Source organism: Peromyscus leucopus, chromosome 13, assembly GCF_004664715.2.
Source record: "Peromyscus leucopus breed LL Stock chromosome 13, UCI_PerLeu_2.1, whole genome shotgun sequence".
NCBI lineage: Eukaryota > Metazoa > Chordata > Mammalia > Rodentia > Cricetidae > Peromyscus > Peromyscus leucopus.
The window spans coordinates 3,838,878-4,114,566 of NC_051074.1; the positions used below are offsets into that span (position 1 = coordinate 3,838,878).

The window sequence follows — 275,689 nt, forward strand, 5'->3', positions numbered from 1 at the left end:
TCATAGCAAGAGGGCTCCAGGTGCCTGGAGAACACGGAGTCGTGATTCAAGTCCAGCCCCAGGTGTGGGCCCTGAAGGCAGGCAGAGAACCTGGTGAAGGGTGGCCTGCCGCCAGTGGACACAGCCCCTCAGTGTCTCCCCTCAGGTAGAGCAGTTTCCTCCCGGCCTCGGGGCTGAGGCTGACATCCCCTCAGGCGAAGACTGTTCTAGCCACAGAAGCACCGCCAACAGGAAGCCTTTGCTCACATTCCAGAGCTGGGCAGGCAGGCGAGAGCCCGCATGGCCTGGGATCCTTCCATCTGGTTGTTCCGCACAGCAGCCAGCATGGACAGCCTGTCTGAGACCCCCTGGGTGCTATATTCTCCCAGGTTAGGGCTGGCTCCCCAGTCCAGCATCCCTTCCAGAAGAAGGCCAGTGGGCCTGGCCTGACACCAGCCTGCAGGTAACCCTTCCCGTGTCGTTTCCTGCCTGGCCCAGTCAGTGTGTGGGCACAGTGACACCAGCTGGTTACGACAACACAGAGTCTCATCATCTCAGCTTTGTTCTGTTGAAGATTCTGAGAAATACACAGGCAGCTGGGCTTGGGGCGCCCATGTACCTAGCCTCTCCCTCTTTGAGCTTTTTATTGACATGAAAACAAGCATGAGCCTCAGAAGTTACTAAGAATAAATTCAAAGGGAAGCTACAGGGTAAGAGCGAGTGCCCTCAAGGCCTGTCTGCCAAAGGATTTGTGCCCAGGATATATAAGGAACTTTTACAGCTCCCTAAGAAACCATGCAATCAGAAGTGGGCCCCGGACTCCAACAGACATGGTACCAGAGAAGATATATGGAGGGTTTGCAGAGACATGAAGCACCAACCAGCGTCACTGGTCACTGGAGAGATGCTATTTAAAACCACGGTGAGGCTGGGGGTGTGGCTCAGTGTTAGAGAGCTTGCCTGGGATGAGCAAAGCCCTGGCTTTGATTCCCCAGAGGACGTAAACTGGCCATGACGACACACTGTAAGCCTAGCTCTCAGGAGGCCGAGGAGTAGAGGCAGAAGACATCTCCTGTTGAGGAAGAAGAATTTGATGCCAGCTTGGGTCACATAGCAAGATACCCCCAGAAAAGGCAGTCAGTGTTCTCCTCCACAGCACATATACTAAAATTGGAACAACAGAGAAGATTAAGGGCCCTGTATGACCCCTGCACAAGGATAACACAAAAGTTTGTGACGTAATCCATAGTGATCCATATTTAAAAAAAAAAAAAAAAAGGAGGCTGGGGTGGGGTGGGGCTCAGAGCGCTTGCCTGGTGTTAAAGCCCTGGTTTGGTCTCGGACACCGCTAGACAAGCACAGTGAGACTGTGAACCCAACACCCCTGCCTTGAACACTACAAACCTCTGAAACTTCTATACACCGGCAAGTGGGACCGTCTTAACCGAAGCACAATACTTAAAACATTTGCTATCCTACTCGCAGTAACTAGCAGTGCGAAGCGTGTGTCCACACAGTCGCAAACACCGATTCTCACAGCAGCTTACTAGTCGCAGGCCAAACCAAAAACAGCGCCCGTGTTCACCACGAACAGTCAGCTAGCTGCGGTATGTCCACCCAGCGGGAAGCTGCTGCTGGTCGTCGGTAGGAAGGAACCAAGTCGGACACGCACAGCCAGAGGCAGAGAGGTGTGTCTGCCCTGACCCTGCTGATGCAGAAGGGTGGGAGGCTCACTCTTGCCAACTTGTCAGCTCAAGGGTCTCTGTGTCCTCTGGGGCTGTCCTGGTCCCCTTGGTACGCAGTGGTTTTCCCTGGCCTCCTTGTGGAAGCCCTGCCTGAGATCCAGCAGAGGAGGTGAGTGTGTGTGTGTGTGGGGGGGGGTGCCCAGAGGTCAGAGACGGTGGAGTCCCACAGAGCTGGCGGTGCAGGCAGTTGTGAGCCGCCTGATACGGGGATGGGAAGCAGATCCCTGACCGCTGCGAGGACAGCTAGCGCTCTTAACCGCTAAGCCGGCTCCATTCCCTCCTTTGTTGTCTCAGTTATCCAAAATAAACAATTAACCGCGTGGGCTTCAGTAAGAGATGCGGGTTTCCTACCGTCTAAAGGAAGCCTTCAACCCTATCCTCAGAGCCCGGTCTTCACACCGCCCTCTTCACCTGCAGGCCGAGCTAGATGTGTGTGCTGTGGTGTTGTTACACACGCAGTAGATGCAACACTGTGTGCAGCTTTGAACAGATGCACATCCGGGCGAAGGCTGGTGTCACCTGTATTCACCAGTCCATCTTCTGCTTTAGTCCTTGAGGGTGTTTGAGATAGTCTCACGTAGCCACAGCCGTGGGCCACTCCAGGCCTAGGCTCTGTATTTAAAGAGATGGAGGTCCCTGCTGCAGCTTGCCTGTGCCTGTCTGGCCATGCCCAGTCTAGATTTGGCCCTGGGTGGTGCTGTCAGGTGTAAAGCAGATTTCTTTTTCTCTGAGAAGAGGCTTTGGGGGCCTCTGATATGTCCCAAGTCTTTGAAGCAATGCTTTGCTGAATGACACAGTTTCTTTTAATAGCATAGTCATTTTCTTTTAATAAACTTTTATTGAGGTACAGCATCCTTCCAGGCAATTGGTGTGGCTTAACACACACACACACACACACACACACACACACACACACGAGAGAGAGAGAGACAGAGAGAGACAGAGAGAGAGACAGAGAGAGAGACAGAGAGACAGAGACAGAGAGAACTCTATGGTGACCTCTTCTCAACAGCTGACAGGAGGAAGGCACTCTGGGTAGATAGACTCCTGGACCTACAAAACCCAGTCTACACACACAGCGGCATTATCACCAGCCTTAGAAAAAAGGAGCCGCCTGGCGGTGATGGTGCATGCCTTTAATCCCAGCACTCGGGAGGCAGAGGCAGGCAGATCTCTGTGAGTTCAAGGCCAGCCTGGGCTACCAAGTGAGTTCCAGGAAAGGCACAAAGCTACACAGAGAAACCCTGTCTCGAAAAACCAAAAAGAAAAAAAAAGAAAAGAAAAAAAGGAGCCTCGACACAGGCTACAACAGGGAGCACCATGCGACCTCAGCTCAGAGAAACTAACCAGACACTCAGTGGACAGGCGCTGGTGGAGTCTACCTGTGTGAGGAACTTAGATGAGCCAGATTCCTAGAGACAGTATGGAAGATCAGTTGCCAGGGGCTGGGGAAGAGGGCAAGAGTTTTTGCTTTCAAAAGTACGTTTTGGGGGGAAGGGTCTCATGGAGCCTAGGCTGGCTCCAAACATGCTGTGTATCTCAGAATGATCTTGAACTCCTGACCTCCAATCTCAGCCTCCCAGGTGCTGGGATTATAGACACAAGCCACAATGGCTGGTGCATCCGATGGTTTAGATAGCAATGTTACCACCATTTAAAAAACATAGGATCTGAGCATGAGAGCTCACACCTGTAATCTCAGGCCTCAGAAGGCTGAGGCAGGAGGATCAAAGTTTGAGGTCAATCTGGGCTACATAATAAAACTCTGTATTTAAAAGGGAAGGAAGGGTCAGGCTGTGGCAGCGTACACCTTTAATCCCTGCACTCAGGAGGCAGAAGCAGGTGGATCTCTGTGAGTTCCAGGCCAGCCTGGGCTACAGAGTGAGTTCCAGGACAGCCATAGCTAACACAGAGAAACCCTGTCTCAGGGGAGAAAAAAAAGGAAAGGAGAGAGAGAGGGAGAGAGGAAGAGAGGAAGGGAAAAAATAAAGGCAGGGAGGAAAGAAAGATAGGAAAGGAAGGAAGGAAGCAGGCCAGGAAGGAGCTGAAGGTCAGCTCATTGGTAAAGTGTTTGCCTGGTATCTCTGAAGCCCTAGATCTCGATCTCTCTCTCTCTCTCTCTCTCTCTCTCTCTCTCTCTCTCTCTCTCACACACACACACACACACACACACACACACACACACACACACACACACAGCGAGGAGGGGGCTGCTGTCACTGAATATATGTGGTATGCTGGTCATCTTTCTAGACAATCATCTGAGGTTGCAGCCATGGTCAGCCGGCGCCATTGTTTGGGGGTCTGCAGCAAACCATCAGGAGGCAAAGAGAGAATAAGGAGCTTGGACCCCACCATTCCCTTCGAGAGCATGCCGTCTCTCTGACGTAGCTACCTTCTGAGGGTACCTCCTCCATTCTTCCACACTGGGCCCTGTTAATTTGGTCTTTAATGGCAGGCACTCTTTCAAGCCACTGATTTAAGAGGGTTTATGGATTTTTGTTGTATTTTGTAGTTCAGGCCTGAACTTGCTTTACCAGAATTTGTTCTGAGGCTGTTTTTCCTGACCACGTGATAACTAGACTACGGGAGAAGGGTGTTAACACATGCTCCAAACCTCTTTCACCACTGTCCTAGTCCACCAAAGAGAACTTAGGAATTACCGGGTTGCCAGACATGGCGCACACCTTTAAGCCCAGCACTCGGGAGGCAGAGGCAGGAGGATCTCTGTGGGTTCGAGACCAGCCTGGTCTGCAGACTGAGTTCCAGGACAGGCAGGGTAGGGAAAACGGTGTGTGTGTGTGGGGGGAACCTTTCAATGGGGGCGTGGCTTGACTCAGAGAGACATGTAGCTAAGATCTAAGCTGCATAACAACTTTGGAGTGGGTAGAGAAGCTGCAAAGACCAAGAGTTTTCATGGGGATTCCCTGGTGTCTCCAAACCACTCTCCCTGGCTCAGGCTTTAGAAAGCCGGAGGGCCGAGCTGCCTCCTCTGCATGGCAGGAATGTGGCGAAGGTCCTAAACTCTCCCCACCTCCGCTTGGCTCAGTGCCTACAGCCGAGGGCAGAAAGCCCTGGGGCTGGAGCTGCCTGCCCACCCACCCCCTGCAAGTCCCTGTGCCCGTCCACTGCCGCAGTGGGTCCGATAGCGACGTGTGCTGAGCAGTAAGCAATTGTCATGCATCCCATCACACTCCGCCCTCCAAGGCCCTGGCATCGTCTCTGCTGGGCAGAGGAGCAAACTGGAGTTCAGAGAGTTCAAGCACTTATTCGAGGGCACGTGGCCGCAAAGTGACAAGAGCTGAGTTTAGAGCATGCCTCTCCTCCTCATGTGGCCATGATGGAGAAGTCCTTGTTCTGCGTCTAAAGGGAAGAGCTAGGATAGAGAGGACAGAGATTACAGATCTCCACCCTGGTTGGTTTTGTTGTGGCTGTGGCTGTTTGCACATGCCAGACTAATGCTCGACCACTGAGCAATATTTATTTTTGAGGCGAAGAATTTGGGGGATTGAATGAAGTGTGGTATCCCCAGACCTCTAAAAGAAACTCTGTCAGCATATGCCGAACACTACGCAAACCTTTCAACTTTGGACTAGTCCACTCTGAAGGAGAGGCAGCTCCACCCACTCTTATGAGCTTCCTGTGGCCAGGGCCCCAGACTTCAATGGCACAGTGTCTGGAGCAACGACGTCACTTGCATTTTTCCCCCACTCAGGTCTAGGGATCCACAGAACACTGGGTGGATGTGGGTGGATCTGCACACTGCTGGAGTGACAGGGTCCAGAGGACACAGCAGAGACCTGAGAAGTACTAACACATCCCCAGTGAGGGTTGGCAGCGGGAACAGTGAGAGAAGCAACTACCTCCTAGATGCCCTAGACCTAGAGTGCACATGTTGTAGGCCTGCCTGCCACCTGCTCCACATAGCTATTGAGCCCTGGGAACTGGCTAGTGTCACCTGAAATACCCTTAATTGTATAGTATACTCTACGCGCGCCCCCCCCCCAACTTGCTGGGGCTCAAACCCAGAGCCTGGTGCTTGCTCTCCGTCTCTACCACTGAGCTGCTTTTTTAAAAGCTATTTTTTTTTTCTTGGAGCTGAGGACCGAACCCAGGGCCTTGTGCTTGCTAGGCAAGCGCTCTACCACTGAGCTAAATCCCCAACCCCTAAAAGCTATTTTTATTTATAAATTATGTGTATATGTGTGTCTGTGTGAGGCTAGCCTGTGAGTACAGCTGCGCGCGGAGGGCGGAGATCCCCTGGAGATGAGTGACAGGCAGTTGTGAGCCCCTGACATGGTCCCCTGGAAGAGCTGCCAGAGCTCTGCCCTTACCCACTGTACCCCTCCCCAGCCCCACTGCACAGATTCACAGCCTATACCCCACATTTCAAATCTTTGTGGGAAGGAAGATAATATAAAATACTTACTAATATTTTTAATATTGCTCACATGTTGTGATGATACTATTCGGCACATATTGGATTTAATAAAATATATTGAAATTATTTTCATCTTTGTGTGTGTGTGTGTGTGTGTGAGAGAGAAGAGAGAGAGAGAGAAGAGAGAGAGAGAGAGAGAGAGAGTTGCTGGAAGTCTTGGAGGTATGTTCAGGACCTTGTGTGTGCTAAGAAAGCACTTAGCTACTAACCACATTCAGACCTTCTCTCTCTCTCTCTCTCTCTCTCTCTCTCTCTCTCTCTCTCTCTCTCTGTTTCGAGACAGGGTTTCTCTGTGTAGCTTTGGTCCCTGTCCTGGATCTTGCTCTGTAGACCAGGCTGACCTCGAACTCACAGAGATCCGCCTGCCTCTGCCTCCGGAGCACTGGGACTAAAGGTGTGCGCCACCACCTCCCGGCTCAGACCTTCTTTTACACATTTTGTTGTTGGCTACTGCAAAGTTTAACATACTTTGCATAGAACACAATGGAGCACATCTGTCATCCAGACACTTAGAAAGTGAAGTCAGAGCAACAAGCATTCAAGGCCAGCCTCAGCTACACAGTAAGTTCAAGGCCCAGCCTGGGCTATATGAGACACTGTCTCAAAAAAAAAAAAAAAAAAAATCAAAAGTAAAGTAAAATAAATTTAAAATACAAAAGCCATGTCTCTTCTTTCTGTTGGATGACCTGATCATCAGTGTTGCATGCAGGTGGGCAGAGGGTTAAGTTCCTGAAAATGAAGGTACTGTCACCTGGGAAAACCTGGTTGGGGCAGGAGTGGGGGTGGGGAGAATTGAGCCACCCTCGGGGCTGGAACTCAGAGCTGATTACCAGGGTTGAGGATGGATATATGGGAGCAGGGGAGAAGGGTTCTGAGGGAACGGCTGCTAAGTGGAGTGGGACCTTCCTGCAGCCATGCCCAGGCTGTGGGAGGGCTGTGTCAGGTGAGGTACAAGAAAGGGCATTGTTCATTATCTGTCCTGGTTACGTTTTTTTTGTGAACTTGACACAGGCTAGAGTTACCTGGGAAGAGGAACCTCAGCTGAGAAAATGCTTCTATCAGATTGCCCGTGGGGAAGTCTGCAGGCATTGTCTGCATTGATGACCAATGTGGGAGGGCCCGGTTTGCTGGGGTTGTGCCGCTGCTGAGCAGGTGGCCTTGGGGAGCAGTCGGTAATCAGCACTCCTCCATGGCCTCTGATTCAGTTCCTGCCTCCAGGTTCCTGCCTTAATTCAGTGCCTACCTTGGTTTCCCCCAGTGATGGACTGTGGTCGGACATACAAACCAAATAAACCTTTCCCTCCCCAAATTGCTTTTGGTGGTGGTGCCTTTATCACAGCAATAGAAACCTAAGACACCAGCTGTGGTGGTGCACATCTGTAATCTCCACACCTGGGAGACTGAGGCAGGTTTGAAGCCAGTCTGTGCTACACAGCAAGACCATGCCACAAAAATGTCCCCCCCACATTCTTCTTTTAGTATCATGCCAGAGTCTCCTGGCTTTGTAAGTCACAGACAGCTGACATCACCCAGGTAATCTGTGTCTGCCCTAGGACATCCTTGGTGTGTCCCTTTGGTCCCTAGGCTCTGGCCTGTCCCCCAAATCATAGCTGTGGGTGACCAGAGCCTAGAGGTCCCAGGAGGATTGCATCCCGGGGAGTTGGAACCTGCTAGCCTGGCCTGGGAGGGCTGAGGCATCAGATCCCCCAGACTTTTGCTTCCACGTTTACATGTGGAGTTTTCGGAGGATTCTCCCGCAGCTGTGCCAGGTCTGGGCCTCAGGGACGGTGCCAGGAGCATCACAGGTGAAAGTTTGGTTAGCCGGCAGTGACAGGAAGCAAGTGTGAGGAACAGTGTGCTGGCAATGAAGGGGAGAATCCGATGCCAGCCACATGACTGGTGTTGTGAGCCACAGCCCAGTCAGGCCCCCGCACGTCCGCTGGTCATTACTGAAATGTCACCTCCAAGGTGCCAGGGGATGCTTCCTTGGGCCTTTATTTATTTATTTTAACTTTTTTTTTTTTAAAGAGTGTGCATGACTATGTGGCTGTAGGTTCCAATGTATGTATGGGGGGGGATGGTACCCGAGGAGACCAGATGGTGTCGAATTCCCTGGAACTGGAATTATAGGTGGGTATGAGCTACTCAATGTGGGTGCTGAGAACTGGAGCAGGGACCCCAGGAAGAGCAGCTAGTGCTCCTAACCACTGAACCATCTCTCCAGCCTTGCCTGTTAGCTTTTTGATCATGGAGTCGAACACTTGGATCCCAGTATTCAGGAGGCAGAGGCAGACAGCCTTCTGTGAGTTTGAGGCCAGCCTGGTCTACACAGTGAGTTCTAGGGCAACCAGAACTCCACAGTGAGGCCTTGTCTCTCTCTATATATATAGATAGATAGATACATAAATATTCACTTTGTGTATATATGTGGGTAGGTGAGTGCGTGCTTGCCATGTTGGACATGTGCAAGGGTGAGAGGAAAACTTTCTGGATTCAGTTCTCTCCTTCCACAAGGTGGGTCCTAGAGATGGAACTCAGGTTGTCAGGCTTTACGGCAAACACCCCATCCTGCATGGGAGCTCCTAAGGCCAGGAGGTAAACAACAGCAAAAGAACTCCCTGAAACTGACTAGATTCACTAGGCCACTCCCTGCTGGAGTAAACTCTCGGAGGAGAAAAGCTGCCTAGAGGAGCTGAGAGAGCCGGGAGCCAGAGCAGATCCATGCCAGGTTTCTAACAGCCCTGCCAGGGACCAGGCCAGCAGTTCTAATCAATCAGCAGGTGCCCCATAACCTTCTGCTGGCTCAGCAGCCACCCATAGCCTTGTTAGCTAAAGATAGCTTCCCCTTTCCTGCCACTACGAAGTCCCTAACCACTAGGACCTCCCACCAATCAGCCCCCAGGCTAATCCCTCCTCCCTGGAATTCCCCTAGCCCTGCATAAAAGGAGCCTGTGAACTTTTCTTGGGGTCGCCATTGGCTACCCCAACATGTTGGAAATAATAAACGCTCTTGTTGTTTGCATACATGACTGATGGTCTTTTATGAGATTTCTCTCGGACCCTAACAGAGTCTGAGACCCGCTGAGCTGCTGGAAGAGGCTGAGAACAGAGTCACTTGGAAAGGACACCCTCCAGCCTGCTGAGCTGCCTGCAGGCTGTGCAGCCTCCTTCCGGTTTCCCAGCTTTGTGAGCTGTCACTCATGCTGGAGTGGGCCTTGGTTATGCAGCTGTCTTTGAGTCATTCCTGCTCCTGCAAGTCACCCCTCACCTATATTCCTGAAAGTAATCCCAATCAAACTTGTTGGTTCACCAAGTTGGACTTTGATGATATCCGGTCTGCAGTGGGTTTCCTTATCTGGGGTGAGTAGACTAGTATGTTTTGTCTCCCCAGGAAAAGTGTTATCACATAACACACCTTTATCTACTAGGCCCATCTTGCTGGACCCCTAGTGGCATTTTAAACACACACACACACACACACACACACACACACACACACACTCCAACTTGAACCTAGGTTCTCTTTCATGACAAGTATAAAGGTCTGCTACTGAAATGAACCCCTTATGGTTACTAACTCCCCAATAACCGTTTTGTTTTGATTTGGTTTGGTTTTTGAGGCAGAGAATCTTAAGAGTGTAAGTATGGTCCAGGCTGCTATGATCTTCCTGCCTCAGCCTTCCAAGTGCTGGAATCACAGGCATGAATAGCCATGCCCAGGGAAAGTACGTTTATTTTAATGACTTATTTTCTTGAACAGCTTTAAAAAAGAAACATATTTTACTTTGTGTGTGTGCTAGAGATTGAACTCAGGGCCTCCTTCACCCTAAGCATTGGGACTCTGCCACTGAGCCATACCTCCCTCCAGTAATTTTTTTTCTTTGTTTTGAAACAGAGGGTCTTGCTATGAACCCCAGACTGGCTTCTGGCCCTGGAATTCTCTTGTCTCAGCCTTCTGAGTGCTGGGACTATAGGCGTGTATCCCCTACGCCCAGCTAATCGAATTACATTTTCCTCAGAGCACAGACAGTCTCTGAATTACCCCCCACCCCTCCACCCCGCCCTCGGTCCCAAAGATGCACATGCTACCAAATCATCCCCTTTGAAAGCAGATGCCGGCGCCCCCGGCTCATCACAGACACATCCCAGCCTTCAGAGCGCAAGGGTCGAGCGGAGCTGGTCCCCAGTCAACCCACTGCCGTGTTTACAAGCTGTTTCTCCACGCTTGGCTGACGTAACGCCAGTCCTCACCACCCTTCCTTAGGGAGAATGACGGCGCTGCTTGTTTTTACTTCAATCTCTTGTTTTAAAAGTTGCCTTATTTATTTTCGAGCCTCTTCACAGTGGTGGCCCTCACATTTTTTTTTTTTTAAAGTGTATGTGTGTGTGTCGGGGGTCGGGGGAGGCATAACCCAAGATGCTTACAGCATTGGTCTCTTACCTCCCGGGAATCAGGAATTTTTTTTCTCAATTTGTTTATTTTTTTGTTTAGTATTTTTAGTTTGTTGTGGAAACGTTTCAGTGCTACATGAGAAGCAGCCCCGCACTGCCTGGGGCATCTGCTCCTCCAGGGCCTCAGCACAACGACTGCCCCCTACACACGTGGGGACGTGCGGAGGTCAGCGCCCAGTTCTCCCATCTCAGCGGGTCCCAGGCCGCGAGCTCCCTGGTTGGAGCGCTTCTGGAAGAGCATGGAACTGCCTGAACGGTTGCCAAACTTAACTCCCTAGTCTTTGCGACTGGTCCCCTGGGACTACGAGGTCCCTCAGTTCCCCGAGGGTGGATGCTGGAGGCAAGATCAGAGTTGATTTTAGGGTCCGTGCGTGGACTGAGGGACGGGTCAGCCTCCAGTGCCCAGCCTCGGGGAGGATTAGGCAGACGCGACCCCTAGGACGCACAGACACCCGCTTGTCCCCTGTCCAGCAGGCAGTCCTGCTGCTCCCGCGCCTCCTTAAAGCCGCAGCTCCGCCCTGCCCGCCCCGCCCACCCGCGGTTTTACCCAACCGCCGGGTCCCGAGCGACACCGCCGAGCGTCACAAAGCCACGAGCCCACAAAAGAGCGCGCAACCCTCTGCGTCCCGGTGCCGGATCGCCCATCCCAGCTCCACCATCATCACCCGCCACCATGTCCAGCGAGGAGCTGGCCCGCAAGCTGCAGCGCCGGTTGAGACTAGAGGCGTTGGCCGAGAACAACCACGGCGCCCCGCAGCCTGCACCCTACGCTGCCCCAGCGGGGGACCAGGAGCCTGAACCGCCTGCCCGGGCGCCCATGGCCAGCGCGGATTCGGAGCTGAGCGCCCAGCTGAACCGCAGGCTGGACATCCACCAGGGCGCAGCGCGGTCCCGCCGCAGCAAGGTCTTCAACCCCTACACCGAGTTCCCGGAGTTCAGCCGCCGCCTCCTCAGGGATCTGGAGAGCATGTTCAAAATGTGAGCGCTCGCCCTGCGCCCCCGAGGAACGGGAGATATGGGACAGGGCGAGGGGCGGCCGCGCTGCGAGTGGGATGGTGCTGGGAGGAGGTGCAGGGGGCCAGGGGTGCAGTGAGCATCTGGCCCAGTGTAGCCAGATCTTGCGCACAGGAGTTCATTGCGCGTGATCGGGGACCTAGCCGGGCTAGGGATCTGAGAGTTAGGAGCTCTCTTTCCCGGGCACAGCTCCGAAGTTCCCACTAAAGCCCCCTCCTTGGAATCCCCTGCCCGCTCCACTCACTCACCCGTCCCCCTCCACCCACACGGGTCCAGATATTTGCTCTGAGCACCTTCTAGGAAGCAACCCCAGGGCGCCCCTCACCTGCCAGCCTTAACTTTATCCCTCAGGGAGAAATTAGCAGGATTGTCCTGTTATCTTTTAAAACAAAGGCGAGAGTTAATCCTAGTCTTCCGCACCGGGTCTGAGGGATGAACCAAGGCTGAGAACTTGGTTGATTTCAACTCGAGAGACACGGGCATCCCTAGGCTCAGGTGGGGCCAGGAGCCTCCTGAGGGCGTCTCCTAGTCGGTTACCCCTTCCAGCCGGTTGGGTTGCAGATGCCGCTGGCTGGTGGGGACTGATTCCTGCTACTAGTCACTAGGATGGTGGCTGCAGGTGGCGTCATCCTATCACCCATCCGATCACCCATCAGAAGAGGAGGGCATACAGAGACCCAATGGGTAGCCTGTCACGTGAGAGGTCTCTTCTCTGGCCTCATTTCCCCACTTGAAACGGGAAAGCAGTAAGCGAGGTGTGGTGACACTCGGATTTGGAAAGCAGAGGCAGGCGATCTCTGTAAATTAGAGGCTGCATAGTGACACCCTGTCTCAAAAAAAAAATCACACTTATTTATTTACCGTGAGTGTGTATGTGTGAGGAAGTGCACACTCGTGGAGGTCAGAGGACAAATTGTCCTCTGACCTCAACCATGCAGGTGTTGGGATCGAACTCAGGTGGTCAGAGCTGGTAGCAAGCGTCTTTACCAGCTGAGCCATCTCGCCGGCCCGACCTTTGCCTTTTAAGGTCACAAAGTAGTCTGTACACCGAAAATGCCACCAAGCTATTAATATTATTTCCAGAATTGGGCCGAGACCGGAAAAATGGCTGGGGGAGCGAAGGCCGCTGGCCAGGTCATGCTTGGGCGTCTTTAAAAGCGCTTGGAATGTGTTTGTCCTCCGCAAGGAGGCTCTATTTAGAGGCTCTGTGGCGAGCACCGCCTCCACGACTCGCGCTCCGAGGTCTGCACACCCCGCACCTGCAGTACCTCTGACACCTCGATTTCTCAGTGCCTGGCTCCCAGCCACTGTTTTCTGGATTCAGTTTGGGCAGCCCAGGAAGGTGGAGTTGGGACGAAAGAATGAGCGAAGGTGGAAAAGCCCGGGGACAGACAGTGGCTTGACAGAGACCACAGTGATTTACTTTGGGTTTTACGTTTCACCGGAAGGGCTGCTCCAGCCTGGATGTTCCCAGCGTGGCAATCCCTCCACAGTCCCAGCAGATTTATCTTCACCTTGCTCTGTGGTCTCTCCAGCTCCATTTGTTTTTACTGGGAAACACTCTTTGGAAGGTTGTTTGTTAGTGGGCTGCCTAAGAGGAATAAAGTCCATCGGGTCGGGAGGTCTTTGGGACCCAGCGGTGTTAGCGCTGGCAAAGACCAGGCACTGGTCCCGCGTCAAGCTAAGGGGAGCCAGTGTGTGAACTGGTGTTCCAGGAGAAGCGACAGCCCCAACTGTGCAGGGCATTTCTACAGAGCTGTACTGTCCGCCCGAGTGCTAGGTTAGAGCTTTTACAACTGCAGTAAAACTTAGCATTAACGAATGTTAACTTAGGAGTTATCTGGGCCAGCTTCAGGTATGGCTGGATCTGGGAGACTTGGGTGATGATGTCGCCAGCCGTGGTTCATTTATCTTTTCTTCCCACCCCCTCTCTTCCGCTTCTTGTTCTTTGAGTTAGGGTCTTAATATAGCCCAAGCCAGCCTCAAATTTACTATGTAGCTGAGGCTGGCTAGCTCCTGGTCCACAGCGCTCCCTTCTCTCTGGCAGGGGCTTCACTCTCTCAGCTCAGGCTGGGCTTCCAGCTGTTGAAATTATTTGCATACAAGGTACAGCCCAGCACCTTCTTGTTTTGTTTTGTTTCCTTGAGACAGGGTTTCTCTGTGTAGCCTTGACTGTTCTAGAATTCACTCTGTAGACCAGGCTGGTCTGGAACTCACAGAGATCCACCTGCCTCTGCCTCCCAAGTGCTGGGATTAAAGGCGTGTGCCAGCACTGCATTTCTGGTTTAGAAAACATTTCTTTTTTTTTTTTTTTTTTCTAAAGCCAGCTTCCTTTTTCCTTTTTCCTTTTTCTTTTCTGTCCTTATTCTCAGGTGGCTCCTTCCAGTGGCAGAAGTAGGGTCACAGCTGCTCCAGAAAAGTCCAGTGAGGAAGAGTAGTCACAGCCACCTTTATGTGCCCTTTTTAGTGTGTGTGTGTGTGTGTGTGTGTGTGTGTGTGTGTGTGTGTGTGCTGTTGTTTGTTATTGTCTCTTAGCCAGGAGCGGTGCACAGGGTGAATTCGTTGCTCTCACTGGCCAGCACTAGCCTCGTGCCTTCCCTATCTACCTCAGGCTCCCTATGCCTCATAGAAACAGGGGTTGCTCAGCTCAGACCTTCTAAATGTCCATGAGACTCAGTAATAAAGTCACTGTCCCCCACTCAGTTCAGTTTTCCCATGGGTGCTTCTGCTGGGTCTTCCATCCTTGAGGCTGCAGGAACTCCATCCTCCCCTCACAGTCAGGGACCCCAGTGTGGAGATGTGTGCTGTCTAGACGCTCCTAATGAACTCTGGCTTTAGCTCTCACCTGGCCTGCTGTCCCAGGGAGACATGAAGCCCCGACCAGCGGTGAGTGAACACAACATTTTCTGAAGGGTCCAGAGGTGCCTGTGGTCACATCTGCCCACCTGCGGTCACATCTGCCCAGCTGCTCTGCCTTCCTATCAACTGTTTTCTTCACCTTGAGTTGCCTCTGGGTGGCCAGCCGGCTCTCAGTCCTTCTCTGTCTGTTCCATCAACTGGTGTTTGTACACACATACAGGTGTGTGCCTGGCTCTGCTGCCCTTACCCAGGCAAGGGCAGGCCCTGACCCTCTTCTGCCCTTCTGGCTTGGTGATTTGTAAATGTGCGCTGGCCTGGCCATGTCACCTGTCCTGTAGGCTGGTTAGTACTCCTTTTCCTCTGCCTACAGTCCTGCATGGCTTAATTTTATTTATTGAGACAGGTTTTTATTATATAACTAGGCTGGCCTGGAACTTAAGGCATTGCTCCTGCCTCAGCTTTACAAGTGTTGAAATCAGAGGTGTGTGCCACTTTGGCTCTATATTACTTTTTTCTTTTCTCTGAGACAGGATTTCTTGTATCTTAGGCTAGCCTTGAACTCACCATGCAGTCAAGTTTGACTTTGAACTTCTGATCCTCCCGCCTCTAGCTCCTGAGTGCCATGACTACAGGCTTATACCACCATGTCCTTTCATGTAGTACTGGGGATCAAACCCAGGGCTTTGTGTCGGCTAGGCGAGTGCTTTACCAACTAAGCCACACCCCTATCCTTCTGCATGACTTTTAAAAGAAAATATAAAGCTGCCCAGGTCTTCCTGAACACCCACTTGTCCTCTAAGCACCACACTTTGCCCAGAGTGCTGCCTTGACCAGCTTTGGGCCAGACAAGGAACTCGGCAGAAAGCCTGGGTCTCCTGTGACCCAGACTCCGCTGGAGACCAGTGCATTCTAATCAGCTCCTCTCTGCTTCCCTGACCCTGAGAGCCTGGTCTGCTGGGGCAAGCTCAGGTCCCCTTACCACGCCATCCCTCTGCCCCTAAAGCAGTGTGCTACAACAAACCAACAAAACCCAAACACAGTGTGTGCCGGCCTGTCTTCTGTGGTGTGGCTTTCTACCTTTTCCTTCCGGCTGACCAGCCTCTCTGGGGGGTTGAGGAGTATACCTGCCATCAGGACTCTGGGGTTCAAACCTGGCCTTTCCTCTGCTCTCCAGGAGAGTTCCTCTGGGCAGCCAGTTTGAAGCGTTCTTTGTGTTTGGGTCCCCTGCTGTTCTGTGGTATGTGGGCAGCAGTTCACTGATGCTTGTTGGAAAGACCTACTGGGTTGGTTCCAGCCACTGACTTTCAAATCATATTTATTGCTTATTATTATTATTATTATTATTATTATTATTATTATTATTTTGGCTTTTGGAAGTAGCATCTCAGTCTGTATCCCAGGCTAGCCTTGAACTCAAAGCAATCCTCCTGCCTCATTCTACGTGCTGGGATTATGGAAATGAGCCAACACATCTGGCTTTACTCTCAGGTTTTTAGATGATTACCTGACTGTCATTTTGTCCCTATGAAAATTTGCACCCCCCTTCTTGTTTAAGGATACACTTCACCAAGTCGAAGGTATCTGACCCCGAGGGGCTTTTGCTCGGTTGTCTGTCTTTCCTCTTCTGGTCATTTGTGGCAGGGTCTCACTGTGAATGGTCCACTGGCCCACAGCACCACACCCAGAGACAGCCCACTCTTTGAGCTGTGTTGTGGTGGTCTGGTCCTCCGAGGGTCAGTGGGTGGATCTCTGGCTCAGTGTCCCGCTTCCCTGAGGCTTCCAGAACTCAGTTCCGTACCCTGGGTGGCTGAAAACAGGCACACTTTATTCTTCACAGCTCTGGAAGCCAGAAGCCTGCTCTGCAGGTGCTGGCTGAACCCTGCCTGCCCTGCTGGCCACAGGCAGAATCTTCCTGCCTCCTATCTCCGCCTGTCTGTCTGTCTCTCTCAGTGTCTGTCTGTCTGTCTTTCTCTGTCCCTGTCACTTGCCCCCCCCTCTGTGTGTGTGTGTGTGTGTGTGTCTGTCTGTCTGTCTGTCTGTCTGTCTTCACATGGCATTCTCATGAGGCTTCCAGGCACTGGATTCAGGGCTACCCTAATCTAGCATAATCTCATCTTAATTTAATGTATTACCTCTGCAAAGACCCTGTTTCCAGCCAAGGCCACGTTGTAAGGTTTGAATGGATGTGTTATGGGGGGGAAAGTGAATGAGACAAGCCCCTCAGCCGGTGAGATTTAGGAGTGAGATTGAGGAAGGTGGGAATCTCATCGCGGTGCTCCTGCAGCCCCAGCCCCCTCCACATGGACTAGCCTTCTCAAAACCCAGTCTATTGTAGAAAAGCGATCCAGCGGAGCCCAGCCTGGTCTGTGCCAGGAGTGCTCTGGCTTCAGCTGGCCTTGCCAGAATTTCACTTTTCAGTAGTCTCTAGATGCGCATTCTGATGTCGCCCTCTCTCCCCGGGCCCCCTGCAGGGTGTGACCCGATTAGACCAGCAGGCACAAAGCACACCCACTCTTTGTAAGGAAGCCAGGCTAGATCGATTCACCTAGACACAGCAAAAACACTCCTCGGTCTTTTATATTTGATTTTCCTGTTTTAAATGACTTGGCCTAGGGGTTCCTTACATTTTTTTTTCAAAGCTTTAAAAGCGGGGAGAGAGGGAATGGTCCCCAGCCTGGGAGCTTGCTGGGTTCTTGGAGTAGGTGTCAAGTGTCCCGAGTTCTAAATGGAGTGCCGGAGAAGAAAGACAACTTTCTAATGAGTGTGGGAAGCCAGAGGGAGGCGTCGGCAGCCTGGCCAGGGCTGTCGCCTCTCCGTTTCCAAGCGTGTAAGTGTGTCACTGAATCGCTGGAGCCAGAAGAGTGGCCTGATTTTAAAGGGTGAGAAGGGCCCAGAAGAAACTGACCCTATAGTGTGTGGACGCGGCTGAAATGCGATCCGAGCTGGCCGTGCAGTCAGGCTGGAGAGGAGACTTTAATTAGCCTGGCTGCTCCAGAGGCCCCTGGCAGAGGGAGGTAATGGGGACAACCAGTTGCAGGCAGGACCCAGCACAGCCGCTCAGCATGCAGCTGTGGGGCCTCTCAGCACAGTGCGGAGAGCTTGTGTTTCAGCTCCCCAAAGAGAGGGTGGGAAGGGCAGGGTTAGCCATAAGAAAGTTGCTGTTTATTAAGAATCTGAAATGTGGATATCGTGATGCCCCGCCCAGGCCACATTCCCCTGTCGCCAGGACACCACCGACCACTGAAATCGTGGATTTCCCTCTCCCTCCCCACTTTTTCTCCCTCCTTAGTCGGCCTAGGAGGAGGAAGAAAGGAGTGTGGGGTGTGGATGATTGGATTTTCCTTCTTTCTTAGTTTTGGTTCTGGAGCTAGAACTCAGGGCTTGTGCGTGTCAATCATACCCTCCACTCTGGAGCCACACTCTCAACTCTTCTAGATTGAGAATTTTCATGGAAGTGAAGTGTGTCCTCTTAAGGCAGCTGGAGGGAGGTGCCCACATCTGGGCATCTTAAGCTTCAGTGTGAATTGGTTCTTGCCATAGGGCAGATGGGAGCCAGAGCATAGCTCATTGATAGAATATTTATAGTCAGCACGCTTGAGGCCCTGGGCTCGGTCCCCAGTGCAAGCACACACACACACACACACACACACACACACACACACACACACACACACACACACACACGACGATAGGAAGAGTAGCAACTCACCTTGGATTTGAAGTGTTCTTATCTCACGGGGTTTGCACATTTTGTACATTTAACCATCTTGACTTGAGGGAGAGGCAAGGGAACCCAGGACTGGCCTGAATCCCTGGGAAGTAGCTCCAGGCTGGTCCTCCGAGGCCTTGGTCTCTAGCAGAAAGATGAATGGCTGACGGTTCTCTCTTCCCCCCACCTCCCCCTCTCATCTCCTCTCCATCATATCGTATGGGGATTTGAAGGGAGGTACTTTGAAATGGAGAGATGAAAACAGTTTTTAAAGCCTGAAGGATTTCTGTGACAGGGAGGTCACAGCTGGGTGGTAGCTGCTGTGTCCTCTAAGCATCCCCTTGTCACCTCAGAGAGAGCACTGCATCCTGGGTCCATCCAGACCAGGGACCCCCCAGGCAAACGTGGCATTGTGATGGGTTTTGCCAAGCTGGAGGAGCTCTCCTTTCCTGTGGCCTGCGGTGGGGTTTCTGTTAGTGAGGAAAGAGAAGCGTCCCCAACGGTATCCCTCAGGGTCCCTTTAGTGAGGTAATGCACCATGATTCTTGTATGCCTACCTACTTTGTGTGTGTGTGTGTATGTACGGTTTGCTCTGTTTGTTTGTTTGGTTTGGTTTTGGTTTTGGTTTTTTGAGACGATTTCTCTGTGTAGCCCTGGCTGTCTTGGAACTTACTCTGTAGACCAGTCTGGCCTCGAACTTATGGAGAGCTGCCTGCCTCTGCCTGGGATTAAAGACCACTACCGGCCGGCCCCTACCAGTGTTTTTATTTACCTGAGGGGTTTTGGGTGGCAGGTATGGAGGCCAGCAATGGGGCTTGGGGAATCCTATCATAGAAAAGGGGTGGCTCTTACAGTCCGTTCTCTGGGGACACTCATGTCTGCCTCTGCCATCCACATCTATGCCCGGTGCTTTCTTCTTGCCAATGGGCATGGGTCTCTGGGCAGGCTGGAGTATGGGCTACTGTGGGGGGCTGTGTGGGACGTTATGTCGACTGTCATCCCAGCCTTCCCTCAGGTAACCCTCCCTCACACCCCTCTGAGTCTGAAGGGCCCAGCCGAAGGGGCTCATCCACCCCTGCCTGCCTTCCGTCCTTGAGAGCTGCTTACTGCTGTTCCCCACCCCTCCACCCCTCCACCCCTCCACCCGCCACCCCGCCACCCCGCCACCCCACAGTCCCTTTCCTGTTCTTCACCAAGTGTGTCAACTTGCTTTGATGGGCCTTGTCCCTTCAGTAGCGGCCTCTAGTTTTGCTGCTAAGTTCCCTAACCCTTGACTTAGAGGCCTTGGCTTGTGTAAGCAGTTGTGTGTGTGTGTGTCTGTGCTGGGGATGGAGCCCCGAGCCTTGTGCGTGCTAGGCAAGTGTTTTACCACTGAGCTACACTCAGCCCTGGGCTATTTTATTTATTTATTAAACAAAGCATCATTGTTGTACGTGTGGTGCACATGTGTAGAGGTCAGAAGACAACCGTGTGGAGTCTGTTCTCTCCTTTTCCTTGTATGTGGGTCCTGGGGATTGAATTCAAGTCTTCAATTCAAGTCTTGGCATGCATGGCAAGTACTTTACCTGCTGAGGCCTCTCTTCTCTCTCTCTCTCTCTCTCTCTCTCTCTCTCTCTCTCTCTCTCTCTCTCTCCAGCCTGGAATCCCTTGCTTCTGAATGAAGGTCGGTTCTTTGGCTTAGAGCTAGGCCTCGAGTGCTGGTGATGGCAACAGACCTCCTTCCAGGCCTAGGCTAAGCAGGGCCTTGGGGACAGGGTGGGGACTGGGTGGAGACCGAGCGGAGTGGCAGCGGGGCTCCTCGTAGCTGTGTTGGGGTCTGATTCCAATGTAGTGACCCTCATCTCTGGTGGGTGTGGCGGCTATCTGGTCTCCCTCTCCAAGGCCAGCGATAGGTCACAGACCCACCCTCGGCCTACTGCCAGCTTGGACTTGGATTGCAGGAAGCAGAGGAATAATGTTCAGGACTTACAGGCGGTTGTGTGCTGGTCCTTAAAACACCAAGAGACGCCCCCCCACCTCCCCCCAGTCTCTCCCTCCCTCCTCCCTGCCACAGTGCTTACTGAATACCCATTGTGCTTTGGGATAGCTCTTGCCAAAAATATCTCACTGCTGACAGCCCAAGTTCTTTGGCCATGGGGACCTGCTGAGTTCAGTCATGGCCTTGGGGAAGCTGGCCCTGGACCCTGCCCAGCCTGGTCTTGGCAGTGACTTCCTCTGCCCCTCCCTAAGTGCTTCAGGCTTCCCTACCCAGTGAAATTGAGCTCTGTGTTTGGAGCCATACAGAGTGCCTACTGTATACAGGCTCGCATGGGAACTCATCCCTTCGTTTCATGCTCTGAACTGGGTGTCCCAGCATGCTTACGGTGCAGCCAGGAAATGGAACCACAGAGAAGGGGGACCATCAGCCCAGTAAATGGTGGACCTGGAGTTTGAACCCACATGGCTTTGCACTCTGTTTTCTGTGTCAGGAGACTTCTTCATTAATGGCACTTCTACCCCGAGCCCCAGGCTCTAAATCACAGCCACCCTTGACCCACATGGCTGCACTTCTTGTCTCTGCAGCCAGCCTGAACTCCAGGTCCCAGTGGACCGCCCACCTCATGTCATACCGGGCCTCATCCATCTGTCATACATGTTGTAGCCACAGGGGCCTTGCCTGAACCCACATCTTATTACTTGCCTCCTTTTTCAGAAGTCCTTGTGGATCAGAGGCAGCATAGAACATTCGTAAAACAAAGCTCAGACTCCTCATTGCTGACCCTTAAGGGCCAGCCCACCCTTCTCTCACTGGCCTGCCCTCTGGCTAGTCTCCAGCAGATGGTACTTAGGTCTGTCAAGTCATTGTCTCTTGTGTGGTCCCCTCCTCTTCCTGGAAAATCAGTCATATATATACACGTGTATTTGTGTGTTGGGGGCGGGGGCGGTGTTTTGAGACAGGGTTTCTCTGTGTAGCCCTGGCAGTCCTAGAACTCGCTACGTTGACCAGGCTGGCCTCGAACTCAGAGATCCTCCTGCCTTTGACTCCCCAGTTCTGGGATTAAAGGTGTGTGCCACCATGCCCTGCCTAGAGCCAGATATTTTAAAAGAAAAAAAAAATGTTTTTTAAAGGCAAGATGTTGTGCAAATCATGCTGGCCTCAAACTTAGTACGTAGCCAAGGATGACTGAATTTCTAATACTCCTGTCTCTACCTCCAAGTGGAGGCGTTGGGATATCATAGATGTATGCCACCACGTCAGACTTACGTGCTGCTGGGGATGGAAGCCAGAGCGCAGACCATGCTCACTAAGCACTCTACCCACCTAACTGTGTCTCTAGTCAAGGATTCTTTATGGCTGAGTGTGACCGGCATTTCCCTGGGGTCTTCCTGGCCATCTCAGGGGCAGGGACCTCCTGTGGAGATTCTGGGCTCCGTCAGCTGCAGTTAGTTGCCTGAAGCCCTGGTCCAGCGCTAGGCAGTAACTCGAACCTTCGGTGGGGTCCTGCGCCTCCCTGCAGCAGAGCCACTGACCCGCTCAGGCGCAAGCCTGTAAGTGAGATGTGGAAAAGGTAAATGGCCACTTCTCAGGTTGTGCCCAAGATCGCGTGACCACCGAGGGTGCAGTTTGGGGCCTTAATTAGGTCACTGGTTCCAGCCGGGTATTCTAGACGCTGAAGGCTGCTGGGTTTAAGGTGGTGCTAGCCTGGAAGAGGGCATGGGAGGAAGTCTTGTTGGCAAGGAGGAGTGGGGCAGAGATGGCTGTCTGAGGCTGAGCACAGGAGGGTGATGGCCTGAGTGTACTCCCTTCACTTAGGAGCCATAAGTCAGTCCTCGCCTTCCACTAAAGCTGGGCTGTGGCCCTTGGCTGCCTCTACCCCCCCCATCTCTGTCCCACCTCTTCTCCCCCAGCTGGCCTCCCCAGCCCCTTTACTTCCTGAATTTCCTGACCTGGGAATCAGGGGTCGGGGTGGACGCTGCCTAACCAGCCCTAATGGACCATAGAAAGCCTCTAGTGTTTGGGGGCATTGTCCCCATAGTCCCCAACAGGACAGTCCCAGGGGCACCTCTACCCTGGGGCCCGCCCTCAGGACTTTTCAAGGCTGCAGCACAGCATGCTCCTTTGGCCAACTCTGGTTGGAAGAACCTTCCAAGTGCGGTGGGAAGGCCTGTAAGCCGGGCTCCTCTGAGGTTGAAGACGCATTCAAGTTCAAAGGCCACTTGAGCTACAATTTGAGTTCAAGACCAGCTAGAGATGTAGCTCAGTGATGAGTACTTGTCTAATGTGAGAGACCCTGAGCTCAACCACTGGTAACCACCACCAACAACAAAAATGTCCCGGGACTTTCTCTCTGTCATCCCCGCCCCCACACACACACTGTCTAGAGCTGCTTCAGATCGGCATCCTGCAGGCCACCAGAGCCTCTGCCCTCTCCCATCTGCTCATTTCCCTCTCCTTTCTGAATGAACCACCTGGAACTCTAAACCTCCAGGTTTTTTCACTCAGTTCCCTGTCCCAAGTCACAGGCCAGCCTGCCTGTGCCAACTCAGATCCAGCAAAACCTAGACTCCCTTCGAAAAGCACCCTGGGATCATAAAGTAACAGTCGGTCCCTAGCCAGGTGAGTTTTTCCTGGTGTGCTGGGCACAGCTGAGAACTTATTTGCCTGCAATCTTTTTTTAAAAAAAGACTTTTATTACTTTTTAATTATGGGGAGGGGGGAGCGCACATGTGAGTGCATGAACCCTCACAGACCAGAAGAGGGAGTCAGGTCATTTGGGGGTGGAGTTGAAACATTTGATGTGGGTCCTGAAAACCATGGTGAGTTGGAAGAGGAGGAGATGCTCTTAATTATTGAGCCATACTTCAGCCCCTCTCCTGGTCATCTTAGCAGCATCTGGAAAAAAGAAGGGATGACCAGAGAAACAAGAGCACATGAGAGTACCTGGGCTTTGAACTGGTGACTCCAGCAGCAGTCCAGCAGAGGCTAAACTGGCCAGTCATTTTTACATTTTTTGCTGGTCCCTCAGCACCTCCTTGGCAGGTTCTTGGCCTTTTATGAGAGAAGGCTCATGTGATTAACTTGTTAGGTCATTATCATGCCCCTTTAGGGTGGCCTTGAAGGTGCCAAACCTTATTTCCTCACGATATACCTGGCATCAGTGGCAGAATTTACACGTAGCCTCCCCACAGTTTTGTTGACTTACTTTCTTTTGGGCTGGTTCCACTCCCTATTAGCAGCTTTCCTCAGCAGGTATCCTGCGGCTCTGGCATCTCCAACATCTTGGGGTCTGCAAAGGCAATCCAGGCTTCACCTTCGCAGCTTCATGCAATGGCCTCTCTAGGCCTCCATTCAGGGATACTCCTGACACATGCCTGGCCTCAGCACCTCACCTTTCTCTAGTTGTGGAGGAAGAGTCTATAACCCCCTTCTTCTATCTTTGACTCTAAAGCCAGAACCATATTGTTATGATCTATTACTGGGGGGACCCCGAGGGTATCCCACGTGTGCAGGGAAACATGCTGGCATGCTGAGCAGGTACAGTGGCCGGCTGGCGGGTGACCCACTCCATGCGGGCATGATGGCGGTGGCCAGTAATACACAGCCCAGATGCTGCATCCACGTGGACAGTTTTTATAATAGAGAGATAAAGAGGCAGAAAGCCAGAAAGAGGGAGATAGAGAGAAAGGAGGAGGTGTCGAGGGATGCACACTTTGTGGGAGTGAAAAGGCAGAAGAGAGAGAGAGAAAATGGTGGAGTTTTTCCTTAAGAGGCTTCTACATCAGGACGCAGGGTGGCCCCAAGGGGCAGGATCAGAATATTAACATTTCTCCATTTTGATTATTATAAAAAGAGGTGACTTACGGGAGCAAGTAGGGGAGCAAAGGCATTGAATTCTTGAGGCTACTTCAAGCTGGCAAGGGGCGAAGTGAGGAGGGGGGTAGCCAGGAGTCATGCATGGCGGGAGGCGAGAGTGAAGAAGCATTGTTAGTTGTCATCATGGAAATCTCTGGCGTCTGTGCCTTGAGGTTGCTAGGAGAAAAAAAAAATAGATTGTTATCATTGGCCTTATGAGCTGTGCTAGCCATGGGTAGAGTGATAACTGCCAGAAATAATGGAACAGAGAAGTGTCCTGGTTTTACAGAGGAGGCAAGGGTGAACAGGGTCCAGCTGCTGGCCAGGTGCCTGCCTGAGCCTGGAGAGGTGGTACTGGCAGTGAATTGAAGGATGTGTTCTTCAGGATGTTAGGAGCCTTCATATCTGTCAATTCTCTGGAGGTAAGGGTACATCCCTCCCAGTTGGGGGTTGGCATCCTTGGAGCTGGTGCCAGCTGGTGCAGGGGCTGGCGTATCTGGAGAGCCCCTTGTTCCAGGTAGTGGAGGAAAACTGCAAGATATACTTAAAAAATGGATGAGGTTAAAATAGGCTCTGAAAACTGCTAGGTTTCATCAGACCAGATTTTTTGATGCAGTAACACTTTTCCCAGGGACCTGTAGGTATCTGTAAGACAGCTGGAATAGATTTACATCATAGCAAAAGGGTTGAAAAATCCATAGAAATTTAAGGACTCCTAAGAACTGTTTGTAGTCAGTGTTGTATCAGTTTATCAAAGCTGCATTTATCAATATTAGAATTTTGAACCTCTGGAGTTACATCTGAAATTAGTCTATCCTGTATCATGAAGTCTGTGAATGAGGCATAGCTGTCTGTAATTTTAATAGGAAAGTTATTAATGAACTGTCAGTAATCTTGGGATTGGGGCTGTCAAACTGATACACTCTAGCCATCAAACATCATCAGACCTGAGAAGGATAAATTTAAGAAGAGAGACAGCTTTCCAGCTACCTGGGCAGCAATCCCAAGTCTCTCTGTGGTGGTGGTGGTGGGCAGGAGCCCCAAAGGAAGCATTTGTTCAGCTGATAGGCCCAGAAGATCTGACAGATTTTTCTGTGGAGTAGGAATTTGGGAGATCGACCTACCTGTCTCAGCAGGGGGCCAGTTGATCCCCATTGCTCCAGTAATTCAGTCTGGACAGGATCTCAGCATTTCACTGCATGGCTGGTTTTGCCATAAGCTTACAGGTGAAGGATCTGTGGCCATCCATCTTCTTGGAGAAGATACAGGATGCTACCAGGAGCTGACATCTCTTTATCATAAAAAAGCTTTTACATTAAATGTCTTATTCTCAGATCTCCACAGATGTTTGAGGACTGTTAGATGTATTTATAACTTTGAGAGCATATATATGACTCAAATCTGAGTATACAGGTTTCCCAGTTAGTTACAGCTTAATGAAGTTAGCAAGGACAGTGGGACTGACCTTTGTACAGCCAGACTGTAATCCTGAATGACTTACATAGAAATAATCATTTCTTAAGCTCTCTCCTGAGACGGCAAAGACAAGTGACAGGGAAAGATCCCAAGGCCGAATGAGAACAGGAGAAAGGAGGCTTGTGAGTCAGGGTGCGGCCCAACTCTGAGAAAAGGACCTTCTGAGAAGAGGAAAAGGACCCTCTTGGTGGACCAGAAACTCCATCCTGAATGATTTATGTAGAAATAATTTCTTAAGGTCATACAATATCTCCCTGCTTTTGCATAAAGAAGGTCAAATGTCTTATTACAGAACCATTTTAATTAATAAATATCAGTGAACATTAGATAGCTAATTGGTCCTCTATGTCAGGGGGTTTTCATCCCTAACCAGCCCTCCAGCCTGTCCTGAGAACAGAAAGCACAGGACGACATATTCTCCATAGCTGCTTCAAGCTGAGCTGGGGCCCAGGTGTGCAGGACCCAGGCAATGGGGCATTTGTCAGAAGCATGTGGTCCTCTGACCTGGCTGTAGAGGCAGGGGACATTTAGGTTTGGCTGTGGTCCACATCACATAGACAAGAGTCTCTGTTGGCGTCCACGGCAGGCAAAGCGCTGCAGGTTCCATAGCCGCTGCTTTGATGTTTCTGCCAGCCTGCTGGAATACAGACTAGAGATGGGAGTTAAAAATTATGAATTTATTTGGGGCCTTCAGGCCTGTAGTTTTGGTAACTGGAGACCAGGAGAGAAAAACCGCCATCCTCAGGAATAGACATGTGAGAAAGACTCCTGAACCCGGACATCTGAAAAGCAGCAGTAGACTCATACCTATAGGTTTAAAATCCTGAGCTTGTGACCCAGATGGTAGCAGAATTGTATTAGTGTTGAAATTTAAAATCTTAAGCATTAGTGCTGCTACCCTATCCGGGCTTGAGTGTGCTGTCCCGGCCCGCAGGCGTGGCTGCAGAGGAACAAAGGCCAGGCTCGAGCTGCCTCTAGTAAAGATGGTGGTGAGGTCATATGACCTGTCGGCTTTGACCTTAGCCAAGATGGTGGCTTGACCTTATTTAAGACGGCACCAGCTTGACCACATGACTGCCCTTATCAAATATGGCAGCTGAGTGGGAGAAGAGGGAGAGGGAACAGGGTTGGTATGTAAAAGGAAAGAAATTTTTTTTAAATAAAAAATTTATAAAAAAAAAAAAATGTGGCGGCTGACCACGTGTCCATGTGGTTTTGTTGTTTGTTTTTGTTTTTTTTTTTTTTTTTTTTTTTTTTTTTGCCAAGACAAAAACGGATAAGGAACAGGTAAATGAAGCATTTAAAAGTTAGTCAGAGACAAGTTAACAAGTTAACATGGCCATCTCTCAAGCCCCGGCAGTGGCAGAGCAGCAGAGGAAAGGCCGGCTGATGGAGGAGGGAGCGGCAGGGCTCTGAGCAGCGGTGGAACAGCCGGCGGGGTGGGGAAAGGCCCGAACCAAAGTCCTGCAAGGGGACAAGAGGTCCTGGCATCAGAGTCAAAGCGACGGAGAGAACAGATTCAAATGATGGGATTACAGACAAGGAAAGGAAGTAGAGGCAAGGGGTGTACATGCCGCGGAAAAGAACCCGGCAGCAGGTGATGACTAACTGCTCAGCCGAGGCTGGAGGAGCATGGAGGGGAGGACAGCGGGGAGGGGTGGACGGCGGGGAGGGGCTGGGGGGGGTAGGTGCATTTTTCCACAATGAGGTGTAACGGCGCAAGACAGCCCGTGGACCGTCGTCACAGAGGCCATGAGCCGTAGGATCATGAACAGGCTGCCTCCGTAAGCTGTCACATGGGGCAGGGCCCGAGGGGCTAGGAGCCGGAAAGACAGCCAGCGCAATGAGCCTGACCTCCAGCGTCCCAGAGAGTCAGCAAGAATGACGGCTCAAGACCGCCAATGGGCTGTTATCACAATGGCTATGAGCCACGGAGGGCATAGGCCCGAGGGGCTTAGGGCCTGAAAGACAAGTGGTCAGCACCACAATCGTCTGGAGCAAATCCTCAGTTGTGGGAAAATGGCCTAAAGGGAAGCTTACCGAAAGGGGTGGGGCCTTCCTTACTGGTTCCCAGGTGTCGGATGAAGGTTCCAGGGCTCCTAGCGCGTCTCAGCCAGCAGGCAGGGGAAATGCGCCTGGAGGACCTCTGTTGAGTCGCTAGCACCAATGTTATGATTTATTATGAGCGTGGGGTGAGGGCGGGATCCGAGGGTATGCCGCACGTGCAGGGAATCATGCTGGCATGCTGGGCAGATGCAGTGGCGGGCTGGCAGATGACCCACCCACGTCATGCGGGCATGGCAGCAGTTGTGGCAGCCAGTAATACATAACCCAGACACTGCATCCCCACGGAGAGTTTGTTATAAGAGAGAGATAAAGAGGCAGAGAGATGGGGGGGGGGGAGGTCAAGGGCTGCACACCTCATGGGAGTGGAAAGGTAGAAGAGAGAAAGAGGCGGAGTTTTTCCTTAAGAGGAGGCCTCCACATCAGGATGCGGGCAGCCCCAAGGGCCAGGATCAGAATATTAACACACATGGCTGAAGCTGCCAAGTTCTGCTGCTTACTGGGGCTGGAACATGGTCCCCTCATTCAATTACATCTTCACCAGCTTTCTGTCTTTCACTGCCTACGCTTGGTGCTCCTGAGACTTGCTCTGTAGACCAGGATGGCCTTAGACTCAGAGATCTGTCAGCCTCCGCCTTCCAGTGCTGGGATTAAAGGTGTCCCCACCACACCTGGCTTTAAAGTTTTCTTTAATTCCTTTTCACAAGTTGAAAACAGCTGGGTGGGATCTTGCCCTAATCACCACTCCCTTTATTCCATTTCTTAATCTGTTTATCTCCTTGAACACAGGACTTAGCTCCATTCCACTTCCTGGTGCCCTTTTTCCTCTCAAATATTTTTCCTTGCTCAGCTTGCTCCTTTTCATTATAGATCTTCATTAGAGTTACCACTAATATCCACACAACGGAGACTATTCTAGACTGTTCTAAAACTCTTCACTTTAGCCTCAGGCAGACTCTTCCCACAAGGGTAGAAAGCAGCCACTTCCTTCACCAAAATATCACAAGAATGGCCTCTAGGCACTATACTAAAATTCTTCTCCTCTGACACCTCTTGAGTGAGTTCCCCACAGTGCAAATCACTCAGCACCACCGTCTTCCATGCTCCGGCCAGAATGGCCCATTAAGCAGTGCTTAAGGCATGCCACGGCTTTCCAAACCCAAAGTACCAAAGTCCAAAGCCTCCAAACCCGTGGTCAGGCCTGTCACATCAATACCCTCTCCTGGTCCCAACTTCTTAGTAAAGGTTTTCTATTGTTGTGAAAAGACACCATGACCACAGCAACTCTTTTTTTTTTTTTTAACTTTTATCTGTATTATTTTATGCTGAATTTATTCCTGTGCCATAAGTTTTTGTTTTTTTCAGTTTCTTCTGGGATATCTTATTCTTCTTTGGAACAGTTTGTTCCTTTTCAGTGAGGATCATCTCCATGTAGCAGGGGGAGCTCATGGACGGGTTAATCGGGCCATGAGTTCTGTAAGCTCATCAGCACATCTTGGGTTCTTTGTTCACCTGGATGTGTTCAGTGACTAAAGAATCCACATCTAAACCCTTCAGTTCATCATTACTCTCTGCATTTTAAGCATGTGCAGCAAAAACCTCAGCACTCTTTTGAGGCCACCGGCCCTGTGTCCAGCCCCACTGTTTGGCCTGGGCGCACCTACCGACTCCACCGTTATACCGCTGGAAAGGCACACGTTGCTTCTTTACAGTGACATCTTTCAGATATTTGGTGGCTTTTCGGATATGCGTACCCTTGATGGCCTGGGCAGTTTCACGGGTGTTCTTAAAGTGAACCCGAAGATTTGAACATCTTGATTTTCATGATTTTGTAGGGTTTTCTGTGTCAAGAGGGTAGGGAAGCATCTTCATAGGTCACCTCAGGCTGCTTTCAGGAAAAGCAACCACAGCAACTCTTAATAATGAAACATTTAATTGGGGTGGCTTGCTTACAGTTTCAGAGGTTCAGTCCATTATGATGGGGAACATGGCAGCATGCAGGCAGACAGACATGGTTCTGGAGCTGAGACTGCCACATCTTGACCAGAAGGCAGGAGGAAGTCGACTGACTGTCACACTGAGGGATGCTTGAGCAAAAGAGACCTCAAAGCCCGCCCTCACAGTGACACACTTCCTCCAACAAGGCCACACCTCCTAATAGTGCCACTCTATTTGGGGGCCATTTTCTTGCAAGCCACCACAACTGGTCTTCTACAGTCTTTACACACACACACACACACACTCATCTTTTTGCCAGAAAAGGAAGAGAATATTCCAGAAGGGAGTCCACAGGCATTGGCTGTGTAAGAGCAGGTGAAGCTGGAGTTCAAACTTGCCTTGTGGCCACATCCAGGCCACCCTCGCCAGCTGCTCCACCCTTGGCTAAGTCCTCCAAAATTCTCTCCTGTGTCGGCACCCAGAGGAGCGGTTGGTTTTCCTGAGACAGACATCTGATGTTGGCTCTTATTTTACTATGCTCCTGCTACCCTGTTGAAACCACAGCCCTTCCAGACTGCCTTGTGTGAGTTAGCCGGCTGCCCCCTTTCCAGAATATTCTGGCACCCCCAAACCACTGAGCAGCAGATGTCCCCTTGCCGGGCTCTGCATGTTTGTCTCTGTTGGCTCCAGTGCAGCAGGTGATCGGCACCCCCACCTCACGGTGCAACACTTCCATTGTGTCTGCGTCCCTCCTGGGACTGTCCTCTTTGTGTTTCCCTTCTGCCCGGGAGAGGCCCCAGCACACTGAGCCCAGTGATGAGGGACTGAATGAATGAGTATTGGGAGCTCCAGAAAGCCAAGAGCTGTGGGACAGCAGTGGCCTGTGAGCAGGCCGGACACGGGAGGTTTCGTGTTAACTCTGTCCTTGCGCTCATTGCTGAGAACCAGGCCATCCAGAGCCTGAGTGAGAGCTCTGGCTTTGGAAGCAGTGATAACACACAGAAGATCTGGTTTCCCAGCCTGCGCTTGGGAAGGTAGGAAGGACAGGTGCTATGATAGCTGGGGGCGGGGGGACTGGGTAGAGGGACTCTGGGCCTGTGGCCCTCAGGAAGTCCCTGAGGCTAATCTAGACAGATAGAGTTGGGGCCATCAGGTTGGGCCTCTGAGTGGCCACCTGATGGGGGCGGAGCATGCAGTGCCCTCCCTGACTTAAAAGTGCCTGGGGTCCCACAGGAGCTGCTGACACATAGGCTCTTATCCAGCTGGACTGGGGCAGACAACGATTCTGACAATCCCACAGGGTCCTTGTTCTGTGTCCAACAAAGCCTGGCTATGTGCGTCTGCAAATATACGAGCCTGTGAGCTCTGAATAGATAGCTATGAATGTGCCCCAACACAAAATCATAAAATTATTTAAAACAGATTTTTTTTTGAAGGGGGCAATCATTTTTGTAACTCGATTGTGAGCTTCTCAGCATGACTTTGTAGATGACATCATGTTACAGTGTCAAAAGATTGTCCTTGCTGAGGCACAGGGTCCACCGGGCCCCAGGCACCACCACCCTCCTGAGAAAGCCCTGAGGGGTCCCTGGGGAGTTTCTGATGGCAGAACCTCTGCACAAAGGTTACCTGCTTCCTTTCTTTCTCCCTTAATGGCAGGATTATTCTGGGAGGTGAAAACCAAGAAAGCTCAGGGCTTCTGCACAGGGCCAACAAAAAGGAAAAGCAGCTCAGGGGGTGGGGAGCCGGGGTGCGGAGGTGGGAGGCAGGTGTCCAAAACCAGTCAGACGCTAGAAACCAGCTCCGTCCCCTCGCTGCTGTTTCTCATAGCTGGGCCCCCTAGGCCAGGTTGGGGGGAGCTGCTGTGGCCAGGGACTCAGCCTGCCCTCCTCAGACTTCACTGCTGTCCAATCAGCAAAGAGCAGAGACTGTTTCCCAGTGGAGCCGGGACCCTGGCCTTGTCCCCAGTGGGCTGGCACAGTGTCTCTTCTACCCAGAATGGGGAGGCAGGTGGTGGGTGACATTTTCTTCAAATGTCAAAGATGGTGAAGACTGGGACCAGGCTGAGTCTGGGCAGATCTTTGGGGTAGAAGCCTGGGAGCCATTTTCTTGTCTGTGGACTATGACTTGTCTGGGGTAGCAACTCCTTCATAGAAAGAGCCCCAGGCACCAATCATGGTGCCTGCTGAGGAGGATTAGCTCCTTTGACAACTCCACAGAGCAGGTCAAATCTCTCCCCGGTGCCCAGTAGGGTGAGGCCTGTGCCCAGGTCTTCAGAGCCATCTGAAGACTAGAGTCCTCCCACATCAAATCCCAGAGAACCTGGAGCGGGAAGGGACAGAGAAAATGGGAAACATCACACATCCAGATGGAAGCCTCAGGAAAGAGCAGAAGGGCTTGGGGCTGTGCTATTTTCTTCCTCCTCTTCCTCTTCCGCCACTCCTCGTCTTTAATTCTGCTAAGGTTTATTTTCTTTCATGTGTATGAGTACTTTGCCTGGATGCACATGTGTGTGTACCACGTGTGTGTGCACTACCAGCCTGGGGAACCTGTGGATGTCAGAAGAGGGCATCAGATCCCCTGGAACCAGAGTTATAGTTGGTTATGAGCCACCATGTAGGTATTGGGAACTCAGCCTGGGTCCTCTTGAAAAGCAACCAGTGCTCTTAACTACTGAGCTACAGCCCCCCCCCCCTCCCCCGCCCCCCAGCCTGTGCTTGTTTTTTGCAGGGTGAAACAGCTTAAAAAAGGCAAGATTTGGGTTAAAATTTATTGCCAGGTGCAATAAATAGAACATGCCTTTAATCCTAGCAGTGGGGTCGCAGAGGCAGACTTTGTGGACCAGACTGGGTTACATAGTGAGTTCCAGGCCAGCCGGAGTTCTGTGGTGAGACCCTGGCCTAAACCAGTTTAAATCACAGGAGGGCCTGGGTGTAGCATAGTGGCAGAGGACGTGCTTAATCCGGGGTTTTACCCTCCACCCTCCTCCCTCCAATTAAGGGACAAAAAGGCGGTAAAGCTGAGTGTGGTGGCACATACCTACGGTAGTCCTAGCACTGGGGAGGCTGAGGCAGGAGGATTTTGAGACTGGGGCCTGCCTGGGCTATGTACGTAAGCCATATTCTAAAGCACAACATAAGGAAAGAGGAACTAAGGTACTGTGGAGGAGAAATGGGGACCAAGGGCTTTTCTAAGCCTAAAGGCTTTGGAAGATGTAATCTCCCTCCCCTGCCCAACATGTATGGGGGTGAGGGGTGACCTACCAGTTGCTGTTGCTGGGCTCATGAGTCACAGTGGACTCTCGTGTCTTCAGCAGCCGGACAGTGCCAGACCTCTAAGAGAGGTGCTGAAAGATTAAACAGGTGAAAATTTTCTGAGGCGCTCAGCGGGTGGGACCATTCCTCTGAATGTGTGTAAGGGGGTAACGGTAGCGCTCCACTGACCAGAAGTGAATTCCGTCGCACATGCTTTGAGTCGTGCTGTGGGCCAAACTCAGAGCCCACTCATTCCTGGGCCTTACAAACGTAGCTCTTTTCATTTCTGCCGCTCTTCAGATGTAAACCGCAGAAGACGTAACCCAGCTAAAACGGCTCGGATCTTCCTTGGGACAGTGAGCACGCCTTGTGCCTGTCCTCTTTCGAGTTGAGAGCTTCGTAGTTTAAATGCAGTCACTGGTTGCTCTTGCCTTCCCTGCTACCACAGAAAGCCTAAAAGCCCCTGCCTGGGGGCTGAGGGGCCTGGAGAGATGGCTCAGTGGTTAAGAGCACTGGCTGCTCTTCTAGAGGACTCAGGTTCTATTCTCAGCAGCTGCATGATACTTAACAGGTAGCTCTAACTTCAGTTCCAGGGGATCCAGTGCCATTTTCTGGCCTCCGAAGACATTGCATGCATTTGGTACATAGACATGCATGCAGTCAAAACACCAATACATACAAAAAACTAAAAAAAAAAAAAAAAAAAAGCCCTGCTTAAGAATCCCATGTTCTCCGGGCAGTGGTGGCGCACACCTTTAATCCCAGCACTCGGGAGGCAGAGGTAGGCGGATCTTTGTGAGTTCGAGGCCAGCCTGGTCTACAGAGCGAGATCCAGGAAAGGCGCAAAGCTACACAGGGAAACCAAAAAAAAAAAAAAAAAAAAAAAAAAAAGAATCCCATGTTCAGCTTGGCAGGAGCTGGTGAGACAGCTCACCTGGAAAAGGCACTTGCCACCAAGCCTGACGACCTTAGCTCTATCCCAGACAAAGGAGAGAGCCAGTTCCAGCGACTTGTCCTATGACCTCTACCCAGTGCATGGCATGTGTGCCCCCATGAATAAATGAATGTGATAAAAAATAAACAAATTGTTCATGGCAGCTTAGACCTAGAATGCCAGCACTTGGGAGGCTAAGACCAGGGTCCCTCACCAATTTGAGGCTAGCCTGGGCTAAAATGAAAGACTGTCTGAAAGAGAAAGAGGAAGAAGGTGAGAGGAGAGAGGGGCAGAGAGGAAGACAAGAAGGAGGGAGAGAATCCACCGGCTTAGTTCAGATCCACCTGGCTGTTTTCATCATCCGTTGAGCGAGGCCACTAATTGCCTCCCTCAGTGAAGTGAGGAAGGCCCTTAGTGAGCTCTTAATTAGCAGTGCGGGCAGGCAGCTATGATTAATTTGTTCCAGGATTGACCCAAAGACCCAAAGGCTTGCACTGAGAAGACACACCACAGAGCACTTGGAGTTACTGTCTTGAGTCCTTTTTTTCTTTTGTACTGCGCAGCAGCTGCGTAAGTCACTCCCCGCTCTGAGGGCAGATACAGTGGGGAATGAAAGCAGGCCTATCAAGTTCTGCTCTTGCCTGCCTTGCAAACCCAGGCCCTGGAGGAAGTGACTGCTTGTAAAGCCTCTTGTGAAGGGTCACTTTGAAGACAGGGCGACATGTCTGATTTGAAAGCCCAGCTCCACAGGGGAGGAAGATGTCACTGATGTGGTCACTTTATAGTCTTGCCAGGACTTCAGTAGATGCACTAGGCCTCTGTTTCCAGCAGGAATAAAAGGAAGCAGCCTTAACTGAGCACCGGGGCGGGGATGGGGGATGGGAAGCTGGCTGGTGCCTCTTTTCTTTCCTGCTCTCTTGACCTCAGAGATGTCCCTTCACGTCTGTCTATGCTTATTCCCGTGTCAATCAGGTGGCCTCCTGCAGAACAGAGTCAGGGCTCTTTTTTGCCTCCCCCTTGGCTCTTTTTTCTGCCTGGGGTTACTGCTTCTGGTGGGCTTCTGCTTCCCAGCAAATACTTTACCAAGGGCCTGAACTCTAATCTCCGCCCTCCTTCCCCCTCTTTTTAGTTATACCGTCATTTTGGTTTTGAGACAGGGTCTCTATATGTAGTTCAGTCTGGTTTCAAACTCTGGATGTAGCCTCAGCCTTGTGCCTCTGCCTCCCGACTGTTGGGAGTATGGACTTGAATCCCTGTGCCCTCCTTTCCTTATTTAAAAGGATGTTGAGGGGAGGCGGCCCAGAGAGATGGCTCAGTGGTTAAGAGCAATGGCTGATCTAGAGGGACCAGGTTTGGTTCCCAGTACCCACAAGGAGGCTAGCAACTGTCTGTAACTCACATCCCAGGGGATCTAACACCCTCTTCTGGCCTCGGCTGTCACTAGACGCACGTGGTGCACACACGTGCAACGCGGGCAAAATCCCATAGATGTGGGGATTTTTTTAAGCTTTTAAAAGCTCATTTGGAGGCTGGGAAGATGGGTTGCTTAGTGGATAAAGCACTTGTCACACAAATGTGAGGGCCTAAATTCACGTCCCCGGGATCCACACAGGGCTGGAAGCAATAGCTGTCTCTATTCCCAGGCTCCTACTATGAGATGGGAGGCAGGAAACTCTCAGCTTGGCGTACATAGTGATGAATGTTAGGAACTCTGCCTCAGGAAGGCAAGACTAACCCATGATATTGTCTTTTCACATACACATCATACAGACAAACAAGTACACATACACATACATGTGCATGCACGTGCAATTATGAAAGAAATTGGATTGTGTTGACCTGAGCCTAGTGCTTACTGGGGTCCGTCCTGAACTATGTGAGCTTTCTGTTAGACCTAGAAGGTGTTAGACCTCAGGTCTGTTAGAAAGTTTTCCAGGTCAGAATCCCAGAGGAGACTCAAGGACGGCTTTACTGAACCCATCTCTTGTGTCTAGAGGGGAGCCCCCGCTCAGACTGGCCTCATTGGCAGCTCCCTCTGGGTGAGTGTGGGGAAGGCTCCCTCCCCTCCAGAGCAGCTGAAGACAAGTCTTTGCCTTGTTTGTTGACCTTTAGTTATCACCCCCATCCTTACACCTAATCCTGTCCTCCCCCTCCCCTGTTCAACCTGCATTGGAACCCTCTGTTAAGGCCTGGACTGATTGTGTCTTGACCGCACCATCCTCCATGGCTCCAGTCTTCTTTGTAAATGTTGGAATGCAGAGTGTGAACAGAGGACAGAAGACATTGATCTGCATCTCGGCATCACGGTTACTTTAGTGGGCCCTAACTAGGCCACTTGCCCTGCTTTTGTGTGTGTGCATGCAGGGCAAGTGCCTTGCCACTGAACCACAACCCTTGAATCCACCTTCTCCCATGGAAAATCCCCAGACGTGGAAGATGGTGAGCTTGGGATAAGCCTGTGTGATCTGGTTCCCTCTTGTAAGTTTGGGACACATAACCTCATGGATGGGGTTCTGGAAAGTTCCACATTGTAGAAACCTGTTGGCTTTGACCAGGACTTTTGTAACAGAGACATCTGGGTCCAGCCTGTTTGTAAGAGCTTAGCTTTACAGGGTCAGTTCTCAGGGGCTCTCACAAAGCTCCTCTCCGTCACTGCTGGGCTCCAGGCAGCATCTGCAGGCAGCTCTTTGCTTCCCTGGCAGGTAGCCCTGGTGCAGTCTACTACTGACTCTGAGTAGGATTTTAGCCTGTCCACCTTCCTAGGGTTCTCTCATTGACCAGCCCCCGCCTCTCTGGAGTGCAGGGTCTGCACAGGGTGGAACAGAGCATCATGGGACTGGAGAAGAGGGTTGCCTTCATGGAACTTTGGGACTTTGCAGCCTGACTTTGCCATTACTGAGCATTGTCACAGCCTCCTGGACTCTGTTATTCAACAGATGTCCGAAGTCATGCTGCTGAACTCTACCTCTTCTGAAGCCTACCTAGGCCTGAGAAGTTGACCTGGGAGTGGAGGGAGTTTCCGGACCTCACTCTTCCTCCTCCTCCTCCTTTTCTCATTAAAAATGTTTTATGCCACGGGCGGTGGTGTCGCATGCCTTTAATCCCAGCACTCGGGAAGCAGAGCCAGGCGGATCTCTGTGAGTTCGAGGCCAGCCTGGGCTACCAAGTGAGCTCCAGGAAAGGCGCAAAGCTACACAGAGAAACCCTGTCTCAAAAAACCAAAAAAAAAAAAAAATGTTTTATGTATTCCATTTAGTCCATTGTCATGTTTTATGTGTGTATGTATAATGCCTTCAGAAACTAGAAGAACATGCGCCGGGACTGAGTTACAGATGACTGTGGACCACCATATGGGAGCTGGGAATAGTACTAGAAAGGGAGCAGGACTTAGCTGCCAAGCCATTGTCTTCTAGCCCCAGGACCTTTGCTTTTAAAAATTGTGATAAGATTAAAGTCAAGAGAATTTTCACAAGTTCAGCTGTGCCTACTTGCAAAAGATCATCCCAAGCTGGGCTTGTGGACAGCATTCCCCCATACCCCAGTGAGGTCTCAACGACAAACCAAAGTTCATTCTGGGTAGCTAATGGGTTTATTAGGGTTACTTACAGAGCACAAGTAAGGGCTACTGGGCAGAAGTGTGGGTGACCCACCTGGAAGGTCTGCAGCCACATGGATGATGGCTTCCACATGGCCGTGTAGACGGATCCCTGTCCACCCAGTCCTTCCCCACCTGTGTACTCTAGCCCCCCCTCATCCCCCCAGGGCAAGCCAATTAACAACATACAACCAGATATTCCAGTGAGGGCCCATGTCTTAGTGTTTTGTTGCTGTGAAGAGACACCATGACCATGGCAACTCTCATAAAAGCATTTAATTGGGGCTGGCTTACAGTTCAGAGGTTTAGTCCATTGTCATCATGGTGGGAAACATGGTGACATTCAGTAGATGAGTATCTGGATCAACAGGTAGCAGGGAGAGAGAGAGACACTGAATCTGGCTTGAGCATTTGAAACCCCAAAGCCCACCCCCAGTGACACACTTCCTCCAGCAAGTCCACACCTCCTAACCTCTGTCAAGTAATGCAATTCCCTAATGACCAAGCATTCAAATCTCTGAGCCAGTGGGAGCCATTTCTTATTCAAGCCACTATATCCCATAACCCTCCCACCCCTTTTCTATGAGGGAATAGTCCGCAAGCCCAGCTGGGGTGATACTTTGCAAGCAGGCACAGCTCTACTCATGAACATGGTAGCAGTTTGGCTCAGAGGCTAGTCCTGTACAACAGATAGATATACATTTAACCTCCTCTCCACTCTTTAAAAATTGGTGCTTGGGATCAAATTCAGGGCCTTGTACACTTTCGGTAAGCACTCTGACTTTAAACATTCAGTTCAGTGGTGTTCAGTACATTCACACTGTGGCGCAGTCATCCCCACCATGGGCCAAAGAGTTTTCTTATCTTCTGACAGTTCCCTTGCACTTCCTCCAGTCTCTGGCTATCATTCCTGTACTTCTGTCTCTGTGAATTTGGCTACTCCAGGTGCCTCATAGAAGTGGAATCCTGCAATGTGTGCCTACGCCTTGTTCACTTAGCATGAGTTAGTTCACATAATGATGCATTTACTTCATCCATGCATTAGCATGTGCCAGAACTTCCCTTCCATTCTGTTACATGGATTCACCCTGTTTTTGCGTATCCAGTCACGGGCTGATGGACACTTGGTTTTCTTCTATTTAACTATTGTGGATAGTGCTATGATGAGCCTTCATGTACAAGTATCTAAAATCCTATTTCTATATCCATAGAAAGTAAGATAAATAATTAATTAAAAAAGAGGGATGAGTATGTATCTTAGCCGTAGAGCACTGGCTTGGTATGTTCAATCACTGGTCTTAGGTTCAATCTGCTATACTTAGAGAGAGAAAAAGAAATATGTTGTGGGATATTTGATCACACTGTGATACCTGAGACTCTTAATAAAGTTAACCTTGAATCAGGGGGTGGAGTCAATGACTAGCTGACTTGAATTAGCCATAGAGATTTTGGAGGACCCAGGATATGATAGAGAGGCACAGGAAGGAATAGGGAGGGCCTTGGATAGATTTGCCAGCCCTTTCAATCTGGGAAGCATGGAGAGAAAGGGTTATCTGGTCGTTTCTCCACTGCTTGCTTGATCTCTCAGGTTTTTACCCCAATATCTGACTCCCAAGTTTTTATTGATAATAGAAGAGTTTAGATAAATACTTCATCAATGGAATTGTTGGGTTGCATGGTGACTCTGTTTAGCACCTTGAACTCCTTGCTGTGTTTTATTCCTGGTCATCAAACCAGCATCCTTCCCCCCCACCCATTATATCTTTAGTTTTACTAGAGTTGTGTGTGTGTGTGTGTGAGTGTGTGAGTGTGTGTGTGTGTGTGTGTACATGCATGCATGTGCACACATACCATGGCACTCGTGTAGAGGTCAGAAGATAATTTAGGAGAGTTGGTTCTCTTCTCCACCTTTATGTTGGTTCTGGGAGCTCAGGCTTGTGTCCCAACTTGGTGGGAAGTTTGGGGCCTAGATTCTTCCCTGACAGATATGCCCCAGCAAGATCAGAGATCACCTTCCTTAGATGGCTCAGGAACAGACAGCCCCCCTTATTGTCTGGGTGAGTGCACCTTGGAGTCTCCCACAAGTGCCTAGTGGAGAGCCCTGCTCACCTGAGCAGTGGCATCAGAGTGGGCCCTGGTTTTCTGTTGGGCCAGTTGACATCTGTGTTTCCAAAGTAAATGAGTGTGTGTCACCCCAGCAGTTCACCTTTGGACATATCACAAGCAAACTGAAACACAGGAACACTTGTGCCCCAATGTTCAAAGTGGAAACATTTTTTATTAGTACAATGCATATTGATAATATTTACTCCCTCCCCTAACTTCTTCCAGATCCACCTCTACTTCCCTACCCACCCGACTTTGTGTCTTTTTTTTTTAAGCAACTGTGGTGGTTTGAATAGGAATGGCCCCCATAGACTCATGCCTATAAATACTTGGTTCATAGGAAGTGGCACTGTTAGGAGTAGGTGTGGCTTTGTAGGAGGAAGTGTGTCACTAGGGGGTGGGCTTTGAGGTCTTAGAAGCTCAAGGCAGTTCTTACCCTGCTGCCTGCGTATCAAGATGTGGAACTCTCAGCTCCTTCTCCAGCACCCTGTCTGCCTGCACACTGCCATGCTTCTCACCATGATGAGAATGGACTGAACCTCTGAGCTGCAAGCCAGCCCCAGCTAATGTTTCCCTTTATACGAGTTGCCCATGCTCTTCACAGCAATAGAAACCCTAACTAAGACCCCCCCCCATCAAATACAAATACAGTTTATACTGCCATATGCTCTTGGTCTTGGATATGTGACTTTCACTGGAGGCTGGTCTACCAACCAGGGGTCACACCCTTAAAGAAAACTAACTCTCTCTCTCTCTCTCTCTCTCTCTCTCTCTCTCTCTCTGTGTGTGTGTGTGTGTGTGTGTGTGTGTGTGTGTGTGTGTGTGTGTGTGTGTGTGAAATATCAACTGCCAATACTTCTTAGCTAGGGCTCTCCATGCTAGAATTTTATCTAGCCTGAGTTTGCATAGGCCTTGTGCATGATGTTTAAAATACTTAGTTCCCGTGTGCAGCTTCCTGCTGTGTCCTTATAGTCAGCCATTACACTGGACTCTTAAAACCTTCCTGCCCCCCTTCCATCAGGATCCTTTAGCCTTGGGAGGAGGGGATGCGATACAGCTCTCCCATTTAGGACTGAGCATTCTGTAGTCTTGTTCTCTGCTCCTTGATCAGTTGTAGGTCTCTGTGTTAACCACCATCTATTGCAAAAAGAAGCTTCTCTGATAAGAGCTCCTGATACACTAATCTATGGGTATAACAATAAGTCATTAGGAGTCAGTTTAATATTATGAACATTTAGCAGAGTGATAGTAGCAAGTTCTCCCCTAAGGCCCACGGCCTGTCTAACCACAGGTTCTTGGCCTGAGTGATGGTGCTAGGTGTGGGTGGTTTCAACTTGTGGAATCGGCCTGGAGTCAGTGAAAAGTCACTCCCATACATTGGGCCACCGCTGCACCAATGGGCGTGGTTTTAGCTGGGGGTCTGCATTTGTTAAGAATGATGATTCCTTTTCCCCGTTAGTGTCCGCAGCACCTTCGAACACTGAAAGCTAGCCAACAGAGATGAGGCTTCCAGCCTAATGACAGCGTGTTTTCTCCAGGTTCTGAGTCAGATGTGTTGGGTCTTCAGTATGGCATCATCTTTTTAAAAGTAGGTTAGACTTGTGAAGAGTTTCCTTTTTAAGATGTATGATTTTAAGTTTTGTTTTTATTCATTTGTGTGTGTACTATGTGTGCACTCATAACCACAGTGGCCAGAAGAAGGCATCAGATCCCTTGGAACTCCAGTTATAGGTGGATGTAGGCTTCCTGATGTGGGTGCTGGGAACTTGGAACCCCTGTGAGAATAATACATGCTCTTAACTGCTGTGCCACATCTCTACTCCCAAAGTGGCTTCATTTGTGAGATCCAAAAAAGAGAAATAGCTCAAACATCTATTTTCATGACTCTGGGAGAGTCATTTGGAACCTCATACAAGGGCTGCAGACAAGGCCTGTACCACCCACCAAGTTACTTACATTCCTAGCCCTAGAGCTTTGATTTTTCAGTTAAAAAAAAAAAAAAGCAGGTAAATGAGGTCTACATTGAGTCAGTTTCGGCAAACCCATGGAAATCATTGTTTGCTTGTTTTGAGATAGGGTCTCAAGCTATGTAGCCCAGGTTGGCCTTAAACTCACTGAGATAGTCCTGCCTCAGCTTCCTGGATGTTTGGTGTTGTATTATTAAGTGATCATACATCTCCCTTTTATGCCTTGGGGTCCTGGACTGGCCCATCTGGAAACCTGGAGGCACCCTGTTAATTTCCAGACACGGGGCACCCGTATTACGGGATTCTCAGAGGTCATCACTAGTCACACAGAGATCTTGCCTGTATACTTTGTAGAGTAGGTCTTCCAGCAACAAGGCTGTGCTCAGCGGGAGCTCAGAGGGCTTGAGGAAGAAACAGCTAACAGGAGAGGGCGGTGAATTCTGGCACCAGAAAAGGACATACAATGGATGCTACTGGGGAGCAGGAAGGCCACAGAGGAGGGAGTGGTGCTCTGTTTGCAATGAGGAGAACAGCATGAATCAGCCCCTGTGGCTAGAATGCGGTGTGTCCGTGTGTCCAGGAGTCCTGGCCCCTTCCAGCATGACAATGTGAGCTTTAAATACCACTGCCCACAGTTAGATTTCCAGTTGCCCACAGGCTACATTTCTTGGTGAATGGTGGTGGTTCTCAACAGAGATGCTTTTTCATTATGGGCGTGGGGGCAGATGGATAGTAGAAAAGACTGAATATAATTTTTTAAAAATATGGTAAAATGTGCATAACAAAAATGACCACTTCAAGCTGATATAGTTGCATACAGCTGCAATCCATCTCTTAGTAGGTTCAGAGTGAATTTGAGGCTGGTCTAAGCTACAGAGTGGAGCCCTGTCTAAACACACACACACACACACACACACACACACACACACACACACACACACACACACACACAAACGGGAGTGGGGAGTGGACCGGAGGATGGTTCTGTGGTTAAAAGTGAGCGCTGCTCTTATAGAGGACCCAAATTTAGTTCCTAGCACTCACATCAGGTAGTTCACAACCTCCTGTAACTCCATCTCAGAGCGATCTGAAGCCTCTGGCTTCTGTGGGCACCTGCACTCATGGGCACATACCCACACCCAGATCCACATACATGCACATAATTAAAAATAATAAAAATACAAAGGAAATAAAATGACCGTTTTAACCGCTTAAGTGAACGCGGTTGAGGGGCCTTCAGCATGTACACAGGGCTGCACCAGGGACTTGACCCTTGCCCCAAACTGAACCTTTACCCATGAAGACACCCTCCAACCGCTGTCTCTATGAGTTTGGCTACTGTCCCTTGTGACTGACTTAATTCACTTATCGTAGCATCCCCGGGGGTCACCTGTGTTGCAGCACGCATCAAAGTTCTCTTCCTTTTATTGCTGAAGAATACTCCAATCTGTAACTATTCTGTACTGCACTGTGTGCGTGAGCCTTTGTGCTTATCAGCCCATCTGCCTCTGGACTCCTGGGTGCTTCCCAGCTCTTGGCTGTGGAGATCTGACTGATTCATTCTCTTTTTGAGACAGGGTTGCTCTGTGTAGCCCTGGCTGTCCTGGAACTCACTCTGTAGCCCAGGCTGGCTTCAAACTCTCAGAGACCCTCCTGCCTCTGCCTCCTGAGTGCTGGATTAAAGGCGTGCGTTCCCCTTCCCCTTCCCCTTCCCCTCCTAACTGACTCATTTTGTTCCTGTGTATGTGATGCTGGGGAACAGAACCGGCTTCCTGCCTAATGCTAAGCAAGTGTTCTTTCATTAAGCTCCATCCTAAGCCTCTTACTTGTTTATTTTATTTTATTTTATTGAGATGGGGTTTCTCTTCCTGGGCCTGGAATTCACTACTTAGAACAGGCTGGCCTGGAGCTCACAGAGCTCTGTCTGCCTCTAACTCCAGAGTGCTGTCACTTTCTTGTTTGTTTGTTTGCCATTGTATTATTTATTATTATAATGTTTTTTTTACAAAAGTTTATTACAATGTACAACAGGCTCCGGGATAACATTTCATTCTAACTATAGGTGGCAAAGATGTTATGGCAGGGAATCCAGATGTTTAAATAGGAATGGAAAGAGGGTCACCATCATCTCAAATATGAAGAACAGCTTACTTTTTGCCAGATTTCTTAATTCCACCTGTGGCCTTGGCTTTTAGCTCCCCGGGTTTCTTCTGCTCCTCTTTCTGTTTCTGCTTGAAAGCCTCATCTTCCTCGGCCTGCTTCATGGGCTGCTTCAGGGGCTTCCTCTTGCCACCTTTGCGGCCTGACATGGCGCCTACAGACAGCCCCTTGACCAGACCCTGATCCTAAGCCTCTTGTTTGTTCTTTAAAGCAAGATGTTCAGATCTGAGGTTTCTGGGAAGTACGAAGAAGCAGGAAGTATATGAAGGACTCACTGGGAAGGGAGCCAAGGAGCCCTTGGGAAGTGCTGGGAGGCCCTGTGTGCCAAAGGGAGCTGGGTAGGATGTGGCTGGGAGGAAGTGCAGAGTAGGTACCTGAGGATGGCTGGCCCAAGGAGAAAGGGTCAGGGTAGACCTCTTACTTCATGAAGCTGGTCTTATTTCCAGGCAGGGGTGCATGGCTAGAGTGACAGCCAGGAGAGGAGCTGGCCCCAGTAGGAGGACAGCCACCCACAGAGCTGGGACTACTCAGGCCTGGAGATAAGTGACCGGAAGTGGAAGCACCGAGCCTGAGGCGAGGCCACACCCACTTCACAGCCACACTTTGGGTGGAAGGCAGCTTTCAAAGACACAGGACAAGCAGGAGAGAGGGGGTTGCCAGGAATGGGTGTGGCAGAGACTCCAGGATGGTGACCACTAGGAAGGTCTGTCCCTAGGTGTAGCATTTGTTGAGTTTCAGGGCATGCCCCACGCCCAGAGTCCAACATTTGGAGGTGCTGGGTCTGTGTTGGTTGACTGAAAATGAAGGCCATGAAGGAAATAAAAGACATGAACAACGTTTTGAGAGTGTAAAGCACAAAGACAAATTTTTTGCTAAAAGAGGAGTCTCTTCTGATGAGGTAGCCTGAGGGGTCCTTCTGATAAGGTGGCCTTGGTGGTGGTGGTGGGTTCCCTCCTGATGAGGCTGGTGGGGTCCCTCCTGATGAGGCAGCCTGAGGGTCACCTGTGGTGAAGTGGCCTGGAAAGCCTTGCAAAGCAGGAGGCAGCTGAGTTACTCTTCAGTAGATAAAAGCAAGGGTTAGCGTCTGGGAAACTAGTTTTGTCCTGACCTTTCCTCCTCTGACCCAGCAGGTATGATGCTGGAAGGGATGGCTTTATCGACCTGATGGAGCTGAAGCTCATGATGGAGAAACTGGGGGCTCCCCAGACCCACCTGGGCCTGAAGAGTATGATCAAAGAGGTGGATGAGGACTTCGATGGCAAGCTCAGCTTCCGGGAGGTACCTCTGGCCTGCGGAGCCTGAGAAGACCCCCAGTCCACAGCCCCTGGATGCAAATGGGTTTGCCTCTGAGAATGCTCTTTGAATGGATATTTAACTATCAACTCAGCTTTTAAACACATCCTTTAAAAACTGTGTGATTGGCACGTTCCTATAATCCCAGCACTCGGGAGCTAGAGACTGATCATGAGTTGAGAGCTAGCCTCAGCTACATAGTGAATTACATGAGAACCTGTCTCAAAAAAAAAAATCTTTCATGGTAGCTCATGTCATGTCAGTACATGAAGGCTGAGGCAGGAGGATTGCTATAAGTTTCTGCCTATGAGCCACTTTGTCTGACTTCTTACATAATTTTTAGAGGTGTGTATGGGTTTTATTGGAAGATTTTTTGATGTTTCAGTTGGACATGATGTCACATAACTTGTGACAGCCTCCTAATGTCAAGATGATAGAATTAGACATTTTCCGTTTTCCTGTTATAGGTTCTGATCAGCCAGGCCCTTGAGAGCAGTCCTCTTAACCACTGGACCATCTCTCCAGCTTCCTCTCTCCTGTTTCATTCAGAGGCCACCACAGGTGATCCAACTGAATCGAAGCTACGTGGCCATCTTTTGGTTAGCTTCTGGTGTGGCCATTTCTCACAGAGGTGGACATCCAAGGTCTGGAGAGCTCCAAAGCAGTTTTGTCAGCTCTCAGCCCCTGTAAGCAGCTCTAACGCCGTTCACGTCAGTCCTTTGTGAGCGCCAAGCCCCGTCTCGGTCCCATTTCTACATTGTCCTAGGTCTGTGGGCTTGGATGTGTGAGGACATGTGACCGTCTGGACCCCCCACAAGCTTCACCCTGCTCTGTGGTTTGCTTTGCTGTGTCTACCCACGGCAGAAGCCACCTGGGCTCGCAGGCATACCTCTGGCTGTCAGAGCAGTACGTGTCTCTTGAGAAAGTTCTGCTTTCCTGGAGGCAGAATCCATCCCAGGCTGGCTTCAGACATGGGATTCTTCTGCTTTAGCTCCCCAAGTGCTGAACCTGTAGGCTTGTACCTCACGAATGGCCATCGTGGAGTTCTCTTTGGTTTTTTGAGTCAGAGTCTGTTGTCTAGACTAGCCTAGAACTCAATATGTAGCCCAGGCTGGCTTTGAACACATAGCAATTGCTCTATTTTAGCCTCCTTAGTGCTGGAGATTATAGGCAAGTATCACCATCGTCCATTGGTTCTGTGTGTGTGTGTGTGTGTGTGTGTGTGTGTGTGTGTGTGTGTGTGATTTTAGGGGTGGGGAGAGTTAAGACAGGATGTGTCAAGAACCCAAGGATGGGCTGGACAAACCCAAAGATTTGTAAAAAACATTTTTTACAAATGATTTTATGTGTATGAATGTTTTGTCTATATGTACATCTGTATATCACATGTGTGTCTGGTGCCTTGGAGGCCAGAAGAGAGCATCAGATCTCCTGGAACTGGGATTACAAATGATCGTGAGCCTCCATGTTGGAACTGAGAATCAAACCTGGGTCCTCTACAAGAGCAACAGATGCAGCTAACTGCTGGAGCCATCTTTCCATCCCTGAAGGCAGGGCCTTACATAGCGAAGGCTGGCCTCAAACTCACTATTGTGGCTGAGGATGACCTTGAACTCCTGATCCTCTTGCCTCTGATGGGATTATAGGCTTGTTCCGTCACACCTAGCTTTACCCTCTTTTTACCTTATTTATCGTATGGGACATATGTGCCTCCGTGCATGTGTGAAGAGCAGAGGACAACTTGGAGAAGTTAGTCCAGGGCTTGAACTCAGGTTGTCAGTCTTGGCAGCAAGCCCCTTGGCCTGCTGAGCCCTCTTGTCAGCCCATCCTTGGGTTCTTGACACATCCTTTCTCTATAGTGAGTTACCTCCTCTGTCCTAAAAAAGAATTTATGTCTGTCTCTTACAAACGAAGCCCTCTAACATGGGAAGTATTATTTGTACACCACTAGCCACAGTCCTGAAGTTAAAAATTCCCTCACTCTTGGGACGGCATCCACGGCTTGTGACTGAAACAGCTTCTGAACTGTGCTAGCTCCCTCTGCCCTCGGCCTTTGTTCTCTACCTCTGCTCCCCTCCCCCTCAGAGTCACCACTGGGACATTTTCCAGCTCGACACCATGCCAGTCTTTGTGGACTATAAATAGGAAAACAAACAAGGTTGGGCAGGGAAGGGGACCGTCGTTCGAGGCAGGGACTATATCGGGTGAAGTGGGAGTGCCTGGCATGCTGGATGCGGTTGGGTTGAACTGGATTTTCTTTTCCTTTTCTTTTCTGGCTGCCCAGGGTTAGGAGACCCCTGGGTTTTGATGGGGAATGCTGTTGATCCTGGATGTCTTGGACCTCAGGGCTCAGAGCAAACAGTACTGGAAAAGGCCCAAGGGATTTGCTAATGTTTCTGGTTCACAAAGCTCTTCTGTGAATGTGAACAGTCACCTCCACTTACATTTTTTGAAAATCTTGTTTTATATATTTATTTAGTGTTGAGGGAAGGGGTACATGGATGCCACGGCACACCTGTGGAGGTCAGAGGACAACTTCCATCGTGTGGACCCTGGGGATCAAGCTTAGGTTGTCAGTCTTGATGACAAATACTCTGAGCCTTCTCACTAGCCCCGCCTCCATTTTAGAGGTGAGAAAACTGAGTCTTGGGAAATGGAGAGTCACTGGATGCTGAGCTGGGACAATGTTTCCTCTTTCCCAGTCTCTGAGAAGTGTTGCTGTAGAAGGTAGCTCTCCCTGTGGAGACCTCCAGTAAACAAAGGACTTTAAGGACAGCTAGGTATTTGGCCAGGTTTCTTTTGTAATAACAGACCATCCCAGCTTGGATTATTTAGAAAGAAAAGAAGTTTGTCTTGGCCTGCAGTTCTGGGAGTCCAAGGGCATGGTACCAGCCTCTGCAAAGCTCCCGGCGGAGGCCATGTGCAGCTTTAAGTCAGGGTGGAAAGCACAGGGCAAGCATGGACGAAAGTTCGTCATGGTGAGAGAACGGGAATACACAGCCCCTAAGAAAAGCCCCCTCCCTCTCAGTGGCCTATTTGCCTTCTTGCGGCTACCACCTCTTAACACTTTTGGACTAAGGGACCAAAGCGTCACAGGAGTCAGGTGCTGAGGGGCAGACGTTTACTCCATCCACAGCTCACATTTGCAGTGCTGAAGTCTTCATCTCTTTGATGAGAGAAGAGAGAACCGAGAGGAAGGCAGCAGCTCCCTCTCTGCCCACCCTCCTGGCCTGCATCCACTGCTGGGGGCCTGGCCCCCTCTAACAGGCTTACTTCCTCTCCAGCCAATGTGCTGGCTCTAAGAACCTGCTGCAAACTGAGTCTTTGCCGGCCTCTAGTGAGAGAGTTGGAAGCTGCAGGTGGGTGAGTGTGGCATTTCTGTTCATCAGGACAGTCTCAGGGACCTCAGAGAAGCTACAAGTCCCCACACACCTCCCTTCATCCCTTGGGTTAGTGTCCACCAGTGTCACCAGTGTCCACCAGTGTCCACCGTGGAGTGAGGCCTGAGTAAGAAGTGCAAGCACAAAGCAGGACTCCTAGCAAAGAGGAAGTTGTAGCCTTGGGAGCTAAGACACTGGAGTTGGGATTTGGAAAGCCTGTTGAGGAAGTTGACTGTCTTTCAGAAAAAGCATTCTTTAGGGAAGATGACTATATTTTCCCTCTGTACATGCTTTCAGTTGCACCTGAAAACCTGGAGAAACCTCTTCCAGTGGTTTGGGCCCATCCGTTTATAAATGGGGGATGGTGGTGTCCATAGATTTGGATAGTGCTTAGAAAAATCTGTAATTTTTCAAGATTTATTTATTTTATTTATATTTATTTATATTATTTTATTTATATTTTATTTATATTTATTTCATTTACGTGTATAAAGGTTTTGCCTGCATGGATGTATATGCACCATGTGCCTGCCTAGCGCCCACGGAAGCCAGAAGAGGGTCTTGAATCCCCTAGAACTGGAATTCTAGATGTTTGTGAGCCACTGTGTGGGTGCTGGGCAAGAACCGAGTCCCCTGCAAGTACACACGACCCCTTGACCTCGGAGCCATGTCTCCATCGCCGACCCCAACTTGTAGGTTTTTGTGCAGGCAAATCCTGACAACCTGAATTCAATCATGGGGACACACTTGGTAGAAGAGAACCAGCCAAGCTGTCCTTTGACCTTTGCATACACTCCATGGCATGCACGTGTACAAAATGAGTAAGATGTAATAAGGGATTTTTTTGTAATTCATAGGTTTTTGTTGTTGTGTTTTTGTTTTGTTTTGGGTTAGAGTTTCATACCTGGCCTAAAACTCTTGGCAATGTGCCTGCCTCAGCCTCCTGTTGCTGATATTACGTGTGTGAGCTCCCATGCTAGCTTTGTAAGAATACTTAAGAAAGGAATTAAATATTTATAAAGTGACCCAGGGAGAGAGGGTCAGGGAGAGGAGAGCCTGGTATTTAAGAAGTGATTCTGTGGAGGCCCTGATACAGTTGTCCTCCAGGATTTCTTTGCTCCGATCACACATTTTGAATGTGGAGGCAGGCAGTGGATTACACAATAAACGTAGGGCTTACTAAGTAACTGTTTGGAAGAAAATAAGGTTAATGATTACCCTCGCAATAGAACAGAATACATTTCAGAGATTAAATATTTACAAGTTTAAAAAAAAGCCATAAAAATACTAGACAGAAACATACCTGACTGTTTATGTAACCTTGGTGTTGGGGAAGGTTTTCTTAAGTCTCTCTGGCAAGAGGAAAGAAAAGGATTTGGCAGATTTTATGTAAAACTTTTCCGAGTCAAAAGATACTGTAGGAAGGCAGGAATGGCGGCCCACGCCTGCAGTCGGGTCGCACTGACTCCAGAGGCCCGTGTTGGAGTATCACTTGAGACCAGCAACATGGCAGGACCCTCTCATCTCAGAAACTAGTGAACGGAGTCCACTGTGGTGTCGCCTCTAATCCCAGCGCTCAGGAGGCCAGGGCAGGTGATCTATGAGTTTGAGAGCAGCCTGGTCTACATAGAGAGTTCCAGGATAGCCAGGACTATATAGAGGAACCCTGTCTTAGAAAACAAAAACAAACAAACAAAAACAACAAACAGGAATGGGGAGGTGACTCAGTGGGTAGAGACACTCGATGTCCAACCTGCTGACCTGAGTTCAATCCCAGGGAGCCACATGGTGGAAGGCGAGAACTGACTCTTGTAAGTTATCCTCTGCTCTCCACATATGTGTATAAACAAATAAATACTGAAATGACAAGCAGCAAGAGCTAACGCATTGAAGGTAAACTAAGGCCTACAAAGATCGCTTAGGAAACTGCAAGGAAGGTAGGCAGTCTCGTGCAGAAACAGAACACAGGAGGAAAAGAGAGGTAGCTAAGAGATATTAAAAAGGTGGGGCAGGGAGAGGGGGGCAACGAGATGGCTCAAAAGACCCGGCCTGACGACCTGAGTTCAGTCGCAGGGACTCACATAGTTCAAGAAAAGAGCCGACTCCTGTAAATAGTCCTCTGGCCTCACATGTGTACACGGTACACACGCACAAGAAGTACATAAATAAATATATGAGCTCCCCCCCCCACACACACACAGGGATTCTCTGTGGAGCTTTGTGCCTCTCCTGGAACTCACTCTGTAGCCCAGGCAGACCTCGAACTCACAGAGATCCACCTGCCTCTGCCTCCCGAGCGCTGGGATTAAAGGCGTGTGCCACCACCACCCGGCCCTCTGCAGCCTTATTGTGTGGATTTTTGAGGGATTCCCACCAGTGGCATTAATGATGGGGGAGAGAACAGAATTTAATTCAATTAATTTATTTGGTACTTGGGATAGGACTCAGGTCCTTACACATACTAAGCATTGCTTTACCACTGAGCTATGCCCTTAATGCGCCCCCCCCTTTTATTGTTTGATGATCTGGTAAGGGACAAAATAATTCTCCACGTATACATAGACATAAACGTCCTTTCCAGGTGGAGAGATAGCTAAAAGTGCTTCTGCTCTGGCAGAGGATTCAAATTTGGTTCCTAGTACCCATATCAGGCAGCTCACAACTCCCAATAACCCCAGCTCCAGGGGTCCAACGCCCTCTTTTGAAGTCTGTTCACACCTGCACCCACACATGCACATCCTCCCCCATGTGCATACAATTAAAAAGTAAGTCTTTTTAAAAACCCACCCTTTTCAAGTGCTTGGCAAGAATGTCATTTGCTCAGGCCGGAGGGATTATTGTGGCTGTGTTGGTGAGGCTGTGTGTGTTGGTGAGCTGTGTGTGTTGGTGAGGCTGTGTGTGTGTTGGTGAGCTGTGTGTGTTGGTGAGGCTGTGTGTGTTGGTGAGGCTGTGTGTGTTGTGAGCTGTGTGTGGTGAGCTGTGTGTGTTGGTGAGGCTGTGTGTGTTGGCGAGGCCGTGTTGGTGAGCTGTGTGTGTTGGCGAGGCCGTGTTGGTGAGGCTGTGTTGCCGAGGCTGTGTTGCCGAGTCGTGGTGGACAGCAGTAACCCTCCGGTCCCTCTCCCTCCCGCAGTTCCTGCTCATTTTTCACAAGGCCGCCGCTGGCGAGCTGCAGGAGGACAGTGGGCTGTTGGCGCTGGCCAAGCTTTCTGAGATTGATGTTGCCCTGGAGGGCGTCAGAGGTGCCAAGAACTTCTTCGAAGCTAAGGTAAGCGTCGAGTTCCTTCCTACCCAGCCTCCACTCCTCCTTTTTACCCTGCCCCCGTGACAGGCACTTCCTGTCCAGTGACCCATGAGCTCGCTCAGGACAAGGCTGTACTGGGAAGTGAAAGTGTCTTCACACAGCACAGAAGACCTGTTCACAGGCTCAGGAGGGTTTGTTGGCCTCAGACTCTCCATCTAGACTTTGAGGTGTTTCCACAGCTGCCCCTTTCCCCATCTTAAACATCTGGGTTGGAGGCCTGGAAAGATGCTGCTCTTGCAGAGGGCCTGGAGTTGGTTCTCAGCACCTATACTGCACAGCTTACGATCCCTCTAACTCCAGTTCCAGGGAATCCAATGCCCTCTTCTGGCCTCTGTGAACCCATCCCCCAACCCCCCATCCCCCCCCACACACACACTTTAAAAATAAATAAATAGCACCAGGCAGTGGTGACACATGTCTTTAATCCCAGCACTCGGGAGGCAGAGACAGGTGGATGTCTGCAAGTTCGAGGCCAGCCTGGTCTACGGAGCAAGTTCTAAGACAGCCAGGGCTACACAGAGAAACCTTGTCTCAAACAACAACAAATCATTAAAAACAAATCTTAAAAATAATAACATATGGGTTGGAGACAAGTAGGAGAGGGGTCAGGGGAGGGTGCCAGGGTGGCCTGCCCCAAATCTATGTTCGCATCACTGTGATCAGGTGGTGGGGAGGCCTCACAGCCCTAAAGTCCACAGTCTCTGAGCCCCGAGGCAGCTGTCCGAAGCTGGCTGCTGCCATCCCTGTCTTTGCAGAGCACACCCGCAAACACACGGGCAGGGGGCCCTTCACACCCGCTGCCAAGCAGGGCAGGGTGCAGTGAGATGGGCAGGTGCCCCCCACTCGCTAGCCCAAGAGCATCTCTGCCCCCCTCCTTCATGCTGCTATGCTGGCCTTGTTTCCATTTGTACTGAAGACGCACCAACAGGATTAAACGAGCGTGCATGTATAGTGTTAGGCGATTGCCTGGCCCGTGGGCAGCAGTCGGCACCTAGTCCAAGCTGTCAGGGTTGCATGGTTCTTCAGTCAGTGCCAGCCGCTGGGAGATTTGAGTTTCTTCCATCCATTAGTGCCTTCACATTTTCAGTCTCTTGAGATTTCTTGGGAAAGGTCCGAGGACTGAGGCCGAAAGCAGCAGGACAGTTCACTGCCAAGGTGCTAAGTGCCCTAGGTGAAGCACATGGGTCCCTGTGACTGTATTATCTGGGCATGCAGGACCTGTCGTGACTTGCCTGTGATCCCTGCTCCAGTCCCATCCAGGCCTTCAGACGTTGCTGGGAATTTTCACAAGCGATTCTCAGCATCTGTAGTTCTCTTTGCCCAGAACGCCACCCCACGACCTCTGTTTGGAAATCTCTGCTCCCTTTGGACCACCTGTAGGCCAGCCTGCTCCTGCCTATCCAAGCCTGAAAAGGCCCTCCTGAGTGCCTTTATTCCACGTGCAAGTGGCACTGTTTTGTATCTGTTCAAGGTGCTGTTGGACACTTGCAAGGAGAGTGTCAGTTGATCTGTCTGTAGTGCATTTAATACTCTGCCTCGGGAACGTCTCCCTCCAGAGGTGCTTGCGCGCTTGGGAAGGATTTTCCTTTATCACTGCTAGGGTTGATGCAAACTGGACACAAGCTGAACTCCAGTTATCAGAGACGAGTCCCTCATGGCATGACCATGTGTTTGCTCACTCTGTAGCCATCGAAGATGAGGTGAAGCTGTGAAATATGTGTCCACAGATGTCCAAAGTAAATCAAGCACAATAATATGTGGACACCTGACTTTAAATACTGAACACAGCCTAGATAATTAGGTATGAAAGTATTAGTAATAGTTATGTCATGGGACTCGTTTTATACTTCTGTAGTGTTGTAGAATTAGTGTGCATCATTATTATAAGGAGAAAAGATGAAACGCACGAGACAATAAACGTTTTCCTACCTGCTGTGTTTATACGTCTGCCTCCTCAACCAGACTCAAAGGCGAGTAGGTGTGTTGTCTCTGTAATCACAGCGCCAGCGCGGTGTGGTGGGTAATGGCCCTCACTAAACGTTTGCATGAATGACGAACGCGGGAAGCACCGGCTGGCTTTGGGAGAGGCCGTAAGGGAGGTGAGGCTGGTGACAGATGTTCTAAGATGAATGGGGATTCACCTTGTAATCAAGGAAGGGAGGCGTTCTGGTCATGGGAACTGCAAGCCAAGGCTCCGAGGCATGGAGGGCTGGAGTCCTGGAGGCTGTGGAGAACATGGAGTGGTGTGAGGGAGAAAGCAAGCCAGGATGTGAGTGTGGAGACCTGGGAACTGGACCACCGCTCCCCACCCTTTGTGTGAGGAAGGTGACGCTGAGGTCAGATGGTCCCTGGATGTGACCCCAGCCTGAGGGATACCTGTAGACTGGCCTCTCAGGCCCAACCCAAGTCTCTTTAGAACTTTTTTGGGTGTGTGGGGGTTGGGGACGTTGTCAGGAAACGTGGTTGATCCAGCTCTGCAGGTGGCGTCGGGGCGGCCAGGCTGGGATCCGGCCTCTGCAGGGGCTGGAGAGCCCTCAGGGCTGTCTGGGCAGGTCTGAAACCAGGAGGTCTGACACCGATGTCTTAGGAGAGGTTCTACAGGTACTGGGGGAGCTGAGAATTTTGTGACAAGAAAGCCCCTCTCCCAAGCGGGAGTGGTCTGAGGAGGAAGCGATACACTGGCTTCGGTGTGAAGTCCAAGCCAACTTCAGGCACAGTAAAGGCGTGAGCGGATTTGGTGGGCATGGCGATGGCTGCAAACGGCACTCTATAATGGCCACACGGAGGCTGTAACAATGTCTGTCCTTCTTGGAGCTCTGCGTGCCTTGCTATAAGGATGGATCATGAAGGGATTCTTCCACTTCCTCTATTCACCATTGGCAATGGCTGGAATATGGCTGTCTTCATAGCCCACTCCAGGGGCCAGGGGCGGGGCCAGGGGCGGGGCCAGGTGAGCTTCCCATAAGAAGAAAGAAGGGAAAATATGCTCGATGGGCACCTGGTGAGCACCCAGTAACACAGAGGTAGGAGCCACCTTCACAAGTATGTGTTGACACAGCAGGAGAGTGAATCCTGGTGGTGACTGGACTGTGGGGAAAGCTTTGTATTTCCATCTTCAGGAAAAAGATGAAGGAGTCATCAAAGGCTCAAGGGAATGTTGGAGGAAAATGCTACTTCCCCGCCCCCCAATGGTGAAGATGTTTTGCTTTTTTTTTATTCTAAAGGTTTTGATTCCCAGCATCCATGTCCAGCAGCGGACAACCATCTGTAACTCTAGTTCCAGGGATATCCGATGCCTTTGGTCTCCGTGGGCAACTATATTCACATGTGTGTACACACACACACATTTTAAATTTTTTTTAAAAAAAACTTTTACTTTTTTAAGGCTATGTGTCTGCTCGTGAGTTTATGTAGGGCTGGTGGAAGCTAGAAAAGACTGACTGTCCAGCTCCCCACAGCTGGGAAACCAGCTCAGGTCTTCTGCAAGAGCAGCAAACACTGTTAACTACCCAGCGTCTCTGCAGCCACCCTCTCTCCAGGCTTCCTCCTATCTACCTGGCTGTGGGGGTCTCCAGGCCGGGCCAGCAGGACAGTGAATTCTGTATCTCCCTGAGAGAGGCTAGCTAACTCCTTTCCAGTGTGAGAACTGAGGGGATCCTTGGAGCCTCTGGCTCAGGCAACTAGCCCACCTGTCCCTGCTTGTGTAAGAGAGAACCTAGAGGGTATCAGGGTTCTAAATACGGGGGACTTCCCTTGCTGGTCCATAAATAGATAGTTGGATGTTTGGGTACAGAGGCCAAGAAAACAGTCACCTGGCCACACCCACTTCTTGCCCAACTAGGCGTGAGCTCTGACTCAATAGGTCCCTAGGAAAGTTATTAAGAATTTCATTATAAGTGATGAAAGGCAGTGGTTTTTGTTGTTGTTGTTGTTGTTTGAAAAAGGCTACTTTGCTGGACAGGAGCAGTTTGGGCTTTTTAAATTTTATTTTTGTTAATTATGTATGTAGATGAATCTGTTGCCCAAAGAGGCAAGAGGTGTCTGTCAGATGTCCCTAACATACCAGTGGTCTTGAGCCTCCTGATGTGGGTGCTGGGAATTGAACTTAGGTCCATGTGGAAGAGCAGTGTGTGCTCCTAACCTCTGAGCCAGCTCTCCAGGCCTAGCTGTTCTCTCCTTCTACCAGGGAGTGTTACAGATTGAACTCAAGGTTGTCAAGTTTGGCTGCAAGCAATCTGGCCAGCCCTCAGTAGAGATGTTTAAGGGATCAGATTTGCCCTACTGAGTGGATGGCCTTGGGATGGACCTAGTAGAAGGATCCTTGAGAGCCAAGTCTCCATTGCAGGTGCCCCAGCAGGTGAGACAGTAGCTTAGGGTGAGATAAGAACATTTTTGTTTACTTTGCAGCTTCTGAGAGAAAGCGGTATGTTTTCCTATCAGAGAGAAATTGTCTAGGAAACATGGAAATAAAAAGCAAGATGACTGAGCAGATGGGTCACAGGGTGGGGGTTCAGGGTCAGGGGTGGGCTATAGAACCCAGAGGCAAGATCTGTGGTGGAGGAGATGAAAGATTCCTGGGTGACGAGGTGGCAAGTTACGCTCTCCTGCCGGCCTAGCTGGGAACGGTGGAGAAGGGGGGTGTTGGTGCTGAGTCTGATCCCTCCAAATGCTTCAGGTTCACACACCAGCACCCTGCAGGTAGGTGTTATGGTCCCATTTGGGTGTTTTTGTTTGTGTGTTTGACTTGAGACAGAGCCTCTTGTGGTATAGGCTGACCGTGAACTTTGAGTCTTTGTACATCACCATTGTAGTGCTGGGAACACAGCATTGCCACTAGACAACGATTGTCTCATCTTGAAGACAAGGAAGTTGAAGCTTTCGACAGCAGTAAACATTTGGTAGACATTTAGCAACAAACTACAATACCTTGTAACCCTAGTATTCAGGAGGCAGAGGTAGGAAGGTTAAGAGTTCAAGGCTCCAGTCCACTATGTATGGAGTTCAAGGTTTTAACAGGAGACCCCATATTAAAAACACAAACTACGCCGGGCGGCAGCGGTGGTGCACGCCTTTAATCCCAGCACTCGGGAGGCAGAGCCAGGTGGATCTCTGTGAGTTCGAGGCCAGCCTGGGCTACAGAGTGAGTTCCAGGACAGCCAGGGCTACACAGAGAAACCCTGTCTCGAAAAACAAAAACAAAACAAAACAAAAACCCCATAAACTACATATGTTTGTTCTGTTTGTTATAAATTCTATAACATATTTTACATTGTACGTCATACTCCACATAGATATTGATCCTCAGAGGTACTCTTGCTGGACGCTTGCATCTGTTGCCAAATTGTGGTTGCAATGAACAAAAGAAAGTAGTTTTTAGGGCTGGAGAAGTGCCTGAATGCTTCAGAGCACTGGCTGCTCTTCCAGAGGACCTAGGTTTGATTCCCAGCAACCACGTGGTCTGTAACTCCAGTTCTGGGGCTTCCAAAATCCTCTTCTGGCCTTTGCAGGTACCAGGCATGCGTGTAGAGCACAGACTTACATGCAGCCAAAATACATAAACACATAAAAAGGTGATTTTTTTTAAAAAAAAAAATAGTTTCTGTATGAATGTTGGTTCATAGTTTAAGATAATTCAAAAAGAAAAAAAGTGACCTCTCCACCAGGTCACCACCACCATGGCGACAGTCGCATGCAGGCCATCGAGCTGGCTAAGGCTACCAAAGTGCTGGGCAGGACTGGATCACCGGGACAGTGCACGCAGGTGCATGTGAAATTTATGGATGACACCAGTCGCTCTATCATCTGAAATGTCCAAGTCCCCCCTCGTCCCCCGACCCAGTTCGGGAGGGTGATGTGCTCACTCTATTGGAGTCAGAAAAACAGGCTTGGAGGTTGCACTGACCAAGGTGCTGAGTCCTGGATATCCACCACTTGGCCCATGATACCTGCAACTATTAAATAAAGCATTAGTATTGCTATTTAAAAAAAAAGAAAGAAGGAAGGAAGGAAGGAAGAAGAAAGAAAGAGAAAAGAAAGAAAAACCTTAGGCTGCGTTTGATGGCGCATGCCTATAATCCCAGTCCTTGAGAAACTGAGGCAGGGGGTTTGCTGTAAGTTTGAGGCTAGCCTGAGCTACAAAGCAAGTACCAGGATTGCCAGAGCTATATAGTAAGATTGTATCTCAAATGGATAGGGTGAGGTAAGGGTTACAGCTCCGAGGGGAAAGGCTTCCTCGATGGAAGTGTTGCATTATAATGGGAAAGGCATCCTGGCAGTCAGGAGCCAAGGAATACTGCAAGGTCACACTGCACAACAAACTTCACACAAGAGGGTGGCTCAGGCGAGAAGCAGTCGGGAACTGAGCAGGAGGCAGGCTTATCTAGGGTTTCTTGGGGAGGAGTTTTCCAGGATGGGGACTGGGGGGTTTCAAGTCCTGAGCTGCAGCAAGTCCAGAGACTGGTGGGTTTTTTAACTCAGGGATTGGTGGGGTTTTTGTTTGTTTGTTTGTTTTTGGATTTCTCTGTGTAGCCCTGGCTTTCCTGGAACTTGCTCTATAGGCCAGGCTGGCCTTGAACTCAGAGATCCACCTGCCTCTGCCTCCCAAGTGCTGGGATTAAACCATGTGCCACCGTTGGCTGGCAGATGGTAGGTTTTTGAGCTCAGGGATTGGTAGGTCTTGATGGGTTTTAACCTTGGTGAGTTTGGGGGCTTCAGAGTTAACCCAGTGGTTAAAATGTTTGCTGCAGGAGGGCCAGCGTTCAGATCCCCCGAACCCGTGCGAAGCTGGACATGTTAGTACACATCCATAATCCCAGTATCTGGTGGCAAGAAGGGAGGTGGAGAGAAGCCATCCCCCAGAAGCTGGCAAACCAGCTAGCCCGGGTCCAGAGAAATGCACGAGAGAGACACCGTGTCTCACACAAGGTGAGGGTGAAGACCAGCACTGGAGGCTGCCCTCTGACCTCCGCACACGTCCTACCAACAGAGAGAGAGCAGGGAAGAGGCAGAGACACAGAGAGAGGGAGGAGGAGGAGAAAAACTACTTCATTGCTAGAGGTGCTGAGCAATTTCTTATGGATGATTTCAAGTACCAAAGTTCATCCTCCCAATGACTCAGGACACTTCATAATGCAAAGGCAGCGGACAACACATTGGAAGTTTTACCTGCCTTTTGACATTTCCCCAGCACATGATGACAAGACTGTGTAGACAGAGACAAGGAAGGCCAAACGTGCGGTGCTGGCTGCTTTCCACGGTGTGAATGCTCACGCCGAGACTGAGCTCAGGCTCCCAGTGGGAAGTGGATGTATGTGGAGAAGGGAAGCTCTTCCCAGTCACCATGTCATCACGCAATATCCCCCCGCTGGAGGCGCAGCCCTGGCAGATAACAGCCATGGGTAACGAGGTCCTCGGAGTGACGGCCCTTCAGTACTCAACTCGTTCGCTTTTGGTGCAATTGATTACAGGTTCGCACAATTTAAAATTTTGTAATGACTAATTTTATCAACAGCTCACAGGCATTCTGGGAATGAAGCAGTCGGTTTTTGAGCAGTTACAAGCCAGCTCCAGCATACCTTGGGGTAGTGGAAAGACTACATCTGTTTTCTTCTAACTGAAGGAGGCAGAGATGGAAGGAATCACTGTGAGGAGAGAGATGAGGAAGAAGGCCATTGAAGACCCGGCTTTGGCCAGAAATCCCAAGTTCGAGTGGATCTAGATCTAGCCACTTTTTTTTCCCCAAGACAGGGCTTCTCTGTACAACAGTCCTAGCTGTCCTGGAACTCACTTTGTAGACCAGGCTGGCCTCGAACTTACAGAGATCTGCCTGCCTCTGCCTCCCAAGTGCTGGAATTAAAGGCATGTACCACACACTGCCTGGATTCTAGCGACTATTCTTATGAGTGGTTTTTGTTTGTTTTTATTGCTTTTAAGTATATGAGTATTTTGCCTGCATAAATGTGTGTGCACCCCGAGCCTGCAGAGGCCAGAACGGGTTCCAGAATCCTTGGAACTGGAAGTTCAGATGGTTGTGAACTATCAGGTGGATGCTAGGAACTGAATTTTGGTCCTCTGCAAGTGTTCTTAAGCTGTTAACCACTGAACCTTCTCTCTAGGTGGAAGAGATTTCTTTCATTTGTCTGCCTATCTATCTATCTATCTATCTATCTATCTATCTATCTATCTATCTATCTATCTATCTATCTATCTATCTAAAAAGTGTGTCTTTAGCTTAGAAGCATGCATGCTAAATCATGGCAATGAGGGGTGGGCCTTAATGAGGGGGTGGGCAGATGTGACGGTGTGCCAGGTGGAAGTGCAGCTGGGGAGCTGAGGGTGTAGTTAGCCTTTTGTGTACATGAAGGAGTTCCAGAAACCTCAGATATGAACATTTTTATATGCTCAAGCCCCCACCCACCTCACCCCCCCCATCCCTATAAAATGGTATGTAGGGCTGGAGAGATAGTGTAGTCGGCAAAGCACTTGCCTTGCAAGCATGTGGACCTGAGTTCAATCCCCTGAACCTACCTGAGAAAGAAGAAGCCAGGCATGGTAGTGTATTTGGATCCTTGGGATTCCCTAGCCAGCCAGCCTTGAGTGCTAAACAAGATGGACACCTGAGGAGCTAGAGTCAAAGCTGTCCCCTCCTCTGCCTCTGCATGCACCTTCTCTCTCTCTCTCTCTCTCTCTCTCTCCTCTCTCTCTCTCTCTCTCTCACACACACACACACACACACACACACACACACACACACACACGCACACACGCACACAAGGCGGCGTACGTTTGCACATAACCTATGTACTTAAATACAGGTAAATATTGAGGGTGTGGAGACTTAGTATGTGTTTTTATTTTGTTTTACTTCTTTTCAAAATAAGGTCTCATATGTATCCCAGATCGGCCTCAAATTTGAAATCTTCCTGCCTTTGCCTCCAGAGTGCTAGGATTATATTTGTGCACAAACACACGTGGTGAGATCTATTATTTTCTCAAAGTGCTGAGGATCAAATCCAGGGCTTTATTCATGCTAAATACACACTTCTGTTACTGGGCTACACCCACAGCTTGATACTCAGTGTTGTAAAAACATAGACAATAGCTGGGCGGTGGTGGCGCACACCTTTAATCCAGCACTTGGGAGGCAGAGGCAGGCGGATCTCTGTGAGTTCGAGCCAGCCTGGGCTACAAAGCAAGTTCCAGGAAAGGCACAAAACTACACAGAGAAATCCTGTCTCGAAAAAACAAACAAACAAACAAACAAACAAACAAAAGAATTGTAACTGGGAGGGAAAGAATAGGGTAAAAATATATTGTATGAAAAATTTTAAATTAAAAAAGAGAAATGTAGCTGTGCGAATCTTAAATCAGGGCCCTATGTGGTAGTGCATACCTATAATTCAGTACTTCAGAGATCTTAGGATAACAAGAAATAGAAAACAGTATTCTTATCTTGTTTCCTCTGCATCTGGCTGGTGACTTCTGACTCCGCCCTTCCTCTTCCCAGCATTCTTGGTTTGGTTGCCCTGCCTATACTTCCTGCCTGGCTATAGGGCCAATCAGCGTTTTATTAAACCAACTTGAGTGACAAATTTTTACAGTGTACAAGAGGATTATTCCACAGCAAGTTTGGGCTACACAGTGAGTACAAGGCCACCCTGGACTACATGAGAAAAATACAGAAGATCCACATGAGAAAACCATAAAAGTATTAGAAAGAAATACAGAAAAATGGATTTGAAATGTTGGAGGTATTTAGAGTATTGGAGACCTTCTTAAATGTAACATAAGAGGCAAGAGTAAATGGTTGATAAATTACATCAAGATTTTAAGTACTTTGGGGGTCCAAGATACTTTAAAAGACCAGTCAAGATAAGAAGAAGACAACAGAAAGATTAACAGTAAGGAATTAATATTAAGTTATGTAGAGAACTGCAAGTTGGAAGAGAAAAACAGCTGAACATGAAAGTGGGTGAGTGATCTGAGTGGGTAATTCTCCAGGGAGGAAATGAGAAAAGACAATATTTGACCAGCAGATTGGTAAGAGAGGATGATCACGGAAAGCTTGGGCCAAGTCTATGTGGGAGGGCTTCCGGTTCATGATGTTGGGGGCGTAAACCGGAACAGCTGCCTTCAAGGGCTGTATCATAACCTTCATTAAAATCACATGCACACTCAGTGTGCCGCTGAGAGATGGTACCAATGTTTAGCCACAGAAAAAAGTCAGTTCTAGAAGGGGGGGTTTTGAAATGGTTTTAGCTGATAAGGTATCATTATTACTACAATTGTAACCTGTCTCGTGTGTCTCAGGCTTTCCTCACACTGGCTATGCAGCCAGAGATGGCCACACACTTCTGATCCTCTGCCTCTACCTCCTGAGGTCTGGGATTGCAGGCTTTTGCCACCACATCCCGTTTTTTTTTGGGTACTAGGGACTAATATGGGTCTTCATACCTGCTAGGCAAGCACATTACCAACTGGATTTATCCCAAGCCCTGATAGAGTATTATTAAAGAGAAATCAAGTTTAAAAAAAAATAGATATTATAAAATCCACTCACAATACAAGCAAAAACCTGTAATGTTTACTTTATTTATTTAATTTGAAGATTGGATCTCACGCTGTAGCTCTGGCCAGTCTAGAACTCTGTATGTCCAGATTGGCCTTGAACTCAACACTACCTTCTGAGTGTTAGGATTGCAAGCATGAGCCATCGCATGTAGCTAAACATGTATTATTTTATATATATGTTACCAAAGCAAACCAAAAATGTAATATTTAGAAGTAAATTTAGAATGACTGAGAGAGGTTTAAAAATATATTTGCTTTTTGTAGTTATTGAGGATTGAACCCAGGACCTCATGCATGCTAAGTCCTCAGCCACTGAATTATATTCCAGCCCAGAACTAAAATGTTGATGGGAACACAGAAGTAGCACTGAACAATAACTGATGCATTGGGGTTGGAGAGATGGCTCAGTGGTTAAGAGTATGTATTCTCTTCTAGAGGATGCAGGTCTGCCTCCCAGCCTCCACATCATTCGGAAAGCTATTATAAAGATTTCCTCTTGCAGCCCATTATCAAATGCAATCCCAATCAAATACTTCCAAGGCATTTACTTTCATTCTTCCACCTAGAATGTAGCAATGTTTTAAGAATATTTTTTAATTCCTTGAGAATTTCACACAATTTTATACAATGAATTTTGATCATATTTGTCCCCAATTCCTCACTTTAACTTTTCCCAAGTCCACCTCTTCTCCTCCACCCCACAACTTGCATCTCTTCAACAAAATAAAAATGCCAGGTGGAGGTGGCCCACACCTTTAATCCCAGCACTGGCAGGTGGATCTCTGTGAGTTTGAGGCCAGCCTGGTCTACAGAACGAGTTCCAGGACAGTCAGGGTTACACAGAGAAACCCTGTCTCAAAAAACTTAAAACAAAACAAAAACCTGTTGACTCCAATTTGTGCTACCCATGTACTTCTGGGTGTGTGGCCATCCACTGGAGCAAGGTCGGCCTACCAGGAGCCACACCCTTGACGAAAACTGACTCTTTCTCCCAGAAGCCATCAGCTGCCCATAGGTCCCCAAGGATGGGGGCTCATGAACCCCTTCCTACTCTACTCCGTGCTGGAATGGTGACTGGCTTGATGGTGTGCAGGTCTTGTGCAGGCGACCGCAGCTGCTGTGAGCGTCTGAACACAGCCGTCACTCTTTCCCCCACCCCCACCCTCCAGCGCTTCCTGCTTCCACCCACTCTCCCATGATTCTCCCTGAACCTTGGGGGGGGGGGGAGTATGATGGAGGCGTCGCGTTTGTGCCTAAGTACTCCATTGTCACTTGTTCCCTGCACCTTGACCAGTGCTGAGTTTCTGTGTCAACTGCCCTCTATCTGACGCACAAAGATCCTTCGCCGCTGCGGTCTGAGAGCAGCACTGATCCTGGTTCAGAACCGGTCCACCGGAGTGGAGTGAAGTTGTTGTGAAACCAAAGGAACGTACATGTGGGAAAGAGTCTGGGGAAGCGGCTTCGCCGTGGAGCTGGCCCAGCATCATGAAGTAGTGAACACTCACTACTACCCCCAAAAAGAATCGAGAATGAGCAAACCCAGAAGACAGAAGCAGGTAGAAGTCAGCCACCAGTAAAGCAATGGTATCGGCACTTACCTTGGACCAAAGGAAGTGTCACTGGAGGCCCTGCTCTCGGCAGTGACAGCTCCATTTGTCCGAGGTTTGCATGTCCGCTGCTTGGTGTCAACGCCCTGCACCCTTCCGTGGCCTTACTCTGTTGTCTGTTTTCTCTGCAGGCCCAGGCCTTGTCATGCTCCAGCAGATTCGAAGCTGAGTTAAAAGCTGAACAAGATGAGCGGAAACGGGAGGAGGAGACTAGGAGGCTCCGCCAGGCAGCCTTCCAGGAGCTCAAGGCTGCTTTCAGCACATAGTCCTGCTGACCTGACCCATGACCACAGCTGTGCCTTCTTGACGCCCTGGAGGAGATGACCAGAATTTTCACATTTTTTCCTCTCTGCCTGAATGACACCACCCCCCTCCCCGACACCCCAGGCTTGTTTTTTAGTGCCTCTGGATAACCAGAGGCTGCTTTTATCCTTCCCAGGGTCCTGGCCTCTTCGGGGAAGGCTTACCCAGTTGGCCTTTCCTGCTTCGCTCCTCTGCTATTATCTGTAGCCGAGACTTGTTTCTTCTTGAAAACAGTCTTTGTCCCTGCGTGGTTCTGTGTCAACGAGTCCTGTTCATCTATGGTCCTCAGAGGACACGTTGCCTCTTTCTTGGATGGTTCTTCCCGGTGGTCCTTGCATTGTTTCCTGGCCACCATCTCTCTACTCAGATTGCATTGACTTCTTTTTCACTGGCTTCCATCCTAATGTCATGGCGGGATTTGAAGGAGGACTTGTGGATCGTTACCTGCCCCCTCTCATATTGCCTGTCTCCTGGCCCCTAACAGTGCCTACCCTCTAGTTCCCCCTCACCCTTTTCTTTCTATTTCAGCCGTTTCCCCACTCCTAAGTCCTTTACTGTAAGAACAAAAGAATTGTTGGAAGTAATGTTAATGAGCAGAAGGATATCTGTCACCTGGCTCCATGCAAATCAGAGTGGACCCCTGAAATTCTCAAGTGACACATCAAGATCTTTTGAAATCCCAGAAGTTGTGACCATCTTCCAGTGTCTGACATCAGCTCCAAGGAGCTAAAGGAAAGGTATTGTCAGCGTGGGACAAATTTTTGTATCTTGTGAGTTCTTGGGATTTCTCACAAATTCCAGGGGGTTGTATTTTTTAACAAACAAACAAAAAAAAATCCCAATGTCATATTTATTACTTCTCTTTTGTAACTACTTTGCAATAAAGAAAACATCTGCCTTTTTATCTTAAAGCTGTTTCCTTTCAAATAAAATGTGCAAATAATCTTTGCCTTCACACCAGTGTGCCTTTGGTCTTTTTTGAATTAGGGGATGAAGACACTGTTTTCTATGGGGTCAGTTCAGCCTTGAGCTTCCGTTGCTACTGAATTCCGAAAGTATGGGTAGAATAGGAAGAGGATGGGTGGGTTTGGGGATGATGCTAATCAATGGTGGAGTACTTGCCTGGCATGCATGAAGCCCTGAGTTTAGTCCAAGCACCGCATACAGCCAGTCACGGCAGCACACTCCTGCAATCCCAGCACTCAGAAGATAGATGCAGAATTCAAGGTCGTGGTCATCCTTGGCTATAGAGTGAATTTGAGGCCAGGCTGAACTACATGAGACCTTATTTTAAGAAATCAAGTAACAAAAACAAAAGGGGGACCCGGCAGGTGGGTCCCCACTGATGACCATCATGCTAACACTGTCGCCTGCTTGTCCTTCCCACCAGTTAGAACGCTTTCCGCTGCTGGTAAAATCGGCAGTTTTGTTTCTTTTAGTTGCAGATCGCTTGAAACTCTTACGAGGGCATGGCTTTAATTAATAATACTTTGTACCTTGGTACGTCAAATTTAACAAATATTTCACACTAATGAAAGAAAATGATGGGTAGTCAAGGCCAGAGATAGAGAGGTTTATAAGATCCTGAATTTTTTTATTTTCTCAGTTTCTCTGTAAACTTAAACTTCTCTTTAGAACACTCTAATAATGAGCAGCAAGATGGCCCAGCAGGTACAGATGCTTACTACCAAGCCTGAGAACTTGCGTCCAGTGTACCCAGCCCCCCATGTTAGAGGGAGAGAACCATTCCTTCAGGTTGTCCTCTGGATTCCACATGCATGCCTTAGCACAAGAATGGCCACCTCCACGCCCACGTTTTAAAATAGTTATGGCTGGTGAAATGGCTCAGCAGATAAAGGTGCTGCCAAACCTGATGACCCGAGTTTGACCCCTGGGTATAAGGAGAGAACCAACTCCCCAAAGTCTTCCTAGACATATCTAAGACGAGGAAATCTTAATTGAGAAAAATGCCTCCATAGCATTTGTGGTTGATGTGGGAGGCTCATTGTGAATGGTGCCACCCTCCCCTGGGCAGGTGCTTCTGAGGTGTTTTAAGAAGGCAGGCTGAACAAGCTATGGGGGAGCAAGTCATTAAGCAGCACCCTCCATGGCTTTGCTTCCGTTCCACTCTTGAGTTCCTGCCACAACTTCCCTCCATGATGGCAGTGACTGGACCTGTAAGTTGAAATAAAACCTTGTGTCCCCAGGTTGGTTTTGATATGGTATTTTATCACAACCATAGGATCCCTGAGACAGCTAGATAAAAGCAAAAGCCAAACAGAAAATAAAAGTTTTTCTATACAAACAGGCCAAAATAAGAGCTAAAATTCCCAAGTGATACAAAATGTCCCACGAGTTCTTGGGACAGAAGATGACATACACTAGGCCAGGTGACCCAGCAGGGGTGTGAGGTCTTTGTGCCTCTTGGTCCACTTTTCCTGTCCTGCAGAAATTGCACCCTTCATAGCTGTAACCTCTGGTTCCCAGGCTCCATCTCCAGGGCCAAGGCCAAAACCCAGCCCTTTCCTGGTCCTTCCCTAGGGCTCTACAGTGACCAGACTGGTTTTTCTGCTCTCCTTTTGCCTGATTGTCCACTGTTCTGCTGGGATACTCTGAAATGCAAATCTGTTCCTAGCATCCCCAGAACTTCCAGCTTTGACCCCTGCTCACCTGGTCTGTGGCCTGCCCCCCTTCCCTTTGGAAGCCATAAGCCCAGGATGATGACAGGGTGACTCGGTTCGGTTCGGGGAGCTGTCCCTGGAAAGTGCCACACCCCATGCCTTGCACAAGCTGTTTCCTCTGCTCACTTGCACTCCCTCCTCCCTCTCACTAGTGATCTACTTCTCCTTGTTGGCTCAGCTCAGAGTGGCTTCCAGAAGCCTTCTTTCTGCTCCTGGAAGGGCAAAGAACACCCTAGGGTTCCTTTTTTACCTTGAGGCTTTTCTCTGTTGTAATCTTTTTTTTTCTTTTCTTTTTTTTTTTTTTTTTTGGAGCTGAGGATCGAACCCAGGGACTAGCGCTTGCTAGGCAAGCGCTCTACCACTGAGCTGAATCCCTAACCCCTCTCTGTTGTAATCTTAAGGCACCTGGGCATTTCACAGGATTCCTGACTGCTCCCTCACCTCTCTGTTAGGACTATGACCTTCTACAAAACATATTTGTTTACGTGTGTGTGTGTGTGTGTGTGGTCAGAAGACAATTGCAGGAGTTCTTTCTTTTCACCATGTGGATTCCTGGGATTGAACTCAAGTTGTTGGGCTTGGCAGCAAGCACCTTGCTTTGCTGAGAGCCGACAAGCTGGCATAGGACTATGAACCTTTGTGAGGACAGGAAGTCTGCCCTGTCTGCTGTTGTAGGTCTGACAGGTAACTTGAAGATTTGTGTGCAGATTTCACAAAGATATGTCAAGATTGTTGAATAGATGGAGGTAGTCAAGGCAGAATCCTCATCACTGATGTCAGAGAACTTCCAAGTACCTGTTGTTATTGAAAGACCCCCACCAAAGGCCCAGGCACAGTTCCCCACAAAACCCAGAAGAGCTGAGGAAAGAGATATCTTAAAACAAACATAGGGCTGGGCGGTGGTGGCGCATGCCTTTAATCCCAGCACTCGGGAGGCAGAGCCAGGTGGATCTCTGTGAGTTCAAGGCCAGCCTGGGCTACCAAGTGAGTTCCAGGAAAGGCGCAAAGCTACACAGAGAAACCCTGTCTCGAAAAACCAAAAAAAAAAAAAAAAAAAAAAAAAAAAAAAAAAAAAAAAAAACCAGAACTCAGTCAGTTCCCCCTTCCTGGAGAGGGTAAAGTCAGGTGTCTTCAAAAGAACAAAGTCAGGATGTCTGGTAGTGACCGATTAACCACGAGATGCCCCTCTCCGGAGATAACATGACCAGACCCCAGAAATGGGTTGTAAAACTCCTGACAGGGCAAACAGATAAGCTAAAATAAGACAAAGTCCAGGTCCAGGAAAAACTGAACCAATCAAGGATGGACCCGTACTAACCCCTTCCCCTCTAAGAAATTTTATGGTTTTTGCCTATAAAAACTAACTTCCCCAAGAAAGAGTAACTCCTCCCTGCCTCACTGCACTTCGGCCAGTGAGTGCTTGAGATGAGTTCCCTGTCGTGACTTGTAATGGAAATAAACCTTGCTTTTGCATTCTGGTATGCTCGTCCTTGGTGGTCTCTCTGAGGGTCACGATCTGGGCACAACAGTTATAATAATGAAATACCCAATGCCAATGAACTTTGTAAGAAAAGTTTGTGAGTATGGTGTTGGCATAAATTCACTGTTGAGGGTCCTCATAGGAGACCATCAGCATAGCAGGATCAAGTGTGGGTTAGCGGAATCATGGGGTCAGATAGGATTGCCAGGGTGAGGGGAAAGCTATGATGACTGTTTTTATAATAGTACTCTCAGGAGAACAAATTCATGGCCCCTGGAGGAAAATGTGAATCCCTTCAGAAGGTTGTGCTCTCTGTAACCTAAGGACCTCTTATCACAGGGTCTCACCTTGTTGCTGGAAGATTTCCTGTGTCCCGGCCTGCTGGTGATCAGGACAAATCTCTTCCACTCACGTCCCCCAAATAAACACACAGAGGTTTATATTAATTATAACTGCATGGCCATGGCTCAAGCCTTTAGCTAGCTAGCTCTTATATCTTAAATTAGCTCATAACTTTTAATCTACGTATCGCCACATGTTCTGTGGCTTTACCTGCGTCCCATTACATGTTGCTCCTTGGGTGGTTCGCTGGTGTCTCTGCCCCCCCCCACTTCTTCCTATCTCTCTCTTTGAATTTCCTGCCTGCCTCTAAGCTGCCTTGCCATGGGCCAAACAGCTTTATTTATCAACCTCGGCCTCGAACTGCCTATGTAGCTGAAGAGGACATCGAATTTCTGATCCTCCAGACTCTACCTTCTAAATGCTGGGATTACAGGCATGTGTCACAGTATCTGTTTTGTGCATTGCTGGCCCCAGACCCAGGGCTTTGGGTATGCTAAGCCAATACTAACCCCCGCCCCCACCTTCTCAGCCTTCTGCTCTGCAATTTAAAAAGTTGTATTTATGTGTATGAATGTTTTGCCTGAATGCATGTGTGTATACCGCCTGTGTGCCTAGTGCCTTTAGAAGTCAGAGGAGGACTTTGGTCTCCTGGAATTGGGATTATGGTTGTGAGACAGCACATGAATGCTGAGAATTAAACCAAGGTCCTCTGCGAGAGCAGCCAACACTCCCAATCACCACACCATCTCTTGAGTCCATGCCTGCATTTTAAAGTCCCACAAACATTGACACTACCACACCAAGAACCAAATCTCACCAACCACGCATAACACCAGGCAGGCCTTTGACATGTGGCCTTTTCCTGAGGGGACAGCTCTGTGAGTGAGGGCAGCTGACACTGTATATGCATTGGGGAAAAAAAAGCAACTGAGAGTTTTGCCTCTGTCCAGGGGTCACTGTGTGATGTAAATGAGATTTAGACTCAATCTCTAGTGACTCAGACCTTGTTAAACCTCTGTGTTCTTACCTGTAAAATGGGGATGGATTAGCATTCAGGACAGGAGTTCCCCTCTCTACTTGCCATCCTCCACAACTGCAACTCTATCTCCTCCTGAGCTTCTGGTCTCTACATTTAGGTCCAGTGGCCCATGGAATGTTTAGTCCTGGCTGTTGTCCTTGCCCCAAGAGCAGGTGTCCATTTCCCGGCCTCTCTGGTCTGTTGTGGTGGTGGGAGAACACCCAGCCCCCTGTCTGTCTCCTTAGCTGCCTTGCCCTCTGCAGCTGACAACTGTTTATCTGAGCCTGATCATGTGACCTGATACTGTGTCTCCTGGATATGTACTAGGATGTAGACGGATGTCTCCACTGTGTGTTAGGTTAGATTCCCTGCCCACCTTGCCTGGCTAGAGAAGAACAGTAGTTCCACAGTTATCTAGCAGGTCTGTGATGGCTGTGGGGTGCTAGGGTGCTGAAATGGGTATCTGATCTGATCTATCTATCTATCTATCTATCCATTCATCTATCTATCTGTCTGTCTGTCTATCATCTATCTATCATCCATCCATCCACCCATCCATCTATCTATCTGTCTATCATCTATCCATCCATTCATTCATTCATCTGTCTATCATCTATCCATCCATCCATCTGTCATCCATCCATCCATCCATCCATCCATCCATCCATCCATCCATTCATCCATCCATGTGTCTAATGAGATAGAGTCTCATATTATAGTCTAATCTGGCCTTGAACAGCTCATGGCAATCTTCCTGTCTCAGTCTCCTAAACGCTGAGATTAGAGGTGTGAGCTAGCACAGCAGACTGACAGGACAGTTAAGGATCAGTTTCTTGTCTTCTTTCAGAAACCAGTCACTTTTACCACTTGTCACCGGTGAGAGGGTACATTGCTATTGTCTCCTTTGCTCGTCTGTTTGGGATAGGGTCTCCTTATATAGCCCAGGTTGGCCTGGAACTCATGATCTTTCCTGCTTCAGTCTCCCAAAGACTGGGATTACCAGTGAGTAACCATCCTTATTGTCTTTTTTAAAGATTTGTTTTTATTCTTCATATTATTATTGTTTTGAGACAGAGTCTCTTCATATAGTCTTGGCTGTCCTGGAACTTGCTATGTAGACCAGGTTGACCTCAAACTCCCAGAGATCTGCCTGCCTCTGCCTCTATTTTCATTATTTTTAAATTATGTATATGTGTGTATGTTTGTGTATGAACGTGTGTGAGGGCAGGTACCCACAGCATCCAGATGAGGATGTCAGCTCCCAGGGAGCTGGAGATGTAGGTGGTTTTGAGTCTCCCAACATGGGTGAGGGGAACTAAATTCAGGTCCTCTGGAAGAGCAGCACCCCTTCTCAATGCTGAGCCAGCTCCCCAGGTTTCTTGTTGTCTTTTTGACAGACAATTTGATGGTTTTCAACAGTGAAATTTCGACCTGTGTCTGTTACTTATTCCTGCATTAACAAACCATCTGATGACTTAATGGCTTAAAATAATAATTACCACTTATCAGCTCATGGAGTATTTGAGGGCTAGGGATTCAGAAGCAGTTTAATTGGGTGAGTCTGACTCAGGGTCTCTCGTGTGGCTACAGTTCAAATGCCATGTGGAGTGCCGTCATCTGAGGCTTCACTGGGGCTGGAGAATCTGCTTCTGACTGACTCACTCCTGTGGTTTAAAGGTTGGTGCCGGCTGTTGGCAGAAGGCCTCGGTTGCCTGCCATGGAAACGTCACTGGGCGTCTTGAGTATCTTCCCAACATGGCGAAGCACTTGCGGCACCCCTGGCCTTTTCCCAAGAAACACGATGCCTTCAATGCTGGTTTGTGTTGATGTGTGATCTACCTGTGGATGGACTGCCTGGGTGTGGTCAAGGATTTTATTGTTAGAAAGAACACTGACTGGGTGGATTTCAACCCAGCACAAGTGCTTTAAAAGTAAAGTATAAGTCATTACAGCTTTTAAGATGTAGCTTCAGAAAGCACACTGTCACTTCCCCAGCATCCCACTGATTATTGAGAAGAATCAGCAGGAGCCATCTTGGAGCTAACCATTATAAAATCAGAGTTCTTAATCACCAGTAACAGAATCTAAGGCAGACTGATTGAAACAGGAAAAGAATCGATTGAGAAGACACTGATGAGCGCTCAGAATGACTAGCAGAGGGAGAGAGTGGGTATCAAGCTAAGAAAATGGGCATGACGCCAGACAACTGGGACACAGGCCAAGAGCACACCCTGGGAACCGGCCGAGGAGAGTGCCACTGCCCTGGCTGCTCAGAACTCTGTAGTGTTGGGCTTCTTCGGGTCATTTACTCGGGCTCCAGACTCTGGGGCTAAGCTCAGTCATGTGCCCATGAGTTGGGATGGAGGGGTAGCATCTGGATTTTTTTTTTTCCTTCTGCAAAGGGAAGCAGGTGCTGCCAGGTGCTGCTTCACACCAACATTCTTACTCTCCTCAAACATGGGAAGGTATTCCAAGTGCAGAAGTCACTAGAAAGTGGCAGTATCCACTGTAGAGGCATCCAAGGGTTTTTTGTTTTTTTACAGGGTCTCATCGTGTTTCAGGCTGGCCTGAAACTCACCGTCTTCCTGCCCCAGCCTTCCTGGTGCTAAGATAAGAGTGTGCGTGACTGCTTCCACCAAAGTCTTCATGACTTTGGACCTTGGACAATTTCCTGTAAGTGAAAGGTAAAAATAGAAAAGGAAATACATTTAAGGGAACATATACAGTGTTCCTTCTTTCTTTCTATTATTTTATGTATTCTTTGAGAAGGTCATACATGTATACAGTGTATTTTGATCATATCCGCTTCCCTACTGCCCACCTCCGACCCCTCCCCAGTCACTATTCTTTTAACAATAAAACCCTAGACAGCAATTAGGCAGTCTGTCCGCAGGTTCACAAGAGCAGCAACCAGGTGGGGTTTGGAGTAACTACCATATTCCCAGAACGGAGTAGTGCTGAAAACACAGGGGTCTGTTGTCCTTGTTTTTTGTCTCTCCCCTCACCACAGAGCTGAGGACCGAACCCAGGGCCTTGCTTGGAAAGCACTCTACCACTGAGCTAAGTCCCCACCCCGTCCTTGTTTCTATACACTATTGTCCTTGTTTATATACACAGAATTTGGTACGCATGAACTGAGGGGAGGAGTCAGGGTCCTATAGGCCAGGGTGAGGAGAGGTATTCAGTTTTTTCCCTTTATGTTTTGAATTTAAAAAAAATTGTAACTCTGTAAGTAGATATTGCTTTCATACTATAATTACTACTACTGTCACTGCTATTTTTATTTTTCAGGATAGAGTCTCTTGTATTTCAGGCTGGTCTTGAAATTGACGTGTAGCCAAGATGACCTTTGACTTCTGATTCTGCCTCCACATCTGGAATGCCAGGATTACAGACTTGTGCCTTCATGCTTCATTTCAACAGTGTTGGGGATCCAATCCAGAGCTTTGGGCATGCTAGGCAATCACTCTACTCACTGAGCTACCTCTCTGCCCACCACTGGTATTCTTAGTAATAATGACCCAGATCTGGTATTGGGCCTGGGGGCTTATGACATTCAGAGGCAGGAGGACAGGTTCAAATTCAAGGCCAGTGTCGCACACTCAGTGAGTTTCAGGTCAGGCAGTGCTATGGAAGGAGAATTTATCTCCAAACAAATAAATGAGCCAGGTGGTGGTGGCGCACGCCTTTAATCCCAGCACTCAGGAGGCAGAGGGCAGAGGCAGGTGGATCCCTGTGAGTTTGAGGCCACCCTGGGCTACCAAGTGAGTTCCAGGAAAAGGTGAAAAACTAAACAGAGAAACCCTGTCTTGAAAAAAAAAAAACCAAACAAATGAGAATGAGGTTGCAAGCCAGCAGGCAACACTGGCATGTAATGGCATGTCCATAATCCCAGCCAGCAGAAGGATCAGACAGTAAAGGCCATCTTTGGCTACATACCCCGTTTGGTGCCAGACATCTGTCTTAGTTAGGGTTTCTATTACTGTGATAAAACACCATGACCAAAAGCAACTTGGAAAGGAAAGAGTTTGTTTCAGCTTATGGTTCCACATCACAGTCCATCATCTGTAGCTAGAGTTTTCCTGCCTTGCCCACAGTCAGGACAAATCTTTGTCACCTGCCGCTCAGACCCAACCAAGTAAAAACAGAGACTTATTTTGCTTACAAACTGTATGGCCGCGGCAGGCTTCTTGCTAACTGTTCTTATATCTTAAATTAATCCATTTCCACAAATCTATACCTTGCCACACGGCTCGTGGCTTACAGGCATCTTTTCATGCTGCTTGTCAGGGTGGCAGCTGGCAGTGTCTCCCTCTGTCTTCCTGTTCCCTCCTTTCTCCTCTCTGTTAGTCCCGCCTATACTTCCTGCCTGGCCACTGACCAATCAGTATTTTATTTATTGACCAATCAGAGTAATTTGACATACAGACCATCCACAGCAATCATCAAAGGAAGCCAGGGCAGGAACTCAAACGTGGCAGAAACCTGAAGCAGGAACTGATGCAGAGACCATGGAGGAACAATGCTTACTGGCTTGTTTCTCTTAGTTTCCTCAATTTGTTTTCTTATACACCCCAGGACCACTTTCCCCAGGGTTGGCACCATCCACAATGGGTTGGGCTTGTTTTTGTCAATCATCAGTCAAGAAAAATGCCCTAAGACTTGCCTATATAGACCAATCTTGTGAGGGCATGCTCTCGATTAAGATTCCTTCTTCTGGAGAGAACCAGTTTGGAAGGTACCCTCTGACCTCCACATGTGCATCATGGCATGGACCTTCTTCCTCAGGATACACAGTAAGTAAATAAATATAATTAAAAAATTAAAAATAAAAATAATTCCTTCTTTCCAGATAACTTTACCTTGTGTCAAGTTGACATAAAACTAACCATCACACTAGCCTACCTAATGTGTGACAGTCTTTTACTGAGGAGACACAACACATATATGTCTATTCACCTCAGATAGGGATGCCACTACAAAATACAGGTACCACCAAATTCTAACTTGGTGAACCAATGGTTTTGGTTTGTTTTTTGTTTTTTTTTTGAGACAGGATTTCTCTGTGTAGCTTTGGAGCCTGTCCTGGATCTCACTTTGTAGACCAGGCTGGACTTGAACTCACAAAGATTCACCTGGCTCTGCTTCCCGAGTGCTGGGATTAAAGGCATGCGCCACCACCGCCCAGCGAACCAATGGGTTTTGTTAGGGTTACGTACAGGAGCAGAAATTACTCCAAGACGGCGCTACATCACCAAGGCCCACCCCAGCATGGGTGATAGCTCTTGAAAGCTGGGAACCTGAAGCATACTACACAGTGGCCGGCAGCTCAACAGGTTGGAAAGTGTCCTTTCCAGGGGCTCAGTTGGTGTAAGCCTCTTCCAGGGACCTCAGTACATTTCTGCTTCTTCCAGGAGGCTGGTCCGGTCTGAGAGTGTTCTTTGAAGTTTGGATTGACAGAGAGTGACGCTCAGCAGTCCTTAGTGTTTACTCTTGGGAGGGAGGGACCTTCTGAATCTGGTCAGTTTTAGGGACTTCCTGAAGTTTTTTTTAGTTGTTTACTTTCTATTTTAAGGAGCTTCCCTTAAATATTTTAGCCTGGAGGAAACTGCCACAGAACACTTAGACTACATGAAACCATGTCTCAACCTTTCACCTCACCACAAAAGGAAAAAAAGGCCAGTGAGATGCCTTAGTGGATGAACTGCCACCAAGCCCGATGACCCAAGTTTTATTCCTGGATCCTATGTTGCTTGAAGAAGAGAACCAACTCCTGGAAGTTGTCCTCTGATTTCCACATTTGGCTTGTAGTGCACATACCAAGTAAATATAATAATTTTTTTAGAAATAAGAGAACAGAGCACTCAGGAGGCTGGGCAGGAAGAGTTTGAATTGGAGGTCAGGTTGGGCTACAGAGTTCGATGCCAGCGTAGGTTACACAGAGAGACCTTCCCAATCTCCTTCCTGAACAAACACATAAATAAGAAAGAGACGGTGTTTCTGTTTCTTTTTCTCTTGCTGTGATCAAATATCTTAAGGAAAACAACTTCAGGAAGATTTGTTTTACCCTCAGTTCAACACACAGACCATCGTGACTGAGTAGTTAGGGCAGCAGCTTGAAGCAGCCATTCATGTTAGGGGACGGGGATGAATGAACGCTGCTCCTTAGTTCCCTCTGTCCATTATAAAGCCCAGGATCCTGGTCATCGAATGGTGCCGTCCACAGTGGGCTGGTCTTTCCATCAAGAGAATCCCCTACAGGCATCTGCAGAGGCCTATCTCCCCAGGGATTCTAGATCCTGTCAAGTTGACAGTTAACACGAACAATCACAGATGGAAATATATGACCAGAAATGAGAGGAACAGTTCAGTTGTGTGTGAGAACTCTGGAACAGTAGAAATATGAACCCCTAAGTATATTTGTGGCAGTTTGAATGTAATTGGCTCCCATAATCTCATAGGGATTATGGCATTCATGGCATTATTAGGAGGTGGGCTTTGTTGGAGTGGGCATGGCCTTATTGGAGGAAGTGCGTCACTGTGGGGGCAGGTTTGAGGTTTCCTATGCTCAGGATACCACCCAGTGTGTCAGTCAACTTCCTGCAAGCCAAGATGTAGCCAGCACGACATCTGCCTTCACGCTGCCATGCTCCCCACCATGATAATGGACTGAACCTCTGAAATGATAAACGAGACACCCCAATTAAATATTTTCCTTATAGGAGTTGCTGTGGCATGATCTCTTCACAGCAATAGAAACCCTAACTAAGACAGTGTTAAAGATTGAGAAAACAGATAGTATTTTGGGACACACCACGGAGCATTAGGTGGAATAATGTATATTTTTTCAAGTTTTTTTTTATGCTTTAATTTCCTTGTGCATTCAAAGGTTGGGAAAGAATTAAAAATGTCCAAGAAGTTTTATAGTAAAAGTCTGCTTTTGTGAGATGTAAAAATGGATTTATTTCCACGGTTGTCATCTCTATGGCCTCTCTGGCTGCTTCCTCAGCTCTCTGGTTTGTTGTCTTCAGACAGTCTACCCTTGTTTTCCAGGCCAACCCACTTAGAGTCCTACGCTGGTCCATTTTCCATTGCTATAACAAAATACTGGCTGGGCAGTGATGGCGCATGCCTTTAATCCCAGCACTTGGGAGACTGGGGAAGGCGGATCTCTGTGAGTTCAAGGCCAGCCTGGGCTACAAAGCGAGTTCCAGGAAAGGTGCAAAGCTACACAGAGAAACCCTATCTCAAAAAACAAACAAAACAAACAAACAAAAAAAGATGTTTTATGGGCTGGAGAGATGGTTCAGAGGTTAAGAACACTGGCTGTTCTTCCAGAGTTCCTGAGTTCAATTCCCAGCATCCACATGGTGGCTCCCAACCATCTGTAATGAGATCTGGCTCCCTCTTCTGGCCTGCAGGGATACATGCAAACAAAATACTGAAGCTTGGTAACTTTTTTTTTTTTTTTTTTTTTTTTTTTCCAGAAACAGGGTTTCTCTGTGTAGCTTTGCACCTTTCCTGCATCTTGCTCTGTAGACCAGGTTGGCCTCAAACTCACAAAGACCCACCTGCCTCCATCTCCAGAGTGCTGGAATTAAAGACATGCACCACCACCTCCCGGTGCTTGGTAACTTTTTAAAGAAAAGAGCCGCACTCCCAACTCACAGTGATCCTCCTGCCTCATCCTCCTGAGTGCAGAGATTTTAGGTCTAGCTTTATTTCTCCATTTTTATAAGAGCACCAGCCATATTGGATTAGGGCTTATCCAAACTCATCTCATTTTATCTTGAGTAATCTTTGAAGACCTGTCACTGGATAAAGTCACATTCTGAGGTGCTTGCGGGTGAGGATGTCAGCATCCCTTTTTGGGAGACATCCATAATCATGATGTTCCAGACTCTGTTGCTGTGAACAAATTACTCTAAGACATAATGGTCCCAAAAGTCCATTTTATTATGAGGGCAGATTCAATGGATCAGGAATTCAGACAAAGTGCCATGAAGGTGCTTGTCTCTCCTTCATGATGTCTTGAGCTTAGATGCCCTGGGATGACCTGGCTGGCAGGGCCAGATTCATCTAGTGGTTTTTTTCCACTCAGACAGAGTCTGGCTGTGGGCTGAGACTTCAGTTGGTGTTGTTGATGAAGAAGCCACACACACACACACACACACACACACACACACACACACACACACACACACACAGACACACAAACAACACACACACAGACACACACACACACACACACACACACACACACACACACACACACACAGACACACACACACACAGACACACACACACACACACACACACACACACACACACACACACACACACACACACACACACACACACACACACACACACACACACACACACTCTAATCAGCCTTCATTGTCAGTTTGACACAGCCTGGAGTCATCCGAGAGGATTGGCTTTCCTATTGAGGAACTGTTTCAATTACTTTGGCCTGTGGGCCTGTTGGTGGGTGATTGTCTAGGTTGTTAATGGATGTGGAAGGGCCTGGGCCACTGTAGGCAGCCAAACTGGGCAGGCAGTCCCAGGTTGTATAAGAAAGCTGGCTAAAGCCGGGGCGGTGGTGGTGCATGCCTTTAATCCCAGCACTAAGGAGGCAGAGCCAGGCGGATCTCTGTGAGTTCGAGGCCAGCCTGGGCTACCAAGTGAGTCCCAGGAAAGGTGCAAAGCTACACAGAGAAACCCTGTCTCGGAAAAAAAAAAAAAAAAAAAAAAAAAAAAAAAAAAAAAAAAAAAAAAAAAAAAGAAAAGAAAAGAAAAAGAAAGCTAGCTAAGAATGGGCCTGAGAACAGGCTAGCAAGCAACCCTTTCCACGGTTCCTGCCTTGAGTTTCTGCTTAAATTCCTACCATGACTTCCTTCATGGGACCTGGAAGTCTAAGTCAAACAAACCCCTGAGTTTCTTTTGGTTAGTGTAAACCTCCCCCCTCCCTACCAACCGGGGTTTCTCTATGTAGCCCTGGCTGTCCTTGAACTCAGAGATCCACTTGTCTCTGGGATTAAAGGCATGCACTACCACCACCCAGCTTGATTAGTGTTTTATCACAAACAAAAATGAAACCACAGCAGGCAGTCACAAGACCTCTGGGCCTCGTGGAAGCTTTGCTTCAAAAGACACTGTGCAGGCAGACACACAGGAGGAAGCCGTGCAGGCAGGCACACAGGAAGAAGCTGTGTCGGCAGGCACACAGGAGGAAGCCGTGCAGGCAGGCACACAGGAGGAAGCCGTGCAGGCAGGCACACAGGAGGAAGCCGTGAAGGCAGGCACACAGGAGGAAGCCGTGAAGGCAGGCACACAGGAGGAAGCTGTGTCGGCACACAGGAGGAAGCCGTGCAGGCAGGCACACAGGAGGAAGCCGTGCAGGCACACAGGAGGAAGCCGTGCAGGCAGGCACACAGGAGGAAGCCGTGCAGGCAGGCACACAGGAGGAAGCTGTGTCACCCTCATAACCTAGCCCTGGGGAGTCTGTCATGTCATGTCTGCCACCCCATCCATACAGGGACCCAAAGGAAGGTAAGATGACTCCACTTCTGAAGGGGCAGGGCAAGTTATGGAAGAATATGTTGAATAGACGATATAGCCAAGGTCATTTTAGAAGAATATAAACTCACAAATGCTGAGCCCAAGGTCATTACAAATTATACCCGTTTCGGGTTAAACTCCTCAGTTCCACTCTCGTTTGCAAATGATTTTCTATTCTCAATGTCTTGTTTCTAACAGTGATACAGTAAAGTGGAAGCTGTTACTTTTCTTAACCAGAACACCCGTCTGTCTACTGTTGTACACTTGGTCTTAGCCAAAAGGCTGAGAAGTGATGGCTGCTGTCGTACTTTAAACATCGCTCTTTGGTGAAACATCAGAGAGCTAGTGTGACTAACAGAAGGAAAGGAACGCGCCCTCCCTAAGGAGTGCAGAATGGACAATTGGATTGCAGTACGGACTGTGAATAAAGGCATGGGTTCTCGTCAGCTTTTATCACCAACACCATCACCATCATCATTCCTTAGAGTTGGTTCTTGCTTTCTGTAAGCTTATAAGTTAGGAAGGAACATATGGCCGAGGCACTCTGAAAAAGTTTGGAACTTTCTGATGAAGTCAAACTAATACCACTGTAGCAGGAATCTTAAAAGTTCGTATTAATAAAATCAAACCTGAGGCCAGTTATTGGGGCGAATGCTGGAAGATCAGAGAAGCAGAACAAGCCACAGCTACCCCACCTTGCCAGTTCCTCAGCTGGTCTTGTTTCCTCAGACTGGAAGCCTCTGAGTCCTCATCCAGAATGGGTCTCAGCTGAACTGCTGCCTCGAAAGCCTGAAGCTTAACTAGCTAAAAGCTTAACCAGCTAAATGCTTCTAGTTTCTGGTCTCCACGCCTTATATATCTTTCTGCTTTCTACCAACACTCCCTGGGATTAAAGGCGTGAGTCACCATGCCTGTCTGTATCCTTGAACACATGGATTTCTGCCTCTGGAATGCTAGGGTTCAAGGCATGTGCTACCACTGCCTATCCTCTATGTTTAATATTGTGGCTGTTCTGTCTCTGACCCCAGATAAGTTTATTATAATGCACAATATTTCAGGGAACACAATACCACATACCACACCACTATCCCTTTCCAAGTGAGAGGAAGGAATACCATCTTTCCTTGAGAGCCTTACCCTTGCTCAGCAGGTCAGCATCACCTGGAAGCTGGTAGTAATGCCGGTCTCCAGTGGCCGCTTCAGACGCTCATGCTGCTGAAAGCTATCCTTTCCCCTTTTATGAGTTATCTTTCTTGTTGCTGTGGTGAAATAATTGGAAAAAAATTTGCTGAAGAGATAAATGGCTAGCCCGTCGTGGTGGCACACGCTTTTAGTCTCAGCACTGGGGAGGCAGAGGCAGGAGGATCTCTGTGAGTTCAAAGTCAGTCTGGTCTACAAAGTGAGTTCCAGGACAGCCAGGGCTGCACAGAAAAACCTTGTCTTGAAAAGCTAGAGAATGAGTGAGTGGGGGGTGGGCAGAGAGCAAAGAGAAAGGAGAAGAGAGAGGCCTATTTTGGCTCACAATTCAAGGGTATCCACCGTGGTGGGGTTGGGATGGGGGTGGGGGTGGGAGCTTGTCATGATGGCCGGTCATATTGCATCCGACGTTAGGAAGCTGTATATGATGAATGTTCTACAACTGAGCTCTGAAAGTCAAGTTTTCTTTTTCTTTCTTTCTGTCTTTTTTTTCCCCTCCTCCGAGGCAGGTTTTCTCTGTGTAGCTTTGCAGCCTGTCCTGGAACTCACTCTGTAGAGCAGACTGGCCTCGAACTCACAGACACCTACTTGCCTCTGCCTCCTGAGTGCTGGGATTAAAGACGTGCACCACCACTGCCCGGCGAAACTCAAGTTTTCAACATTTAATTTTAAGATAAAGCCATTTATGTATATTTGTAAAAAAAGAAAAAGAAAAAGTTGATGGGAAAAACCATGTTAAAAGGGCTGGAAGATATAGTTCACTGTGTAAAGCTCTGGGCTGATCTCAAACACCAAAGGAGGTAGAGGCGCATGAAAAGACCAACAGTGCCAGAAAGACCGTGATGACCTGAGATGGTAGCTGTACCAGGTTTAGCAGCTAGAAGTATAGTATGTCCAGCTAAATACGAGTTCCAGAAAGACAGCAGATAATTTCCTGTCTTCTGTATTGCTGGGTTTCCTACCCGTTATCTAGCAACCCTAAAATGGGAGTGCAATATATAAAGGGATTGTAGGCTCGCGCGTAGTGGGAGTCAGAACTTTAAAACCCTCCCCAGCTGTCACATTCCAATACTCCAAAATGAATTCCCATTTCTACCAGAAAGGAAACTGCTTTGGATTTCAGCCTCACCCCTTGCTCCACGAAGGACAAACTGGCCGGAAAATGCTAGACCAAAAGCTATGGAAAAGTTCTAGCTTGGAAAACCAGCTCCTAAGTGATGTGGAGATTTCTGTACTGCAAAGGGGGGCTGGATTGGGTGCACTGGACAGTGAGTCACAGGGCCCCTGGCTGGGCTCCAGCTCGGGACAGCGGCTCCACTCTACGACGGGCAGGCGCTTCAGTCAAAGGCCCCAGTGCGCGCCTGCGCGGCCGCTGCTCCGCCCTCTCCCAGCCCGGCATCCGGGTCTCGGGAAGGGGCGTGCCCGGCCGGAGGGGCGGTCCGCAGAGGAAGGGAAAGATGTCGTGGGAAGCTGGGGCGCAGGGAGGCGATGTGGGCGGGGCGGGGGGCGGGGCGGCGCGCGGGGTCACGTGACGTGCGTGGCGACGTGTCGGCCATCTTGTGTTGTTGAGGCTGAGGATTGACTTGGGTTCTGAGAGACTCCTGTCCCGGACCGCAGGTAACCAGTGGCTCGGTGTGTCTCCCCTGCCCGCGGCCATCCCGCGCCCGGGGCCCGCTGCAGCTCCCCGAGCCGCCGTGGCCTGGCGCCCACCGTCGCGTCCCCGCCATGCCGGCCCGAGCCGGCCGCATGGACACACTCCGGGCTGCCCTGCAGCGGCTGCGGCCGGCTGGGGGCGTCAGACGTGTGGACAGGGCAGGTGCGGGGTCGGCAGGATCCTCTTCCCAGTGCGGGGGCCGCTGCGGGCCGGGGCGCGTTCCGGCCGAGGGCAGCCCCCTGCCTCGGCCCCTGTGGCACCGCGGGGGGAAGCCGAGGAGAGGAGGCGGGAGGCGGGGTGGGCAGTGTCAGGCCGGAGGGCTCGCCTTCCGCTGCCCGCTCCTCGGGGCCGGCCGCCCGCCCGCCCGCCCGCGCAGCCTCGGGGTGGCCCGGCCAACAGCTGCTGCGAGCCGACAGCTGCTCCTGCCGGCGCTCCTGCCCGCACCTGCCCCGGGGAGGTGCGCCCTTGCCTGCCCCACCGAGCATCTGGACTGGGGAAGACTGCTTCCGCGGCCGGAGGAGCGGTCTGGAGCAGGCCCCGGGCGAGGTGGAGTCATGATCTGATCCTGGGGCTGAGAGGCTTGGGAAAGTAGAGCCCGGGGCAGCTCCGGGCCCCCGAATGTTCGCACCGGGTTGAAATGGGCAAGCAGTTTCCCACGAAGCACTCTTGAACACTTCAGTTTTGTAGCTGAAATATCAGTCAGTCAAGTGAGCAGGGAAGGGAGGGTATGAAGTATGAAAGAAGCAGGTTGTGTGACCGCGTTTGGGAAGCAGTAACGTGGCTTTGCATTTATCTAGCACTGTCTCCCCTCACCTCCCGTTTTCTTGAAAGTCAAAGCACTTAAACACACCTAGTGGCTATATTAGGAAGGTAAGAAGTCCACCATAACTTAAGAAATTAAGGGACTTGAATCCGTGAAGGCTTCCTACCATATACCTTGGATTATAGGTAGTTTTGGCTCAGACTATAGTCTTCTGTAGTTTCTCTCAACAATAACTTCATGATAAAATTTATCCTCCCTTTTGTAGGTTAATTTTCATCCTTTTGATTTTGTGGCTCTGACCAGCAGATATTGCCCATTTTGGTTAGTACACATACTTTGTCCTCATTTAATGATGTTTTCCTAGTGTAGCAGCTTTGGAATTGCTTAAACTGGGATGTATACTTTATTGTCACATTAGAAGACACTAGAAAAACACTTAGAAGTGACACGGACCTGAAAAAATATCACCAACATTGAGGAGTTAACATAGATAATGTTAGTGATTTGCTAGAAAGGAAATGACCATACCTTGTTTGGTATTTGACAGAGACTTTAGGGTTTTGTGGCTGGAGAAGAAGGGACTATTTACTATTTGCTGCCGGTCATTCTTTTTTGGACATACTTCAAGTACTTACTTCAATGATGTATGCTGAGAACAAAAATTTCTGTTGTTGTGGAGCTCATTTCTAAACATCTAAACACTTAAGTAAAAATATGCAAATGTTTCCTGATGTAATGATGGGGCTACATCCCTTAACCTGATTGAAAGTTGAAAATACTGTAAGCTGAAAATGCATTTAATACAGTCAGCCTACTGCCCATTCTAAAAGCAAAGTCTCCAGTAGAATCTTATTTCCCTCTCATGATTGTATTGCTAGATTGTGATATTGTGGCTCTCTTACTAGCCAGCAATGCTAGGGAGTATTGTACCACGTATTGCTAACTCAGGAAGAAATCAAAATTTGAGGAATGATTTCCACTGAGCCCATATTGTTTTACATCATAGTAAAGTGGAAAATCATAAGTCAAACAGTTCTGTGCAGGGACCATCTGTATAATGTAGGAGTAATTGATGTTGAAAAAAAAATGAGATAGGGAGACAGGGTAATAGTTGTGGGAAGGGTTAGTTTTTAAATTTAGTCCCTTGAGGGGACTTTATAGGTAAGCTCAAATTTGAGGAAACACCTTATAGGTAGAAGGCAGGGTGCTTCAGCCTAAGGCAAAAAGGGCAAAAACTCCAAGTCAAAGACAAAACTTAGATGGGACCTATCAAGGGCGTACTGGGAAGAGCACAGGACTGTCTAGTCTGGAAAGACTGGAGTGAGGAAGAAACTGAGCAATGTGTCTACACATTTGATAGATGTCTACACATCTAATCCACATTGATTAGATGGATCATTCAGTGTTCTGGAATCTTTTCTTTTTCCATGTGACTTTGGTTTTTTTTCTTTTTTAAATTTATTTTTGTGTATTGGTGTTTTCTCTGCATATATGTTTGTGTGAGGGCATTGGATCCTGGAGTTACAGACAGTTGAGAGCTGCCATGTTGGTACTGGGAATTGAACCTGGGTCCTCTGGAAGACCTGGTGCTCTTAGCTGCTGAGCCATCTCTCCAGGCCCTCCTCCTTGTGACTTTGACTCTCTCTCTCTCTCTCTCTCTCTCTCTCTCTCTCTCTCTCTCTCTCTCTCTCTCTCTCTCTGTGTGTGTGTGTGTGTGTGTTGTGTGTGTGTGTGTGTGTATGGGAGAGACAGACAGAGACACTGACACTGTGTAACCCAGACTGGCCTCAAACTTGCTATTCTCCTGTCTCAGTCTTCTAAGTGATGAGTTCTATGGAAAATCTTAGGAAAATCAGATTCTGTAGACTTAAGCCAAGATCCTTCCCTCCCATTCTTTTGGAAAACTCAGGATGTTCATATGTTTCAGGGAATTCTAATGAATTGTTTTAAAAGTAAGTTTTTAGATGTGATTGGTGTTAGGCTGCCTGAACATACTTTTCAGTAGTAATGGCCTTTAAGGAAGGGTATCCCAGCTTCTTGACTGGCTAAGTAGGAACATGCAAGCTCAGGGATTACCTGGTAACTTGATGAGACACTAAGACTCAAAAAAGCCAGAAGATAGCTCAGTGGTAGACCACTTCATGCCTGATGACTAGGTTCAGTATTCAGAACTCAAAACAAAAAAGAATTGGAAATTTTAGAATATTTGGAAATGTAGGGAAATGAGGAATTGCCCTTGGACACTAGTGATTAAGGAATATAATCAAATGAATTAGTATATTCACTCAAATTATCCGTAAGTGGTTAATAAGAAGTGTCTTGTAATTCTCTATAGCCCTGCCTGTTTTTACCTGGCTCAGGAACCCTCTCCCCTAATATGTATGGGTATCCCTTACATGATTTTGTTATGTAGAATGTTACCTGTTTTTCCTTTTTTACCTTTCAGACTAACTCTCAAATTGATTCTGCTTAATAGACTAGTGAATTTTTTTCCTGGGGGCCTTTCAGTTTATTTTTTATATTCATAAATGGCTGATTTAATCTTTCATTTTTATTTACCTGATAAATGTAGTATTTTGCCTTTTGAAGCATTTTTTTTTTTTTTTTGGCTGATGGATTACCTGTATGAAAAATAATTTATAGTAGATTTGCCTCAAAGTCCCATGAAGCTAGGAATTTCAAGGTCAGAGTATGAATGGAGTTTTGCAGCTCAAGAGGACATAGTGATGGTGGTGCTGAGGTGGTGTTTTCAGTAATTACATCACATCGTGTTCCCATGCTGAATCTTTGAAATGACATTTCCAAATTACAATGTCTCTGATGTCATATCAGTTTATTTGTTCTCATGACTCTGCATTTTAATACTCTGTACATGTATTTTCTTCTTGTTGACCTTCACAAGGGAAGATATGTTGATAGTAATTGCTGTCTGGGAAGACCTTTTTAGGTGGAAAGATAAATTTTATTCCTGGCTTTTCTAAAAGATCTATGGTTTGTACCATTTAAAAAACACTTGACTTTTTTTTTTTTTTCTTCAGTTCTTCGTTAGTTCCTCCTTACTAAATTTAATGTACTTTCTGTTTTATTCTATAGTGGACCAGTCTCATAGGTTGAATCTACAATTTATATGATGTTAATCTACGTATATTAGAGGCAAGTTAAATGTCTCATTTTCCTTCAATAGTTTGAATTTTCTTAATGTTGGTTGTTCATTCTTGTAAAAGACTGAACCTATTTTAAAAATTTCCCCTTGATCTGCATTAGCATTTTTAAAAAATACGCGCGCGCGCGCGAGCGATTGAATGCCTCTGGAGGTCAGTGACAACTTGTGGAAGTTGGTTTTCCCTACCCCTGTGTGGGGTCCAGGAATTAAGCTCAGGTTACCAGGCTTGGCACCAGTGCCTTGGCTCCTTGAGCCATCTGCGGTCCCCTTATTAGTGTTTTCTGGTGGTGCTTTAGAGTTGCCATGAAGAATTATATCTCTAAAATATAAACCATTTTTTTATTTTGTAAGTTTACTTTCTTTTGTTTAAAAAATATTTGAGTTTTGTCTTGGAGATTAGAGGACAACTTTGTTATTGGCTCTTCCCTTCCAACATACACGCCACTGGAGTTGGAACCCAGGTCATTAGGCTTAAGGGCAAGTGCCCGTACCCACTGAACTGTCTGATAGGCTTCCTCATCCCTGCCCCCCATCCTCCCCTAACAGGAGGCCTTGTAGACCAAACCAGCCTTGAACTATGTAGCTGAGGATGACCTTGAATCTCTTGATCCTCCTGCCTCCATCAGAGTGATATTGTTACTAGCCTGTGCTCTCACCCTATCTCCCCATGGAGTGCTGGGAATCAAACCCAGAGCCTCATGCACGTCAAACAAGTATTCTTCATTGAGTTAATTATATATATCTTCAGCCCCAGAACTTAGTATTATTGACTAGATTATTATTACTTTTGAACTTTGTCGTTTGCATATGAATAAGAAATACACTAATTTCATAGGAATATAAAATGATACGTACCATTGTTGACTTGCCTTTAATTTTGTGTGAGGTAGGGAGAAAAGGGAAGAAATTTGAAAAGAAAAAAAATATTCCTTTAGGTCACCAAACTTAATTTTATAAAAATGTTTTCCAACCAGCCATAGTGGTACAGTCAGTAATCCCAGGACTTGGGCAGTGGAGGCTAGAGGATTAGGAGCTCAAGGTCATCCTCTGCTAAATAGTGAGTTGGAGGTCAGCCTGGGCTACAGGAAAGACTGTCCCAAAAACAAGAAAACAAAACTGCTTTTAAAGTTACCTCTCTAGAGTAAGGAACACAATTATTATTTTTTCTTGTTAATTAAGTTGTTTTATTTTTTATTTTTTTATTTTATTTTATTTTTTTAAAGATTTATTTATTTATTATGTATACAGCATGTATGACTGCAGGCCAGAAGAGGGCATCAGATCTCGTTTACAGATGGTTGTGAGCCACCATGTGGTTGCTGGGAATTGAACTCAGGACCTCTGGAAGAACAGTCAGTGCTCTTAACCTTTGAGCCATGTCTCCAGCCCAATTAAAATGTTTTATTAACTTGAGTTTAGGAGATAACTTGGAGTTTATGTTCTTAAGTCTGTAGGAGTTTGTTGTATACTCTGGTTCTACTCCCTATTCCTTCCCCTGTTAAAAAATGCAGAGTTTATAGGGCTGAAGTAATGGCTCAGCAGCTAAGAGCACTTGCTGTTCTTGAGGAGGACCTCAAGTCCAGCAGCTCACCGGCCAGCTCCAAGGAGGTTAGGCACTCTTCTTCTGCCCTCCTCAGTTACCCTCCCCTATGTTATAAATAATAAATAGATAAATAATGAAGAACCTTAAATGTAGATTTCTAAGGCTTTTATTGGATAAACTTTAGGACATTGTCCCTTCTTTTTTTTTTTTTTTTTTTTTTTTTTTTTTTTTTTTTTTTTTTTGGTTTTCGAGACAGGGTTTCTCTGTGTAGCTTTGCGCCTTTCCTGGAGCTCACTTTGTAGCCCAGGCTGGCCTCGAACTCACAGAGATCCGCCTGGCTCTGCCTCCCGAGTGCTGGGATTAAAGGCGTGCGCCACCAACGCCCGGCTGTTTTTGTTTTTCGAGACAGGGTTTCTCTGTGTAGCTTTGCGCCTTTCCTGGCACTCACTTGGTAGTCCAGGCTGGCCTCAAACTCACAGAGATCCGCCTGCCTCTGCCTCCCGAGTGCTGGGATTAAAGGCGTGCGCCACCACCGCCCGGCAAACTTTAGGACATTGTAACATGCCTATTTTTTGCAGAATTAAAAGTGGAATGGGTTTTCTCAAGTTGTTTTCTTACAGCTAATACAATTGTCAGCTTATTTATTTTAATTAAAAATTGCTATTTTTTAAATTTTATGTGTAGGGGTGTTTTGCTTGCATGTATTTCTGTGTACCATGTGCATGTCTGGTGCCTGCAGAGGCCAGAAGAGGATATTGGAGATGGTTGTAAGTTGACATGTGCATGCTAGGAATTGAACCTGGTTCCTCTGGAAAAGCAGCCAGTACTCTTAACTACTAAGCTATCTACCTCTCTAGCCCTTTGAGACAAGATTTTGCGTGTAGTTCAGGCACACTTCAGTGCCATGACCCTCTTGCCTCGGCCTCTTCAGTGTCGGGATTACAGGTATGTGCCACCATGCCTGGTCTTTTTTGGACAGCATTCTTCTTATCATTTGATTTTAGCTAAGAAACTGCTTCAAGTGTTGCTTCAGAGACTTTTTAGAACTGCATATCCACTTGTGGGTTTTAAGTTTCTGCCTCAACACAGCATTAAAAGCAGGCTATAGGCCAGGCAACAGTGATAGATGCCTTTAATACCAGCACTTAGGAGGCAGAGGTAGGTAGGTGGATTTCTATGAATTTGCTAAGACTACATAGTTGAGACCCTGTCTCAGAACCAGCAGGTTATGTGTTAGCAGCTGAAGATACTGCGACTTTACTTGTTGGGCGTTTTGGTGACAGGCTGAGATTATTTGCACAGGAGTCCCATTGCTCTGCTGCTGCTGCTTTTTCCTTTCCTTTCATCAGATGTTCTGGAAAAGTCAGTACTGCTGACTGTAAAGCAGTTTTGAGTAGAAACCCCACGTTAGTCACTCCCTTGAGTCCCCAAGTGGTCATTGTCACTAAACTACTTAGGACTTTTGTTTAAGATTTGTACTTTTCCATTGCTCTGTAGAACTAGTGAGGTTCTCTAGATGTGAAGGACTCTTTTTTTTTTTTTTTTCTGAGACAATCTTGCTATACAGTCTAGGTCTTGAATCCCTGTGTTCAAGTAATCTCTTTCCCTCAGCTGTCTGAGTATGCCAGGCACATGCTACTGTGCTAGGCAGAGGGTCTGATTTACAAATATACCAGATGTTCCTAGTATTTTAATCAGGCTTGGAAACTATTTCCTATAAAATATATTCTTGAGAAAAACTTGCTTTTTAAAGTTTTTAAGGTTTAGTGAGATTGCTAGATGATTTACATGATTACTTTTTATTATTTACAGTGTTAAAAAGACCTGAAAACGTTTGCTGAAACGTCCTGCCGTGAGATAGCAGAACTTTTGAACAGGTAAGTTTGAAGAAAGTTGAGAGTTTATGCCGATAGTCCTCTGTCCCATAAGGGTTCAAACGAGGGCCTTGTGTATGCTAGGTAAGTGCTCTACCACTGACCTTTATCCATAGTCCCAAGAAGAGTTGACTTTTGCTTTTAGGTTTTGGTTTTTGTTTTTTTTTTTTTGTCCCATTATTTCTTCTGAGGTTACAGATAGTGAGAAGAAACTTCTGATACCTTTCAGATTCCTTTTGAATCAGAATAACAGACCCTTTCTGGATTGGTCATAGTGTGACTTTATGTTTTAAACTATTGTATATATTTTTTTTTGATGATGAGCAGAAAGAGCAGTGTTTTGAGGGCAAATGTGCTGAGAGGCCAAGGTATTTTCAAAGAACCCAAGAGTTGTTGCTTCAGGAGGGACTTGAGCCAGAAATTGGGAAGCATTTGGGAGTTGTGGTGTCTGGAGTGTACTTTCTCCCAGTTGGTTGTGCGTATCCTCTCTTCTGTTCTGTCTTAGTTGTGCTTCTCTAGTCAGGCCTATTCTTCAACAAATAGGTAGAAGAAAATGACTGCTTTTTCCTGGGGTCACAGATAAACTTAAGCTCCAGTACCACAACAAACTCATAACTAGCTCAGAGTTCTAGGCCTATGAAGGAAATAATGGATTGCGTTTGATTTGTTTTTCATTTAGTTGTGGTAAGGGTTGGGCTCTAGAAGAACAAATATAGTGAGCTGAAAGTCTTCCATTTGCCTCCAAGTCTGGTGTTAGATCTCGAGAGTGTAGAGTGGTAGCTCTTGAGGGCAGGACTGGTGGTAGATCTCAGGAGCGTAGAGTGGTAGCTCTTGTAGGGTTGACTCCAATGGAAACTTTTAGACGTTTTTTTTCTTCTAGCATTCTAGAACAGTTTTCATATGTCTTGCTCTTTAGTTTCAACTTAGATGTCTTGAAGATATAACCTATATGCATCTATTTTGGAGAATGAGGCCCAATAATTCTTACCATGCATCAATGTTGGAACCTTCTAGTTCATTAAAAAAATTTTTTTTAATTAAAAAATTACATTTATTATGTTGTATATGTATGTGAGTATGTGTGTGGGAGTGAATGCCATGGCACTTGTGTGGCGGTCAGAGGAAAAATTTCAGGAATTGGGTCTCTCTTTTGACCATATTATGTCCAGGTCATGAACCCTGGTCATCAGGCTTGGCAACAAGGACCTTTTCTGGCTGAGCTATCTTGCTAGCCCCAATTAAAATTTCTAGATTTGGGGGTGAGGAAGCTCAGGTTAAAGATTTAAACAGGTGACTTTAGTTTGTGGAAAAATTCATTATTGGTTGTTTTTATAAATTTTAATTGTTGGTACTTTTTATAGTATTAAGCAACTCATGAAACTGTAGGATCTGAGGGTTCAGAATTCATACAGGATCTTCATGTTATTAACAGATGTTAGTAGCACCAGGCCAACCAGGACTACGTAGAGAGACCCCATCTGCCAAAGACAAAGAAAAGACACAAGAATAGAGAGTGTAGTAACAGAGACTTGGGGTTGGAGAGGATGAGTGACATAGTATACACTTTGGAGATTATATAGTTCTGTACTCTAGAATTATTAGGAAATTTGGAAGTAAGTTTGTTGTTTGTAATACGGTGTTGGGGTCTAACCCAGGGCATTGGGTATGCCTAAGCACATGATTAATTACTGAGCTACATCCTTTGCTCCTTAAGTAAACTCTGTATCTGTATGTGTGAGACAGGGTCTCACTGTATAACCCAGGCTAGCTTTGAATTTACAGTTCCCCTTCCTCTGCCTCCTGAGTGTTGGAATTCTAGGCATGCACTACCACACTTGGCTTTAAACTTTATTTGGGGATAGAGTCTCTTGTAGCCGAGGCTGGCCTCAAATTTGCTATGTAGCTGAGACTGGCTTTAAACTCCCAGTCCTCCTGACTCTACTTCGCAAGTGTTGTGGTTACAGATGTGTGCCATTGGAAACTTTATAGTCTTTGATTCCCTTTATTTATTTTTATTTTATTTGTATGTCTTTGAAGACAGGATCGAATGATACAGCCTTTACTGGCCTTGAACTCAACTATGTAGAATTGCAGACGGGCCTGGACCTCATGAGTGATCTTCTTGCCTTTGCCCACAAATGTTGGAATTAACAGACATGTGCCATTATGCCCAGTTTGTGGCAACTTTTCTCAATGGAACATTTTGAAGTTTTATTCATTTCTTTTCTTTTTTTTTTTTGTAGTTTATATATTTGTTGACTTTTAATTTTCAATAATTTTTTTTTTTAATAGCTGGACATGGTGGTTATACACTTTTAATCCCAGCACTTGGGAGGCAGAGGCAGTTCAGTCTCTGAGTTCGAGGTCAGCCTGGTCTACATAGTGAGATCCTGTCTCGAGAAAAAGCAAACAAAATTATTATATTCACACACACACACACACACACACACAGAGAGAGAGAGAGAGATACATACACACATACACACGCATGCATGCACAGATAGATGATTATAATCCTTTTTACATTTAGTATGTTTGTACATGTGTCTGTATCATGTGTGTGTATCAGTCTGTGGTCAGAGGCGAGGACAACTTTTGGTAGTTGGTTCTTTTTCCTTCATGTGGATCCCAGGGTTTGAACTGAAGATTGTAAGTGTAGCAGCAAGTGCTTTTACCTGCCGAGTCATCTCTCCAGTCCTTATATCTAGATTTTTTGATGTAAAGCCTAGGGATTACTAATAAAAGTTGATACATTTATGTAACAATAGTTTATAGATCTGGCTTCTTCTGTACTTTATTCTGGCTGAAGATGCTTTGGTGTGTGTGTGTGTGTGTGTGTGTGTGCGCACGCGCGCATGCACAGATATATGTTTACTTGTGTTTTCATGCATGTGGAGGCCAGAGGTTGACATTAGGTAGCTTCTTCAGTTGTTTTCTACTGTTATTTTTTGAGATCTCACTAAACCTGGAGCTCACCAATTTGGCTAGACTGGCATATTATAGGTGCATCCAGTCCACCTGACTTTTTCTGTGGATACTGGACTCCAGGCAGGTCTTTGTGGTTGCCTAGTTTTTGTTTTTTTATTTCAGGGCTAAGGACCGAACTCAGGGCCTTGTGCTTACTAGGCAAGCGTTCTACCACTGAGCTAAATCCCCAACCCCGATTTATTTGTTTTTATTTTTATGTGTATGAATATTTGCTTGCATGTATATATGTGCACAGCACATGTGCCTGGTACCTGAAGAAGCCAGAAGAGGGCATGTAGGCTGCTATGTAGGTGCTGGGAACAGAACCTGAGTTCTCTACAAGAGCAACAAAAGCCATCTCTCCAGCTCCATGACCACCATTTAAAGTATCTTTTTGTTTTTGTTCTTGAAAACTAGGTCACACTATGTATCCATGTTGAAAATTGCTGTATAGCCCAGTCTGGCCTCAAACTCATAATTCTGCTTTACCCCCATTAGTTTATTGTCATATCCAGTTTTAAAACTCCACCTTTATAATTTTGGATAGGCGTGTTACTGGGTTCTGTTTATAGACCTTTAATTTTTTTTTAGCTCCCCCTCCCACCATACATATATGTTTGTGGATGTGTGTGCAGCAGGACAGAGGAAAACTTGAGAGAGTTGATTCTCTCCTCCCACCCTGTGGGTCCCAGGGAATGAACTCTGGTCATCAGGTTTGGTGGCAGGTACCTTTCCATGCTAAACTATCTTGAAGCCTACCTTCCCCCTTTGTGGCTCCTCACTCCCATTTCTTAATTATTTTATATTTCTTTACTTTTATTGTATGAATGTTCGCCGTGCGTGCGTGCGTGCGTGCGTGCGTGCGTGCGTGCGTGCGTGTGTGTGTGTGTGTGTGTGTGTCTCTCCTTGTGGAGGTTAGAAGAGGGTATTAGATCTTCTGGAACAGGAGTTACAGATGGCTGTGAGCCACTGTGTGGGTGCTAGAAATCAAACCCTGGTACTCGTAAGAGTAGCTGGTGTTCTTAACCACTGAGCTTCTCTCCAGCCTCCAACTCGGCAAGTTCTTAAATGTTGCTTTGTGCCAGGTGCTGACTGGAACCTTACTGACCTGTTCTGAGGCTTAGAGTCCAGTGAGAGAGGTGTTCAGACAGCCCCAGCGAATCTTTTCAGTATATGAAGTCTGTCTGTTTTGGAGAAAGTTAATTTTATTTTAAAGATTTATTTCTTTTATGCGTACATAAATGTTTTGCTGTGTGTATTTCTGTGTAACGTATGCATGCAGTGCCAAAGAGGCCAGAAGAGGCTGTTGGAAATCCCCTGGAACTGGATGGTTGTGTGCAGCCATGTGGGTGCTGGGAATTGAATCCTTTGGAAGAGCAGCCAGTATTCTTTAATTGCTGAGCCAACTCTCCAGCCTGAGATAGTTTGATTATTATTAGGCCACATTGATCTTTTATGCCCCTTGATAAGCTTTCCAAGGTGTGTGTGTGTGTGTGTGTGTGTGTGTGCTGTGTTTGTGTGTTTTAATTTATTTTTGGAGGCAGAATTTTGCTATGTAACCCTGGCTGACCTGGAACTCAATGTGTAGCCTTGGCTGACAGGAAGCGTACTGGTAGACCAGACTGTCCTTGAACCTGCTGAGCTCCTCCTGCCCCTTTGAATACTGAGATTATAGATGTGTATCGTCATGTCTGGCTGTTTGTTTTACAGTTTTTTTTATGTTTTCCTTTTTCTCTGAGATGTATGCTAATTTTGCAGTGCTGGGCATTAAACTCAGGGCTTTGGACATGCTAGGCAAGCACTTTACCATTGCCCAGTCTCCAGTCCATTTTGATTTTAAGACCTGCCTTAGTCTGATTCTGTTGCAGTAGTAATGCTCAGGTGTGTGCCACAATTTATTTGGCTCTTGTTTTGGCCTGGGAAGTTCAAGAGCGTGGTGCCAGCATCTGTGTAGGCTTTTATTTAAGCCGCACCATCCCATGGTAGAAGGCAAGGGGAAGAGGGAGGGGCTTAACTTGCTTTTATAATGACCCACATTAGTGAGGACTAACCACATCCCTGGTTAATGGCATTAATCTGTTATGGAGAGCAGAGCCCTTTTTACTTAATCACCTGTTGTGACTGTTGTGTTGGGGAAATTTCCAGCACATGAACTTTGGAGAATGTATTCAAACTGTAGCAATCAGGCTATATTTACTTCCAAACGCCATTGAAGAACCCAACAAAATCTCTCAGTTTTCCTTGTAGTCTCTTGTGTTCTCTTTGGAAAAAATGAGCCGGGCGGTGGTGGCGCACGCCTTTAATCCCAGCACTCGGGGAGGTAGAGGCAGGGGGATCTCTGAGTTCGAGGCCAGCCTGGGCTACAGAGTGAGTTCCAGGAAAGGTGCAAAGCTACACAGAGAAACCCTGTCTCGAAAAACCAAAAAAAGAAAAAGAAAAAGAAAATAACCCAACTCTGATAATCATATTTGTCTGTTGCTATTCTTTTTTTTCAAATTAAAATAATCTTCCTGGGGGCGGGGAGCAGTTTAGTTGATCTCACAACACTTGAGTAGTGTCTTTCTTGATGATACTGGTTTGCAGAAGAAGTTTATGCTTTATTTTATTTCCTATTTCATCAAACAGATTAAAACATATACACAGTAGTTTTTTTTTTTTCTGATTTGTCAAATACGGCATTCTTAAAAAAAAGGGTGCTGTTTCACCTTTTACGATCCATGCTGCTGGCAGTGAAGAATAGACTTGCTGCTGGTATAGTTGGTGGTTACTGATGTGAATGTTGTCACAGTGTCAGCAGTAGTCCCCCTTATTGTATGGTTTGTACAAGTGCTGGCACAGAGTAGAAGGCAAGTGATATTTTAACATTACTGTGGTGGTATTGTGTTTCCCCAAAATATTGTGCACCCTAATAAACTTATCTGGGGTCAGAGAACAGAACAGCCACTAGATATAGAGGCCAGAAAGTGGTGGCGCACACGCCTTTAATCCTATCACTTGGGAGGCAGAAATCCATCCGGATCTCTGTGAGTTCAAAGCCACACTGGAAACAGCCAGGCATGGTGACACATGCCTTTAATGTCAAGAAGTGATGGCAGGAAGCAGAAAGGTGTATGTATAAGGTGTGAAAACCAGGAACTAGCCTGGTTAAGCTTTTAGGCTTCTAGCAACAGTTCAGCTGAGATTCATTCTGGATGAGGACTCAGAGACTTCCAGTCTGAGGAAACAGGACCAGCTGAGGAATTGGCAAGGTGAGGTGGCTATGGCTTGTTCTGCTTCTTTGATCTTCCAGCATTTACCCCAATACCTGGCTCCAGGTTTGTTTTTATTAATAAGATCTTCTAACGATTCATGCTACAGGAAATAGTTTTGACATTACCAATATTCAGTGTTAAAATTTACACATTTACCTGAACTTTAATTTTGCTGGCCCCCTCTTTTTGAGACAGGGTCACATGTATTCTAGGCTTGCCTTGAATTTCTACTTTCTGAGTGCCAGGATTTCATGTATGCTTTAGTTACTGTGTGATGCTAGGAATTGAATCCAGGGTTTCATACATGAAAGGTAAGCTGTAGGCACTCTACCAACTAAGCTGCATCTCTAGCCTTTTACACTGAATTCTTAAAAATGATTTAAAATTTGTTTGAATGGTAATACACATATTGTTGGTGTTTAAATTTTGTTGTTGCTAGGGATTGAACCCAGGGCCTTACACAAGCTAAGCATGCTATTATCATAGGTTACAACATGTAGTCTTCATTGAAGGTCTTTTAGGGCTGAGTAGGTACAGATTTGTGGAAGTTATGATATAAGTTACAATTCCTTTAAAAATAGTCTCCAGCACTATTCAACAGAACTTGTGCTATGATGGATTGTCCTTCAGTCACTATTGACCAGTACAGTAGCTATACACAGTATGTCTATTGAGCTTGGAGATGTGGCTAGTGTGATTAAGGAACTTTTATGTATTTACTTAATAGTAGTTAGTAGTTCAGGCTTGTCTGGAACTTGATGTATGGCCTGGGTTGGCCTCAAACTTACAGCAATCTATTTGCATCTACCTCTCAAGTGCTAAGATGTTGGAGAGAATATGTTAATCACACTTTATTTTTAAATTAAAAAAAAACAAAAAAAACAAAAAAAAACATCTGGAGCTCCGGGTGGTGGTGGTGGTGGTGGTGGTGGTGGTGGTGGTGGTGGTGGTGTGGTGGTGCAGGTGCACGCCTTTAATCCCAGCATTCGGGAGGCAGAGGCAGGAGGATCTCTGTGAGTTCAAGGCCAGCCTGGTCAGTATTTAAAAACATAAGTTGTTTAAAGCATTGTTTGTTCATGATGGCAAAACACTTGAAACTACCTGTTTTATAAACATTATATAACTTTCAAAACCATGACTTGGAGCTTAAGAGATGGCTCAGTGATGAAGAGCACTGTTGCTCTTGCAGAGGATCCAAGGTCAGTTTCCAGCTCTTACTCACATGGTGGCTCACAAACATCTGTAACTCCAGTTCCAGGAGATCTAACCCTCTCTCTGTCCTCTTTGGACACCAGGCATGTCTGTGATACACATACATACATGTAGGCAAAACATTCATACACAAAAAATAAAATAATTAAGTCTGAAACTTTTTTTTTTTGGTTTTTGGTTTTTCGAGACAGGGTTTCTCTGTGTAGCTTTGCACCTTTCCTGGAACTCACTTGGTAGCCCAGGCTGGCCTCGAACTCACAGAGATCCACCTGGCTCTGTCTCCCAAGTGCTGGGATTAAAGGCGTGCGCCACCACCGCCCGGCCTGAAACTTTTTTTAAAGGATTAAAAACAAAATTCTGGCTTAATTGTATCTATGTTAGAAATATGTCCATTCAGCTGTACTGAATGTTTCAAAATAGAGGATAGAATGGGGTTTTCTTTGGAGACACCGTCCCATGTAACCCAGGATATTCTCCAACTTGCTGTGTAGCCGAGGATGACCTTGAACTTCTGATCTTCTGCCTCTGTCTCCAGTGCTAGGGATTGCAGCGTGTCCCATTGTGCCATTTTTGAGACACCAAGGATAGAACAGGGCACATTCCAGGTTCGACATCCCCAGACTTAGAGTGTAATGTAGTTTGTGGGAATTAATAGCTAGTCCCCCCTTCCCATTTCATATAGGTGAACATAAAAAGAGGTATGGAGGGACACTTTGTAAATTTTTTTTTTTTTTTTTTTTTTTTTTTCGAGACAGGGTTTCTCTGTATAGCTTTGTGCCTTTCCTGGGACTCACTTGGTAGCCCAGGCTGGCCTCAAACTCACAGAGATCCGCCTGGCTCTGCCTCCCGAGTGCTGGGATTAAAGGCGTGCGCCTCCACTGCCCGGCCACTTTGTAAATTTTTAACATGTCAGGTGAGAGTAATCATTGACTTACTGGAAATTATTATGTTGTGGATATGGTGAACATGATGACAGTTGTATTTCCAGAGGAGAAAGCTAGAGATGAAATCGAGTTAGGTAAAAGAAGCTGTGAGTTGCAGATGTCTAGTCATATGGTCTTTCTCTACCTGTAACCTCTAGCACAGTGTATATACTGAGACATTTGCTTGCTCCCCACCCACCCAGGTTTTTTTATTTTTTTACAGAGCCTTATGTAGCTTAAACTGGCCTCCAACTCACTGTGTAGCTGAGGCTGACTTTGACCTCTTGATCCTTCCCCTGCCTTTTCCCTGAGAAGCCATAAGAGAGTGTCTAATTCTGCCGAACTGGAGTTACAGGCAGGTGGGTGCTGGGACTCAGACTTGGGTCTGCTATAGGAGCAGGATGCTTCTATTGCTGAGCCATCCTTGCAGCTTTGCAGATTAGATTTCTACAAATATTAGTATTTTGGAGATAGACTCTGGCTACATAGTGCAGACTATGTACTAACTATCTTTGAATACATTTCTTCCTTTGCTTTTGTAGTGTACACGCACTACCATATCTAGCTTAGGAATTTTCTTATAGTTAGATATGAGTTAAAAGAATTCAGACTATTGAAAGGATATAAGAAGACTCTTTAAGAGTTAGCAGTAGTTGAGAAAATGCCTAGGTGAAGGATTGCAAAGTGGAAGCAGTTTCACATGATTGGCTTTTTCAGTGTGATTAACCAGTAAACTTTCAAAACAGTGGTGTACCTTTATCAGTTGCTCCCTGCTTTGAGGTAGGTGTATTTAATTGATTTAGAATGATAAACAGTAATACTAGAGAAAAAAATCAAGTTTGTAATTTGGGGCAGTGTGGGTTGGTCCTTTCTCCCAAGCTCCCTTTCCCAGGCCATTTAGAAATTTGTTTCCATTTCCTCTGTGCCCTTTTTGCCACTGCACACTTTGAGCAGAGTTCTATCCACAGGGACTTGGTAGAGACAGCACTCAGAGTTTACAGTTCAATAAGACATGGATATTCTGGGGGAAGATTAGGAAGGGAGAAACAGAAAAGTTTGGATCAAAATAGTAGTACCAGATAGTACTAGTCACGGAGGAAAAATGAACTGGTTTCAAGAGAAGGCAATCTAGAGAGGAGCTTGGCCAAGCAGAGTCAGCTTCAGATCCCAAGTTTATAAATTCAGAGCTGTTTCCTAAAGGTCAGGAGACTTGGGATTTGAATTGGCTAGGTGGGGTTTGAAATGATGCCCTTGGGTGTGTGGTGGTGCCTGCAGAGCAGACTGATCTCTATGAGTTTGAGGCTAGCCTGTCTACAGAGTAAGTTCTTCAAGGCACACCCCCCCAAAAAAAAAAAATAAAAGAAAGGGGAGAAAAAGATGGGAAGACTATTCTCATTCCAGCACCCAGCTCTAGCTTTAGAAGACTGTTCAGAGATAAGGTGTAATTTCCATTTCAACTAATTTATAATTCAGAGGAACTGTGTAAGACAGTCCCTCCAGAACTTAGAAGACCATTAAACTTGCTCTATTAAATTGATTGGGAAGGAGCAATCTAGGGTCTGGAACTCAGGATTGAGTAAGGTGCTTAGTGCTTAAGTTAGATTTCCTCTTTTAATTCATAAGGAAAAGGAGCAGAGCACTCTTCTGTTTGTGCTCTTGAGAATTAAATTGCTTGGGTTGTTCTTAGAGTTCTCTAGAAGTGTTTGCACCAGGACATAATTCTAGGGAACCATATTATAATTAGTAGCTGGGTTCAAGCTTTGGGGCATTTGATGTTTGTGAGGTTTTGCAGTACCTATAGTCAGGATGATCAAATGTACTGGAACAGGAATTTCCTGCTCAGTAATTTGTTCCCTAGATGCTCCCTATGTCTAGGGGCTTCTCTTAACAGTTTAAAGACTGCTGTCTGGAGCTGCGTCCATACCCAACCCAAGGGGCTCTGTTTTTATCTTCTGTGTTAATAGCACATGGGAAGTTTGGTGCTTTGACAACCTGTGTGGTCATATGTGATGACCTTGTAATAAGTTAAAGAGGAAAATAAATTGCTAAGAGATTTTTATACTTTTCATAGATACCAAGTAATTTCATTTGTAATCAGAATCTGTAGCTAGAGTTTTCCTGCCTTGCCCACAGTCAGGACAAATCTGTTACCCTCCAGTCCCACAGCCGCTCAGACTCAACCAAGTAAACACAGAGACTTATATTGCTTACAAACTGTATGGCCGTGGCAGGCTTCTTGCTAACTGTTCTTATATGTTATATTAATCCATTTCCATAAATCTATACCTTGCCACGTGGCTCGTGGCTTACCAGCATCTTTTCATGCGGTTTGTCATGGCGGCGGCTGGCAGTGACTCCTTCCACCTTCCTGTTCTTTCTTTTCTCCTCTCTGTTAGTCCCGCCTATACTTCCTGCCTAGCCACTGGCCAATCAGTGTTTTATTTATTGACCAATCAGAGCAATTTGACATACAGACCATCCCACAGCAAGAATCTACTTGCCTTATAAATACATTCTAGTTCAAACCTTGACATGCTTTAGAAATTTAGATCCACTTTGCAGTAGTCAGAGGTCCCCTTAAAGTTCATTTGAAAGCTTTAGGGTAGGTAGAGTTTGAAATAGCAGTTTAAAAAGACCTAAGATTAAAAAAAATAATAATAATAATAACAACAACAACAACAACAGTATGACTTTAATTCCAGCACTTGGGAGACAGAGGCAGGTGGATCTCTGTGAGTTCAAGGCCAGCCTGGTTTACATAGTGAATTCCAGGACAGCCAGGATTGTGTAGAGACCTGTCTGAGAAAACAAATTAACAAAACAAACAAGCGTTTGTGTGTGGTTACCTGTGGAGGCCAGAAGAGGGCATCAGATCCCCTGAAATAGGAGTTACAGACAGTTGTGAGCCACCGTGTGGGTGCTGGGAACCGAACCTGTGTCCTCTGCAAGAACAGCAAGTGTTCTTAAGCACTGAGTCATCTCTCCAGCCTCTAAATGTTTTGTATGACAAAAAAAATCTTTACTTGATGCAGTCCATATAGCTGTATTTGGTAACCAGGTGGTTTGACATACCTGTACAAAACATACTGAACTGATGATGGCAGTAAGGTAACAGGGCTGTATTCAGAATACTTGTTTTAACAGTTTTCTTGGTCTTACCTAATTACTTAATTTGGGATGTACTGTGAGTTTATTTATTTATTTATTTATTTATTTATTTATTTATTTATTTTTTGTTTTTTTTTTTGGAAACAGGTTTTCTCTGTATAGCATTGCGCCTTTTCCTGGAACTCATTTTGTAGACCAGGCTGGCCTCGAACTCACAGAGATCCACCTGCTTCTGCCTCCCAAGTGCTGGGATTAAAGGCATACATCACTACTGCCTGGCTCATACTGTGAGTTTAATTGGCTCTAATGTACATACCCTTTGTGAAGCTTTTAACATTATGCATTATTTAGAAGAAAACATGCTAGCTGGATGTGTTGGTACACATTTGTAATGTCAGTACTCAGGAGGCAAAGTTTGTGTCTAGCCTGGACTACATGGTCAGTCCTTGTTTCAAAAAACAAATAAAAGAAATGATAATCTTAGGAAGTCTGGCACAGAATTTTCATATTTTGTATTTTTTTTTTAAAAAGAGTTCTTTTAGAAAATAAAAAGAGTTCTTTTAGAAAATTTGGGAGATGGTTCAGTGGTTAAAGTTTTTGCCATGCGAGCATGAGGACTCGAGTCTGGATCCTCAGAACCCATATAACTGCCAGGTGGGAGTGGCAGTTTGCCTGTAATTCTAGCCTCCATTGAGTCTGGCTAGGGAGACAGCAATGCTGGTGATCTCTGGGTTTGATTGAAAGACTGCTGCAATAAATAAGGTGGAATATAAAAATCAAGGATGATTCCTAATACCATCTTTGGGCCTCCACAGGCACAGGCACCCATGCATCCCCATACATGAACACATGCAAGTTCAAGTGCACACACCACAGGAAAATTGAAAAAGAAAAAAAAAATCTCTTCATTAAGGGAGTTTTTTTCGTGTCGTCCCCCCCTTACCCCCAGACAGGGTTTCTCTGTGTAGCTTTGGAGCCTGTCTTGTCCTGGAACTCACTCTGTAGATCAGGCTGGCCTCGAACCCACAGAGATCCGCCTGGCTCTGCCTTACAGTGCTGGGATTAAAGGCATGTGCCATTGCCGCCTGGCTCATTAAGGGGTGTTAATAGATTTTTATTACACGGTGCATCATTTTGTGTACCTGTTAAAAGAAAAAGGGGCTAGAGAATTGACTCAGTTGGTAAAGCACTTACCATGTAAGCATTGGGGCCCAGGTTTGATCCCCTAGAGCCATCATCCAAAATGTGGGTACAGTGCACATGTCTATGATTTAAGCACTGGGAGGCAGAAATAGGAGGATCCCTGAACCTTGCTGGCCAGCTGATCTAACCAACTCGGCCAGCTCCAGCTTCAGTGAGAGACTTTGTCCCCAAAAGTAAAGTGGAGAGTGATTGAAGAATGTACCTGATAGCCACCTGTGGTCTTTATATACACATATGTAAGAAGACAGTAGTCTCCCACTCTTTTCTTTTTCCTAGCTGTGTGACAGTAGTGATTCACTCAGAACGACTACTATTTATTAGACAGAGTGTCTCTTTTAATTCAGGTTGACCTTGAACTCAGATCCTCTTGCCTTAGTCCCCAAGTGTTGGGATTACAAGTGTGTTAGGATTACAAATGTTCTGGAACTACAGATGTGTACATGCCTGGTTCCACTATTATCAGTTTAAAATTTAGCCATTTGGTGCTTGTGACAACTTTAAAAACAATACAAGCAGTTTAGTCTTTAAAATTTTTTTTGGCATATTTGGTATATACTTACATGTGTCCTGTGTACACTTGTGTGTTCTATGTGCACATGTATGCATATGAGTATGAAGGCCAGAGGTGAATGAATGCTTGGTGTCTTAGTTGTTTTTCACTTTATTTTTTTGTGACTGAACCTCTAGCTTACTGGTTTGGATTGACTGGCTGTCCAGCAAGTCTCAGGGATCTTCCTGTCTCTGCACTTTTAAAACATGTCCATTTAGCAAAACAGTAAGTAGTAATAGGTTCTTCCCTAGGGCTTAGGACGTTCTGGACCATGGGCTTCTGACCAAGTTCGTAGACTAGGCATGGATTCCTCTCTTTGAGCAAATCTAGTCAGAAAGTGGCTAGTTACCTCCATTACTTTCTTGCCACTATTGTACTAGTGAGCACATTACCCCTGGCAGCTTGGTGTTACAGCACTCAGGCCTCACTGCTGGGTGAGTCCATGATGCTTCCTCCTGCACAGCACCTTCCAGCACTGTGGAAATCTCAGGTCAGTTCCACCTTGATTTTCTTATGTCCTACAACCAAAGTATGTTGTGACTTTAGTCATAGGGTGTTACCATCTTGTCCCGGTAGGTAACCAAGAGCAATGGCAATGACCTCTCTCATTTTGGGGGCCTTCCTGACCACTGATGTTTTCATTTAATAACCCATTTCTTCTGGGGAAACACTGTCTACTCACTCAGGGTTATCTGTGTTCAACACCCCTCCCCCCTTTTCAAAATTGCACTTTTAGATTAGTTTACAGAGTAGTGGGTTTCTATAAGCATTTTCATGCATCCTTTGTTTGGGTCACCACCCTCCACTCTTGTCTTCATCCCCATTAAACTTATATTTGCTCGTCATTGTCGCCTTTTTGGAGACAGTTCTTACATACCAACCATAATGCTGGTTGTTCTGGAACTCATCGTTAGTCCAGGCTGGCCTAGAACTGTCAGAAATTCACCTGCCTCTGCCTCTTGAGTGCTTGGATTAAAGATGTTTGCCACTGTGCCCAACGTTTAATTATTATTATGTTTTTAAACGAGACTTTTCCCCCTTCCTGTAACTGAACTCAGTTGGTATGCTCCATAACACAAGTATCTGGGGCTTGAGGTATAGGCCATTGAGCCTGGTCATTCTTTAACCCTGTTGAACACTTTAAGGCAGCTATGTGTAACCATTTGGATTGTGCAGTTTCAAGTATAAGCAGTAAACCATAATAACCTCAACTTGTGTTTGCTTTCTCTCTTTCCTACTTCCTGCCTCCCTCCCCCTTTCCCTCTTTCCCTTCCTGCTTACTCCATCTTCTTTCCTTTTTCTTACTTTTTTCTATTTCCTATAACGAATTTGGATTTACCTCTCCAATGACAGTCACGTCACTACCTACTGTCCCAGCGCTGTTTTGCTTCCTTTGTGTTATCATAAGATCATTTTGAAGACATTTTTAGTGGTAGTTAGAACGAAATTGGGCCTTGCTTTGTAGATCAGGCTGGTCTCGAACTCACAGAGATCCGCCTGCCTCTGCCTTCTAGTGCTGGGATTAAAGGTGTGCGCCACCACCGCCTGGCTTCTTGGGAGATTATAAGCAGATCATACATTGTCTAGCTCTGTGTTCTGACCTGGTATTCTTCACTTTTTGTTGACATTGTCTGAAAAAGATGTGTTTCTATTTAACAGGTTTTTCCACATACAAAAATCTTTTTAAAAATACGGAGAAGAATGGCAGCAGAAACCCAGACACTAAACTTTGGGCCTGAATGGTGAGTTTAGTCTTGTCCTATTTGGGATTAAATGACATAATCTACTAGTATGATATATACAGATGCTGGGCAGCATATAAATATACATATTTCTGAGATTTTGTTTCATGTGTATAGTTTTAAAATGTGACTAGCTTATAGTAACTTATATTTGGAAAAGGCTAGCATTCTCTAATTGAATTTTATCGTGGTTTGGTTAGGTATTGATAATAAAGCTAAAACTAAAGTTCTATCACCCTAGAAAATTGTCTATTTTTGAGCTTTTGTGTATGTATCTAAACAATTTTACGTAACTCTTATAGTAATACTTTATATTTTCTGCTATTGATATACTTATTTAAAAATAGTTTTAGTGGAAGCATTTGAAATATATTGATGTACTAAGCAGGTGGTCCAGAATTAATACTGGCTATTAGCAGTAGCCCATCTAGAGCTGAGTCAGCATTTGCCATAATAACTATTAATTGACCTTTGAGTCTCTTACAGATATGTTTGGATCCCGAATATGGAATTCTCATGGAATTTTGAGATCCATCACATTATAGTGTGACTTTCCCCCTCTTCTTTCCCCCCCAAAGTTGGTGATTGAAGATCCTCTCTTCAGTGGCGTGAATAATGATAGTTAATTTTCCATTCATGCTTGGAACACACCCCTTTGGTAATCTCAAAGGCAGTACCTAAGGAGAAATTGGAGTAGCATCAACGTTCATTATGTTTAGAGGTGGTTTGTAAGACTTCTGTAGAGTTCCTTGTTTGAGGAGTCTTACGTTCTGAACGTAATCAATCACATGCACGTCTTTGGATATGTAATTCCTAGGTATTCTTAACCTTCATAGTTAGCATTTGGAGACCGAAGGAGAAAGCATCTAAAGTTCTGAGAATTGACACACTGTGTATAGATTGAGTTTATTTTGAAAATGTTGATCTAAATAATGTTACATCTGTTTCAGTTATTTTATATTTAAAAAAATAATTTTCTTATTACTAAATTACTGTTTCTAGAAAAATCAGAAATTATAAGCAAGGAAAAGGTATAATTACCTTAATTTGATCCTTAGTACCCACTGTAAATATCTTGGTGTATCTTTCCAAGTGGTTTAATGTATCTTATTTGTGTATATGTGTACTTATTTTCACAAAATGGGATCATACTGTGCATTCAATCTTGTAACCTTAAAAAAACAAAAACAAAAGCAAACTAAATCAAGCAAACCTTTTTCAATAAATGGTTTTTTGGTTCTATTAAATAGTCTCATTGTATGGATATATTATCATTTAACTAATTCTCCAGATGTAGCATGTAGAGGCTGTTCTCAGCTGTTAATATTATAAAAGCATTTTAACATTTTTATAGCTAAATCTTTATTCACATCATATTAACTCCTTTAAGCAGATGGGTTGAAATTCATGTAGTTCCCTTTGTAAACCATTGTGTGTGCAGCTGTTATGCCATTATTAATTACTTTTCGTTTGTACTTACACATCCTCACGTTTTTCTTTGTAAAATTATTACAATCATAAGTTATTTAAAGGATTTTTTTTGTTATAGCATCTTGCTAATAATACGTAGTAAAAAAGAAACCAGAAAATTTAGCCAAAACCAAAGAATTCAAAACAAACCAACCAAACTGGTGATATTCTTGAATTTTTTTAAACATCTTATATCACTGGTTTGCACATGGAATCCTGTTGGAGTGTAAGTAAAGTTTTTGTGCATAAAAATGTATTGGAAGACAGCCATGTTCTTTTGTTTTCATGTTACCTTGATGCTTTTGTGCTACTCTGGCAGGGATGAGTAGTTCTAATTAGAGGCTGCCTAGTTCTCAGAGCTTGTACATTTTTCTCCTTGGCCCTTTTCAGAAAGTTTGCTGCTTTATGACATGAGTTAGTGAACATTAAATCATTTGCAGGTATCTCTTTGCCATTGGCTCAGTCTGTCAGTGGTGTCTTACATGTCCTCTTTATTCTATCTTGAAGTATTAAATGGTGTTTAATTTGAACTGAGGTAACTTTAGCAAATGGTGGTCATCAGTCCTATCCTTAAACAGAGACTTCTAGTTGTCATCTAGGCTAATCCTGTAGCATTGGTATTTAGAGGCTTTACTAAGGAGTGGAAAGCTAAGTAGGCACAGCTTACTTGTACCATCCATCAGTTCTTTTCAGCCAAGATAGTTTATGAGGTGCTTAAACAACTGAAGTAATCCTGTACTAGAAAGCTGCAGTGTCATTGGAGACTTTTGGCATAGTTTCTTCATGTAAAATGTTCATTGTGAATCTTTTTTTATTTTTGTTTTTTTGAGACAGGGTTTCTCTGTGTAGTCGTGGCTGTCCTGGAACTCACGCTGTAGAACAGGCTGGCCTTGATCTCACAGAGATAGGCCTAAAGGAGTGCACCACCACCACCTGGCCGGCCTGTCTGCTTGCCTGCCCGCCCGCTCTCTCTCTCCCCACTTCCTCCCTCCCTCCCTTTTTTTTCCCATTAGGAATCTTGAGGTGAGGAACTGTGTTCAGAATAGTTGAAAATCAAGGATCGGAGTGATTATGTTGAGTCATTTTGTAACTCTGAACCATACAGAAACATTTAATGATTTTTTTATACAGAAGCCGTTATTCATGCAATGAATAATGGAAAATAGAATTCTTAATAAAAGATGCATAAAATGAATTTTTTTTCTTTTAAAAGCTTTTTATCTTAGTTTTTAAACATATACTTGTAATTGAAAATTTTCTTCTCTCATTCCTCCCTCCAGTCCTTATCTGGGCAGTTGTGTTGATAGGAGAACATTGAAAATTGTACGGAAGGACTGCACCTGTTTATCCTTACTAAACCCAACAGACTCATTAGGCTGTAGATTGTTTTTTAGAATAAAAAAATGCATTACAGATTCACCAAAATAGTATAAAAGGATATATCAGAATTAGTGAAGAAAATAATTTCTAGGTGTAAAAAAAATACTCATTTTTAAATGCCTTTCTTCAAATGTTACCAGTTTAGACTTTCTGACTGTACAGCTTGTCCCTCTTCTTCTTACTCCCTAACTCCGTTAGTGTCTGTATCAAAATGTGATATGCTAAATACTTTTTGCTCATAACGCAGCCTCCAGCTCTCACTAGACTGTGAGCTCCATCGTGGGCAGGCATTTGGTCTGGATTGTTTTGTAGCTTGTTATTACTGTAGCTCCAGTGCCTGGCTTGGAGGCACTCAGTAAATGTCTATTAAATGAATGAATGAACTGCTGGAAAGTAAAGTTGTTTTTAGTGTTTTGTTATTGTAAATGATATATGTATACTTCTGAATGATTTTGTTTATTTTCTGATCATTGTTTATAGTCTAATCATTGGATTAACTCCCTTGAAGTAGAATTATTAAAAGTTTCATTTTTAATTTAAGGTTTAGATGACACTGCACAGATTGACCATCAAGATAGTGTGAACTTAATTCACTTCCTCTGTGTGTTTATATTGTCTCTGACAAAGCACTTTTTTTTATGTTGTTTATTTTTTTGAAACAGAATTTTTCTGTGTAGCTCTGGCTGTCCTGGAACTCACTCTATAGACCAGGCTAGCCTAAAACTCATAGAGAACTGCCTGCCTCTGCCTCCTGAGTGCTTAAAGTACTATTTTGATAACTTGTTTTGGTGTTAAATACTTGTGATTTAGATTAGGTCTTTTAGAATTTTTTGTTGTTACTGTTGGTTCTATTAACAAGAAAATGTGGAGTAAACAGTAGTATGGAAAAAATAGACAAAGTGTAAATTACCCATAGTCCTGTCATTCAAGAGTCTGTGGGTTTACGTCCTACCATTCTTTTTTCTTTGCAAATATATATTTCAAGCCATCTAAAAATCAAATTTTACTTGAGAAAAATTTAAGGACCAGAAATCTACTCAGATAATTTCAGATGACTTTATTATAGGGAGAAAAATTATAGACACCTTACTTTCTGAAGAAGATACATAGAAGCTCTCCTGGGTTTTCCTTTGTCTCATTTTTGTGCTCTCAAGGAAGTCTCAGGTCTTTGCTTACAAAAGAAAGGGAGAGGCTCCCCCCCCCCTTTGTTTATACTCTGTTAAAATAGTTAAGTATTTTGAAGTATGTCTCTTTTCTCAATGTGGTTGCCTTAGGAAAGAACTAATCCACTATTAAAGATACTGTTATTTTTCAGTTTTGCCCAATCTTTTGAGTTAGGGCACCGGAGTTCTTAGGTAAGTATTCCATAAAGTTTTGTTGAATAAAGGCATTCAAGCTTCATTGGCAAATGTGGTTAGGGGCACGAGAATGTAAACCTGAAGCTGCTAGATGACTGTCCATACTCTGAGAACAATACAAGTTATGTCAGATGGAATGAGTTACTTTTTCCAGTTCTCAAAAAGGGTTAAAGGGACAGTGAGTGAGCTGCTATCCAAAGGAGCTGTACTTTAGAAGGGAATATTAGTTTAAAAACCAAACCGAACCAAACCCAGTTTTCAGTTGTGTGCTGCAGCCCACCCTCCAGCCCGGGATCTTTCTGGCTGTGATACCTTCTGCCTTCCTTTCCTGTTAACCTCTGCTGCCCCTAGTGTCTTCCTTCTTCCTCATTCCTGATAAGGGTTCAGAAAAATCTTACCTACTTCTGCCTGCAGAAGGGGCATGTTGAAAGATAAGGATGTCAGTTTTAGGCTAGCCTGGTCTATATATAGAGTGAGTTCCAGGACAGCCAGAGCTACACAGAAAAATTCTGTTTCAAAAATTCTGTTTCAGATTTAAGAAATAAACTTCAAGACATTGCCCTTAATGTGAATGTGGGAGAGGGAGAGGTGAGCTTGACTTGTTAAGTTTGTTTGGCTGTTGTGTACCAACAAAGAACCGGAGAGTTTTAGTCACATTTGCATTTGGAATGAGAAATGTGGACGATAGAATAAGAGTAGTTATATTGTTTAAGATGCTTACAAAAATAAAAATGTGTGAAAAATGATTAAGAGATGGTGTGAGAAATTTAGAATTAAGTAAGATATTATAACTTTATATAGGATATAGGTATAGAAGATGGGAGAAAGTGAAGTGTGAGCCCTGAGAATGGAGGTGATAAAGAGATGGGGATTAAAAAGCTGATGATGAGTAAGCTTGTTGGGCATGTTGGATCCCTAGATATATATATGGTTGTATATGAAGACCCACCTCTATGAGGGAGGTCAGAGCATGACTAGAAGAAAACTCAAAGCTTAGGCAGTTTTTGATTCCCAGACTATCACACAAATATGGACGTTCCAAATTGCTTTATAAGTTGAAGTGTGGATTTTGAAAGGTAGTAAGTGAAAGTTTGGAGAATATTTTTGTGGGGCTTTGGTGGGGGTCCTGCTTCTGGTCCCTGTCAGTTACTGTGTATGGTAGGACTGGACTTTTGTAGGCTGGGGAGGTGAAGGCCACGGGATTCGAACATTTCTCTTGTGTTTTGCAGTGTTAAGGCTGTTGATGAACTTTGTAGAGCAATGCAGTGGTGAGAAGCCGGGTTGGGTTGGGTTTTGAAGTTACAGCGAATTAAGGAAATGGAGAAACTTCTAGAATGAAGAAAGATGAATAGTACAGAGCTAGAAGTGTAGTCACTGATAGATGTTTATAGATACTTATAGAGACTAGTGAAGAACACAGGAAATCAGATTTCTAGAAAAGAGGATTGTATGGAAGAGACAAAGGTGGGCTTTGGGGAGACTGCCCATATGCAGTTCAGCCTTTCCACGCATCTGGCTAAGGGGGACTTGGAGTTGACTATTGAGTCAGGTCACAGTGGCTATTCCTGCTCAGTACACTATTTTTTCTTAATTGTTTCAGTCTCTTCACAGATACTAGAGAGGAAGCTCTAACCGTGTTAGTGGATATGGTGCCTGTAAGAGGTGTTGGTCCTCTTTGGGAAGCCATTGGGGTGCATTGGAAGGGACAGAGTGGCAGATGAATTTGAAAACTTGTTATGAGGAGCTGTTTAAGAAATTAGGGCTACTAGGCTATAAGTTTCTGGTAAGACGTGGTGGTTCAAGTAGTCACTAGGCTTTTCACATGAAATGGCTTAGGTGTGCCCTCTAGTGTTAGAATCTCTTGGGAAGCATATTGGCTTACTATGATGTGGAAGATATTTAAAAGTAATTTCTAATATTTTAAAATTAATGCCTGGTGATTAAACTGGCTATTTAAAATAAAAATTTAGGATCTCATTAGTTATAGCATAGTTATTTTAGTCATAAAATTCCTAGGCTTGAATCTTGAATCTTAGTGCTGTGGTGACTGGTCAGATGCAATAGACCAGTCTCCAGCTTCATCTTTCTTTCATTCTTTTTCTTTTCTTTCTTTTTTCTTTTTTTTCCAGTGCTAGGGATGGAACCCAAGACCTTTTGTATGCTTAGCCAGTGCCCTATCACTGAGCTTCACACTTCTTATATTTTATATAGTGGTTCTTATCAAGCTTTAGTTGGATCAAATGAACTAACATGTATACATTTCCAGCTTCATTTTTTTCTGTGTATGTATATGCATGTGTGTGAATGAGCATGTTTATGTAGATGAAGAGTGTACATAGAGAGCAGAGGTCAACATTGACAGTCTTTTCCCTTTGCACTACAGCTTTTTATTTTTATTTTTTTGGGACAGGTTCTCTCATTGAATCTGGAACTCTTTGGTGGAATAGACAGGCAGCTTCTCCCACTTCTTCCATCCTTCTGTGTCCACCTCTCCTGAGTTGGGATTGCAGGCAGTTGTCACCACACCTGTCCTTTTTAAACACAGGTGACTGGGGTCTGAACTCATGCCTTGCACTTCCCTGCAAGTTCTTTCCCCACTGAGCCATATCCCCAGCAGACAGAACCCGACTTTTGAGAGTCTAAGGGGAAATAGTTTCTTGAAGGTCTTTCATCTGTGGTTGGCTTACTCCTTTGAAGAGTGTTTTTCTGTCTTTAGTTTGTCTTTTGGGCATTGAACCACATCTCTGTCAAGAAGAAATTGAAAGGAAACAAAGACCAATTTAGTAGTTGTGAGTACTCCTGCTACTTCCTTTGGAGAAATGGGGGATTCTGGGACTGATGCAAAAAATTACATAAGATAACCCTGGAACACTGGCACAAAATAGAAAATAAGCTGCTAAAAAGACTTATTAATAGGGGCATATCCAAAGAGCTCAGCAGGAGCCATTTGAAAGATGAGCGAGTGGGAGCATTGTTAAAGGTTGTTTAACTGAATTTAAATATATCAAGAAGTAAGTAATTGTTACTGTTGGATATTATTTTGAAAATAAGAGACAAGTTTTTTCTTTCTTCCTTTCCTGTGTAAACTGTAACATTGAGCCATTGTACTAAATAGTGTAAGAGATGCGTTTCTCTTTGAAAAAATGCTACAAGAAAAGCGAAGGTGTCATAGAATAAAACCACACGGCAACAAGTGTAGTGAAGTTAGGTATCTAAGCATGGATCACCCATGTGTTTCTCTTTGAAAAAATGCTACAAGAAAAGCGAAGGTGTGATAGAATAGAACCACACGGCAACAACTGTAGTAAAGTTAGGTATCTAAGCATGGATCACCCGTACGTACATGCTAGCAGTTCAGAAAACCAAGTAGGCATTGTGTGTATCATGATAGAATAATATACCACCATAGGGGAGGAATTGCCAAAACAATACAACACATCTTATCAGGTTATATCCACTTGCCGTTGAAGTAAGACCAGCAAATTTAGACTTCAAAAAAAAACCTTTTTGTGGTAATTTACATGTAAAGCAATAGGCCAAAAAATTTGATCAAAGTAGCATCAAAGGCTTAGTGGCATGGTACAGAGAGCCAGGTTGGCCATGGATTGCTTATTTTGAGCTTGAGTGATTGGTACATTTGAATTTGTTTTGTCTTAATACTTCCTTATATGTTGAGAGTTGTCTTCTGTTTTAAACAGAATGAGAAGATAAAAACACTGAAAAAGATCCGTTCTCACTGTACTTTACCACTGTCAGTTTGTTTCCTTACTTTTCAGTGTTTCCTTAATATTTCCAGCATTACTTCTGTATGTAAACATGTTTTATGTTTACTATGCATGTGCCATTTTTGAATACTAGGCAAATATTTATTCTGTTTAACTGGTCTTCATGTTAATTTTTAATGCATAACTGTTTAGAGGATATATTTTAAGATATCTGTTGAATTTTCCTTTAGAGCATGCCAGGTGAATTAAAGTAACTTGGTCTGTTTCAGCCTTGGTATCTGTTACTGTACAGAACTTTGGGTAGCCTCAAACTATCAGCTGTGTAATAAGAATCAACCAACCAACCTATCTACTTTCCTTCATTCTGTGTGTGTGGTTTTGTTTTGTTTTGTTTTGTTTTTTTTTGGACAGGATTTCTCTGTGTAGTCCTGACTGCTCTGTAATTTGATATGTAGATCAGGCTGGCCTTGAATTTACAGAGATCTCCTTCCTTGGCCTTTCAGGTGCTGGGATTAAAGGTCTGTGCCACCATGACTAGCTAGTAGGAGCTTATTTTTTCTAGTTTTGCTGATTATCCTCTTCAGGCCCTGAATCTTTCTCGTTTCATAACATTATTTTGGGCTGGGGAACAGCTCAGTTAAAGAACCTACTTAGCTATTGGTGTTAACACAGCTCTGGGTTTGACCCAGTCACTGCCTGAAACTGGGCCTACTTGCAGACCTGCATTTAGGAGGTGAAGGCAGGAGGATTGGAAGTTCAATGTCATCCTTGGCCACATAGTGGTGAGTTCAAGCCAGCCTGAGCTGTGTGAGACATTGTCTCAAAAACAAACAGAAAACCAAAAAACCAAACCTCAAACAGTTATTATTTTGGTAGTACTGAGATTCAAACCTTGGAGCTATGCTAATCCCTCAAGAGACATTTTTAAATTACTTTTTATTTTAAGTTTCTGTATTTAGCCTTCTCTTTTATGTTCCATACCTTATTAAATATTTTAGCTATTACCAAGTAGCCAAAGAGCTTTTAAATACTTAGCCATATCAAAATCATTCTTGGAAGTGGCTATTGCAATTTATAATTCTTACCCCCTCTGTATCTCTCTTTTCAGTCTTGGCTGTCAGTCAGAAAGTACAAGAACAGTTTCATTCATTCATACACCTTATAATCCTTTAAGAAATATTTTTAATTTTGTGTATGTGTACATGAGTACATGCTTTGGATCTTCTGGAGCTTGTTACAGGCCCTTGTGAGCTGCTTCATATAGGTGTTGGGAACCAAACTCAAGTACTTGGCTTGGCATGAGCAGTGTGTACTCTTAACCACTGAAATCTCTCTCTAAAAAAGTGTCATATTCCCCCCCCCTTGAATTTAGAGATCCAGCTATCTCTACCTCCAGAGTACTGGGATTAAAGGCGTGTGCTACCCTTCCCGGCTTACTCCAAAAATTAAAAAAAAAAAAAAATTGTGTGTGCGCGCACATGTGGGGTTTGGCACATGCAGAGGTCAGAGGACAGTTTCAGAGTTGGTTCTCTTTTCACCTTTATGTGAGTTCCAGAGGTTGAGTGCTTGGCTGCAGACTTTTGCGCAAATGTCCTTACCTGCTGAGCCATTTTGCTGGCCTGTGACTTGAGATCTTTGAGCCCTGTTTGAGTGTTTCTATTGTTTCACACCCTCACCGATACTTGTTATTAAACTTAGTAATTTTTTGTGTATCTAATGGTCCCTGGTTTTGTATTTTGGTAAAAAACATATCTTCTTTCCAAATGTGAAGCTTCTTAGAGGTACCCATGGCATGTTTCATGTGTTGGAATTGCTGAGTTATCACTAACTGTCCAGCTGGCACTGAGTGAACTTCTCAGTGTGCTGTGGCAGAGGCTTGTATTAAACACAAACATCTTTGTGGCTTAAGATAGTGAAGTTTTTGCTTTTCTTAAGAACAGCAGTGATATTTTATGCTGTATTATATAAAAAGTATATAGTGTCAGAATATCTGTCTCTTCATCTTGTATTCTATTCTGTTTGTCCTGTTTTAGGCTCCGTGCTCTGTCCAGTGGTGGGAGCATCACATCCCCTCCTCTTTCTCCGGCCCTGCCAAAGTATAAATTAGCAGATTATCGTTATGGCAGAGAAGAAATGTTAGCACTTTTCCTTAAAGACTACAAGGTAAGAAAACACAAAAAGTGTTGAGAATTGTAGACGAGACAAGTATGGACAGTGATACCTGTCTGTGTCTGAAGGACTCCTGCTTCTTTCCATCTTACCCCTGTCCTGCATTGAAACACACAGTGCCTCATAGTGATGGAGGGATGCACTGTCCTTAGAGAAGACCCATGATGTCATTATGGGAACAGGTGACTTTGTGGCAGCAGACTAGTCAGCACTGTGGATGTCTCCTCTCTCCCTTTTTCCCTTGCTTCCCAAGCACAGTCCAGGATTGAGGAAGGACCAGCTCTCCTCTTCCTGCCCTCCTTAAATAGAAAGGTTAGTGGAGAGAAATCTTGAAATTTAACACTTGCTTCACTTCAAAAAGGACCAAGATGAAACAGCGTAGGGTTTTCTTATTTGACCAGGGAAGATAGTACCTTTTGTTTTTCTCAATATACTTTGTGTTTTTAATTTATTAATGGATGGGGAATCCAAACTTTAGTTGCTAAGGACAGACATAATTGCTTTGAAATTTCCTTAGCATCTGCTTTAAGTGAAATGTGGAGATTTTTATTTCTCCACTCTGTACTTTGGAATACCAGGCTTACTATCAATCAAGTTCAAAGGAAGTGGTTTCATGGGTGGAGACAGTGAGTGACTGGAGTATTTTATTTTATTTTTTGAGACAGGGTCTTACTATATAGACTTGGATAGCCTAAAGGTTATCCCTGTGTAGATCAGGCTGACCTGAAACTCAGAGATCTGCCTGCCTCTGCCTCCCTCTTTTAAGATTAAAGGCATGTACCATCATGCCTGGCTGTGACTAGAGTTTTTTTGTAAGTACTGCATAATAGAAGTTAATTGTGATTGAATAAGCTTTAATGTATTTATAATAATCATTGCTAGAAATTAGTGTCTTGTGTTTATCTTCTTGTAGTTGGAGAAATAACAATCTTATGGCCTTGTGTTTCTCACACAGATACCTTTTGACCTTCTGGAGAAAGAATTCCTGCCTATCCTACAGGAGGAGCCCCTGCCACCATTGGCTCTAGTACCCTTTACAGAAGAAGAACAGGTTTGTACTCAGCTCTGAGCCTCAGGTCCAACTCTTGTTTCTCTTGCTACGGTATGGATCTGGAAAGTCATCCTTAAGGATACCCTAAGGATTGCTCTACATCAGCACAGGTTAAACATCCTTACTGATGCTTGCCACGTTCAGGGCTTTGAGTTGCCAAGGTTTTGCTTTAGATTCTGAAGCTGTTGAGTATTATTGCAGAGGTCAGGAAATCTTCCTAGGCTTTTTTTTTTTAATTAAAAAATTGTTTAATTTTTATGTGTATACGAGTATTTTGCCTTTCATGTATATCTGTCTACCACATGTGTGCCTGGACCCCACAGAGGCCAGAAGAGTACTTCAGAGTTACAGATGGTTGTGAACCACCATGTTGATACTGGGAATTAGACCCTTGTCTTCTGGAAGAAGAGCCAGTGCTCTGAACTGCTAACCTGTCTCTGCATCCCTGTTTGTAGATTTTTAAGGACAATGGGAAATATCCCTTATAAAATATTCAAGTTGAGGGGAGATGTCATCATCCCTCAAGAAGGAAGGGAAGATTATCTTTTTTAGAAAAGCATACTTTTTCACAGGTGATTGACTACCTGAATTCTTGCCAGTGAATTCATTTAACCACTAGAGAAAAAAATTGAAATCTTCAGCCTAGAACATACCTGAAACCTTTCTGTCAGCACTGGACTTGGATTGCCTTTTTTTTTTTTTTTTTTTTTAAACTTATAAACTGTATGGCTGTGGCAGGCTTCTTGCTAACTGTTCTTATATCTTATATCAACCCATTTCCATTTAACTGTAAGTTGCCACGTGGCTCGTGGCTTACCGGTATCTTAACATCTTCTCATGGCGGCAGCTGGCAATGTCTCTCTGCCTCAGCCTTCCTGTTCCCAGAATTCTCTTGGCTTCTCTGGCCTATACTTCCTGCCTGGCTACTGGCCAATCAGCATTTTATTTAAACAGAGTGATATCCACAGCAAGGTGAGACCCCAGGTAAGACACTAGAGGTAGTTGTCACAACTCCCCATTTCCAACCTGACATCGTATAGATAACGACAAAGCATGGCATAGCAAGTTGTAGTAAGACTGGACACCTCCCCATGTATTACCTTTGGACAATGGGATGAGGTATGAGGAATAGGGTCCCAAACACCTGTAAAAGAGTGAGAGACAGTCCCTGCTCCTTCTGCTAGCTGTCCAGCAAGAAGACCAAACTACACTAATGTCACACATAATGCAGTGAAGCCAAAAGGACTGAGAAAATACATGTCAATGTAGTGATGTCTAATGACATCCTGCTGTACTCATAGATTAATACCTGTTCTAAATGTCATCATAGAGGTGTTCTCCATACTCAATGCTAAGCTTTAAGGCAGACAGGTAGGTGGGTCTTCATTCTTCAGACAGTGTCCATCGGTTGCTGGTATGTTCAATCCAAACCCTTACCAGATCCCTCAAAACTCCCATCTTCTAGTTGCTTCTCCCAATTCACCCTAGAAATAGTGTCACCGGCTCACCTGGCTACTGCTTGGCTCTTCAGTCTCTGCCGGGTTCTGGCCTGGCCTCTGTTATTTTTGTTGTTGTTTTGTTTTTTAATAAAGGGTTTCTCTGTGAAGAGTCCTTGCTGTCCTTGAACTCGCTCTGTAGAGCGGGCTGGCCTCAAACTGACAGAGATCCACCAGGCTCTGCCTCCTGGGTGCTGGAATTAAAGGCATGTGCCACCACAGACTGGATGGCCTGGCTTCTGTTGAGAGGCTCCTCACTCTCATTTGTGGGGTGTTCCTGGGACAATTCCACATCATCCCATTCATCCTCTGTGGCTTCAGCCTTCTTAACACTTGGATCCCAAAGGAGATATAGTTGTCCTTGGGAGTGGATTATGGACCAATGTTGAGGTTTCCTGCCATCCCTCAGCATCTTCTCTAACTCTTGGCAGCTCTTCACTTCGCTCTCCTTCACTAAGGCCTGCAGTTCTGGAGGCATGGAGATCATGAACTGCTCCAACACCAGCTGATCCAGGATCTCTCCTTGCTATTCAGGTCTGGTCTCAGCCACTGATAGCATAGCTCACAGATCCTCTTCAGATCCTGGACAGGGTCTGACTGCTCTGAGGGGCTGAAAGCTCTGAACTTCAAGTGCCAAACCTCAGGACTGTATTCTTCTTTTTCTGAATTCCTGTCCTGGGATGTAGGTGATGGTGTCTTCTCTGATGGGAGGTTCTCTGGCGGCAGGTTGGTAGCCATGTCTGCTGGGAATATTCCCTTGGTCTCTGACAAGTGGAGTTCTATATAAGTGACTCCGGTCTCAACAGACCTCCTCCTTTAGCCACAGGGATGGACTTGGTGTTGTTCCAGAAGTCTCCAAGGTCCTGTCTTCATCCCTGCAGCAGCCTTGACTCTTCTGAGATCTCTCTGGAAAGTCTTGGGTTGCCTTTTTATAGGTGTGGTGGTAATGTAAGAAAGGAAGATTTTTTTGGTTTAGAAAGTGGCAGTTTTATGTAGTGACTAATTGTATATAGATGAAAGATTGATTTCAAGGAGTTCATAGATACTGCACTGCAATGGAGAAATGAGATTTTGGAAATCTGTATTTCATGTTAAATGAAGAATCTCAGCTCTTTTTTTTTTTTTTTTTTTTTGAGGTATAGTGTCTCTTGTATACTGGCTTTGAAATTGAAATGTAGCCAGGGAAGACCTTGAATTCTCGATCCTCCTGTTTTTACCTCTTGAGTGCTGGGATTATAGGCAATATGTCTGGTTTTATGCATTGCTGAGGATTATACTCAGGGCTTTGTGCATGATAAGCAAGTGTTCGACCAGCTGAGCTGTGTCTCCAGCCATTTGACTCTTTTTGAAAAATAGCTTTGTGACATAAATCCCCATCATAAAATTGACCTTTTAAAGTTTTGAGACAAGATCTCATATAGCCTAGCCTAATGTGGCCTTGAACTTATGAGGATAACTTTGAACTTCTGATCCCGCCTCCACTTCTCAAGTGTTGGGATTATGGATATGCATCACCACTTTCAGTCAAGTCCATCATTTGTGTGTGCAAATACACATGCATGTGTAGGTATATGTGGAGGTCAGAGAACAAACCCCATTGTCATTGCTCAGGTGCTGTGTACCTTCTTTTTGCTAATTATGAATTTTTATTATTTTCCAATTGCACATATGGATGAATGCTTTGCATATTGACTATTCTGACCTCCCATTTTTCTACCACCTTGTCCATTCTATCCTCATCTCACAAATCTTGCTTAAATGTTCATGTTTGTGACCTGCTAAGATTAACCAGGACACCTGTGTTTCCATGGGTTGGAGCTTGGCAGGCTAGAGGGCACACAACTAAAGACAGTGATTTACCCCCTTTCCCAGAACCGATTAAAAACAGTAGTTCAGAGGTAAAGGATAGGGCCTTGTGAGCCGCCCCCCTTTACTCGATGATTGTTGGCAGAGCCGGCCTTGTGGGCCCAGTGCAGTGCTACAGCTGATACAAGTTAATGATTTAACGTTACGTTTGATTGTGTCCAGGGGATGGCAGTTCTTGGCCTTTCAGGCTGTTTTGCACTGGATAGCCCTTCTTCCTCAGTGTACATGAGTCTTAGAGTGACTGATATTAATGACTTGTTTAGGGCTGGACCCATATCCATCCCTTATTTTCTGCATTTTGGGCAGCTCCCACTTTGTTCTTTTGAGACAAGGTCACTTTGGATGGCAGCTGACCAAGTAGGTGGTACTAGCCCCCTGGCCAGTGAATCCCAGGAATCTTTCTCTCCCTTTGAAACTCCGGGATTCAAGTGTATGCCACTAAGCATGGCCGTGTTTTTTTTTTTTTTTAACTTTAGTATGTATTTTAATTTTTAAAAATTATGTGTATATGATTTTCATGCACACATGTGCTCACAAGAAGAGTGCTTGTGCTTGTAGAGGCCAAAGGTCAGATCCCCAGAAGTTGGAGTTATAGGTAGTTGTGAACCACCTAACATGGGTGTTCAAACCAAACTGAGTTTTTCTAAAAGATCAATACAGGTACTTAACCACTGAGCCATCTTTCCAACCCCAGCTTGATAGTTTTTATGTAGGTTTTGGGGAATTGAACTCGGGTTCTAGTGTTTGGGCAAGCACTTTCTTTACCACTGAGCTCTTTCTCTAGCCCCAGAGTTATTATTTTAATGAATATACATTTCAGTGGCATTTAGTGTGTTCGCTAGTTCTGTAACTAGTATCAATATCTAATCAAAGAACATTCTCATGGATCTATCCTCCCTCCTACCCTCCCTCTTACAGAGTCTTATTATGTAGTCCAGTTGACCTCAAACTCCTGATCCTATTATTCAGCTTTCCTAGTGGTAGGTTGTAGACTTGTTCTTATGTCTAGCAGGAGACTGTCTTAGAAGGTTGTATATTCTATATTGAAGGTAGTACAGTAATTTTTATTTTGTAAGTTTTTTTTTCCTTCACTGAGTTTATTTAAACTTGAGAGAGATACAGAGAGAGTGTGTCTGTCTCACTAGCTTTCAACAGAGAACATTACATGTGGTACTTGTAACTAGTCTAGATGGTTTGTTTCTACTCTAGTATGTTTTGAAGTCTAGGGAAAATGAATAGTTTTCCTTCCCAGTGTCTGTCGTAGGATGGGTGGATGCTGTGATGGTTTCTTTCATTGCAGGTTATGCTCTCTCTAGTGCTACTTTTCTGTTTTGGTGGTGTGTTGCTGGAGACTGAACCTAGGGCCTTATGCATGGTAGGCAAGCACTCTGATCATGCTGCTCCTGCTGTGATCATTGTTGTTGTAGCAGAATAACCTGTAATAGGGAAATCACTGGGTTTTAGTTCTTTGCAGGTTTTTAAAGTTTTTTTTTTTTTTATATTGTCCAATAAGTTTCCATAGCTGTTGAAATCATTGTGCACTCTCACATTGTGCACAAGTGTGTGTATGTGTGTGTTTGACAGTTGTTTCTCTCATTTTGGTATAAGGTTGGCTATAGGTTTATTGTACATAGTCTTGTATTTTGAGGTATGCTCCATCTATTTTTAAGGTCTCTAGGACTTTTATTTTGAAGGCATGTTGAACTTTGCTAAATATCCTTCTGCATTGATTGAGATGTGATTGCTGTTCTTATGTTTCTTTATGTGCTATATTACAGTTATATAACTGTATATATATATTCAACTGTTGTTGAATCGACCTTGCATCTCTGTGGTGAAGCCTACTTGGTATTGATATATAGTCTTCTTAATGTGTTCCTGAATTCAGCTTCCTATACTTTGCTGACATTTTTTGCATTATTTAAAAAAATCTACATATTTACATATTTTATTAATGAGCAAGAAATCAAGTGGCTTAAATATAAAAATTTACAGGCCTGGGGAGATGGCTCAGTGGGGACAGTGATTCTCCAGCCCTCACGTAAAAGTTGTATGCTTTGGGAGGTGTAAACAAGAAGATCCTGGGGACTTGCTGGCCAGCCACTTTAGCCTAAATGACAATCTCTGGGTTCAGTGAGAGATCTTGTCTTTAAAAAAAAGAGTTGGGGGTAGGAAGGAGAGCTGGTTCAGTTGGTTAAGAGTGCTTCCCACAGCGAGCAATAGCATCTGAATTTGGATCCTAGTAGCCATGCAAGAGCTGTGCATGGCTATGCATACTATATTCCAGTGATTCTGAGGGCAGAGATAGGCACATCACTGGGGCTTGCTGACTGAAAGCTTATCTCCAGGTTCAGTGGGGGGACTGTCTCAAGGAGTAAGTGAAAGATGATAGAACATGATGTCTTTGTCTAGCCTCTACAAAAGTATGTACCTGAACATCGGTGTATGCATACACCACACATACACAGTACTTGTTTGTATACATGTGTGCAGTCATTTATTCTCCCCCCTCCTCCCCCCCTCCCGTAGTAAAAAGAGAAAAGGAAATAAAAAAGTTGACCTGGCAGAATCTATGTGGGTGCACGCACTTTACTCCCTACATACACACTCACATGTGCACACATGTATGTCTACTCATGTAATAATAATGGATCAGAAAGATGGCTCATTGGTAAAAGCTCTTGCTCTGCAAGCCTGTAACCTGAGTTTGAGTCCTAGAACATATGTTAAAAACATCCAGCTGCATGCGTCTGTAATCTCAGTTTTCCTAAGGCAGCATAGGAGGAAGAGACAGGAGAACCATGGAGAAGCTCTCAGGCTGGCTACTCTGGAGTAGGAAGCACAACAAAACCATGAGGGCCAGGGAGATGAGTCTGGGTAAAGGCACCTGCTGCCAGAACTGACGGCCCAGGTTTGGTCCCTGGGACCCACATGGTGGAAGGAAAGAAGTGACTCCTAGAGTTGTCTTCTGCCTTGTTGGTGTTGGTGATGGCACAGGTATACCTTCCATACACACACAAAATAACTAAAATAATAATAATAACAATAATAATAATAAAAGGTGTAATAAAATAAGAGGGAACCTGTCCTAACAAGGTGGAATGCAAGAATTAACTTCCTTTGACCTCCACACATGCACCATAGCACATACCTTTCCTGACTCACCAAATAGAGATAAATAGTAAAAACATAAATCTCTAAGAGATGCTTAAAAATTAAAAAAATGTACAAAACAGCATATAGTAATAATATAATAATAGAAAACTCTTCAGTCGTCCTCCCCCCCTCCCCCAGGTATATGTAGCTCTGTATGTATTTTTGGACTAGGTCTCTATATTGCCCAGGTTGGTCTCAAACTTGTGGACTCAAATGAGTTTTCTCCCTGTGCAGGGATTACATGTGGGCATCACTGTGCACAGTTCTTGTGTTTTTTTTCCAAGTAAACATGTATTTTCCTTTTTATGCAAATGGTACTATGCATCACACATCATTCTGCCTTTTTAACAAAAGCTGTTTTTATTGAAATAATTTGCACATCAAGGAAAAAAGTTTCTGTTTGAGTTTGCTGTCCATGGTGGTGAAATTGCAGGTTCTTACAATTCATATTTCTCTTTGTTGTCTCTGAATTTTTCTTTTATACTACTAGTCTTTCCTGTATTGGTTTATAGTATTAGTATGCACTCCTTATATTTTCAGGTCTGTTAGATAGTTGCCCTTGATAAGTTTTTGAAAATTCTTACTACATTTGTGATTTTAAGTATAGCTTAAGTTCTGGGCAGTGAGCCTAGGGCCTTCAGTGTGCTAGCTGAGCCCTTTACCACTAAGCTGTGTCCAGCCCTGTGCACTAATTTTTATATTCCTTATGTAGCTTACTGGCATTATTTTGTGAACTTTCATGTTGGGGGGGCGGTATTTGTAATTATAATTTTTCTTTTTTCTTTTTCTTTTTTTTTTTTTTGAGAAAGGGTTTCTTTGTGTAGCTTTGGAGCCTGTCCTGGAACTCACTCTGTAGATCAGGCTGGTCTCAAACTCACAGAGATCTACCTGCCTATGCCTCCTGAGTGCTGGGATTAAGGGCATACACTACCACCGCCCGGTGACTTTTTTTCTTAAAACAATTTTGAGCCGGGCGGTGGCACGCCTTTAATCCCAGCACTTGGGAGGCAGAGGCAGGCGGATCTCTGTGAGTTCGAGGCCAGCCTGGGCTACCGAGTGAGTTCCAGGAAAGGCGCAAAGCTACATAGAGAAACCCTGTCTCGAAAAACAAAACAAACAAAAAAAAAAAACAAAAAAAAAAAAAAAAAAACAATTTTGAGATTTCTAGAGATAACACTGGCCAGAATCGCTTTTAAAAAATATACTGGACTTTGAATCAAAAGAATGAGTTGGGAAATATCCCATTAAATTCATTCATCCCTCCCTCCCTTCTTTCCTCTTTCTCTTTTTCTTTCTTTCTTTTTTTTTTTTTTTTTTTTTTTTTTTTTTTTTTTTTTTTTTTTTTTTTTTTTTTTTTTTTTTTTTTTTTTTTTTTTTTTTTTTTGAAACAGGGTTTCTCTCTGTAGCCCATGCTGCCCTGGAGCTTATAATGCTGGCCTCGGACTCAGAGATCCACCCGCCTCTGCCTCCTGAGTGCTGGGATTAAAGCCGTGTTCCACTACTCCCTGCCCCAAAACATTTCTTAAGGAATGAGAATGCCGTAATTGGGTGCATGAATCATTGGGAAAAATTAAAATTATTCAACAGATACTGTTGATTAGCAACAGTGAACCAGTTACTGGAAATGATTGAATGTTGTTGTTTTTGTTTTTTTGAGACAGGGTTTCTCTGTGTAGCTTTGGTGCCTGTCCTGGACCTTGCTCTGTAGACCAGGTTGGCCTTGAACTCACAGAGATCAGCCTACCTCTGCCTCCTGAGTGCTGGGATTAAAGGTGTTCACCACCACCACTGCCTGGCAAATGATGACTTTTTTTGAAATATGATTTAAATTAATAAATAATGTCTCATCCTTTAGAACATATCGGAGAAGACTTCCAAGACTCTGCTATTTAAATTAGCCATTATTGATTAATGTTTAGGTAGCTTGCATGTTTTGTTTTTATAAACAGAACAGTACTACATTTAGTAATCTATTTACTTACAGTATTTTTTTTTTGAGCTGAGGCTGGAACCCAGGGCCTTGCATTTGCTTGGCAAGTGCTTTACCACTGAGCTAAATCCCCAACCCACTTACAGTATTTTTTACATATATAAGTAGTAGCATTTTTGTGTTAAAAAGGTATGAGCATATAAATATATGTTGAGAATTTGCCTTTTAAAGAGATTAAACTTGTATAAACTTTAGCAGTAATATTTCTCTATTCTTATACATGATACATTTAGCTTTATACATGTGTTGCATGGGATCCTGGTATACAAGATCCTGATCTTTCTTTTTAGAAAATATTATTTTAATTATATGTGTGTTTTGCTTGCCTGTATATCTGTGCATCGTGTGTATGCCTAGTGCCTACAGAGGTCAAAAGAGGGTACCTGATCCCTTGAAACTGGTGGTGAGCTGCCATGTGGGTTCTGGTACCTGAACCCAGGTCCTCTGCCAAGAGCAGCCTGTGCTCTTAACCTCAGAGCATCTTTCCAGCCTTGACACCCCCCCCCCCCCCCCCCCCCCCCCCGTCCCCTTTCCTCTTAAGTATTGCAATATATTAATTGAGATTTTGGGACTTCATAGACTTGTTTAATTTTAATAATGTCAAGAGGCATATTTAGTAGTCTACTGATTATTTAGTAGTCTACTGATTATTTAGTAGTCTACTGATTACTTTTTTAAAAAGGTAAGTTCATATGTATGTTTATTAAATTTTACTAAAATGTAGCTTGAAATTGATGGTTTTTGAGTTAGGCATTTCCTCTTAACTTCTGGCTTCACTTTTACTTTAGATTTTTAGTTTTGATGTCACTTGACTACATTATCAAAGAAAACTTTGTTTACATGGATAGTTTCTAAAAGTTAATTGGACAAATCACAGTGAACAAAATTAAGAGAAAGATAAGGAGTGAGGAGAAAATGGTGCTCATATTAAATTCAATAATGAAAACAGAATTTTAATCAATTGCATGTTCTTTAAAAGAGGGTAGTATGGATGTCATTTTAATTGATTTGGAATGTAAGAACACTGAGGACTAAAGTAGAATTGAATTTCAGAACTTTTTTTTTGCCTACACACTTAAATTTTGTTTTGGATGGTCCTGGGACTTGGGCCCAGGACTTATGCATCGTGGCCAAATACTGTATCACCATGTTCCCAGCTTTTTTTTTTTTTTTTTTTTTTTTTTTTGAGATAGGATCTTACCAAGTTGGTCAAACTGACCTGAAACTTAAAGCAGCCTATGCAGGCCCCAACCTGGGGATTCTTCTGTCCTAGCCTCCTGAGTTCTGGGATTACAGGCATGTACTACCTCACCCAGCCTAAAGTTCACATCTTACTCCCTTGCCAGATGGGCTGGTGACTTCATCCATATCTAAGATTCATTTCTTCCTTGTGTCATACCCATGCACATCTGTGCAAATGGGTACTAGGTTCTAGGTATGCAAGATCACTTAATCTGTTACAGTATTTTTGTTTAAACCCCCTTGCAAAACTTTGTGTTAAATGTCCAGGATTTTCTATTTTATAGTTCATTTAAAGACTTCTAATATTTCTTGTTAGTTTTCCTAAGCCTCCTTTATTTAATGTATTTGGGTGTATCAATAGATGTCTTTTTAACTCCCTGTCCTCTCCCTTTCTCCCGTGGATACCCACTTCCTACTCTAATTGTACTTGATTATATTCTAGATTGGCTCTGGGTGCAAGTGCAGGTTTGTACCTATGTGATTGTGATCACATGCACACTCACACATACCCAAGCACGTATTAATCACATGATTGACAGGTGCACACACACACACACGCACGCACGCACGCACGCACGAACCCACCCACATGTCAGGTGATTGTCCTCCTACAGATTTTTACTTGACCCTTTCCCATTTATTACTGACTTCTGTCACTCTAGCAAATACTACTTGGAGTTGCTACTCCACATTGTTGAGTACAATCAGACAAAAAGGGTATCTTTCCTTTTTATCCCTTTGCTTCAGACAGTCTTTTCTCCTCTTAAAAGTTGAAGAGATTTAATTACCATTTAAAAAAAATGAAATGTAATCACTTCATTATAATGAACTCACAGAAACATCACACCATTAGATTATGATAGCCACACAGACAGACACTTGCCCAGTCCCATGCTCCATGCATCTCAGTGAATTTCTGTACTGTTAGAATGGTCACTCTTAAAAGTACCAATTGAACCTAGCCTCCTTTTACAAAACTTTCTCTGCTGCCTGTTTATTTTGTCTGGATCTGGATATGTAGAGCACATTTTGTTTGTTTTCTTGTATAATATTTCTCAATAAATCTACCTTTGTATAAGGCATTGGTGTCAACTTTGCTGACCTGAAAGGTCAATTTGAAATTTTCTCAAGGCTAGCCTGGTCTATATAGCAAATTCTAGGGCAGCCAGGACTACCTAGTGAGACTCTGTCTCAAAGACAGAAAGTAAGAAATTGTTAGGTAACTAGATTTGAATGATCTTTGTATGCCATGAAGATATAGTTTCCCATTGCTTATAGTAATTAGATACCATTGCGTTTTCTAGGTGTAGTGGGAGGTGGGGAGAAAGAATATGTAGTTTTGTGTGTTTTATCCATTTTCTTTTATTTTTTCTTTATTTTTATTTTTATTTTTTGGCAGAGAAACTTTTCCATGTCTGTAAATAGTGCTGCTGTCCTGCGATTGACAGGACGAGGAGGAGGAGGAGGAGGCACAGTGGTGGGGGCTCCTAGAGGTCGAAGTTCTTCACGAGGGCGAGGTGAGCTATGGGAAACTCATGACCATGAACGAGGAGGAAGGAGGAGGAGGAGGAGGAGGAGGAGGAGGAGGAGGAGTTGGCGGTGGCGGCGGTTAGGGAAATCACTAAAGACTTGAATGCCTAATGGAAAATCAAACCAACTGCAAATGCCTGAACATTTATTTCCTGCACCATTTCTGAAATGCCTCCTCTATAGCCCCTGCTTTGGAGAGGAATATGTTTCTAACTGTATAGATTGAAGCAGGAGGGAGTCTACACAATCCTAGTTAATTTCTAAAGAGTAATAATTGTTCACAGTCTTCATCCCTGGAGCTTTGCATTGTGGGAACTAGAGCATCCTGAAGGGTTTTGGTTGCTGGAGCTACACTGAAGTCCCCGAAATACAGCATTTCTTTTACAAGGGCCTTGTGCAGATATTACCATAGCCAGGAGGAATTTAGTGAGAAGCACCTCAATGCCCTTTAGGGGCTAGACCTCTTAGTGATCAGAGCAAAATATAATTAGACAGCGTCCACTGGCACACTGTGTAGTTTTATGAATTCATGCCTTTTTCTTAGAAAGTTTCTGAGATTTGTTATTTCCTATTTTGCATTCATTGGTTTTCTGTTAAAATCCTTCTTGATGTTTCTAGTACCCTGCTTCAGCATGAAGCCCTATGTGGGTTGATTCAGAACATTAGTCCAAACATGTTGTAATTTTTCTCCAGGAGATGCTTTAGAAATAGACTTGGGTGTCAGCAGTGGCCAAGGCCTTGCTTCCACTTTATGTGTGGACACAATTATGGGTGTGGAGTACCTACATTTTTTTTCAATTTTATTTCAAAATATTTTGAACATTTTGTATTCTTTGTGAATAACTTATACACATTTTTGTTAATGGAGAATGTATTGTTTCATTTAGAATGTGACTTCCATGCATGTTTGTGAACAATGAAGAGGCTAAAACTTGTTTGTTTTTTGCCCCTAGGTACAATTTTTTTTCCTTCCTTTGTATTTGTCTTTGTCTGGAACAGTAGTTTTTCATCTGAGTGTTGCTGTAGACTCGTCTATAGAACTCAGTCAGTAACTGCAGTGCCACAGACAGTGAGGTGGTGAGAGCTAGGCTTGTCTGCTTCACAAGTCGTGCCCAAGTCATCGTTGTCTGGATCTGTGCATGGTGGCGAATGGTGATGTTGGGAGGTGGAACTGATTGGCTCTAGTTCTGGCCTCCCCTTGGGCATTTCCCATGCTTTCCTCCTGTGGGAGGCAGTGAGAAGGTTTCATTCTGGAGCTTTCCCTCCTGTACTCCTCAGGTCAAGCCCGAGAACAATTCTCTTCATCGGGAGTACAGACCACACACCCTCCACCTGGTCTCTGTAGGCCTTAGAAAAACCTCACACACTAAGAAAGGAGCAGAACCTGGGTGTGGTAACACGCCTGGAATCCCAGCACTTGGGGGTGTTGTCAGGAGGGTCAGGAGTTCAAGCCCAAATTTCAGCTACATTGAGAATTGAAGGCTAGCCTGAGCTACATTAGGTACTCCTACAGCAACAACCCAAGAAATATAGTATGCCAAATCAACAAGTAGAAATCAGTGAAGGATTGATTGATGAGCTTTCCTGTTTTTTTTATTTGTTTTTTCTTTGTAATCAGAGCCTATTCAAAATCCATATAAACTACATATGCTGTGACACACTAGTAAATTCACAAGCTAGTGTTGAAGGGTGCAGAACTAGTTAAATGGATGCCCTCAGCTTTGTGAAAATCCTTGGAATGCTGTGGTCATAATGGTGTGCGATGCTTGTGTCTTTGTATTTTCACTTAATTTTAACTTTCTGGTTAAATAGTCATTATTGTGGCTTTTCTTTTGATTGTAGTAGCTCTTCCCAACTCAAGAAAAAAAACCCATATGCAAATCTGCTGGCTTCTAGACTTCAAAATATCCTGACCTAGTAAATTTTAAGTGAGCAAATGGAAACAATGTAACATTGTTATCTTTTTTTTAAAATCTGTTGTGGATGATTAAAAAAATTAACAAACTGTCATCTGCACCATTAGCATTGTTAAAAGGAAGCATATTTTAATCCTTAAAAAGATTAGGATGAAATCTCAGGTAATAGGATAGTCTTAAAGTTGAAGAGGTTGGTCGCAGTATGTTTTCTTGCTTGTTCTTGTGTATAAGGACTACATTTGCAGATGATTTAAATGTGACATGTTGGAGCTCTAGAATCTGATCTCTTTCTAATAGTGCCTCATTAGTAAAGCTTTAGTCACATGAGCAGGGCCAGGGCCAGGCACAACTGCAGAGAATATTTATGTTTTCAATAATTTTTTTTTTTTAAATCTATTTCAAGACTGAACTTCTTTTTCTTTTCTTTTCTTTCTTTTTTTTTCTTTTTCTTTTTTTCGAGACAGGGTTTCTCTGTGTAGCTTTGCGCTTTCCTGGAACTCGCTTTGGAGACCAGGCTGGCCTCGAACTCACAGAGATCCGCCTGCCTCTGCCTCCCGAGTGCTGGGATTAAAGGCGTGCGCCACCACCGCCCAGCTTCTTCTTTTTTTTTTTTTTTTTTTTTTGAGACAGGGTTTCTCTGTGTAGCCTTGGCTGTCCTGGAACTCACTCTGTAGACCAAACTGTCCTTGAACTCACAGAGATCTTCCTGCCTCTGCCTCCAGAGTGCTGGGATAAAAGGCGTGTGCCACCACCACCTGGTGAGAAAATTATTATTTTTTAAAATGCCCTGTATGTGTTTATGTCTCTGTGTGGTAATGTGTACTTGAGTACAGGTGCTCTCAGAGGCCAGAAGGCGGCACTGGCTCCCCTGTAGTTGTAATTACACAGTTGTGAGCCAGGCAGTGTGGATGCTAGGAGCAGACTTCAGTTCACTCATGAGCTGTTAACTCTTGGGCCATCTTTCCAGCTCTGACAAAATTATTCTTGAAAATGAGAAGGGACTTTTTTTTCCTCATCCTAAAATCATTATTATGGAGGAATATTCTTGTGTTAGAATAGTTTACGTTATTTTAGGATTTTAAATAAAATGAGTGTATATTCTGAATGTGGGGCAGAAGGGAAGCTACTTAAAGATCAGGTTGACTTTAGGTTGACTAAAGTGACTGATGAAACTGGAAGGTAACTTCTGAGATTGTTATAGTTGAATACTTCTGTGGTTTTCACTTCTATTTTGTAGAGGAAGTGGATACTTAGGCTAGTCAAGAGAATACCTTTTGTCCCTGAGATTACCCCTGTACAGTTCTGTGCGTTATTTTAGTGGGTTGTAAGAGTCACAGAAGTACACCCGGGATCTGAGTCTGTTCCTGATAGATTATGGTGAACAAGTAGAAGAAATACATGGATGCTTGAAGTTATTTATATATGTTATATAAGTGAAGAATAATGCCTCATTCAAAATCTATTGTTTTGGGGTGGGGGGTGTATTTTTGGGACAGAGCATTTGACTGGCATTTGCAATTTGTTGGATTTGGTACCCAGCACCATACACAAAATAAATTTCCATCATTTTCTTCTGATCATTTTGCTCTATGGGAGAAATTAGACTAGGGACAGTTGCTAAGGTGTTTTTAGTTATAAATAGATCTCAGATTCCCGGGCCACTTCCAGTTTTTTGATCTGTGTAGGATACAGTTGCTATATTAATTGAGAAAACTGTATGGGATATGTGAAGCTGAAAGTGCACCCTGCTTGCTGCTCACTTGGCCTGTGTGTATCCTTGACTGTTAGCTGTGCAGCAGTGTGGACAGATACTATATATATACACACATACGTTGTTCTTGAGTATGCTTTACCATTCAGGAGCAAAAGTTTGGATTTCTATCAGTGCCTACCTAATTCTATAGCTTCAGATTGTTTTATCAGAATTTATTTAGCCAAACATTATTAGGTTCTTTCTAGTGTTTTGAAATTGAAGTGTTCATTTTCATACACATATGTAGTCATGCCTTATTTAACAAAATTAAATGCCTCATTACGTGATTTCATTTTCATTGGTGTGTGAGCATTATAATTTACAGAAGTTTAGATACAATTAAGATACAATGATTATAAGATATATGATGCTAATGGAATATTGTTTTACAGTAAATTTAAAATAAGTACACTTGAAAATATAGTAATAGTATATCTGCAATTTAGTAACATAGCTGTTCATTGTCACAGTCACATACTGTATACTACATGCTGTCACATACTCTGTGTTTTTATGTGACTGGCAGCACAGTGGATTTCTTTAGACCAGCATCACCACAAAGTACTTGAGTAACGTAAGGAGTCTCTAGTTACTACAGAGTTTTCAGCTCTATTATAATGAGTGAACTGTACTTCTAGTAAGTAGCTACCACTGATTGGAACTAAATGTAGTTCATGATGGTTTACATGCTTGTGAGGGCCTCTTTTTCCCTTTCCCCTTCTTCATTTCCTTTCCCTTTCTGTCCTTTCTGTCTTTCGCAGGCTTTTTGAGTCATTCTTGAAGTAGTGCAGGCTGGCTTTGAACTTTTGATCCTCTGCCTTGGCCCCCCCCAAGTACTAAGATTATAGGTATATTCCACCACACTTGACTCTGCAAAGATATTTCTACTGGGGAAAATTCTGAGTAGAATCACAGGTTGGTAGTTAACCAGATGGCCTTCATTAGAAGTGCGTTTACATTTGAATTGCAAAGCCTCTAAATCCCTACACAACCAGCTCTGTGGTTTGATTTTAGTGTTGCTATTTTCCTTACCTCAAGATTTGAGTCAAGTATGAAGGATGCTTACCCATGTTCACAATCCTAAAGTTGTACAGTTCACTCTCACTATTCTTTTTCTGGGATTACATAAAATGATTTTATTGTGCTTGACATTTCCACTATTGTTTCTCTCTATAAAGTCTCCATATTAAGATTTTTCTCAGTAATTATTGAAAATAATCCCCTGAAGCATTCAATTTATAATAGTTTATTGAACTTAGATTTTCACTGTTGACTTTTTTTTTTCTTTTTTTCTTCACTGTTGACTTTTTTATTGAAGAACTTCGTGTTGATGTTGTTTATTGTTCAGGACTGGAATTATTTCAGTGGTAGGTTGTTTGTTTGTTTTGTTTTGTTTTTCAACCCATAGTTCAGCTACATCCGAGCCATTATAAGCCTTGCTAAATACTTAAATGTAGACATCCTGCTTTGTACAGGGACAGACAGAACTTCACAGAGATTAACCTTTGATGTTGAACATGTGCTGGGTGTTGGTTTCTGACTATTTCCCCTCCCCCTGTTTTCTTATTTTCAGGCAGAGGTAGAGGTGAATGTGGTTTCTACCAAAGAAGTTTTGATGAAGTAGAGGGTGTGTTCGGTCGAGGAGGTGGCAGGGAAATGCATAGATCACAGAGCTGGGAAGAAAGGTAATTCAAGTGTTCAGATTGTAATGTAAGGATTTGTTGGTCTATAAAACTTACTCCATAGTACTTTCCTGCAGTGCCAGTTACTTGGCATGCTGAGGGAAGAGATTCTGGAGTTGAGGCTGTCCTGTACAATTTAGCAAACTCTTGCCTCAAAATAAAAATGGAAAAAAAGGGCTAGGACTATAACCCAATGGTAACTCTCTAGGGAGGTTCAGCCCTCAGTACTCCAAACAAAACAAAGCACACCGTGTTCCTTTTGTGACCGGTACAGGGTTGCATGTTCCTGTGATCCCAGCACTTAGGAGGCTAAGGCAGAAGAATCATGAGTTCCAGACCAAAATGGGCTACATAGTGAGATCTAGAGAATTACAAAGATTGGGTGGGAAACCTATCTCTTCTCCAGCCCCTCACTGAAAGAAAGGCCATTCTGAAAACAGAACTTACCCATTTTCTGCTTTTTGCAGAGCTGAAGCCTCTGTGTACAGTTACAGAACTTCATTCAGAAGTATTAATTATTAGAAAACCATTGTGGTTAGAAAAATTTAAAACTATAAGCATGAATAGATGAATAAATTAGTGCAAGCATGGATAATTGTTTTTTTTTTTAGAAGTCATTTTATTGGTTGGTATGTCATTTTGTTGGTATGAAAAAATGCATCTTCTTAGGGTTTTTGACTTTGTATGCAGTCTGGCAAGATAAATGAGGGCAGTTGCATCATGCTGGATTTAAAGGAATAGCCATTGTAGTATCTATAATATAAAAAGTGGAAGCAGCCCAAACAGATGATAGTGTCATTGGATAATGAAATTTCCACACAATAGAATGTAATGTCATATAATCATTAAAGTTAAGGGTGAGCTCTGATCTTAAAATAAAGGTGTAGAGAGTTAGGGTTGTAACAGTGTTAACTGTCTTGCCAGCACCTCGAGGCTCTGGATTTAGTACTTAGGACCACAAACAAAGGAAATTTAATGATGTGGAAAAACATTGCCAAAGTAGTGTATAAAATAGTCTTATCATGTTTCTAACTAACATGAATAATATTCTAGTCATTAGAAGCTAATTTTTGGTAGGTGGTGTGGTGGTGTTTTTGTTTTCATCATTATACTTTCTGTATTTTCTAAATATTAGGTAGCAGAACTGCTGTTAAAGGGAGTACAAGGAAGTGGATATCATGACAGGAAGTCTGCGTTGCTTTCCAAGCCCTTTTTGAAATTATTTTGTCTTTTTAGGGGTGACAGGCGCTTTGAAAAACCAGGAAGAAAAGACGTAGGTAAGGTTCTTACTGTTTTAAAATACATCCTGGACTCTCCTGTTACTAATGCTTAACAAGTCCCACGTAGAAGTATAAACTTAAGAGCAGATTAACAGTAGATGGAGCTGTAACACTGTTAGAGTCCAGTGGGTGAAACCAGGAGTGATGAATATAACTATCCAGATTTACTTGACTTGATATTTTAGGGTTGCTTGTTTTCTGCAAGGCATATCTTTTCCATATGCTGCCTTGCTGGACTGAAATTCTAAATCAGGAACTAATCTGGTTACTCCTTATTATCGTAGGTAGTATCTCATGGGTGAGAGCAGGGAAGCTGCTGGAACTGTGGCTTCTGTGTGAGAAGGCAAAGGCTAGAATGGAATATTCTTACTTTAATCACTATTGGACTATTTCTTTTATTGTGTATGTATGCATAATATGTATATGTGGAGCTGGGGGACATATACCACACCATGTATGTAAAGGTTGTGATTTGGTTCTACCCTAACTTCACGTGGGTTCTGGGGCTCAAACACAACAGCACCTTTGCCTGCAAGCCATCTTGCTGGCCTCACTTTCTTTACTCAGTATGCTTTTTTTTTTTCTTGTGAGATGTCAGCAGCTATAAATTACATCGTAAAGATATCTATGTAAGAGGAATGTAATAAGAAAAGATGATTTAGTGTTTATGATGATTTAGTTAATCTGTAAGGTTAAGATGGGTTTTCTGGCCGATAAATTGGTGGTCTGCATTAATGTTTGGTAGAAAAGAAGTGCCAATTCACAGTATGAGTACAAATTTGAAAAATTTCAGTTTCTACATTTCTTCAAGTAGCAAAAAAAAAAAAAAAGGTTTATAAACAAGGAAGTTAAGATGATCAGTTTCATTTCACTGCTTCTCTGTAAAACTCACCTAACATATTTGTAATTTAGTTTTATTCATTAGCATGACGTTGGGAACTCTTGGTTCTCATTAATGAAATGACATTAAATGAGTGTAGCATGATGAAATTTAGGTTTGACTAGGTAACTTATTGTCACACTTGACCCATATTGTAGACCATTTTGTGAATGCTGCCTGGAGAGATTCTGTAGGACCTTTGTTCCCATCCTTATCTGATTCAGTACTTTAGAAACATTTTTATGTGTATGTGTGTCTCTCTGTGTGTATATTGTGTGTTTAGGTGCCCACGGAGACCAGAAGAGGTTGTTGGATCCCTTGGACCCAACTTGAGTTACAGGTGGTTGTGAGCCACTCTATATTGGTGCTGGGAACTGAACTGGGGACCTTTGGAAGAACAGCAAGCAGTATTAATTAACTACTGAGCCATCTCTTTAGGCCCTGATTCAGCATTTTTGCCCTTGGTTGTGGAGAGGTGATGAAGGGTAGTACAGGATTTGAAGTCAGAAGGTCATGTTTATTCTAAGCTCTCATATTCCTTATGAGAAGATAGTATCTTATAGGGTATTTGAACTCATTTATTCATTCAACAAACATTGAATTTCTAATGTCATAGGCCTTGTGCAGGTGCTAATAATTTTTTTTGGAAGATATTGTTAGTTGCAGGATATTGTTGGTTGCAGGTCAGATTTCAAATCAGTGCTTAGAGGGAAGTAGGCTGTGGAGTAGGAAAATTTGAACTTCACATCAAAATTAAGGTGTAACAAAGGACCAGATCTAATGAGATGGAAATTTAAGAGATGGAAATCTAACAGCAGAAAATGCAGTCTTATGTAAGTAAACTACAGAATTTAAAGTATGGAGTAGCCTCTTGGGGAAAGACATAGCCTTCTTTTGGATGACTTCAGCTTCATGTTAATCAGCAGTGTCCTTTTAGGTCAGGGCAATAGATACTAGATCTGAAATATCTCAGTGAGCCAGAAGATGGAAAGCTTATTGCCTTTTATTAGTTTCAGATTTTTTATTTATATGTATGTATGTGTCCTCATGTGTGTGCCTATGGTGGCCAGAAGAGGATGGCAGATCCCAGAGAATTGGACTTGCAGGCTATTTTAAACCATCTGAGGTGACTGCTAGGAAACTCTGCTCTCCAGCAAACACCCCATCCTCCATTGCCTTTTGTCTTACTAGATAGCCTAAGCTTTGTGCTGACTTTTGGGGTCATATTTTGAAATAAAAGGGTCATGCTTTGCAGTTGGAGGCCAAGGCACTTGAAGTCTGTGATGCAGCTGCATCAAGGAAATGGGTAGTTTGGATAGGAGATGACTGTGGGCAGGGTCACCACAAATACTGCCTTACACCTCATAGGAGTGAGGAATAGGGCTGGACCCGCTTGAAATTCAGAGTCTAAATAATGGAAGGCTCAAGGAGGCACGTGTTAAATGCATTCTTAAAATCATCTAACAGTTTCTGAAATTGTTGGTTGCTTTGGGGAAGTAGTGAGTTCTCTTGGTGAGATTAGCTTGTTTGTTTGTTTGTTTGTTTTTTTAAGGCAGGGGTACACTATTTTTCCTGGCTGACCTGGAACTTACTTTGTAGACAAGGCTGATTTCAAACCTAGATCCATATGCCTCCCCTAGTGCTGGAATTCAAGGTTAAAGGTGTGTGCCACCATGCCCAGCCCCTGTATAGCTTGATTTTCAACTATTACACTTTAGTAACAGGAATGGATGAATGAAAGTTAGTTTAACTTCATTGTCTTCATTATTTCTAGTCATGAATCTAATTAATTTTCCTAACCTGCCTCTATTTTAAACAGTAAAGGTCTTTTGTACTCTGTATGTTATGTCTTTGATAAAGTAAATCCCAATTAGGCATAGTGTTGAGTTTAATCTTTAACTCTTGGGGAGGAAGAGGCTAGCAGATCACTTTAAGTCCAAGGCTAGCCTGGTCTAAAAAAGGTCCCCCTCCCCACAACTCAACAACAATAACAACAAAAAAGGTGAACCATAAAAACATAGATGTGAAATGTAAGAAGGGTATGATTAAGGAGGATAATATGCTGACTGCATGCATGCTAGGCTATAGTACAGTGATTCATATACATCTAATAGAATGCTTTGGTAAGGTAATGCGTTCAGGTTAGCTGTTCAGTATTCTGATCTTTCTGTTTTTGTGAGTAATTGACATTTGTTGAAAGTGATGTAGATTAGAATTTGTTAATAATAATTACAGCACCCTCCAGGGATAGCGGTACTAAACTAATTTGTTGAGAGAAACTGATATATTGATCAATTGTGAGATGTCCTATGACATTAAGATAATTCAATTATTATTATTATTTTTTTTTTTTTTTGGTTTTTTTGAGACAGGGTTTCTCTGTGTAGCTTTGCGCCTTTCCTGGAACTCACTTGGTAGCCCAGGCTGGCCTCGAACTCACAGAGATCCACCTGCCTCTGCCTCCCGAGTGCTGGGATTAAAGGCGTGCGCCACCACTGCCCGGCTAGATAATTCAATTATTAAAGATACCAAAATGACTTGCTCTTTTTATTTGGGGATTATTATTACTTTTGTATGTGTACGTGTTGTGTATGTGAGCATGTCTGTGTCTATACCCATAGAAATGTGTGATTTCCTTGTTGCTTTCTATCTTATTTACTTTAGGCAGAGTCTATTACTGAGCCTGAAACTGTTTTGGTTAGGCTGGCTAGCCAGAAAATTTCTGTCCTGTCCCCTGCCATCCCTAGTTTCTGGGGTTACAGGTACATGGATTTTTTTTTTTTTTTTTTTTTACCATGGATTCTAGGATTAGAACTCAGGCCTGTGTGCTTCTCTGCAGGCTCTCTTGCCTGCTGAGCCGTCTCCCCAGCCTCAGCTTGTTCCTTACAATTAGAGACTAGATACTTCCTTTAATTATTTATTTATTTTGAAGCTGGGGATCAAACTCTGGGGTCTTGTGAAGACTAGAAGAATTCTCTGCCACTGAGCTACTGACCTAGCACATGCGTTTGCTTTATATGTGAAGATAAATGGGCAGAATTACAAACATCTGGGTAAGAATCATGGCTTACCCCTGTGACTATCCATGGGAGGATAGGTGGGGAAAGGCCCATAACATTGGATTTATAAGTCCTATTCAACAGGGATGGATTGCTGCACAGGAGAGATTAGTCCTGGGATCATCTGTGAGAGTGAAATGAAAATGATCATTAAAAACAAATGATCCTTATGACATCAGTAGGTTTAGCCAAGTATGACACATAATGCATTTTTATGTGAAGTATCTGGGAATAGTACAGTATTCTTTGTAAATCCACCAACATGGATACCTATCAGGTTGAATTGCAAGATACAATGTGCATTTGCTGTGAAGTACTTGGGAAATAGACAACGATTTGTTGTTGATGTTACAGATCCCCCCCCCCGGCAGCTGGTAATACATAATTTTCAAGCATAAATCTAAGTTGAAGATTTTGGTAACTGGCTTGTCTTCAGTTTTTTAGAACTCTCATGCTTTGTTACTGATTTCCAAGAGTGACTTTGCTTGGCAGTTAAGTGGTCTTCGTTGATGAGTATATGAGTTCCTAGTGATTTCCTCCTTTCTTCTACTTATATTTGATACTCCTGAGGGGATAATGGTCTCTTTGTAAAAAAGTTCATCCTAGGAACTATGCTTCTTTGAAATAAATGAAAGAATTATGGACAGTGCTCCCAGAATCTTTCTGGTCCCCAAACAATGATTTTTAATTACATTTCTTGTAAAATATTTTTTATTTTTATGTATGTGAGCATTTTGCCTGCATGAATGTCTGTGTACTCTGTGTGTGTGTGTGTGTGTGTGTGTGTGTGTGTGTGTGTGCGTGCGCGTGCACGCGCGCATGTCTAGTGCCCGGGGAGGCCAGAAGAGGGGGTCGAATCTCCTGAAACTGGAGTTACAGAAACAGTTGTGAGCTGCCATGTGGATGTTGGGAATCAAACTACGGTCCTCTGAAGAGCAGCCAGTGCTCTTAACAGCCATCTCTCTGGCCCTTACCAACCAAAACTTTTTTCTTTTCTTTTCTTTTTTCTGTGTGTGTGTGTGGGGTGGGTGGGGTGGGTGAGGAAGTCATATTTAATTTTCAGATGTCAGATTTTGTCTGACTAGTAACTATGAAGCGAGATTTATCTGACTGACTGGAGAACATGAAGCACCTGTAGAGAGATTTGGGTTCCAAGTGCCTTAATGTAGTCACTGTCACCCCAGGCAGCTCGGTAAACTTGAAATCTGTGTAAGTGATGTAGTGTTCTTTAGGAAGAAACATTCAGGGAATCTCAGGTAAGGTTTTATTTTCACAGGTCAGGTTAATCTTGTTAATAGGCATTTCTGCTGTCTTTATCAGCAGTCTTAAGTTGGTCTGCCTGCCATGGAAGAGTATATGCCTGTAATTTTTAAACAGTAAAACTTACATAATAGGTTCTGTGTTCTTAATAGTCTTCTGCTGTTACCAGTCCTAGGGCACTCCAGAGTTGTTCTTTATTTTCTTTTCCTTCTGTCAGAGATTAGAAAAATGTGACTTGCTGTTCTTTGTAACTTTACTGTTGCTTAGTATGTATTTCGAGATGATTTTGCCTGGGTCATCCACCACAGTGAAAATTAATCTTGTACTTTTCCCCCTTAATCCCAAATAAGGGAAATGGAAGAGGAGGCATGCAGTTACAAATCTCTTTGAAACCTGATACTATGATTTTTTTTTTTTAGTTTTGCTGGAAGACAGCTCAACTTTTTAATTGAAATGAAAATTATTTTAAAGAAGTATCTTAAGCTGGATATAAAAAAAAAGGGTTCAACTTAGTATATATAAAATAAAAACAGGCAGAGAAAGCATAATTTTCATGGAATATTAGACTTGGAAAGAAATAATAGAGATCATCTAGTCCAGCCTCCTACTGGTGAATAAACACTCATTTTGTGTTTATAGAAAAAACTATTTGATGTTGGAAACAGGAATTTGGGTTTGAAAATACTTTGTTACCTAATTTTCTGCTTTGTCTATTGCAGATTTTTTTTTCCTAGTTGAGTTATATATTAATTAAACCTTTGTCTCTATAAAAACTTAAGTACATATTTGTATTTAGGAAATTTGTAGGACTTTTTTATGTCATTGAATGGGTCATGAGTATGAAGATAATGCTTTTACTTAGGGTGGGGGCAGCTTGGATGATGAGATGATTAGCTTTTAAATCACTACTTGAGTCTTATACAAGTAAGAGTTTAAAATAGTAGAAACATACAGTTTTGCATCTCTTTCTCTTGCCAGAAATATCACTGTGCAGGTTCTGTCTGGGCCAGAGCTTTTCTTTCTTGTTCTGAATATTCTACCAAAAATACATAAATATATGTACATATGTTTGGGTGTTGTATTCAAATGCTTTTAGGGTTATCTATAAATTTATATTGTTAGCTGGGCAGTGGTGGCCTATGCCTTTAATGCTAGCACTCAGGAGGCAGAGCCAGACGGATCTCTGTGAGTTTGAGGCCAGCCTGGTCTACAGAGTGAGATCCAGGACAGGCACCAAAACTACACAGAGAAACCATGTCTTGAAAACAAAACAAAACAAAAACAAAAACAAAAAATCCATATTGTTATTTTTGTTCCTTGCTGTTAAAAAGTGGGAAGATAATACCCGAGTTTTATAGTTTAAAGAATCAAAGGAATGATGTTTGCTGTCTTGAAAAAATAAAAGTTGTAAAAGGATGTTCACTAAATAATGTGAAATCAGCTTCCACCCAGGGAGCTAGGTTTGAAACTAGATTGTTGCTTCAGTTTACAGATGAAAATGAGCGCTGATTTTCTTAGAGTTCAGCTGTGTTAGCCTTCACTGTCTATTTTATCTTCATTATTGATACCATGCTACACCTTTGCAAATTTGCTCATATGGGCATCTATCAGATTGAGTTGCAGGCTTGATTTGAGCAGATTCCCACTGATAGAAACTTGGTAATGTAGACTGTTTTGTTTTCAGTGATGTGTAGAGTTAGTTTAGTCACTTTCCATGGTCATAGACATGATGTAGTCAGCATTGAGAAAAGGGAAACATGAGATACAGTGAGGAAAATAGCTGCATAACTGCTGGATATATTTAATACATTAAGAAGTGGGATAGTGTAGGCGAGTCCTATTCTGTCAGGCCTGTTTCAGAGATCTGAAAATTGTCAATGCTTTGTCCATTGATATGAATATCTAGGTCAGTCCTGTGTGGACTCTTAGAGACCACAGGAGTTGGATGTTCAGGAACAGTCTTGTCAAAATTCTCCATCTTGACTTGATACTCACCTTTGGAACCTCGAGTTATCAGAGCGGCAAAATGGTGATGTAACATGATCTCAGAGGGTAGGTAGGATGTCCTCCTTTGGCAGATTTCCCCAGTGCCTTCTTGCATTGCCGAGAGGAACACAACCAATTCAAACTGTGGAGGGTTCTCATGCTGGAGCAGGGTAGCTAGAGGACTTGACGGTGTAATGGCGTGGTAGTAGGTTAGCGGGAAGATGAAGAATGGACATTCCTCAGAACTGATGCCGTCAAGGTGGAAGTCCACACTGGTCTGGTAGAGTTCACCGTTTTCTCTTTCCTGATAGAGTACAGCTGAGACCCGAACACTGGTCAGAGGGCTGGGCCGGGTGTTGGCTACTTGGAAGATAAGATTAGGTTTGCCATCTCTGTGAGCTACTACTGCTAAGTCAGTGAAGCGGATTGAGAACGCTCTGTTTTTTGGCCGTGCAATCTTCGCCACAAAGGCACCTAAATTAAAAACCATTGAAATATTTTTGTTTCTTTTTTCTTTGTTTTTTAAGAATGGAAAACTTTAAATCTCAATACTTTTTCTGAATGGGAAGAGTATGTCAAGTAGTTACAGATTTCTCACTTACATTTCACCGAGTAAGGAATTTATACCATTGTTAATTTCAGGTACTCTTACTTAAATGAATTTTTTAGAGTATATGTAGCATTTCTGTTAAGAACCAACAAAAAACCCCATGATTTCAAAATGGCTGTAAGAAAAATTTGATTTGTTATGAAGAAATGTAAAACTTTATCTTGTAAGTTACAAAGATCAAGAATTGATCATTTTCTATAGTCATATTCATTCTTAAAAAGTAAAACTTGGAGTAGAAAGTAGATTCAGAGCAAGGTGATCAGAAGAGCAGAGAGCTGGAAGAAGGGATGATACATTAAAGAATGTTGACCTTTGAAACTTACAGATAAAGGCTGATTTGGGGGAAGCTGGCTATCAGGTGATTCAGTGTATCTTTTAAGTAGATACGACTTGTGTACCACCCACAGCTATAAATTAGGGTTTTCTAACCATTCTTGTTCCACAGAGTCTGTTGGCAGGCTGGTGAGACATATGCGATCCTTATGTGTACACACACACACACACACACACACACACACACACACACACACACACATCGATGCATTAACAAAATTTAGCAGTAGGTTATACTGTAATTCTGAAGTAATGTAGTTGACTTGAAATACCTGATTGCGTTCATACCAAAGTTACTGGTAGTGTGGGGGTATCTATCCACCCATCTACCTATCTATCCATCTATTCCATCTACTGATTTATATAATTTAATATGGATATGTATTTGTGTATAACTTCATAATTGAAGGAAGTGGCAAATTTAGCTAGAGGTTAGTGCAAAAATTTAAGCATTTCCCCATACATAGGTTATCTTAAATGGAGCCAGTGTGAACATACGTATAGACGTTAAGTCATTTGTTATAAGATGTAGTGCCAATTGGTAGCACAGTGGGTCATCTTTCATGATGTTCAGTGCTTATCTATTAGTGTATTAGTGTGCTTTTTTTTTAAAAGTTGTTTATGTTACATGAAAAGAACCAGCACTATTAGAGGGAAGAGTCTTAAATGTTACCAGACATATAGGCAAATATTTATGGCCACATTCCCATTGCATTTTGTGTGTATCTGTAACTTTAAAACATGGTGCTTACTTGTGTTATATTAAGTACATATTGAGTAGGTGATCTCGGAGGAGAAAGTTCTACCATAAGAAAGAAGATTAAGTCAGATTCTTAAGTCATGTACCATGCATGACTGTTAGAATTTGTGTTCATTATACTTATTCACATACTTAGCAGGATAACTTCTGTGAAAATTTACTTTTAGGCTTTTTGTTATTATTTTTGTATGTACATTTCTACAAATTAATGACATATGGTCCATTTTTTCCTTACGTAGTTCTAATATTCTTTATATATTTCTATTGTTTGTCCCTAGATTGTTTCTTTTCTTTCTTTGGCATCACCTACTTATAATAATACAAATAAATTACTTACAACAGATTTGCCTATAACCAACTATATACTTTATAAAAGACTTGTATTTTTTTCTTTAAAAACAAAAATAATTACCTGTGATAAAAGCCTCTAGCATGAGGCCTAGGAGCATTTGTATGGCAAGTAAGGCGATTGCACTTGGACAGTCACCACTGGGGAACATGGTACCATAACCAATTGTAAGTTGCGTCTCCAGGGAGAAGGAGAATGCAGCTGTGAAACTGGTGATGTACTTCACACAGATAGTGTGGTTTTCAGGTGGGACATCGTGATCTATTTCCAGATCACCATTCATCTCAGCTAGAACATACCAGAGTACTGCAAAGACAAGCCAGTGGACAACAAAAGAAGCAGAAAAGACCAGCATCATCCAGCGCCAGCGCATGTCCATTAGGATTCCCCACGCATCCCGAAGATAAGCAAGACTTCTTTGAGCACCATCCATTTGAAGTGTGCTGTGGCCATCTTTTGTGACCATCCTCCGGTATCTTTGACTTAGGAGAGGAGCATTAACTTTACAGTTACTGCCGTCCATCTCAGACTGTAATTCTCTGAAACAAGAGTAAAGTAGTTAGTCCTTTACTGACTTAAGAGTTCATGTTCATGAGTTTTGAACTTTCTTATAGTGTTTACATAAGAGGGCAATTACTGGTCAAGTCATTTATTTATTAACTAGTTATATATTATTTTAGGATATTTCTTAGACTTTTCTTGAGTGACTATAAAAATACCATTTGGTACTTTGTTTTCTAAATATATTTTTGAATTCCAGAGGGTGAGGCTTATAATTTATTTGTACTTTTTTTAATCACCTATATTTGTCTTTGTACAAATGCAGGCATTAAGTATTTATTGAGTTAACTAAGTACTATTTCTAAATAACAAATTTTTAAAATTTGCTGATAATTATGAATAATAATAATTAAACAGACTAAATTTAAATACATAGGTATTTTACTCTGTAAATAAGTAAAAATCATTTGGAATGTTAATATTAGACTGTCTACAAGTATTTTGTTTTCTTGCAGTTGCTGGTGATAGAATCCAGAGCTTTGGGCTTTGGGCATTCTAGGCAAACACTCTGTATTGATCTAGTTTCCAGCACTCTGCAGATGTTTTGAAGTCAGACTTAGTACTAGGATAAGACTTACATTTATGTTAAGCTTTTAGGGACTCACAGTTTTCTCATTCATTCATTCATTCATTCATTCTTTTGTATGCTGGGTGTGTGGGTATGTGTGTGTGTGTGCTGGGGGGTGGGGAAGGTGTATGTGTTCCGTGGTGATTTTTGAAGGGCAGAGGACAGTCTGGGCATTAGCTCTCCCTTTCTACCTTGTGGGTTCGCGCTCAGGTCATCAGTCTTAACAGCAGTCACTTTTCCCCACTGAGCCATCACACTGGCCCCAGACACACGATTGTAATGTATTCCTTATATTAGCCTAGTTAGAACTTTGTGAATTAGTTTTATTTTGCCATTGTGGATATATTAATATATCCTTTCTGTCCTAGTTGATGGATGGATAGCTTGCAAGGAACACACATCCTTGGTTCATATTAAATCTTGGCAAAGTATGAAATTCCTGGTTGGAACTCTGTAGTAAAGCACCCACCTAAGATATGTAAGACCTTTGATTCAACCCCCAGTATAACCCCTACACCTCAATAAAAGATCTAGATAACATCCCTTGTCCCTGGTACTAGGAATGGACTCTGGGGCTTTGTACATGCTAGGTAGGTTTTTTCCTACTGAGCCCCCCTTCCAACTTTAAGAACAGTAACTTTGAGAATAAGTAAATCAGAAGAAAAAAATTTTAAGTGTTTAACAAGCAAAAATAAACAGTAAGAAATCAGATGACAGTTTTGAAAACAGTGTAATTAGTTCTCTTCTGTGAACGGTTTTCATGAAGGGATAGGCTTTTCCCTATGTTATCAATAGACAGCTAATGTATGACCAACCTTGGACATGATAAATATATATAAACATATCAAGACTTTTGTATAGTGACTCTCAGGAACAAATCAAGAAAGATGGCCTGACTTTCACTGAAGGTGCTTCTTCTTCCGAAGTAGACACCTTGAGAGTGTTGCATACCCACCTCTGCTCCTCTTCCGCATCCCACCCCCACTTATGTTCCTTTCTGTAGCCCGGGCTGGTGAACTGGGTTCTCCTGCCTTAGTCTTCTTGGCTCTAGAACGACAACATGTGCTGTCCTGCCTTGCTGCTCCTTTCCTTTTGACACCCGAGAGGCGGGGTTACTTGGGCCTGCTGGGTTTTTCTGTCTTGGTGCTCGGGGTTTGGAGACTGCTTTCTGTCCATAGGTTTGGACAGTGCACAGCCAGGCATGTATGATGTTCTCTTTTGTCCTGAGGCTGCTGTAATCTTTGTTGGGGATACCTGGGCCGTCTTCTTTCATATTTTTCTCAGCTTTGAGCTAGAGCTGATTGAACACTGGATAGTTATTCAATTCAGATTAGATGGTCGTTTCAGTTTCATGTGATAGACTTACAAAAACAAAACTGTTCATATTGTATCGCTTACTGCCCTACCAAGTTGTCATAATCATTGAATGTATTTTTTTGTTGTCTGGCAAGTGCTGACAAGTGAGCCACACCTCAGCCCGTATTTAATGCTCCTTATTTTGCTAGATTCTTAAAATATTTTAAAAGACCTGTTCTCATTCCTTTTAGAAACAACAACAAAACCTTTATAGACACTGTGCTAGATGCTTCTTACTGTCCACCCTCTGTTTCTGTGTGGTAAGAAGATAGACATGATTATCTCCCATTTTTCATATGGAACCACAAAAGTATATAGAATGGCAAGAAATTATACACATTACATGAGGACTTTGGATTATTGGCCTAGTCTGGTTAACTACAGCAAAATCAGTTAATTTACTTTTATTTATTTATTTGATAAGAAGCTGTATATTTAGCATTCATGCTGTATTCTGTTCTAAAGCTGATATTTGATGGTTACTCTTCTGCTTTATACATGGTTCTTAATGGTGGTAATGATTTTTTTTGAATTTTTTTTTTTTAATGTATATAGTGCTCTATCTGCATATATACCTGCATTCCAGAAGAGGGCATTTGATTTCATTATAGATGGCTGTGAGCCACCGTGTGGTTGCTGGGCTCTTAACTGCTGAGCCATCTCCCCAGGCCCCAGTGGTAATGATTTATAATAGTAGCTGATATATATTATTTATCCTGTGCTAGGCATCATTCCAGATTTATCAGAGGCTAAAAGGCAATGCCTTGCATAGGGTAAATTCTGTATTAGTTACTTTATTGTCATTTATAATGCTTCGTAACTTTTATAGTAATAACTACTGATAACATTCCCATTTTATAATGAAAGTGAGGCACAATAAATTTCCCAAGTTCATAAAATTAGCAGTTACTATTATTCTTAAGCATACCTGAGTCTAGAGTTAGTGTTAAAAACCAAGACATCTGACTGGTTAGCCTTTGTGAGCAGTACTGTGTTCAGGAATCACTGCAGGGCTCAGCAGCACATGCCTTTACTCCCAGCACTCGGGGCAGAGGCAGGAGGGTGCCCCAGCCTTAGCTGCATAGGAACTCTAGGCCGGCCAAGGCTACAGAGTGAGTGTTAAAAAAAAAACAAACAAACAGGAAACCAGATCCCTAGAGAACGTTAGTTCTCCAGGAATGCTTATTAGGGTTCAGACTTAGGATTTATATGTAAGAAATAGATTTTCAGTTAAGGAAGACTTCTTTTAAGACTTAAAAATATGAGCACGACCAGAATTATTGGCTTATTCTACAGAACAGTAAAATGAGCCAGGTAAGAGGATAATTTTAAAAATTATACTGTTAACATATTTATATAAAAGAAATGATTGACACCAAGGGGAAGGCTCCATGGTGAAAAGAGAGCAGACTTTGTTGTTCTTTCTTGCACCTTTGTGGAAATGGCTCCTGTGGGCCTGGACACTGGTAACTGAGCCTTTGGAGCCGTTAGCCTAGTGGGGTTCACCTTGCTTAAGTCTGACTGCTGTGGAACCCCACACCTGAGGGAGGGCCTTGCTATGCGAACATCATTCCTTCAACGCTATTTCCACTTGGTTCTTTCGATGATTGCTGTTGGTTAGCTACGTATTTTGTAGCAGTTCATCTACGCTCTCTACAATTTCATTTTTTCCCCTCCAGCTACTAAATAACATGGAAAAAGTCATGGACAGGGAAGTCAAAAGGCCAGTATCAAAACAGTGAAGCATTTTTGGTTTTGTTTTTCTCCTGAAACATTGTTGACTTCCGTTTGGATCATGTTGGCAAACAGCTGAGAGCAGTTAAGTTTTGACGCTCAGTGGATTGCCTTGATGCCCTTGTACAGTCAAGTCATCGACATGCAGTGCGAAGAATAGGGGTAAGGGTAGGGAGCATGGCCTGGAGGCACTGGCTCTGTTTATACATAGCTCTGTCATTGGGGCAAGCTACCATGTCCCCTTGCCAGATACCATTAGATTAAAGCAAAGAATGCGCTTGAAAGAGAGATCAAATAACATGATCCCTTAAAGTCTACCTACCAGTTTGTAAGTTTATGTCTAGTTTCTCAACTAATATATGTTTCCTATTAGATGGTTTCAGTATGATTTTATGTCTACTTATATGGTCTTTAAAAAATTTCATTGCTGTTGCCTGATATTTATAAGATTTCTCCCCCTTCTTCTTCTAATGTAAATGTCTAATGGGTAGACATATTTCCAAATAATTTTCACATTCTCACAGGCACATGTGCATAAATACCTCCCTCCCTCCCTCCCTCCCTCCTCCTCCCTCCCTCCCTCTATTCCTCCCTACCTCCGTCCCCCCTCCACTCCCTCTCTTTTTGAGAGTACTTTCATACAGCCCAGGCTGGTCTCAGACTCAGCCAGTGTAGCCAGATGTCTTTGAACTGATGCTCCTGCTTCTATATCCCAAGTCCTAGGATTACAGGTATGTGTTACTGCATTTGACTATGAGCGCATTTTGAATGCATTTGTTTGCTTTAGAGTTTTGTGTGATTTTCATCAACTATCACAACAGGAAGTAGAATAAACAAGTGGAAAATTTGTGTATCTGTGGGGTGTGTGTGTAAAATATGCATTAATAATTGTTTGATGGTAGTTTAATAGCTTCATTAATTATCAAAATAAGAGTGTTGCTCTGTCTGCTAGCTGGTGGCCCTTAAACTTAACACTTTCTGTTGCTGTGCTTCTGGAGGAGTGCTGCAATTCCTGTTCGACAGTAAAGATAGAGATTGCACTTAGAAATGTTAAGTGAACACAGTGTTTGTTCATGCCTTATGCAAACACTTTAAAGGCTGTGTTGAAAGTCTCATAAGCACCTTTCCTGGCCTCTATAATTAGGGCAGACATTGTGAATTTTAACCCCATTATGTAAGCTCAGAGAATAGTTCATATTTTAATTTCTTATATACAGAATCTTCTTCAGTAATAATTCCCTGCTTAAAAAGAAACTTTAAACTAGGACACACATCTCTTGGATTAAGAAAATTAAAAACATAATGGTTTATTCTTCTGGCACGTTTATTTCCATATGCTTATTTTGAGTTTCTCTAATTCCATCCAAAAAAATCCACATTCTTTTTTTAAAGCCATTGAGTTTTATCTAGGATTTTTTCCCTATTCATTTATGTATTATAACAAGGAATTAGTATGTATTTCCTGAAATAACTGAGAGCTAAACTTTCACTAAGGCTTTTAATATGGCTATTTGCCAGTTCAAAAATTGAAGGAAAAAGAACAAATCCGAGTTATGACTGTCTAGGAAATGTCTCTGTTGTAAAACTCTATTGTAAGCAATCTTGCTCTGTTCCTCTTTGCTGTCACTGTCCTTGCCTGGTCCCCTAAAGGAAAGGATAAGAATGAAGGTTACTTCATGTACTCACCAGTTCTCTTGTGGGGTCAGCTTACCAAGGCAGGTCTCAGTGAAGTTAGCAGTCTTGTCTTTTTGATCAGGTGCTTTCAACCTACAGTGTAGTTTGTAGGTTCTCTTCTGAGACTGGCTTTGCAGCTTACATTCCTGTGTTTATATGTCGTGAGGGCTGGTTTCAGCTGAAGCTGATGTGATTGGTCACTTAGTCTGCAGGGGGGCCAATTAGCTCTGATCATGTGGAAAAGAATGCTAGTTTGTTAGGAGGTCTTTCTTTACCCAACACAAACCTTAACAACTCTGGAGAAAGCCTCTAGAACTGACGTGGAGAAGGGGTGCATTTTTTCCCTCTAATCAGGACCGGTTTTTAGTAAGTTTGCATAATCTTATTTAAGAGTTTATTTGAAAGTTCAAAGGGATAAAATTCCCTGCAAGATTTCCTTTCAGCCCTCTCTCCTTATATTGTGTGTTGAAGTGTGAGGTATCTCTTTTCAGTAATTTTTTTCCCACAATTTCTTGAGGGGAGATTTAGTTGGATAAGACTGTTTAGGCATAATTGATGAGTTGGTTTTTCTGGCTTTCTTATTAGATCTTACCTCATAGCAAGGCTATGATTGGTTTCAAAACGAGTAGGTATAGATTAATTAGTTACCCGAAACAGTGCGCATACCCTCCTTCCTAATTGCAATTTGTTTGGTTTTAAAGCTGTGTAATAAGGCTTGACTAGGAATATGATTGTTTGATGCCTTGTACTTTTATTTAAACAGCATCCTGGGGTTTTCTTAAGGCTTGCTTTAGTGATCCTTAGCGGGGTCTTTTCTTGGTATATGTGATAAAGCAGAATAAAACAGTGTTCAGGGTACAGGAACTGTAACTCAGTACTGAAATTGTGTTTACCTGAAAAATGTCAGCAGTCCAGCTTGTAGCAGCCTCCACATGAGCTGAAAGTATGGCCTTGTGTAATGCCTAGTGAGCAGTATTTTCTCCTCCTCTGTTAGCTGCCAATTTTAAAACTTTGATCAAATGTTACACATAAGAGGATCTGAGAAACAAAGACACTCTGTTTGTTTGAAGGAAAAGCTTGGAAAGGCCTGCTGGGAAAGTTATGAATGTAGACCAATCTAATGCTACTTAGGAAGGGAAATCCGACTTTGTGGATTCCTCTCCCTCCCTTCACAATTTAAAAAATACATTAATTCCTTCTTTGTTTTATTAATGCCAGACATTTCAATACAAGTTTAGGCACAACACTAGTAATTTTGACCTTCAGAACCAGGGAAGATAAGGTGAGATTCACATGTAAGACTTCTTCCCTGCATGTGCGATAGGCATTTGTATCATTTTCCAGCTAGCTGAGAGAGGAAAACATCTAACTGAAGCAACAGAAACACTAGAGCAAGTAGTGGGACATTCTGCCACTGTCTTGAATAGTTGGGAAGACAGAAAAAAATGTCATTCAATTAGGAAACACCTCCCACCTTAAAAAAAAAAGAAGCATTTTGACGGTATAGTCTATTGTGGCCTTCAACTTATGATTCCCTTGCCTCAGCTTCCCAAACACTGAGATTACAGACATGTACCCCTGTGTCTGACTGTCTTTACCAGGTGTGGTGGCTCCTATCTGTAACCTCAGCCATTGGTCAGCTGAGGCAATAGGATTGCTATGAGTGTGAAGCCAGCCTCAGTTACACACCCACACATCCACACACGAACGCACCTACACAATGACTTATGTGAAGTAGTTTTCTGATTCTGGGATGTTTCCAACTTGAGAGAGCCTGCTGTGGACAATGATGGCTGACTATGGATGTTAGACTTTGACTCTGGAGCTAAGCATTCCCATGACAGCCACTTGAGCATCTAAATTACTGGGAGATGGTGCCATCAGTTTGGCTGAGGTGACATTGGTAATGACACGTGAGATATGCCACCTTCACCCTAAAAGACATAGTAGGATAATTGGAGTTGGATCTAAAGCATCTCTTCTGTGCATGAATATAAACGCTGCTGTTCCATTGATGATTTGTTTTTTTTTTTTTTTTTGTTAAGAATTGTAATGATTATGCCAAGTGCGACAAACAAGTAAATTAGTCTTTATTAGATTCAAATCTCTGTCCCTAAAGGTACTGATTCCTATTTTAGCTGACAGTCTACAAATACACTACAGTTTTCTTTAAAATGACAAAAGATTTGGTGGAGTGCAGTATCTTGTCTACTCTCCCATCTGGTCTGTCTGACTGGTTGCATGTATTTATCTTTGTGTTAAAGATAACACCTAGACTCTCCAGTTCTGCATGGTGAGAGATGATAGGCAGCTTCGCTTCTGGGTGTGCTGTCAGCACCTGTGAGCATAGGGCTGTGGGGATGAGGACATATGCTCTTTGTTTGAGGTACTTTTTCAGAGACATTCTTACAGTTCCCCTAGTCGCCCATCCATCCAGAAGTGGCTGAGCTTTCAGGACTCTGCTCACCAGCTGAGCAGAGGTTAGGCTGCAGAAGTTTAGAGATTCCTAGTGTGGACTTTAATTAAACTCCTATTTTCACCACTGTGGAATTACAGTTCTAAGTAATTATTGAGAGCAAGGGGAAGTAAGTGTCCATACTTGGATGGGATTCCCTTTCACTATTTAATAGAGAAATACAAAGTCAATTGCTACAAAAATTTGCACGTAAACAAGCTTCAAAGTCTGTCCCATAATTCCGCTTTTGCTTTTGGAGTTTGGGTACTTGTAAGCTCCAAGTTTCACAGCTGTAGATTTTGTTGGCTGAATGCCTCTGTGCTCCATCTGAAGTTTTCCATAAACACCATTTTTGGCTGCAAGTCAAACATGCACACAGGTGCCCTTTTACCGCTCCTTCTCCTTAGGAAGTCCGCCCAGAAGACCAGGCAGAAGCCAGCACTCAGTTTTCATTTAGTTTGTAGAAGACTCCTATTCCTTAACACCTTAAGAAACAAGTATGTACTTGTACATAATATACTACATATGTATTTTAACAGCTTTTATATGCTTTAAGTGACTATGATATAAGAACACAAAATATTCTATAGGTAATATAATTTCCTGATAAAAGTCTTGTTTACTACATTGAGCAGAAAATTTTTTAATTGATTTCCCCCTTTTCTCTTTTCCTTTTCTTTCCCCTCTTTTTCTTCCTTTCTCTCTCTCTCTCTCTCTCTCTCTCTCTCTCTCTCTCTCTCTCTCTCTCTCTCTTTACATTTTGAAGCTCATAGACAGCAGTAAGATTCTGAAAGCCTTAGATTGTTTGCCCTGAAAAGCAAAGCATCCTTGGTCACAGCATGCTTCTAGTCTAGGGACTCTGAGCCCCAAGCTCACCCCTGATTGTAGCTTGGGAATAGCTCCTTTACCTAGTCTCTCTTTGTAGTTTGGTGTGTTCAAGCCTTTTTGGTGACTGCCTTCCCCAGATATTCCAGGCAGTTTCTAGGTGTGTACCAGCAGACAACAGCATGAGGGCTATAGGGGTGGGGGCATATTCCTATTGCTTGAGATATTTTTAAAAAGAAAATTCTCATCTGCTGTATTCTTTGCAGTCTTTCTCTTGCCAGGAACTGTACTGTTTGCAGACATGTATTTACAGACTATTCCATTAGATTTAGAGTCACTTTTAAATCATCTTGTTCATAAATTGTGTTTTAAAAAGAAAGTTCCCAGAATTCTTTACTCAACTTTGTCATAGTGCTGATAAATTGCAGAGAGGAGTCTGAGTTTGAGTGCTAAGAAGGGCCCATGTGGGTGGCCCTCATTGTAGCCCTGGCCACCATAGAACACTGCAATTATTAGACACAAAAAGAGCCTAAGATCGCATCTTTTAAACTGGGGATAGCTTTGAAGTTTGTCATTTAAGTATCATCAAGAATACACAAATCTACAAGACATGGTGGCGCACGCCTTTAATCCCAGCTCTCGGGAGGCAGAGGCAGGCGGATCTCTGTGAGTTCCAGGATTGCCTGGTCTACAGAGCAAGGTCCAGGACAGCCAGGGCTACACAGAGAAACCCTGTCTTGAAAACTAAACAAAACAAATGAAAGAGTACATAGATCTATCATTTCTAAAAACAAGATTATACAAGCGAATCTGTTTGACATTTCCACTTGTTTACCAAAATTTATACAACAGATAGCTACTAATTAGAAAAAGTTCTAGACTATTAGAGCAGTTCTTCATTCAGTGCAATTTTTAGTTATTAGTAACAATTGCAAATATATTTTTATATAGTTTGACGCCACATTCTTCTTAAATTAATTCTAGAATAAGAATTTTCTATTGAAGAAGTTGGTCTTAACCAATTTTTTCAGAAATAAACATTTTGAAATTATTTTGATGGAAATACTGAAATAAACATAGTCAGAACTATGTTTATTTCAGTATTTCCATCAAAATAATTTTTTCCGTCATTCTTTTGGAGCTTGGCAGGCTTAAATCCTAGATCTTCCTCTTCTTCCAGTAGGCATAGTTGTGAGTAACCCACTGAGAGTAATGTGGTAGAGATGGGTTAGGAGGCTGCAGGACTAGGTTCTATTTCTGATTCATGACTCAGCTATGTGATCTTGGGAAACCACCCACAGGTATCCCTTTCCGCACAGGAACAATAGAGACGGTGAGGTTTAACTTAATCTCCTGTGGTTATTAAGGCGATCAGGTGAACTCTATCAGGGCATTGTATCAACTATAATGTATCAGGTCCTTTATTTCCATGGGTATCCCTGGTCTGTGGCCTAGAGGGCAGGTGCTATGTGCAAGCCTGTCTTTGTAATCCTATGTGTCTAATATTGTTTGTTTATGGAAGAAACATCATGTTAACTTTTACTCTGGGTTTGAGTAAAACATTTCTTTGGGAAAATATATGATAGTAATTACAAAAGCTGAATATGATGTGTACACAAAGAAACATCTCTTTGCTTACCAAAATTTGTGTATAAGAATGTTCATAAATGTATAGTTCATAATAGCAAAAAGCAAGAAACGACCTATATGTCAGCAGTTTAAGAGCAGTATATTGCAGCTGTTCATAAGTGAGATCCTGTATACCAGTGTAAAAGAACAAGTTATTTTAAGAGATAAATTAATATTCCATTTATATAAAGAAGTTCAGGACTGGTGATGTAGCGCAGTGGGTCATGCATGGTGTTTGCTGTGCAAGCCTGACGTCCAAGTGTAATCTGGAATCCGTGTAAAGATAGAAGGAGAGAACCAGGCTCAGAAAGTTGTTGTCCTCTGTTGTTCCCTTGTGGATTCTGGTGTGTGTGCACCCCACTCCCCAAACAAAGCTTCTTTAAAAAAATTGATTTATTTATTTTTACATCCCAGTCACAGTTTCCCTTCTCCCAAATAAAGTTTTTAAAAAAGTCCAAGAGGGGAAAATTATGAAACCGGGATTATGTATAGATTTGAAAAGACTGATGGGAGAGCATGTGATTTTTGAGAGCTTTAAAAAAAAATTAAGGTGTTTATTTTACACAATTGTTTGATTAAAAACTCGGTGAATTACACATTTGTCATGTGTCCCACCTAAGAATGTTGAATTAAAAGTTTTTTTTTGAAGCTAGAGAGAGTGAAGTCTGTTTACAAGTCCTTGAGTCTTTTTCACTCTTGTCTTTGGAAGATGACTGTTGAGTCCTGAAGGTTGGGTGTGGGATTGGAAGGACTGTTGTTAGTTGGGTTTCCTTGGTTTACTAGTAATTCATAATTGAGACCTTTCTATTGTTGATATTCATATGTAATGTTTAATATGTGAGAAAGTATATGGCCGTTCTTAGAAATTGTTTCATAGTAAAAGCCACCTTAGTAACTCAAATTTGAATTCTGCTACTGATTTGCTAGTGATCATGTAAATTCATACTGCTTCATATCAGACCCACTCCCTTCAAATGAGAATGTCAGGATATAACTGACTTGTTGGCATTACTAGGAGATGAACAATCATGGAGAAAATATTTGCTTTCAAAAGTGAAAACTGGGGCTATAAGGTGGCAGGAGTGTAGAGTCCAGTGACAGTGTTACCCAGGCTCTCTGGTGATAGGCTGTACCCAGCCACTTGCAAAGCAAAAGCATAAAGGTTACTTGAGCCCAACCGTTGAAAGCCCGTCTACAACACAGTGAATGAAGCCAGGTACTAAGGGAGGGAGAAGGCTCCCTTTGTCTGTATCCTGCCCGCTGTCTCTTCCCAGTTCACTTGCCCCGTTCTCATGTGCTCATGCCCATGCTCACTCCCCGTGGGCTCGCCCTCTCACCTTCACTCTGACCTCACTTTATAGTGTAGCTCAGCTGACCTTGAACCTCGGTAGTCTTGTTTAAGATTGTGGAATTATTAGTACTTTAGTGATTTTAATTTTAATTTAATAAAGCCTCTAATATTTTTTAGGAAAAGTGATAATTTGTTTTTAGTGAGTTATGCATTTTGCCATTAGTGCTACATTGGTTCCCTTGATAACATTCAGTACTCTTGAAGGCTCTCTGTGGAAAAGCAGACGATGAAAATGAGTGGCTAGATTAGTTTAGGCATCTGTGATTAGCACTGTGTATTCTCACAGCTCAATAGTATTTGTGAGCGTTCCTCATTGTTTTCATATTCAAATACGTTAAAGGTTTCTTCTAAATTTCTCTTTTTTAAGAGTAGCTACATTTTTCATGAAGCCATGTAACAAACTTAGTGTTTTGTAAGGTATATTGACCTCTCAATCTAAACAGGAGAGCCTGGGACGTCCTTTAGTGCAAGGAAAGAGTGTGTCTATACTTGAATCTGTAGCTTTGATTCAGTGTGCTATAAGTTGCTGTTGAGTGATCAGGAGATTAACATATGAATTCTGCTATGCTATTTAATAATGGTATATGATTCTAGACAATACCCAGAGGTTGTTTATTGAGCCTCATTGTTCTTAGCCATAGAATGGGAAAAATTAACTTCCTGTAAGAAGGATTGGAAATCAAATCAGTTAAGTGATTATTTGAGTCTTTGACTGTGTAATAATGTAGATGACTCCAGGGTTTAGCTGAATGACTTTTGAGTTAAGGTCTTATTTAGCTCAGGCTGGTTTCAGACTCTTATGTGATCCACCTTCTACCTCCTGATTGCTGTGATTATGGATGGCTTGAGCTACCATGCCCTGCATGAGTGAGGGGTGTTTATTTCTCTGCTTCATTTATTGGTTAGGTGGTTTGGGCTCTAGTGTCTCATGAAACACCAGTAAAATTGTCTGCCTATTCTTTAGTCATTTTAAGGTTCTTTTGGGATTGGAACCACTTTCAATCTTACGTTTCTGTAAGTGAAGAACCTTAAGGCTTTGTATTATGAACTTCATCATAGGCACCATATGGTTCCTGTTTTCTTCAGAGAACAATTGCAAGATGTTTCAAGACAGAGGCCTCTTAAATTTTAGATTCAGAACTGGGCATGGTGATAACCAGCTTTAATTTCTACTCAAAAAGGCAGAGTGTATATATATATATATAGTGACTTCCAGACCAACTAGGGTTATATAGTGAGACCCTGTCTCTTAAAAAAACAAAACAGGCCGGGCGTTGGTGGCGCACGCCTTTAATCCCAGCACTCGGGAGGCAGAGCCAGGTGGATCTCTGTGAGTTCGAGGCCAGCCTGGGCTACCAAGTGAGCTCCAGGAAAGGCGCAAAGCTACACAGAGAAACCCTGTCTCGAAAAACCAAAAAAAAAAAAAAAAAAAAAACAAAAAAAAAAAAACCACCACCATCACCAACAAAAAAACAACTTTAGATTCAGAAAGGGACATCATTTCAGGTATAATCTATTTTTTAGCAGTAAGTTCAGCTCATCTTCAAGGGAAAAGTACTACATGAATACTAGGAGCTAGGGATTATCCAGGGGCTCCTGGAAGCTGTTGACCACGGCAAAAAGCTAATAGTGTTTTTCCTAGCAGATGATATCTTTTCTCCCTTCTAAGAGTTTTATATAAGTTTTGTCTAAGAGTTGGGTATATAAAGTAAGGTAATCATATGATAAAAAATGTCTTTTAAAAAAGCATATGCTAATAGGGAAAGACTGGCAAAATGCACTATTGGATGAAAATAACAATAGAACGAAACAGTATGTTATCCTCAGGGGTGTGTGTGTGTGTAGGAGTTACATATGCATGACTAAATGTACACATGGGCAGTTTTGGGAAGATTTTGTAGGAAACTAATGATGGCTCTTCTTAGTGCTGGGGACTAAGTCTCTGGAGTCCTTATGTAGAAGGAAGATTGATTGCATTTTCATTGTATGTCTTTTTGGTAAAGGATTTATTTTATTTAATGTGTGTGAGTGTTTTGATTGCATGTATACATGTGCACCACATGTGTGCCTGGTGCCAGCAGAGGTCAGAAGAGGGTTTTGAGCTGTTGTATCGGTGTTGGCAACAGAACCAGGATTCTCTGCAAGAGCAACAAGTGCTCTTAACTGTGAGCCATCTCTCTAGCTCCTCATTGTATGCCTTTTAAAATTGCACATACTATTTTTGTTTAAGAAATAATTGCCCAATCTTTGAACATCCAGCTTTAAGAAAGTGTAATATTTGTGTATATATACAGTTAGTTTGTTAACACTTTCTGAACATGGAAAGGAACAGATAAGGGGAAAGTTTGAAGTATTACTTGTTTTTCAGAATCTTTACTGGTAAGAGATCGTGTTAATTTACCATACTTTCTTCTCTTTATAGGGAGACCAAATTTTGAGGAAAGTGGACCAACATCTGTGGGGAGAAAGCATGAGTTTATACGGTCGGAAAGTGAAAACTGGCGGATCTTCAGAGAGGAGCAGAATGGAGAGGACGAAGACGGAGGTTGGCGATTAGCTGGGTCAAGACGGGACGGAGAGCGGTGGCGGCCTCACAGCCCTGGTGAGAGTTGTACAAAGCACAGAGGGGCTGAGATGAGAGCCTGCTAAAATGTTTGCAACTTAATGGAAAAGGAAAATAGTTTTTGTTTGTTTGTTTTTAAAGAAATCATTTATGCTGTCACAGCTCAGTCTTATTTTTACAAAAATATTTTAACGAAACAATTCCCTAACACATCTACTCAGTTGATTGAAATCACTTTTCTGTTTTCCTGAGGCAAATAGTATGGTTTAATAGGAAGCACCTGCCTGCATCTGCAGGCATGGGGGAGGATTTCATTCAGTTCGTCTACCTCTCTATCTGTAGCATTCTGTAAAACTTAATGAGGGTATTAAAAAATAAACTTACAAATGTATAATTATACATTTGGAATGTGAGTTGTCTTCATGGGTATTTTCCTTGAACAAGGAAGGATTATTTTTTCCCTTTTCTCCTCTTGAAAAAGTGATTGAGGCTGGGCGGTGGTGGCACACGCCTTTAATCCCAGCACTCGGGAGGCAGAACCAGGTGGATCTCTGTGAGTTCAAGGCCAGCCTGGTCTACAGAGTGAGATCCAGGACAGGCACCAAAACTACACAGAGAAACCCTGTCTTGAAAAACCAAAAAAGAAAAAAAAAGAAAGAAAATATGATTGAGGGATAGGGAGGCTTATTTAAAGAATAAACTTTAAACTCAGGTCAGGAGTAATCACAAGTTTCTTCTTTTTGTCCTCCTGACTTTAGAAAAGAGAACAAGAATAGTCATGATCAGTAAATTTCTACGTTCTTCTTTTGGACTCTTCATGTTTCAAACCATTCTTGGGTATTAGCTATGCCAGTAATTGAAGACACTGGTCCTTTGTGAAGCTCCTTTGCTTCCATCCTCATGATGCTCAGATGTATTGTAGCCTGAGTCGTGGGGTCACACAGACAGAATATATTATATTATTATAATACCAGCTGTATGCCAGAGAAGGTTACCTTAGTGGGTACTAGAACAATCTAAGTATTTTTCTCATTTTAAAGTCAAGTTGTTAGCCAAAACTCTAAACTAGTCTGACACACTGTAGTAGGCGTTTAGTGATATGTGGATAGAAACATAATGAAATTAACCTTTCAATAAAAGTCTGATGATTATAGTAGTTATAGTTCTTCAAAGCTGCCTTTTGCTCAGGTTTTCTGTCATGAGTGGGCATTGTTTAATTCATAGGATCCAGGCAGTTCTCATCAGTCTGTATCCTAGGCAACCACATGTCATAATTCTCTCCAGGGCATTACGGCATTTTGTGCTGAGCTTGCCTGTAAGGAGAGGGGTTGTAGACTTATGTTCCCCACAAGCATTTAGTGAAGAATGGACAGAATCTGGGCTGAAGGAGAAGAGAAATTCCAGCTGGTCAGAAACAAACAAGGTGAATGTTTTGGAAGATGAACAGTGCTTCTGAGCCCAAGTGTGTGATGCTGAGTCTATTAAAGGGAGTTAGGTCCCCTTTTATTGTCCTCTTCCACTGTTGTCCTCCCTAGCACCTTAGAATTCGGTCATACAGTGTTTCCCTCATCTTTTCTAAATCTTTCTCCTTCATTTGTTTTTGTATCAGTTTTGTTGTCAGCCTCACAATCTACTCCTGCCCCCTTTGTCCATGTATTTTTACAAGATGTTTTATGGGATAAAGATAAACGAGATCTGGAAAAAACTCCTGTGCTTTCTTTTTTTTTTTTAAAATACATTTAACTTTTAAACCTGGCATATTAAAAATCTAGTCTGATCACTTAGTTGTTTTAAGTTAATTTCCACCTCTTAGGTTATAGTTAATCTTTTATTAGAATTAGAATAAAATTTTCAATACAGTATCTTCGATTGATGTATCTTCTGAAAATTTCTGACTTTATTCTAGATGTAAAGCCCACATAAAGCTGTGGTCAGCCTTAATGAGTTGTCGGCCTCACTTGCTGCATTTAGTTTTTTTTTTATTTTTATTTTTTATTTTTATTTTTTTATTTTTCAAGACATTTTCTGTGTACTTTGCCTTTCTGGAACTCATTGGTACCAGGCTGGCCTTGAACTACAGAGATCCTCTGCTCTGCTCCCGATGCTGGATTAAAGCGTGCGCCACACGCCCCGCTGCATTTAGTTTTATGAGTAAAATTTTACTAACTCTTGGTAAGACAACGTACGAGATGTAGTTCTATTAAAGCAGGGATCCCAGCTGGTTATAGCTGGAGAGTGCTCAGTGGACAGGGAAGCCTCCACTCTGGGAGATGAACTTAGGAAACTCAGTAAGAGGGAAACAGGAGCTGAGTGCCTAGAAGGATAGATTCCTATCAGTGTGCATACTTAGACTGTTTAGAAGTGATAGCAGTGGACAGCCGACTCTGGAATCTAACATTTGATCATGAAGACTCCTTTTGAGCAATAGCTCTAGCCTTACATTTAAACAGAGCGTATATACAATTCTGGGCTCTCAGCAGGTAGTAAATGTTTTACATAGGAGAGGATCTGTCTTTTTTGAACATCTTAAGCTTCTACCTGTATTTGGCATCTTAATGTTTTCCACAGTGTTGTTCTCCCCTCCCCTTCCTTTCCACAGTAATGTTTAGATTGCTGGTTCTAGCACATTTGGCCTCAGGAGTTAGAGCATTTCACTCTGGCCTCATTTTTCCCCCTATATCTCTCAACAGAGTGAGAGTCAAGACTAGAAAATTTAGAGGTTAAAAACTACCTTTCCATTTGCGACTCTTAGATGTGGGTTGGACAGATGTAGCAAGAACTTCCCTTCTTAAAAGAGTACTTCTGTTTTAGAAAAAAACCTTGAGCAGGCAGTCTTTTTCTGTTGGCAAGTAGATTCAGTGACTATTATGCTAGGGTGGATTCAGGAATGCCCCTGCGGTGGTAGACTGGGGGAAGTAGAAGGGAGGAAGTGCAGTGCAGTGGCAGAGCAGCGGGGATGCCGACCCGGGGCCAGATAAGCCTGTCCGTGCCCAAGTGCAGCGCTTTGTTTTTGTTGGAGATCAGACTTAAAAATGAGAAGTTAGCACTAGTAATTAGACACAGTGAGTTTGATATTATGAGTTGACACAGGAACTAATATAATTCAGAGTGATGTTTTTCTAGGAAGAAGGGTACTGCTTTAATATCTATCAAAGAGAAGGCATGAACTTTAATTCAGAAAGATAGCCAGTGCAAGTCTTGGCTAGGAGTGGGCCATACAAGTAATTAGTCATTGCTCACCGAATGCCTAATTATTCAGAGTGCATACTTTGAATACCGTATCCTTTCAGTGTGCTTTGTTCTAAATTTATCTTTTAAAGCTTAACTTTGTAACATGCCCCAAACTTTGAAGGTAAATACTGTTGTCACTTAGTGACGATAAATACTCTGAGCTCAGGTCTCCTGATTTTCTCTTTAGAAAGCTGATCCACTAGAATTTGCTCTTAGTTGTAGTTTTCTTTATTTCATAACCATGATTTTCTTTTTCAAATACTGTCATAAACCTTTCCTAAGGTTTCTGTCCTCCTCCTCAACTCAGATGGCCCTCGTTCTACAGGCTGGCGAGAACACATGGAACGCCGCCGGAGATTTGAGTTTGATTTTCGAGATCGAGATGATGAGCGAGGTTACCGAAGGGTGCGCTCTGGCAGTGGGAGCATAGATGACGACAGGGATAGCTTGCCAGAGTGGTGTTTAGAGGACGCCGAAGAAGAAATGGGCACGTTTGACTCGTCTGGAGCATTCCTCTCTCTAAAAGTAAGAAAGTTGTTTTAAATGCCATAACAGGTGCTGACTTACACCAAAGCCAGATATGCTGTTAGCCTTTGGTTTTACTTTCTTGCTTCAGAAAGTGCAGAAAGAACCTATTCCTGAAGAGCAGGAAATGGACTTTAGACCTGTGGAGGAGGGAGAAGAGCGCTCTGACTCTGACAGCAGCCATAATGAAGAGGCCAAAGAACTCGATAAGGCAAATAAGAAAGAGGGAGAAAAAACAGACAGAGCAGTAGCTGGTAAGGCTGATTTTTGTCAACCTGGACCTTGTTTAAACAAAAACCTCCTTGAATTCACTTACTTTTACTTTGTGTTCCAGAAGCTAATGAGGAAGTACCCCAGACGTCATTATCATCTGCTAGGCCAGGCACCCCTTCAGATCACCAGCCTCAAGAAGCACCACAGTTGGAGAGGAAAGAGGAGCCCAAAGCTGAACAAATAGAACAACCTGAAGAAGAGACTCAGGGAGAAAAGAGTCTCCCAGTCAAGGGCCCCAGCAGAGGGGATGGTATGTATTTGTAAGAGTGTACCTAAAACGGGATTTTGCTGAGACCAGTAGTCACTGGTGTGACAGCTTTTACTTAACCCCATGGAACTGTTTTCAGGTGAAGATGATTGGAATAGTTATCATTGCCAGTAAATGCAGTTGCTTTCCTCGTGTTTCCTAATCTCAAAATTCATAAAAACAGGGTTAAAATCTGCAAGAGTGGTGATAAGAGCCTCGGTTCCTAGGGTGATAGATAGAGCTGTCTTGACTGCACTTGTACATTTAGTTGGGATTCTCTGTAGTTGTTGGATTCCCATAGCAGAAAAGTTGCCTTTCATCTAGTATCATATATTCAAGGGAACAGAAAGAGTACCTGGGCCAGTCTAAAAGCCCATCCTCACCTTTGCTAGGTAGAAAGCAAGTCTTTACACATCTTCTGTAATGTTAACTAAATTTGTTTGAATGGCTTATACATCTTAAAAGCACTGTTGTTGTGCATTTCTTTGATGATTTTTGTAAGTACTTAAACATCGCATTGCATGGCTGATGTTGAAGGACACGGTCACCTTAAGAGTCTGCCCTTGGTAACATGGCCTGCTAGACTTGGGCCCTGTTACATGGCTCCGTTGTAGTTTCAGCATCAGCTCTTGATCTCCCTACATCATACTCACCATACGGAAAGTATTTTAGACCTTGATTTGTGCCCTGGTTTTTTGTGTTTATGCTTCTCTGTATAGCTGAAACTTTATTCCCTCCTAGTAAGGTTGTTGTCTTCTATTTCTTAGTAACCAGTACTCTTCGGTAGTTAACATAGCAATGCTATATGTATATACCTAACAAAACAGTATTATAAAGATTGAGATTTTTTTTTCCCTTTCCCCTCCTCATTAGACTAATATATTGAAGGCCTGAACCAAAAATTTGTTTTCAGGCCAGGTAGTGGTGGCATATGCCTTTAATCCCAGCACTTGGGAGGCAGAGGCAGGCAGATCTTGGCTAGCCTGGTCTACCTACAGAGAGAGTTCCAGGACAGGCCAAAACTACACAAACTCTTATCTTAAAAAACCAAAAAAAAAAAAAAAAAAAAAAAAAAAAACAAAGAAGAAGAAGAAAAAATCTACTTCCTTGGATAGGAAGTAGAATTTGGAAGTGTAGATAAAGCTGGATCAGTTGAGGGAACAGTGAAAGTATAGTGAGAAAATAGAACTGTTGTGTTATGGGCAAGAAATTGTTTTATTTATTACAGCCCCCCCCCATGTGTGTATGTTTACAAGTAGAAATTAGAAACCATCTTCCAAGAGTCACTTATCCTCTTCTACCATATAGGTTCTGGAAATTGAGCTCAGATTGTCTGGTTTACTTAGCAAGCACCCCCAAACCACTGAACCATCTTGCTGTCCTCTCAGGCCACCTGTACCCCTTTTTAAAGAAAAGGTACTATGTGTGCTAAGAAGGTTGGTAGAAACTATAGTTGGAACTTAGATTTGATAGCTTTGTGTAGGGTATGGAGATAGTTGGGCTACTGTGTGACCTCAACTTCTGAGCAACCCGAGGAGGTAGGCAGTACACTTGTAAACTGAGGTAGTGGTAGATGAGCTTTTAGTCAGAATCAGACGTACGAACTGATTATACGTCATGGTGGGAAAGAGGCAAAGATGGCTAAGGTGGTCCAGAAGATTAGGTACCGGGAAACAAGTAGAAGCTGAAGAGCCCATTAGAAAGAGGACTGAATGAATCCGTTTAGAACATTGACTGTAAAGCGTGAAGGTGAGTGAGAGTTGACCAGAAAAAAGGTTGTAAATGAGGGACTGTACCTGGATGAGAGTAGTTTAGAGCTAGGCAGAAAATAAGAATCACAAGTTATAGCTGGATCCATTGTGGCAGCCCAGGCCTGTAATCCCAGCAATTATTATTTAGAGTTAGAGAGTTAGAGGCCAGCATGGGCTGAGGAGTAAGACTGCCTCGAAAGTAAACTGAAGAGCACAAGAACAAAGCCATACAGTGGGTGGGTGAGGAAAGGAGAGGACTGGAAACACAAATTTGGGTAATGCCTACCTTTAGGGGTTAGGGGTGGGAACCAGAGAATTCCCGTGAGAGGCAAAAGTATGGCCTACCAGTGCAGGAAGGAGGCCTTTCAAGCTTAGAATTGGGTCAGTGGTGTCACTTGCTCCAGAGATTAGCTACTGATGGCAAGAGAAAGTTGTTGAGTCTGGCAGTTTTGTGTCACTGAACCTGCAACAGGGTGCTTGACTGGCGAGAAGGGGCAAATGGAAGTCAGGTGTAAGTGGTGGTCATGCAGAGAGAGGCAGCATGTATAGACCAACTACGGGCAGTGTGGCAGTGCTGGAGGAGTAAGCATTGGAAGAGGCGCTTTGTGATTAAACAGCTAAGACTTTAAAGAAATTTGGTCTAGTTACACCATCTTCCACATTTGTTTTAGGAGCCTGCATACTGAGAGGTTAGAACTAGGAACCAAGGCAAGGGGTGGAGAGATAACTCGGTGATTAAGAACCCAGAGGTCCTTGGTTCAAATCCCAATACCCATATGGCAGCTCACAACTGTCTATAATTCCAGTTGTGAGGGTATCTGACACCCTCACACAGATATGAATGCAAGCAAAACACCAATGCACGTAAATTTAAATAAATAAAAATATATTTAAGCTGGGCAGTGGTGGCTCACTCCTTAATCCCAGTAACTCAGGAGGCAGAGAGAGGTCGATCTCTTGAGTTCGAGGCCAGCCTGGTCTACAGAGTGAGTTCTAAAAAAGCCCCCCCCCCAAAAAAAAAAGGGGGAATCAAGGCAAAAAGCACTTTTACAATTTCTGGTCTTAAAAACACTCTGCACTGTTGAGACTCTTAAAACATACACCATATTACGATTTGAGGTGGGTCTTATTACAGGTGTTTTCCACAAACATTTTGATGCAGTGTTATAATCTTTACTGTTTAGAGGCCTGTTACAAAGAGTGGAGTAGACTGACTGACACCACTGACCATTGGCTAGATGCTATGGTGACATCTATGCTGGAAAGACCCTGTGTGGACCTTGACACCCTTCTGTCATCCTCGGGAGAAATACTGCACGTCCCCATAAGAAGTAACTTGAGGGTGGACATCTCGGGTGGGCCTGCACAGCAGACTGCTCCACTTACTGTAGGGTTAACCTTGAGCTGTCTCCAGCTTTCCAGGAACGTTCATTACTTGACATTCTTTCCCATTAGAAACAGTGCCTGCCTCCCAGCAGCCTTCGATCCAGCTTCCTCCAGATGCAGCCTCTCCTCTCCTCATCCTTCCATCTCCTGGTCCCACTCCTGCTTCTGCCTCACAGCCAGTTGAGATAGCAGCCGGCGAAGCTCCTGATGTGGGCGGTGTTCCCACAGAGCCAGATGATGAAGAGGGCCTTAAACACTTGGAACAGGTGAAATCAGGTTACTCTGTCATCTCCTCTCAGGCTTCCATGAATATCCCAATACAGAAGTTTTATGCACTAGGTCTTAAGTACTGGAAAAATTGTTTGGTTATTTAATGTTTGTGTGAGTAATTGTCTTTCAGATCATTTCATGCTTTTAAGTTTCTGCTATGCAGTAGTCATTATGTCAGGTTATTTTTGCTCTCCTGAGATTGCCCTTAGCTGTTTTCTTTTCTTCTCTTTTTGGACATTATCGGAATGCTAAAAATGGGAATACATTTTAGCAGCTGTGGATGGTCCCTGTGTCTTCTGTGTTTTTTACTTCAAGTATAGCCAGGACAATGGTTAAAAGCCTCAGGATGTTAACATTCTTATTCATGTCTTATGTTTCCCCAAAACTGTGTGTAACATCGTCACATGAAAAGTAAATGATGAGTTGATTTTCTACAAAAGAATTTCTCTTTCCTTCAGGGTGGCATGGTTAGAGACAGGAAATGTAGAAGGAAGGGTTAGTAATGTGTTAGTGAGACTTGTAGACTAACTTATTTGTAATTGTATTAATTGAGTCTTTTAGTCTACTAACATCTCTATGCAAACGTGCAGGTTTGTGAAAATAATCTAATGGGCCAGCAGCATATTTTAAATCTGTATTTGAAGCCTAGGTTTTGATCTATACCAGCTTGTATTTCAGCCTAGTTGGTTTATTTTGGTTCTTTGATCCATAGTTTTTTTCTCCTATAAAATGGGATCAGGTTGTTGTTTTGTTTCTTGCATAATGTCTTTCATAAATCAAGTAGTTAAACAGTGATGATTATTACTAGCCTTATAATATTAATTCAGGATCACTTGTTTCCTCTGTCCTTTGATCTTGTGTCACTAGCAAGCTGAGAAGATGGTGGCTTATCTCCAAGACAGTGCACTAGATGATGAGAGATTGACATCGAAACTGCAGGAGCACAGAGCTAAAGGGGTGTCGGTCCCACTGATGCACGAAGCAATGCAAAAGTGGTATTACAAAGACCCTCAGGGGGAGATCCAAGGTGAGTGGCTCTTTTCACTTTCAGAACCTCCTGAGAAGGGCTTTGTTCACTGTTAGTTTGCTTAATAAAAACAGTCAATAGACTTTCTTTGTAAATGCAAAGGAACAAACATCTGGAAATAAACACAGGTAGAGAGTGGTGACTAAAATGGCAGCATTGTCAGCATAATGCTTTGTGCACCGTCTGCGCTCCACACGTCCCCCTGGATAAGAGACAGGCACATCATGATGTGGAGGTGACTCTCTGTGTTTTGATACCCAGGCCAACAGGAAGTGATAGCAGCAGTGTTGGAGAACCTTGACTGATGTCCGGAAGTGGACTTGGTATAACAACAGAGAATTGCTAAAATGACTAAGAAAAGACTACAGTATTACAAATGAATCTCCTAAATGATGTGAATAAGTTAGTTTAGAGGAGACAGTGCTGTAAAGAGTCTGAGTCGGTTCATTTCTGCTTTTGAAATCTTGAGAGCCTCGGTTGGTTGTTGGTATGTTAGTGTCAGTTTTGGCACAGCACTTCCTGACTCTTATCCTGTGAGGACTATATTTTATGTTCTTACCAAAGGGATACAAGATTCTGATTTGTCTACATCCTTGCTAGCTTTTATTATTATTTTGTAGTTACTAGGTTATTTCTTTGTATGTAGGTTGTTTGTTTGTTTTTTGGTGGGGTGTGTGTTGTAAACCCAGGATGTCCTCCAACTCTTCATTTTCCTGATTTAGCTTTAAGAGTTCTGGCATTATGGATGTCTTCCCCCAAACCTGGATCGTTACAATTTTTGTAGTTTTGATTGCTGTGTTGAGCATCTTTACCTGTGTTTATGTCTAATAGATTTTTTCCTTTTTTCAGCTTTTGATTTTTTTGATTTTGATGATTTCATACTTTTGAAGGCCCCTGTCCCAGCCTTCCTAAGTAACTAGAAATAATGAAGCCAATAGACAGAATCATTCTACCAGGCATGGTTGTGTGTATCTGGTGATAGATCCTTAGTCTTTTAAAAAGTTTATTATTTATTGTCACTGTTTATATATTTGCATGATGTGCGAGGTCAGAGGACAACTCTGTGGAATTGGTTCTCTCCTTCCACCTTTCCATGGGTTCCTAGGGCAGAACTCAGGTCACTAGGTTTGTGTGGCAAGTGCCTGTCCTTACTGAACCATCTTGCTTGCCCTGGTCATCTTAAGGTATCTTTACATTTTTTCTTGTTATTATTTTTAATTATATGTATATGTATGTGTGGGGTGGGTATATACGCACGTGTGTGCAGGTATCCACAGAAGCCAGAGGTGTCGGTCCCCTGGTGCCTTCATGAAGGTCCAGGAGTTTGTGAGCTGCCAGGTGGGTGCTTGTCTGGAATGTTCTCCAGTCCCGCCTGGGCCTGCGGCCACTCAGACGCAAATAAACACACAGACACTTATATTAATTAAAACTGTTTGGCCTAATGGCTCAGGCTTCTTGCTAGCTAGATCTTACACTTAAAATAATCCATTTCTATAAATCTGTACTTTGCTTGTGGCTTACCGGTATCTATCTTTACATCTTGCTTCCTCTGTGTCTGGCTGGTGACTCCTGTCTCTGCCTTCCTGTTCCCAGAATTCTCCTCTCTGCTTATCCTGCCTATACTATACTTCCTGCCTGGCTACTGACCAATCAGCGTTTTATCAACCAAATCAGAGCAACACATTCATAGCATACAGAGCGATATCCACAGCAGGTGCTGGAACCCAAACCTGCATCTTTTGCCAGAACAATAAGTGCTTTTAACTGCTGAAAGATTGTGTGTGTGTGTGTGTGTGTGTGTGTGTGTGTTGTGTGTGTGTGTGTGTGTGTAAAGGTATGGGCACACATGGGGTGGAAGTCAGAGGACAACTTGCAAGTGTTGATTCTCTTCCACTTAAGTCAAGTTGTTAGGCTTAGTAAGTATCTTTACCTGCTCTGCCCATGCACCCCCCCTCTTCTCCTTCTTCGTGCTTTTGTTTCAATTCTTTTATCATATGAAGGTCAGAAAAAAAATACAGAATGCTTCACAAATTTGAGTGTCATCCTTGTGCAGGGGCCATGCTAATAATCTCTATATCATTCCGTTACTTTAGTATATGTGCTCCTAAAGCGAGTACCTCCTTTCTTAATATGAAAAGGTATTAAAATTTTCTACACTAACTGAAATAGTCATATACCACATGTAATGTGGTATAAAATATTGGTAATCCCTCCCCACCAAATACTAAGATTAAAGGCATACACCACTATATTTAGCTTATTGTTGAATTTTCATAAATTGAATGAACCATCCTTGTATTCCAGAAATAAATTTAAATCAGTCATGGTAAGTGTATGTCAAGTGTACATGCTCATACACACACTTTTTACTCATGAATTATTTGGAAGTGTTTTTAGCTTCTAAGCTAGAGATTTTCCTGTTAGTATTCTGTTTTTGGTGTGTGTGTGTGTGTGTGTGTGTAGGTTCTGTGGTAGTCAGAGAACATATGTATGACAATTTAGAAAGGATTACTAGATAAATGACTCATATTTAAAAGCACTCACAGCACTTTCAGAGGACCCAAGCTTGACTCCCAGCAACCACATGGTGGCTTAGAGCCTCCTGTAACTTCAGTTTGGGGGATACTACACCTTCTTCTGGCCTCTTTGGACACTAGGCTGTAGGTGCTGCACAGACATTTCTACAGGCAAAACACCCATTTACATTAAAAAAAACATTTTTAATGCCTAGAAAATATTGAATTAGTCTATATATTCTGTAAAATTTTATTTTTAAAGTACTCCATTAAAGAATGCTATTTTTTTTTCAAGGCCAGATTTAGTCTGGTTGCATAAATAAATTGTAATTTGCCTTAGTTCAGTTGGTTATTGCTTGTATTTTATATTTTTATCCCATAATCACTAATCTCCAGCAGAACATAACAAAAATTGGAGAATATGTTTAGCACTGAACATTTATATTCTCTACACTGCAGTGATGCAAAGCCAGCAAGTATTTACCAGCTCTTGTGTGTATCTAACTTTTCTGTGAGTAGTGTAGAGGGCGAGACAGTTGTGCTGCTTATAGTCATTAAAGCATTGATGACAATTTAGAATGTGTGAAAGTAGAGCTTGCTGCTGAAGCTCAGCAGCAGAGTGCTTGCTGAGAATGAGCAAGGTCCTGGCTCTTAATTCCAGGCTCTTGAAATAGACAAAACAGTGTATTTCAGAATTTGTCTGTGTTGTATCTAATAAAAAACTATTTGTAGTAAGCTAAGATACTATAAAAGTTTGTGTGAACATGAGACCCAGGGAATGTATTTCATCTTTGAGCCTGATAAGATTCTTACTGCCCTTGTGTTTAGGTCCCTTTAACAATCAGGAGATGGCTGAATGGTTTCAGGCGGGCTATTTTACTATGTCTTTGCTTGTGAAGAGAGCGTGTGATGAAAGCTTCCAGCCTCTTGGTGATATCATGAAAATGTGGGGAAGGGTTCCTTTCTCTCCAGGCCCTGCTCCTCCTCCTCCTCATATGGTGAGTATCTTCCTGCTGGTCTGGGATGCACAATAGACACAGGAGTACTTGTTTCTCTTTGAGTGACAACCCAGGATGGCAGTAAAGGAGGAAAGTAGAGTAGTTTCTCGTTTTCCTTTCTCTCATTGAGACAATGTCTTGCAGTATAACTGGTCGGCCTGGAACTTGCTCTGCAGACCAGGTTGGCCTAAAACTTGTAGTAGTTCTCCTGGTCCTACTGAGTTGTCAGGATTATAGGCATATACCCAACCCAGTAGTTTCTTAGAATGAAATTGAGATGGTAAAGGACATTTTTGAATGGGAGAGTTATATCCCGAACAGTAATGATTCTTTCAAAACTTATTGTGTATTTGTGTGCATGCATTGATACATCTATTAGTGGTTTTCTATCCAATAAAGAAGGAGACCAGTATCTTACCCTGATCTAACTACTAAGTCCTTCATGGTCTGGTTCCTTCTCTTTCAAAGCTCATGTGAAAGCTTTTATCTACTGTGTTTCAATGTGGTTGGCCTTTGTGAATTCCTTATTATCGTTACTTAGAATGCACATTTTCCTTTCACTTCCAGCTCCATCTTATTTTCTAGCTAATACAATTTCTTAAATTTGAGGTTTATCCTAAAATAAGTGCCACTAGTGTGTTAGGATATTTTGAGGGCCTAAACCTTTAGCTGGGAAATAGTTTCTCTTAAGGCTGGCCTTTCTCAATAGAGTTGCTGTTGGAGGTCTCTAGGTGTGTATTTATCTAGGCTTTATGTGTCTTAAGTTGGAGCGAATAGTGGCTCCCATTGATAAAAATGATCATATTTAATTTAGTGTGAGTACTAGATTTCTACAGTAACCCATCATTGACTTATTCAACTATACTGAGGGCTGCTGGTCACGCATTCATGGTAGGTTTTTGAGAGGTGATGGTGAAGGGATACAGCCTCTGTCATTCAAGGATTATGTGTGCTGGCTCACTGACCATCCATGATTCATACATCAGGTTTGAGGATTGTTTTCTTTTAAATCCTAAGAACAATTATAGTGTGTCATTACTTACTGGTTTAATTTACATGGCAAATTTGAGCCTTATTTTCTGTCCTGAAGTTGAGATGTATCTTTCCTGTGTCAGCGGCTAAAAGTTGCTCACTTGGTTCTTGGCAGGACTCCTTGTCTGTTTTCCCAACATAATCTTTTGGGAGTCACAATCTGTACCTATTCAGTTGAGGCTGTACCTAAACCTCAGTCTGTACCCATTCAACAGGATACTTTTGGGAAGCTCTGCTTCCATGTTAGTTGCTACGACCTTTGCCTCAAGTAGCACTGAAAAGAGAGCTGACCTTCATGAGCAGTGTTCTTAAAACCCAGGTTTTCATGTCAAGTGTTGACTAGTGTCTAACTCCTGGTGTCTCTGAATTTAGGATGCTTCCTGCCCTAACACATTGTATATCAGATGTTCTATTTCAAACTATAATCTGTATGTAAGAAAGATACAAATTCATACATGATTTGCCTAGGTTCAGTCTACAAAATTTCAGCCATTTAACTGGAATTATTTTGAAATATAAAGAAAATATTATTGCTGCCTGTGTTTTCCAACTTATTGTATATTAATAATAGAAATACCTAATTTGAAGGAATAGTTCTCAGAGGTTTTTTTTTTTCTTCCTGTTTTTAACATTTTAAGGATATTTGTACCCTAGCTTTATGAACTGATCATGTGCTACTGTGAAATTTCTTACCATCCCATCAACTGTTAGATCATTTTATGCTCTTTTTCTTAACATCCTAACTCTCTGATTTCTATATGATCTTTAAAACAAGCCACCAAGGTTTGGAGTGCTGAGTAATTTCTCAGTTACAATAACAGCTCTATAGAACACTGTTTATCATTCATCTTGAAGTAGTGGAGGACTGTGATGAATGAGGACCCTTTGTGGCTCATGCTGGAAAACCGCTTTATTCCACTAGGTGGCATTGTTTAGTTTTTAAAGATGATGGGGTTTTTAGTTAAGTGTTTGAAGGGCAGAAGGTGGGAGTAGGAAATCCAGGTGTTGGATTTACTGTGCTGTGTTAGGTTTATATGCTCAGGGATGTGACACTGGCCCATTGCTGTTTATTTCATGGTGCTTCTTTCTCTCAGGGAGAATTGGACCAGGAACGCCTGACCAGACAGCACGAACTCAATGCCTTATACCAGATGCAGCACCTCCAGTACCAGCAGTTCTTAATACAGTAAGAGCAGTGATGCAGTAGGATGCCCTGCAGCACCAGAGGAGCCTGACATAGAATCTGCTCCCAAGTCTCACCTTTTATAGTGAGAACTCAAGGCTTCTGTGATACTTGAGTAGCCTACTAGTGACATGTAGACCACTGTCCATCCGATTTTTAGTCTCACCCTTTTAAATGCTAGAAGATTGCAGAAAATGACATCTAATTATGATTTTCAGGGTCTTCAGTTACTGAGGAAAGAGCTAACAAAATTTTTTAGAACTAAGTACTTTCTGAGGGACACAAAGAAAAAACATAGAGGAGAAGTTGGGAAGAAGTTAAAATTTACACTGTTAGGAATGGTGTAGAATGATGACCGTTCACTCAAGTTGTTAATCAGTCACCCCTTATTTTGTTGTTGTTTAGATAGGATTTAGCTGTGTAGCCCTGACTGCTCTAAACTCATGTTCTGCAGCCTTAGTCACATGAACACTGGGCTCAGGGGAAAGGAAGTCACCTGTGTGCTGGTATATGGGTTGGCACTGTCCTGCCCTGATGGCCTGCTGCCTGCTTGATCACTGACTTACCTGTTTTTAGATTCTCTAAAATCTAAAAACTACTACTGCTAAATCACAGAGGGGTTGCTGCTGCAAACCTGTAGAGATTTACTATTGGAATGTTCAGAGCTAGTGGAAAATATTAGCTAAAAATTTCCAAGCTAAAACATAAAATTAGAGATTTTGTAGAAGTGATTTGATTTTGCAAAGTTCTTCATTTGGAAATAGGTGTCAGATTTGCTTATTGTCGCTGACAATTTGGGAAAGGACCAGTACTGATCACTTTGTGGGTGTTTGCCAGTGTTTTACATTATGTGATATGTGGTATGCAGATAGCACACGTCATTTGTTTCATATGTATATGTACACATATATGTGTCTGATCTTCAGAAACTTCATCTGTGAGTTCTCTCTGGAGTGAATTACAAAATTTCTTGTGACTATTAGCACATAAAATTGTAAAATATATTTGATTGTTATTTCTAATTGTGGTTTGGGGAGGAGATGAGTTGGATTTTGTCTTCCAGTCTTTAATCATGTGAATTACATATGGGTAGATAGGTTATACTTCTTTTTTCACTTTTAAAGACAACAGTATGCACAGGTTTTGGCTCAACAGCAGAAAGCAGCTTTATCATCTCAGCAGCAGCAACAGCTGGCTGTTCTTCTCCAGCAGTTCCAAGCTCTGAAGATGAGGTTGGTGGTCATTCCATTTGTCACAGTGTGTGTGTGTGTGTGTGTGTGTGAGAGAGAGAGAGAGAGAGAGAGAGAGAGAGAGAGAGAGAGAGAGAGAGAGAGAGAGAGAGGAGAGAGAGAGAGAATATTAAAGAGAATAAAGAAAGGTTGATACAGTTTATGAGTTTCAAGATCATAATATTCCCACAAAACTTGTCTTCATGGTATATATAAAAATAGTGTGACTTGAAGGTCATTTAGCTAGAGGGCTTTCTTTACATATGTAAAAAGCATTTACATATAAAGTATACACTTTTTTTTTTGAGTCATCTAAGAGTAATGATAACACTTGGGGACCTGTAACAAAAGACCATAGCCTGGGATTTTATTTTCACTTTACCCGTGATATCTGAAAAAAAGACTGAATGCCGGATGGCGGTGGTGCATGCCTTTAACCCCAGCACTCGGGAGGCAGGTGAGTTTGAGCCCAGCCTGGGCTACAAAGTGAGATCTAGGACAGGCTCCAAAGCTACACAGAGAAATCCTATCTCGAAAGGAAAAAAAAAGATTGGTAGGTCACACAGGGTCATGATTTACTGCATTCCCAAACTACTAAGGCAAGTCTGTGGACAAAGCAATTATGAAAGCATTCTTCAATTCCTTCTACTTCAGATTTTCATTCTGGATGTTTGTCTCAGCTCCTGAAGTTGTATCAGCAGTTTCTGTTCAAAAGTTGTACTGTCTGTCTTAATCAGAGTACTTTATATTTCTCAGGTGAGCTTAGCCCATCCTGTTGAGACAAGCAGGTTAACAGGTCTCTATTTTTAATTTTTTGTTTACTGGTTTTTCAAGATATGGTTTCTCTGTGTAGCCCTGGCTCTTTTGGAACTCTTTCTGTAGACCAGGCTAGCCTCAAACTCAGAGGTCTGCCTGCCTCTGCTTCCCAAGTGCTAGAATTAAAGGCATGTGTCACTATACCTGGCTTGTTCTCTATTTTAAAGGTAAGTAAACTATACTCTTGAGATACTGAGAGCTTGATTAACCTTAGAGACAGAAGTGAAATGAAGTTCTTGGGTGTTGTTATTGTTTTAAGACAGAGTCTCACTATATAGACCAGGCTAACATAGAGATCTGCTTGTCTTCTAAGAGCTTGGATTGAAGGCATGTACCACCACACCCAGCTTTCATCATTTTAAAATAGTGCTTAATACTAGCTAAGCAGAAGCAGATAGATTTCTGTGAATTTGAGGTCAACCTGGTCTATACAGTGAGTTCCAGGTCGTCCAGGGCTATATAGTGGGACGCTATCTCAGAAAAACAAACCAAGGTAACAACAGAACAATGGTGTTTCCTAGCCAGATAACCCAGAAACCTACTAATACTCTAGAAATCCCTTTTTATCTTATTTTCCAAGTGACAGGAACACATTGAACTTTTTATTTCCCTTTTGCAGAATATCTGACCAGAACATCATTCCCTCAGTAACTAGGTCTGTGTCAGTCCCGGATACTGGCTCTATCTGGGAGCTTCAACCAGCAACCTCACAGCCCGCAGGTAAAAATTTAGCTTTGTTTATAGTACAACTTAAGGGATTTAGAATGTAATAGTTATCTATAGTTAATTTTTTTAATGTCATAGATGTAGTGATCCATTCTTATTGATTTTTAAGAAGCTCCGTATGTTGTAGATCCACAAAAGGGTCTGTAGGAAGTATTTAGTTGTAAATTGTTTGAACTGTAGGTCATGTTTGTGTTGCTCTAACTAATGTAGGTTGTTTGGTTTTGCTCTGTGGTGCTGCAACAGTCTCCAGACCCTTCTGTGCCAGGCCAGGGCTGGGCCACTTTTCCACATCTCCAGCCCTGAAAAATATTTTGTTTTTGGTGTCTCTGCTGGAGTGTGTGTGGGTTTGTGTCTGGAAATAAAACTAAGTAATAATGTTCTCTCTTTTGCAGTTAAAGATGAGTAACACTAACCTTGCAGGTGTTGCCGGATTTTAGCCTGAGAAATACCCACTTTAAAGGAGTGTCTTCACTTGTTCTGTGATATTTTGTGTGTCATATTAGGAAACTTGGGAGTTGGGATTTCTAAAATCTTGATAATTGGTGGATTAAGCTCATTTTTGTTACTGAGCTATAATACCCACAGAAGTGGAAAGTTTGACTAACCAATAGAATAGCCCTTATAGGAGAGAGCAGTTGGCTGCTAAACTCTTAGGAACCATGAACTTTGACAGTTTTTTTTTTTTTTTTTTTTTTTTTTAAAGAGTTGGTGAGCCATTAAAGTGATAGTTCTAGAATTGACCCTTCGGAGTATGGCGGTAGAGGGCCTAGTATCTCCTTTCTGAAACCTTCCCAAAGAAGAGATTAGAGCAAAACTTTGCTACTACATATACATTATTCTTTTAAAATTATTATTTATTTATTTGTATGTATATGTTTGTGTTTGGTGTGTGTCTGTGTATGTGGGCACAGGTGCCACAGTACACTCACAGAGGTGAGGACAACTTGTGCCTGTTGGTTCTCTACTGCTTTGTGTGCACTGGGGTGAAACTCTTGTCATCAGGCCTGATGACAAGGGCCTTTTACCCACTGAGTCACCTTGCCAGCCCACATTATTCTTTCTTTAGTATTCATTTATACTTAGGATTTTAAAATAGTCTTCAATGTTTTGGAGCTTCTAAGTATCTCAAACAGTTTACATACAATCAAGTTCTTTTAAATACTCCATTGGTTTTATGCATACAGTATTTAATTTGCACAGATATATTGTAATAGATATGCAGAAAAATAATGTGTGGGGTTATAAGTTCAGTGGTAAAATACTTATCTAGCATTTACAACACTGTTAAATCTCTAGTATTACAAAAAGGAAAATAGTGAATTAGTGTCAACAAACTTAAACTTAACTAACAATAAAATAATTGATTCAGAAGCCTTTATTTTATTGTGTTTTATTTTTCATTGAGACAAGGTTTCATGGAGCCTTGATTTAATATGTATCCAAGACTGACTTTGAACTTAGGATCCTCCTGAGAGCTCTACTTCCAGAGTGCTGATATTATAGAAATGTATCACCATGTTTGGCCTGAAAACTCTTATATTTACTTCTGCATCTGGCCGTGTGGTTTGTTTGCCAGATGTAGAAGTAAATATAAGGGATTCTGAGCCAGGACCAAATGTAGTTTGTAAGACCTGCCCAGTCTCTCTAAAGAAATGTAACTTACATTACAGCCCTGAGACGAGCAGCTGAGTAACATTTGATACATACATGTATCGTGTGCAGCCACCTGGTTCTCTGCTTGGTGTGCAGTAAGAGAGTCTATGGCTACTAGAGATCTCTCCGCTGTGAAATTTGGAATCAGTGTGTTGTCACATTCTTGCCATATTCCTTTTGAAGTTTTAAAATTAGTTCATCTGTAAAGATGAGGGACATATCAGGTACTTGTATGGAGCATTACAAGGATGAAATTGGTTCCTCAGTAAATGTCTCATACTCCCTTACCTTCATGATGTATTGAAGAGTATTGATGAGAATCTGCTGGCTTGGTTTCTTCTAAAGCAAAACAGCTAGGCACATGGTGGCACACACTTTTAATCTCAGCATTAGGAGACTGAGGCAGGGTGAACTCACATTCAAGGCTATTTTGGATTGTATAGCAAGACAGCCCACACACTCCTCCCAAAGGCAGAACAATTTTCTGTGATGGAGCACATTTCAGGTTCAGGGAGCAGTTCTTCATTATGCCTGTGGTATGTGACTGTGTAGGCTACACTCTTGGATCTTTCTCAGTGTTGTCTTTGTTTTGCAGTTTGGGAAGGTGGTAGTGTATGGGATCTTCCCCTGGACACAACAACACCAGGCCCTTCCCTGGAACAGCTTCAGCAGCTAGAGAAAGCCAAAGCTGCAAAGGTCTGAAACTTGCTCTTCACAACTGTGTATCTTCCAGCTGTAGGATGCAAGGCTTTGTTTGTGTCTTTCTTTTCCTATAGCTGCCTAGTTTCTTTTTAGTTTACCTCTACTTAGTTGGGATAAGTACATTTGTATTCTATCTATTTTGTGTCCTTTTCTCCCCCCAAAAACTAAAGACCTCAATTAAAATTGGTTAGTATTAAGTTACTTAATAATGATCATGGTCATATGTGTATTTTACTTGCATTATTCATGTTATGCTTATTTGTCATGAATACTGTTAGAAAGTATCTGCTGCATTGTTAGGTTTTTGATCTGTGACTTGCATTCCTACATTGAATCTTTATAATTATTTCCTGGTATCCTGGAGCATGAATCTGAAATGTTCAGCATGATCATTAGATCCTAGAGGAGCTAACAGTCCTGAATTTTGGTTTAGAACTTGCCAAAAGAGGATGTCTATACCAGAGCATGGTATGATTCTAATGTTTCCTTGATTCTCGCACCCAAGGAGAATCACACTTAATGCATCTTATAGAGAGTGTGAAAAGGTCCATGATAAAAGCTATCTCCATAAATGAGTGAGGGAGTGTAGATCTTTACAGTTGTTGAGTTTAATATCCCCTACTTCCTCATTGCTTTCTGGTAGGGACATGTAGGTAAGAATAAGGTTTTTTTAAAGTAGTTTATCAGTCCTTTCTCTGGTGGGTAGGGAGATAGAGACAAGTGGCAGTTACACTTACAGGGTGGTCAAGAGTATATGGGCTACTACCCAGCTTAGAGGGTGGTGACACTTGATAGTCAACAATTCCTAAGTTACTTTGCACTTCAAGATTAGTAGTTTTGTTTGTGATATGATCTCACTATTGTAATCCTGACTGTATTAGAAGTTACTTTGTAGACCAAATTGGCCTCAAACTTGATGGTCCTACTGCCTCTGTTTCCTAAATACTGGGATTACAGGCATGTGCCCCCAATGCCTCAGCATGGGTTTTCAGATATAAAAATTAAATTGCATTTAGAGGAAATAGTCCTGGCTAGATAGATTTGAGAACATTTAGGAATCAGTAAACAGTAAAGTAATTTCACTTGACTTGGAGCCAGAGTACAGTCTGAGGAATAAGATGAGCAGGGCCATCATGAGTTCCTTGCACATTTCATGATAGAATTTATTTTCGTTGCAAGGAATGCTGTCAGATAAGCCTGGCTCCCCGCACCCCAACCCCCTTTACTGATTAGGTTCTGAGCCAAGGAATGCAGGTAGAGACAGAGTTTGGGGTGGGAGGGTTGGGTAAGACTTAGAATGTAGGTGAGAAAAGAGAGGGCCTGCAGTGTGGTTGACATGGGTGAGGTTAGTAAGCCTTGCCTTCATTCCTAGCAGCCATGCTGGTAGTTGTTGAAACCTTATAGTCACACTGTTAGAGCCCATTCGGAAGTGTTCTGTAGAGACGAGTAAAGAAATACCATACGTACACTTCAGGACACTTCTCATGTTGTCCACTTGTATCCCACATCTTAGAGATATGCTGTAAAGTCGTGTTGAGGGCAGAGGTGGCCAAAGTGGGAGGAACATGCATGTAGTTTAGAAGAGCAGGAAAGTGATTACTGTGCCATGTTGGATCTTAGAGTTCCTCCAGGTTTTTATCTACCCATTGCAGCACTGCATGGTGCTGCTAAGTGAATGGCAGCATCTGCACCTCTCACCCGAAATGACTGAATGCTCTGGGTACCCCTATGCTTGCGGTCAAATCAGTGGACATTCTCTTTCACCATCCAGTTAGAGCAGGAGAGAAGAGAGGCAGAAATGAGGGCAAAAAGGGAAGAGGAGGAGCGGAAGAGGCAAGAAGAGCTCCGGAGACAGCAGGAGGAAATTCTTCGGAGGCAGCAGGAGGAAGAAAGGAAAAGACGGGAAGAAGAGGAGCTGGCTAGAAGGAAGCAGGTATGTCTCTGGGAGCTCTGCACACAGAAGAGAAGCTTTTGGTGATGTGCTCCCTTCCGTATCAAGAGGAATGGGGAGAGAAAGCTATAACAATTTAGGATTAGAAAACTCACTCACCTTCAGAAAGAACTTGTTTTCTCTCAGTGTCCACCAAAGGGCTAATCTTCAGGCTTTTAACTTTGGATAATTTACTCATAACCTAATTAGATTTCAGACATTCTGGTATTACTGGTAAAAACATAAAGTAATTTGGTGCACAGCATTCCTGTTTTGTTTGTAAAGTCAAATGTGCTTTAAAAAAAAAAAACCTTTGATAACATACATATAAAATTTTAAGTGTGCAGTCTTTATGTTTTTACTCTTGTGATTCCTCACCACCGTCCAGTTACAGGATAGCCTCATCTTCCCAAACTGAACAGTCTTCATCCATGAAACAGTGATTCCCATTTCTTTTTCCCCTGCTATCTGTATTCTTCTTTCTGTCTCTGTGATTTTGACTACTCTGGGTACTTCATGTAGTCAAGCAATATTTGTCCTTTGATGACTGACTTAAATTTATTTAAGTCATTGTTATAGCATGTGGTCAGAATTTCTTCCTCAAGGCTACATAAATTTCTGTTATGTGTAGATAGCACATTTGATTTACCTGTACACAGGCATTTGGAGGACTTCTATATGTATATTTTGGATGTATAAATAATATTGCTGTAAACATGAGTGTGTAGATAACTCATTACTTTCAACTCTGCATATACTAGAAGTATGTTTGCCACATTATACATGAATTCTGTTACAAAATTTTCATGTGCCCACTTGCAATGCATAAGGATTTGAGTATCTTTTTGCCTTTCCCAACACTTTTTATTTCTGTTTGTTTGTTTGTTTTTTTACGGGGATATTTTTGGGAGGTATTATAGTATTTCATTAGGGTTTTGATTTACATTTCCCAAGTAATAGTGACATTGAGCATCTTTCTATGTGCTCAGTCATTCAGATAACTTGGAAATATATATATATATATATATATATATGTCTTTCACTGAAGACCTCTGCCCTCCAGTTCATTTTAATAAACCTTTTCAGCTATCTGTTGGTGATTTCAAAAGCAGGGAAGAAAAACTCTCTATACATAGAACTGTGTAGTTATCCCTTGATATATCTTCAGCAGTTTGGTTGTGGGACCTCTTCCAAACATGAGATGCACAGATGTTCGAGTCTCTCTGCTAACTGTGTACACAAGCTGGGTCAGGCCCTTGGTATTCCTTGTCTAGATGACTTACTGATGTGCACAGGGTAACTGCCCTGGCGAGTGGTTGTGCTTTCCTACCAGGGATCAGTGACCCAGGACAGGTTGATTTTTTGTTTCTCAGATATTGCCAGTCTTTGATTGAACTACTAGTAGATAACAAAAAACCAGTCATGTAATTATGTAAGAAATATGTCATTTGTACTTAGTGTTTTATAACCTAACTTTTGACATTAATGAATTATGTCATCGTTCCATGCCAAGTATTACTTATATGCACAAATCTACATCATCACACTTACTGGCTGTACAAAATTTTGCTTTCTGAATTTATAGTTTAGCTAGACAACTATTGTTGGATATGAGACTTATTCTCAAGGTTTTACTGTTTCTTAGGTTGTCAGAAAGTTTTTGTAAAGCCTTTATTTTTATCCAGTAAGGTTTACTAGTTTTTCATGGTGTTTTTGCCGTTTCATTTTGAGGAATTTATTGTTGTTAACTTGCTTGGTCTGTTTTTCTGGTGGAGTTTTTATAGACCTTAATGGAAGACTCCCCTCAGGTGGTCCAAAAACACAGCTTTTAGTCACAAGTTTGTACTTATTTGCTCCAAGATGTTCTCTGTGAAGAACAGAAGGATCTATGATGAGATAAAAACAGATGTCTTAGATAAGAGCACTGGCTGCTTTTCCAGAGGAACCGGGATTTGATTCCAAGCATCCACATGGTGGCTCATAACTCAAGTTGTATGACAGTGGTTCTCAACCTTCCTGATGCTGTGACCCTTTAATATGGTTCCTCATGTTGTGCCACCAACCATAAAATTATTTTGTTGCTATTTCCTAACTGTAATTTTGCTACTGTTATGAATAGTAATGTAAATATCTGATATGCAGGATATCTGATATGTGTCCCCACCCACCAAGGGGTTGCAACCCATAGGTTGAGAACTGCTCTTCCAGGGCATTCAATGTCCTGTTTTGCCCTTTGAGGCCATCAGACACACATGTGGCTCACAGACAGATATACATTCAGGTAAAACATCCATACACATAAAAGTAAATAAATCTTTTTAAAAAAGAGGCTATGAATTTGAGAGGGAGTGAGACATGGGGTAAAGGGGGGTGATGTAAACATAACACACATATATGAAATTTTTTAATGATTAAAAAAAAGCCAGGTAGGGCTGGAGAGATGGCTCAGGGTTAAGAGCACTGGCTGCTCTGCCAGAGGTCCTGAGTTCAATTCCCAGCATCCACATGGTGTCTCACAACCATCCGTAATGAGATCTGGCGCCCTCTTCTGGCACACAGGAATACATGCAGACAGGAAATTGCATAATAAATAAAAAATAGATAGATAAATAAATCTTAAAAAAGCATAATAAACAACAAACAAACAAACAAACAAATAAATCTTTAAAAAAAAAAAGCCAGGCAGTAGTGGCATAAGCCTTTAATCCCAGCACCTGGGAGGCAGAGGGAGACAGATCTCTGAGTTTGAGGCCAGCCTGGTCTACACAGAGAAGCCCTGTCTCGGGTCAGGGTGGAGGGTGGGTTAAAAAAGAAATGCATTTAATTCTGCAGTACTCAGTGTTCCCTACATGATCTGTGTTGTTCTTATTGGTGGGATTTTTATCCTTCAGAAGATGTTCTGGGATGCATGACTTTTCTTACTTCATTAGATTTTGGTGTTTTTGTAGATTTGGCTTCTTTATCCTCTATATTTTTAGTTGATTAAAAAATAAGGACTAGGGGGCAGGAGAGATGGCTCAGAGGTTAAGAGCACTGGCTTTTCTTCAGGGGGTCCTGAGTCCAATTCCCAGCAACTACATGGTGGCTCTCAACCATCTGTAATGGGATCTAGTGCCCTCTTCTGGCCTGAAGGCGTACTTTGCAGGCAGAGCACCTTGTACATAATAAATAAATCTTTAAAAAAAAAAAAAAAGGACTAAAAGCACCAAAAGAGAAAGCAATGCCTGCGTTCCAGTATCCTCTCTAGTATCAGTAGTGAACATGTGACTTGTATCCAAGTCAGGATAGACAACTGTTTTACAGTATACTAGTATTTTAAATAGTTAGCTTTTTGTTCATTTTATTTCTTTTGGAGACAGGGTCTCACCATGTAGATCAGGCTGGCCTTAGAACTATAGAGATCCTACTGCCTCTATATCTGAGTGCTAGGATTCAAGGCCTGCAGCACCATGTCCAACTTTGTTTTTTTTTTTTTTTTAATCTGCACCCCCCACACCCCCACACCCCCACTAAGACAGGGTTTCTCTGTGTAGCCCTGGCTGTCCTGGAACTTGTTCTGTAGACCAGGCTGGCCTCAAACTCAGAGATGTGCCTGCCTCTGCCTCCTGATTGCTGGGATTAAAGGTGTGCACCACCATTGCCTAGCTTGTTTTTATCATAATATACCCACCTCTCACTTTACATGGTACTTTCCACTCCAGACCCTGTTCTGTACTTAGAGAAACTTAGTAGCTCATCTCCTCTTCCTCTTCAAATTCTGACAAGCCAGCTTCACACACTCTCTGCCCACTTGCTGTTTTCTTTAGGAGGAGGCTCTGCGGCGCCAGCGGGAGCAAGAGATTGCGCTAAGGCGGCAGCGAGAAGAGGAGGAGAGGCAGCAGCAGGAGGAAGCACTTAGAAGATTGGAGGAGAGGAGGAGAGAGGAGGAAGAAAGGCGGAAGCAGGAAGAACTGCTACGCAAGCAGGTGGCCAGACACTTCCTGTGTTGAGGGGTTTGAAGCTGGGAGTGTGTAATAGGACTGGAAGGCGGCTCCTCCGAGGGGGTCTCAGCTTCCTCAGGTTCCCAAGAGAAACCTACGTACTCTGAGGCTTGTTACTTCCCTCTGTATTCTTTATCTCTTCAAATGAAAACTTGCTTTCTGAGGGAAACAGAAACCTGTCTTTCTAATTTTCTTCATCTCTGTGGTAAAAGCACAAAAGCTGTGGGATTTTAAAAATTTATTCCTTATTTTTGAGGTGTGTGGGGGGTCCTCACTATGTAGCCCTCTCTGTCTTGGAACTCACTCTGTAGATTAGACTACCTCCAGTCTCACAGAGATCTGCCCACCTCTGCTTTCCAAGTGCTGAGATTAAAGGTATGCACCACCATTAAAAAAATTAAATAAGGGGCTGGAGAGATGGCTCAGAGGTTAAGAGCACTGACTGCTCTTCCACAGGTCCTGAGTTCAATTCCCAGCAACCACATGGTGGCTCACAACCATCTGTAATGAGATCTGGTGCCCTCTTCTGGCCTGTAGTCATACATGCTGTATACATAATAAATAAATAAATCTTTAAAAAAAAAAAAATCCATAATAGGATGGATTTTAGGCTTTCTCTGTACGCTTTTTTGGTGACATGCTTGAAAACACTTAGGTTTCCCCCACTAATTTAATGTTTTAGCTCTCTTAGATATGTAATCTTTATATTCTGAAAACAAATAGTTTGTTAAATACATGTTTTACATATATGTTCCCTTAGACTCTGGCTTGCCTATTTCCTTTGTCCTTAGTAGTATCTTTTTTTAAAATTTTAGAATTTTGTAATTTTTTGAGAATTTCATATATGAGTATACTTTATTTATATTATTTCCACCCCTACCTGTCTCCCTCCAACTTCTTCCTTTCCTCTATTCAGCCCTCTTGAATTCATGACCTCTTGATATATATATATATACACATATATATACACATACATATATATATACATGTATGTATGTATGTATGTATGTATGTATGTATACACACGTGCCCTCCTGAGTCCAGCTGTTGCCCACAGATAAATTTGTTTAGGGCTGACCACTTAGAATTGGGAAGCCTGTCAGGGGGCTTGTCCCTGCAGAAAAATGATTCTCCCTCCCTTGGGAGCCATTGACTGTATGTAGCTCTTCATATAGAGGTGAGACTATGAAATTTTTATTTATGTTGGTATATTGACTGATGTGGTCTTTTCAAGTCTCGTGCAGTCAACCATACTGTTGATGGGCACACCATCAGTGCCAACTCTTCCTTGCAGCAGCTGTCTTGATTCTTTGGTTTTCATGATTCTCCGTGATGTTCCTGAGCCTTAGTTGCAGGAGTTGTGTGGTAGATGTGTGATGTGAGTACAAGGAACATGTGTACCACCAAACAAATACGGAGGTCAGAGGACAACTTCCTAGGCATTGGTTCTCTCTTTCCATCATGGGTTCCAGGGATCAAACTCAGGCTGTCAGCTTTGCGTGGCTGGTGCTTTTACCTGCTGAGCCATCTTGGCTTCCTGGAGTTGGATAATTTTAATCTTTTCCTTATGTTCAGAGAACATAGCCTCTGAATTCTCCATGGTGGTGTATCTTGGTGAACATCCCATATATATTTGCAGACTGTCTGTCTGCTCCTCAGCAATTTCTGTGAATATCAAGATGATTAATACATTCAGATATTTTCCTTACTTGTGTCTAGTTTTGTCACTTGCTAAGAGAGCCGTGCTAAGATTTTATTGTTCATTTCTCTCTTTAGTTTTTTCCTTCTTGTGTTTTAAATTCTGTTACTGGTTGCATACAAATTTACTATTGTTCTGTCCTAAGATCTTGTTTGTAAGTTTAGTGGGTAGGTTCACTTCCCCTTAATGGAATGTTTGTGAGGACTACACTGGAACAGTGAGGGGAAAGGAGAGACAGCATAAACTACCCAGATAGCAAAGCAGCTCTGTTGGTTACAGATACTGAGCCAGATGCCCTCACCTTTTCTGCCGTCCTGATGAGCTTTTTAGTATTTGCAAAATGCTCTTTTAGTCACGTTATGTGTCTTACAGCCCATGAAGGTGACACTGTGCAGCTGCTCCTCAGCTTTAGTATTTGCAGGGTGTGTGTGTGTGTGTGTGTGTGTGTGTGTGTGTGTGTGCGTGTGTGTGTGTGTGTGTGTGTGTGTGTGTGTGTGTGTGTGTGTGCGTGTGTGTGTGTGTGTGTGTGTGTGTGTGTGCGCGCGCGCGCGCGCGCACGCGGAGAGTGGTTCTTTGAATATCTAGTGTTTTTTTGTTTTTTAAATCAGATTGGTTTATTTACTTGTGCATCTGTGTAGTGTGCACATGTGTGGGTACACATACCTGTGCTTGTATGCAAAGGCCAGAAGAGGGTACTGGATATCCTCCTATATCACTTTCTGCCTGTTCCTTTGGGGCAAGACCATGAACCTGGGCCTTACATTCTCTTGACTACGTTGGAAGCCAGCAAGATCTAGTAATTCCTGTCTCAGTCCCCTTCTGAGCTGGATTATAGGCATCCTGGGACATCTGGCTTTTTACATGGATGTTGGCATCTAAACTTCTTATGACTGAGTAGTAGGTTCTCTTAACAGCTGAGCCATCTTTCTAGCCCCTTAGTGATTAAAAAAAAAAGTATGTGTGCATTTGGGCAGGTGTGTATGCTTATGTGTGTGTGCACTCACGCTCAGGGTTCTCTATCATTTTCTGCTCATTCCTTTGAAGCAGGGTCTCACTGAATCTGGAGCTAGGCTGGCAGCCAATAAGCTTCAGCTGTTCTGTCTGCTATCTACACCACTGGTGTTAGAGGCACCACACCCAACTTTTTATGTGGGCGCTAGAGATTTGAACTCAGGTCATTACATGTCCTTACCCACTGAACCACCTCACCTAGCTCTTGTGGGTTTTTGAGGAAACATATAATGAACGTCATGATTAAAAAGCTTATGACTTCTTGCTGCCTTGGAAAGCTTACTTTCGGTAGGCATTCGCCTTGCTGAAGGCGGTCTTTGAAACTGTCTTCCTTAGCACTGGCCTGTCATAGAGCAATTGGACACTCCTCCTCAGTTCTTGCAGCTGCTCCGTTTTTGTTCAGTCCTTAGCACTGCCTCCGCCTTGAGGACTCATCTCTTATGTGGTTCCTTCCTTCATCCCTCTTTGCAGATCTGCCTTCTAAATGTACAGCTGTAAGATGAATTGCTAAACGGTCCTATTAATAAAAAAAACCCAGAGCCAAATATTGGGGTGAAAATTGGGAGATCAGAGAAGCAGAAATGTGCCAGCCATGTTCTTACCGCTAGGAAATCCTCAACCAGAGCTGCTTCCTTTATACTCAACCCCCTGTCCCTGCCATCTCACTTCCTCTTTCTGCACAGACCTCCAGACCTCTATGGTTAAGTAGTGCTGGGAATTAAAGGTGTGTGCCACCACACCTGGCTCTGTTCCCAGTGTGTGGCCTTGAACTCAGAGATCCAGATGAATCTCTACCTCCCAAATGCTAGGATTAAAGGCATGTGCTACCGTTGCCTGACTTCTACCTTAATATAGTGGCTGGCTTTTCCTCAGATCTCCAGATAAGCTTTATTGGGGTGCACAAATATCACCACATACAACCACCCCCTTTGTCCCAGAAATCACACTTTTACTGTCTCTTGTACTTATACTCTGTGAAATCAGGTAGTACCTTCAGGAGAAAAGTTGCAAATTTGCAGATACTTTGGGTCTTTGTTTTGTAGTGCTGGGGATTAAGTCCTGGTGTACTAGGAAGTGCTTTCCTACTGAGCTAAGTCTCTGACCACTGATAGACTCTTGTTTCACTTCAGTGTTCTGTTTGTTACTACTATTATTGTTGTATTATTAGTTGGTTCTTTCATTTGTTTTTTGATGCCTTAAATTTTGTTCATTGCTTTTAAGCTACAGACTTTGGGGCAGTCATGGTATTCTACCACTGGGGGAAACCACCTCTCCCCCCAAAGCATTCCATTCTAGTATTTAAGATTGTTTTAGAATAGTTTTTAGAATAGACTTTCAGATAAGTTGGGAAAGTAGAAAGTACCCATATATATCCTGCATATAGTTTCCTCTGTTATTAATATTTTACATAGTATGATACACTAGTTATAATTATAAGGCCATTTAATTATAAAAACTCCATTGTTTATTCAGATTTCTAAACATCCTTTTCTGCTACAGGATTACGTTCTTATTAATCACATTACATTTAGCTGCCATGCTTCCTTATGTCCTTGGCTATGACAGTTTCTCATACTTAAATTTTTGAAAGATGTTTTAAATTAAAACAGAATTATCACTTTTCCTCCTTCCAGCCCCTCCCTCCTTTGAACCTCTCCATGCCCCCCACATACACACAAGTATATATGTACATGAATGCACAAATGTGTATGTATGTGTATAATACAGCGTGCTGAGTCTTGTATTGTTGTTTGTGTATATATGTACATACATGGTTTCAAGGCTGACCACTTGCATTGGACAAGCAGTAAGGAGGCTCATCCCTGGCAAAGGCTAATTCTCCTTCTAGCAATCGTTAATTGCCTATAGTTCTTTGTCTATGGGTGGGACCACTTAAAATTTCCCCCCTTCCATATTAATATGTCCCTTGATATTACCATTATTCCTGTCTTGTTTTCGTAGCCATTTCTAGGAGAGACTGTTTGACAGCACCTGTCCTGGGGTTCTGCTCTCAGCCTTGCAGCCCCATCTTCTTAGATGTTCACTGTGCTTCAGATGAGAGAGCTGTACTGTAGATGTGTCCATTGGACCTGGCCTTCCCATGGTCTGTGGATCTCTGCATTGTGTCCAGATGTGGTTTCCTGGGATGGTCTCCATTTACTGTAAGGAGAGGTCTCTTTGATGAGGAATGGTAGCTACCCTTGTCTGTGGCTATAAGGAGAAGATTTAAAATTTGTAGTAAGAAATTACGCTGGTCTAGCAAAGTGGTTATAGTAGGTTCTTTTCTAAGATCATGACCTCATTAGCCCCTGGAATTGGGCTGGGTTTCCAGTACCAGACATAATTTCTCCCTGTTAAGTAAGCTGGTTAACCCTGCCATTTCTAATGCAGTATAAAGCCTTTTTTTCCCCTTTCTTTTCAGGGTTGGGAGGTGGTGAAGTTTTGAGGCAAGGTGTCTGTCACTGTGTAGTCTAGTCTGGCCTGGAACTTGAGATCTGTTTGACTCAGCCTCCCAAGTGCTTGGATTACAGGTGTGTGCCACCATACCCAGCAAATATTAATAGAAGAATTTAGGAAATGGTTCAGTCTCCAGCAGCTCACAGAATCTGTGGGTGATGAAGTAAATGCCAGAGTTAGTATACTTTAAAGTACAAACACTGAAATAGCCACCTTAAAGTGGCTCAAACAATACATGTCAGGCTTACCTCACATGCCAAGGAGATCTGACCGTAATATCTTTAGCCTTAGCCTTAACTCAGTGATGCTGTCAGGATTCACGTCATTTGCATACCCTTCTATACTAGCTCTTGGAGGGTTGATTTCTGCTTTTGGATTCTTTACCTCAGCTTGTGACTCTTGTATAACCTTGTCCAATGAAGGAGTGACTTTTCTCTATTATTTTTTTCTTTGTTTGTTTAGAAAGGGTGTCTTTCAGGCTGGAGAGATTGTTCAGTGGTTAAGAGCACTGACTGCTCTTCCAGAGGTCCTGAATTCAATTCCCAGCATCCACATGGTGGCTCACAACCACCCGTAATGAGATCTGGTGCCCTCTTCTGGCCTGCAAGGACACATGCAGGCAGAACACTGTATACATAATATTTTTTTTTTTTAAAAAAGAAACTGTAGAAAGGGTGTCTTTCATAGAATCCTCCAAGCAGATGTCTCCTAGTCCTAAATAAATCATGACTGTTCCTAGTTACATTTGGAAGCTTTAAAACAAAAATTTTAAGTCTCTTGAGGTGGCATGCAGTATTATTTGCAAGAAAGATGGCTGAAAGGAATGGTTGCTTGTTAGGTTGAAACAGGTTCTATTTGTAGCAGATTTAGGAACATGTCCTTCTTGCTGGGGAGGAGGGTGGTTAACATGAATGAGGAGGAGTCTTTGAAAGAAAGGAGAGAGAGGAAATCTACTTCGGAGGTTCACAGCCAACCTCAGCTTAGGACAGAGTGTTATTGGACAAGATAGAGCATTGCTGGTGTGGAGTACCAACTGCAAAGTTGAGGGCACGCTGAGCACTGAGCGGTGAACCAGTGGACACAGTGAGCCGAAAGAAGTGGATGCAGGGAAGGGGGGTAGTAGAAGGTAGAGGATGAATTAGGGAGGGAGCTTTTCAAAAGACCCTAGGGCCTGTGGGTCATACAGTGGAATTTAGTGAGTTTGAGGAGTCACTTTGGTTCCAGGTCTGGATGAGTCTCATTACAACTATTGTTCTTGCCAGATCTTACTGGCTTCTTGTGAAGCACCCTGGAAAGTGTGCTCAGCCTGTAGTACTGAAATGACATTTCCAGGAGACTTGGTTGCAGCAGGTGGTAAAGCTCCTTTTGAGATCAGCACTTGACCACAGACCTAAGTGACAGTTCTACAATCTGTGCAAGTTGGATCCTGGAGCACACTAGGCCTCTGTGATCCCTGTAAAACCTGCTTCTCCCTCATGTCATCCTAAGCAGGGCTTTGGCTTTGTCATTTCTGTATACTATCACGATTGAAGCCTTTAATAGCAGTATGGATTATCCCCTCTACAGTTCATAAAGAATTGTTTTTCTCTTTAATTTTTCCTTCTGGGAAGGAAGAGGAGGCTGCCAAATGGGCCCGGGAAGAGGAGGAAGCCCAGCGGCGACTGGAGGAGAACCGGCTGCGCATGGAGGAGGAGGCAGCCAGACTTCGTCATGAGGAGGAGGAACGAAAACGGAAGGAGCTGGAGCTACAGCGGCAGAAGGAGCTGATGCGCCAGAGGCAGCAGCAGCAGGAGGCTCTCCGCAGGTTACAGCAGCAGCAGCAGCAGCAGCAGCTTGCGCAGATGAAGGTAGCATCCTAGACACGTGGGCAGCCACTCGTGTTAAATATCGTGTTGGCTGTCTGGTTCATCGAGTCAGTGTGTGTGCATGTGTAATTGTTGAAACGAAAGGCGCACACATGATAGGACACACAGGGCCACAGGCACAAAGAGGTCAGTCTGCTTGGTGTTTTTGAGTGGGGTTCCATGACAGTTGAAGTGCCTCCTCTCTACAGTTTCAGCACCGCTGACAGGAAGATCAAAGAGAAGAAAGTGCTGCGCAGCAGGCCTGAGAGCACCTGCTCTGAGTGGGACCCACAACACAGCACTCAAACACGGGGAGTCTTACTAAAAATTGGTTGAAGACAGGCCAAAGATGGAGGCACAAACCTTTAATCCCAGAACTCAGGTGACAGAGGCAGACAGACCTCTTGAGTTAGGTCATCATGTTTACATAGCAAGTTCTAGGCCAGCTAGGGCTTCACAACCCACTCCCCTCTTAAAGTGTATGGAGGTGGAAGATTCAAAATACTGTTTGAAGTTGAAAATTAATACTGAGAGTCTGCTAAAAAGGGTGTGGTGGTGGTGAGGACGAAAGAACTACTTTGATACAGTTGGCAAGCCTGAATCTGTTGTTTGCCCAGATCTGAAGATCGCAGGTAGAAGCTGGGATGTGGCAGAGCACGGGATAAGGACTGCCTATGGAATCAAGTAGATGGAAAGGTTAAGAGGAGCTTGGTAGGATGCTCTACAAGCTTCATGTTGAACCAGAAGTTAAGTTTAGTCTCGGGCTGGAGAGATGGCTCAGTGGCTAAGTTTAGTCTCCTTTGTCTTCAAGGAACTCCCAGGCTAAGATGTGGAGGGGACTTGGAATCCAGTGTAGAGCAGAGAAGAGGAGGTGCCATTAGTAAGACGGTAGTTCTCAGGGATGTCACCTGGATCTATAAGACATGTAAGCTTGGGTTTAAATAAACTCTTCAAGGGACTCTGATATTGGTAAAATAGGAGTCACCATCCCTCCTGGCTACTTCCTGAGATAAGTCAGCTTCCAAACAGTCTTTATGGGGATAGAAAGAACTTTCAAGTTGAACAGTTTGTTTTGCGGATGAGGTTTATGAGAGAGGCATTGCAGTGAGCAAGGCTTGAAGGTTAGAGACACTCCAGAATCTGAAGTGGAAATATTGAAAACTGGAGAGATGGCTTGGGGGCTAAGAGTGCTTGCTAGCTACTTTTCCAGAGGATTCCCTTTGACCACATTACATGGCTCCCAGGCATCTATTAACTCCAGCTCCAGAGAATCCTGTCCCTTTTGTCCGGCCTCTGCTAGTGCCTGTACTCACGTGCACACAACCCACACATAGCCACACACATATACATAATTTAAAGATATATCTATAAAAAATTTATTTTTATCTTATGTACATTGGTGTTTTGCCTTTATATATGTCTGTGTAAGGATGTCGGATCTCCTGGAACAGGAGGTATAGACAGTTGTGTGCTGCCATGTGGGTGCTGGGAATTGAACCCAGGTCCTCTGAAAAAGCACCTAGTAAGCCATCTCTTCAGCCTTCTAAGATAAATCTTTAAAAAGTAAATTTAAAAGCTTGTCCAGACTATGAGGAATGAGATGAGTATGGACAGGGTCCCTAATGTCCTTACTGGATATACTCTGTAAAGGATTAGAACTTAAGGTTTGTAGAACATGGAATAGCACTCTGGGGTTTGCGGGAGAGCTAAATGGAAGATGAACTTGAAGGAAACACAACTGTGGTTAGGCAGATGAGCAGTCAGACAAGGGACAGAAGTCCTAACTGAAGCCTGTTTGGTTTGGAAGATTGGGAAGGAAGAGTTGGCAATACCATTAATTACTGTGCTTCGGTTCTTAGGTACCATACCAACAAGTATTTCCATATGTCATATCACTTCTTCAGAGTGTTTTCTCACAAAGCTTAGATATTGATAACCTATATTTTACTGAAAAAGAAGAATGTTCAGAAGCTGAGTCTCTTGTTGAGCCAACCAAGAGTTGGTAGCAGAGCCATGTAAAGTTTATCCAAAGACCTTTAAAAGGATTTGAAATTATAATTTAATTAATTTAAAAAGAAGAGCAAAGAATTCTCTTTAGAAAATCAGGCTTTGAAAACTCAGGTTTTCAGGACCACATGTTTGTATTCTATTTTGCTCATTAATGTAAAGGATAGATAAAGTAGATTGTTGATTTCCCCCACCCCAGCCCCCCCAAACCAACTTAATTTTCATGACTAGAGCTAGGACTAGGGCTACATAGTAACCTGGTTGTTAGCAGGACACAGGATGAAGACTGCCTGGCCCCTTCATTCACTATCTACCTGCACTTAGAAATTCCCGGCTTTAATTCACTCACTAGGTCCTTACATCATGTCCTTTGTGGCCTTTATGGATTTTAAAAATCTTGTTGTTTTGGTTTTGGTTTTTTTGAGACATGGTCTCTCTGTATAGCCTTGTCTGTCCTAGAACACTGTAGCCCAGGCTGGCCTCGAACTCACAGAGATCCGCCTGCCTCTGCCTCCCAAGTGCTGGGATTAAAGTTGTGCACCACCACTGCCCAGCAGATTAAAAATCTTAAACTATATTTAGTCACTCCTTGTTACTCCTTTTGATTTTGACTCTGTATTACTAGTTGTGTTGATGCTTGATTTAACAGATTTCCACCCAAATGGGAGAGCTAACATTATACATGTGTGTATTTTTAGTTGTTTTAAAATAAACATAGGCTGGGAGAAATGAGCAAAAGAAGCAAGCCAACTGAGAGAACAGTGTAGAAAGAATTTTTAAATGTATATTGTAAAGGTGAGGAAAAAATGAGGCTCTGACCATAAATGTTGTTCTTCTTCCTTGTTTGCTGACACTTTCCCATTCTGTCATGTGTTTGGTGTTGTTTTTAGCTTCCCTCTTCTTCCACGTGGGGTCAGCAGTCTAATACAACCGCGTGTCAGTCCCAGGCCACACTGTCGTTGGCTGAGATCCAGAAGCTGGAAGAAGAACGAGAGCGGCAGCTCCGAGAAGAGGTGAACAGGAAGAGCAGCCTGGCTCAGTACTCCAGGCAGCTCAGTGTGCACTGCGGGCTGATGGCTCTTGATGATGGGTACTGTCAGGAGTGCTGTGTGTGTGCCTGAATTTGACCCATTGTTACTAAACCCTGCAGGCTGTGATTTGGACCCTTTGGTATAAATGAAGGATTTAATAGGAATAACAATTAAGATTGGGTGACATAATTGTTTTCTGGAACTTTCTACTGTAGCTTTTCAGCTTTTATTTAATTCATAAATAAAAGTAATAGCCTTACACCTGTGTACATACAGACAGCACTAATAAACTCAGTTAGTTGTTAGAGAGAGAGAGAGAGAGGAGAGAAAGAGAGAGAGAGAGAGAGAGAGAGAGAGAGAGAGAGAGAGAGAGAGGAGAGAGAGAAGAGAAAGAGAGGAGGTTGGTGGTGGGAGGTAGATATTACCAAAGTACATTATATGTATCTATGACATTCTCAAAGAGTAATGAAAAATACTTTTTAAAAAATAGTTTGTTGAGAATTGTGCGTAAGTTTTGCCCACCCTGTCTTAATTCCTTTTTCTGTCTTCATGTTAAACCACCCTTGACAGAAATAACTTAATGGAGAAAAGGAAGTCAAAGCAGCAGGCCCTTAAGTAGCCGGTCACATTGCATCCACAGTCAGGAGATGGGGTGTGCACATGCTGAAGCTCAGGTCCTTCAGTCCTTGTACAGCCCGTGGTCCTAGTTAGGGAATGGTGCTGCCAGTGTAGTCAAGATAATCTCCCACAACCCAGAGACTGATGTCAGTTTGGTACTAGATCATGTCAGGTTGACAATTAACACTAACCATCACACATCCACTTGTGAATTTGTCATTTTGAATGCAGGACACATTCTTCTGTAAAGGATATTGGGTCTTCTGACTAGCCCAGAAAAACTTGTAATATGACAAAAATAACAACTCTACTTTTAACTCGATATCGTGAAGTTCATTATAGGACAGGAAGGGTACAGCATAGTGGGAAGAAGTTGGAGAGGATAGTTTTTGATAGAGAGAAGATGATTGATTCACAAGGGAGGGCTGCTGTTAGTTGTCTTGTTGATTGATGATTCAACACCTTTTTACTCATTCATAGTCTGGAAGTGCAGCCGGGTATAAAACTGATGAAATGCTCTGCCCTCTAGCTAAGACGAGATGGGCCACAGAAATCAAGTAAACTAAATGGTGCTTTAGAGGGTGGCAAGTGTCAGAGAAAGAGACTTGCTAGCAGGAAGGAAAGGGGAGAGGGCATGGGAGTTGTGGGTGGGTAGGGATGGAACTGGAGATTGCTCAGGCTTAAATAGTGTGCCCTGTGAAGGCCTTTAGATGGATGAGGTGGTGTGGCCGTCCTGAAGAACGAACAGGCTTTAGGTGGCTAGCACTTGAGGCAGAATAGTGTGTGTGTGTGTACACGTACAGTGTGTACTCTCTCCATCATTTGTCTATAATTATATACATATTTGGAGTAGACATCGTCTAGTAGGTTAAAGCATTTCTCTACCTTAAAATTACTTTCTCACTTTAGTGTAAAAACAAAAGATTAAACTTTGTTCCTGGAATCACCTTTCTCCAAAAGGTTATCAAATAGGTGTCTCAGAGCAGAGTATTTGTTGTCAAAGCTGGGAACTGGAATGATTTTAGTCTCTGTTCAGTGAAAAGTGACTGTGAACAAGAATCAGGAGTGCCTCCAGGCCCTGTGCGTACTAAGAAGGCATCCTGTGGCTGAGCTACAGCCAGCCAGACTCTTTTTGCCCCCAGCCCCGCTTCCCAGAATTTAGTATCTCACTTGGTTCGTTTGATTCATGTTCTTGGAGCCTTTTATTCTCCCTGTGCCTCACAGACCATGAAACGCTGTTCTTTGCTTGTTTGTCTTATGGAGAAACCCAAGATAATGTTTCTTGTTTTGTCTTTCCTGGAGTGCCCTGCCTGGGACTCTAACCTGTTCAGTTTGGACATGCTCAGTGTTGTGCAGCTCTTGGTCTTTTTTTCTGCAGTTCCTGTCAATTCCATGATTGCCCTAGATAGATGCTGATTTCTCCTCTTTCCATCTTTCTTTGTATCATTATGGGTGGACACATTTCCTCAGTTTTCTCTTTTAGTTCTTCTGTTGAATTTTAGCTTATACCATCTTGTTTTAAATTTCTGAGTTCTTTGGGTTTTGTAGTATATAGCCTTCTATTCTTATTTTAGTGATTGCACCATTAACTCTCTAGGGCAATGGTTCTCAACCTTCCTAATGTTTCGACCCTTTAGCACAGATCCTTGTGTTGTAGTGCTCCTCTAACCATAAAATTATTTTCGTTGCTATTTTATAACTATAGTTTTGCTACTGTTATGGATTGTGATGTAAATACCTGATGTGCAGGCTATCTGATATGCAACCCCTGTGAAAAGGTTGTTTGTATCAAACCACCAACCCTCAAGGCGGTTGAGAACTGCTGCTGTAGGGCTGTTATTTTCTGATAGCTTAAAACAAAACTAAACAAAAACAGTTCAGAGCTAGAGAGATGGCTGGCTCAGCAGTTAGAGTGCTTGCTGATCTTGTAGAGGCCCCAGGTTCAGTTCCCAGCACCCACATGGAAGCTCATAACCATCTGTAACTCCAGTTCCAGGGGATCCAGTCCCCTTCAGGTACACATACATACATGCAGGAAAAATATTCACACATGTTAATTAAATTTTTAGAAGACAATTCCTAGTTGAGCAGTGGTGGTGCACGCCTTTAATCCTAGCACTCTGGAGGCAGAGACAGGCAGATCCCTTGAGTTTGAGGCAGCCTGGTCTATGGAGTGAGTTCCAGGACAGGCAAGGCTATACAAAGAAATCCTATTTTTTCCGTGTGTGTGTGTGTGTGTGTGTGTGTGTGTGTGTGTGTGTGTGTGTGTGTGTTTGTTTTTTAATTTTTTTCTTTTATTTTATGTATTTATTTTGGTGCCTGGCTTTTATCTTGGAAGCATATGCTAAATGTTTAGCAATTCTGGGCTATTTGTTAAGGTCTTAAAAGCTCATCAAAGGCTCTACTCTAGGTGCCCCTTTGGTGCCAGTGGTTATTCTCTGGGCTGTTTTGTTGTGGAGTGTGCCTCTCACCTGTTGGTGTTCACTCAGTATTCCCTGCTGATCAGCTTACTGTAGAACAGTCTATTCATCTGTGTTGGTCTTTCCAGGTGGAAAACTTGTTTTCTGCTTGGATGAAAGACAGTTCAACTGAACAGGGCAAAGGAGGCAGTTCAGGGTCTAAGTGGCTCTGTTTATAGCCAGCCTTCCTGAGATTCATGTAAGCACTTCCAGTTCCTGAGCTTCCTTCACTTAGTTTTTCAGTTGTGCTACTCTGGTAACTAATAATCTGCTTTCCAGATTATTAATCTTTATATCCAGATATTTACTTTTGTTTGTGTACATGTGCACAGAAAGATCAAAGGACACCATCAGATCAGGTGCTTTGTTTGCTTTTTTGGTTTTTATTTTGCTTTTGGAGATAGAGTATCTCACAGCCTGCAACTTACCAAGTAGGCTGGACTCTCCACCTCTGCAGTGCTGAGATTGTGGGTGTCTGCCACCTTGGCTTTCTCACATGGGCTTCAGGGACTGGGCTCAGCATCCTCAGGTTTGCAGAGCAAATGCCTCACCGGCTTAGCTCTCTTCCCTAGCCCTACTTTCTGTGTTTAAAAGTCATGTCTGCCTTTGTTGTCCTTTACTGGTTTATGCTTTTAAAGAAGTGTATGTAGCTGAGCATGTGGTGACCACCTGCAGTCTCTGTCTTGGGAAGCTGTGGAGGGAGGTCTTGAGTTTTAGACCTAATTAGGCTCTGTATAGTGAAACCCCATGTCAGAGCCACACACAAATAAACCCACAATAAGTTGATCCTTTCATTTTGGTGTTACTTTGGGAAGTAAACATTTATTTCATTTCTGTGCTTAACCAAAAAGACTTCATCATTTGTAAGAAGTAATTCTGTGTTTAGTCTCTTGATTTCCCCCTCAGTACCACTTACAATTTCTACCTTAATTTAGCCAAAAGAATTAACCCCATTGGGTTTCGTTTAGCTGTTGTGTATTATATCCTGTAGTGTCCTGATGCTTGTAACTAATGAAAAACAAATCCTGAGTTGGCTGTCCTTATCCAACAGCAAAGGCGTCAGCAGAGGGAATTGATGAAAGCTCTCCAACAGCAGCAGCAACAGCAGCAGCAGCAGAAGCTCTCAGGTTGGGGGAATGTCAGCAAACCTCCAGGTACCACCAAGTCTCTTCTGGAGATCCAGCAGGAAGAGGCCAGGCAGATGCAGCAGCAGCAACAGCAGCAGCACCAGCAGCAGCAGCAGACAAACAGAGCCCGGAACAGCACAGTGAGTTCCTGTTCCTGAATGCCGTTGTGGGCGCTGCTTTTTAAACTGTCTTTTTAATGTTATTAACCAAATCTTTTTTTGTCTTTTTGACAGCATTCCAACCTGCACACCAGCATTGGGAATTCTGTATGGGGCTCTATAAACACGGGTCCTCCTAACCAGTGGGCATCTGATCTAGTCAGTAGTATCTGGAGTAATGCAGACACTAAAAACTCCAACATGGGGTTTTGGGATGATGCAGTGAAAGAGGTGGGACCTAGAAATTCAACAAATAAAAATAAAAACAACGCCAGTCTCAGGTAGGGCTCGTAATGATTGCACCTGTGTACCTTGATTGGTGGGGGGTGAGGGCAGTGGAAGGGGTGTTAGATACAGTGTTTGTTGATAGTTCCATCTGTGCCCAAGCATGTGAGTCACACTTGTGATGGTTGCTCTCTACCCAGTGAAGCATACTTGATTGCTCCTTGGACTTGTCCTACTGCTGAGCACTTAACCCCTTGCCTGCTCCATGGTGACTGCCTGATAATCATAAGAATAGAATATTTTTGTTGTTAACGTTTCTCCAATGTTTTCTCTAGGTAACTTAGAGTTTTTTGTTAATTTGTATTTTTAAACTATATTTATACTAGAATGAGCATTCCAAAAAACCTTCTGTAATGGCCTTAAGCTTCCTATATAACCAATTAGCTCTATTTCACCTTCTTTCTCTCCTCAGTAGCCAGTGTTGTTGAATGAGCATGGGTTTGTTGTTACATTCATGAACTCAGATCCCAGCACTACCACTTCGTAGCTGTGTGACCTTGGCCACAGAGAACCTCTTTTGGGCCTCAGTTCCCTCATCGGTAAAATGAAGATAATAACTTCATGAGTGTAGTTGTAAGGAGTAAACAAGTACACATGAAATAGTAAATATGTGCCTGGCATATAGTAAGTACTTAATAAATGGTAGTGTGGTCAGAGTCTTTCTGGTTGAAGACTTAAAGAAAGGAAACACATTCGCTTATTGAGCTTCTTTGCCAGGCACTGTTCTGTTCCAGGCCTTTCTGAGATTGTCTTCATTCCTTACTCTAATCCAAAGAAGTGTCGGCACCATTTTGCATATGAGGAAACTGAGGCTTAGTAAATTGAACAGCTTACCTAAGAACATGTAGGAAGAATTTCACCATTTTCTCAAAAGAGAAGTCCTATAAGCTAGGATGTTAGCTGAGGCTAGTTTTTAAGGAAGTGTCCATCAAAATACTTGAATTTTTTTTTCTTGTATAGAACTAAGAATTGGCTTACTGGACAGCTATCTGGTGTTGCCGAGACAGTATTTATGGTATTGTAGTATAATCACATAGTAACAGTTTCTGGGAATATAATATCGACCTATTGTTTTGCTTTAGTAAATCTGTAGGTGTGTCTAACCGGCAGAATAAGAAAGTAGAAGAAGAAGAAAAGTTGCTGAAGCTCTTTCAGGGAGTAAATAAAGCCCAAGATGGATTTACCCAGTGGTGTGAACAGATGCTTCATGCCCTTAATACGGCAAATAACTTGGATGGTAAGAATTGGGGAGGGAATCCCAGCATGTGGATTGACAGAGCAGGACCTACAAAGAGGTTGGCAGGTTGGAACAGTGAGCCAAAATATATAATATGAAATCTACGGGGGCCAAGTCCCACACCTTCCATTAAAAACTTGACTCCCATAGTATTACTTACGAAAAAAGTCCTGTAAAACTGCTCAAATAGATTATGAGCAGTTCCAAAAATTAAATGCCAGCTCAGGCTGCCTTAATGATGTATGGGACAAAGGAAGTCATAGTTTTTCATTACCTTTTTATGGAAAACATTTTCCAGCTACGTTATCATGTCTAAGAAAAAGTTAAATGTCGTAGTCAGGAGCAAGGTTAGCCTGGCCAGCAGAGTAGCAAAGCCAAATGACATTGTTCCCTTCCTGCTTTGGGAGGTGACGGAAATTGTGATAGAGTAAGTAGACCTGCTTTGTATGGGCTGAGACTGTGCAGAAGGAAAGGTTTCAGCACAATTTCAGAAAAACATGCTTGTAACAAGCCGTTTGCAGAGAGCTAGCTCCTTAGATGGAAGTGAATCAATCCCCTCTCCCCCTCACTAGCCAGCAGTGGCTGTTGGTCATACTGTAGAAGGGATTGCCTTAGCTGATAGGCCAGGGTGATCGCTGGCCTAACGCCAGCAGTCAAGCCCTGCACAGTCAAGAACTGGCAGGCTCCTTTGCAGCATTGAAACGTTAGCTAAGAGTCGGAAGGCCTTCAGAGGAATTAGACGTCATAGTAGTCACGGCTGCCATCCATTAAGCACCTACCATGTGCTGGGCACTAGCTGGGCTAGCACAGTGTTATCCCAGTTACTAATTTTTTTTTCAGTAAATTTTGAAGATGCCTTTACAAGGTAGGTGGTATTATCCCCATTTTATAAATTAGGAAACAGAGGCTCAGAATGGTTAAGTAATTCATCAAGGTCACACAGCCAGCAAGCTTCAGAATCGAATTTTAAACCCATGCCTGTCTTAACTCTGGTGTTTGTGCCTTTTTTCCCCCCTGAGACCACACAATTTGCATTTTCCACTTGATGCTCTCTAAAACACATAATACCCTAATTACAAGTTCCAGATGATATATCTGTATCTTTAATAACTGTCATGGTAGCTGGTGTCTATCATAGCACTTAATAGATTGAACTAAAGGGAAGAAGGAACTTTAGTGAAGCTCGGCATATGGCGTGTTTGTCTGTCACTGCTGTACAGGATGAGTTCAGCACTGTGATGAGCCTTTTTCGTCTGCGTTCGGCAGATTCGAGGGTCTGCCACAGAAGCTGCACAGCTTCCACGTTTCTGTTGATGCCTGTGTTAGTGTGGTGACAGACTGAAACTTGAGGTCTGTTCTTTGTACGTGTGTTTATTTCATTGTTGCTATCTTAGGTCTTCTCCCTCTTGTGTTGCAGTTCCAACGTTTGTTTCTTTCTTGAAAGAAGTGGAATCTCCTTATGAAGTCCACGACTATATCAGGGCCTATTTAGGAGATACTTCTGAGGCCAAGGAGTTTGCCAAGCAGTTCCTTGAGCGCCGTGCCAAACAGAAAGCCAACCAACAGCGTCAGCAGCAGCAGCAGCAGCAGCAGCAGCAGCAGCAGCAGCAGCAGCAGCAGCAGCAGCAGCAGGTATAAAGTGACACAGTGTGTGAGAAACATGTGAATAGGAATGCCTATAAATGTTGAGTAGCCAGAGAAATGAAAAGGAATATTTCATTTTTATGCATCTGTGACCAAAACTTTTCAGAATTTGTGTGGTCTTCATCTTTTCAAAGTGCTTGTCTGTAAGTGTTTCAGACAGAGTGTTCAAGGTATCCTGTTCTGTTTTCCTGATTCATATATATGTTTTATTCAGACTGCAGATCCCAGCATGACCCATAAATCTGTTTTTAAAACTTGGCATCTTCTGTATTCCACAGTGTTTCTCTCTGGGACATTTCACATGCTGTTGATGACAGGCATTTCACATGCCGCTGAGGGGGTGTGAAGATGAGTTGTCATTTGCTCTTTGTTGCAGCTCCGGTCTATAACAGTATGCTGCCACCCTTTAATGCAGTTCCTCAGGCTGCAGTCACCCCCAACCATAAAACTATTTTTGTTACTACTTCAAAACTGTAATTTTACTTCTGCTGTGACTCGTAATGTAAATATCTGAGAGGTAACTCCAGTAGAAGGGTCGTTTGACAGTCCCCCAAAGGGGTCGTGACCTACAGGTTGAGAACCAGGTTTGAGTGACTAGGAAATTGAGGATACAGTCATCACCTCTCCTGATGATGCTGTGTTGAGTTTTGTGAGCCTCTCATTTACAGCATCTAGTGAGTTCATAATTTTGTCTTCAGATTTATGTCATTGTCACTCGTACAGAACTCACCTGCGCGTCTTCTCCCCGAGATGTGCAGTCTTCTGTGCTCAGGAGCTTCTGATGGCACCTGAGCACTGCAGTAGTGAAATCACTCTCAAGAAACACAAAGATGACTAACCAGAGAAAACACCTGTCAACCAAAGTAGGAAGGTGGATGATCTCTTGTCCCTCTTTAGTTGAAAGCATGTGCCTTGGGTGTTAAAGATTGTTTTACCTCTCTGAGCATATGTGTGCTCAGAATGACCATAAAAAACAAAACAAAACAAAAACACACTTAATAATTCATTGAAATTTACAAATATAGGGTCTTTGAGGACTGATAGTTAACATTTTCTGAAAGATAAGTTGGCAGTGTTCATAAAGAGTATTTTTATGAATACTTATATTCTACTAGAGATGATAACTGTTATAGACCACTTCTGGAGATGTGGAAGATACATTGTAGCATAAAGTATTTGAGGTCTAACTCTGTAGAGCAGAGGTAAATTAAGAGGGCATGGCAGGTGTCCATAGCAGAGCAAGTAGAGCAGATGTCTGGGGCATTGCAGGGGCATGTAGGTGAAGTAGTGTGGGAAACACTGCCCTGTGGGTGGTCTCTGGACTAGAGCAGCAAGGAAAGGCCCCCATCATATGTGCCCAAGACCTAGGCATGCTCTTCCACAGTGCTCTCTGTACTCCGTCCTCAGGGCTACCCCCGATCTTTGAACTGGCTTCTGAAGTCAGTTTCTCTAATAAAGGCAACAGTAAGAACAAAGGACTAGTGTATTGTTTTATACTCTAACCAGTTGGCAGAAGTATATAACGCAGCCTGGGAGGCCAGCTCCCAGAACTGCACCCAGGGGAGCCAAAAGAATGCCTCAGAGTAGTAAAGGCTAAGGAAAAAATTCTTATCTATCTGAAGGGTGAATAAGGAAACACTCTTTCTGGTGGTAAGTTTCTCTTTTACTTTATCTTAAAAAATCATCCCTGAAAATCTGTCTCCACATTCTTTACATACAGCTATATCTCTCTTTCCATCCATCTCTGTCCTACAGTCACATATCTCTATATACAGTGTATCTCTTTCCATACAGCTCCATTTCCTTGTCTCCACACATTCTCCATACAGTCACATTCTCCCCATCTCTCGGCAGTTTTTCCTCCATTCAGCTACATCTTTTTACACTTCTTTCTCATTCTCCTTCAACATACATCTCTCAGCTCTGCATTTAGCTTCATCCTTCTTTCACCGTGCATGCGCGCTCACGCACGCACCTCAGCAGCCAAACATATGTTACATTTTCAGAGTCCAACCCATTTTCATAACACATAAGTCACACATAAGCCTAGGGAGGTTGTGTTGACAGGCGTGGTGAGTGAAGTAACATGTAGTTCTTGAGTGGTCAAAGTTCCCAGACAGAAAGTGGCATTGAAATCCAGGACTTAAGAGTAACAGTTGGTTATCTGAACCTTGAGTGGTAAGGGTATGTACAGAAAGAGAATTACTACAGGGAGTTATGTCTACCAAAGTTGCTTCAAGTCTGACCTTTATTCAGCAATAAACACCTGGGAACTGGTCCTTGTGTATTCTCTGCAGGGGCAGCTAGTATGTTTGATTTTGTTCTGAAGTCTAAAATTAGCTGTCTTTGTGACTGAGAATACTGTTACTTTCCTATGTCAGTTATGAAAATATCCTAGTGTTATTTCTATTCATCAGAATTATACAGCTTAAGCAGAAATCATCTTCCTGACCATCCATAGCTACAAGTGTGCCCAATAGATGGAATATCTACATGAGCTAAACACACAAGCAGTAGGGAAACACCCATAGCAGTTTTTAGGAAAGAAGTGGAGTGGCACATGAGGAAAACTACAGACAGAAGCAACCAGTCATTTACAGTCAGTGACACCATGGCTCTGCCCTGTGGGGCTCTCCATCAGAGAGTTATTTGTCTGGTGGGTTGATTTGTTTAATACTAGTTGTCACCTGCTGTATACTCCCACAGCCTCTGGTAAAGCCATTGCAACCAGCAGCTCTCAGCAAGTATAGAGGCAATATTTTGGTAACAAATCCCTTCTGGGATTGCTAGTATGAATAACGTGCATGACGTTAGCCTTTAGTGGTACACTGCCAGCTGATTCTCACCTTGTTCTCTGACCTGTATACTAGAGAACAAAGATACTTTGTGCTCTGAGACAGTCAGGTGCATGTATTGTCATCATGTTGAGGCCTGTTGAGGTCAGATGCTGTGTATTACATTTCTTAATGGCTGACACAGACACTGCATCTGCTAGAAAACTTAGGACAACCATTCTGGTATAGCTTGAGTGAAATCCTGGGGTTCCTGGAGGGACTTTGTAGAGATATCAGGCATCAAATGGAGTGTTGAAATGAGGACTTACAGTAGTTCAGTGGCTGTCTCTCAGTTTCTGTATTGCCAGTATTGGTTTGGGCTTTTTTTTTCCCTTGAGATTTATTTTTAAAATAACTTTAAATTATGGATTCCTGTGTGTCGATGAGTATGTGCACATGAATGCAGGTCAAAGCATGAGATACCCCTGGAGCTAGAGTTACAGGCAGTTGTAAGCTGTCTGATGTGGCTGCCAGGAATCAGTCTCAGGTCCTTTACAGGAACAGTGTGCACTCTGAACCACTGAGCCATCTCTCCAGCCTGGCTTTGTTTGCGCGCGCGCGCGCGCACGCACGCACGCACACACACACACACACACACACGCATACGCGCACACGCACAAACACACACACACACACACACATACACACACACACACAACACACACACACACACACGCATCGCGCGCACACGCACACACACACACACACACACACACACACACACACACACGCATGCGCGCACACGCACAAACACACACACACACACACACACACACACACACACACACGTACCGTGATGGACAGGTGGAAGTAAGAAGTGCTTTGAGAGTTTGTTCTCTCTTTCCACCAGGTTCTGGGGATGAACTCAGGCCATCAGACTTTTGTGGCGAGCATCTTTGCCCTGTGAGCTGTCTCACCCTTGATAAGGCAAAGGCAAGCCAGCCATTCTCTTAGAGCAGTCCACATCCATACGTACTGTATAATTGTAATTGTGCTGTTTGTTTCTTGTGTCACAGGACTCTGTTTGGGGCATGAACCATAGTACACTCCATTCGGTATTTCAGACCAATCAAAGCAACAACCAACAATCCAGTTTTGAGGCTGTTCAAAGTGGCAAAAAGAAGAAAAAGCAGAAGATGGTTCGAGCAGATCCCAGTTTATTAGGTGAGAAAAGGCCTAGAGTCTCAGCCTGGGTGGGAGGAAGGTTTGGTGATGCCAGTAACCAGATACAACACTGCAGTCTTTCAGGTAAAGATTGATTTTACTTACTGGCCTTCAGAGAAGTAGCCAGGAACTGTTTCCTGGGCGTGTAGGTACAGGAGATGTGCCTCCTGGGCTGGGACATGCGAGTAACAGTGTTCCGGTCCTTGGGACGTGAAAGCATAACTCGGCATGTCGTAAGCCAGCGATGGCGACTGGTCGAGAGGTGCTGTGGCTGCTTGGTACGGGGGCAGCTGCGCTGCTTTGTTGCGTCCACTTCTGGGTACTAGGTGACTGCGCCGTTGGGACACCTGGGTCTCCTGGCCAGCGAGCTGTGGCCCCGGGCCTCCTCCGCTCTTCTGTGGACACCTCCTTCTCTGCTACTGAGGGCTGTTGTCCTTACACAGCAGACTCCCAAAATTAGGGCTTTAAAAGACTAGTGGGAAGGGTGGGGAATGGTGTTTCTTAAATAATGAATATAAGTTGCTGTGTTTCTTAAATCGGCCTAACAAACCCCACAAGTAGTGGTGAAAATGAAGTTATTTTCTATTTTTTTTATATGAAGTTAATATGCTTGGCTGTCATAGAGCCCTTCTTTAGAATGTTAATATCAAACATGGGTTGAAAAGTGTAAAATTCTGACAAATAGGTGAACAGGTTTCTAACTGTAGCTCTGGCTAAGAAACCCTTGGGATTTAGCTTACAGGATGAGAGGTTGCTCTACAGATGTGGCCCAGCTGTGCGTGTTTGTCCTCTGCAGCATGCTTTTGGTCTTCTGCCATAGACCCCAGAAGACAGGGACTTACTCATTCCTCAGTACGGTCATGGGGATAGGTAGGTCCTCTTAGAGCTTAAAGGCTCCATTTTCCTGACGGGAGGAAGACCAGCGCTGAAGGACAAGGGACCTCTCAGTGAAGTGCTGGGGGACTCACTTGGATGAGCAGGCTTTCATGTGAGAATCACTGCCTACTCAAGCCTCTTTCTGGGAATTCCTGTGTTTACTCATTTTCATGGATTATTTTTCAATGTATATATTCCCTGTAAAGTTACAGATTGAGAAAATTTTCCCCATGCACGCACTGGAAAAATAGAATCCATTGAAGGAGCAGATTGAAGGGGAACTTTAATTCTGAAACACACCAACAGAGGGAGCCACAGGCTCGTTTCACTTCCCAGTGTCCTTTACCCTGGTCATGCTGATTTGGAGGGTTTCCAAGTGGCAGTGCAAACCGTTTGGGGGTGATAAAATACACCCTGCAGTGTTCTTCTCCCAGTCAGGCTTCCCTTTCCTACAGAGAGTATCATAATCCTAAAGAAGCCATACAAGGGAGAATTCTAGACCTAGTAGAAAGTGGTCTGTGGAGCAGCAGAGTGGGCGAATCCCCCTTTCTGTTCATGGCACCCATAAGCTGTTGTTTCTGTGACGTTGGGAGTCTGAGTTTATACCTGATTGAGCTTTTAAATCAGTTAAGTTAGACCATGTCTTCTAAAAAGCCTCCCTGGTAATCAGGACATTATAACATCACATAAGCTTCATTTCTCCACAGGTTTCTTTTCCTGTCTGATTGAAATTAGTTGGTTTTAAAATTACATTTCTTCTTTTGCATGGAGCTCATTGTTTCTATCTCATTTCATTTGTTCTTGACATGAAATCAGACAAACCTGCTTCAGAATAGAGTTAATAGCTCACTTCATAGACTGTTGGTCTTTAGGTTTTTACACTTACCAAATCAAACCTTTACCTCAAAGACATGAACACTAAGCCTTTCAGTGTTTCCAGGGGAAAAGGCCTTGCCAGGTGGGTTGTGGGTACAGTTGCTGGTTGGGACTTTGGATGGATTTGGTGTCCTTGCCTCTCCCTGTGCTCAGCCTTGTCAGGCAGCCACTGTCCCATAGCCTTCTTGGTTAGTAAGCAGTCTTGTTTATTTTTTCAAATCTTATTTTTGAGTCTGTTAATTAAGCTGTTTTATTATGTAAGGCATTTTTGTTTGTTATTGGAGCATTTCAAATGTGTATTTATTTGAAAATTTGAACCCTGAAGTATAAAACTGGAGGTGTGGAAACCCACCCAGCACCAATAATCTTGTAGGAGCGGAGGGCGTCGCCTGTTTGCTTTTGGTTTTCAAACAGCAGCTGAAACAGTTGAGGATTCATCTAGGGCAGAGGAACTGGGACGCTTTCTGGGAGTCACTCACTCCCAAGAGGTCTGCTCACTACAGTTTTTATCAGCTTGTGATTGTGGATTCTACTGGAAAAGATCCTTCGTGTGACCAGTAGCATTAGGTCTTCCAGCGTCCCGGTGTTTGTGAATACTGTCAGTGATGCTTCTCCTAAGCGGATTCTGTTCCAGTCTGATCAGAGACCTCTTTCTCCAGAGGTCTACTTGCTTACCTTCCTTTCTTCTGTCTTTCTTCAGTGCCCAGTTCAGTGTCAGTCTTAAGCAGAGGAGACTTGACCACCTGGCAGAGCGATCACTCATAAACTTCCTTTTTCTTGTAGGGTTTTCCGTCAATGCATCATCAGAGCGACTCAACATGGGTGAGATTGAGACTCTGGATGACTACTGATGATGTACTGATGCTGAGTACCTGCCGCTGTGCCAGCCTAATGACCATGGATTCTCCTCGTTGGACACAACATGCATTCACCATTTGCTCTCTGTCACTCTGCAACAAATCACAGAACCAATCATCTCAGGCTTTTTTTTTCTAGCCCTTCGTGTCCAAGATTATTTTAAACCACTGTTGGTGAGCATCTCAGACTGTCCCTAAGTGGACCAGACCCTTTGTCTTGGGGGTGGCAGTTGGGATTGCTCACCAGCAGGGCTGATATCGGCAGCACACATTGACTGTGCGTTGATTTCATCTACTGTCTCCTGAAAGTGTGTTGCAATCTGCCAAGAGCAGGCTCCTTGTTTTTGTTTGTTTTGTTCTCCCCCCCCCCTTCCTCCCCAGTACAGGCAAAGGGTCTAAACTGGCGCAGTCATGAAGAGAGTTATGGTTAATTGACATTGGCCAGCAACAAATGCTCCCCTGGACAGTGACTCCACTATAGCCAGAGCCAGGCAGAACCCTGTCTAGAGGTTGCATGGCCATTGCTAACTTCAGGATTGCATCAGAGGCCCTGAGCGGGTGGATTGTAGACTGGCTTGTGTGATGTTGCACATTCTTCACTTGTTCTTTCTGGAATCTTTCTGGAGAAAGGATTCATGTTGTCTTCATTAGCTAGTGACTTCCCAAGCAAGCTGAGTTCTCCCCTGACATTCTCCAGCCTTACTGGACAAAGGAAACCCTGTGGCCTGGGACAGGGACTTGTAATTTTCCTTTCATATAAAAACTGATTTTTTTCCCCCATGAATATTTTTACTTCAAAGGACTAGGACCAGTTTGTTTTGGGCCCTTCTGTGAAAATTTGTCTCGTTTAAGAGGCATCTTTACCATATGTATGAATTTGTGTAACTTCAACTCGGATAGGGATAAACTTTTGCTTCTGATAAAAGTTGGGAATTTCATCTGTTCCTCAGAGCACTGTGTGTGTGTGTTTAGCCGTGGCCTTGAAAGGTTTTTTTTTTTTTTTTTTTTTTTTTTTTTTTGGTAAAGATTCTGGGCTGGCAACTTGTTTGCCTTTTTTGAAAAGAGAACATACAAAATCTGACCATCTTTAAGACCTTCATCCGTGGAAACCACTATGCAGGAGGATGCAGTGGGATGGAGGGTATGGGCAAGAACGGGAGGAAGAGGCCTGCTCCTACCCATTCACATCAAGTAGAAACGTACTCAATCTCTATTTATAACTGATGGCCTCCACCAAACGCCTGTCAACCATCACCTGGGATGGTCAGGCCTACCTCGTGGAAGCTGTGGGCCTGCCGTGCCTGTGCGCGAGGTGCGGTGCTGAGCAGCTTGTAGGTGAAGTCCTTCCCTTTCTTCATCGGTGCCCGGAGAAGGCTGGAGTTGCTCTGAGAGCAATTTGGTTTTGGAGGGTTATATTTGCTTTCTATTTTTATTATTTTGGATTACCATTCTCCCTATCCCTTCTTGCCTCTCCCTCCTAAACATGTATAATAACTATACAGAGACTGCTACAAACTTGTAAATAGTTTTTGGATCAAATAGCATAAGGAGATGGGGGAACCATTAAAAAGTGAGGCTCCTATTCTCCTTTGCTTTGTAAATTCAAAAGAGGGGGGTGGGGAAGAGGGATAGTTAAAATGTTTACAAAACTTTAAGCTCCCTCGGAACTTTTGCCAGTGTGGAGGAAAATAAAAAAGAACTTAAATAAAATGTGGTTGTGCTCTGTCTCGTACTCACCTCCCTTGAGGCTGAGTTTAGCCTGAAACTCTTGCTCTTGGCAGCATAGACCAGCTGTAGAACCGCGGGCACTGGCAGTGGGAAGGCACTGGGGCCTCTCCCGGGGCTGGAGTGCTGACTGGGTCTGTGTTTGGGAAGGTAGAGGGCCGGAGGAATGTGGTAAGTCTTCCTTTGTGCTGAGCTGTGGACTGGACACTGCCTTTGAACCACAGACCCACAACATGTCCTTCCTTGAATTTGCCCACCTCTTCTAAATCAGACTCCGCTTTTTGTTCCAGCGAGATAAAAATAATTCTAAAAACAACATATGAGTAGAGTGGACATGTTAGGAGAACAAAGCTTTTTTTTCCTTCCATTTGCTCCCCAGTTAGGGAAGATTACCATTTTTTTGGAGACATTTTTCATCTTTTGATTATGCTTTTTCATACTCTCTTTACTCACTCTTACAATCACCACTCACCACCTTCTATAAAATTATTTCCTTCGTTATTGCTTCAAGGGTTTTGGGGGTTGGTTGGGCAGTCAAGGAAGTGCTGGAGTTGGAACTCTGGGTATGGTGTATGTTAAGCTTACATTCTACCACTGGGTGACACACCCAGCCCCTCACTAGGTTTTAAAGTCCTCTGGTAATTCAGAGGATTTGGTCAGAACCCTTGCATATAACAACATCTTAACTCTAGAATTCAAAGAGGTACACTAATTGCATATAACCTACATACATCTTCCAGTATACTTTAAAATCATCCCTAGATGACTTGAAATGCCTCAGTTCATTTAAATGTTATGTAAGAAAACAATGACTTGAAAAGTATCTATTACGTCTAATACTGGTGTGATTTCCCCTGAATATTTTCCATCCTTGGTGGGTTTAACCTGACAGAGCAGAGTCTTTGGGTACTGAGAACCAACAGTATGTGTTTTGGATAATGTTTTGTTTTGTGTGTGTGTTTATGTTTAAAGAAAACCAGTTTGATAGAGACTGTTCCCAAGGTAGCTCCTGTTCTGGTCACTGTTGCTCTATAGAAAAACATCAACAAATTGTCTTGTAGCAGGTACCTCATTGTGAGTTAGGAAAGGGACCATTATGTAGTCTCATGACTGTTCAGATGTCAGTTGGGGCTGCTTGCTTTATGAAGGCTTAACGAGGTAGACCTTTTTGGACTGCCTCTCGAGTAGGTAACTGACAAGTTGGTGGCAGCAGGCTAGATCTCGGCTGATAATTGCAGAAGCTATTAACATTGGCTTTGGTGAGGGGGGGTGGACTTGGCAGGTGGGGGCCCAAGTCCTCCTGCCCTTTGGTTGCCTGTTGTGATACTGTGTTTGATTCCAGGGGCAGGAGCATGGCCTCTGTCCCACCTACCTTGATGGAAAGAGTGGTAGGACCACATTGCCAAAGATTAGTCATTTTGGTAAAGACTAGCATAAAGTGAGTTTATCCATCTCCATCAAGGACTGTTTTCATGTTAAGCTGGGGTGGGAGTTGTTTGTGCTTTAAATTTCTGCATCATGATACTTCTGTCTTTTTAATTTTTAAAGCTAATGTATTTGTGTGCACATATACCTGCTACTGTACATGTGTGGAGGTCAGATAAGCAGGCACCTCAACTCAGCTGAGATATCTTGCCAGCCCCTAAATTTTTAGTGCAATCATTTTCTTTAAGTATGGTATGATTAATACATACAAGTAACACATACCACTGTTTAAAAATGGACATAGCGGTGATAAAAATTGGTAATTTCTTTTTTTTTTCAAGATAAAAAGCCCGAGTATGAATCTGATGAGACCAGTGAAGTTTTGAGATGAACATTCTCGTGCAGTGAGATTGTGAAGTGTAGCTTCCTCAGAAGAGCAGCTGGCATGAAGTGCCAGCAGACACAGCCATGCACATCCAACACAGAAGTTACCCATCTCAGTGATGAGTTTCTTAGGACCCCAGTGAAAGCCTAACTGGTGGTAGTTTTGGTGGCATTTGACTGGTTAATTCCTGGTTTGCTTTTCTGTTGCTGTGTTAAAATCGAAATCAGCTTAAGGAGGAAAGGGTGTTTATCGTAAAGCTTCTGGTACAGTTACTCATTGAGGAAAGTTGGAAGGAACCTGGAGGTGGGAACTGAAGCGGAGGCCATAGAGGATACTGCTTGCTGGCTTGTCCATGGCTTGCTCAGCTACCTTCCTTAACTTTATCCAGGACCACCAGTCCAGGGTTGGCACTGCCCACAGTAAGCCTTCATCAAGAAAGTGGCCCACATATTGACTTGCCTCCCAGCCAATGATGGAGGCATTTTCTCAATCACATTCCGTCTTCCCAGGTGACATATGCCTGTATCAAGGAAACAAAACTAACATGACCTACAGGCCAGTTTATAATTGGCAGGCTTGAGTACATAGGTGAGGTACAGCATCTCAGGTAGAGGGTAACCACTATTTCAGATGTAACAGCCTCCAAGGCAGTGTAGCATGGCTTCTTCCAAAAGGCTCGGTTTTAGCGTTAGCCTCTACTAGCCATTTCTTCTTGCCTTGTCTCTGGGACTGCAGTACTCTCTTGGGATCCTGGGTTACTATCAGAGACCCTTAAAGCAGCCAGATGTGTAATACTCATTTTCAGATGTTTTGATTCCCTAGGAACGGTGGTCATATACAGCTTCTTGTTATGTTATAAAGAAAGCCTAAAGCCTGCTCAGTGGGAATTTCAGCTGTAAGTTTGTCAGAGAAATGAGTTTCCCCTGCAGGGAAGTCTTATCTCCAAGGCAGTGTGGTATGACTTTCAGAAGGCTCCATGTTAGCATTAGCCTCATTATTGACCATTCTTCCAGTCTTGTCTCTGAAACTCAGTGTCCTCACCTGTCAGATTGTTTGGGGACAGAGTACTGGCTCAGGTCTTCTGGGGAACTTGAAACAACCAGACCTGTTGGGAACCCCTGCAAGCCTTACAACTGGTAGGGAGAGATCCTGCGAAGTGGAGAGTAAAACTTGAGTCAGTACCATCTTTAAAGCACTAGGTCAGAACTGTGAGACCCTGTGATTTATTCCTACACATTTAAGGTTTCTATGTGACAATTCATAACAGAGCTGTAAGCATCACTGTGTAAGAACTCCCTAGCAAAGTAGCAAAGCACCTGTGACCTTTGTAATAAGAATGAGTTCTATTGGCTGATAAACAGAACTCAGGGCTAGGGCCTAAAGAGGAAGCATTTGTCATAGGATAGATTCTATTGGTAGAGGATCCAAAGTTCATGGGACCTCTTTCAAAGGGATGGGTTCTAGTCACAGGGACAAAGCTCAGGATTAGGGCCTACATGCCCAGGATTTGGGGACTCGGGAAGGCTGGTTCCATAGTAGCAAAAAGATCACCAGGTTGTTGGACAACATTTACTTCAGCCCTCAGGTAAAAAGGCATCATTTACTTCTCTTGAAGAAGATAAAAAGCTGTTGTGTTCAGCGATGCTGGGTTTTCTAATGCTTTCTGTGAGCTACCCCTCCCACCGAGTCCTGGGTCCCAGTGAGCAGGCCCCATGGCCAGCTGCTCCGGAGCTTCCCTTCACCTCTAGCCTCCCATAGTGAATGAGTGTGTGAGCACCCAGGGAAGGGGCTGTGGCCCTTGGTTCCTTGATAATGCATGTCAAGCCACTCTATAGTTTCACTGAAGGGGACTCTTACTATTCTATTACTGTGAAGAGATATGATGACCAATTTTTATAAAAGAAAACATCAGTTGGGGCTGGCTTAGAGTTTCAGATGTTTAGTCCGTTATCAGTATGGCAGGGAGCATGGCAGCATGCAGGCTGTAAACGGAGTATTCCCATCCTGTGAGCTGCTTCCAAATTACCACACTGGGGTTTATATTAAAAATGCTCAGTCGATAGCTCGAGGTTGTTACTAGCTAAATCTTACATTTAAATGAACCCATATCAATCTATGCATTGCCACATGGCTCATGGCTTTACCTGTCCTCTAACATGTCTTGCTTCCTAGGTGGCTGGCTCAAATCTCTCCCAATTCTGCCCTCTTTCCCATAATTCTCAGTTTGACTTTCCCGCCTAACTTCCTGCCTGGCTACCAGTCTGTCAGCTTTCTATTAACCAATAAATAATACATATTCACAGTATGCAGAAGGATTATTCCACAGCATTTCCCTTTTTGTCTAATTAAAAAAGGAAGGTTTTAGCTATCATAGTAAGATTATAATAACAGCAAAAGCAGTTATTAAGAATTACACTTATGACGAGTCGTGGTGATGCACACCTTTAATCCCAGCTCAGGAGGCAGAGGCAGGTGGATCTCTGTGAGTTCGAGGCCAGCCTGGTTTACAGAGCAAGTTTCAGGACAGGCTCCAAAACTATACAGAAAAACCCTGTCTCAAAAATAAATAAATAAATTACAATATCCAGTTCATCTGTATTTGACAGAATTAGAGAAAATATTCAATTATTTATCCTATCTTGGTGAGTCAAGTTTCACATCTAATTTTTCTTTTATCATAACTAAGAAAAATTATGACTATCTAGTTTTAAACTCCATCAAAGATTGCATAGAGGCGAAATGTTAATGACAGGGACAAATCACTGCCTAGACAGTCATTCATAGTGCTTTTGTAATGTTGGGGCATCCAACTCTGGCCTACAGGCTTAGCATATCTGACAGGTTTTCTGTGAAGCAGGGAATTCTGAAGGACTGTCCTATCTTGTCTTGGCAAAGTTCAGCAGTCAACTTTGTGTCCCTGCTGGTCCAGTTTGGACAGTAACTGTCAGCAATTGAGGCCAAGGGCAGTTTCTTTGCCCAGTGACTAGCTTTTGCCATAAAGAAAACAACTTCATACGGAGTTTCTTTGATGCCCATCATCTTCTCTGAAGTGTGTTGATGCTGTCAGGAGCAGATGTGTATCGCTGTCATGAAAAGTTACTAAAATATTTTAAATGCCATATTCTGTAGGTCTTTGAAGTGTTTGATGACCATCTATCTAAATAGTCTTATGGCTTTGAAAACATACCTAACATGACTATAAATTTGACTTATAGATGACTAGCTACTAATCTATTTCTTAACTATACATTACATTTTAAAATGAGCTGCATAAATACAATACTCTAGAGTAGAAATATACATACAGTATAACGAAATTAACTAAATTTGTACCAATAAACCAAAATCCATACCAGTGTAAAATATTTAAGATTAATAATCGTTTTTTGGATTAAAGTAGATTCAATAATCTACACTTTTATCCTATCATTTCTATACCTCTTTTTCCTTTTAGGCCAAGATCCCTGAATCTAATCTGCTTTGTTCAGCTTTTTTCTTGACCATTACCAATAACAACTTGTAACCAACCTTTCTTAAATGATCCATAACACATCTTTTGGGAATGTGGGTGTCGTTTTCTAGACTACTTCCTATTGACTGAGGGTGCTGCTAATCTTTGGGAGAGCCTGAGAAAAATTCAGGATTATGGTCAAGTCCTGACTGGGGTATTCTGTGAAGCTGGATCATCTCAGCTAGCAACCTTGAAGTTGTTCTGGATGCAGAATTCTGAGGAGACTAACAGGCAGTTTGAAATGCTGGATCACTTGGGCCATCTGTTTTTCTTGGAGTTTGGTCTCCCTGCTCTGGAAATACATAAACTTTTAAAGTTAACATTCATATCTGTATTAATACAAGTATAGGATATGCATTGTACACAAGTCAGCTAAAGACTATTTTTTGAGCAGGTAAAATATACATCACATGTGTTGTAGTTCATTTTTTTTTTTATGTCTGGATTTACTCATTTTTTTATGTCAGAATTTAGGGGGTCTTCCTTGATCAAACCTGATTTTCTTTAATCTTGAATGAATCCATAGCCTCTCATTTCCTGTAGAAATGAAAACATAACTTCTTCCCCAAAGTAACATACCTTTAGACTTAAATTTTGAAGTCAAGATGTTTTAAAAATATATAGGTTGGTTTAATCTATAAGTTTCCATAATCCACTGTCTCTTAGCAGCCAAAAAATTCAAAGACAACACAATAACATGCAGGATCCAGACTCTGTGTATTTCCCATCTTTACATGGCTTATATTTTTATTACTCAATTTTTTTTTTTTTTTTTTTTTGGTTTTTCGAGACAGGGTTTCTCTGTGTAGCTTTGTTTTATCACTTGTAGACTGTCGACTCAAGATGTGCTTGTGAGTGTGGATTAAGGGTCCCCACCCCGCATTACTCAATTTTTTAAGGACTTTATTTTAAATTTTTTAACCTAAGACTGTATGTGTGTGTGTGTGTGTGTGTGTGTGTGTGTGTGTGTGTGTGTGTGTGTGTGTATTCTTCTCTCTCCCAAGCCTGTGCATATTTTTAAACACACTGTGACCTGTTTAGAGGCTCTTTTTGTCTGTCGTCTGAATCTGTCCTTACTGTGTATCTGTAACCTTTTCTGTCTGCATGAGCAAAAAACTGCTGTGTAACTTAGATCATGGTGTGCTGGTGCCTGCTCCTCCTTCTTGGTTCCCCAAGAGTCTAGTTTCATGGCAGAGATATATTTACAACCAGCTCTGAAAGCCATGTTTACAGTCCCAACTCAGGGAAGTCTCTGGGTCCATGCTGCCACTGGGTAGCATGCTGCTGGCTACTCATAAACACCATTTAAGTGTTTGGTAGTAGAGCCTCTTAAAAGAGCTGCCCATTTTTGCTACTAGCACTGAGCCAGGAAGGTTTCTTAAAGGAGCTTTGCGTCTGCTTGCCACCAGAAAACAGGGCCTACCAGAGAAAAGGCAGCTACCAAAAAGCTGTGGTTGACTCTGTTCTTGTGTATGAATCCTTTTTAAAGCTTTGTCAGGTTTTTTATGTAGAAATTTTGGTCACACATTGGAACACCATATGTAAACAACATTTCCTGTCCTGACTGCCTGGTCCCATATTCATATTCAGAGGCTGAATATGAATCATAAATGCTCAGCTGATACCTCAGGCTTGTTACTAGCTATCTCTTACACTTAAATTAACCCATATCTATTAATGTATACATTGCCATGTGACTCATGGCTTTACCTGACCTCTAGCATGTCCTGCAACCTGGGAGGTTGGCTCATATCTCCCGACTACGCCCTCCTTCCCATCATTCTCAGTTTGGCTTTCCCACCTAACTTCTTGCTTTTTATTAACCAAGGAAAGTAATACATATTCACAGTGTACAGAAAGGATTATTTCACAGCAGCAGACAGGCATGGTGCTGGAGAAGTAGATCTGGATCTGCAGGCAGCAGGGAGAGAGAGCCACTGGACCTGGCTTGGGCTTTTGAAACCTCAAAGCCCACCCCCAGTGACACCCTTCCTCCAAAAAGGACACACCCACTCCAAAAGGCCAAACTTCCTGTTCCTTCTCAAGCAGTGCCAATCACTGATTACTAAGCATTCAAATGTAAGAGCTGATGGGTGCCATTCTTATTCAAACCACCACAGAGACCCAAGCATAGTGGCACTTACGTAGAGGGACAAATACCTTCATGGACTTTGTGACTTTGATCACATAAAATGGATCTGAAGCAGGTCAGAGTCCCATCATGAAAGACAAACTATTCTATGTAGTCAAATAATAAAAATGGAAGAGAAGTTGGTGTTGCTATTCAGAGCAGACTGGAGGAGGAAACTTCCCTTTGAAAGGTCGATAGACTGGACAGCTTCCGACTTCCCAGTTTTCCAGTTGCACCTAGAACTTGGTGTCCTGTGCAATAGAAGAAAGAGGTCTGTCTCTACAAATGTCTGTCTGTGTAAGAAAGAACTGAACTCCTTAGCTCCTGCAGTCCTATTTGGTCAAGAGGCTGAGGTGGCAGTTGTTGACCTCCTAAAGTTCATCCTGAGATCTGTGTTCTCCCTCAGCCACTGTCCTGTGTGGTGACCCCGACATTCCTTCCTAAGGGATGCATGTTCATCTGAGGTCCGGGGTTCTTGTTACCTTTATTACTTTGATCTCGTGTTGACCTTTCCTTGTTGATGAAGAAACAAACATATAGACTAGTGTAGCAAGCTCCTTCTTGGTACAACTAGGCAAAGGTCAAGGGTCACAGCATTCTTCCCATTTTGTTTTGTAACACCTTGTTTCCTTCAAAATATTTAACTCACATGCCAGATATTATGTTATTAATGTTTTCCTGTGTATGGTAAGAGAGGACAACTTTTTAAAAGCACTGTACTAGCCGGGTGTGGTGGCGCATGCCTTTAATCCCAGTACTTGGGAGGCAGAGGTAGGTGAAGCCAACCTGGTCCACAGAGCGAGTTCCAGGACAGCCAGGGCTGTTACACAGAGAAACCCTGTCTTGAAAAACAAAGAAACAAAGGAAAAACAAAACAAAAACAATGACAAAAAGTACCTTATCACATTTACAAGTACTAACAGTAATATTTATGTCCAGACCATAAGTAATTTTCTCAGGCTAACCCAAAAGTGTTGTTTTTTTAATTGAAAAATCAAAATGCTGTCATTGCATTTAGCTTGAAGTCTCTTAATTTTAATACTTTCTTCATAAAGCCGGGCGGTGGTGGCACACACCTTTAATCCCAGCACTCGGGAGGCAGAGCCAGGTGGATCTCTGTGAGTTCGAGGCCAGCCTGGTCTACAGAGTGAGTTCCAGGAAAGGCGCAAAGCTACACAGAGAAACCCTGTCTGGAAAAACAAAACAAACAAACAAAAAAAAAATACTTTCTTCATAAAAATACATTTAGAGAACATACCATACATATAACTTAGTAGCAAGTATCCTTATGGTGCCAGTTTCTTTATATGCCCTGTATTTTCTGTAGAGTAGATGTTTCTATTTCTCTCCCTGCCCCATCATGCACAGGGAAATTGCTGATGGTGGGACAGCCTTCTTGTGGCATCCCAGGCACTGGCAGATGATCATATCTGTTGTTACGTTGGTCAGAGTTGATTCTGTTGCTGTCATGTTGGCTCAGCCAGAATAAGACTGTGACTCCTTCATAATGGGACAGTTTAGTGCCCAGAGTTGTCATGTAGACCTATTTAATTACTAAAAAGGAGCAATTTGGGGCTGGAGAGATGGCTCAGCGGTTAAGAGCACTGGCTGTTCTTCCAGAGGTCATGAGTTCAATTTCCAGCAACCACATGGTGGCTGACAACCATCTATAATGAGATCTGGTGCCCTCTTCTAGAGTGCGGGCATACATGCAGGCAGAACACTGTATTCATAATAAATAAATACATCTTTGAAAAAAAAGCAATTTGTGGAAGGCAATGTTGTTTAGTTTGAAAGTTGTAATCATGGTACATGGCATAATTCCCCAGCAGTTAACATATTGGTACATCTACATTGTATTCTCTAAGTAGCCAAGCTCAGTATTTCTTTTATTTTTACTATTTCTTAATTTAAAACATTTTTCTTCATACAATATATTTTGAACATGTTTTTCCCCTCTGCCAAATCCTCCCAGATTCTCCCCACTCCTCTACCCACCCAACTTTATGGTCTCCCTCTCTTAAAAAAAAAAAAAGAAAGAAAAGAAAAGAAATAAAAAGAAACACCCTCCAACACACAAATGAAAATCAAAACAAATGGGCAAAAGACTAATAAGACAAAAAATGCCAAGATAAAACAAAATGAAACAAAAAGTCCACAAAAATACCATTGGGTTTGTTTTGTGTTGTGCAACTAGTCATGGTAATGGGACCTCCCTGGAATGTAATTGATATACCCAGTGAGACTCCATTGGTGAAAACTGAGTTTCCTCCTTTGCCAGCAGGCATTAACTGCAGATAGCTTCTTGTTTAGGTGTGGGACCCCATAACTTCCCTCTCTTGGTTCTGGGATCCCTGTCTGTCTTGAACCTATGAAGGTCTTGTGCATGCTGCCACAGTCTGAGTTCATATACACCACTCCTGTTGTGTCTGGAAGACACTCTTTCCTTGGAGTCACCCATCACCTGGCTCTTAGAATAGAGGGAAGGGGTTAGGGTTTGATGAAGACATCCCATCTAGGGCTTAATGCTTTTTGAAGAGTCTCATTGTCCAGTCGTGGGTCTCTGTGTTAATTCCCATCTACTGCAAGAAGAAGCTTCTCTGATGAGGGTTGAGGGACTGATCGTTGGGTATAACAATATGCCATTTGGAGTCATTTTATCATTACGTTCCTTTAGCATACTAATCATATTTGATTTTCCCCTCCACCCATGACCTCTTTAGTCTCCGATTCTTGGCCACTTAGCAGTGTCAGGTGTGGGTTCCATTCCCTGGCGTGGGTCTTAAACCCAACTTTCAAAGTGGTCTTGCCATCTGTATGTGTTTTTTGTGCGTTTCCTTTGCCTCCCCTGCCCCTGTTAGTTTGGTCCTATTCTGGTCTAAGTTTTATCTTAGTATTAAGAGGACTATTTGTATTCTAATAAGAGAGGGGGCGGGACAGAGACAGAAAGGATATAGATTTGAGTTGGTGGGTTAATGGGGAGGATCTGGTAGGAGTTGGGTGAGGGGAAACCATAATCAAAAAACATATTGTATAAAAAAATTTAGTAATAAAGAACTAAAAATGGTTGGTTACTCTTGTACCATTTGTACCACTATTCCACCAGTGTGTCCTTCAGCATGCCCTTGTTCTAAGTAGTAGGGTTTGTAATTGAGTGATACTGATGATTACCTTTCTCCTCTTGTTGCATGCAGAGTAACTTCTAACACCATGAACGCTTGTCAGTAGGCACAAAGCTTTTAGTTGGGCACCAGCTCGCCTTCTCCATGTTCAATGACATCAATGTTGTTTTTGGCAATAGGGCCTTACCATCAGGTTGTGGAGAGTAACCAATAGCCTTGGCAATAGCCTGTGATGTTTGGGGAGGGGTACATAGGACCCTTGGCCAATAACTCAATAAGAAGTGACCCATTCCTGGCAGCGGAAGTTTTACTCTGTGGCCTAAGGTGTAGTTGGAGTGTTCTCTCCCCTATTACACGGTGCCTCTGTTTAGACTCCTTTCATATATATCTATATTTAGGAAGCTCTACAGTAGGAGATTTTCATATGGTTTTTCAAATGGCCTTTAGTGTTAATTGTCCCTCCCCATGTTCCCTCATTGACCCTGCTCCCATCGCCATTCCTATTTAATGCTCGTAGACTAGTTTTCCCTGTCTCTCCACGGGACTGGATTCTATTTCTTCTTCCTTGAGAGATCCTCTCCTCTCTCCTTGTCTCTTATTGGGAACCAAACCTCTATGGTTATTCAGATTGTAGCACACATGTCAAAGCTTAGAAACCAACATCCACATATAAAAGAAAACATACAATATTTGTCTTTTGGAGTCTGGGTTACCTCACTCAGGATGATTTTTTTCTAGCTCCATTTATCTGCAAAATTTTACTTTTCCTAACAGCTGAATGATATTCCATCACATAAATGTACCACATTTTCATTATCCATTCCTCAGTTTTATGGACATCTAGGCTGTATCCAATTTCTGGTTGTTGTGAATAGAGGAGCACTGAACATGGATGCAGGCTCAGTATTTCTTAACTAACCATTTGAGAGTAGATTGCACACTTTATGTCCCTTATCATTAAGCAGTCCTAATATTTCCTCAAAATAGTCTAGTACTTACCCAGTCTATTACCCATGGTCTGCAACTATGAAAATTAGGAAATTAATGGTATGGAACTATTTCAATATTCGGGCTGTGCTAATATTTCAACAGTTATTCCACAAGAGCCTTAGCAAAGCCTGCGTAGATGCAGGGTGTTATTCACGGCCATTGTGCTTGCAGTCACCATGTCTCTTGAATCTCCTTCAATCTGGAGCCGCTGGTTTCTCAGCCTATCTCCTCACACCCTGACATTTTGTGTGTGTGTGTGTGTGTGTGTGTGTGTGTGTGTGTGTGTGTATGTGTGTGTGTGTGTGTGTGTATGTGTGTGTGTTGTTGTTGTTTGGTTTGGTTTTTTGTTTGTTTTGTTTTGGGTTTTTTGTTTTTTGTCTTTTTTTTTTAAGAACGTGCCTACTTTGGCTTTATCTGGGGTTTCCTCGTGATTGGACAATGGTTATGCAGTTTTGAAGGTGTGCTACAGGAGTGACCCCAGGTCCCGAGTGCAGCATATTAAGTGACACAAGATGTTGCTTTAAGCCATTACCTCCGTAACTTGCTCAAGGTGGCGACCATAGTGAGATCACTAGATACTGAAGGTGTTAGTGTCTAGCTGTGCATCTTAGCAGGGCAGGAATATCAGGGTCAGTGGTGGGTGTGCACTGCTGTTTGGGGATGCCATCTAGGAGATTCTCAGTGTGGAGGCAAGTGAACTTTGAGAAGTATCACAGTAGCAGTCATGCTCTGAAATGGAATCCAACTTAGCCTCACTGAAAGGTAGAAGGACACTTGACCCATTTACCTCCCCAAAGAACCAAAACTCAGATGAAAGCAGCAGGTCTTGGGGTTCAAGTTCAGCTTGATCAACAAGCTGCCTGGGCTCTTGCTCCTGACCAAGTGGAGCAAGAACAGAACGACTCTCAAAGAGCTCCGTCAGTTTCCCCTCCAGTACTCACATGGATTAGAAGCGTACATGACGGACCACGGAACTCCACTTACAGCATTCGGGGACTTTGCAAACCCTGAGTCCTAAACCTTTCACGTTCCTTCTGCAAGCCGGTTCCAAAGGCTGAAGACCCACACAGTCAAGTTTATCAGAGCCAATCTACTTCTCCTGTTACGATGAAACACCGTGACAAAACCCACTTAAGGGAGAGAGGACTTTATTTCGCTCACAGTTCGAGCTCACCCTGGCCAGGAAGTCATAGCAGCATGATCTTGAGACGGCTTGTCACGTTGCCTGTGGAGTCAGGAAGCAGAGAGAGGTGAGTGACAGCACCCTCCCTCTCTTTTTACTTCTCTGGTAGGTCACCTGTGAGAACTGGCAATGCTGTAATCCAACGTAACATGGCATTCTGCAATCTTCCCTCTAGATTTGAGCCTGATTTACAGCCAAGGGAGCCATGAGAAGTAAGAGATTCTTGTGTCAACTCTTTAGTTCTCTGCTATGCCTTGAATGTAAGTCCCGGGCTTATCCTTTTCTGTGAGCATTCAGTTCACGGCATTATCCCTCTGATCATGCCACCATAAACGTCCATATACAATTGGCTTTTAATTGTCTTCAGTGAGTGTAGTGGCTCATGTCTGTAATCCCAGCACTTGGATGAGGCAGGAGGATTGCCATGAGGTCAGTCTGGGCTATATAGCGAAATATTGTCTCAACTGCTCTCTCTCTCTCTCTCTCTCTCTCTCTCTCTCTCTCTCTCTCTCTCTCTGTCTCTCTCTCTTCATAAACTGTATCCTCAATAGCACTTTATAATAAACTATAAGGCTACATACAGTATGTCATATTATGTCACCGGTATCTCACTTCCACTGGCAGTGAGGTCATCACTGCACTCAAGGTCAAAGGGCAAGCAAATCCCAGTTATCTGTTTTGGTTAGAGTATCTCAAACAGAAAAAGTTCAGCTGTAAATTTGCCATAATGATGTTTAAGGTCCACCCCCGGGGGAGGTGGGGCTTGTGGTGTTGGAGCCCAGTCCTGCTTCCTGTCCCATCTCTGCTTCTGACCTAGATGCCAGCAAGCAGCTTCTGCCCACACAAGCTATCTGCCACCGTGCCTTTCCCTATGATGAACTGTGTCCCCTCGAACTGTGAGCTAAAATAAAACCTCCCCTCCCCGAAACTGCTTCTTTTAGGTGTTTTACCACAGCAATGAGAAGAGTAACTAACCTACCACAGGCCCTGGTGTCACAGCTGCCCAGTGGGGATCCCGGAGCCTGACATCCAGCCTGCTGTGGCTGTACATACAGTCACCACCACTGAACAGTCTGTCACTGTTGTCATCCAAGATGCTGTCAGAAATCTGAAGCAGAGCGATTGCTCCTACCCCTTATCTTCCACCAGTGCGGCTTTCCCACTGATGAACTCAACAGGAAGTCATCTGGGGGCCACACTGCAGGGCACAGGAAGGGGAGGGAAAACAGGGCGGAGAATGAACAGGTGAGAAAGCCCGTTAAATCCATGCAGAAGTCCCAGTGATATCTATCCACACGCTAAGCTTCTGCAGGATGAGGCATGACATTGGCTGGTCTCTGAGAGTTGCTAGGGATTAAAACCGGTTCTCAATGAAGCTGGGAATGTGGCCCAGTGTCTATGAACACTTGCCGCTCTTCCAGAGGACCAGGATGCAGTTCCTGGTACCTACTTGGTGGCTCACAGTAGTTTGTAACTCCAGTTCTAGGATCCAGTGCCTCTGCTGGCCACCTTCAACATCAGGCTTGCATGGAGTGCACAGGCATACATGCAGGCAAAACACACTCATACACATAAAGTTGAATAAAATTCTTTTACAAAAACAAGCTGGGACTTTAAGTCATGGGGGAAAGACATGGTGGGGTTGGGGGAGGCAGTGTACACTTCATCTAAAAGAACTGTCCCGTATGTATGACAAAGGATTTTTATCTGGAAGATACAAAAATATCCTAAAAACATTTTTTAAAGTATTCAATACAGAAATAAATAAGCAAAGAGACAAAACAGCCAAATCCAAGCAGACCCAGCCAATTTCCTCATCACGGGGAGGTAAACAACACACAATTACCTCGCTGAGCACCAATGCAATGTCGATGCTGAGGGGCGTCGCAGTGGGCAAAGTGCTTGCCCCCAAGCATGGGGACCAGAGCTGGATCCCCAGCAGCCACGTGGAAGCCAGGGGAGCAGGATGGCCTAGCTGTAACCCAGAACTCAGCGGGCAGAGGGCATCCCTGGAGCAAGCTGGCTGAAGTAGGTGGGTCGGCAGACTCGGGCTTCAGTGAGACCCCACCTTGGTAAAGGAGGTGGGAAGAGCTTGAGAAAGACCCCTGTTGTGGGACAGTCCTTCTGCACACTGTGTGACCCCGCTGTGGACAGTCCTTCTGCACACTGTGTGACCCGCTGTGGACAGTCCTGCACTGTGTGACCCGCCGTGGACAGTCCTGCACACTGTGTGACCCTTCTGCACACGTGGACCCGTGGACAGTCCTGCACACTGTGTGACCCCGCTGTGGACAGTCTGCACACTGTGGACCCTGTCCTGCACACTGTGTGACCCCGCTGTGGACAGTCCTGCACACTGTGTGACCCCGCTGTGGACAGTCCTCTGCACACTGTGTGACCCGCCGTGGACAGTCCTGCACACTGTGTGACCCCGCTGTGGACAGTCCTGCACACTGTGTGACCCCGACTGTGGACAGTCCTGCACACTGTGTGACCCCGCCGTGGACAGTCCTGCACACTGTGTGACCCCGCTGTGGACAGTCCTGCACTGTGTGACCCCGCTGTGGACAGTCCTTGCACACTGTGTGACCCCGCTGTGGACAGTCCTGCACACTGTGTGACCCTCGCCTGTGTGACAGTCTGCACTGTGTGACCCGCTGTGGACAGTCCTGCACACTGTGTGACCCCGCTGTGGACAGTCCTTCTGCACACTGTGTGACCCCGCCGTGGACAGTCCTGCACACTGTGTGACCCGCTGTGGACAGTCCTGCACACTGTGTGACCCGCACTGTGGACAGTCCTGCACACTGTGTGACCCCGCTGTGGACAGTCCTGCACACTGTGTGACCCGCTGTGGACAGTCCTGCACACTGTGTGACCCCGCCGTGGACAGTCCTGCACACTGTGTGACCCCACTGTGGACAGTCCTTCTGCACACTGTGTGACCCCGCCGTGGACAGTCCTGCACACTGTGTGACCCCGCTGTGGACAGTCCTGCACACTGTGTGACCCCGCTGTGGACAGTCCTGCACACTGTGTGACCCGCCGTGGACAGTCCTTCTGCACACTGTGTGACCCCGCTGTGGACAGTCCTGCACACTGTGTGACCCCGCCGTGGACAGTCCTGCACACTGTGTGACCCGCCGTGGACAGTCCTGCACACTGTGTGACCCCGCTGTGGACAGTCCTGTACTGTGTGACCCCGCCGTGGACAGTCCTGCACTGTGTGACCCCGCTGTGGACAGTCCTGCACACTGTGTGACCCCGCTGTGGACAGTCCTGCACACTGTGTGACCTTGCTGTGGACAGTCCTGCACACTGTGTGAACCCGCTGTGTGACCCCGCCGTGGACAGTCCTGCACTGTGTGACACCCGCTGTGGACAGTCCTGCACTGTGTGACACCCGCTGTGGACAGTCCTGCACACTGTGTGACCCCGCTGTGGACAGTCCTTCTGCACACTGTGTGACCCCGCTGTGTGACCCCGCCGTGGACAGTCCTGCACTGTGTGACACCCGCTGTGGACAGTCCTGCACACTGCATAAATATGTGTCACTATGATTGGTTTAATAAAGAAGCTGACTGGCCAATAGCTGAACAGGATAAAGTTAGGCGGGAAAGCCAACCTGAGAATGATGGGATGAGGAAGGGCAGAGTCAGAGGAGACACCAGCCAGATAGAGAATGAGTTGAACACACAAAATGCGATAGAGGTAAAAGCCAGGAGCCTCGGGGCAGCACATAGATGAACAGAAAACGGGTTAAGTTGTAAGAGCTAGTTAGTAACAAACCTGAGCTATTGGCAGAGCATTTATAATTTATTTATTTATTTGTTTTTGTTTTTTTGCATTTATAATTTATATTACGTCTCCGAGTCAGTTGTTTGGGAAATGGCTGCCGGTTATTTCGGAGCAGGCAGTTATGTGAGGAAAACTCCACCTACAACACCTGATGTCAGCCTCTGACTTCTTCATGCATGTGCACAAGAAAATGTGTGCCCACATACATGTATACATATACATACACCACACATACATACAAAAGGAAAATTTAAAGTCTACCTAATACAAAAACTCATCAACCTGTAAACAAGATTCATGCACATCTTCTGTGATTTGGATGTGAAGTGTCACCTCGAAGGATTCATGTGTTGAAGACTTAGCCCCCAGCTGGGGGCACTGTTGGAAGGTGACTGGCTTTATGAGCATGGCAGCTTTGTCAATGAGTTGGTCCATTGAGGAGTTCATAGGGGAAGGAGGCAGAACGCAGTTGGAAGAAGTAGGCCTCAGGGCATGCCTTTCAAAGACTGTCCTGTCCTCAGACCCATCTCCCACTCTGTCCTCCTCTGTCACGCTCTCTGCCTCCTCACAGGCTCACGGCAACGGGGCAAGCTAACCGGGACCATCACCCCTGAAACTGCACGCAAGTAAGCCTTTGCTCTCTTTAAATGGCTTCCTCAGGGATTTTGTCTCAGTAACAAATGGCTGATGAATACACCTTGTATGAATGTTTTCCCTCTGGAAATTAGCACAAAAGGAGGAGGAAGATGAAAATTCATAAAAATTTAAGTGCTACGAAGAAATTTGAAGTGATCTGTTGAGAGGATGCAGACTGACTGACCAAACTGACACCTGATGGAAACGAGGTGAACACCTGATAGGTGTAGGCACTGCTTTCTGGGCAAGGAGAGGGGTGCAAAGGCCCTGGGGCAGGATCCTGTCTAGTACCCTGGAGGAGGGCAGTCAGAGCCAGCAGCGAAACCTAGAGGGGAGTGGGGGCGGAGGGAAGCCTGGCTAGGGAAGCCCTACATTTGGCTTTTGTTGGGAAAAAAAAAACTATTAAGTAGAAGAAGTATCAGGGCCTCTGGGGCCTGGAAGTGGGGACAAAGGGAAGAGACTTTGGGGACTTTCGTGGTGGGCACACCTGAGAGGCAGGAGGGCTGGAAGTCCGTCTGGGGATGTGGGCAGAGGCCGTGGAGGCCGTGGAGGCCGTGGAGGCAGCGAGCTCGGGCAGCAGCGGCCTGACAGAGCTGTTGGGAAGCAGTGAGCTGGACTCTGGAGCAGGCTAAACGATGAAACTGAGTCTGGGGATTAGAGGAGGGTGCCTGCGAGAACAAGGCGGCCAGGGAGGACACGGGCAGGCCGAGGCTTTTCTGGAAAAGGGTCTAGAGCAGCCTGGGGCTTTAGTGGCAAGTGCATTAAAGGAGCGGTGTTAACCAGAGCTGGAGCAAGTCGTTTTAACAAGTTCTCAAGTGGGAAGGGAACGAGCTGAGTCTCCATGCTGGGCCACTCAAGAGCCCTGGGCACAGTGGTCCCCGAGGCATTTGTCATGCCCAAGGTCCCTGGGTGAGGCTTCTGTCTCGGGAAGCCTGGAAAGTTCTTGTTTCCAGTGGGCCAGGAATACATGCAGATGGTGTGTACTGTGTGTGTGTTAAGAGAGAAGAGAAAGAAAGGGGAGGGGGCGGGGGGGTTGAGAGGATGTGAGAAAAGGAAGAAAAAATAGAGAAGTAGAGAGAAATAAAAAGCAGTTTTCCCTGGTCCTTCCCAGGGCGGGGCTGTTTGGTAGGTAGTTCAGGACAGCAGGTCTGCCTGAGTTCTCTCTCTCTCTCTCTCTCTCTCTCTCTCTCTCTCTCTCTCTCTCTCTCCCTCCTCTCTCTCTCTCTCTCTCTCTCTCTCTCTCTCTCTCTCTCTCTCTCTCTCTCTCTCTCCACGCCTGTGTGTGCATGTGTGGGGGGCGGGCACGGCGTCCCAGGAGGACAGACTTTGCATTGATGAAAACCCTTCCCAGCTCTTTGAAGCCTCTTTGCTGCTGCCTGAGCCCAGCCGTTTCGTCCTCTGTGTCCCGCACACGGTTCACTCACCGCCAGGATGGCATCTTGTCTGGCCCTGCACATGGCGCTGCTCCTCGTCTCTGGGGTCCTAGTCCCTGCGGTGCTCACAGGTAAGAGGCACAGGCTGTTGGCTCTGCTGCCACCAACTTCTCAGGGCCAACGATTACCAGTGGGACCAGATTCTCAGTATCTACAGGGCATAAGCCCCTCACAAGAGGCAGGATGCCCAGCTGTGGTGATTCTGGGGCCGGGGGGCTCCCACAGTGCTGGCTGGTAGAAGCCGAATAAGATGATGTGTCAGGGAACTGTTAGCAGCAGGGTGGGAGACCATTGACTTAGGAGGGCGACCGGGGTGTCGGAGCCGAGGACGTGTGGTTGTCTGGAGTTCTGGGGGTTTTATCACTAGAACTTCTGGAGGCTTCTGTATCTGGGAGGTAGGAGGGCTCATCAGACAAAGGGCAAAGGGCTAAGAGGCCAGAGCCCCAGATGCTGGGCAGAAAACCCAGTGACTCGGAATTCCTTTAAATTCCGCAACCCCTTCCCTGCTGGCTTATGACCTGGGTGCTGTCACCATAGAGGCGGATAGTTCTCCGAGTCCTTTGCAGAATGGGGAGGACACTGCATTGAGACCTGGATGGCTACATCGGGGGTCTGATGAGAGAGGCCGCATGGCGGGGCTGTTCCAGGTCAGCTTCAGAGCAGGGACGTAGACACAGGTAGGCTTTGCTCTACGCAAGAATAAGTCTTCCGCGGTTGTTCAGTAGTCAGCAGAAGGGCAGCTTGCCTCTGGGTCCCCCGATTGTCTTACAACATTGCAGCCTGAACATTAGGGGTGTCTACAGATCTCCAGAGGAGAGAAGTCACCTCTGTTGTGAAGGCAAGGCCTAGGAACTCCCAGGCACACTCTAGGAGGCACAGGTGGTGGTGGTCTGTGGGCTTTTCCTCCCCCCCCCCCCCCCCCCCCCCCCCGACATCCTTAGGAAGCAGCTTAAGGCCAGGCTCTGGCCTGCCTGTCCCATGCCTCTCCTGGCCCTTTCCTCATCTGCAGGGGGTGACCCTCACTACCCTGCCTCCCTCACAGGCAGATGGTGAGACCTCACCAGGTCTGGCATGCAGGGCTCTCAGGGTGGCCAAGTACCCAGTCAACACTCAATCTGTCTTCAGAATTTGAGCAGAGTTCCCAACTCAGAGGGATCTGGGGGAGAACCATCTCTTCCCACAGGTTGGGCACACCCAGTTTTGGGGGGTGGTGGGAGCAGTGTTCAGTGATGTAAGGCTGAGGTACCCCTGATGTTGGGAGACGTGACTTACAATGCTGGGAGGCATTTTCCATCGCCTAGGACCCAGGGCTGAGACCCACGCAGCTTCCTGCCACAGTGAGGCAGTTGCTTGGCAAAGCCCTGCAGCTTGGGCCTTCCGAGCGGCTCCTGCCCGGGTCCCTGATGCCTCTTCCAGCTCAAGCTTCCAGCCAGGGCCTCTAGTCAGGCTGTGCACACACAACTTTGGGGGACTTTCTGCTCCCACAGAAGCTTTGAGGATAGTCAGGACCTGCCCGGACCTCACCTCCCTCTCCCTTCCGTGGGTGCCCCCCCTACCCCCACCCCAAGAACAGGCAGGCCTACAGTAGCATGGCACACCAGCTGAGTCTTGGGGTTCTGACTGTCCTGGGAACCGGGAGATAGGAGGTTCTCAGAACCAGTCCTGGACCCGCAGGTCTCAGCAGGTGTGTACAAGGTCCATGGCCCCTGTCTCTCCCCTGGGCTGTAGGCCTGTAGCAGGAAAGAGGAGATGGAGCTCTCCTGGAGTTGAGGCACAGGCCAGGATGCCACCCTCTCTGCCTCAGCCGGTGGCCACAGCCACTGAGGTAGGGGAGCAGGCCAGGTTGAACGGGCAGGAGGCCAGGGTGGGGATGAAAAGGCTCTTCATGGCCACACAAAGGCCGTCTGTGAGCACGGGTGCCTGGCCTCGGGGCCTGTGGTCAGACTAACCGTTGAACAGACTTATTTACCAAAAGGCAGAGCAGCTTGGGGTGGTGGGGCGAGGGGACAGCTGAGGTGTCCAAGCCCGTGGCTCTGACACCATGCCCTTCTGCCAGAGCAGAAAGTCCCGGGACGGTGCTCACTGTTGCCGTGGGTCTCCTAGTGGCCAAGGCCGACAGAACCTTCTCAGGAGACCCCTGCTGTGTCTCCCTTCCTTGTCCTCGCTGGCTGTCAGTCAGCCTGCTTCCTCCACATCCTGCTCCTGGGGCCCTGCACTGACCGCCCTTCTTCTCATCCTCACCCCTGTCCTGCTGTCACACTGACCCATGGTTCCTGGCTTCCCCAGGGGACTTGGAGGGAGCTGGCTTGTTGCTCCTCCTTGCTGTTCCGAGTCTGGAGAACATCGAGTGCGTAAGAAAACAAGATAAGGCCTGGACTACGGCCCCAGAAACACCTCCTTCTTTGGTGGGTTGGGGCAAGCTCAGTCCCTAGCCAGGGAACAGGCACCACTTAGGCGGGCTGGGCCTGGGACTCAGAATCCTTGGGCAGCTTCCCTGGCATTGGAGGTGAGCTTGGGCCAGGAGAGATGGGAGAGGGAGAGGCCGGCCGGCCTGCCTGCCTGCCTGTTTTGGGTGTGTCCTGAAGAGTCTCAGGTCAGACTGGCAGTCTACGAAGCCCAGACCTCAGGGCTTGGAGCATGGCAGGCATGTTCAGAGTTTTTCTCTGTCCAGCCCTGGGAGCCTGGGGCTAGACTGCTTGAGGCCCGGAGCCTTTCATCAGACTTAGGCTATAAACACTGCCTTCTCTGGCCAGGTCACTTTGCCCTCTTCACAGAGTGCTTTTCACGGTTAGTGGGAGGCTGGCCTGGGCACCAGCCTGACCCCAATGAGAAGGAAGCCTCCTGAAGTGGGCAGCAGCAGCAGTCTTGGGAGGCCTATCGCCAGGCTTTTCTGAAAAGGGCCCTAGTCTGGGGAAACTGCGGGGCACATGGCAGTAGTCGCTGCCTACAAGTTGAGTCTCAAGTTTGGCCCAGGCTTGTGAGAGGTATCAGGGTAGAGCCTAGGGAGTCAGGGGGCTGCTAATATCTTATAGTGAAAAGATTCCAGTGTTACCAAAAAAAAAAAAAAAAAAAAAAAGAGTTGAAAAATTATCTACCAACCCCAGCACAGCCTTTACCTAGTTACCAGTTACCAGCATTTGCCACACTGCTCCTTGACCACAAACGCAGAAGCAGTCCAACGTTGCCAACACCATTCATCCTGAGTTCTCAGTTAAGAACAAAGACATTCTCTTTCCCAACCAGAAAGTGCCATCAAACTGGGATGGGAACCCCGGCACGGTGCTCACCAGCCTTACCCAGAGTCTCTGACAGGGCCTATGACTGCTCCCCTGTCCTGGTCCAGAACAAATCCTCACAGATCCTTCCTCACAAATTCTCCTCCCTTCCCAGACCTTGATGGTTTTGAAGGGCTTGGTTATTTTGAGGCTGACTGGAGTCAGGCTTTTGGCTGTGTGTTCTGTTTGCCCCGGGTGGGCACTGTGGGCAGAAACACACAAGTCCCTTGGTTCTCCCCTGAGCACTTGCTGTCCTGAGCCTATCCACAGAGAGAGAAGGGCACTCAAGATGGAGTCCTTGGCTCAGAGGAAACCTTAGGGACCTGCTGGTAACAGAGGTGCAGTCTTACTGGGGGTCTGTCGGGAGACACAGCCATCACCACCCTGCCCAGGGCTCTGGACCACCGGGGCTGTCTCCACCTAGCCTGTGCCTTTGACTTTCTCGTCTCTCATTAGGGACAAGATGGTCCCCTGTGCCACAAGCAGCTGGAATTGGTGAGATGGAGTGATATCCACTGGGCCTGTGTGAGGACTCGTGTGGGGACTGAGTGTTCCTGGATCACTCACCTTCCCAGTTGGGATCAGGGCATGGGCAGGGATCAGCTGAGATGCCACGAGGGCAGGCTGAGGGGAAATCTTAGAGCCGATCACCAGCCTGGTCTTGAACTTCTGTCTTGGGGAGGAGGTTGGCTAAAGGGTGTGTGGTGCTCTGGACTTCACGGGCTGTGCTCCCCACAGTGACGTGTGTTGGGGGACAGTAGGGCTGCAGCAGGTGGAAGCATCACTTGACTCATCCATCCTGCGCTCCCTGTCTCCTTCCTTTCCTCTGGGATCCCTGGGTACCCCCAAATCATGCTGACTCCCAGCCCCCGAGGCAGAGGATTCCTGGTAAGAAGGCCACCCAGGGACCCGTGTGCAGACTGAGGCTGGTGAGGCGTGGGAACCTCCCCACCTTCCCTTCATGGTCCCCCCTTCCTGCCGGCAGAACTGCGCTGGTCTTGGGTTGGGGGAGGGGCTGTTAGATGTCCAAGGCTGTCTCCTGCTCTGAGGCCGTGGCCTGAGTGGACTTCTTCCGGTCTTTGAGTAGTGGCACCCTCAAAGGTCCTTGACTCTCAGCCTTTGCCCCAGGTGAAGACTGAGCTGTGTCTGCCCCGAGGGACAGAGGAGCCCCCATTTTGCAACTGTCCCTGTCTCTCTGCAGGGATCAGTCTGTCCTCCTGTGACCTTAATGCTCAGTGGGTGTTCTGAGTCACACGTGGATGGTCTCCCAAACTTAGGGGTGAATTTCCCAGCCAGGTGCCTCACCCTGTGAAATGTGGGGGCTGGGGTAGAACTAAGCACGAGTTCTACACAAGGCATCCCTGTCAGCAGACCCCCTGAGCCCCAGTGCCCGTCATTGACTTTACAGCAGAGGGTCCCCAGGAGCCCAGTCCCACCCTGTGGAACGAGCCCATTGAATTGCCGTCGGGTGAAGGTCCCTTGGAGAGCACCAGCTACAGCCAGGAACTTGCAGCCTCGGGCCCGCCATTCCCCACCTCTGCCCCAGGACCAGAGGACAACACCCCTCCTGCAGGTGTGGACCAGGACGGAGGTAGGGCCGGGGGCGGGGCAGGGAGAACTGCAGGAAGGGCTAGGCTTGGGCTGGACTCGGGGATGACTCGCTCCTCTGTCCTCCACAGGATCGCTCGGGCCCGGCGCCATTGCGGCCATCGTGATCGCCGCCCTGCTGGCCACCTGCGTGGTGCTGGCACTCGTGGTGGTCGCGCTGAGAAAGTTTTCCGCCTCTTGAAGCCAATAAAGGAGCTGCGCCGGCCCGCCCGCCCGCGGCGACTCTGCAACCCGTGCTCCCCTTTGTCCCTCTGTGTCCCCGCATGTGCGAGCCCGCGTGCAGGTGTTAGCGTCATGTGAACGGAGACGGGGGCGTGTTGCTGGGCCGCGCCGTGCGCCTGGAGCGGTGGGTGGAAAGGGAACATGTGCACGCGTGGCCACGTGCGTGTGTTGTGCCAGGAGTGCACGCAGGGCACGGGGAGCTCCGGTTTCTACTTTCCAAGGAAGCGCTGGCGGCGGGGGGACTGGGGGCCAGGGAACTCCTGGCTCCTTGTGCTTCGGCCTGGAGGGGACTGGGGCCAGGGAAGCAGAGCTTGACCCAGGTTCATCCTGTTTCTTGAGGCCAACTGGGAAATGGTGGAGGACTGGCACTGGATGGGGTAGCAAAGGCTTTTGACCTTGACTCAGGCGGGAGGGGCCATATCCCAATCCTATGTCTTCACCCCTCCGGCAAGGCTCAGAATTTTCCTGTCTCCAACTGCACACATTCCTGGGACCTGGGGTTTGTGTAAATGTTCTCCCTGGGACTGTTCCTTTTCCAACTGACCCAGAAGTTGGGGAGCACTCTAGGATAGACTGGGGGAGGGGTGAAGTGGCGATGAGAGTGTCTGGTAGGCCAGGGTAGGAGCTACAGCCCTCTAGTTGCAGTGTGGCAAGGAGTCATCTCCTTGCAGGAATGCTGGAGGGTCTGTGACATGCGGGAAGATACCACAAAGCCGGCGGCTCAAACTCAAGGCCTGTTCTGGGTCGGGCATGGTGACACAGGCCTGAAACGCCAGTGCTTAGCAGGCCAAGGTGGGACTGTGAGTTTAAGGCCAATCTGGGCTATACTGGGAGGTGGTCTCAAGAAACAAAACCAACAGAAGGTCTGTTCTGACGTAGAACATCTTCTGGCAGATGCACACTGCACCAGACACTTCCCCAGGACAGAGGTGGGGTGGACACTCTGGGACAGAAAGAGGGATAAGCATGGGTGAGTCTGCAGGCCTGGGTAGCAGCAGCAGGTCTTGGGGAACCAGCTGCCACTGAAGGCACAGAGGAACATCCGAGGCCAGTGTCTGGACCAGGTAGGGAGCCTGGGTCCCAGGCTTGGAGTCAGATCCTCTGAAGGGCCACTGCTTACTGATACCCGAGGGTCTCTGTGGCGTTGTAAATGTGTACTTACGTTGCAGCAGGAAGAGTCCCCCATTCTCTCTGAGAGCCCTTTCCTGAGTCCCTCTGTGAGCAGAGGCCAAATCCATCCCCATTCTGAGACCTGATGTTAGCTGCACCCTCGGAAGTGTTGGCAGCTCCTCCTTGGGGAGAGGTTTCTCCTACTGGCCTGGAAGACTGCTCCTCCCTCCCAACCCAGAACCAGATGCCTCATTGCTGTGTGCATCAGGGTGATAAAGAATAGGCCTCCACCCCTTATTTTATACAGGATGCTTTTAATGCAGCCAAAAATGATATTTGCTTTTCTCAAAACCATGACCATAAAGGATGCAGTGACCAATTCATTCATTCTGCAAAACACCTGGGCTCCTTCAGGGGCCAGGAGATACAAGTGACATCTAGCCCTGCAAGGAGCCAGAGGCATGAACCCTCAGCCAAGCTCCGGGAGGCCTGCTGAGGGCAGGGCTTGGCCGTGCAAGAGGGGCTGGCAGAGGCACGGGGCGGGGCGGGCAGAGTCAGCGCTGCTGCCCACGCTCCCTCAGGCAGGGGCGGCCCATTGGTGTGCCTGGTAGACTCTTAACGCTTCCAAAGAGGGAAGGACGTGCAGTTCAGGGACCTGACCTGCCAGGACCCCCTGTGTGGGCCTCTTCCAGCTGCTGGAAGGTCGCTGGAGCATGCCCACGCTCTGCTAGCTCTGAGAGGCTGGAGAGGAGGTGGTGTAATACTGCTTAAATACTTAGCCTGTGGCCAGTGTGTATGCATGTGAATGGCCAGGACACGAGGGCCCCCACTGTGTGGGCAGGGGCAGTGCAGGCCCAAGCCACTCTTGCTGCCTGGGAAGGCACTGACCTTTCCTCCCTAAGACTCTGTGTCTGTCAGGGTTCTCTGCTGGGCCTGTTCCCCCACCCCCTGCCCACACCCCTCCTTCAGACTGATGCCTGAGCTTGGGTTCATTGCCGATTCCGGCTGCCCAACTTCCTGCGGTCCTTATTCTGACTGCGCTGAGGGTCCTCCATCTTATGTACTCGGAAACATTCCTTGAGGTTCTGGGAGCGGATCTTGGGGTTCAAGATCTCCTCTGTCATGGAACTTGGGAACCAGCCTCTCTCCTGGTCATGCAGGCGCTCACCAAAGATCCATCCTGCAAAGGAGGCAACAGGGTCAAGGTGAGGCAAGGCTGGGCCTTCCCTGGCTAGGGTTCCACTCTGTATGGGAAGCAAGGATTGAGCCATACTCAAGATTTCAGCATTTCCCAAAGGGCAGTGGCTTGGCACCCCACCTAAGCTTGGATTGCCCCTACAGTGTGCTAAGAAGCCCACGGAGTGTGAAGAACCAGGCTCCAGGCTCTCCCCCGAGGGGCTGCCTATTTCTGAACCTTCCAAGGCTGCCCCATACCAGGATAGGAGACTTGAAGGGCCACCCCTACAAGGCACCCAAGGGGTCAGTGTAGGAGACAGCTGACCACCAAGCCTGGACAGTGAGCTTACCATCTTGTTGGGCATATTCTCTCAGAATCTCACCCAGTTGCTGGGAGGTGGCCATTATAAACTGGGGACACTCTGAGTCCCCAAGTGCCCCGACCTCATTTCTCTGCTATCTCTCCTCTCCTAGAAGTCTTTGCCAGGTTTGCTGCTAAACAGCCTGTCCCTACCCAGGTCCGAGGAGTGCCTTCTGCAGGCTACCATGGGAGGGGTGTGAGGCCGTGGATTATGCTAGGGAAGGGCAGGGGGGTCCCTGAGACCCCCAGAGGGATGCTGTGGAGATCACTTGGTTTTCCACTCATGAACTGGAACAAAGGAGGGAACAGGAAGGAGCCTTTGTTCTCCTCTGGTATTTTGATTGTTTTCTCTTGTAACGACACTGGCATCTCACACTGCCCACGCCACTCATAAAGTTTCAGGGATCCTTCTGCCTCTGCCTCCTGAATGGTGGAATTAGAGATGTGTGCCATCATCCCCAGCTACTCCTGGGATCTTGATCAGGAACAGTTAATATACAAAAGTGGAGACTGCTGAACAAGAAAGGGAGCCACACTGGTTACATAGGGATTCAATTGGTCGGGGCTACAGAAAAACTCCATTTGGAGCCAATTCTGCAGGCAACCTACAGGGTGGGCAGGAACAGGGCTTCTTGGCCTGGTGGTCACAAGTGTCCCCAGAAGCTTGTGGCCAAATAGGCTGAGCTCAGGGTCAAGCCCCCTCTTAGGGGAGGGCTGAGGCCATAGGTGAGGCTGGGACAGAGACAGAGAACCACCCGAGAGGCCTGCTGGAAGGGGAAGGGGCATTGCAGCTCATGGGATGGAATGAAGGCCCAGAAATCTGAGGAATGGCTAACGGATGCTGGTCCCAGTGCTCAGGCAGGATGTCCTGGGTAGTGCCAGTGCCAGCGAGGATGCTGGGCTCTGCCTGCCCACCTGCCAACTGTGCCATCTGGTCTTACACCCAGGCTATAGTCCCTCCTCCCCAGAGAGGGACATGGTTGGCCATGTGGCCGAGTCCCCTGGGGGCCTCACCGTCTTCTGTCTTCTCCAGGATGTTCAGGATGTCTGCCAGCTCCAGCGTCAGCTCATCAGGCTGCTGGGCCACATACGGGTGCACACACTGGACCTGGGGACAGTCTGCAGGATGGGAGAGTGGTACGGTGTGTCCCCATCCCAGGTCCCACCCTGTCCCACATCCAGACAAGCAGGGACAACAGGCAGCCGTGCTGGGGACCAAGCAGCCAGCAGCAGGGGCTGAGTCCTAGCTAAAACAGGACCTGGCAGGACACATCAGAGAAGGGTCCCCCCTGAGCGGGAGGAGCTCGCATCCTAGGGAGCTGTGTTAGGCACCAGGAACACTAGGCAGAGGAAGGGAAGAATTCACTAGCTATGATGGGGCTCTCAGCCTAGAAGGAAGGGAGAACCTCTTGTTCTCAGGTGTGACCCAGTAAACAGCTTGGGGTGAGGACAGGCCAGCGGGCTGGGACAGTGACTTCTTCACAAGGTAGCCAGGCTCATGCTCCCTTGGGTTGTCTATGAGTTTTGGACAACTGGAAAAGCCAAAAGAACCCTGGAGTTTGGGTCCAATATCCTGCCACCTGACTCTTAAGACTCGGGGACTTCCATTTCTTCCTTAACCATCCAGTTTGAATGAAGCTTAGGCAGCCAGCGTAGACAGGCACTGAGCTCCTGGCTGGTGCCAAGATGGACTTCTGTGGGGGTAGAAGTGCCGTCCTACACGCAATCAAGGAACCCTGAAGCTGAGGCCCAGTGAGTCTTAGCCAAAGCCAACCGAGAGCCCCCTTTCTAAGTCATGGACTCACCCAGCAGCCGGGATGTGAAGGACACGAACTTGGTCCTCCTGTTGGGGGCCAGTGAAGTCATCCAGCGTTTCATCTCACTCCTGCATAGGAAGTGGACAGAGGGTGCCCCAACTGCAGAGCAAACAGACTCGGCCCTGCGGTGTGGACTCGGACGCCCACGCCAGCTACATTCTGAGTCTGGCTCCAGGATGGCTCAGTTAGCTGCACAGGGGATCCCTGCATATTACTCCCAGGGCAGGGGTTTGAAGCCTGACAGTGAGGAGCCATCCGTGAGGTCCTGAAAGCTAGTTCTCAAAGGTGTGTTACAACGAAGCCAAAGTCTCTCAGCTGCGGCAAAGCTGGGAATGTTATCACCATTTCCTGTCACCACTTCCTGTTCATCCCGTGAACTAGAACCTGGGGCCTCAGCAGGGCAGGGGACAGCTCCTGGTGGGGTGCGGTCAAGGGGCAGCTGAGCACAGAGGAGGTCAGGAGAAAGCCAGGGCTCCGTGGTCCACCAAGCAATTCCTACTGCCTCACATATCCCCGAGTGCCTGGGGCTGTGCTGTAGCTGTCCTGATTGCTCAGGCCCGGGAGAGTGAAGGACTGGAGGCCACACACAGAGTGAACAGAAGGAGGGGAGGGGCAGTGGCCCACGGGCAATCAGCTGTAAACATCCCATTTTACAAGAAGGACATGCTCTTCTGTTCACACACCAACCCAGGAACATGCAGCCACCCCGTGCCATCTACACCCCAACAGGAAGAGCCTGCAAAAGCCCTCTATCCAGGGTCCCCATGGGAAGGATGGGTGCCGAGTAGTGAGAGGTCAGCCTCCTACAGATGTGTGTTGAGGCCTGTTTTACCTGGGAAAGACCGACTTATCAGTGGCATTGGGTGTGGCTCATGGCACTGGACACTCACTGGGAGGATGCCTTCAGCATGTAGGTGGCCTCCCGGTCATCTGCATTTTCCAGCAGTCGCAGGATGAACACGTTAGCCAACGTTTGGCCCTGGTCCTCCAGCTCCTCCACACGCAGCAGGCCCCTCGGGGCCGAGTCAAATACCTGGTACTTGTCTCTGGGGAACGACGAGCCACGGTGGACCGGTTGGTCTCAGGGGAACCTCTGGCTGGCTGGAAGAGCCAGCATCCGGCCCTAGCCACTCTTTACCCCCACCCCAGGAAAATCCCAGTGTGCCTGTCCCCTGCTCCTTAGAAGAACTCCCATCCTGGGGTGTGGCAGGGCAGCAGCCACTTTACTGAGCTCAGTGTTAGGCACTGTGCAGGCTTTCTACATTTTCAGGAGGAAACTGAGGTTCAGGGAGGCTCCACTGTGGCCCAAAGCTGAGCAAGAGCAGAGCAGACCTTTGAAAACCTGACCCTCATGACTGCTCCACAACCCTGCACCATGGCCAGACCAAGGCTGGTCCTCGCCGGTGCCCGTCAGTGCCAGGCTCACCCAGGGATCTGCCGGCAGATCACCAGCAGGTCGTTGAAGAGGAAGAGGTAAATTTCTCTGAAGAGCTTCTTGGTCCGCAGGGTGCGGGAGGTCTTGGGGCCGGACATCTGCTGCAGTTCGCCTTGCTTCAGCAGCCACCGGGAGTGTGAAATGATGGGCACTGACTGGGAGAGAGGGGGCGTCACGTGGCATCCCCCCTGCCCCCTCGTGAGGGTCCTACAAACACCACAGCTGGAGTAAAGCTGTGAGATACGGTGCGCAAGGGCTGTGTGGGGTCACTGGGGTCACTGTACCACCACCAGAGTCCTGGCAGCCAAACAGCAGTCGGCGTGAATTTGCTTGTGTGTGTGTGCGCGCGCGTGGTCATCATCCCATTAAGCTCAGCTTGCTTAATGTAGCCGAAGAGGTCAAGTTCATAGAGGAAAGGATGTACTGGTGCTCATGGGATAAATAGGTCATGCCTGCAGATAGATGATGTTCTCAGGAATAGGAGCTGGGCACTCTTGCCCAAGAAGTATCAGAAGACCCCTCACATCCTTCATGTGGGCTCAGCTCCCAAACCCTGACCTCTGACCTCTGGGATCCTTTTATTTTTGCTCATGCTAGACAAGTACCGTCCTCCTGAGCTACATGCCCAGCATTCTGGGGCTACCAGTAGGCACCCTGTGCCAACATCCAAGTCACCAGAAACCTGGAGAAAGGAAGTAACTTGCGAATCTCTCGGCACTGGGAATCCCTCGAACAGTCCCTATCCCCATAATGGACTGCTCAGGATCGCCTGTGTGGTAGCCTGTCAGATTCACACAGGCAGGCAGCTGTGGGCCTGCCCACACAGCTCTCAGAGGACAAACCTGGGCAGAGTGATCACGCATGACAGCTGGCTTCCTCCACTAGGGAGGGCGGAGGGGTTCAGGCTGGACCACCTACACTTCTGGGCAGGGTGTGACTGTCATGGCTGGGCACAGGCTGACCCAGGTCCTGCAGACTCACCTTGATCTTGAACTCCATCTTCTTCTGAATGCTGATCATCTGTTCCGTGCGGCTCATCTTCCGGACACCCTCGTTACATGCCTTCACCACCTGGAAGAGGGAGGACATGTCGGGCCAGGTGTCCCCAGCTACCACTGGGACCAGCATGTCCAGGAGCTGACACTGACTGGCCAGCCTCACGTTCCTTCTTCCCCACAGTCTGGAACCAAGTGGGACACCCTGTGGGTTCTGGGGAACAATTTAGGGCCTTGTCCTTGACTTAGAAAGTCAACATCCCAGACCAAGAGGAGATGGCCTTTCTTATCAGCTAGATTGGAAAGGAAAGGCTCCTCCAGGTTGACCTCTCACCGACAGGGGGTGCACCAGGAACCAACAAGCCAATAACGCTGCATTTCCCTAGACTTCCGGGCCTCCATCTTCAGAAGCAGACCCTGAAATGGCTCACGGGGACTAGGGCAGAGCCTGGCCTGAGGCAGGTGATTGGTCAGCATCTGTGAAAACGTGCAGAGCCCAAAGAAGCGACTACAAGGATGTTCTCTTCTAGAGTGAGAAAATCTGTCACCAACTTAAACAGTAATGACCAAAGCATAGTATATCCCTGTACCCAAGGGCTCTGAAATCGTTAACATGTACTCAGCTGAAGAGCAGAGGCTGTGCTTTAGACACAGTCTCTGTTTGTAAAAAGCATGGTGGCAGCGTGCATGCGTGCATGCATGCGTGGTGTATATGTATGTATGTGTATGTGCATGCAGGCATCTGTTCAGGAGTGCTGGCCAAAGCGTGTTGAAAGGGAGTGTGGGTAGTCAAACATTTTTGTGCTCATTTTCTGAATTTTGTTGTATTTGATCAATTACTTTTATGAATGAGGAAAAATAAGCCCTTTAAAAGAAAAGTCAACAAGAGAAACAGAGTGTCTTTTTCATCAAAAGGAAAAGAGAGACAAAGGCAGAGAAGGTCTTAAAATAGGAAACACACACTGGCCCTGGCTGACCTCTGGGACACCCCTCTGGGGCTGGCAGGCCTCTCACAGGTCAGAGGGGTCCACCAGACGCATCCAGGGCATCGCTGCCCAGTAAGGGCTAGAAGGAACTCCTATGGATCATTGCTATGAGCCAAGTGCCCAAGACGGCACTTGAAGGGCACACAGGCTAGAGAAAGCTGCTGATGCCTACACAACCATCCCCACCACAGGAGTCTTCTCCAAGGACCAGGGGTGGGGAGACACTCCTGGACAGGGCTCTGGGTCAGGGTCTATCCCAATATAACCTGGATCCTGGAGGATGGGTTGGAGCAGTGGGCTGCAGCAGGCCTGGGATTGCCAGGCAGGCGCCTCCATATCCGCCCTGGGCACACTAACAGAGCGTCGTGAAGGGGTCAGGTGGTGTGGAGAGGGCTCTGATGAAGCCAGTGGGTGTGACTGTTCTTCCGGCCCCAGTGACTCTTCAGGATTGCAACCGTCAACCTCAGAATAACTAGAGTGCTAAGAGGACGTCAGTGGTTCTCTGGGACACACAGGAGGAAGCGACTCACCATTTCTAGCTCCTTGTGGGCATCCAAGGCGGTGCTCTCGCGCTCAGACCTCTCTTCTACTCTCTTCAGAATGTTCTGAAGGCAGGGCGGAGCTTCGTTACTTCATCTCTTCCCACATCCCCTGCCCCGCCCTCCCTGGCAGCGGCATCATCTCTCAAGCACAGTTTTCACAGATGCGACACCCAGAACCCTGCACTGGATGGACCACGGCACCAGATCCTCAGCCAGGTCAGGGACAGATGCCTTGGCCCAGGATGACAATGGGCAGTTGAAGCCTCACAGGACAGGTCCTGGGGGCCTGTAGATACTCTGTGTCAACACAGAGCCGGGTCCATCAGGAGCAAAGCGCAGAGGCGGTGTGAAGCAGCGGCCCTGGTCCCCAGGCCGGGCTAAGGGCTAGCTTTGTCCCCAGTGAGACATGATGTTTACACAGGGCACCGCATCCCCCTCCCTTCCTTCTGGGATGGTCACCGGAGACCGAGTCATGGTGGTCCCGAGGCTTTGCTGACTTGGGTCCTTATGGAAATGTCTTTTCTCCAATTCCTCAGTTTTTTTCCATTCAGTTACACTCACCTTGCTTCTCTCGCCCTCAGGCCAAGTATAACCCTCTCCTCTGTCCACCCCTGCCCTCCTGCTCTCACTCTGTAGCAGCCACAATGAACCCTGACCAATGTCAACCTGATTCCCCCTTCCCCCCAGATCTGCTCCCCATGTCTCTGTATTCCTTCCCATCATGCTTCTTGAGCTCATGGCTGGCCCTTCTATGACGAATCTTGTTTCCCCAGGACCTTGGGCCAGTCAGCTTTCTGTACGTATAATGTTCTTTCTTCCAGATGTTGGCATGCTGGTTCCCTTAGGCTGAGCCTCAGGTTAAATCTTATCTTCCTTGACTCCTCCAGTTGGCAGTAGCCAGGCACTGTTGACTGGGCTAACTCGTCCCTAATCCTCACAGTGATGCCCACTTCCCGATTATATGTCTACTGACCTTTCCTTCTGGAATGAGAGCTGAGCCCCCATTGCTTGGAGTACCACAGGACTTGTTTAACAAATGGATTCCCTAAAATACCAGCAGGGAGCTGGAGGGAGAGAGGGCCTGGGCAGGGGAGGCCTGCAGAGCCCAGGGCACTGTTAGGAGTCACACCTGGACCAGCAGCTTGAGTCTTGTGATCCTCTGGAAGGGCAAGATGAGGAAGGAGGAGAAGGGCAGGCCCTTGCATTTGGGGTCCAGCTCCAGCTGTGCGATCAGCTCCCGAAAACTCGCCTTCTCCTGTCTGAAGATCCAGACACAGGGGACTGTCTCTGAGCTCAGGGCCTGGAGGTGTGAACAGGAGATGCCCCCCCCCACCCACACACAGCCTCCCGGAGGCCAGACAAACCACAGGCACATGCTGAGATCTACCTCCCTCTCCTGCTCCCTCCCCCTCCTCATTATTTTTAATGGAAAATAAACCGTTCATGTGAACGTCAAATAACAATAGTGGTTCCATATGCCGGGCCATGAAGACTTGGCAAAACATGATTTGTGTGGGAGGGGTAAGAATCTCATTGTAGCCAAGGTTATGAATCAGACATACAATTAGATGACTTCACCCAGCAGGAAGCCGTGGCAAGGTAAACCCACGTAGTGATGCAGCGATGGAGACCGCAGCAGGCGCGGGGCACCTGCCAGGGGAGCCTGGGCTATTTTTGACAGGTGGGCTTGGCCACGTGGCACAGTGCTGCTGAAGGCCAGAGACGTACGGCCCCGTGGCAGTGGCCAGAGACGTACTGCAGGGCAGCACCATGCACCCACTTCTAGTGGGGCCGGGGGTCTGCATGCCCAGGGCAATGGTAACCAGCTACCTGGGAGATTCTTGCAAACTGCAAGACAGGAACACCTATTCTGCTTGTCTTTTGATCTGAAAAATAGCATTTCCGATTCCCTCCACTTTTTTCCAACAGTTACTGGAAAGCACTCAAATGCCGGGATGCTCGAACTTTAAAATGTCCACTTTAACCTTGTGGCTTGATAGAAAAGCCATCAAAATCCAGACACTATTTGAACAGAGGACATGCAGCACACAGAAACCGTCCTGACATATCACCTACAATAGAGCCTAGAAGCCATGGGGATCTCTCTGTCACAAATGACTGCTCTAGAAACTCCCTTGGGGCCAGCTGCGGTATTGCTTCTTGGCGACTGTCACAGAACTGCCACCTTTGACCCCTGAGCTTCTCATCATAGGACCTGCTGCCATGCGCCAGGCAGAGCTTGCCAGCCCCCTCAGGCAACTTGTGTGGATTTAGTTGTCCTACTGAGGTCCCTAACCTTGCCTGTCTTCTCAGGGCATTCCAGAGACCCCCAAGCCTGTGACTGGGACTGCAAACCTGGTCTTGCTTCCCCAGTGTAGGTGCCTTACTGGAGAGTCTTTTATTTTTACATGGGTGGGTACCACAAGAAAAGCCCTTCGCCGTGGCGCAAAGCAAGGTCATGAAGCGGGAGGCTGGCTTCCAGCTGACAGGTATCACTAGCCTTCCTGCTCACCTTTGCCTTTCACACTACTTCACATCCACATTTCCAATGTTCTGGACCTTGGATCATTCCTGTGGCTACACAGTCTTTCCTACAAGGCTTTACTTCTGGACACAGGTCTGGGGGCTTCAGCTGACTCTCCTGGAGTACAGGTGGATTCAAGGTTTCCTAGTGACATGATGATGCTCAAGGAACATGCTAGATTTGTATGCCATCACCAGCCTGGCCACTTCTGACTTAGTGTGCTCTCGGGGAATGCCCAGGCAAGGATGGCTGAGCCCAGGCAAGGTATACTCACAGGAGCTGCTTGTATGTCCTCTCCTGGTAGGTCTGGTTACTGACATAGGTGATGTAGACTGAGAAGTGGTCGGCTGCGTAGCGGTACACGATGTCGCACACATCCGAGATAACGATATTCTCCTCCATGCGGTGTTCCAGCTCCAGCAAAAACCTGCAAGAGGCAAAGTCTGGGCTGAAGGCACCTGGAAATCAGCTGCCTAAACAAACTAGCACACTCGCTGACAAGGTGGGTGGGCCTCTGCATGCTGGTGGCACATCTGGGCACAGTCGGGAACAGCTGTGTTTTTAGGTGGATGATATCATCAGGAGTATGTGGAGAGGGAGAAGGCACGAGGCTCATCTTTATCTCTTAAGCGTGTACTGATGTAACAGAATGGCAGCCAAGCCGTGCCTCACAATGGTCCCCTGGGTACCGGGAAAGGCAGGGATCGGATGGACCTAGACTGACCCCATGTCCATCATGAATTAAGCCAGCGGCCAACACATAGGGCTTGTAACATGATGTCTCTAGGTCTGTATTCTGGACTTTTTCAAATTAAAATTCAAGTTGATAGGTAAAAAGCAAGCTCAGAGATCTCACAGGTTGCTCTGGCCTCACTGAGCCATAGTTACTGGATAGGATGGTCACAGGTGTCAGGGGAGGGGGGCACAAATAAAAGAACAGGCAGATATCAGTGCAAAGGGGGTGACTGGAAGAGCATTTGGGCACAGAGTGACCCTCCACTGAAGGGGTGAGCTGCCTCTGCCACACCCTGCTTCATGTGAACGTGGAAAGTTGGCTGCCCAGGTTGCTGGGACGTTGCTCAGTGAGCCCTTTACAGGAATTCACTTCCTCCTTCTGGATCCAACTTCAGGAAACACAGATCGCACATCTTTTCCTGGACTGCTGGATGCCTCATGGGAGAGGAGAGGGAAGGAACAGTCTGGGCTCCATTGGCACTGGCCTGCAGGGACATTTAGGCCTGGGCACCTAAGGGTGAGCGGTCGCACCCAGATGACCTTGGAAATTGTCATGAGACCCCATACAGACTTGCCTGTGGGTTTCATGCCTAAGACTCAACTTACTATCACTCCAACCAGTTAGGGAGGGTCCTCCAACTCACAGCACCGTAAGGATGCACAGGGCTTGTGCATCACAGGAAGAGCTGGATTACAGGGGCATGTGGGGGGAGGGTTGGGGAGTGGGTACCACTGGCCAACGTGCTGGAGAAGATGGTGAGCCTTTGTACACTTGTGTGTGTAGGTCAGAAGTCACTCCTCAGGAGCCATCTGCCTAATTTTTTGAGACAATCTCTCATTAGTCTGGAGCTCACTAATTAGGCTAGACTGGCTAGTTGATCAGCCAGACCCAGTGATTCTCCTGTCTCCACATGCCCAGCACTGGAGATACAAGTGTGTCCCACTGCACCTGGCTTTTCATGTGGCTTCTGGGGATCAAACTCAAGTCTTTGTGCTTGCAAGACAAACACTTTACCCAATGAGCCGCCTCCCCAGTGCCTAGATGTACAACTTTATCCTACTCCTTTATGTAAAATCCAGAGCATTCAAAACACACCCTGGCATGGAGAAGGGATGGAGGAGGTCGGCCCACCAGGACTCACCGCTCACTGACAGCCATGACGTCCAGGACATTGGAAAAGAGGATGTGGGCCTCGGATGGGTGCAGGATCTTCTTCAGCCGCTCATTCTCCATGAAGTGTGACACCAGCAGGTTCAGGCTCTTATAGTAGGAGGCCTCGGAGGTGACCAGCTCAAACATGGCCTGTGCAGACACAGAAGGGGCCTTGTGGTTCCTGCTGAGAGCTGAGAATGCTGAGATGCAGAGGTACCGAGGCCCGTGGTGGCAGGTGTGTGGAAGGAGGCAACCCATCCCAGTGCGAAGAAGAAAGCCCTCCATTCTTGGGAAACTCACTGTCATAGCCTGCCACAAGGACACCTGGTGGCACTCTACGGACCCATAATAATATAGAAGGAAAAGCAGTATGAGAGGCAGGCCTTATGACAGAGCCCGATGATGGCAAAGATGACTCTCGCCCATGGTTATTGGTGTAGAGACAGGCAGGGCAACCATCAGGTGGCAGGACCCTGCCTGCCCTCATTTTACAGGAAACAGACCAAGATGCCCATCAGGAAGGGTGTGATTTTGGATGACTTTTATACTTTTTTAAAAATTATCTGCCGGGCGGTGGTGGCGCACGCCTTTAATCCCAGCACTCGGGAGGCAGAGCCAGGCGGATCTCTGTGAGTTCGAGGCCAGCCTGGGCTACCAAGTGAGCTCCAGGAAAGGTGCAAAGCTACACAGAGAAACCCTGTCTCTCGGAAAACCAAAAAAAAAAAAAAAAAAAATTATCTGAAAAATCCTAAGTAAGCCTCTATTATTTCTTTTATTTATTTCTTTTAGCATCTGGTTTTATATTGTAATCAAGAAAAGGATTTTCATTTTGAAAAAGAAAAAAAGAAACACAAAATCTACTAAGCCTTCGGGGCACCTATCAACATCGACTTACCAAAGTGATGAACTCAAAACAACCCAGCAGCAGGCCTGGCTAGCTTGCCTTTCGTGGTTATAAACTCTACCCTGAAACCAGAGGCAGCCAAGCCCACTGTCTGTCCAATCACTCTCCACTGTCTCTTGACCCGGGGCTGGTTCAGACGCCTGAAGAAGGGACAAGGTGACCCGCTGAACTGTTGACCCCGCAAAATCTATGTTTACACCCCGTTCTCCAGAACCGGCAACTGTGCCCCAGGGTGAAAATGGATCCTGGCAGCTGTGCTTGAATTGAAGGTCTTGAGGGGAGACCATTCCGGAGTCAGGGTGGGTCCTACCCGCAATGCTAGGTGTTTGGTTTTGTTTCTATTGCTGTGATGAAATATCCTGATAAAAGCAACTTCAAGAAAGGTTTAGTCAGCTTACACCTCCAGGTCACAGCACACCACTTTGAGGAAGTTGAGGCAGGAACTTAAAGCAGCTCGTCACCCCCACAGTCAAGAGCAGAGAGAGGATGAATCCCATCTACTTACTCACTCACTCTCTCCTCTTTTGTACAGTCCGGGACCCAAGCTCAGGCTATGGTACCATCAACTTCTGGTCTGGATCTTCCTAAGTTGATAGAGGATCAAACAACCCCCCACAGACACACTGACAGGCCACCCTGATCTAGACAGGCCAGGTGATTCTACATGGTATCAGTTGATGGTCAGAACTAACCATCATTCTAGATATCTCTCTAAAGGAAAGGAAAGGATGGAGGTGGGGACCAGGGTGGTGCCTGGGCAGCCAGAGACTGGAAGGCTCCTTCTTGGGGCTGCTATTTGTCCCTAGAACACATGTGCCTGGGTGGTGGTGGCAGAGGTGGGCAATGAGTTTCCCATGCTGTCTCATTTAATCCTTGGGGTCTTCGAGAAGGAATATGTAGAAGCTCCCATTTCACCATAAGAACACAGATGCAAAGTGGTGAACGACACCCTCAAAGTCATGTGATTTGATGATGTGAGAACCAGATTCAATCAGAGGGTTTTCCATGTTCTGGGCTCTGTTATGCCCGCTGGGCTGGGTCCCAGCCAAGCAGGGTAAACTGGGTGTTTCTAGTTACTTCTTTCCTGTGAAGCCCTGCCAACCAGTAAGCGTGATGAGGCCCTTTGAGACAAGGAATATATTTGTAAGTTGGAGATGTCCTGCAGGAACAATAAGAAAGCCTACATCACAGCCACAGCAGACCCCAGGCTCCTGGTCAGCACTTGACTTGAGGCAGTGCCCATAGGGTTGAGATGTCATGAGTTGTGGCCCTGGGACCACATGCTGGCTGGGAATTTGTCTTTGGTTTTCATAGTTGCCTGAAGCCAGCTCAGACAAGAAGGCCACATTGGGCTTGAAGTTTTCTGGAAGCTTCTCTGCCACAATCCTCTGTTAGGTTTAACTTCTCAAAAGAATGCCGAGATAACTGAGCACACGTAAATAGCCCAACCCACTACAGACAACTGTATCACAGACTGATATTCCCACACAGTAACGCAAGAGGCATGTCTGTCAGATGCCATGGCTCTAAGGGACACTGTCGGAGACACCTGAGACTACGCTTGCAAGTGCCCCCTCACTCTGCTGATGACAGCTTTTGTCCCAGTGACTGTGAGGACCAGTGTCTGGGGACATCTGGGCCTGGCTATGCTGTGGTTGACACCCAGCAGGCCTTGTCCTGAGTCCCAGCTGCTGCTGGCTGAGCCCATCCACTCCCCACCCCCCCTTCTTCTCCATTTGTAGGTGGTTAGTCATCTGTGAATTTTCCTTGGCCAGGATGCTTATCTTTATTTAGCATGTCACATTGTTGGCCACATCAGTGTGGCTGTCTTTTCCTTATCAATCTTGCTTCGACTCTCAGCTACTCCAGCCTTTACATGGCTGTACAGGGGAGATGAGGGACCCAGGGAGGAGCATGAGTGGTATAGTTTTTGCCCACCATGTGGAAGGCCCTCTATTTAATGATCTACAGTACAAACAAAACCCAAAACAAAACCTTAAAAGAAATAAGAGATGAGGGACCCAGGCCCTTGTGCTCCTCACTCAGGCGTCTGCTCAGCCATCTGCGCCCCACACACGCTGGGCACCGGCTGGTGTGGCACCAGGCTCTGGTGGTAATTACCGCCTCCCAGATGCAGCTACATCCCAGGGGAGCAGAGAAGGGCAGACTGATGACATCTCTCAGGGAACATCAGGTAGTGAGATGTGCCAGAGTGTGGTTAAAGAATGTATGTAGGCCAGGCAGTGGTGGCACAGGCCTTTAATCCCAGCACTTGGGAGGCAGAGGCAGGTGAATCTCTGAGTTTGAGGCCAGCCTGGTCTACAGAGTGAGTTCTAGGACAGCCAGGCTGCACAGAGAAACCCTGTCTTGAAAAACCAAAACACACACACACAAACACACACACACACACACACACACACACACACACATAAACACACACACACACATAAACACACACACACACACATAAACACACACACACACACACATACACACACACTCTCTCACACACATATAAACACACACACACACACACATACACACACACACACACACACACATAAACACACACACACACATACACACACACATACACACACACACATAAACACACACACACACATATAAACACACACACACACACACACACACACACACACACACACACAGTATATATAGATGAAGTTTCAATGTGAGCTGTCTACCCACCCCCAGCTCATATGTTGACAGTTGGTCCTCAACTGCTATTTTAGGAGATGGTGGGAACTTGAGGACATGAGGCTTAGCTGGAGAAGTAGGTCACTGGGGGTGGTCACTCCCTGTCCTAGCCTCTTCCCGTCTCTCCCTGTTTTCTGTCCAGTGTGAGGTGAGCCGCCTTGCTTCAACACAGACACTTCCTGCCATGGTATTCAGCCTGACCCTTAGCCCACAGCCGGCTATGGGCTAGACCCTCTGGAACCGAGTCAGAATAAATTCCCCCTCCTCCTCCTGTGAGACAGGGCCTCTCTATGTAGGCCTGGCTGTCCTGGAACTTGCGATGTAGACCAGGCTGGCATTGAACTCACAGAGATCCGACTGCCTCTGCCTCCTGAGTGCTGGGATTAAAGGTGTGCACCCCTATGCTGGATTCTTTACTTCTTCTCAGTTAGCCCATCACATTCAAGAAAAAGTGATGTGCGTGTGTGTGCGTGTGTGTTCATGTGAATGTGTATTTGAGTGAGTAGCTGAGAGTGTGAGCATGTGGTTGTGTGAATGAATATATATATATATGGATGTGTTTGTGAGTCTGTATAGTGTGTGTATGTGTGGAGAGAGAGAGAACAAAACCTCTTTGCAGCTGTTGCTACAGTTCGTGAATTAGTACCACCATCGCATCCCTTTTGTTAGCCTGGCTGCTGGATGGCATCCTCAGAGAACACCCAGTGAGACTGACCCAAATTTTATGAATCACAGCTTGGTCCCCCAGTGGTGTTCTTAGATCTCCACTCTTCCATTTGTTAGCTGCCAAGAACCATGAGAATCACAGGACGCCCTGCATGGGTCCTTTGTGCAGGCTAAGAGCTGGCTGATGCGCTGTTTCCTGGAAGGCTGGTCCAGGTGGCCCTGCCATTGGTGAAGGCGGTGACAGGTCTGCTTGCCGTGCGCAGCTGGGCTGCAACAATACATTGGCCTTGGGTGGTCAGTGGCAACTGTTAATCTTACTAGAGGAGATGGCAGCTTGGGCTCCTTGGGCAGTAGCTGTGAGCAGTGATGGACGGTCAGACATAAAGCGTAGCCTGGGGCCCAGCCTGCCACAGAACATGGACAAACAACCTGGACATGACTGCCCACAATCTGGGCACTGCTTTATCCAAGGATAGAAAAGCACTCTGGGTCTGTCCCAGGAGGCGAAGTTGGGTCTGAGTGGCAAAGGATGACAAGAAAGCTCCATTCCCGGGGATGTCAATGCCCATTCAGAGCGACACTGGGCACACGGGGAAGGAGGGGTAGGATGCTGGGGAGGGGGCTCAGAACACGGGAAGGTGGTGACTCTCCATGAGTTACGGTCCCTACTGAAGAGATTCAGTGAGGCCATAAGGTTCCTGGAAAGGGTGAGGGAGGTGTGTACCTGCTCTGGAGCGTGCGCGCACACACACACACACACACACACACACGACACCACACACACACACACACACACACACCAGCTTTCCCTGCCAGGCTGTGAGAAGTAGCCATGTCTTGTGTCTTCTGTAGTGTGTCCCCTGCCCCAGCATAAATTTAGCCTTTTCTTTGTGTAACACAGCTTTGTCCCCCAGTGAAGGGAGATGCTGAGTCAGCACCACACCCCTTGGGACACCTGTGGACCTACTCAGAGCCAGCTTGCCTCAGGGAGCCTGGAGCAGGGAGGGCATCAGGACTGAGGCCAGAGGCAAGTGTGACGGTTAACATCATCAACTTGACGGGATCTAGAATTGCTCAGGAGACAAGTCTGTGACAAAACTTGAAACTTGGGTTGATTGAAATGGAAGATCCACCCTAACATGGCGAGTGTTACTCCATGGGTTGGAGTCCTGGACTGAATAAAAGGGTGAGAAGCAGTCTGAATACCAGCATCCATCTTTCTCTGCCTTCTGACTGTGGGCAGCCACCTTACTCTCCTGCCACCTTGTCTTCCCCAAAATACGAACTATTTATTTTCACACTGTGATCCAATTAAACTCTTTTGTTTGTCTTTTTGAGACAGGGTCTCTCTACACAGCCTCGCCTGTCCTGGAACTTGCTCTGTAGACCAGGCTGTCCTCGAACTCACAGAGACCCACCTGCCTCGGCCTCCTGAGTGGTGGGATTAAAAGTGTGAGCCACCACCGCCTGGCTAACTCTTCTTATGCTGTTTTTAGTGGGTGTTTTATCACAGCAAGGAGACCCCCCGACACACACACACACACACACAATGCAGTGTGGCTGCAGTCCTGTCCATGGACTGCATGTGGCCTCGGGACTGGCTGGGTGTAGGTGAGGTGCGGGGACTGCTCGGATTAAGCAGTTTCCGAACCAGAGGATCCCCTGACCATCAACTGGGGGATATGAGGAAGAATCAGAGACACTTAGATAATGGGGAAGAAGCAGGGAGGCCGATGGAAGAACAGAGCCTTGACCTTAGATGCTTGTGGTGGCTACATCTGCAACTAACTAAAACCCAAATGGCTGGGCACTGTGAGGGAATTTTTACTGATTAAAGTGGGAAGACCCACTTCTAAACTGGATCTTTGAGGTGGGAAGGAACACCTTTAATCCTGATCTTTTGAAGTGGGACGATCCACCTTTAGTCTGGGCCACATCTGCTGGCAGCCACATAAAGGATATAAAAGAAGAAAACTGATGCTCTTTGCCTGCTGCTCTTGCCCCCCACTAACAAGTCCGTTCCTCCACTGGCATTAGAGCCGACTTCTTTGAGATTCTAGCAGACACTGAAGACAAGCTGGAACAGCCAGCCCTGTGGACTGAGCAGCCATTGGATTCTTGGACCTTCCATTGGTAGACAGTCACTGTTGGACTAGCTGGACCTGTAAGCCGTTCTAATAAATATATAGCCACTCTATAAGCTCTGTTTCCCTGGGAAACCGGACTAATGCAATTGTCCTGTCAGACAGAGTCCTAGCTGCCTCACACTCCTCCATGTCTGCTCCTACTCTCCCGCCTGTGAGATCTGTATGTTCTGCTTTCTCAGCAGACTCAGGGCTCAGCCATTTCTCTATAGTTGTCTACTTTGACTGACGTCCTAAAACCCAGACTCTGTACTTCGTCTAGACTTCGATGTCAGGTTGGCTCTGCAAACTCCCTGAATCTTTGATGCTTAAATCTTCAGGGTTACGTTGGTGGCACTCAGCACCAGGGGCCTACAGATCGGGGACTGAAGACAGATGTCCTTTGCCTGCCCTTCCACCTCCCTCACCTGAGACAAAAGCCCTGCCTCAGGGTCTGGGAAGTCCCTTTATATCCTCTCAGTGGAGGGTTGGGCTCTCTCAGACAATGGATCATCTCAGGGGTCCGGGCTGAGTCCTCACAGAGCCCTACAAGGGAGAGCAGCCTGTGTTTCCTCATTGGCTATAGACTGAACCACGCCCCTCTGTCTCAGTCAGGGTTTCTACTGCTGTGATGAAACACCATGACCAAAAACAACTCGGGGAGGAAAAGGTTTATTCCACTTCCATCTCACAGCCCATCATGAAAGGAAGTCAGGGCAGGAACTCAAGCAGGAACATACAGGCAGAAGAGTTCTTAGGTTCTGAGGCTGGAGGTCCAAGGTCAACATGCTGCTGCCTGGGAAGGCCAAGGGCATGCGCACATGCACCAGAGAAGTCTGACTCACTCATAAGGCAGAACCCCCTCCACTGATAATGAACCCATTTCCATCATAGCAACAGAGCCCTCAAGGCCTCTCCCCCTTTAAAGCTCCTCTCAACACTTCCTTGGGGATTAAGTTTCTAGTCCCTGAACTTAGCTGCTCCAACACAGAAGCTCCAACCCACTTGCTTATGTCTGGAGGAGGGCGCAGAACCTCATGAGCTACAATGTCAGAGGCCTTGGGGGTGTCCTGACGCTTTGGGGTTCCTTAGAGGCTGTGGGAACCTTACCCATTGATACCATTATCCAGCCTCCATGTCTTCAGTATACTTCAGGGATTACAGTGGCCTCTGAAGACTGCCAAGGACCAGTCTGAGCTTCAGGTGCTGAGCACTCAGCTCCCCAGACACTCTGAGGGCCTATGGGTCAGGGCAGTGGCTCAGGTGAGAGGGCAGGCATACAGGGACAATCCCACAGCCCCTCTCAGCAAGGGGTCACGGGAGCAGAGGAGTCCCTCTACCCCTGTGATGTCTGCTTTCTTCTCTGGTCCTCAAAGCAGCCACACGGGGGTGGGGTAGGGGTGGGGCACACCCCCTTTGTCAGACATTCCTTGTCTCTAGGGTGATCAGTCTGCAGAGTCAGAGCTTGTGACTGGCACATGCCACAGGCTTGAGAGTGTACATAAGGGTCTGAAAAGCTGCCTCTAGCCAAGCAGAACCTCTGAGCAGGAGTGAGGTGTTAAGGTGAGTCCAGGCTCATGACTGAGCCGCATGGCTGAAATCTTGTGAGCATGGGGAATGCCCACAGAGCTGGACCCTTCAGAGGCACCGTTGACAGCTGCCTGGGTACAGTGCCCAACAGAGAGCGACCACAACTTCCCATGCAGCCACTGTGTCATGCAGGAGCTGAGGGTCTCAGGTTCCCTGGTCCAGAACACAAACCCAACCCTTGAAAAGTGTCCCATGTCACAAAGCCACTGACGGAGTATCTGTAAGATGACCTGGCTAACAGAATAGCGTGCACAAGCTTTCATGCTGTAGCGGGACCATGAACAGGCCTGGCTGTCAGAAGTGTGCAGACAGAAGCTGTAAGAAGCAGCCATTTTCCACCCCACTCACGAGCCAGGAGAAGCAGAGTGGTATCGAACCCACAGGGACGAGGAGCTGGGGCACTCACACATGGCTGGGGTCGGGGAGCAAGGGTTGCATTGTCCACAAACTTTAAGACGCCTCACCTGCAACCAGGAATTCCATATAGCAACCATGATGCCCTCAGTCCTGAGACGAGCACACGTTCTATTTCTTATGGTATAAGGGACGGCTTTGATACATAACAAATCCGAGCGCAACTGTTCATCACCAGGGACCGGCTACACTATGGGACAGCCACACACTAAGCCCCATAAATTTGGGGTGTGAAGAATAGATATGGAGAGATGTGATAAACAGCTTGCTAAGTGAAAAGAGACGAGGTACAGAAAAATAGTCTGCCGTTTATCCAGCAACCCTGTCTCCCTCCCTCCTCTTTTTCTCCCACTTCAGGAGAACACAAGGACCCCAGGGGCAGGGGTAAGAGGTATTTTATTTTTTTGAGATCTTATTTTTAGTTCATGTGTTATGAGTGTTTGCCTGAAAATATGTCTGTGCAGCACCTGCCTGCAATGCTTGTGGAGGCCAGAAGAGGACGTCAGCTGCCTAGGACTGGAGCTACATGTGCTTGTAAGCCATCACACAGGTGCTGGGAATTGAACCTGGGTCCTCTGTAAGAGTGGCACTGTTCTTTGTTTGTTTGTTTTTTCCCAAGACAGGGTTTCTCTGTGTAGTTTTGGAGCCTGTCCTGGATCACATGCTATAGACCAGGCTGGCTTCGAACTCACAGAGATCTGCCTCCCGAGTGCGCCGCCACTGCCTGGCAAGTGGCACTGTTCTTAACCGATGAGCCATCTCTCCAGCCCAGAGATATTTTTGCCATTTTGGGTTCTGTATCAGGTGTACAAATGATCACTTCTGCTTCTTTGCTGGGGCTGTCTTTGCTTGCTTTCTACCGCGAACAGACCGGAAATGTGATGTGTTAGGTGATAGCACACCTTAGAGCAAGGGGCCAAACTTTCTGTCCCTTGCTATTTACTTAGGACTTATTTGCAGTGTTGTTAGGGTTTTCTTCATTCAGGGATCTGATAAGATGACGTCACGGCTAAGAATACTTGCTGCTCTTGCAGAGGAATGGAATTCAGTAGAAACATCCACATCTGGCAGCTCACAACTGCTTGTAACTTTAGGTCTGGCATATCTGATGCCCTCCTCTGTCCTCCAAGGTGCACACACAGACATACACACACTCGCACACTTACACCACATAATTAAAAAACAAACAAGTCTTTAAAAAAAATCCAAATGAGTGGGGCAGTGGTGATGCACGCCTTTTATCCCAGCACTCCGGAGGCAGAGGCAGAGGCAGAGGCAGAGGCAGGCAGAGCTCTGTGAGTTTGAGGCCAACCTAGTCTACAGAGTGAGTTCCAGGACAGGCTCCAAAACTACACAGAGAAATCCTGTCTCAAAAAAAAAAAAAAAAAAAAATCCAAATGATTCAATTGGGGTTGGAACATAACCTAATAATCATAATTTAAGTGTTTGTGGTTCTAAGGATCCAACTCAGTGCCTCTCATGTCCTAGGCAAGTGCTTTATCATTGAGCTACACATAGTCAATAATCCAAGTTTTTGTCTGCCATATAACAATATGAAATACTTTCCTTCTAAAATAGTTATAATTGTTGGTGGGGGTGGGGGTGGAAATGTCTGCTCTAAGGTATGAAAAAAAAGGTAACACAATAAGTGCAAGTCTTATTTCAGTGCCTGAGCAGACTCAGACTGTGGCGACTGGAGGGGCCCCTCCCGTCTCCAGAAGAATGCGGTCCGTTCCTGTCTGGGCAGGCTGGGTCTCGCAGCCAATCCCACTGCCAGCCTGCAGGCCACTCCACCTGTACTGCCGGGTCTCTGCTCCTCTGGGGATGTCCCCAGATCTATCTAGCCTGCCCCCTAGATCAAAGAAGTCCCTTTGCAGAGACAGGGTCCTGAACAGAGTTGGGACGCAGGTCACCACAGCCAAGGCAACAGCCCCAGGCGCCTCTGGCTTCTTGGTTTCTCTCCACGCCAAGCGGCAGGCATGCACTGTCGAGCAGGTTGAGGTTTTGCTGGGTGGAGAGCCCCACCCTCCCTGCCCATTCCTCCTCCCTGATCCGTAGTCTCCTTCCATCTCTTCCTGCCACCTGCTAGAAAAGCTCCGGGCCCTCCCTGTTGAGACACCCTATACATTTTTTTCTTTTGAAGCTCAAGGACAGTTTTATTTGAGTTTAAAGGGCAACAAACTGTAAGCCTCCGAAGGTACTAGAAGAAAAAAGATGGAAGACAAAAAGGGGGGCGGGAGGGGCGAGGGCAGAGCCACGCCATTTCAGTTGTGTTAGCGTGAGACTGTAGACAGGAAGTTACATGGTGGCGAGGGGCTATAAGAATGAGTGAGAAAGCCCGGAGCACCAGGAGACGTACATGGAGGCTCCAGGCAAAGAAAGTGGAAGAGAAGCAAAAGGCAGTTATGTCTTCCGAGTCAAGGCTCAGAATGACGGACAGACCCAGCTGAACCCCACAGCACCTTGGAGTCACCTCCTCCAGACACCTTTTATACATGGCTTCCTCCTGGCCTTTTAATTTGAATCAGTTCTAATTTTTTTTTTTTTTCAAACTGCCCTGCTTTTAAACAGTGACTCAAAAACCAAGGACTTCTGAGCAAGCTAGCAAATAAAATTCAATGGAGAAATCCTCCGGCAGTAGCGCTTCCTTCCTACCTGCAGCCTCTACTGCACACACCTTTGTTTTAGATCCTGATTCTTCTGGGTACAAGTCAGACTCAGGCTTACCCAAGGTTGTCATGGGGATGAAGGGGCCATGGACATTTGCCACTTACACAGCTAAGGAACCAGAGATGCTCTGGTTTCATGCTGACTTGGTGGGACCCAGAGGCTGCCTGTCTTTCTTTTCAGCAATATGGACTGAAAGAGAGGTCTGGGGGGGGGGGGGCTGGAGAGATGGTGTAGCAGTTAATAGTGCTTACTAGGAAATTATGAGGACCTGAGCTGGAATCCCAGTATCCATGTAAAATCACATCTTTGCTACTGATTCAAAAAATAAAACCTGAACACCTCAGGGTCCATTGTCAACATAGAAAGCACACATTAAGAGAGCTGAAGCTTGGGTGGCAGAGGGCTTGCCTGGCATGCATGAAGTCCTGGGTTTAACCCCCAGCATTCTGTAACTGCCTGGGGTGGTAGAAGCCTGTAACCCCAGCATTTAAGAAGTGGAGGCAGAAGGAAACGCAAGTCAAGGTCATCCTCTGCCATTCTGAAGTGTGGAAGACAGAACGCTGATGCCACAGTGGTTTGGAAGTTTTGATTATCAGTGAATTTGACTTCACTTCTTTCATTTACTTAGTGGACACTCGTAGTTCTTTTAAAAAGTGTGTGTGTGTGTGTGTGTGTGTGTGTGTGTGTGTGTATTTGTGTCTGTGTGTATATGCACATGTGTGTAGGTACGCACAGAGGCCAGAGACACTAGACGCCCCTGGAGCTGGAGTTACAGGCAGTTGTGAGCCATCTGATATGAATCCTGAGAACCAAACTCGGGTCCTCTGCCAGGGGACTGCCCACTCTTAAGCACTGAGCCCTCTCTCCACCCCTATTCTTCTAGTGAACAACTCTGACCATTTTTCTCTGAGTGGTCCATCTTATCGTTGTTGATAGAGCTCCATAGCTGATTGGAATCTGAGTTCCCTAACACGTATGAAAATAGGACATTTTTGTATTCATCTCACATCCATCCTTGTGTTTAAGACGGGGTCTCTCAATGGCCTGGAACTCCGTTAGGCTAGCTTAAGCGAGGGCTTCCAGGGATCCACTTGTCTCTGCTCCTCTCTCACTGTTGCTGGTATTATGGCCACACCACCATGCCTGGCCTTTCACGTGGGTTCTGGGGACCCGAAGTCAGATTCACACACTTGAGAAGGAAGTATGTTACCCAATGAGCCATGACTCCAGGCCTCCACCATCATTTAATAGTAGAGCATGGGGCATTATGAGTACTTCCCAAACGCAGCTCAGGTACCCTGAGTTCACAGGACCATCAATGTAGCATCCTCACCACCGTCAGTGAAATAGACTGACACTGGAAAGCCAGCCCAGACTCACTATGTACCCATGGTTGGCCTCGAACTGGAGATTCTCTTGCCTCAGACTCTTGAACGCTGGATTACAGATTTACAGATGTGCATTGCCACACCTGGCTCAATTTGAAGTTTCTACAACATTTACATTTTATTTTCTTGTTTTACTGTAACAGAGATAGACTATGCATGAGATTCTATGACTTGTACAATCAATAGATACTAACAATAGATATAAATTTTCCCTTTTTAAAATGAAAGTTTATTTTATATGTATGGGCATTTGGATAGCATGTATGTCTGTGCAATATGTGTATGCCCGATATCCGAGGACACCAGAAGATTGTGTTGGATCCCCTGGAATTGGGGTTACTGATTGCTGGGCATTGCCATGCATGTGCTAAGAACTGAACTCAGGTCCCCTAGAATGGGAAGCCAGTGCTCTTAACTGTTGAGCCATTTTTGGTGGTATTTATGGTCCCTGGAAATAAACACCACTTCTCTTTAGAGCAGAAACTGAAGTCTCAGGTTGGGCAGATGACTCAGTTGGTAAAGGTCCTTGCTGCATAAGCCTGATGACCCGAGTTTGACCCCTGGAACCCTTATGGAGGTGGAAGGAAGAACTAACGCTTTGACCTCCATGTGACTCAGTGGCACGCACAGCCATGCACATTGAGTATGCACATCCACACAACAACAATAAATAAATTTTAAACTATGTTTTAAAGAAAAGGTCCACGAGTCTCCAGCAATCCTCCTGTCTCAGCCTCTTGAGCGTTGGATTGCAAGCACAAGCCACCACACTGGCTCTGAAGATTTTGACTGAGGTGGCTCACGTCCTCTTTCACTGCACTGTCTTTGGAGGACGATGAGTGTTTGACACAGACCACCCTGTGATTCCTCTTCAGGCCCCCATGTCCCTGCTGTCTCCCCTACAGTACAGCATGTGTGTGGCAACCTGCTGGACCCTAGGGCCCCATCCGTCAGGGCTCCACCCGCTGAAGTGAGCCTCTCCTCCTCTTCAGACACCACCCAAATGACTAGGAAGAAACACATAAGCAGGCTGAAGATTTTCTAAAAGAGGAAGAGAGGATTTTCATGAAGGAAGACAGCTGTAGCAGGGGGGGAGCCCAGGGACTAGGAAGGGGCACCTGCTTGATCTTGAACTTGGAAATTCTCATGATCTGTGAGGAGCAATAGCATGAGCGGGAGAACCCTGCCATGGCTCGTGTCCCCCTGAGGCTCACACAAGGCCCGGCTCTCAGTTTGGGAGGTGCTTGGGTTGCCGAGAAGGGAACAGGGAAGCCATTGGGGGGTTCTGCACCCTTTTCTCTCTTCGTACAAGCTGGGTTGCCTTCGGCTTCCCACTGTGAGGTGAAGCAGCATGGGCCCCATCAGATGCAGCTCATCTGAACCTCTGAGCTCCCAGAAGCTCAAGCGGAACACACATCTTTATCAACGACCCAGTCTCTGTACTAGTGTGTCAACAGAGGCCGATACAGAGAGCGGCGTTGTACGGGTAAGCCAGTGTCACACAGCTAAGAGGTGGCAGTGAAGAATCAAGAGGTCGGTGGGGACAGTACAGGAGAGTAATCATTCTCTCACTTCCCCTATGCTACACTGTGGGGAAAACGAAAAATGTCAAAAGAACTACTATCCAGAATGTATAAAAGTCACTCCTCGATCAAGAACATCAGTGCAGAAGCCCACCAGAAAAGGAGGCGTGAGGCTGGGGTACATGTAGTCAGTTGGTGGAATGTTTTTCTAGCATGTGTCCTGGGTTCCATCCTCAGTACCGGCTAAACACCGCACGTCGGCACATGCCTGAAATCCCTGTACTCAGGAGGTAGAGGCAAGAGGATCAAAAGTTCAAGGCTGGGGCTGGAGAGATGGCTCAGCAGTTAAGAACATATACAGTTCCTGCATAGGACCTGGGCTTGGGTCCCAGCACCAGTGTGGCAGCCCACAATCACCCCTAACTACAGTTCCCTGGGATCTGACCACCTTATTCTGACACCTGAGGGCACCAGGCACACATGAGGGACACAGACAGACACACAAGCAAAACATGCATGTAAAATAAATATTTAAAAATAAATAAGATAAAATACTATTTTTAAATAGCTCAAGGCCATTCTCTGATACCTAGTGAGTTTAAGGCCAGCCTGGGCTACATGAAACCCTGTCTTGAAGAAGAAGAGGAGGAGGAGGAGAAAAGAAAAGAGGGAAAATAAGATACCTAAACAAGACACACTCTTCATTCAATGGACTGGAACTAGAGATATGGGTGATCACAGCCTCTCCCACAGTTGGTAACAGGGTGAAACTCCAGTATCTTTACCACAACACTTGGAACCAGCAGAGTTTCTGACTTCAGATTTTCATTTTTGGGTTTGAGGATATTTGCATAGAAATGAGCAATGTTGGAAATGAGGCTTATTTAACTACGGAACTAATTTATGTTTATAAGCATTTTAGGCACACAGCTTAAAAAGTAATTTAAATTTAATTTGTGTGTGTGTTTGTCTGTGTGTGTGTGTGTGTGTGTGTGTGTGTGTGTGTGTGTGTGTGTGTGTATGTCTGCAGAGGACAGAGAGTGTGTTGATCCTCTGGAGCTGGAGTTTACAAGTGATTATGAGCAGACCAGCATGGGTGCTGGGAGCCAAACTCTAGGTCTTTAGGAGAGCAGCGAATACTCTTAACTGCTGAGCCAAATCTCCAGTCCCCTAAAAGTAACTTTACCTAAAAACGTTTTCAACGGTTTTACATGTGAAATGGTTTGCTGGTGTAATGTAATCGACATTCTGAAATGTCGGCTTGTGGCATCATGTCTGTGCTCAAAGTTTCTGATTTTGGAGAATTTTAGATTTATGCTTTTCCACGTGGGGCTGCTCAGTCCACACTGCCTTTGGAATGCCCTGTGTTGGGATCTGAGGTGAGACACACTTTCACTGCTGCGAGGTGCCCGTGGTCTTGCAAGAGTGAAAGGATTTACCACACACAGGCCACCCTGCACTGTGTCCACAGAGCACCCTGGCCAGCCAGGGAGCACCACTGATCGCTGGTCATCTGTGCTCCTCATCCTTATTCAGGCCACTTGTTAACTGCGGTTGTTCCCTTTCAATGCTGAAAAGCAGGCAGGCGTAGATGCCGAGGGGATGGGCTATTTTGAGACAGCTGGGAAGAGATCCCTGGCTTGCACTCTCATGCCCAGCAGAACAGAGGTGGTTTTCACAAAAACTCAGCTGAAGGCTGCGAGGGGTCCAGGGAAGGCGCTGGCCTTGTCTGCTTTTGAAAAAATAATGAAAACGTGTTGGTGGGCTACTTATGGAATTTTAAAACATTTAGAAATAAGTGGCACCTTTATCCACCTGAAGGGCCTTTGACAGTGTTTTCTATGTCTGATAATATGGTGGCTTGGTTTTCTAACCCACTAGAGAGTTCCCCGGTGTTCATTACCTTTATAACTGGGGTATGTGCAAGCGACCCACTGTATTTACGCTATTTAGTTTTCTTTGCTTCTGTTTCTGTTTTAGTTTTTGAGGCAGGCTCTCGTGTATTAGGGACCTCTAATTGCCTATGTGGGTGAGGATGACTCTGAACTCACAGTCTTCCTGCCTCTGGCCATGGTGTGCTGGAGTCACAGACATGTGCCACACGCCCAGTCCCACTGCTATGCCCTTGTCCCCTTCCTATGTTAAACACAGAGACGCGCTGGAAAAGGTTCATATTGTGTTTCAAAGTTTTAAATATATGAATTGATCCCTAAGTTTCACTCAGTGACAACAACCACCTAAATAAGGTCTTGATGTGGCCCCATGCTAGGTAGGATGTCAAAGTTTAAATATATTTCTACTTGATTCTGCCAGACAGGACACACACACTGAAACCTAGGTGGTCCTTCAAAACTGCTTCCTTCCCCAGTAGCAGAGCCTGAACTGAACTGGGCGACGCAGGCAGGAGCTGGACTCTGTTTTGGTCATTATGGTCATTCCCCCCCCACACACACACACTACCCCCAGGGGACCCTCTTTCTCCCGTGACCATCCTCTCCTCTCTACTATACTTTCCTGGTACTTACAAGATCAAGATCATTGTTCAACAAAAACAAACACTTGTTACATGTTTCTGTTGCTGATAATTTCCCATTGATTATTTCTCACTGCTAGCAACCAATCATTGTGCTGCTTACTGGCGCCTCAAGGAGAGTGTCCAGGACCTTCACACAAAAGGTCTCTTGGATCCTCATCCATCCAGAATCCACATGGCCCCTAAATGTGAGAAGAAGCACGAATGACCCTGTCACCTGCAGAGGACTGCTGTCATCTCATAGTTCTGTACCACCTAGGGTTTCAATGTCACCAGAACAGAAAGACAGTCACCCTGTCTAACAAAAACATCAACGCTTCTAACACTCAGCATGAGCACCGAGTCAGACCAGAAAGTGGCTGGGTGGTTTGTGACCTGTGAAATGTCTCGTTCCCTATCTGTGTTCGACAGACATGTTCAGCCCTGCACTGCTCTAGTGAGCCGGCTGGGAACCTCAGCTCTGCAGAGGACCCCTCAGACTCCCCGGATCTGCTGCCCACCTGGGAACCTGCATACCTCCTGCAGCTTGACCTCCTCGGGCTGAAGGATGTCCAGCACACCGCTGCTTTGGATCTCAGGAAGGTCTTGCCAGAGGTTGAACCTGGAGTGGGGGTTGCTGAGCAGGCAGATCTGAGGCAGAGCTCTCCTCTCAGGTGGACTGGCCAGCTCCTCCTCTTCCTCTTCCTCTTCCTCCTCTGGGGTGTCTTCCCCAGCCTGGGACCCATCCGAGTTGCTTTGTATTTCTGCATCCTGTTGCCTCCGGGTTTCGATTTCTTGGAGAGTCGATTTGTCTCTATACTCTTGGTACAGGAGCCCTGAAATCAAAGAGTTACACACAGACAAGCACAGGAGGTCAGGCGACGGCCCCTTCGAAGCCCCATGCACACACAGAGAAAGCCAATGGCTCCAGGCCTCAGCAGCAGGGTCTGGCCCCGCAGAAGAGTCCACCCATTGCCTTCATTGCTGGGGAAGATCAGCTTATGTAAGTTTCCTCTGACAAGCAAAGAAATCCCTGAGTCGATTCAAAATGGCTTTTCCCACACACACTGGAAAAAACAAGAATGCAGACCTTGATGTGTTAATAGGCATGCATGCAAAATTGATGGAAATGTCCAGTTATGCTTCAATCTCCCCCTAGGGTCCTTTCCCCAGCTTTCAATGTTTCAATATTAAAACCTAAGTCTGTGCATCCCTGAGCCAGGAGTGATTCTGAGTTTTCATGTTGAATCAGTGTCTCGTCAAATGAGCCCAAAGGAAACTCTTTGTCTGCCACTCCTGGGTATTCCCTGACCAGTTGCATTTAAAAACCAATGTGACCCAAATCTCGGGGGGCAGACTAGGGGTGCTCATGGATCAGTGTAAACTCAGCACACCACAGAAAAGAAACGAGAAAAATAGTTGGGGTATTCTGGCTGCAGAACAGAGTGGCAGTCCCTCCACCCAGGCTGGCAGGGACAAGGGTGTGAGATATTGCCCGCCAAGAGACGGTAGAAGGGAGTCACCCCAAGAGTCCTGTGGGTCGTGCTATAGAGGTAGAACTCTGCCCTAAGGGCCTGTGCAGAGCCCAGATAGGCATGCTCATGTGTCTGTGGGCATGTCGGGGAGGATAGGGCCCATGGCATTTCCAAGGACAAGGTCATCAATTAAGTGAAGGCAGGACCAAGGCCCTAACCATGGCATGGTTACAAGGTAGAAGATGAGCCCTGGCAGCCAGCTGGCACTGGATCGCCAACAACATTCAGGTAACCAGTATGGCTCCATTGGCGGAGTCACGGAGCAGAGGGCTGGGGTGACAGAGATGCAAGGGTACTTGGGGTGCCAGGGGAGCCCCATCAGGCAGCTGGATACTCTGGCATGGAGTTTGAAGCCCTGGGAAAGGTACTTTCCTCATGCAAGATCCAGTAAGGTTAAGTGGGACCCCTGCAAAGTCCTGGGGTGGCGGTGGCGGCGGCGGCACGGACCTGAGCCGCCATTGCCTCTGCATGTGGCTCGGAATTATGTCTAAACAGTCGGAAGGGAGAAGAGAGAACTAGATCACCGAGGAAATCCTGACAGCGGAGGGATGAATTGCATTCATTGGCAGGGGTGAGTCTGGCATAAACCCATTCTGTGAATTAAATTACTTGCTTCTGACACTTGGTGACTCTGTGACATTATGAAGTCTTTACAACAAGGCAGGACAGCCCTGATTTCAGAGGACTGAGGTCCTGTGTTTTTATAGGTCTCCTATTTGCAGAATTCAGCATGGAGTTCATTGGCCAAAGGGATGCTAATGAGCATCAAAATCCATGTTAAACTCCACCTAGGTTATGCTCTTCTCCAAGAACTGTCTGTCACCTCAGAAACCAGGTCAACATACACACAACATGCATCCATGGGTGCTGGTTTGTGACCATTGGGGTGCACATGTGTGTGCATGTATGTGCAGGGCATACATCATTCTTCAGGGGCGGGACACCTTGGGTTTTTTCTTTTGAGATAGGGTTTCTTATTGGCCTGGGGTTCACCAGGTAAGTTAGGTTAGCCAGCCCGTGAACTCCAGGGGTACTCCGTGTCTGCCTCCTCAACACTAGGATTACAAACTGTGCTGGCATGCCTGACTGTTATGGGTTCTGGAGGTCGAACCCAAGTCCTCATACTTGTATGGCCAGCATTTTGCTGCCTCCCCAATCCTCCTCACTAATTATCACCCAGAGATTCTGACCATGTTTGCTGAGGCTTCCTCCAGACAACTTAGCAGAGCTTAGTCATGGTTGAACACCTTTTAAAATCACCATTTCTGAGCTTCCTGAAAGCGTCTAACTTAGCACGTTTTAAAGGCTCAAAAACACATCTTATGCCACAGCCAGAAAACTGCGGGCAAGTACTACCCCAGACTTCTCAGAGGCCCATGTGCTGACGGGAGACAAAAATACCAGCACTGTGGGTAGCTGTGTTGGAAATGGTATTTCTGAAAGCACTTCACAGTGGACGCCGCCTCTCCCTGTCCCCTCCCACTGCTGCTGCCTTCCACTGGAGAGGGGAGGGCTGGTCTGGACATTCTGTGCTCAGGGAGGTGGGCGGGGACTGTGGTAGTGGGTCTCAGTACCTGCGTATGACAACGGCGGGGGACCGAGGTGTCTGAATGCTGATGCTCCCTCACACACACACCAATTCCTATGCTGGGATCTAGAGCCCACTGTTAGAGTGTTAGGAGGAAGGGTCTTGGGGGAGTGGGTCCCCTAGGTGGAATTTATCCAAGAGACTGGAGGGTGCTTCACTGTTCCTCTGCCATGTGGGACTCTTAGATGATCCAGGAAGCAGAGAGAGCAGCCTTTACCAGACACAGCTCAGCTGAGGGCTGGGGTGACTGACTTGTAGCAGAACTCTGAGGGGACAATCTCTAAAACATAAATTACCTAGTGTTAAGATTTGGATGTAGCATTTTCCCCCAAAGGTTCGTGTGCCCATCTGATTGGTCTCCATTGCAGCAATGGTGAAGGGTAGCCTCACGGAAGGTAATTTAAGTGGCAAAGGCATCTCCTCTGAAAGGTTCCAGCAGAGCTTTCGATCAAGAGCAGGTTATTCTAAAATGAAACTGTCTGGTCCTGGACCTCCCTAGCTTCCCTCCCATAGTCTTGCCTTGTTACCATTCCTGTGTGTGGCATGGCCCTCGCCAGGGCCAACAGACACTGGTGCCCTGCTCTTACACTAATAAAAATGTGAGCCAAAGAACCACCTTTTTGCATAAAGGTCCCAGCCTCAGGCATTTTGTCACAGCGACACAAAATACAGCAAGACATTCAATCTAAGGTATGAGATAGGAAAAGGGGATGTCTTTAGGAGTCTCTTAAAATGGTGTCTGTGGTCCTGTGAATAAGAATGGCCCCCATAGGCTCATATATTTGAATGCTTGGTTGGTGGACTGTTGGAAAGGATTAGGAGGTGTGGCTTTACTGGAGGAGGGGTGTCCTTGTTGGAGAAGGTGTGTGTGTGTGTGGGGGGGTGAGTTTTGAGGTTTCATAAGCCCATGCCAGGCCTGGCATCTCTCTCCTCTCTCTGCCTACTGCCTGCCTGCCCGTGGATCAGGATGCAGCTCTCAGTTACTTCTTCAGGTCCATGCCATGCTCCCTGCCATGATGATAATGGACCTCTGAAACTCCAGGGAAGCCCCAGTTAAATGTGTTCTTTTGTAAGGGTTGCCTTGGTCGTGGTGTCTCCTCACAGCAACAGAACACAAACTAAGACAGTATCCATCCCCAGTAGACACACGAAGACAAACCGCCCTTCCTGCCTTTACAGACCTCAGCTTGAGGGCGTGGTTCCCGGAGCTATAACTGCCACCTCCTAAGACAAAACCCAAATAAAGTAGGGGGTGTAGGAAACATAGCTGGGTGACTGGTAGGTGAAGGAACCCACTCTTGAACCTTTTACCTCTCCCCTCAAACGAGACGGGCCACCTCCACTGCGGAGACCCTTTGCTTCTGGGCAGTGTTACTTCCAACCAACACTCAACACAAGCCATGTCAGAACTCATCAAAGGGCTCCACACTCTCCCCCGCCCCCCAGGGGCGCTCCAGCTTTCACCCTCCCAGGGTTACCATGATTACAATCATCTAACGCCATTTTTCATAATCTTTTGTTTTTATCTTAAATTGTCTTAAATCCAATTTCCATATAAATGGAACAGATTTATCTGTGCACCTTCTGTTCTCGCCGTACTGTTACTGTCTCATGGTTTGGTTTGGTTTCCTCTCTGTACCACCAGTAAGACCCTGGGCTGTTAACTCTCCCTGTCAAAGCTCATGCTCATGTGATCTGCAGAAAGGCTTTGCTCCTGATTCTTACTGAAATGATCTGGACTGGCTTGGTCATGTTCTGTTAGAGGGGGAGCCCCCAGTCCCTCTGACCACAGTGCCCTGCCCCATCCCACCCTTCAAAAATCCATCTTCCCGAAGAGAAAGCATTTTTCCTTTAAAGCTTCCAAGCCTACTTGTAAAGGGCAAGCTACTCACTTATTATTTAACAAGCAGTGTCTACGTGCCAAGCACCATGTTAGGTGCCGGAGACAACGGACAAACACACTCACATCCCCAGCATCCTCAGCCTGACTGGTAGAGAACCACAGAGACAAACCCAGAATTGGTGCGGTTTACCCTCAGGAGGCAATCTCCTAGCCTCCTGCCCCCCCCCATCCCCCAGGGCCCTGGCAGGAAGCTCTGAGCACAAAAGAGTAAGTAGCCTTCCTAAGAAGTCTCCCTACAGCTGGGTTTGCCCCGCTTCCTCCCTGGAGACACTGTGTCCCTCACAGGGTTTGGCAATGGAAGATAATCATTACATATTAAATGCATAGGAATACAACTATATTCAAAATATAAAATTTGTATTTAAGAGAATAGACTGTTGATGGCTCCAATGACATCCCAGAATATTTTCAAAGCAGCTAGCTAGCATCATTTTCGGATTAACAAGAGCTGTTCACAGGTGGTCCTGGTGGTAACAAATGTAGTTCACTATCAGCAGCATTTTTTTCGAATGTGAATGCTTCAGCTCTTGGGACACCTCAATCCTCCGAGGACTCACAGGACTTCCTCCCAGCTCTGGAGGAGCAAGACTCCCCAATTCTGCTCCCTTGGGTCCATCTTCGTCTTCTGGGAGCAGCGGCATTCCTGCCTCTCTCATTTCCACTCATGCAAGGAGGGCACAGCCAGCCTGGTTCTTCCCAGAGTGCCTGAGGACAGCTTCAACTTCTGGCTACCTTCCAAGTCCTCTCAGGACCTCCCTGATGAAGCCAAGAAAGGCTCCATCCTCTCTCCGGCCAGGCTACTCCCTTCCCCGTCTCTGGGCAGAAGTGACCAGAAACAGCATTTTCTACAGGAAAGGGCTGGACCAAAAGTGTTCTCCACGAGACATCAGGATCAAAACCCGCTGCTCCAGCCCAGCGTTGCCTCCACGAGGTCCAGGCTAGCCTGGGCTACGAGAAAATTCCAGGCCAGCCAGGGCTGCAGTGTGAGCCTCAGTCTCACAAACCCCCCACAATTCCCGGCTAAATTAACCCAGTCGTGCAGCACTAATAAAACACGGCAGTTCTGCCTAGGAAACCATTAGAAGCACTCATGTCAAAAGCCGCCTGCCAGCCCGCTAGCTAGGCTCTCCCCACCTCCCCAGAGTCCACCAGAGTCGCATGGCCCAAACGAGCCGCTCCCCATCTGGGACTCACCTATTTGTTCAATAAGGTTTCTCCAGGAGTCGGCGGGAATGGGATGGATCATCTGCAGGGCCTCGGTGAGCGTAGTGGGGCTGTCGGTGAGGGCCGGGCACTCCTCGGGCGTGGTCCCATTTCCAGGGGTGGAAGATGACTCGCTGTAAGAGAGGGAGGAGAAAGAGGGCCATTTATTTTCAAGCAACGACACACCTTGGCTAGATCGCAAGAGGCAACTCTCCGTCTGCACAAGCGGCTACTGGCCAGGGGTACTGCCCTGAGCGCGTTCAAACCGAGGGGGCCACAGTGGCCGCCACGTGTCCGGGCCGGGCCAGAGCCCTACACACCCTTTCTGTCACCATACCAGGGTGCGACGGGGTGATTCACTCCTACACCATTCCGCCCAAACCTTCATGTTTTTCGAGCTCGCGGGCAGGCGTCGGAAACTTGGCGTACCCTGGCCGCTCTGCAGCGTCGAAGGCCGCCCCAACGGGTCCTGCCAGCTCGCTGCCACCCTACGCCCTTAGCTGTCGCGGGCCCCCTGGCCCCACTCGGGGCTCTGATCCTCCAGTCCCAGAGACTCAGAGCGCAGAGAGGGGCGAAGGGCAGGATACGCGCGCTCTGGGTGTCTAGGGAGAGGGTGTAGGAGGCCATCCCACGCAGGGACTGGGTGCTAGTAACCTGGACCGTCCCGCACGGCTCTCAGGGTTCGGGGGAGCGGGATGCAGGTCCGACGGGTTGGAGTTAGTAGGGGCAGCAGAAACCCGGGGGTCAGAGACCCGGATAGGCCGCGGGGGTCCGTGAAAATCTCCCGGGGCGCGAGTGGGAGGAAGTAGGTGGGGACGGCGTGCCGGGGGCCGGGATGCCACCGGTCCTCACCTGCCGGGCAGGTGTCCCGCCGCCGAGTCGCGCGTGTCGCTCTCCGAGGTGGAGCTGTCGTGGTCCACGGCGCAGGCGGCGCTGAAGGCTGCAGCCAGCAGCTCCATGGGGACAGGCGACCGGGCAGGCGCAGGGGCCGGCGGGGGGCCAGGGCCCGGCCGGGGGCAACGCGCGGACTCCGAAGAGAGGTCGCAGCGCGCGCGACTGGAGCCGGAGCTGCAGCCGCCGCCGCCGCCGCCGCCACTGTCGAGCGCTCCCGCGGACGAGAGCGCGCCTGGAGGCTCCCGGGGTTGCCACGGCAACGAGGGAGGCGGGCCGGGCGCGCGCGGCGGGGGCGAGGCCAGCGGCGGCGTGGTGGGGGCGCTGGGGCCCGGTGCACCCGGACCAGGGGGCGGTGACTCCCCACATGGACCGGAGCCCCGCGGTGCCTGCCTCCCCCGCGGCCGCTGGGTGCCGAGAGACGCGGGGACAGAGGGACTGCCAGCTGCCTCCGCCAGTCTCCCCCTCCTGCTGGGGGGCCGGTTGCGGCAGCTCCGCCCTGGGTTCCTGGAAGGCGCGGGCAAGGCGACCCTTGGTCCCATCCCTAGATCTGTGCCTTGCCCGCAGCGGGAACCCTTGGCAGTTCCCATACAGCTGAGTCTCTTGAATCATGTCTCTATCACTCGGTCTAGGGAATGTATACCCTCTAATCCCAGTTGGAGGAGAAACAGCGGTGTCCCCTGCACTCAGGCTCTTGACTCTCATGGTGTGTATGTGCCGGGGGGGGGGAGGGAACCCCAATGCAGACGTCTCTCCTGAGTGGATGTGTCTGCTGGAACAATCTCTCCCAGCGACCCCAAGGGCTAGCAGACCGGAGTTAAAGAGAAAGATCGAAGTTCCCTGAAACCTCTTGTAGGATTTCCCCTGCTCATTGATCTCTGAGATCTGCGCCTTACTGCTGCTGGTTAGCTAGAACAGGGCTCAAAGTGCAGCTAGGCGAGAGAAGTCGGTGTGTGGCGTAGCAGAAGCTCAGATCCACTCAGAGGGAAGGGGAGCGCGGGCCAAGGCACGCGCCTCTTCCATCATGCGGCCAGCTCGGGTGTGACATGGGAATCTGGAGGTCCTGCTGCCCGGTCCCCTTAGCGGCTAGCCAGCCTACTCCTCTTGGTCGGTGTCCAGGTGACAGCCGCCTTTGTCTGAAGCAGCTGCAGCCAGTTCTGTAGGTATCTGGGAGTGAGGGTAGGCTACAATTTTCCTGCAAATGCCCCCTCCACACTTCACCTGTGGGCATTGGTTTAAAGGGACCGGTTCCTGAGGTTTTGAGGCAGCTATGTTAATGGTTGAGCTTGGCCCCCTTTTGTGTGTATGAGTATTTTGCCTGCATGCATGTATGTGACCAACGTGTTTGCCTGGTGCCCTTGGGAATTAGAAAAGGTCTTTAGATCCTCTGGAACTGGAATTACAGGTGATTGTGAGCCACCACGTAGTTGCTGGGAACCGAACCGCGGGTCCTCTGCCAGAAGAGTAACAAGTGCTCTTAACCACTGAACTGCTCCAGCCCCAAGCTTAGCTTCTTCTTGGATGAGTAGATGGGGGAGGCAGGGCAGGACAAGCAAGAGAAACGAGGGAGTTTAAGTGAAGGGAGGGTTCTTTTGCTGCGAAGTGGGGATGGTTATTTTTATTGACATTTGACACAGCCTAGCACCACCAGACTAAAGAGTCTGAATGAGGGATTATCTGTATCAGCCATGTCTGCGGGGGAATTGTCTTGATTAGGTTAATTGAAGTGGGAAAACCCAGTCTACCTTTGGCTGTGCCGTTCCCTGTTTGGGTCATGGACTGTGTAAGAGTGAAGAAGACCCTAAGCTAAGTGGTCGAAGCATGCACGCGTTCATCTCTCTGCTCTAGACTGTGGGTGTGATGTGACCAGCTGCTCCAAGTTCCCGCCTTGATTTGAGTTAAATAAACCCTTTCTCTCCTTAGTTACTCTCGGTCTGGGTGTTCTAGCACAGCAACAGCAGCAGCAGCAGCAGCAGCAGCAGCAGCAACAGCAACAACAACAACAACAACGGAGGCTGGGGGGGAGGGGGGCTGCCATTCCCGGTGGCCGGAGTCCATTAGATCCCACCTCTCCCTGACTCAGGGAGGGGGATTAGAAGTAGCATAAAGCCCCAGCCCCCGAATCCCGAAGCTGCAACTCCTTCCTCCTTCCCTGAGACACACAGTTCTCTCAAGGCCTCATGGGAGTTGAGAGACAGCCTCGGAGTCCTCTCCCCAAGCCCTGCACCTGCCTTTGTGATCCTGCCCCCCCCCCCACTGCGCCACCCAGCCTCTTCCTCTACAATTCGATTTGCTCCATGGCCATCCCCATCACTACCATCCCAGACTCTGCTCTGGCTGCCATGATGAACTATCAGGGATAGGATGGCTTCTGAAGCTGAGGTCTGAGGTTGGGCAGGGCAGGCTCTGGTACCGCATTCTGGCAGAAAGGGAGGGAGGGAGGGTCTTCTCTGGGGTTTTCTAATCCCATTTATGAGAGAGGTCCACACTCATGTGGTAAAAGCTTCCCAAAGTCCACTTGTCCTAATAAGATTATATTGTGGGGATCAGTTCAACATGTGAATTTGGAGAATACAAACCTTCAGTCCATAGTATTCTTCCACGGGTGCCTCCCACCCCAACTTTATTTCTATATACTCAAACTACATTTCATTCATCCAAATAACACAACAGTCCTATCTTCTCACAGCACCAAGCCTAAAGTCTCATCTAAATCAAGCGTGGTAGGGCAGGATAATTCCCTGGTGTAGCGCAAGGACCTGGGTTGGATGCCCATTCCCTGAGAAAAAGAAAAAAAAAATCAGCAATAACAAGTTAACTATGGTTAAGACTCAAAATCTGGTTTATCCTTAGGTAACACTTTTCACCAGTTGTGAACATCCAAAATCAAACATGATATGCCCTTCTAAATATAGTATTTGGACAGGTGGGGATTGATGTCCCAGTTCCAGAAGGGAGGAATATGATTGAAGAAAGAGGTGACAGGTCCCAAGTAAGAATCCTGGTGTGAATGCACATCTCAGTTGTCAGCTTAACTGGGTTTAGAATCACCATGGAAACACACCCTTGGGTGTACCTAAGAGGGTTTCCAGAAATGAAGAAGATCCACCAGGAATGTGGGCAGCACCATCGATGGACTAAGGTCCAGGCTTAGGGAAAAGGAGAAAGCTAAGCGAGCTGTTTCCTGCATCCCTCTGCATCCTGCATCCCTCTGCTTCCTGCCTGTGGGATGCAACCGAGGCAGACTGCTTCCTTCTCCTGCGGCCTCGCTACCGTCCCTCAGGCTGTGAGGTGAAGTAAAGTGAACACTTTATTCCTGAAGCTGCGTTTGCTGGGAATTTTGTTTTGGAAGCAAGAGCGGCAGCTGAAACACCTGCTCAGGCGAATTCCATGTGGCTTGGGCATGGTTCTCTCTGGATTGTGTCTCTGCCTTGCACATTACTGGAGAGGTAGCCCAGGCCTCCCTTGAGATCACCTAGTGGCGATGTTGCCTGGCCACCTGTTGGGGTGGGCCCACGCTGGGCTCTCCATGGCCTGCTCAGTGCCCCACCAGGGTTTGCAATGCCCAGGCCACAACTCTTTCTGTGTATGTAGGTGCCCTTAGATATGGGAGTAGACCCGTGGTTCTCCACCTCCTAACGCTGCGGCCCTTTAACACAGTCCCTCATGCTGTAACCATAACATTATTTCATTGCTGCTTCAGAACTGTAATTTTGCTACTGTTATGAAAGGTAATGTAAATATCTGACATACAGGATGTCTGATATGTGACCCTCAAAGGGGTTGTGACCCACAGGTTGAGAACCACTGGAGTAGAGGCCGCTCTGCCCCAGCCTAGGCACCCTGTTCTGTCACTAGCCAAGGGTCAGCCTTGGAGCTAGGCTCAGCTTCTGTGCCTCCTAGCATGTGCTAAGCTTTTACCAAGCTCCGTAGGTCCCCCGAACACCTCAGAGCAATCTCTTTTTCCCTGGTACCTGGACTTTCCTCTCAGGATTTTTGGGCCTTTCTCTCTGCTTTGCCTAACTCCAGGTTCAGGGAGAGACCTGTCTCAAAGGAATGAAACAGAAAATGATACATCAGGATACCTGATGTCCTCCTTTGGCCTCTCTGTATAGGTGTACAGGCATGATCCCCCTCCCATATACATACAACGTACACACACACCACTTTTTTTTTGCGCCTTTCCTGGAACTCACTTGGTAGTCCAGGCTGGCCTCGAACTCACAGAGATCCGCCTGCCTCTGCCTCCCGAGTGCTGGGATTAAAGGCGTGCACCACCACCGCCTGGCTTCACATACCCCTTACATGAAGTTACATACATAAAAATCAATTTAAAGTATTTCTCTCAATTAGTCCTTCCCTCTGTCCTCTTCCTAAGCTGTGGGCTTTATTTTAAACACTGCCAGTGGATCTCCGTGACCTGATGGCAAAGCCCGGCCTCCTCCTGCGGTCCTAGCCTCCCAGTGTCCCACTGCCTTGCTCTCTCGGGCAGGAGGATACTGCCCCGACCCCCGGGTTTGGCCTGTGCTTACTTTCCTAGGCTCACTAGGAACTGTTCCCTCCTCTAGGACTTGCTGCCTTGGCGATGTCTTCCATCGGCCCCTTCTCTTTATCCCCAGCAGCGGCCACTTGGCACTGGGATGCTCTGGGAACCAGGCATTCCTGGGAAGAACATTTCATGGGCAGTGAGCAGAGCCTGCTGATTTCCATAGCTCCACCCCTTAAATCCAGTGTGGCATTAAAAGGAAGCTGTCACCTTCACACCGTCTCTCCTGCACTGAAGAATAAAAATTCAACTTTTCTAAAAACCCAAAAATACCATGGTGAAATTACATACATTAACATGAATATAATAAAATCTTCCAGTTGAAAAACAAGCTAAAAATATGCTCCTAATTATAAAATCAGTTTAGAGACTCACTGAGTTCTGAGACATGTAACCTTAAGCTAAATTCCCCATGTTCTAATTCCCATCATATTTAGGGCTTATTAGGCAGGCTATTATTAAAATCTCTACTTCGCTGACATTTTGCTCTGAATCATTCACAAAGTAAAACACTAAGAGATAGTTCCACCTGGCAGGCACACAGTAGGTTCTCCACACATGTGTATGAATAATTTAATGTTAAGTTTTTAAAAAGAAATATTTAGTTTTTTAGGCAGTTTGTCTAAGAATTACTTATGTCTTCTTCTAGGTCTTAAGTGTTGGCCTTTTCTTTACATGGCAAACCCCAGTCTTTAGGTATTTTTGTTTGTTTCCCGAGCCCCCGGTCTTGTAGGTGGCTCATGGCAGATTTGGAAGCATATTGTGATGGCTAGTGTCCTAATTGTCAACTTGACACAATCTGAGGTCAGCTGAAGGGAAAAACCTCAGTTGAGGAATTGCCTTCATCAGGTTGGTCTGTGGGAAATCTGTGGGAGATTGTCTTGATTATTAATTGATGTAGGAGGGCCTTGCCCACTGAGGCAGCAGGGTTCCTAAGGCAGGTGGTCCTTGTCCTTAGAAGCCAGTGAAGTATGAAGCGGAGAGGGAGCTAGAGAGCCGGCCAGCAAGCAACCTTCCTTCATGTTTTCTTTCCATTACTCGTGTTAGTTTAATTCTCAACTCGACCCACATGAGAACCACCCGGAAAGAAAGTCTCAAGAAGGGGTGATCTGGTCAGTCTGGCCTGTGGGCATGCCTGTAGGGGGGTTGTCTTGATTGGCCAATTGGTGTGGGAAGACCCAGCCTGAAAGTGGGTGCACTACTCCTTGGTTTGGGTCTTGAGTTGTATAAAAGTAGAGAAAGCAGGCTGAGTACCAAGCCTGTGTGGACTTATTCCCCTCAACTCCCTCTGCTCCCGGCTGTGGCCAGCTGTTTTAAGTTCCTGGTGCTTGCACATGCCCACAGTGATGGACTGTGTGCTAAATCAACCCTTTCTCCCCAAAGTTGCTTTTTGTCAGAGTATTTTTATCATGACAACAGAAAGCTAATTAGATCACACATCATAGTAAGTCAACATGACTTTAGTGGAATAAGGAACCACTGTTTATTTTTTCTGAATAGGATGCAAGCAAGCACTCTACCCCAATCTACACACCGTGTCTGGAAGACACAACTTTCTACATACCCATTCTATTTTCAGGGTTACAATGTATGCTATCAGGCTATCCTATCTTATAGGAAAATGCCTTGCGTGTGTGTGTTTTTAATATAAAAGATAAAGATTATTTTTAAATATAAATATATTCCTCTGTGGTAGTTTGAATGTAATTGGACCCTATGATCTCATAGGGAGTGGCACTATTAGGAGGTATGGCTTTGTTGGAGCAGGGTGGCCCTGTTGGAGAAAGTGTGGGGGCGGGCTTTAAGGTTTCCTATGCTCAGGATACCGCCCAGTGTCTCAGTTGACTTCCTATTGCCTGTAACATGTAAGACTCTCAGCTCTTCCTCCAGCTCCACATCTGCCTGCATGACACCATGATGATAATGGACTGAAGCCCTGAAACTGTAAGCCGAGCCTCGGTTACATGTTTTCTTCACAGCAATAGAAACCCTAACTGAGACATCCTTCAATACACATTGCAAAGGTCTCAAAACTCCCAAGAGCATGTGTTTGTATCCTTCATCTGTAAACACAATTGTTTATTTCTGTTGCTTCATGGCATAACCTGTACATCTGAGATTGTCGTGTGTCATAAAAAATGTTCTAAACAAAATCAGCCAAGTTCTGTGTAGAGAATTCAATGTACCTCAAGAGAGGTCTGGCCTTTGCCTGACTCTTCCGGGAAGTGAATTCTGAGCTGTTGGAGGGCATGGCTAAAGCGTATGTTTGCTTAATTAGGGCTTCAGGTCACTCCAGATAAAGACAGGGCATTGGGACACAAGGTATGGGTTTAGACTTCAGAGCTGA

General features: G+C 45.4%; 6 protein-coding genes, 1 long non-coding RNA gene, 1 other non-coding gene and 2 pseudogenes across 23 annotated transcripts in view; 4 read left to right on the forward strand and 6 right to left on the reverse strand.

The window, feature by feature from the left end:
* The first annotated feature begins 1,119 nt into the window (after positions 1 to 1,119).
* LOC114697918 lies at positions 1,120 to 1,232 on the forward strand (annotated as a pseudogene).
* A 9,954-nt stretch (positions 1,233 to 11,186) lies between these two features.
* Efhd1 (EF-hand domain family member D1) lies at positions 11,187 to 64,934 on the forward strand. The gene is made up of 4 exons (XM_028876257.2): positions 11,187 to 11,595; positions 44,657 to 44,804; positions 51,330 to 51,464; positions 63,808 to 64,934. The coding sequence occupies exons 1-4, from the start codon at positions 11,291 to 11,293 to the stop codon at positions 63,940 to 63,942; spliced, it is 723 nt and encodes a 240-aa protein (XP_028732090.1). The 5' UTR covers positions 11,187 to 11,290; the 3' UTR covers positions 63,943 to 64,934.
* Positions 26,855 to 29,438, reverse strand: LOC114697820 (annotated as a pseudogene).
* Positions 43,514 to 43,675, reverse strand: LOC114697885 (translation machinery-associated protein 7-like). The gene has a single exon (XM_037210054.1). The coding sequence runs from the start codon at positions 43,673 to 43,675 to the stop codon at positions 43,514 to 43,516; it is 162 nt and encodes a 53-aa protein (XP_037065949.1).
* On the reverse strand, positions 57,091 to 63,802 carry LOC119088889. The gene is made up of 2 exons (XR_005092630.1): positions 63,668 to 63,802; positions 57,091 to 57,451 (listed from the first exon to the last, which is right to left on the reverse strand). It is a non-coding gene; the product is annotated as an uncharacterized LOC119088889 (long non-coding RNA).
* Positions 64,935 to 81,794: 16,860 nt separating the features above from the next.
* Gigyf2 (GRB10 interacting GYF protein 2) lies at positions 81,795 to 208,600 on the forward strand. Of its 10 annotated transcripts, none has more exons than XM_037210055.1 (30): positions 81,795 to 81,878; positions 89,197 to 89,261; positions 104,132 to 104,214; positions 114,181 to 114,310; positions 115,272 to 115,367; positions 126,517 to 126,634; positions 131,890 to 132,001; positions 133,235 to 133,275; positions 157,091 to 157,270; positions 160,770 to 160,987; positions 161,079 to 161,241; positions 161,322 to 161,510; positions 164,443 to 164,589; positions 164,714 to 164,910; positions 165,782 to 165,941; positions 169,286 to 169,455; positions 171,582 to 171,673; positions 172,795 to 172,902; positions 174,335 to 174,435; positions 176,690 to 176,790; positions 178,568 to 178,729; positions 182,533 to 182,691; positions 189,484 to 189,720; positions 192,615 to 192,737; positions 196,884 to 197,099; positions 197,193 to 197,398; positions 198,485 to 198,639; positions 200,057 to 200,271; positions 204,134 to 204,281; positions 206,817 to 208,600. In XM_037210055.1, exons 3-30 carry the CDS (start codon positions 104,174 to 104,176, stop codon positions 206,882 to 206,884), a joined length of 4,053 nt encoding a protein of 1,350 aa, XP_037065950.1. In that variant the 5' UTR covers positions 81,795 to 81,878; positions 89,197 to 89,261; positions 104,132 to 104,173; the 3' UTR covers positions 206,885 to 208,600. The 10 variants fall into 10 exon arrangements, with proteins under 10 accessions (XP_037065950.1, XP_037065951.1, XP_028732091.1 ...); XM_037210056.1 differs by having other exon boundaries at positions 160,788 to 160,987; XM_028876258.2 differs by lacking the exon at positions 164,443 to 164,589.
* Kcnj13 (potassium inwardly rectifying channel subfamily J member 13) lies at positions 139,718 to 148,689 on the reverse strand. 3 transcript variants are annotated; one of them, XM_028876263.2, is made up of 3 exons: positions 148,421 to 148,689; positions 142,579 to 143,054; positions 139,718 to 140,937 (listed from the first exon to the last, which is right to left on the reverse strand). In XM_028876263.2, the coding sequence occupies exons 2-3, from the start codon at positions 143,036 to 143,038 to the stop codon at positions 140,315 to 140,317; spliced, it is 1,083 nt and encodes a 360-aa protein (XP_028732096.1). In that variant the 5' UTR covers positions 143,039 to 143,054; positions 148,421 to 148,689; the 3' UTR covers positions 139,718 to 140,314. The 3 variants fall into 3 exon arrangements, with proteins under 3 accessions (XP_028732096.1, XP_028732097.1, XP_028732099.1); XM_028876266.2 differs by having other exon boundaries at positions 140,793 to 140,937; positions 142,815 to 143,054; XM_028876264.2 differs by lacking the exon at positions 148,421 to 148,689 and having other exon boundaries at positions 142,579 to 143,199.
* On the reverse strand, positions 167,950 to 168,058 carry LOC114697914. Its single transcript, XR_003735269.1, has one exon. It is a non-coding gene; the product is annotated as a U6 spliceosomal RNA (small nuclear RNA).
* Positions 208,601 to 227,046: 18,446 nt separating the features above from the next.
* On the forward strand, positions 227,047 to 232,348 carry Snorc (secondary ossification center associated regulator of chondrocyte maturation). 3 transcript variants are annotated; one of them, XM_028876173.2, is made up of 3 exons: positions 227,047 to 227,300; positions 231,916 to 232,095; positions 232,184 to 232,348. In XM_028876173.2, the coding sequence occupies exons 1-3, from the start codon at positions 227,228 to 227,230 to the stop codon at positions 232,291 to 232,293; spliced, it is 363 nt and encodes a 120-aa protein (XP_028732006.1). In that variant the 5' UTR covers positions 227,047 to 227,227; the 3' UTR covers positions 232,294 to 232,348. The 3 variants fall into 3 exon arrangements, with proteins under 3 accessions (XP_028732006.1, XP_028732005.1, XP_037065960.1); XM_028876172.2 differs by having other exon boundaries at positions 227,052 to 227,300; positions 231,913 to 232,095; XM_037210065.1 differs by having other exon boundaries at positions 227,053 to 227,300; positions 231,913 to 232,077.
* Positions 232,349 to 233,737: 1,389 nt separating this feature from the next.
* Positions 233,738 to 275,689, reverse strand: part of Ngef (neuronal guanine nucleotide exchange factor) — a 99,644-nt gene continuing 57,692 nt past the window's right edge. Inside the window, exons 1-13 of one of the 3 annotated variants that reach the window (XM_028876267.1) lie at positions 268,758 to 269,022; positions 267,897 to 268,039; positions 262,214 to 262,512; positions 245,158 to 245,318; positions 243,555 to 243,707; positions 241,886 to 242,015; positions 240,745 to 240,819; positions 239,215 to 239,304; positions 238,225 to 238,388; positions 237,689 to 237,844; positions 236,787 to 236,866; positions 235,996 to 236,100; positions 233,738 to 234,624 (exon numbers count right to left, since the gene is read on the reverse strand). In XM_028876267.1, coding sequence (XP_028732100.1) covers positions 234,434 to 234,624; positions 235,996 to 236,100; positions 236,787 to 236,866; positions 237,689 to 237,844; positions 238,225 to 238,388; positions 239,215 to 239,304; positions 240,745 to 240,819; positions 241,886 to 242,015; positions 243,555 to 243,707; positions 245,158 to 245,318; positions 262,214 to 262,512; positions 267,897 to 268,039; positions 268,758 to 268,864 — 1,854 coding nt within the window. In that variant the 5' untranslated portion in view covers positions 268,865 to 269,022 and the 3' untranslated portion in view covers positions 233,738 to 234,433. Of the gene's footprint in view, positions 234,625 to 235,995; positions 236,101 to 236,786; positions 236,867 to 237,688; positions 237,845 to 238,224; positions 238,389 to 239,214; positions 239,305 to 240,744; positions 240,820 to 241,885; positions 242,016 to 243,554; positions 243,708 to 245,157; positions 245,319 to 262,213; positions 262,513 to 267,896; positions 268,040 to 268,757; positions 269,023 to 275,689 lie in introns of those variants that run through there. The other 2 variants (XM_037210067.1, XM_037210066.1) reach the window with 2 other exon arrangements.

What these genes read in the sequence shown, in the direction of transcription:
- Efhd1 (XM_028876257.2), top strand. Translation starts at nt 11,291, where the DNA reads ATGTCCAGCGAGGAGCTGGCCCGCAAGCTGCAGCGCCGGTTGAGACTA. An exon ending in CTGGAGAGCATGTTCAAAAT is followed by an intron (nt 11,596 to 44,656) that starts GTGAGCGCTCGC and finishes CTGACCCAGCAG; the next exon opens with GTATGATGCTGGAAGGGATG. An exon ending in GCAAGCTCAGCTTCCGGGAG is followed by an intron (nt 44,805 to 51,329) that starts GTACCTCTGGCC and finishes TCCCTCCCGCAG; the next exon opens with TTCCTGCTCATTTTTCACAA.
- Gigyf2 (XM_037210055.1), top strand. Translation starts at nt 104,174, where the DNA reads ATGGCAGCAGAAACCCAGACACTAAACTTTGGGCCTGAATG. An exon ending in CCTTTACAGAAGAAGAACAG is followed by an intron (nt 115,368 to 126,516) that starts GTTTGTACTCAG and finishes ATTTTTTGGCAG; the next exon opens with AGAAACTTTTCCATGTCTGT. An exon ending in TACCAGCAGTTCTTAATACA is followed by an intron (nt 171,674 to 172,794) that starts GTAAGAGCAGTG and finishes TCACTTTTAAAG; the next exon opens with ACAACAGTATGCACAGGTTT.
- Snorc (XM_028876172.2), top strand. Translation starts at nt 227,228, where the DNA reads ATGGCATCTTGTCTGGCCCTGCACATGGCGCTGCTCCTCGTCTCTGGG. An exon ending in AGTCCCTGCGGTGCTCACAG is followed by an intron (nt 227,301 to 231,912) that starts GTAAGAGGCACA and finishes TTGACTTTACAG; the next exon opens with CAGAGGGTCCCCAGGAGCCC. An exon ending in AGGTGTGGACCAGGACGGAG is followed by an intron (nt 232,096 to 232,183) that starts GTAGGGCCGGGG and finishes TGTCCTCCACAG; the next exon opens with GATCGCTCGGGCCCGGCGCC.
- LOC114697885 (XM_037210054.1), bottom strand. Translation starts at nt 43,675, where the DNA reads ATGTCAGGCCGCAAAGGTGGCAAGAGGAAGCCCCTGAAGCAGCCCATG.
- Kcnj13 (XM_028876263.2), bottom strand. Translation starts at nt 143,038, where the DNA reads ATGGACGGCAGTAACTGTAAAGTTAATGCTCCTCTCCTAAGTCAAAGA. An exon ending in GCTAGAGGCTTTTATCACAG is followed by an intron (nt 140,938 to 142,578) that starts GTAATTATTTTT and finishes TTTTTAATTTAG; the next exon opens with GTGCCTTTGTGGCGAAGATT.